A 288,120-nucleotide genomic window follows, 5' to 3' on the forward strand; every position below is an offset into this window, starting at 1 on the left:
GTGCTTTTCTAAGAATTTGTCCATTTCTTCCAGGTTGTCCATTTTTGGGGCATATAGTTGCTTATAGTAATCTGTCATGATCCTTTGTATTTCTGCAGTGTCAGTTGTTACTTCTCCTTTTTCATTTCTAATTCTGTTGATTAGAGTCTTCTCCCTTTTTTGTTGTTGTTGTGTCTGGCTAATGGTTTATCAATTTTGTTTACCTTCTCAAAGAAAGAGCTTTTAGTTGTATTGATCTTTGGTATTGTTTTCTTCATTTCTTTTTCATTTATTTCTGATCTGATCTTTATGATTTCTTTCCTTCTGCTAACTTTGGGGTTTTTTTTTTGTTCTTCTTTCTCTATTTGCTTTAGGTGTAAGGTTAGGTTGTTTATTTGAGATTGTTCTTGTTTCTTGAGATAGTATTGTATTGCTATAAACTTCCCTCTTAGAACTGCTTTTGCTGCATCCCATAGATTTTGGGTCATCGTGTTTCCATTGTCATTTGTTTTTAGGTATTTTTTTATTTCTTCAGTGATTTCTTGGTTACTTAGTAGTGTATTGTTTAGCCTTCATGTGTTTGTATTTTTTACAGTCTTTTTCCTGTAAATGATATTTAGTCTCATAGTATTGTGGTCAGAAAAGATACTTGATATGATTTCAATTTTCTTAAATTTATCAAGGCTTGGTTTATCCTGGAGAATATTCCATGAGCAACTGAGAAGAAAGTGTATTCTGTCGTTTTTGGATGGAATGTCCTATAAATATCAATTAAGTCCATCCTGTTTAATGTGCCCTTTAAAGCTTGTGTTTCTTATTTATTTTCATTTTGGATGATCTGTCCATTGGGGGAAGTGGGGTGTTAAACTCACCTGCTATTATTGTGTTACTGTTCATTTCCTTGTTTATGGCTGTTAGCATTTGCCTTATGTATTGAGGTGCTCCTATGTTGGGTGCATATATATTTACCATTGCTATATCTTCTTTTTGGATTGATCCCTTGATCATTATGTAGTGTCCTTCTTTGTCTCTTGTGATAGTCTTTATTTTAAAGTCTATTTTGTCTTATATGAGAATTGCTACTCCTGCTTTCTTCTGATATCCATTTGCATGGAATATCATTTTCCATCCTCTCACTTTCAGTCTGTATGTGTTCCTAGGTCTGAAGTGGGTCTCTTGTAGACAGCATATATATGGGTCTTGTTTTTGTATCCATTCAGCCAGTCTATGTCTTTTGGTTGGAGCATTTAATCCATTTACAATTAAGGTAACTATCGATATGTTCCTATTACCATTTTCTTAATAGTTTTGGGTTTGTTTTCATAGGTCTTTTCTTTGTGTTTCCTACCTAAAGAAGTTCCTTTAGCCTTTGTTGTAAAGCTGGTTTGGTGGTGCTGAATTCTCTTAACTTTTACTTGTCTGTAAAGTTTTTAATCTCTCTATCGAATCTGAATGAGATCCTTGCTGGGTAGAGTAATCTTGGTTGTAGGTTTTTCCCTTTCATCACTTTAAATATGTCCTGCCACTCCCTTCTGACTGTCAGAGTTTCTGCTGAAAGATCATCTGTTAACCTTATGGGGATTCCCATGTATGTTATTTGTTGCTTTCACCTTGCTGCTTTTAATATTTTTTCTTTGTATTTAATTTTTGATAGTGTGATTAATATGTGTCTCATCATGTTTCTCTTTGGGTTTATCCTGTATGGGACTCTCTGTGCTTCCTGGACTTGATTGACTATTTCCTTTCCCATGTTAGGGAATTTTTTGACTATAATCTCTTCAATTATTTTCTCAGACCCTTTCTTTTTCTCTTTCTCTGGGACCCCTGTAATTTGAATGTTGGTGCATTTAATGTTGTCCAAAATGTCTCTGAGACTGTCCTCAATTCTTTTCATTCTTTTTTCTTTATTCTGCTCCCTGGCAGTTATTTCCACTATTTTATCTTCCAGCTCACTTACTGTTCTTCTGCCTCAGTTATTCTGCTATTGATTCATTCTAGAGTATTTTAAATTTTCTGTTATTATGTTGTTCATCACTGTTTGTTTCCTCTTTAGTTCTTCCAGATCCTTGTTAAACGTTTCTTGTATTTTCTCCATTCTGTCTCTGAGATTTTGGATCATCTTTACTATCATTACTCTGAATTCTTTTTCAGGTAGGTTGCCTATTTTGTCTTCATTTATTTGGTCTTGTAGGCTTTTACCTTGCTCCTTCATCAGTAACATTTTTTTTGTCATTTCTTTTTTTTTTTTTTTAATGGGTGGGGCTGTAGTCCTGTCTTACTGGTTGTTTGGCCTCAGGCCTCCAGCACTGGAGTTTGCAGGCAGTTGGATAGAGCCTGGTCTTGGTGCTGAGATGAGGACCTCTGGGTGGCTTCACTCCAATTAATATTCCCTGGGGTCTGAGGTTCTCTGTTAGTCCAGTGGTTTGGACTTGGAGCTCCCACCACAGGAGCTCGGGCCCGACCTCTGGCATGGGAACCAAGATCCCTCAAGCTGAGTGGCATGGCAAAAAAAATAAAAGAGTAAAGAAGAAAGAAAAAGAGGAGCAGTACAATATAAAAGAATAGAAAATAAAATAAAATTAGAAAGATAATGATTATATTAGGAAAAATAAAAATATAATTGAAACAACGGGTCCTGGGGGTTCCTCCTGTCCCCTTAGGGGTCCATGGTCCCCCACCAGTGCCTGGTAGGTGCCCGAATTGTGCAGAGATGAGAATTCCACTTCCTCCTAGTCCACCATCTTGACTCCACCCCTGTAGTGTCCTTTTAATGACAGTGTAAAAAATCTTTTGAATGGAATAGTTGAATTTACCAAAAAATTTAGATTGGGTTATAATTGGGATATAAAGTAGATATAAAAATAAATAAAAATTTTCACAAATCATAAGTGTATAGCTTAACAATTTATCATAAAGAGAACACTCCTATGCTCATCTTTCAAGACAGGAAATGAATGTCTCCCTTTTGCTCCCTTTCTTTAATAATCCTTCTTTCTTCCTTAGAGTTAACAATGGTCTTAGTTATCTATTTCTCTATAACAAATTATCACAAACTTGGTGACTTAAAACAATAAACATTTATTATCTCATAGTTTCTGAGTGTCAAGAATCCAGGGGCAGCTTAGCTGTTGATTTGAGCTCAGGCTCTCATTAGGCTGCAGTCAAGATGTAGTAAAGGCTTGTAGTCATCTGAAGATTTTACCAGGACTGGAGGATTTGCTTCCCGAAGGCTCACTCATATGACTATTGACTGGAGTCCTCAGTTCCTCACTGGCTGTTGTATGAGGTCTCAGTCCCTCACCGCATGGGCCTCTCCCTAGGGCTGCTCAGAATGTGTTAGCTAACTTTCCCAGAGTTGGGGTGGGGTGGGGGTGGAGGGATGAAGGGTGGGGGAGAAGGGGAGGAGGAGCTATGGTGACTTTTTCTGACCTAGTTTTTGAAGTCACACATTGTCATTTTTACTTCATTCTATTTGTTAGAAGCTAGTCTCTAAGTCCAGCCCACACTCAAGGGGAAGAGAATTAGACTCCACTTCTTAAAGGGAGGAATATCAAATAATTTTATAAAATCACTGAAACTACGTTTACTTCTAATATCTTTTCATTTTTCTTTTTTGTGAACTTCATAGAAATAGAATCATACAATATATATTCTTTATCAGGCTTCTTTCATGCAGAAATAGAATCATACAATATATATTCTGTATCAGGCTTCTTTCATGCAGAAATAGAATCATACAATATATATTCTGTATCAGGCTTCTTTCATTCAGAATTATGTTTATGGAATTCATTTTTGAGCATAGCAGTCTTCTGTTCATTTTAATTTCTGGATAGTATTCCATTATATAAATATATCACAGTTGATTCATTCATGGACATGGGTTGATCCTAGTTTGGAGCTATTACAAATAATAGTGCAAGAATGTTCTTGGACATAACTTTTGGTGCACATACGTATGCATTTCTGATAGTTATGTATTTTAGAGTGAATTACTGGGTCCATAGATTATGCAGCATTATGTATTAAGTGTTAGTAAATGATGCCAGAGCTTTTACCAAAGTGGTTGTATTGATTTACATTTCCACCAGCAGTGTATAAGAGTTTCGGTTACTCCACATTTTTGTTAGCACTAGGTATGATCAGTCTTTTTAATTTTAGTCATTCTAGTAAATGTATGGCAGCATCTCATTTTAGTTTTAGTTTGTATTTTCCTCATGATTAATAAGATTGAGCTCCTTTTCATTTCAATGACAATTCAGATAACTTCTTAAATTGTTTCTTCAACTCTCTTGCCCACTTTTCTACTGAGTTATTTTTTTAATTGATTTATGGAAATTCTTTATAAATTTTCATTGCATGAATTAAAAATACCTTTTCCTGGTCTGTCGCTTGCTTTTTTCATTCTCTTAATGGCATCTTTTGATGAATAGAAGCTTTTGACTTTAATCCAATTTTTCAATCATTTCCTTTGTTATTAGTGCTTTTTTTGTGTCTATCTTTCTCTATGCCTAATATGAAAATATTAGTCTCTATTATCTTCATTAAATTTTAATGTTTTACCTTCTTCAGATAGATCCTCAATCAATTTGGCATTGATTTCTGTGTAAGGTGAAGTAGAGGTCATTTCATTTTTTTAAACATTCACGTAAATAATTGACTCAGCATTGACAAGATTGTCCTTTCTCACTACTCTGCATTGCAACCTGTGTTATACTTCAAGCGTCAATGTGTGCAGGTCTGTTTCTGGACTGTTATATTTCACTGATCGATCTATTTATCCCCACATCAATACTACACTCTGTTAAAAACCATATCTTCATAGGTCTTGAATTTATTTAAGTACTTCCTTTTTAAATTATTTAATATTTTTGCCCATTCTTGACGCTTTGCACTTCTTAATTAATTTTGGAATCAACTTGCTTAAATATCTCTTAAATATTGAGATCAATATTGAGGTCAACTGATCTGTTAAATATTGAGATCAGTTTTGGGGCGAATCAATTGATTTACAACGTGGAGTATTCTAATCCACAACAGGCTAGAGCCTTCCATTTATTTAGAGATTCTTTTATTTATCTCAGTCATTTTTTAGAGTTTTTGGTAGAGGTCTTGTGTATCTTTTATTAAATTTATTCCTAAGCAGTTGAGATAGTTTCTACTTTTTTTGCTTATGTATAGAATTGCTACTGAGTTTTTTTTAATATTGACTTGGTATCCAGTAACTTTGCTAAGTTAAATTATTAATTCTAAAAGTTTATCTTTAGTGCCTGTGTATTGTCTACACTGCCATGTCATTTACAAATAATGATAATTTCATTTAATTTATTAATTTATTCATTCATTCATTCATTTCTGTATTGCACTGGCTATGACTTCCAGTACAATGTTTAATAGGAGGGATGGTAGCAAACATTCCTGTTCTAACTTCAGAATTTGAAATCTCTGCCTACTTTTTATATTTACCTTTATATTCAGATATTCAATCCACACTAAGCATTTTTTAAGGTATAGTTAAGAGGTAGGAATTCCACTCAGTTTGTTCTACATATTGATATTTTTTTCCAATACCATATTCTAAATAATACATTTGTTTGTTGTTGATTTGGCTTGTCACTTTGATTATATACCAGATAAGCAATGATGGTCACTTATATCAGTATGGGAGTGATAGATTTGGTGAGACATGGCCAGAATCTGGATTTTTTGTTTGTTTGTTTGTTTGTTTGTTTGTTTGTTTTTTGATGGTTGCAAGGCAAGTTTGGATATTTTTTGAAAGACCTTTTTTCTAATTTAAATGTTAATACAACCCATGAATACAGAAAAGAGTGCACATACTCTGGGTGTGTTATGAGAGTGATGAAGGTTTCTGATTGTTTGTTTAGCTTAAGAGTATATAGTTCTTGCCATAGATAGTCTTTATAAGGAAGGGCAGAAATTTGCTATAAATCTGCTTGACGCCAAGGGTCAAGGCAATAATGAATAACCTCTTGACACTCTCATATGAAGTTGTTTATGTGGCATCTGACCTGTTGGCAAAGAAGGCAGAGGAAATGTATATCTATGCATACAGGTAGCTCCAAAAGGAAGTTAAATAAGTTCTTTTCCTAAAAGCTTTTTAAAAAAAAATCATAAATAGGTGTTGGACTTCAGTGAATGCCTTTTATGCACCTACTGAGATATTTGTGTGGGTTTTCACTTGTAGTGCTATAATGTGGTATAAATTGTTATATTTAATATGCTATTTAATTCAGTTAGCTAAGGTAGTAGATGCCGTATGTGCCCTGGTCATTTCCACTTGGGATGAACCATTTCTGTGCATGCTGAGCCCACTACCAGTATCTGTGATTCTTGGCCTGAGAGTTTTCTGTAGTCACTGGAACCTCTTCTGTCTGTGTGCAGGTCAGGCTGCAAGTACCAGAGAATGAACACTTCTCTCATCCCAAGGGCAGCCCTCAGCCAATAACTGATAAAATTGAGAGGATAAAGGACCTAGTTTCTGTACCCCTTGGGAAGGATAAAACTGAGACATGTGTTCTACATTGGCTCCCAGTCTAACCTAATGGATTAAACACAAGTTGCTCATAATTTCAAGTTGCTTGAAAATGCACTTGTTTCCTTCTTTCATTCTCTTACTTCACTCACTTACTGGTGTTTCCTACAGTCACCTTCCAAATAAATCATTGCCCATCAATACTTATCTTAGGGTCTGTTTCTGGGGTATACCAAAATAGAGAGCTAACTTTTTTTTTTTTTCATTTTGTATCTATGTTCAAAAGTAAAATCAGTCCAAAAGTTTTTAATCTTATGTTTCCCTTTTCCAATTTTATTATGATTACACAATCCTAATAACATTAGTTTGATAGCTTTACTTTTTTTTCTTCTTAAACAATTTATATTAGAAAGTGATTATTCTTCAAAGTTCGATAAAACTCACACAAAACCACATGGGTGTGATGCTTCTTGGGGAGGAAAGAGGTAGCTTTGATTGCAATTATAATCTCTTCAATAGCAATTGGTTTATACAAATTTTCTATTTCTTTTTGTGTAAATTTTGCCATATTTCATACATTGCAAGAAAGTTATTCATTTTAACCAGGATTTCAAATATATTGGTTTATAGTTATTCATCATAGTCATGTAAGTTGAATGGTGGAGCTGGCTCATACTAGTTCATGAGAGTTGATGATTGTTAGATTTTCAGTAACTTTATGAGCGGTTAATGTCACATTGGTAACTGGTCACAATTGTAAATTGGCCATGGTGGGAGTATTTACACCATGGAAATTGGCAAACACTACATATTAGGAATTTTTTTTTCTTGGTGAACTGGTTGTTATACTTACCAGCACACCACTGGTTACTCTCATACTTCACTGGCCCCTCCTCCTCCATCTCCTTTATTGATTTCTCCTCTTTTCCTCGACTCTTAACATTTCAACGTCCCATTAGACAATCCTTGGTCCCATTTTCATCTCTGTCTTCACTGACTGCTCCTGGTGATCTCATCTAGTCTCAGGGTTTTAAAACCTACCCATATTCCCATGAGTCCCAGATTTGTACCTCCAGCTTGGACTTTTTTCCTAAATGCCAGACTCACATGGCCAGTTGTCAACTCAGCATCTCTTCCTTGATGTCCAATAGACATCTCAGATTTAACATGATCAAAACTGACTTCCTGATATCCTCCCTCAAGCCTGCTCCCCTGGCAATCTTCCCCACCTCAACTGTTGGCAAGTCCATATTCCAGTTACTCAGGCAGAAAGTCTTATAGTCATTCACGATTTCTGTCTTTCTCTCATACCCTACATACACTCTATCAGAAAATCATATTAGCTGTACATTAAAATGTAAACAAATCTGGCAATTTCTCACTCTTCTACCCTAAGTTCCCACTATCTCTTAACTGAATTATTGCTATAGCCTCCTAATGGGTTTCTGCTTCACACCCACCTCTGCCCTCCCTAGAATCCATCATCAAATCCTTCAAGTAGCCAGAAAGATCCTTTTTTTTTTTTGGCCACAATGCATGGCTTGTGGGATCTTAGTTCTCTTGTCAGGGATTGAACCCCGGCCCCCTGCCGTGGAAGCACAGAGTCCTGACCACTAGACCGCCAGGGAAGTCCCCAGAATGATCTTTTTTTTAAGCATCAGGTCGTGTTACTCCTCTGCTCAAAGCTTTCTGACGACTCCCAGTTTAACTCAGAATACAAGCCAGAGTCCGTGTGATGGCCCTCACCTTTACTTCTCTGACCACATCTCCTACTAGATTTCCCTCCCCTCAAAGTCTACTCCAGTCACATTGATCTTTTCACTGATCTTCAAAAACAAACAAACAAACAAAAACCCCCAAAACCTCAAAACCAAAAGAACAACACAGGCAAACTCCTGCCTCAGAGCCTCTGTCTGGTATGTTCTTCCCCCAGATAACTGCACAGCCTACTTTCTCATTTGATTCAAAACCATATATTATATGATCGCTATTTATTATGTCTCTCTGAGCCCTACAAGGGTAAGAAGTTTTCTATTTGTTCACTGATATATCCCCACAGTGAGGCAGAAGATTGCCTGACACACTGTGATGCTCAGTACATATCTGCTGAATGAATGTATCAGCTCAATCACAGGAGATGTGGCCTTGCTCTTCTTGTTAAGTGAGATTCAGGGCTCTGCCTAGTCTCCCCAGGATAGTCTCAGCTATCACACCTTCTGAGAGCAGCTCCCATGCTGTCCTATGACTGGAGGAAGCAGACCTAGTTTTCTTATGAAATTACAGCGGGAACCACTCCACCCCTTCTTTACCATATCTGTAAGTGTGAAATCCTGCTTGGAAAGAGAAGAAACTTTACCCTTCTCTGGCTGAGAGCCTCACTCTCTTTTGTGATCCCCCAAATTGGGATTGAGATTGGAAGGCAGATTTAAAGTTTGGTTAGGTTTTACCTCTGCTTGCCAGCCTATGTTCCCTGAATTAATACCCTTTCTTTAAAGGGCATTAACTCCACCCCTGAAATTAGACAGTTAGTCGTTAATCAGCTAAAAACAAACAGGTAATGACTCAGAAATGGGTTGAGCAATTTATTGAGGAGATTCAACTCAGTGGAGTACAACAGTTTTATTTTTTCCAATTACCTCTTTAAACTATGCTCTGATAAGTCCTCCATTTCCTGTCTTTTAGCAGTATCTTCAGCTGATTCCATAACTTTCTTGTCACTCTTGCTAATTAGTTTCAAAGTCTATTAAAGTTCATCCTCTCCCCTCCCTGCAGCATAGGTCTGAGCAATGACCTCTGGATTTTGGAAGCAGAAAAGTGGAGATGAACACATCCTGCTCTCTCTTCCTCTAGGTCTCCATCCTCTTGGGCAGTAGGGGGCTGGAAGGAGAGATGGTGCAGTCAGGGGTCATCGTACAAAACTGGTCACATGTGTGTGGGAGGGAAACATCCCTGGACAAGCCCTGTTTTGATATGGTGGTTTTTTTTGATGCTAGTGGCCTCTGCTGATGGAGTGGTTTTGCACAGATACTATTCAAGGTTTTTTTGAGGGTGGCATCAAATTTTGTCTGATTCCCTCCCCTCTCCACCCTTGGTACTAAGAATCCCTCCGTGAAAGACAGTTGGGTCTCTTTTTGGTCTGGCAAGTGGTCCAGTTCTCCACCCTCCTCTCCTGATGGGGTATCACCTCACCTGGCCTAGTGGCTGCCTTGACAACCCTATAACTCATCCCTCCTGCTATAGAATCTATGCTTTTTGCATGATGTCATCAAAACCACTGAGGTATGTTCCACACCCTCTGAGAGTTCTGGGGGCTTGGACTGAGGCTGTCTCAACTATCATTTCCTTACATGGCATAATACATTATAGTTCCTTCTCATTCTGATGACCCTTCTTTAGAAATAGGCAGACAAAAAGGAAGCACCAGTCTCTAGATTCAGGAGCATTTCCTCTCCCCATCAGTGACTGCATGTCAGGATATCTTAAGAGTTCTGTCATCACACTCTGACCCTCCCTGGAAGGCAATGTCGGAGCAGGATTTAGATGCCATTTTGCTCAGCAAGCATCCATCCAAGGATGAGGTGATAGGCACCGCTTCTTGTGAGCACCTCTAATCTCTACAAAAGATTCCCCTGGAGCCTTCTCTACATCATGTGGCACGAGGTGATGTGTGGTTGTGGGTAGATGTCTGCTCCAATTTGTGTTCCCCTTCCACAGTAGAGAGAAGTCCCTGGGAAAGAGCTGCCCAACCAGGAACTGTAATTCTCAGCCCCCTCTGTGTCTAGGGCTGCCCATGTGATTTGCTATCACCAACGGAATGTGAGCAGAATTGATAGGACACTTCCAGGCTGAAGCATTTAAGAAGTAGACATGGCCCCTCCAGGCACTCTTTCCACTTCCAGTGGTTGGTTGCAGATGATGAGGACTCAGGAAATGATGGCAAAGCCACAAGATGGGGGAAGCCAGAATCCCTGAATCCCTTATAGATGAAAGCTCTCTGCTGAACAAGAACATCTGCTTTGAACTGTTATGTGAGAAATAAACTACTGTGTTTGAGCTACTATGTAGAGTTTGGGCTCATTGGTTATGGCAGCTAATGTTACACTAACTATTACATATGAGAAGGAAGCTCCTGTCCTCTCCCCTGGTTAAGGGAGAGAGAAGCTTTTCACAATGAACACCGAACTCCCTGCATGAGACACATCACACTGTCTTTCCCAACTTCCAATTTTCTTATATAAACTGGAGGCTGGAGTGAAGCTAGGGGGTAAGGGGGGATGTTTTGTTGGCTCTTATTTTGCTATGGACGCAGTGTATGGTCCAACTATGGCTGTATTAGAAAGTAAAGCTATCTGGTTACCAATTCTAGGGCAATAGAAAATGTTCCATTCAGCATGTTGTGACAGGAATTTCTGAAAATATGAAAATGTGTTCATGGACCCCTCATTATCATCATCACACAGCCTAGAAAGAGCCAGAAGCCCCAGACTGGTAACAGACGTGGACTCCCTGCTTTGGTTTATTGTGGCCTCTGTTCCCTGTCACTGGCCTGCTAACGTTGAGACTTCACGGAGGTGCAGCTGTGGTGACCCCCAATGGCTGAAGAAAATGTCTTATGGTTTGATGCCTGGAGGAACAATTTATAGAATATTAATCAGGCCTGGCTTTGGTGACAGTGACTACGTGACTCCACAAAATGCCTCCTCTACTACCTGCTCCTGAGCTGAAGTGTGGTTGGTCCTGGGCCCAGCAGAATGTGGTTTCTTGGTGCCAAGATATCAGTGGGGTTACAGGAGGTACAGTCAGCTGGCAAGAGGTAGCAATACAAACAGGCAGATGGTGAGTATCGGAGAGGCCCTGGGGAAGGCAAAAATGAATGCCTGGCAGGTGGGAGAACTGTGGCATTGTTTAATTTGTGTAAGAAGACGGGACCATAAGAATTCCCAGGCTGGCGGTGGGCAGGAGTGCTCTGGTTTCTAGAAGGTGGGGACCAGTGTGCTAGCAAGGCAGGCTTTAGGAGAAACTGGTGCAGCGTAGGGAATCAAGATGGGACCTCAGGCACTGGAACCTATAGGAAACACAGGAAAAGTATGCATGGAACTCTATTTAAGGTTGCCTTGGTACCGAGTCACCGAGTATCTATTATAGGGTTGTGTAATCTTTTCTGGTGAAAGAGATGAATTGTCCCAGACCCTGGCCAAAGGTTGAATCTACAGCTAAAGATTAAGTGGTCCAATCAGATGATATCACTCATATGTGGAATCTAATTTTTAAAAAATGATACAAATAAACTTATTTACAAGACAGAAACAGACTTACAGATATAGAAAACAAACTTGTGGTTACCAAAAGGGAAACGTGGGTGGGGAAGGATAAATCAGGAGCTTGGGATGAACATACATGCACTGCATATATATGATAGATAACAAACAAGGACTTACTGTCTAGCACAGGGAACTCTACTCAATATTCTGTGATTACCTATATGAGTAAAGAATCTTAAAAAGAATGAATATATGTATATGTATAACTGAATCACTTTGCTGTACACCTGAAACTAACACAACGTTGTAAATCAACTCTACTCCAATAAAATTTTTTTAAAAAGGGCTTCCCTGGTGGCGCAGTGGTTGGGAGTCCGCCTGCCGATGCAGGGGACACGGGTTCGTGCCCTGGTCTGGGAAGATCCCACATGCCGCGGAGCGGCTGGGCCCGTGAGCCATGGCCGCTGAGCCTGCGCGTCCGGAGCCTGTGCTCCGCAACCGGAGAGGCCACAACAGTGAGACGCCCACGTACCGAACAAAAAAAAAAAAAAAAAAAAGATTAAGTGGTCCAAGAGGACCATAGGTGCAGGGACATAAGTGTTCAGGCAGATTAACACCTTCTGGTGGCTAAAATTTCCACCATTAGAGTTAAGACTTTAGGTTAAGATAGAATGTAAGGCCATTATTAAGATGCAGTTATTTCCCAAGAGAAGTAATTAACATTGGCACATCTGCATATTAGAGTATCACCTCACAGTAATTTGCCAAAGGACACACAGTTCATAAGTAGCCGTGGTAAGTTGTATTATTGTTGAAGATATTTGCTGTCCCTCCTTGGGGATGGGTTAAACCTCCCTGCTCTGTTGGTGTTGGACTTGGCCATATGACTAGTTTGGTCAGTAAAGTATGAATGGAAGTGATGAGAGCAGAAACTTTTAAAAGCCAGCATAGGATTTCATGGTATCCTCTCTTTCTTCCATGAGATCAGTTTCCCAGATAGAGACTGCTCCTTTAACCTGGGTCTTGAGATGAAGACAACATGAAACAGAGCTGCAGCTGACCCATAACTGATATGTAGACTGAGTGAGAAATAAACCTTTGCTATTGCAGCCACCAAGATTCTGGATTTGTTGCTACAGCATAATTGAGCCTAAGCTGATTAATACAGTGACTTGAAACAGGATTCGAACCCAGGCCTGTCTGACTCCAAGGCCCATGCCCTCTCCTTCATAGCATGCTACCCCTCGTGCCTGCCCCCCACCAGCAGAAAGGACACAGAGGCTTAACCACCTGTCTGTGCAGCTGGCAGCCTCTCCTCCTCCTCCCTCCTCCTACCTCCTTACACAAGTGCCTAGTGGAAGCTTGAGAAAGTTTCAGGAGAGCACAGCCACCCCCAGAGGATGGGAATATAGGGCTACCACAGAGCAGATCTGATTCCCCAGTTTCCTGTCAGCCTCTTCCTTCTTGGAAACACTAAAGCAGGGAATGGAAGAACAGGCGATGACAACGAGGAATTCCGTGCTGCCCAAGCACGTTCCAGATGCTTTCTCTAGCTTGGAGTTGGTGCGATCTGGTAGATGGGCACTGGCTGGAGTGATGGGCCAGCATTCCATTCCCAACTTCCTCCCGCCTCTGGAGTAACTGGGAAATCCGTCATCGCAGCTTGGACGCGGGCACTTCCCTGTCGGGAGGGAAATGGGCCCAGTGCCTTTCATTCAAAACAAATAGGTGTTCTAATGAAAATCAGGCTGAGCCTTCAGGCAGAATGGAATTTTGCTGCTTAGACTGACGGATTAAGTCGGGTCAGCAGGGAGAAATAGACAGACGAACTAATCTACAGAAAGAGCTCAGCTAATCCAAATAGGGTTCTGATGTTGCTGCTTTTTATTTTTCAAACACTTGTGACATTTTTCCTCCAGAGATTTAAACTAAGAAAATGGAGTTGGCAACCCCTCTCTTTGTTTGAATTTTTCCCCTAGGATTCTGTGTTGCAGGGAAAAACCAGCCTGGGTCAGTGGCCTGGAGAATTGTCCTGAAGAGTCACCTGTCCTGGCATCTGTCACAGGGACCAGCAGTCAAGGAGCAGCTGAGGCTGCCTGGGCAAAGAATAAGGCAGACCGAGTCTGCCGTTAGCCTGTGACCACGGAAAGGAGATCTGTGTAGTCAACCCACAGGACACCAGCCATCATTTGTTTTGCTTTTAAACTGTGCTTGAGCCACTATGTAATCTGCCCCAAGGGATGGATCATTTTGAGGAACTGACTGGCACTTGAGTTTCTTGGGTCGCTTTTTGTGTTCCTGGAATTCAGAGCAGCAAAAATATCATTTTGCTCTGTTTCACGATATATCCTTTTTTTAAAAAAAAAATACATTTACTTATTTATTTATTTTTGGCTGTGTGGGGTCTTCATTGCTGCGCGTGGGCTTTCTCTAGTTGAGGCGAGCAGGGGCTACTCTTTGTTGTGTTGTGCGGGCTTCTCATTGTGGTGGCTTCTCTTGTTGCGGAGCACGGGCTCTAGGCACACAGGCTTCAGTAGTTGTGGCGCACAGGCTTAGTTGCTCCGTGGTGTGTGGGATCTTCCCGGACCAGAGCTCGAACTCGTGTCCCCTGCATTGGCAGGCAGATTCTTAACCACTGTACCACCAGGGAAGTCCATGATATATCCTTTTGATACACCTACAAAAGAGGCATTTTGTAGAAAACCTAAGGGTCAACACTGATATATAACTGATTTACAAAAAGCAAGAAGATACCAAAACTCCCATTGTTCCACAATATGTATATTTGCTCCTGCTGTATTTACCAGTGAGGCTTTCCCTCATTATAAGTCACCATTCGAGGGAAGAAAAGCATATTCTTGGTTCTAGTGTTCTCAAGATACATGATGGCTATAGTGGACTGGCCAGTTGACCAGCGCCAATGAACCCGGCTTTTGATTCAGTTCTCCATTTTGCTTAGTTCTGCACTGTAGTTAATAGCCAGCATTTGAAGAGGGTTTCACTGCTCCAACAATGCTTTTACATGCATTGCCTAATCAAACCCTCACAATATCTGCAGGGTAAGTTGAGCAGAATATCATTAGAAGCCCCTGTATATAGTGGGTCATATAATGGTTTCACCATTAAATAGTGTGGATCTAGAAAGTTAGGGACCAAGTTGCCTTGGTATGGCTCTGGATCATGTGCTCTTTTACCTCTAAAAAAAGGTGCACAAATTGAGACAAAAATAAGGAAAGAAAGAAGAGGAGGAGAAATTGGCTAAGAGGAAGCAAAGAAAGAAGATGGGTCAGAGTGCTAAAATAACAGTTGGGCATTTAACCAACTGGAAGCCCCCGTTGGCTGGATTGAGCACTCCATCGCCAGGCAGACTTGGTGGTTCCCTTCTCTGATCTATTACAAGCCCTGAAATGGTACCTCGTGGGGGCACTTCCTTCAGTATTTACCGCCTGAATTGATTAACAGGGATGATTTATAACGCTTACACCTATGGAGGAATTCTTGTATTTTTATGTATATAACACCCACTCGCCTGTTCTTGTCATAAAATAACTGGTAACAAGTAAAGCGTTCCAACAATCTAATTTTCTTTTTCTTGGATAATTTCAAATAGTACGAGGGTAGTATCTTTCCACTAAATTGATTGAGTTAGCGAGTTGTTCCGGTAGTGTGCCTGCCATACAATAATTTAGTGAACTAATTGTTTCCCCAAACTCAGTGTGGGCAGACCCTTGCCCTGTGCACAGACCCTGTGGCAAAGGCTGGCTGTTGCCCTCCTCCTCGTGTGCCCTGATTTTCATTCTCTTAAATAAGAGATTGTGTCTGGGAATCTCTCGAAAATTGCACTAACTCTTAGCTTCTATAGTGTCATCCACTTTGATATTTAATTGTTTTCTGCCTTTAACATTGTTTCAAGCATATAGGGCTTGGCTCACGGACTCAATTGAAAACTCCTCGAGGACAGTGCTGTCGCCTGAATTATGTCCCCCCAAGTCCATGTGCTGAAGCCTTCAAAATGTCACTGTATTTGGAAAGAGGGCCTTTAAAAGAAGTAATAAAATTAAAATGAGGCTGTTAGGGTGACCTAATCCAAGCTGACTGTGTCCTTATAAAAAGCGATTAGCTCACATAAGGAGACACAGGGATGAACACAGAGAAAAAGACCATGTGAGGACATGACAAGAAGGCAGCCATCTGCAAGCCAAGGAGAGAGGCCTCAGGAGGAACCAAACCTGCTGGCACCTCGGTCTTCCAGACTCCAGAGCTGTGAGAGAAATCTGTTGGTTAAGCCACCCAGCTGGTGGTATTTTGTTATGGCAGCCCGAGCAGACTAATACGGAGAGTGACATCTTGTATTTCTCTGAGGCATCTCTGCCCCATGTGCCTCACAAAAATGCTCAGCACACGATTTAGATGGCACTTAATAATACCACTTGCATTTATCCTAATTTTAATTTTTTATGTATTTAAGGAAATCTGTTCATGAAATATTTCACATAGTTTATTTCGTATGCAGTTCTTTGGGTTTGTTGGCCATCAGCTCTCTATCTTCATTAACAAAGACTAAGTCATCTGTTTGAATAGATAGTAATGTGTCCATGGTAAATATTTTAAACAGTGTGAAAGACTATATAGTGAAAGGTAAACCTCACTCACACCTCAGTCCCTCGTTCTCTTTCCTGGAGGCAGCCATCATTACCAGTGTGGGATCTGTCTATCTTTCCAGATACCTTTGCTTAAAAACGTCTGTGTGTGTGGGACACACATATTTATATTATAGATATGTAACATATATATTTATGCAAATATATGCTTTATGAAACTCTCTCTCTATAGATATAAATATATGTCCTCCTCTCCGATTTTCTTTTCCGTTTTATTTTGTTTTTAACAAAGGATAGCATAATGTACATGTTTCTACTTTTTAAAGAGAATAAATTTAATAGTGTATCTTGGGAGTGGTTCCACATAAGACATAGGAATCCATCTCATTCTTTGTAACTTATTTCGTTGCACTTATTTTAAATGCATCGTCCTCCCTGCTTCCTCCTTAATTAACCCACATACTTTCACACAGATAGCCACATGGAGCACATAGGAAATATAACTTTTAAAGAGGCTCATTCTTGCTGCTGTTTCCTGATAGGAATATTTGAATGAAGGATTTAATCAGGCACTAAAGCCGTAGGCATTAAACAGGGCACAGTTTTTAGGCAGTCCAAATAAGTAGGAATAGTCACAGCGAGACTCTCTCAGAAAAACCTCATGTGTTTCTAGGCAGTACAGTAACTGCAGGTACACACCAGCAATCATATTTATAGTCCACGTTCCCTCTGACTTTATTATGCAATTAATATTGCACCAAGAAATAATAATAATTTTTAAAAGAATCATACATAAATTTACTATGCTGGAAAACCAGGGTGTTTTTCCCTGTTGCCTACTAGTACTTGTTCATTTGTATACATAGTTTGATAGTTTTAATTACAAATCAGAGCAATTATGCATTCTGCTTTGTCTCTTAAAGTGAGTCATAAACAGTGCCCTTTGTTACTCTAGTGCTATTTGTTTACATAATAATGATTTGACATGGTTGCAGTTGATGTATTGTTTCCTCTAATTAAAAAACAGACAACTATTATCTGAGCTATAATTAAATAAACCTTAGAAGAAAATCAATCTGACACATATTAATGATATACATAAATGTTATGAACTACAATGTAATTGACTCTAAAATGGAGAGCAGCTCACATAAATTATAATAATTATTTTCTATATCCTTTGAAATCAGAACTTTTTAGGGGAGAAGCTATAGAAAAGGAAACTGTTCAGAAGCCCTCCTGAAAAAGGAACAGACCTTTCTATTCCTTTAAGAGTTGGTTTCAGGAAATGAGGCTGCATTTTTTGTCCCTTTCCTGCAGCTGGACCTCTACTTGCACAGAGGTGGAGGGAGCAAATTAGTGTGTCTCAAATTAGGTTAATTAGATTGATTTCCTAACAACTAGCCATCAAGTATGAATAACTAATGGTCTTCTTTAATTCACTAACTTAATCCACAAATATTTATTTTGCACCTATCATATGCTGGATGTGAAATACACAGGAAAGAAGATAACCTCTGCTCCCTTAACATTTACAATCCAGGCAAGGTGTAGAACCATAATCAAATAAATAATAAAGTAATTACAAGTTTTAATAAATGCTAAGAAAGAAATAAAGAGGACACAATCACAGGTAGAAATGAAAGTGGGGCATCCTATAGATAGTGATCAGAGAAGGCCTCTCTGAGTAAGTCATATCAGTGCTGAAACTTGGAGAAGAAAGCGTCAGCCACGCAAAGAGTAGGGGAAAGAGGGAACAGTGGGGGCAAAGGCTCTAAGGCGTGATCAAAGCTGGCAGGCTCACTACTGCCAGTGGGAGTGCAGCGTGCTGAGCAAAAGGAAGTGTGGCCCTGGGTGCGGTGGAGAGGAGGTCGGGGCCCCACGGTGCACGGGGAGAGTGTGTAGTTGGGGAAGAGAAAGGGGCCCAGGACTGAACCTGTAACCTTCCCAAAGATGCCCAGTCATGACCGGAAGTAAATCCCCACGTGGTGGGACCTCAAGCTCTCCGGGGATTCATTATGTAGTCATTACTAACTGCCCCCTCTGTGTCTGGGACATTGTCCAGGGACATTTTTTCCTTTCAGATCTCTTAGTTTCTTTCCTGCCTATCTCTCTTAATTCTGGTATCTTCTGAACCCTGGGAACCCTCCTATGAGAAAAAGAGAAGGCGAGTGCTGGTGAAGTTGTTCATGATCAGTGACCGTGTGGGCTGTCACCTTAAGCAGTTGGACACTGGAAGCTCTGCACAGCTGCCAGAGTATTTTGCCATTTGTCTCTCTGTTTTCATGGGTGTAAGCAACTGTTGTGGCTCTTCCCTGAGAGCCAGAACCCCACAAGCTCTTACCTCTGCAGCTACCAGTAGCTTGTGGGTCAGCACTTCACAGCTTCGATGCCCCATAGTGAGACCGTTAAGTAAAGAGCCAGAGGGACCTTTGAAAACATAAAGCCCAAGCCTCCTATTTTACAAATGAGGGAACTGATTCACCCACTGCCCCCCATGAAATGAAAGATATTTCAGGTTTCATTTCACCAACAACTAATAACTTCTCTGATCAAGTGAACCCATCAGCCTTCATTCAGTCCAAGAGGTGACTTCACTGTGGCTCCTAAGAAAAGACCCATCCAATGTTTAAAACCTCTCTAATTGGAAAAAGAAGTTGCGAGTATTTCCAGGCCTGAAACATGGATATGCTAAGAAATACCCGACTCGTGCTGCACTTTACCCCAGCCTGAAGAAGTGAGGTAGATTCTGTTATCCAGGATCATCTTCAGTTTGAGACACTGCATCTGCAGAGGCTCGGAGTATACTGTACTCTAAGCGACCATAAGAAAAAGGCAAGAGGTTCTGTAAATTAGAAAGATGGGTTTTGCATGGGCCTAAGGAAACCCAAAGCCTCCATAAAAGGCACTGTCTCCACAAACAAGGTGAATAACAATAGGCTGACATGTATTAAACAATTGCTAAAACTTCCTTCTTCCATAAAGACTTCTGTAAAAACAACAACCGGAGGATGTAATTAATTCAGTGGGAAAAGACACTGTTTAATCTTTTCTGAGAAGTGTCTGTTGAGAAAAACACACATTATTTTCTGATTCTGTCTCTTCTCTACCTGATGTTTTACACCTGATTCATGTGAAGAAGTGTCTCAATGCCTGTTCGTGATTTCAGTGAGTTGAGGCACATACTTTTCCTTCTAGGGTGTCAAGATTCATAGATTTGGGGGGGACAGCAAGAGCTTTAGAAATAATTCAGTGCATCTCTCTTACTTTCCAAAGACAAAACGAGAGAGGTAAGAGGCTTGGTCAAAATGACGCAGTGATTAGAGAGCTAGGCCTACCATCCAGAATTCATGATGGACAGCCCTGCTTTTCCCATTGTTTGAATTCAAACTAGTAGAGAACTGCTTGACATGAGTAAGGTTTTATTTTCTTTGTTAACTATTCATTTTATATTAGTTTGACTTTTCATTCTATTAAAAAACTGGAGGGACACAGGAAAAAGAAAACTACTAGGCATGTAATCACTGTTAGCATTTTAATGTATCACTTCCCAATGCATTTTTTTCCATCTGTATATTTAAAAAATAACTGTTATTTAATGTGTACATAATTTTCAATTATTCATTTAATATATTGGTAAAATTTCTAATGAATGCAGAATATTCAGGCAAATGGATATACCGTAGTCACTGAATGTTTCTGTGGTTGTTGGGCCTTTAGGGTGATGTCAATTTTTTGCTACTGCATATAACAATATTTTTATATGATATATAAAATTCTTATGACATATAACTTTCTTGATAGATTATACCCTTAATATGGAACTCCAGAAATAGAATTAAAGAGCCATGGTTATTAAAGTCATCCCGATCCACTCTTGCTTTACAACATTAATTATCATCATAAAAAATATTTGCTAATTTTCTTATTGAAAATGGCACTTGTTTGAGCTCTCACTTCTTTTACGGCTGCTGAGTCCTCCTCTGGACTTCTTTACCCATCCTACCTTAAGCATTTTAGCTTCTTAACTGCTTATGTTTCCCTGAGCAAAACAGCCTGCTCCATAGATTTCGTTTTCAGGTCTCTCTCGACAAAATAGGAATCCCTTGAGGATAAGGTCTATGTTTTATTTACCTATAGGTTGCCGGGATTTTGTGTAGTGCGTGGCACACAGTGGCTGCTCAATAAATATTTTTTTAACAAATGGATGAATGAATGAATCAGTAAATGAGTCTGAACATTCCCCCCACCCCCCATGTTTGTTCAGTAGCTGTGATTTCTGAATGCGTTGTTTGGTTGTGTCTTTTGTCCATTTACTTATCAGTGTCAGATTTTTATTGATTTTTTTACTAGTGTTTGAATATGAGAACTCTTTGCCTGTCACACTTGGGCTAATATTTTTTTTCCAGCAAATATGATTTCCTTCATATTTTCAAGCAGAGAGTAGAAATTGGGCTAATAAATGTGTCATCTCCTGCTGCATTTTGTCCACTTAAAAGGAGCTTAGAAGGGAGGGGGAGGAAGAGAGAGAAAGGGGAAAAAGAGAGAGAGAGGGAGGGGGTAGAGAAGAGAAGAGGAGAGGAGAGGAGAAGAGAAGAGAAGAGAAGAGAAGAGAAGAGAAGAGAAGAGAAGAGAAGAGAAGAGAAGAGAAGAGAAGAGAAGAGAAGAGAAGAGAATTCTAAGGCAATGAGTTCTGAATTCTGAGAAAAGTCAGACAATTTGGTTAGTCTATTTAGGCAGATTTCATGGGTTGTTGACGTGAAAAGAGTGACTGTGTCGACCACATTTCAGGCCCTCTGAAGCTGAAAAGGTCAACCAGCCCCTGCCTGCAGTGAAAAACAAATTCTGTCCATGCAGAGAGATAGGTTTCAATTAAAAGACACAGAGATACTCCATTTGTAAATGAGAAGTGACAACACTCATTAGTAATCCTTAAATCGTTGGTGAATCAGCACTGTCCGTAGAAAACAAACCCGTACTACCCTGTTTACATTGAAAGGAGAAAAGACTCCACTTGCTTTTTTCCCCCCTTTGTTGTTAGGTATGCTTTTCATGGTGTTTTGTGTGTGTGTGTGTGTGTGTGTGTGTGTGTGTGTGTGTGTGTGTGTTTAAGCATAGTGAAAATTGTATCATCACATTGTCCCTCTGGGTCTGTTGCTGGATTTGCAAACTTTAATATTTTTCGGGTTAATATTTTATAAAGCAGACAAACTCACAAAATGCAAGCTGTCAAGAGCCTTCAGGATAATATCAGTCCCCTCTAATCAAAGTGAAAGCTTAAGCCACATGGATGGAAATAAAGAGAAACAAATTCCAGTTTCCCAAGATGGTCGGATCTGTTCTTTGGAAGAGGAGATTTCTGATTCACAGGCAAGAGAAACAAACAAAACCCCAAAACAAATAGCAACAATAAAAACCCATCTCCCCTACTAGAAAAAAGCTTCTTGAGGTTAGGGATCCATTATAGACATGTCAGTGTGTCCTCAGAACCTGGTGCGACACCTAGGAGATGGCTCTGAACACTTGTTTGAAAGATGAATAAATGATTGGGGTGGCCCTGCCTTGGATGGTGGATCCCTCCTGTGTGCACCCCCAGACCCACTCTCCATCCTCTACCTGCTTCTCCGCCCGGGAGGCTGCCCCACACAGCCCACATCAATGGACTCCCTTCACCTGTGGCTTTTCAGGTGAGTTCAGCCAATGTGGAGTCCCAGAAGGAGTTTGGAGGGATGGAGCAGAGTGAGGTTGGGGTATTTATTTCCTGGGCATCCTCCATTCGAGATTGTCTTTGACCAGCTGCTCTCCAGAGGTCACAGCACCTGTCAGGTGACCCTCTCACCTGATCCAGGTTCCAGTGACCCTCCTGACGCCTATCCTTTCATCCTAGGAGTTCTGTGCTGTCCCTTGTGGTTCCTTCCCTACCCTCTGCCCATACCTTAGTGGATGCCCCTTTACTAGACTCTCCTTGAAGTAACCTAATTTGAATGTGCCAACTATTTCCTGCTGGAACATGACTGAATATGGAAGGTTATGGGGTATATGCATGTTGGTTTAGTGGCTGCACCCTAAAATTCCGCCTGCCATCTGCTTACCAAGCTGTGTGCCCTGGAGAAAGAGGTGCCTTTTCCTAATTCTTATACTGGAGAGTATAGGCTAGTGCCAGCTTGGGCTGAGTGTATGTATATGAGCCTCAACGTATTAGAGAAGAAAATCTGCTGATAGATGCGTTTTCTCTGTCGTCTCTCCCTCCCACCCCCCTTATCCTGTGAGTTGCAGCTTTGTCTGCAGCCTGAGTGAGTCATTTTTCTCCACAGCTGCAGCCACAAAAGCAGTAACATGGTTGGGGGCAGGGAGAGGTCCCATTGCTCTCCAAGTGTTGACTGCTTTGGCTGTTTTTGCAGAAGCAGAAAGGCCACACAAACCAATAACACCTCTGGCTGTTTAGTGTTTTATGGGCAAAACAGCCTTGGGTGGCTGTTCTCCCCTGTTCCTTCAGTTGTATTTTCCTGCAGACTTACCCTCTCTCATCTTCCCCTCCCCCTTGTGTCATGCAAGGCCGGCAGAACCTGTTCTTATCATTCGCATCTTAGCAGTTGTTAAGGACAAAGGATACCTCAGTGCCTTGAAATGATCTGCCCTCTCCTCACACCCCCTCCCTTGTGGGACGTGAGGCCCATTCCCATGGGGATGATGGGGGTACTTAAGACTTCCAGCCCCTTTATTGTTCAAGCTTCCTCGCCAGTCATCGCTGATGATTTTAACTACTTCACAACTTATGCCTCAGAGCCTGAATGCTCCCAAGTGAGGGTACTGTGAACTGCATGTTAGAAATAGGATGTCACCCCATTCAATTTGTCTGTCTCCAGTGACCGAGGGTGTGCTGGCTGAGGGGAGTGAAGGAGACATTAATTTCTCCTCATCCACACAAAGGAAGTGACGGTTACCTGGGTTACTAGACTGGGCTAAGGCCCCTAAATCCGACTCGATTGTTCGGTTCAGATATTGCTTTCTATTTTTCTTTTCCCTGTGCATTTTGAAGCTCATCTGACCCTCTGACTGTTCAGCTCCTTGTACAGCACCGGCTTCTCCCTATAATACTAGTGTCGAGCTGATTTTAGATCAGAATCCAACAGATCCTTTCAGCAGCACTCAGAGATGAAATCTCTAGCTGCAGACTGTTCTTTCCGCTGAAAGAGACTGGCGAGATTTCACCAGCAATAATTAATTTCAGAGAAATTTTCCATCTCCAGGCCTTTGCATCTCACTAATTATTTTCAAGGTAAATTGGATTTGCTTTGCAGTATCTTCCTGCCCCACCTTGCAATAAGCAATTTAACGTAAAATTGCTGACCTGTACTTGCTCAGTCTAGCCATGGATTCCTAATCCTTTTACAGTTGAGAGTTATATCGTCTTAGAGCTGCAACTGAGTTTTCCACCAGCGTGATGATCACTTTCTTTATTTTTACCTGTAACAAGCAGCAGTATTTCTGAAGCTCGCAGGAGAGCTTCAGTTAGTCACTGAAAATTACAGAATATCAATCGCCAACGTCTACGCTGTTGGCGGATGGCAGCGTATTAGAAAATGAAGTAGGTCATTTGGGGGAAATATTTCAGTGAAATCCATCAACCTGGGTGATGTGCTGAATCTTAAACCAGAAGGAAAAAAAGCCAAACCAAACAAAAAAGGTTGTTTTTCCCTTTGAAGGAACAGATAGCAACAACTTTAAATGCTACATTACGTCATCTCAAGCCCTGGTGGGTGCCCCTCAGAGACTGTTGTCTGAACCGCCAGTCAGATCACTTGGTTTTCTGCCCTCTGTGCTTCCTTCCTTTCCCAGCTTTCATTCAAATGTTCTGCAGTGATTAATGGAGAGTAGTCAGCCTTTTATTTCATAAGACTTCCCTGTAATAGTAGAACTGTATTAGAGTTATTTACAAATCATTCTGCATAATGGCTTAATATTGTCACACCTATATGGCAGCCAGTGATAGGCAGAATCTCTAGACTTTTGACTTACTTCTGCTTGGCCTCAAATCAGGTCATTTCTCCTTCGAAGTTTGCCAGGTGCTTTAGAAACCAATTCCCCTGGAGGACCCTTGACCTTGTGTGTGAAGAAACAGGCACCATCTAAGGAAAGAGTGTGCACAGGGAGTCGGGAAGATGGTGGATGAAGAGCCCACAGTTCAGCAGGAGAGGAGCTGTGCACGTCCAGGGGCACCCCTGACCCCGAGATGGGGCCCAGACCTCTGAGAAGGGTTCACCAGGGTGGGGCTGACGTTCCCAGGAAGAAGGAGTAGACCCCCCGTGGTTCTCAACCAGGGCAGTTTTGAACCCCTGGGGACATTTGCCAATGTCTGGAGACGTTTCGGTTGGCACAACTGAGGGGCAGGTGTTTTGTTCTAAGTGTGAGAGGGGAACCTTTGGGAAGTTTCGAGTAAAACACGTGGGTTAGAGGAGTGTCTTCTGTGGCTGAGACTCTGCTGGCCGAGAAACGGTTGAAGTCAGTCATTCTGAGACCTGACTGCACATCGGGGTCACCTGGACCCCTCCATGCACAGGTTCCCCCCAAGACCAACAAAACTCAAGGTCTTTGGGGGTGAAGTCATCAGTATTTTATAAAAGCTCACCAGGTGATGCTAACGTATTGCCAGAGTTGAGGGCCTCTGTTTTTTTTTTTTTTTTTTTTTTTTTTTTTTTTTTTTTTTTTGCGGTATGCGGGCCTCTCACTGTTGTGGCCTCTCCCGTTGCGGAGCACAGGCTGCAGACGTGCAGGCTCAGCGGCCATGGCTCACGGGCCCAGCCGCTCCGCGGCATGTGGGATCTTCCCGGATCAGGGCACGAACCCGTGTCTCCTGCATCGGCAGGCGGATTCTCAACCACTGCGCCACCAGGGAAGCCCAAGGGCCTCTGGATTAGGTGAACTCAGTGGCAGAAATGAGTGTCTTTGTAGAAATAGGGTTAGAAGGAATGTAGCCGCTTCTTCCTGGGGTGAGAAAGTCCTTGCTTTTGAGCTATTAGTTGAGGAGGACTTGGACATAGAGAACTGGGCCCAGTGGAGGGAGGCATGTTCCCACTGATGAGGGAGCAGGCTGACCCCTGAGGCCTGGTGCGGGCCCCCTGCACAGCAATGCTGCAGAGCCCGGGCTGGGGAAGGGCTCACCCTGGGAAGCTGGGCTTCTGTCTGGGCTTTCTTCAGTGTCAAAGTTCCCTCTGTCTGCTGTTGTTGCCTTGATTGTTCCGCTTGCACCTTCCTCCTGCTTTGTCCCTGGTTTGTTCCCTGACTTCAGCGTCCTGATAGGGGGTTGGCTTTGATTCTCTGCTCCCTCTTGACCTCCTCCTTTAAACCTCCCGGCCTAGAGCACACTCCCAGTAAGCATTCCCAGCCTGTACCAAGATCTCCTGGTTCCAGCTTCTAGGTTGGAGTCCTCAGGCCCTGTTTACAATTAGGAGGCAACTAATACCTTCTTTGGGGTCCACTGGTTAATAGACTTTTAGTGATGTACAGTTCGTGATTATGTGCCTGTACGTATTCACACACACACACACACCTGTTTTTCCTGGCTTTATAACCATGAATGACAATTACTAGGACCAGGTGCCATCCATCAATTCTCTTTCTCATACCCATGCCAGATCACATCTCCATGACTGATGATTATGACCGCCCTAGTAGCCAATAGTAATTGCCAGGCAAGATGAAACCCTGGCTTAAAGGTGCCATGTCTTGCTTCCAACAGCAGCCTGTTGTGGACACATGCTGCAAGAGTGGTCTACCAGGAATGGAGAAACCTCCTAGCCACAATCCGAGGGGCAGATGTCAACTTTACAACCATAAGAAAATGGGAAATTTCTCTTGCCACATAGAGTTTCAAGTAAGTTCATCACTAAGCAGTTGAGACATCATTCTGTAATTCACATAGAAAGCCATCACAGGTTTTTGGCAGGTAAGTGACAAGACTAGAGCTGTTCTTTAGGGAGACTGATCTTGCAACTACATGTAGGGTGAATGGGGGTCGGGTGGGGAGATCACACATCAGATAAGGTAAGAGGTGCACAGACCTGAAGGAGTTTGAGGGTATATGGTCCCAGATAGCTTCTCTGTTCTTGGGCAAGGCAAGTTGTGGGACTGAGAAAAGATGCCTTTGGCATCCCCAAAGGCTCTGAACCCTGCCTTCTTTACACAGATCCAACACCCACAGACATTGGGAGAAGATTCCCTGGAGACCAGACAGGTCACCGCATAACATATGCAGTTAGAGCAGCAGTTTACATGGAAAAGGAATTCATTACCGTCTAATTTGCCTGGCCCACTGTTTGTGCACATGGCCAAGAGTCCAGGGCAAAACTCCTTAGCTGATAGCTGGCGATGCTTTCCCACTTGCTCTGGTAGAACATGAGTCCAAGATCAGGGTTTCTTTACTAAACCATAACCACTCAAGCCAATGGCAACAAGGGAAGAGGCCAAGGCATTTCTCACCCTCTATCCTCCAGCCCCAGGCTCCCACTCTGTGAAGATATCCAGACTTGGCCAGACATCTATGTGTAAATTATATTTATTTATGAGGCTGAATATATACTTCAACTAAAGTTGAAATATATATTAAGTATCAAGTATCTTGGTATGAAAAGGAAATATTTTTACTGCAGATACATAAAGATTCTGAAATCCAATAACAATCCATGGAATGTACTCATTATAATCAAAGCCATTCGTAATGAAGGGAAACAAATTAAATAAACACAAGTCTGTCCAATGTTCAGCCTCAGGAGTAACTTCATTGCTATTACTGACAGACACCATTGTCATGTTGCAGCCAAAAGTAGCAGATGTCTGCAGAGAGAAATAAGGGACTTGGAGATGCAGCGTTGACAAGCTGGCATCTCATCTCGCTGCTCAATTAGATCTGGGCCTTCTCTTCCTAAAGAGCTTAGGTCTTGGCTTGGCTTCAGAAAAGATAACTATCAACAAGCTGGATGCTGGTAGATAGTGGGGGCGAGCTATCACCTGACCTTAGTGTAGTGAATCTAGTTTCTTCATGTCTTCACAAGAAAGTCTTTAGTTTTACTGAGTGAAATGTGGAAATGTTTGACTATCAGCTGGATGCCAAAACCTACGGAAAACAAACATTGCTTGGAGCAACATGGTGGCCCAAGCCAGATCCACTGTGGACCACATCCAAGCAGTGGGTCTGAACCGGAGAGAATTTTGAAGATTTCCTGGGGGAAGTGGCTGAACCTAGATCACATGGGTGGTCTATGGAGTCAGAGAGGCTCAGCCTTACAGAGTCTTCCTAGAAATAGTCTGGTCTCTAGGGTTGCACCACAGTGCAAGGAGCCTAACAATGCCAGTCCACTCTCCCAGGACCGGTATTGGACCAAGTACTGACAATTTATGGCTCAAATGAAGCTCGAAAAATCATGGGGTAAGAATGGGCTTTGTTGTAGGATGGGGTAAAACCTAGAATGTGGGGATGTTATTGGGGTGATGGAGTTAGTTTCACAGTTAAGACCACCCTGTGTCATGCTTGAAAGTTGCTAGGTGTCATTCTCTCCACTTATTTCACGATCACTCTGCATCATATTACCAGCCAATGCTTCCTGCTCCTTTCCACATTTATTCATGAATGAAATTTTTCCAATGATGATTTTTATTAGAAAAAAATATTATAATGAAAAGAAGGTATAATAGCCACAGAGGTGACACCTGGATCTGCATTCCCTGCCCATGGCCCTGTGATGGAGCCCCCTTCTCTCCTTCCCGCCCTGCTGTGACAGAGGAAATGCACCTTCCCAAGACCTATGAGACACCGTTGGGGAGGGCTGTGTGAGCTTCCCCTCTCAGACTACCTGGTCCACCTTCTAGAGGCCCACAACTGTGCTGAGAGCCAACCCCAGCCTGCTCTCAGCAGCTGCAGCACTAACCTGGAGTGGAAGGGTCTGGGAGACCACAACTCCCTCTGTGCCCAGCTGGTTCGGCCCAGGTGCTTTGCCCCCGAGGACTCGTCCACTGAAGGATCACTGTGTCACGTATGCACTTGTTATCGGTTGTTAGTCTGATGGGATTTCCTACATCAGACTAACAACTTCCTTGATGCCTCTTCCCCGCTTTCTGATGATACACTGACCAAGGCAGGCCATTTGAAAGTCTGGTGTTGTTTCCCCTCCGAAGTGAGGGATTTTGTTGCCACCAGTAAGGCCAGTGCCTCAGGTCCTGTGGCTCCGTTTCGGCTGGTGGGAGCCAGGCTGCAGTGGGACTTCAGGGCAGCTACACAGCACCTCCAGAGTTACCCTGGCACCCCTCAGCCTCAGCACTCGGATGCGGCTTTGAGTGCAAAGCAGGAACTGGGCCGTGGGAGGGCAGAGGTCCTTTCGAAGTTCTCACCGTGTTTGTGTTAGCTTGTCTAAACAGAAGCAGAAAGTTGCTTCTGTACTTTACAAATGAGACAAAGAAGACCGAACAGAACAGCCAGGATCCCAAAGGGCGAGTGGAGGGAAGGCTCTAAGACCCGTGCTTTAGCTTTTCGGGAACTATAGCTTCACTCCCCATCAGGAGAGAGGGCCTGTCTCGCCCACGCCTTTTCCCTTCTGCCCCGAGAAGGTCAGAGCTGAGGAGGGAGACTACTTAAAATGGTGCTCTGACAGAGCAGCTCTCTTCCTGTAGGGCAGGTGGAGAAGATGCAAGAGTGAATGGCTGACTCAGCGGGAGCCCCTGCCCAGGGCGAGGCTGGCCCCGGTCACTGCCTTCAGAAGATTCTGCCAGAACCGGTGCAGAAACAAGGGCCTTCAGGAGGCTGGAGAGACTGAGGCACAGCCCCTTGGAGAGGCCGTGGTGCTGCTGGGACTCGCACAGCCGGGGGGAGGGTGCCATCATGCTGACAGTGTCTGTGCTGTGGGATTAGAGTTGAGGCCGGTTGATCCCAGGGAACGTGGGTGGAGCGGTGTCTTGGGCTGGACACGGTCTGGTGTGTTTGGTGACCCTTTCTCACATGCTCGTTGTTGCCACTTAGCAGACGAGCTCTGGAAACAGCGACTGCTGAACTCCAGCCACGTCCAGGTTATGAGGGGCTCTGGCTCAAGTCCTCTATCAGCTGTCGCAGGGCTTTGGCTCACCCCGTCTTCCACCTCCCACTCTCCTCCCTGCCTCCCTTTCCCTCTCCCCCTTGTCTTCTCCCTCCCCTTAATTCCATTCGGTTCCCCCCACCACAACCCCCCACCCTGACCCCATCTTCAAATTCTTCTCCTCCTCTTCTGAATTGACCACTTTTCTCTTTCTAGACTTCAAGTTTTGGAAAACTTTTATTTATGTGTAGGTCAAGAGTAAGGAGGCCTGGGCTTCCCTGGTGGCGCAGTGGTTGGAAATCCACCTGCCAATGCAGGGGATGCGGGCTCGAGCCCTGGTCTGGGAGGATCCCACATGCCGCGGAGCAACTAGGCCCGTGCACCACAACTACTGAAGCTCGCATGCCTAGAGCCCACGAGCCACAACTGCTGAGCCCATGTGCCACGACTACTGAAGCCCACGCGCCTAGAGCCCATGCTCCGCAACAAGAGAAGCCACCGCAATGAGAAGCCCGTGCACTGCAACGAAGAGTAGCCCCTGCTCTCCGCAACTACAGAAAGCCCACGTGCAGCAACAAGGACCCAATGCAGCCAAAAATAAATAAATTAATTTTAAAAAATTTTGTTTAAATAGTAAAAAAATGAGACCCGAAGACATACAGATGGCCAACAGACATGTGAAAAGATTCTCAGCACTACTAACCATCAGGGAAATGCAAATCAAAACCACAATGAGATATCACCTCACACCTGTCAGAATGACTATTATCAAAAAGACCACAAATAACAAGTGTTGGCTAGGCTCTGGAGAAAAAGGAACCGTCGTGCACTTTTGGTAAGATTGTAAATTGGTGCAGCCACTATGGAAAACAGTGTAGACGTTCCTCAAAAAGTTAAAAATGGAATGACATCCAACAATACGATCCAGCAATTTCACTTCTGAGTATTTACCTGAAGAAAACAAAAACACTAATTCAAAAAGATATATGCACCCCTATGTTCATTGCAGCATTATTTTACAATAGCCATGATATGGAAGCAACTTAAGTGCCCATCAATAGACAAATGGATAAAGAAGATGTGAGATATATAGAAAAAATGAAATATTAGCCGTAAAAAATGAAATCTTGCCATCTGTGACAACATGGATGGACCTAGAGGGCATTATGCTAAGTGAGATAAGTCAGACAAAGACAAATACTGTATGTTTTCACTATATGTGGAATCTCAAAAAATAAAACAGACCAAACCAAAAATGAAAACAGACTCATAGATACAGAGAACAAACTGGTGGTTACCAGATGGGGGGCGGATGAGGAAGGTAGGTGAAATAGGTGAAGGGGATTAATAGGTACAAACCTCCAGTTACAAAATAAAGAAGCAATGGAGATGTAATATATAACATAAGAAATATGGTCAATAATAACTTTGTTGTAATAACTTTATATGAGGACAGATGGTTATGAGACCTATCATTTCATAACGTATGCAAATATCAAATCATTATGTAGTATACCTGAAACCAACATAATAGTGAAAGTCAACTATATTTCAAACAAACAAAAAAAACACTTGGGTAAGACACAGGAACTATATTACAGAGATCCCTAGCTACACCTTACCAATTCTTTAAAAGCTTATATATTGAAAAATTTCAGATATATATGAAAGTAGAAAGAATAGTATAATGCACCCCATGTACCCATCACTCAGCTTCAACAACTGTCAACTCATGGCCAGTGCTGCTCACCTCCACCCCTGCCCCCTCCCAGAGCTTTGATCGAAACAAATCTCACACATCACATTATTTCACAAGTTTCAGAGTTGACTTTTCTTGCTGACTAAAAATTATCTTTCACTTTTCAGAGGTCAGGAAATACAAATGAAGAAAACAAGATGAAAACTTTAGGTAAAATTATTACTGTTATTTAAGATAAATTATATAAACTTGTTATAACCCACCCCCAAGGCTCCCACACCCCAGAGAAAAGAATAAGGAGGCCTTGGTCCTAGGAGCAGCTCTGCCATTTAGCGAGCTATATCACCTTGGATAAGCTACTGGCCTTCAGCCTGCCACGTGGCCTGAATATTTATTTAAGTTTTAAAATATGTAGTGATGTGGTTCAAAAACTTTTCAACTTTACAGCAAAAATCTTGCCTCTCATCTCCAGCCATGCAGTTCCCTCTCTATAGGCAAACAAGGTCATAGTGTTACCTCCCAGAAAGATAAGCAAATACACACACACACACACACACACACACACACACACACACACACACACACACATAGATTAGTGCTCTTTCCTTCATTTTCATACAATAGGAACACACCATGGACACAGTTCAGCACCTTGCCTTCTTCATTTAACCTATTTCCACCTTTCCACATCAGCACATGGGCGGCTGCCTCGTCCTTTCTTCCTGGTGCTTAGTATTCCACTGAAGAGCCGGTCCTCTATTGGTGGACACCGAGGCCGTTTCCAGTCTTTTCTGTGAGGCGTGCTGCAGTGAATAACCTTGCTTGTACATCCTTGTGCCTGTGTGTGAGCAGATCCGTGATATAAAGTCCGTGAGGTGGAATTTCTGGGTCAGACAGAAAGAGAGCAGACAAACACATCCTAATTAGACATGTGACCTCAGAGGAGGCACTTGATATTTCTGAGCCTGTTTTTTTTTTTTTTTAATTTGTAAAATAGGGGGATTAGCCTACGTGACTCGCAGCTCCTTTCCACCTTTGGCGTTCCTGGCATTCAGAACCTCCCACCTGGGAGGAGTTTGACGAGAAGACTTGTGGTGGCCCTTGTAATCTGCCCACAGACACAGTGTCCCTGGGTCTCAGCCACCACTGCCAGCTGGGAGCCAAACCTCATTCTGTGCACAGCCAGCAGAACAGAACTTGAAGAGACAAATCCAAGTGTCAGGCCTGACCTCCTTTGTCCCCAAGTGGCATGTCTCTTCTGTTTTGACGTCTTTAAAGGTAGCTGTTTTGGTAGGCTCTCTGGAAATCAGACAGGGCATGGAGGTCTTTTGCCTCAGTTAACAGAATTGAGGGAAATGAAAGGGATAAATATACTTCAGATGAACAGGGTGAAGTATTCGCCAGAATGCTGGGGGATAGGAGGACATGAATGAGATATTTAGCAGAAGATCATTCAACAAGGCAATCAACCAACCAGTGCATATTTTGTTGGCACACTGACTGCAGACAAGCCTGTCTGATGCTTTGCCCTCACCGAACATTGAAATTGTGTGCTTGCTAGGCTAAGTCTTAGGAAAGCCACGGCCAGGGTATGGGCCTTCCGCGTGTGCCCTGATACTCAGTGTTATCACCAATCAGATTTGAGAGTCAGACAGTGTTTGACCTGCCAGATGTCCTAGGGTCACACAAGCAAGCCTCTTGCTTCTGCACACGGAGATGAGGAAATGGAAAGCAGAAATGGGGAAGTGCACAAGGGCTGTGATAACTGAAAGGGAAAGGGCCCTGCAAGCAGACCCAGGCATTCGATGGTGTGGTGAGTGGGTCAGGCAGTGGAACGTCCGTTACAGCAGGTAGAGCAAGGCATACAGAAGGCACGGCAACAGACGGCCACGGCCCAATAGCACAGCCAGTATGCCCGAGGCACCTAGTGGTGCATAGAAAGGGGAGTGGTGGAGCTCCACCTGGGGAGCAGGTGAAGCTTGGAGATTCAGGCAAAAGACCTTAGGAACCTCTGATAAAGGGAGGAGGATTAGCGGGGGCTCCAACCTTAGAAGGCTTGTGTGTCCCTGGGCAGGCTGTTGAGATGCAGACTTAGGCTCAAGGGCAGGAACAAGGCAAGGCCCCAGATTCCAAGACTGAGGCACGCCATGGGGACAGGGCAGAAGCGCAGCTGTCAGAATTGGGACCCTAGCAAGAGTGATTCGATTTGAGCAGTAGCTCCTTGCATCACCCTGTCCGGGCTCATGATTAGCTCTAGAGACTTGGAGAAGTAAGCTTGCAGATGGGAACACTCCAGTCCAGAGTGGAGAGAAGGGAACCAGGAACCAGGTGGTTCTGATTACTTCTTTTTTTTTTTTTTTTTTTTTTTGTGGTATGCGGGCCTCACTGTTGTGGCCTCTCCCGTTGCGGAGCACAGGCTCCGGACGCGCAGGCTCAGCGGCCATGGCTCACGGGCCCAGCCGCTCCACGGCATGTGGGATCTTCCCGGACCGGGGCACGAACCCGTGTCCCCTGCATCGGCTGGCGGATTCTCAACCACTGAGCCACCAGGGAAGCCCCTGATTACTTCTTAAACGAATTCCCCTCAAATCCTTCTCTCCTTCCTTTGCAGACCCACCACTGCCCTTGTTGAGACTCTCATGTCCCTCTTAGGACGAATGCAACAACTGGTGACACCTTCCCCATCATTTCATCCCTCAACCTGTTTTCTGCTTGGCATCCAGGTCTGACCATGTCCCTCCTCTCTGCCTAAAACGGTTCAGAAAAAAGTATGTATCTGTGTGTCTATCTATCTATCTATCTATCTACTATATATTTATCTATCTTTTATCCATCATAATTAAATACCTATCTAAATATTGATACTTATATAAATGTTTATTGTGCAGTTATTCTACCTTCTTGGTGTTTGAAATTTTTCAAGATAAAAACGAGGAAAAATTATTGTTCCATCCAGATTGGCTGGACCTTCTGTCTTTTCACAAGTTCCTGAGTGGTGCCGTTGCCCAGAGATGGTGAGGGCCGCGGCATTCATCACTTACAACTTTATTTGACAGTCTCTTTGTTGTGACTCTGACTCCCCTAGTAGACAACCAGATCTTTGAGATTCTGTCTTTCAGAACTATGCATCAACCTGTCCTCCAGCCTTAGCAAGTGCCTGGTATGTAGTGGGTATTTAATATGTATTAGTTGAGTGTAACCGAAAAGAAGTTATATCCAAGGCAGACAGGTGATTGTAATATTTATTATTCATTCATTCAGTGGTTCTTTCATTTATTGGGTACATACTATTTCATGCATGTCTGAACCACAATGGGTCATATAATGATCTCAGCACCATTGATATTTTGAGCAGATAATACTTTGCTGTGGCGGGCTGTTCTGTGCATTGTCGGATGTTTAGCAGCATCCTTGACCTTTACCCACTGGGTACCAGTAGCACCCTTCCCCCCGCCCCCGCCAAGTTATGACAATCAAAAATGTCTCTAGTCATTTCCAAATGTCCTATGGGGGGCAAAATCACCTCCTGTTGAGAAGCACTAGTCTTCAAGACAAGTTGCCTTTAAGAAATTTGAAGTGTAATGAAGGAGACATATGCATGCAATGAAAGACAAGTTGTGTGAGGGACTGTGATACACCACAGAGTGCTATGGAGCACAGGAGGAGGAAAAAATTCCATTTGGGGAAACACTGTATGAAAGAACTGGGTCTGAATTTTAATGGTCTTACAGACGGGAAGCTCCTTCTGTGTAATTTCCTTTCTTAAGCTTCTGCCACCTTACACGTCTACCGTCTACGGTCACCCATGTCATCTTCTGGCCCTCGTTACAATCCTGTAAGGTAGACAGAGTAGCTATTAACTCTATTTTATAGATCAAGAAACTGACTTTAAGCTAGTTTGGATAACTTGAGAGGCAATAACGTGGTCCGCAGCACAGACCCTGGAACCTGCCTGCCTGGGTTTGAATTCTAGTTCCACCACTTTTCATCTGTGAGCTCTGGGCTTGTTTCTTAACCTCTTCACGCCTCAGCACCTTCGTGTGGAAAATGGAACTCATAATAGCTCCCATCTCACAAGACTGTTGCGAGACACCTACAAGTGTCAAATGCTTAGAGTGGTGCCTGAACTATTAAATATATTATAGAGGTGTTTGCTAGTATTTATTGTCATCAAGGCCATGCAGCAACTTGATGACCAGTGTGAAATAATAATCTGGATCTGCGATCTCTTGGTCCCATGTTCTCTCCGTCTCAAAGTCTTCTTACTCTTTGAGGAAGAAGAATCATTTATGGCTCAACCAGTACTGCTGGGAAAAGCAGACCCCCCGACAACCATCCTCTATTTAAACTTCACTGTCCAATAGAAATACCATCACAACCACATATGTAATGGTAGATTTTCTAGTAGACACATTAAAAAAAGTAAAAAGAAACAGGTGGAATTAACTTTGATAATATATTGTATTTACCTCAATATATCCAAAGTATTAGCATTTCAATATGTAATTAATACAAAATTATTAAAGAGATATTTACACTTTGTTTCATACTAAGTCTTGGAAGTCCAGGGGGTACTCATATAGCACATCTAACTTGGATTAGCCACATTTCAAGTGCTCCATAGCCAGATATGGCTTGTGGCTACCATACTGGACAGTACAGGTATTCTAAACACAGCAATGGGCATTGTTTTTGGAGGCTGGACACTCATATTACTTCAGATTATGTCCTGGAGATGGCAAATCAGCAAATAGTGAGAGTCTTCCTGAGTTTTGTTTGCAGGACACTGAATCCTCTCCTTGCTTGTTCCTATCCCAACTTCATCGAAATAAGCCAATTACATACTTTTAAAACGATGTACTCAGTAATTAACCTTTTCACTTTTGATTTAACTTGAGTACAGCTTTCAATAAATCATGCCAAGACAATGCCAGATGCTGCCCTTCAAGCAACTCCGAAGTGCATACAACCTTAGAAGCCCCAAGCTCCAAACCAGATGAAGCCCCTCTGTGATCAGGCTGCCTCGCCTTTTCTTTCCATGGCAAACCCAGGACCACTTGCCCTGACGCTGGTGAAGGTGGCCTCATATCACCTCCCAGTACCTCTTGAGCAAAATGCCATTACCCCTCCTCTGCCATCCCCAGATATGGGAATGGAATGGAGGATGAGAACAATTAGTGACCCGACCTGTCTGAGGCCAGGCAGCAATTTGTTACCAGCAATGGAACACAAGCTCTCAAGACCCCTGGATGGCCTCTTCAAAGTGCTCTGTAGTGCAAGCATTGCATGATCCCAGCATTTTTATAAGATCAGTGTTCAGGATGATAATAAATACATTCTCACCATTACTCAATTGATTTGATCTTCACAGCAGCCCTCTGAGGCTGTTGCTCTTATTAGCCCCACTTTACAGATGAGGAGACTGAGGCACGAAGAGTTACATGGCTTTCCTAAGGTCAGAGACGTAAGAGGCAGAGTCAAATCCAGACAGAACCCAAGCTGCCCACCACACCATGGTGCCCCTTTTGACTGGGGTTGGCCTACTAGCATCTTCTTCTCAGTAGGGAATGTAGGCTCTTGCTCTGTCCTCCGTACCTACAAGGCAGCATGACACTTACCAGGTGCTCAGTAAATATCCATTGACTGACTGTCACCTGTTTGCTGCTGGTGATGTCCAACCTTAGCTTGAGACCACATGGAAGCAGATGGTTGCTCCACTTGATGCCTTTTGTCCTGTACTTGAACTGACTTTGACTTCATGCCTTATCTCCTGGATTGCCCTTGACTTTCGTCTGTGGCCTCTCTGTAACTCAGGCTTAAGACAGGCCTAATCTTGGCATGAGCAGCATTGAGTCCCATTTTCCCACCTGCTGAATGAGGACTCTGGGCCAGATGATCTTGAAGGAGTATCAGGCTTCCCACCCCTTCACTGCTGGAAGGTTGGGTTTGGCAGGTGGAGGAGTTGGGAGGTGGGGATAGGGTAGAGGCTGATGTGCCAGGATTTCTGAGAGCAAGAGAATATGCCTTGAGCCAGCCTTCATGGTTGGTTGCAGGGAGGAGAGCCTGACACCAGCTACCCATCCACAGACCTTCAAAACCCAGCCTGGGGGTAGCAGGTTCTCATTTTCCTTCTTCTTCCTACCCCAGGCCCTAACTCAGGTCTGCCTGACTCCAGGGTTCATTTTGTTTCCACACTGGCTGATGGCCGCAGGCCTGTCCTGAAAGAAACCATCCTGTGCCCCCTTTCCACTCACCCCCAAACACCTCTGAATAACTGCATCTGAATCACTCCTGAGTTTTCTGTATCTGAATCCCAGGCATAAAGACGACTAAGGGCTTCCTTGAATGGGAGAGTGTCAGAGGTGCAGCCTCAGGAGGGCCCTGGGGAGTGCAGGAGGTCCCTTGTTGTCTGGGAACCTGCAGCCTGCTGGCTCCACCTCTTCCCCTGTACAGGCTCAGGCCCCGGTCCTAGGAGGTATGCAGGCCCTTACAGACCAGGTCTGGGACCTTCACGCTCATGTATCCTGCTCCTGGTAGGGGGTTCCTGGGAGAGGATGCCTTGAACTTTGTGGAGAGAAGCTGGAGAGCTGGTCCATGAGTAGGGGTGGGATACAGGGCCAGCTAAACTAGGACTCAGGTTTTCCCCTTGAGTTTGATATCCTTTGATTCTCAAATGGGGATGTTTCCATGATACCACGAGGCAATGTTTGACCAATTTTCTCTCTCTCTCTCTCTCTCTCTGTCTCACACCCACCCACCCCACACCAGGCTTCAGATCTGAGGTCCTCTGGAATATTATTCAACCATAAAAAAGAAGGGGTGATAACATAGGTGGACCCTGAGGGCATTATGCTAAATGAGTTAAGTCAGACAGAGAAGGACAAATCCTGCATGGTATCACTTATACGTCAGCTCTAAGAAAAATAATGAAGAAAGAAAATGAAGTCAAACTCACAGAAACAGAGAGTAGAAAAGTGGTTGCCAGGGGCTGGAGGAATTAGGCAGAGGTTGGTAAAAGGGTACAAACTTTCAACTATAAATGAAACCAAACAGGACCCTCCCAGGTACAGAAGCCCCTCTGTATCCCCTGTTTCTTGTTTGTAGGAAAAAAAGGCTTTAGTCTCCGTGGCCTTCCCTGAGTTCCAAAGAGCAGGCTCAAGGAGTTAATAGGACAATAGAGTCACAGGACTACTAGTGCCTCCTGAAGGGGTATAGATAACAATCTCATGCATGTCCTTGAGTTGTTCTGTAGAAACTAAGACCTCCACCAGGTGGAGGATGGTGACTACATGCTGGCCACAAGCATGCAGACCCCAGACTGGTTGGAATCAGAAGGTTGAAATTCCAGAAACATCACCCTTATTTCCTCACCACAAACCAGTCAGAAGAAAGTCACAGACCCTGCAGCCCTCACCCCAAATTTTGCCTATAGAACTCTTCCCCAAATACCCCTGGCAAGTTCAGGTCTTTTGAATGTGAGCCACCCATTCTCCTTGCCTGACCCTTGCAACAAAGTTTTCTGTGCTCCAAATTCTGATGGTTTGCTTGTTTGGCCTCACTGTGCATCAGAAACATGAACTTGGGTTCAACAACATAAGATGAATGAGATCTGAGGATCTAAAGTAAAACATGATGATAGTTGATTACACTGTGTTGTATAATCAAAATTTGTTAAGAGAGTAGAACTTAAATGTTCTTACCAAAAAAATAAATACATGATGAATGGTGATGAATGTGTTACTTAACTGGATGGTGGGAATCATTTCACAATGTATATGTACATTAAATCACCACAATGTACACTTTAAATATCTTACAATTTTATTTGTCAGTTATACCTCAATGAGCTGGAAGAAAAAGGGCATGAGGGCAAACCTCTCAGAGGATTTAATGTCACACTTCCAAACTTGATTAAACAAAGCCATCTGGAAACTCTCTTTCTCCCAGAGGCTGTTATTCTTTAACTCCCTCAAAAGCAGAGGTTAGTGGTGCTAAATGCAGAATGACATTTAGCCAACTGAGTAATACCAGCCCTGAGGGTCAAAGGCTTTGATGGAAAAGCCAACTTTTATCCCAAGCATTAGCAGACTAGATGTGGTTTGTGAAACCTTTGGAGCTTTAAATTGTCTGGTGCTGTCCATCCCTTCCAGGGACAGCCTGGTCAATCAGGACACAGATCTCAGACAGGTCTCTACCTCACCACCACCTGACAGCTCAATCTTCCAAAAGGCCTCAGTGCTTTCATTCTCTGCCCAAAGAGACAACTAAAATCAGGAGACTCCTGGGTGAAGGAGGTGTAGCACACGTCACTCCAACAGGTTGTGAAAATGGTGAGCTGGAGATGGAGCCTGGGTGAGGACCATCCACCACAGATGGGGAGGCATGGGCTGGGCTCCTGGAGAAAGTAATGCGGAGCCGAGTCTGGAAGGGTGAGTAGGAGTCAGCTGTGGCATCCCTAGCATAGCGGACAGCCAAGCGTGCGGATGTGGTCCGCGTTAACTGGAGGGTCAGGCAGGACACACTTGCGGCCCCAGAAAGAAGCCACTCATGGAAAGCCTTGTGGGCTGTGACAGGGAGCTTGAACTTCATCCTGCAGGGAGTGAAGCACCAGCAGAGTTTTAACTAAGGCAGTAATGTGGACAAGTAATAGTAATAGCTGTACTTATTGAATGAATACTTTTTATATGTCAGGCATTGTCCTAAGTACTTTGCATGTGATTAAGTCACTAAATCCTTAAAACCTACAGGGCACATATTAATATTATTCCCATTTCACAGCTGAGGACACTGAGGCATAGGGTGCCCCCACAGTCACAAACCTCCTAAGTTATACAGCTGGGATTTGAACCTAGGAAGTTTGGTTCCTACTCTTTTTGGTTTGGTTCCCACTCTCTTAGCCACTCTGCTATTACTTATAATTTTATAGTCATTTCTCTTTAAAAGGTATTTTAGGTGATTTATAATAAAACTACATATATAGAGAGTAAGCAAATTCAAAATAAAATTCAAAATGAAAGAGAGAACAGAAACATGGCAAAGCAAGAAGTTGATAGCAAGAATCCAGGATGAATAATCACAGAACTTGAGCCCTAGCCTCCACCTGAGCTTTCTGACAAGAAAAGTGCAAAATGTGTCAGGAATCAACAACCTTCTTACTTTTTGCTGGCTAAGGGGGAACATACACATTTATCTGGAGAGACTCTGCTTCCTTGTATAGAATTCTGGAAGGAAATTTGTTGTCTAATCCTTGATATTAAGTTCGATATAAGATACCAAGTGTATTAGTTTCTAGGACTGTTGTAACAAATTACTGCAAATTTGTGGCTTAAAACAACAGAAATTAATTTTCTTATAGTTCAGGAGGCTAGAGGTCCAAAATCAAGGTGGCAGCAGGATTGGTTCCTCCTGGAGGGTTTGAGGGAGAATCCATGCCTCTCTCCTAATGTCTGGTGGCTGCAGGCAAGCCTTGGAGTTCCTTGGCTTGTAGATGCATCACTCAAATCTCTGCTTGTGTCTTCACATGGCACTCTCCCTGTGTGTCTCTGATCCCTGTGACTTTGCATGGTCTTCCCCTCTGTGCCTTGAAATTACCTCTCTGTTCTCTCATAAGGACACCAGTCATTGGATTAACGGCCTACCCTAAATCCAGGATGATCTTGTCTCGATATCTTACTTACATCTGCCAAGACATTATTTCCAAGTAAGGTCACATTCACAGGTATCAGGGTTTGGATTCAGACATAGCATTTGGGGGAGCCACTATTCAATTCACTACACAAAGCATTCAATAGCAATTCTGCAAAATAATTAGAAGTATTTTTTTTAATGCCTGTCTCTCACAGTGGTAAAAAGAAGGATAGTGTTTTGATTGCAATTCAGCCCACTTGAGATAGGTAGCTTCATTTAATTGGGCCACCAAGGGGCTTATGTGTCCTCCTGAAAGTGTTTCTGAATAAATGTCTTGTGAGCTATGTGTCTCTGGTGGAGAGAACTTCACTGTAGGTGAACTCAGTTGATAAAACAGGGCTCTCAGTAGGAAGGAGAGTTTTTGGCCAGGGCCTGTTTGTGGGAGGCTGCCCGATCAGTAAAGAAGTTCCTAAGTAGGGGCACATGTGAGAATCACCAGGGAGATTTTGCAAAATACACATGCCCCAGTTGCACCCAAAGCAAATGAAGCAGAATCTCTGACGTCTTTTGTCCTTTCTCTTGTATGGGCTTTTTAATGGGAATTACCATCTGGGATGGAGTGGCTGGGACAAACCGTTCCAGGCTCCCACTGGTTTCCTTCCAGTCTAATGACATGGGGAGGGGGAGAGGGGGCACGTGTGCTAGGTGCTTTACATACTTTATTTGTTGTTCTGTTAAAACATGCATAACATAAAATTCACCATTTTCAGTGTACAATTCAGTAGCATTTAAAACATTCACAGTCTTGTCCAACCATCACCACTATCTAGTTCCAGAACGTTTCCATCATCCCAAAAGGAAACCCAGTACTCATTTAGGACTCACTGCCCATTCCTCCCTACTCCCAGGCCTTGGCAACCACTGATCTGCTTTCCATCTCTGTATTTACCTATTCTGGTCACTTTATATAAATGGAATCATTCAATATGTAGCCTTTTGTGTCTGACTTCTTCATTTCATGTGTTTTCATCCATGTTGTAGCATGTATCAGTGCTTCCTTCCTTTTTATGGCTGACTAATATTCCATTGTAATGTATACTACATTGTGTTTATCCATTTAGCACTTGATGGATGTTTGGATTCTTTGCACCTATTGGCAACTGTAAATAATGTTGTTATGAAGATTTGTTCACAAGTTTTTGTTTGAACACTTTCTTTTCAATTCTTTTATATACTTTAAAAAGTAGATTAATTAGTATCTTATTTTCCAGATGAAGAAATTAGGTGATGGAAATCATATTTGTTGAAGTCATCTAGCTAGTAAGTCACAGAGCTGGAATACAATTGCTGGTTTCTGTCTCCAGATTCTGGGATCTTTTCACTGTACGGTGAGCTGTTTCTGAGAAGTCACACCTGACTTGTCCCCTATGGTAACCTTGGAGTTATACTTTCTTACTTTCTATTCTCAACTTTGGATACTCTTTTTCAGGCATTCAAGACATGTTATGTCTGACATGAGCTTGTTCTTTCTTTGACGTCCCAGAAGAGCAGCCAGGACTTGAATTTATCAAAGGAGGAGATTTGTGTGACAAGATTACCCAAAGTATAGTGATTCTTTTATTTAAAAAAAATTTTTTTAACATCTTTATTGGAGTATAATTGCTTTACAATGGTGTGTTAGTTTCTGCTTTACAACAAAGTGAATCAGTTATACATATTCATATGTTCCCATATCTCTTCCCTCTTGCGTCTCTGTCCCTTCCACCCTCCCTATCCCACCCCTCTAGGTGGTCACAAACCAACTAACTGATCTCCCTGTTCTATGCGGCTGCTTCCCACTAGCTATCCACCCTACGTTTGGTAGTATATATATGTCCATGCCACTCTCTCACTTCGTCGCATCTTACCCTTCCCCCTCCCCATATCCTCAAGTCCATGCTCTAGTAGGTCTGTGTTTTATTCCCGTCCTACCCCTAGTCTCTTCATGACATTTTTTTTCTTAGATTCCATACATATGTGTTAGCATACGGTATTTGTTTTTCTCCTTCTGACTTACTTCACTCTGTATGACAGACTCCAGGTCCATCCATCTCACTACAAATAACTCAGTTTCATTTCTTTTTATGGCTGAGTAATATTCCATTGTATATATGTGCCACATCTTCTTTATCCATTCATCTGTTGATGGACACTTAGGTTCTTTCCATGCCCTGGCTATTGTAAATATAGCTGCAATGAACAATGTGTAAATATACACCCTGAACTGATGGCATGATACATAGTTCCTCCCTCATCATGATAAATGTAACTTATCCTCCTAGAATCAACTCTTTATTATGCTTATTGGTATGGATGTACCGATATAGGTGTTCACTTTCATAATCAGTCAAACATAAATGACAAAAGAAGACATTGGAGTTACTGTCATCTTGAGACTTGAGGAAAATGATGGTGAATGATGAGAAAAGGAAGGAAATGTGAACCCTCTCAAGAGAGAGCCAATGAAATAGGATTTTTGAGATGCCTAGCACTTACTGGAAGCAAAGGGAGAAAACAGGGTCCCTGCTGAAGACTGATGAGGGTCAGCAAGTTTTGGGGCCAAGGCTAGAATAATCCATGATGCTTTGGGCTTGAACTGTGGGAGCTGGAGCTTGTGTTTTGGTGTCCTGCCAGGAGGAAAATTCCCAGGTGGATTGGAGGAAGTTGTGTTTGGATTCCTTCCAGAAAAGCGCCAACATTCTCAAGGGCCAGATAGCCACTTGGGGCTTAAGAGAGGTGGACCTGAATAAGCCAGGCTTGGTTGTTATGCATTGCCAAGCACTTTTTCCAGTTCATATACTACTGTAGAAAAAAATCATCCTAAAACCATGCTTTAAAACAAAAATATTTATTATTTCTCATAGTTTCTGTGGGTCAGGAACTGGGGGACAACCCAGCTGGGTGCTTCCGGCTCAGGGTCTCTTATGCAGTTATGGTGAGTCACTTCTAGCTGGAGCTGGAATCAGGAGCAGTTGAGGGCTGACCAGCACCTCTTTCTCTTCAGGTCGTCTCAGAGCTTTTCTGCAGGGTCTCTCCACATGGACTAGCTTGGACTTCCCCACAGCATGGAAGCTTTGGGCTTCTTACATGGCTGCTCAGTGTCCCAAGTTGAGTATTTCAAGAGAGAGAGACCTGGTGGAGGCTGTACTGCTTTTTACGACCTAGCCTTGGAAGGTCACGAAGCATCAGATTCACCATATTCTATTAGTCAAGGCAGTCAAAAGGCCTGCTTCTGTTCATGCAGAGGGCACCTAGACTCCATCTCTTGGTGGGCAAGTGGCAGGGTTCTAGAAGAGTATGTGGGACTGAAAAGATTATTGCAGCCATTTTTGAAAAATGCAATCTGTAACTAACTACCATTTTTCCTGGTAATTTATACAGTTTGTTACTCTGTCTTACTTCTTCTAGATTCTCTACATGATAAGAATGATGATAGGAGGGTCTTCTCGTGCCCTCTCCTCTTATTGTGAGGAGAGGGCAGGAGAAGACCCAAATGTAAACCCTGGTCATGAGGCTGTAGAGTCAGAATGTTTATTCACACATTTCTTCTTTTGTTTTTTTTTAATAGGCTATATTTTTTAGAGCAGTTTTAGATTCACAACAAGATTGGGCACAAAATACGTAGAGTTCTCATATACCCCCTTGCCCACTCACATGTATAGCATCCCCCATCAACATCCCCCACCAGAGTGGTATATCTTTTACAATTAATGAATCTACATTAACACATCATTATCTCCCAAAGTCCATAGTTTTCATTAGGGTTCACTCTTGGTATTGTACCTTCTATGGCGTTGAAAAAATGTATAATGACATATATCTACCATTATAGTATCATACAAATAGTTTCACTGCCCTAAAAATCCTCTATGTTCTACCTGTTCATCCCACACTTCTCCTCAACCCTTGGCAACCACTGATCCTTTTTACTATCTAAATAGTTTTGTCTTTTCCAGAATGTCCTGTAGTATGTCATACAGTAGGTAGCCTTTTTCAGATTTGCTCCTTTCACTTAATAATATGCATTTAAGGTTACCCCGTGTCTTTTCATGGCTTGATAGTTTATTTCTTTCTAGTGCTGAATAATATTCTATTATCTGGATGTACCACAGCCTATTCATCCATTCACCCACTGAAGGACATCTTGGTTGTTTCCAAGTTTTGATGATTATGAATAAAACTGCTATAAATATCCACATGCAGGTTTTTGTGTGGACCTAAAATTTCCACTACTTCAGGTAAATAAAGACATAAATTGATGAATCATATGGTAAGAGTATTTTTAGTTTTGTAAAAAACTGCCAAGCCGTCTTCCAAAGTGGCTGTACAATTTTGCATTTCCACCAGCAATGAATGAGAGTTCCTGTTGCTCTACATCCTCACCAACATTTGGTGCTGTCAGTGTTCTAGATTTCAGCCATTCTAATAGTTGTGTAGTGGGTTCATTCATTCTTTCAAAAGATATTTACTCAGTGTCTCCTATGTGCCAGATAATATCATCAGCACTTAGACCACATCAGTGATCAAAACACAGACATAGATCTCCACTGTCAAGCGGCTTCCATTCTAGTAGGACACGTATCATGTGTACTCTGTGTGACAGTTTTCTCTTGTAAGCACACCGCATATGTGACCTCATTTAATCCTCACAGCAACTCTATGAAGTAGGTACCATTTTTATACCATTTTACTCTGTCACAGAAAGGATGAGTAATGTGCCCAAGGTCACACAACCAGCAGGAGGTAGAGTCACAGTGTGTATCCAGGTGTCCAGCTCCGGCATCTCTATGCTGTGCTGCCTCTAGATCTGGAAGGGATCTTGGAATTCAGTTAGTTCATCCTTATTCCACAAATGTGGACTCACAGGTACCAGATAGTCAGGTGACTTGCCCAAGATCAAAGAGCTGGTTAATATCAAAACTGGGACTGGAATCTTATCTTCTAGAACATGACTCTTTTCACTGTATCCTTAGATTATTTGGGCAAAGAATTCTGTGAAGGATGAGGAATTAGCTATATCCTCCTTCCACCCCTCCTCCTGCCCCCTCCCCCTGCTTGAATGGTATTTCTTTCAATATTCACTACTATTTTTTCTATATTGTCTACTCGCCTGTAGTCCTTGTTCTGTCCTCCACGAGTGCATAGAAGATGGCCTGCTCAAGTTCCCAGATGGTGTTTTTCAGCCTAGAATAGCTCCTCCTCGTCTGAAGGCGCATTTTTCTTCCTCCTGATCATCCATGGGATAAATGCTGTATGTGGGTCTCTGGGACCATGATAACCCTTGCCAGTTTTTGCCTCTCCTTTCCTCAGCCATCGTGAGCCTACTATTCCCCACGGCAGTGCCACCACGGTGTGCCTACCCAGCGTTGGTAAAGAGAAGGAACACAGGGATTAGTTGTTCCTTCTCAAGCAGCCGTCTCTGTTCATGAGAGGCCATGGAGGGAGGCATGACAAGGACGGTGCTCTGTGCATCTCTCATTTTCCGTTGGAACCATCTTAGTCACCAGTGGCCTCTCAACCGCAAGGAACCTTCTAGGCCTAGGGAGCAGAATGGAGCACGAATGTCCCATCACGGGGGACCAGACAGCAGAGCTGTAGAATTCCAGCTGGAAGTTAGAATTTGGCAGCCATCCTTCTCAGATTTTCCAGAACAGTTCCAATTTCATGCAACATAATTATTTTTAATAAAGATGGCTCATTACATAAGTAACTAAATGTGATTTAATTTCTACGCCTTTTAGAGGAGTTTTCATTGAAATAAATCAGAAAAACAAAAGCCTTTCTCAGTGCCAAGGTACGTATTCAGACTTTGGAAATATAGTCCCCTTATTTGTGGATCATCTTGTCAAAGAGGAAGTTGGCTGGGCTCAGATCAGAGAGTGAGGGAGTTGGAATCACATGCCTCCCCTGACTAAAGGAGGGCCATCATGTATGAGTGTACAGGTTGTGCATTGTACAAGGCTGCCGCATATAAGGATTCTCTACTCACATTGTAGATATCATTGATGTGTGTGTGTTTATTACAATAATTTCATGACCGGTGGGCAGATTTTATTCTAGTATAATCAGTATACAATATTAAGACAATTTCAAACAGAATGAAGCAACATGTTTTAAGGGAGGGGTACCTCTTCTAATTTGCACAGTCATGTCCTATAGACCACAGGTGATCTAGACTAAATGTCCAGTCCCCCACAAGTCATGGCCCTGGGATAGAGAAGCCAGGATTCAGAGCAATAAAAAGAAAGTGGAACAGCTGACTGTGGGATCTAACACATCATTCACACATCATTTCAGTGCTTCTCAAACTGGGCTGAACATTAGAATTTCTTGGGGAGACTTAGAAAATATTGATGTCAGGGTTCTACCCCTAGATTCTGATCTAGTCGGTCTGGAATGCAGTCTGGGCTTTGGGATAACTGCAGGTTCTTCATGTAATTCAATTGAGCTGCCACGGTTGAAAGCATTGCATTATTTTTCAGATGGGTGACAGATGAATAAATAAATGGATGGATTAGCGGATGACTGCATGGATGTGGTGCCTAGATGGATGAATAAATGAAGGAACCAGGAATTGGTCATAGAGTTCATGGTTCAATATGGTTGTCATGACGTGGCATCTGCTTAAGTCTCCAGACACATTCTCTTTGATCACGCCCCAACCACTGCCATCCATGCTCCAGCCATACTGAATTTCAATCAGTTCTAATGTGGCGACTCTTTTGCAACTCTGGGCCCTTATCTTCCCTGTTCTCCTTCATTAGAATGCATTTCCTGTTTCTGTTTGCCTACTAGCTCCTACTCACATTTCAGGCCTCTACTTAAAGATTACTTTATCCTAGACTCCTCTTAACCCTGGGTCAGATGCCTGCCCTCTGTGTTCCCATGACCTTTTGTCCTTCTGCATCAGAACATCTATCACCTGGAATTGCCAGCTGGGATCAAAGGGGAAGAAACGGGAAAACCCAGTGGTTTATTTCTTCTGGCCCCATGCTGTGTGGCCTCACCCCAATTCAAGCATTTTAAGACAAGTACTTACTTTGACAAAATCTGCACATCAGCCTCTGAGGGCTTAATAAAGAATGTGATGCCTTTGGATGAAGCCTCCTCCTCTCCCCCTGCCCTGCAGTTGTCATTTAAATCTGCCGTGTGTCGACCTATAGAGTGAGAGTGGCTTTCTCTATGTCCATACGTCCATACGATACTAATCAGGATGAGAGAATCTCGACAATAAGAGCCAGAAGGGACGTTATAGGAATATGTGCGTCAGATTCTGCATTGTAAAGATGAGCAAGTGGCTACTTCATAGGCAATGACTTGCCCAGGGTCACATGGTGAACTAGTGACAGAACTAGGACTCAAACACAATTTCCTGGCTCCAAGCCCGGCTGCCCCCACATTCAAGTAATCTTTGGAAAATTTCCCCAAACTCTAGAGTTTGGCCTCTTCTCCCATATCCTTCCAGCGCTGAAGCAATCATACGTGAGCGAAGCCCTGCATTAAAGTCATACGACGATGTGGTGGGAGCCGTTGGCAGGTACTGTCTTTATGGGCATAGTTACTCTCTGGGCAGCTCTTAAAGATAAGACATGCCTATGAGGGTGTCAATATTTTATAATAACTTTAAATGGAGTATAATCTATAAAAATATTGAATCACTACGTTGTACACTCGAAACTAACATAATAGTGTAAATCCACTACACCTCAAAGAAAAAAAGTTGAGGGCTTCCCTGGTGCTGTAGTGGTTGAGAATCCACCTGCCGATGCAGGGGACACAGGTTCGTGCCTTGGTCCGGGAAGATCCCACATGCCGCGGAGCAGCTGGGCCCGTGAGCCATGGCCGCCGGGCCTGCGCGTCCGGAGCCTGTGCTCCGCAACGGGAGAGGCCACAACAGTGAGAGGCCCGTGTATCGCAAAAAAAAAAAAAGGAAAAAAAAGTTGAGTTTTGCATAAAATAGGAAGATTTGGCAACACTGGCCCTCATTCTTTTGAAGCATCCATAGCAGGGAGGAGAGCAGTGACTGCCCCTCGAGACATGGCCCCAGCTCCCCTACGCCCGCTTGATGTGGTCCCACTTGGTTGATTTTTGATTTTGTTGCTTGTGCTTTAGGTGGTATATCCAAAAACTCATTACCAAAACCTTTGTCCAGGAGTTTTATTTCCATGTTTTCTTCTAGGGACTTTCATGGTTTCAGGTATAGACCCCCTTTAAATCATTAGAAAGTAATACATGCACATGGTACAAAATTCAAATGTCAGAGTAAAAGTAAATCTTCCCGATGCATCGCTGAAGCCTCTTAGCTTCCCTTACTGCCTCTGTTACCAGTTTCTTGTTTATCCTTCCAGAGATATCTTATAAATATATAAAATATATGCATATAAACAAATATATGAATACTTTTTATACAACTTTCACAGTGTTCTGTAGCTTCTTTTTTCACTTAATATACCTTGGAGATTTTCCACATCAGAAAGAGTAGCCTCTTCTTTAATGGTTGCACAATATTCTATAGGAGGATGTGCCATAAATTGACTTAACTGGTCTACTATCTATGAACATTGAGTTTGCTTCCATGTTCTTGCTATTTTTAACACTACTGAGGTGAATACAACGTACATGCGCATTTTGCAGGCATGAATGTATCTGTAGGATAAACCCCAGGACATGGGATTGTCATGTCATGGGATATGTACAGCTACATTTTGATAGACATTGCCAAACCACCTTCCAAAGAAGTATAATTCAAACTAAAACAGACTTTAAAGCTCTATTGCAAACCTAACCCATCTATTTTCCTATGACAGAGATGCACTAAGTGTTCAGGGTCCTTTTTGTTTTCTCTGCCCTTATTCATTCATGCCTGCCATACCAATCTGGAAATGGAAATAGTTACAACTTCCAGAGTTGCTTTGAGGGTTTCTTTAGAGAGCTTGGCACTGCTTCATCCTTTTCCCCTTCAGAAGGTTTCCAAGAGAATCTTCTTTGGTCATCCATAACAGGCAAAACGCCTGGCCCTGACTGCAGCAGCAAGGTGCCCACGCCACAGAAAGACTCCCGTGGTAAGTCAACATGTTCTTGAGCATATATCGCTCTAACCTAAAGGTTCTCCTAACACCTTTGCTTGAATGTTTTAGATTGTTAAACACTAATCAATGAAGAATTTCATTTAGGTCAAAGACAAAGATGAAAGCCGTCATTCTTTGGAGTAAAAATATTGGCTTATCACCAATGAAGTGGAAAATGACTTGTTTGTTAGCCTCAAGGTAATCAAAGAGCAAATGCCATCGTAAATTGAAAAACAGCTCTTCAGATGGTCTTATATTATGATTGCAATGACTCTTGATCTCTTCCTTGTCATCTGCCGTGCCACCCCATTTTTTATCCTTCAGATTAACTTTCTTTGTTCCCCACGTAGAGGCAGAGACTATTACCAATGGCATTCCAATCGACTTTCTTTTTCAAATTCTCCTCTGGGTTACTTCTCAATGTCTCCCACAAATAGGAGAAGTACGGTCAGGCAAGGGCGTGGGACACGGGCCCAGCAACCAGTCTGTGGCACTAGCTGTCAGTATCTGGACTGAAGTTCTGTGAGAGGTTTGAGAGCTCCCCTTAGGACTTCGCCTCCTCTGGCCTGAGGGTAGGTGATCAACGGAGAGGATTCCAGAGAGCTCAGTCCACACTGGGGGTGGAGGGGAGCTGAATACCTTCAGATTCATATGCAAAAGACCTCTCTGCAAAGGAAAAGACTAGTAATTAAGATGAATAAGTATTATAATTTTACAGTTTAAAATCTTCCCTAAGTATTTTTTAGTCTTGGTACAAATTACTGCCTGGGATTGTGGTTTTTTTTGTTTTTTGTTTTTGCAGTACGCGGGCCTCTCACCGCCGCGGTCTCTCCCGTTGGGGAGCACAGGCTCCAGACGCGCAGGCTCCGCGGCATGTGGGATCCTCCCGGACCGGGACACGAACCCGCGTCCCCCGCATCGGCAGGCGGACTCTCAACCACTGCGCCACCAGGGAAGCCCCTGGGATTGTGTTTTTTAAATAGTTTAGGCATTTAAGTTCCAGCCCTCGCAGTAAGCTATTTTTATATTGCTTTTTATTTTTGCCAAAGTGGTATTAATAGCAAGCAAGGTAACAGAGAGTGTACTGTGGACCCACCGACACTGCATTAAGTCCAGTTCACCATTATTGTGTCTACAGTTGCAGCACAGATTTGCCGAAAGCTGCTGAAAAAATGCCCAGGGGTGTCTTCCCCCTGAATGAAGTCTCAATGGCAGGACAGTTTGGGAAAAGTTGGCCTAAAACTAAAAAGCTCTTCCTAGGCGGGAGTGGGAGGGGTCAGTTGCTGTCAGAGCAGCGATTCTTGACCTTGGCTTCACCTTGGAATCATGTAGGAGCTTTCAAACTCCTTATGCCTAGACTGCACCCTAGCCTAGACCGAGGGAGTCAGAATCCCCAGTGGGGACGGTTCTGGTGGGAGGAGGGGGGCAGACCTGCGTGAGAACTCCTGTATTAGGGGGTAAAGATGCCATTTTTTAATGTCTCCATTTCTCCCTTGCTCTGAGCTTAGTGGGCAGGAGGAGAAGGGGAGAAGTGAACAAGACGATGGACTGGGGGTATTAAACCACCCTGGAGAATGAACACCCCACCCCTGGAAGCACGGGGGCTCCACTCCCCTTAGTGGCAGTTGAGAAAGGGAGCTGGAAGCTGGATGTGGGGGGCTCCTGTCTGGGTTGGGTGCATCTAAGTAGGCTGAGAGTCTTCTCCTGGCTTCCTTTGTATAAAATATATATAAGTGGATGAGGGTATGCTTATATATTTGTATATTTATTTAAATAGGACTTACTTATTTTTTATTATTTATACTAATGCTATAAATAATGTAAATATATACACAGGTGTCAGCCACAAAGAGCTCTAGCATATTCTGGGTTTAGAACAGGCAGAGGAGGGTGAGGCCAAGCAGTGACCCCAGATGGTTTTCCCCGGGTCTCAGAGTGGATCCCAAATGGAATGGTGGGGCCTGATGCCTTATTCTGAACATGTGGGCTGGAGTGGCCTTCTGGACGGATTGGTGGACACACCTGTTTCCCCAGCCCTTCAACATAACCATACACACACTCCTCCAGTTGCAGCAGACCAAAGATATGCCTGTTCCTTCCTAAAATTTCAGCATTGGACTTGATCATTTTCCCCATACAGCCCCCAACACTGACCCTTTTGCATCTTTCTCCTCACATTTAAAGCCAACCACATACATTCTGACATATGTACAGAAGCCACAATATTCTTTATCCCCACTTAGATAACATTTCCTGCCCCAAGACAGGGTGTGGGAGTACAGGGATAATAATTTTTATCCTGAGACTGCTGTGCTCAGCCCATCTTCTGCTTATTAAATTGGGCTTCTGTCCCCTTTACATACTGCAGAGCAGAGGTGAGGGGGCAATAAACCATGAGCACCATGTCTAGGGACCTCAGGGAGAGCGTCACAGAGACTGGCCCTTGTGCTTTCCCACTGAGGTGCACACAGGGCCCAGGGCAAGATACCAATGGACAGCCAATGCCATATGTCTAAGTACTTGAAAGTTTTATGTCAAGATAAGAGACTGATAAATGAATATATTCCATCCTCCTACTCTCACAAATATATCTTTAGAAAGACCTGGAAGGCCAGGCTCAACTGTAGAATTCTTATATTCCTCAGAGCTCCTCCCCAGAACATGATGGCATGAAACAGGCAGTCCCAGGCTCCCAATACCTGATGACAGCCTATCCACCTGCCTTTCCTCCATCGTATCCCACAGGAACCCCCTGCATGTAGGAACACTGTCTTCCCTGTCCAAGCCCTGTCCACACTACCTTGCCAACAGCCAGAGCCTAAATGGTAACACAGCCCACCCTTTAGAAAATGGAGCCACGGGAGACAAGACTGAGGCTGGTCTTTCTGGGCAATAAAAGCTTTTGCTGATGTTAGCCACTTTTGACCTTAATGCAGCTCCTCGACAAGGATTTCCTTGCTAGATCTAAAGAAGGAGAGCCTTCACTTGGAAGCCAAGAGCTCTGGATCCCAAAGTTTACTCACTGGTCAGAGCCAGTTCAGCTGACCTCACCTTATCAGGCATGCAGTTATAGAGAGGACTGCATGACTCATCTCTTGGTCTTCTTGAAATGGTTTATTGCCTGTTGTTTACCCATGCCTTGTATCAATCACCATAGGCTAAGTTGTGCTGCAGTAAAAAACACCCCCCAAGGGCTTCCCTGGTGGCGCAGTGGTTGAGAGTCTGCCTGCCGATGCAGGGGACACGGGTTCGTGCCCCGGTGCGGGAAGATCCCACATGCCGCGGAGCGGCTGGGCCCGTGAGCCATGGCCGCTGAGCCTGCGCGTCCAGAGCCTGTGCTCCGCAACGGGAGAGGCCACAGCAGTAAGAGGCCCGCGTACCGCAAAAAAAAAAAAAAAAAAAAAAAAAAAAAAAAAAAAAAACCACCCCCCAAGCCTCAGTGACTTAATACAAGTTTAAATCTTGCTAGGATGACCATACATTTTGAATTGTGCCTGTTGACCCTTTCACTCTCAAAATTGTTCAGTTTGGAATCCTAGTCCTCAATCACACTACATGGCCAAAGCAAGTCAGAAGCAGGTTTAGCCCACTGTAAATGCTCAGAGACTCAAGCTGGAAGAGGCATCATCCTGACACATGCTTCCCTCATCATTTCAGTAATGGGAAGGGACTGAGGCAAAGTACACATTGACTTGTAAAGCCAGCACTCACAAATCATTGGCTGAAGATAATCACGTGACCACATCAAATCTCAAAGGGGACGTGAAATGCAATGCCTGAATTTGTGAATAGCACTAATGACTACCCTGATTAGGATCAAAGGTTTTATTCAGCATTCAGAAACCATCAGTAAAGGTGAAGTGTATAAATGCTTCATCTGATTTTGTTGTAAATGTTTAATTAAATAGATCTTGTCTAGGCTAATCTAATAAACCATGCTTCCTACTCCTCAAACAACCACAAGACATTGGGAAAAGAAGGTGCTCTGGGATATTCCATCTATTTGTGGCTTAAGTTTGGTTCTACTCTTCTCTGCCATATCTTACTCCTGATCCCACCTTGTATTCAAACCCCTCCACTCTAGTTCTTATTACTCCTTAACCCATTTTTGCCTTCCCCTAATCCTTAAGAGTAGCAAACTGTCTCATCTGTGACCTCTCTGTCTGGCCATGACTCTGCACGTGGAAACATTTCTTCAAATTTATCTCAGCCCCTGACACTCCTGTCCTTCAACTTTCAGATTTTTCTCAATGCAGCATGATGATTTACATAAACCATTCTATAAAATGTGATTTAATAAACAAAAAGTAGGTCACTAATAAAACAACTGCTATCAAAGTTTATGCAGAAAAGAAATGCAGTATTCAGATGCCACAAAGTATAAGTCCTGTTGTTGTGCTCTGCTTAAATGTATTGATAGTTGGACCCCACATTTAAAAGGGGCCCTGGAGAGTATCAGGAGGGGAATGTCTAAGATGAGAAAAGTATAGGAAACGTGGAACGTGACTATGAAGGAGACTGGTAAGGTATGTGAAGATTACAGTGCAAACCCCATAGGAGTTACCATGACCCCCGTCACTAAATATCTGAAACGCCCAACTGAGTGTGGCACTGGTATCCGCACCCTGAGTATGATACTGGTATTGATACTCTGAGTATCATACTGGTATTGATACTATGAGTGTGGTACTGATATTGATGGTATCCAGGGTGGTACCACCACTACTATGATTACTACTTCTACATATTACAATTGTTGTTCTTTCTTTGGAAGGATTCTTCTGATTTCATTCAGTTGGCTCATTGTCCAAAGTATAAAAAAAATGAATCTTTAAAGGGCACTTGAAATTTTCCTTTATTGCTAATTTCGGAAGCTGATGATGAATGGCTTTTGCAGAAAATTAGTATGAGCTGTTCATTAAAAACACATCATGAGATATGCACCCTGCCTGGCAAAGAACCATAATCTGACCCACAGAATTCGATTTTGAAAACCTTATGGAAGATTGTACATCATTAATGAGAGAGAAACTCCTTATCTAAATCATTTATGACCTCCAACACTATGCTAATTTATAGTTACATCCTTTCACAGTTGCTAGGCATGACCGTCTTAGATATACACTCAGAAGCTTGGAAATCGGCCAAAACAGTTAGGCAGTGGATGCTGTTATGAACCCAGACATATATTTTTCTTAGTAGAGTTGTTCATTTCCTACTATGGTTTAAATGCCAAGTGTGTAAATAAAAGGACAACAGGGTGACAGAAAAAGGGATATCCTATAGTGAAAGACCTTTCTAGAGAATAATAAGCAATCTTACATTCCTTGGTCTCCTAAACTTGGAAGTCTGTCACTTTGTTGCTTAGAATTCTAGCAACTATGGATTTATGTAAAATTTAAATGTGTTATTGGGGATGAACAAAAATCCATAAATAAGAAAAAAAAAAAATCTCTACTTTGCACTTTAGTCATCCCCCTACCCAGCCAATCCTTTTTATCAAGTCTAGTACTTGGAAGCAATATAAGATTGCTCCATCTGCTTTCTCAGTTCCCCGAAGGTAATGTTATCAAGAAGTGAAATAGAGAACCAGAAATAGAAAATAGGGAGAAATCACGGACCTGAAAAGTCTCTACCATGGGATAGTTAAAAGATTTGCCTATAGCGTAACACAGCTGATCGTATAAGTCAATCAAATACCCATTCTCTTTATCTTCTGTCTTTCTCTTGAAACTTTCTTATCTTTCAAATCACTTATCATTTTGAAAGAATTGGGTAGAGAGGGGAATCTGGATATAAGACTCTATGAGAAAAACAGAAAAGCCAGATAACCAAGAGAAGGCTTAAAGTGAGTATAGGAGGCAAAGCATTTACCACAGTGAATAGGGTAGCTGTGAGGTTTCCTCTGGAGCTTCTGTGTTCTTACATGGATCTGCTCCCTCATCTTGATGGTTTGATCAGAGGGGGGAACATGAATCAAGACGGCTCAGTGAGACTTCCCCAGCTCTTTCAAACTTGGAATCAAGAAAGAACACAAATAGGGACTTCCCTGGTGGTGCAGTGGTTAAGAATCCTCCTGCCAATGCAGGGGACACGGGTTCGATCCCTGCTCCAGGAAGATCCCATATGTCACAGAGCAACTAAGTCCATGTGCCACAACTACTGAAGCCCGCGCGCCTAGAGCCCGTGCGCCGCAACAAGAGAAGCCACCACAATGAGAAGCCCACGCATTGCAATGAAAAGTAGCCCCCCCCCTCACCGCAACTAGAGAAAGCCCGCGCGCAGCAATGAAGACCCAACACAGCCAAAAATAAATACTAAATAAATTTATAACAAAAGAGAAAGGAAGCACACAAATAGTCTCTCTCTAATAGCTGAATGCTATTGAATACTCTGCTAGAGAAGCAAGGATGGTCAACAGAGAAAGAGGAAAAGAAAGATGCAGTTACTTGAGATGGAGAAAGAGTTCTTGGCAGCATTCAAGTCCCTGGTTCCAGTTGACTCTGAGACTCCATTGCCCTTTTCGATACTTGGGTTTTCCATAATATAGCACCAATAAAATCCATTCTCACTTCAAGGGTAGTTCAAGTTCATTCTTGTAACCAAGAATATTAATGAAGACAGTCACCAAATCCTGTTGAAACTCTGCAATACTGGGTCACATGTTCCTGCTTTTCCATTTCATCTACAGGATGATGTGTCCCTGGGGGCAGAATGGCACCTTGCTTATCTTTATTCCCCTTCCAACCTAACACAACGCTTGGTACAAAGGAAGCACCAGGAAAGCTTACATTGAGATGATTTCCTGCAGCACACCCCAGTGGCCCATCTGTGTTTCTTCAGCACTCTGATTCAGAGATTACCTATGTGTGTCCTATCACCAGTGATTTGTAGCAGAGGCTTGATTAGGATATAGGAGCAAGTGTGTGACCTAAGAGGCTGGGCTTGATTTTGGCTCTACCATCAAACAGCTTTCCATCATCACATTTGATCCACATTTCTCACTACTCCTTGTCCATGTTAAAGGGATGAGGCTATTTCTTCTCAATCTGTTCTGTGCCTCTCTTTTCTTTTTTTGAATTTGATTTTATTTTATTTTTTTATACAGCAGGTTCTTATTAGTTATCTATTTTATACATATTAGTGCATGTATGTCAATCCCAGTCTTCCAATTCATCTTACCACCACAACAGCCCTCTCCCACCCCCAGCTTTCCCCCCTTGGTGTCCGTACGACCAACAGATTGTTTTCTTAGACAAAACAGTGAAAATAGTTTTCAACACGGAACAACAGCCTAACATGTCCTCTCAGCATGCACCCTGTGAAGAAGACAGAAAATGTGGGGAAAACAGGAAGAGCAGAATGACATAGGAAGGGTGGGCTCTTGGAAAAACTGTCAGAAAGACATACATCTTATACCAAGGTCTTCGGTCAGCCCCCTGCCTTCTGTTGACCACAGTTCAGCCTTTTCGCTTCTCTGCCCCTCCCTCCTCTTCTGTTTCATTCCAGGGCATTCAAGCCCAGTGATTTGTTTTGGAAATGCTATCATTTCTTAGCTTAGCTTTTATCTCAGTTGGGTGCCTTTCCTGTCTCACTGCTTTCCTTTCAAGGAGGCAGAACCAACACTTGACTCTGGGAGTTTTATTCAACACACCCCCTGTGGTTAGATGAAGCTAAAGAAACTTTGATTAACAAGCCTACCCAGGTTCCTGGGATGGCCTTGGGTGTGTTTCTGCCACCCTCTGAAGCCGGCAAGAGAGATGAAGTGAATGGAGCTTCTGTTTGGAATACTGGCCTTGTAAATAAACCCTGGCAGGGTGGATCTCGAGGATGATCTGCTTGTGTCTGTGTGGAGCAGCCTCCACCATCATCAAAATTGTTACAGATGGTGACACTGGAGTCGTGACTAGAGTTCCAAGATTTCTGTGCTGCCCAGGCCAGCTTCTGCTGATGCAAAGTTGGCCTTCCCAGGCAATGCAGAATTCCTCACTGGGATTCTGGGGACTTCACAGATGAGGAGGGGCCGAAAGGGAAGTCAGGCATACAGAGATGATCCCACCTCTAGTTGGGAAGAAGTTCCTACAAATGACTGGCAAAGAGCTGTGGGAAATATTGATAATCATCATTGTCATCACCCTAAAATTTTGTATTTGAGTAGTGTTTTCAAAATATTTTTTAAAATTTATTTTTACAGATTACTTTCATAATTATTAATCCACTTGTTCTTCCAAAACCTTGAGGGCTAGAACTATTCAGAGAGGGGGAGACCATAATACAGTGGCATTGCTAACCTATAAGTGCCTTAGAAGGCTGAGGTCATCAGCCCAGGCTCACTGTAGATGTATAGGGGAGAATCTAAGAGCTAAAACGTATAAACTAAAGCATCATAAGAATTGGAAGAAAATAGGAGAAACTAATTTCAGCATCTTGGTGGGAAAGAAGGACACATTTTGCTTATCAGTTCACAAAATCCCAGAAGCCCTGTGGAGAAGATTAACAGACTGGGCTACATGAAGAGTTTTTTTTCTAAAAAAGCTGTTTTATTCTCTTATCTTTCATTATGAGGGTTTCATCAGGTGTCTGGGGGGGGGGGGGTCCTTGTCCATTTGCTTTTGATCATGAATAGAGGGAAGAGCTGATTGGAAACTGAGTGTGTGCCTAGGGCTTCTTGACACTGAACTTCCCTGTGGAGTGAACTGGGTGCGCTGTTTACTGAGGTATTCCTGAAGTCCATATATTAATTTCCTTTTTCTGCTGTAAATTAGCACACATTTAGTGGCTTCAAACACCACACACTTATTATCTTACAGTTCTGGAGGCCAGATTCCTAAATAAGTCTCACTGGGCTAAAATGAAGATGTCAGGATGTCAGGATGTCAGCTGTTGTGTTCCTTTCTGAAGACACTAGGGGAGAATTTGTTTTCTCATCATTTCCAGCTTCTAGAGGCTGTCTGCATTCCCGGCTCCTGACCTCCTTCCGTTTTCAAAGCCAGCAATGACCTGTTGTGCCTTTTCTCATATTTCATTACTCGGATCCCTTCTTCCTCCCTCTTCCACATTTAAAGACCCTTGTGATTACATTGGCTCCACCCAGATAATCTAGAACAACCTCTCTTTTAAAGTCAGCTGAGGAGCAATCTGAATTTCCCTTTGCTACATAACATATAGCCACAGATTCCAGAGATTAGATTGTAAACGTCTTTGAGAAGGCCTTTATTCTGCCTATTACAAGTGCCTGTACACTCATGCATGTACATGCACAGTAAAAGGCTGGAAGGGCATATACCCAACTATACAGCAAATTAAAATACAGTGGTTGCTTCTGAAGAGGGAATGGGATTTGGGTGAGAAAAAAGGGAGAACTGTCATGTTCTGCCTGATGATTCTCACATTTATTTTGGAGTAACAAACCTGAACTTAAAGATTTATAAGCATAATCATAAAATAATATTGAATTTTAATTTATTTATATTTTTCATTTGAACATAATGTATATAATATTATGGTAGAATAAGAAATATATATATTTTGGTGTTCATCCTGGACTCTTGGCCAGAGTTTCTAAAATCCTTATAATTTCCTAAGGGGTAAGAATAATAGGAGGGGCTTCCCCGGTGGCACAGTGGTTAAGAATCCGCCTGCCAATGCAGGGAACACGGGTTCGAGCCCTGGTCCGGGAAGATCCCACATGCCGCGGAGCAACTAAGCCCGTGCGCCACCACTACTGAGCCTGCGTGCCGCAACTAATGACGCCCGCACGCCTAGAGCCCGTGCTCCACAACAGAGTAGCCCCCGCTCGCCGCAACTAGAGAAAGCCTGCGCCCAGCAACGAAGACCCAACGCAGCCAAAAATAATAAATAAATAAAATAAAATAAAATTGAAAAAAAAAACACAGACTCTTTAAAAAAAAAAAAAAGAAAAGAGTAATAGGAGCATCTTTTGTTAAAATATTTGGTTTTTGTTCCCAGTTCTGAAATAGCTCCAGGTCAATAAAAGTGAAAGGAAACGTCTTTTGTTATTCTCGATAAGACCCTTTCAACCACACCTGAATTAATGTTGATGACAGGGTTGTTGGAAAGCCCCCAGGGAATACCAACAGTGTGATTAGAGGGTTGGAACTTTCTGCCCCACTCCCTCACCTCCGGAGCAGGGAAAGGCTGCAGGCTGAGTTAATCACTAATGGCCAGTGATTTAATCAAGCATGCCTACTTAATAAAGCCTGCACAAACACCCTAAACAACGAAGTTTGGAGATCTTCTGGGTTGGTGAACAAGAACAAGTCCACGTACTGGGAGGATGAAGTGCCACGCACTCCACGGGGACAGAAGGTCCAGTGCTCGGGACTCTTCCAGACCTTGCCCTGTGTATCTCTTCATCTGGCCGTTTGTTTTCATCCTTTAATAAATCGGTAACGGTAGGTAAATTTTCCCTGGGTTCTGTGAGCTGTTCTAGCCAATTATTGAACCTGAGAGGCGGGGGTCATGGGAATTCCCAATTTATACCTGGTGGGTCAGAAGTACAGATGACAACCCAGGACTTGCAACGGCATCTGAAGTGAAGAAGCACTCTTGTGGGATTGAGCCCTTACCTTGTAGGGTCTGGGCTAACTTCATGTAGTTAGTGTCAGAAGTGAGTTAAATGCAGGACTCTGACTTTGCTGAGAACTGGAGAGTTGCAGAAAAGCCCACACAGTGAATGTTAGAAGCGTCATGAGGGTAGAGGAAACAGTTTTATTCTGATGTACAGTCGCAGTTTTAATATAAAATCTCAGTCTGTAGTAAGCAATACTATACTTAATGGGTTCAGTGGTAGAATTATTGAGAGGTCAGTGTAAAACTGTGGATAAAAACAGAGGTATAAGCATTCTGTTAACAAAATCTGCCCATTTGTTTTGTTAATAGTCACTATAGAAGTATATAAAGAACTGTCTTATCTGCCTCTGGGAAGTACACTTGTGTCAGACGGAATGAAAAGTGTGTGTGGTAGGAGGTCAATGTTGAGGTTTACAGAAAGCTGACACATTTCCGGTCACATTCTCGTACCTTGATTATGGGTTGTTAGCTATCTCAACGGCTGCTTCTATTTCACTAGTCTTCGGGAATTTCACTCCTTTTCATTTCTGACACACCTCCTTCTGTCTTCTTTGTCTCCATGGTCTTTCTTTTTTTCAACTATTCTTTTTTTTTTTTTTTTTTCCGTGGTACGCCGGCCTCTCACTGTTGTGGCCTCTCCCGTTGCGGAGCACAGGCTCCGGATGCACAGGCTTAGCGGCCATGGCTCACGGACCCCGCCGTTCCGCAGCATGTGGGATCTTCCCGGACCGGGGCACGAACCCGTGTCCCCTGCATCGGCAGGCGGATTCTCAACCACTGCGCCACCAGGGAAGCCCTCAACTATTCTTATACTCCTTGAATCATTTAGACTTTTGATTAAATAAATACTCTAAAACACATGAAAGTATTTGCATAAATATACCCTCACAGATGCATATACTTATCAGAAATGCTTTTATGTCTTACTTTTAAAATAAATGACACCAGCTTAAAGTTACACTTAAAGAAATTCTAAGCTTACTTTAAAAAATTAGCTGTTTGTACACATACAATTCTTCTAAGGACGACCCACCTCACATATATCAAGGTAAACACTTGTAAATGAACAGCAATGGTTTTTTGAGAATCAAAGGATGCCTGAACATTCATCGATTAGAATGAGTATGTGAAAAACCACACCAGGCTCTGCCTAACTCTTTTAAACCAAGAATATATACGAGGTTTTCTTTTGTTTTTTTTTTGTTTTTTTTTAAATGAGAGAGAGAGAGAGACTGAGATTCTCAAGTAGAGAAGAACTGGTATTTGGAATGGATCGGTGGGTGGTAGAAGCATAGCAGAGTGGCTGCCTGCCACCTAGCAGATCAAAAAGAGGGGAGTGAAGGTGCTGGCTAACTCAGTTTGTGGAGGATGGTTTCTCCGTGGGGCCCTTTGCAACCATCCGGAGGGGACACTGAGGTAGACCTGCAGCAGGAAGAGAAAGGGTGTTACTCAGGGCTGAGAAAAGTGTCCTGCAGGGAGTTTTCATTTCTGCTGAAGCAGAGAGAGAGAGAGGAGAGAGATTATCCCATTTCCAGAAGAGTTCAACAGCAGAAACAGTAGCCTCCAAGGCCCGGGACAGGGAGGGGCATGTTGGCAGCCCTAATAAGTGGTAACAGTTATGACCACAGCAAAATCCTCAAACTCTCTTGCCTTCAAGGCCCAAACTGCACACTGGTGTGTACCCAACCTTTGGCCCATTCATTCTGTAAATATCTCATCCAATCTGCTTATTTACAAGAGTGGCATACTCTTTGACAGTCTTTGTGTTTTCACTATATTGTTTTCTATTTTTAGGCTGTATTCTCCTTCAGGGATGAGCCTGTGTTTTATAACTTCATATGAATATGCAACACAGAGCAAGCACAAAAGCTCTCTAATGGTGAGGATTAGAACTAGAGAAAGGGGGAGACTTCACATTCACATTCATTTGGATAAATCTCAGAGAAGTGAAATATTTGAAAAAAGATAGTGAGTGGAAAGGTTTTTGTTGTTCTTGTTGTGTTGCCTATTTCCAATAAAGCGCAAGTCTTTTTTGTATCCAGTATCCTTCAGTAATTTATTTTAATTAAATAAATAAAAGGACATAAGTCAATATATCCAGAAAAGATATAAAATATCTAGTAAAATTCTAATTAGAGATACCAAATTGAACCTATGTATTTAATTCCATTTTTTCCAAAATTCCCACTGAAACATCAGTAAGATGATTTTTTAAAGCATAAACGCTCAAGGAAGAGAAGACTATAGCAACCAAATTTTGGAAGCTGAGAAATTAAAGGAATGAGTGACAGAGTGACAGTTGACCTGAGCAGACCAGAGAAAGTGGAATCCTGAGGAAAGTGGAATCCTGAGCTTGGCAGAAGGAAAAGGTGAAGGAAAAAAAAAAAAATCTAGCAGACCCCTCAAAGGGCTCTGGATTTGATGGCACCAAGACCTCTAGAAGTGGGGTATGTGTGTGATCAAAGACAACGAGATTGAGGAAAAGTGCATTAAAGAAGCAGTTGGATCCTGAGTTCCTTTCCTGAAATCCAAATGACTGGTATGTGCCTCTCCTTTATCTTGGATGAAGACTGGAGATTTAGTCTCTGGATATTGTAACAGAGGGTCTCTGGCCTGCAGGACTTGATACTGACTATTGTAGTTATTACTGCTGTATAATTATTCCCACCTCCCCCCCACCAAAAAAAAAAACCTTAGCAGGATAGAACAACTATTTTATCATGCTCATAGATTCTGTGAGAGTCAATTAATTCAGACAGTGCATGACAGGGACAAATGGTTTCTGCCCCACATGTCTTGGATGGTTAGGTGCTGGGATCATCAGCTGAAGTGTCTCCACTCAACATGTCTGGCAGTTGACGCTGTGGGCCTCAGCTGGGCTCAGTTGGCCAGAGCCAACTGAGCTCCCAGTGTGGTCTCTGTGGCTGGGCTTGTTTGGGCTCCCTCACAGCATGGCGGCTGAATTCTTCAAGCAAGTATCCATGAGAGAAGAGAGGAGTATATGACTTTCTTGTCATCTAATCCCTTCAAGATATGGTATTCCAAAAGATGAATCCAACTTATGGTTTTGAAGATCTGCTCATATCTCAGAACCACCAAAAAAATCACAGCATCGGGGCTTCCCTGGTGGCGCAGTGGTTGAGAATCCGCCTGCCGATGCAGGGGACACGGGTTCGTGCCCTGGTCCGGGAAGATCCCACATGCCGCGGAGCGGCTGGGCCCGTGAGCCATGGCTGCTGAGCCTGTGCGTCCGGAGCCTGTGCTCCGCAACGGGAGAGGCCACAACAGTGAGAGGTCCGTGTACCACAAAAACAAACAAAACAAAACAAAACAAAAATCACAGCATCATCCTCAGTGTTGGGGGATTATATTTTTATCAGAGGCTACATTGGCTCTGATTCTAACTCTGACAATAAAACCCACAGGAGCCCCCACTTGACTTCCAAAATCATTTTTGCAGAGACCTTTGTTCATGTCAACTGCCTTCAGTGGGAGTGGTTTTCCTTCAGCACTTTAAGTTCAATCTTTAAGAGGTTCTGGTCACTATGAGTTTGACATATTATTATTCAGATAAGCATTTATTGAATACTTTTTGTCATTTTGTATTTAGGTTGCAAATTCATCACTTGAGAGTCTGCTAATCCCAACTCACTTACAAAGGGTTCCTGAAATTTGGATCCTGATTTAAGGACACTTGAGGTATCTTAGTTTTAGTCAGAAGTCTACATAGCAGGTGAGTGAACTGAGAAAGAAACCCCGCTTTTTCTATCCAGCCATAATCTTATAAAATATAATATTATTTAAAAATATATAAGTACATTAAAGAACAGTATATTTAAACATGCTATTCTTACAGAGCAAGATTTTAAAAACTAAACACCTGTGTATATTTGTAGCATCTTATTAGTAAGTCTCATTGATTATGGTTGCTAAAATTTCCTATATCTTTCTGTAGACAAAACCGTGGCATTTTTCTATCCCGTATTTGATTTGCCATTGAAGTTTCTCAGCTTATTTGAAGCCTGGCTCTGCAATGGAGTAACATGATTGTTCTTAGAGCATTCCATATTTGCTGTCTGTCTGGGTCGTGTTGCCATTCATTAAACTCGCAAAGAACTGTGAGTAGCATGCGAAAAACACAGCGTCACTCCTCTTCTCCTCCTTGGAGGGGTGCCTCTCTTTGCCTTCCACAGAGCAAAACCAGAAAAAGTAACACTGTGGTCACACTATAGTCACACAGCCGTGTAAAAACATTTTTCAATCAGAAAAAAAAAAAAAATTGTTTTCTGAGAAAATGTCACTCCTCCCCTAAATTCATAAACAACTCCGCCTTAGAGCCTGAGGTGATGCCTCCAGCAACTCCCATGATTTGTAAATCAGTTTTCCTCCTTACCAAAAAAATTATAAGCAGCTGTCAGTTTCAAAGCTTGAAATATTTTAGGCTTGATTTCTATTTATTTTTAAATTTTATTTTAAGAACTTTATGAGTTTTTTCTTTAAAGCACTTTAAATCTCACCATCCTCTGTAGTTCCTCTGAGTGCTGAGTTCTGCCTGGTTGATGAGACTTCCTTCTGGCTTCTACCTCTGCCCCACCGGGCCTGATCTCAGCTGCTGGTCCCTCTCTCCTCTCACATTCCCATTCTGCCACAGGACGTCTCCTGGATCTTTTTTCCCAAGCCTATTTCTGTCTCCAGCACCATAAGAGTCGGCTTCCTCCTTTGGACAGGGCAATGGTGGAACCCAAAAAAGCAAACATGCCACATCTCTTAGTTCTCTGAGTTGGAATCAGCTGAGAGCATCTCCTCAGGCTCTCAGCTCATCATCCCATTATGAGAATAAACAGACTCAGTGGATACACCTCTGAAAGGGAGAGTTAGAGGAAACGAAGACTTTCGACTTGATCGAATCCGGCTTGGGGGTGGTGACAGGCAAGGAGGTAGCCATGAGCACCAACGGTTAGGAGGATACCAATGGGCCAAGTCTGGAAACCCAAGGGGATGAGCTTCCATTTAATGTGGACAAACAGTTTCAAATCCAGACTCCACTGGGGGGAGATTGGACGATGCCTTTGGCTGTCCTGCTGCTGCCACTTCCTGAGATGTCCTCAGGGACACAGAATACAGGGTTCAGGGGACTCCCAGATTGAAATCAGTATCTCAACCAGGTTTTACAGCTTTAGCAGGAAGAATGCAAATATTAAGACACACCACTTGCACCTCACTCAGGAGCCAAACTAGAATCGGGAAAAATAACTTCTTATTCTCTGTGCCAGGATCTCTGTGTACTGCTCTCTTACAGTAATGGAGATTAATTGGCCAGGGGCAGACTGTGAGTGAGCAAATTTTTCCAAACTGATTGAGGTGCTTCGCCTCTGAATGCTAGAACTTTCCTGTGCCTGACTCTGCCATAGCCCTCACCTCACTCCCCTCTACTTGTCTGCTGCTTGTCTTTCTTCCCCACTTGGCCATGACCTCTGAGAGGGCAGGTACCATATTAGGCTCATCTTAACCCAGTGCCTATACAGTGCCTGGTCCAAGACAGGCACTCTGTACATGTTTGTTAAATGAAAGCTTCGACGGGTGAAAATGAAAGAGGGTGAGGAAAATAATGTTTTAATATAAATTTTGATTAGGCAGGTATCTTTGCTACATATGGAGTCATTGCTTTCTTTTGCTTTTTTCTTTCTCTCTCTTTTTTTTTTTTTTCCAATTTAGAGTCACTGCTTTTAAAAAATATCTCCCTGTTCAAGTCAAGGGAAGATTCTCCTTCATTTAGAAAGCCTGATCCAGGAAATCTAGTAAGCCTAACCATGGAGCTATTTGTCTTCTGCAGGACTTGTGTACGACAGGCCTCATTTATAAGGGCTGATCCCATTCATGGAATCAGGTGGCCTGAGGAAAAAGAAAACGTATGGGGAGCCAGCCAGGTAAGAAGATCATTGTATAACATATCAGGAAACTGTGGCATTAAATCTAGACAGGTGAGTGTCAGACTGACAGTCTGTCCAAGGTTTGTGTGCTTTTCGCCCTCTCTAGACTGTCAGCTTCTTGGGGGCACAGATCGAGTCTTCTCTGCATTCCCAGCACCTGGGACAGTGTAAGCAGAAACTTACAACGGTAATAACTGCAATAGTCAGTATCAAATATCTGAAGATATTTCATGTTTTGGAGGCAGACTAGGAATGCAAATGGGAAGGCTAATATACAAGAACAGTAAGGAGGTAGGGTTCTTTCCCAGACGACCCATGGCAGTGAGGGGAGAGGGAGGAAAATGACTTTCTTTGAGCACTAACTGTATGCCAGACATTGCAGAAGGTGATTGCTTCCAAAATTTCTGAGACTTAATTTGTCCCAGATTAACAATGTTTCTGGTGTTTGAGTATTTTAACTCCAAAGAGCAAAATAATAGAAAAATAATTTTCCAGGTGTGGCTTAAAAAAAATGAACACATTTTGAAAGAATTATGTTTTTAAAACTCTTTTATATAACTACATCTTGCAAATCAATTGAAAAATGCAGTACATATCCATCATTACTGTGCATTACTTTGCATAGACTAAAAACATCTGGATGTATCTGAAAAGGAAAAAAAAATGGCACGTTATATAAAACCCTAAGTGTCTAGGCACATAAGCATGTATACAAAAATAATACATTCTGTTTAGTATTTCTCATAATGAAAAATCAGAATTTGCAATACTCATTCATCCCCTTAAAACTGGTGATATATACACAAAGAATAAATTTCCAAAGGATAAAACATTTATATATATATGTAGACATTTTATTCTTTGGAAAAGCTTGCTGATCTATGGCAAATTCCCTCATCCTCGGGAGCTGGCATAATTGCATCTGCAGAATCAAAGGAGAGCATGACGCAGTGGTTCCTCTGAGAAGATTTTTGGTGCCATCTGTTTCCCCTAGCAGAGCTCTTTCCAAACTCCTCTCCCAGCTCGTGCATCTGGACCCGTCTCCATGAAGTCTAGGAGGTTTTCACAATGTCACAAGCTTGGGAGGAGCCATTTTGGCCCATCCATCAGAGTTTTTTCCCCTCTGTCCATAAGCCTTGGTGACATCACCTTCCAGCCCGAGAAGTCAGGGTTGACAGCATCACACCGTTCCTCTCTGGAAGGCTGCTCTGCTAAGACTCCCCAGTAGATGATCCTCTATCTTGTCTTACTAATCCTCACAGAAACCACCATTTTGCAGGTGAGACAACTGATTCTCCAAAGGGTATAAACACTGTTAATTTGCCCGTAAGTACACATCCAGGGACTGGAATCAGGAGAGACTTTGAACCAAAGTCTGTCTGACTCCAAGAACTATGCCCTCCTTACCGCACTGCTCTGGGAGACCTGTCAAAGAGAACAACATGATATTAGGGGGATCATTGAGCAATGGGTACAGTTTTTGATCCACAAATTTGAGTACAGAAGAAATGTCCCTGCTTCATTTGTCTGTATCTCCATAGAATCTGTAGGACAAGATACCATTCTGCCAGACATAGAATTCCTGGTCAATCCAGGTTCCCTGTCTCGTGACTTCTTTGGTTCCCCGCAAGCTCTGGGAGGACTTTGGGGTGGGAGGGGAGGCATCTGGTTCTTAGTTGTCATCTGCTGGCACGGGGACACAGTAAGCCAGGCACCCTGCCCTCAGGTCATGTCCAGCATTCCTGTCTCATAACAAACACCTTTCATGCCTAACAATTTTCTCTGCTGCTTTCATGCCCCTCTTGGGCACATGATACTCATCCTGCAGGCACTCTGGGGATTGCATGGGACCATTCTCCCTCCACTTCTGGACCATGGGACCATTCTCCCTCCACTTCTGGACCATGGGACCATTCTCCCTCCACTTCTGGACCATGGACCATTCTCCCTCCACTTCTGGACCATGGGACCATTCTCCCTCCACTTCTGGACCATGGGACCATTCTCCCTCCACTTCTGGACCATGGGACCATTCTCCCTCCACTTCTGGACCATGGGACCATTCTTTCTCCACTTCTGGACCATGGGACCATTCTCCCTCCACTTCTGGGGCTAGGGAACTCTGTGAGGCTCTCTGAGGTCCTGTCTGCCTAGACATACCAAGTTTAGGAATTTCTTCTCGGGTATTGCTTCCCCCCAGGTTATCTGCCTGGATAGCAGGCCACAGGTCTCCTCTGCTCTCCGATCCCACCTTCTGCTAGTACACCAGAGTAAGCTCCTTACAGGCAGGAATTATGTCGAATGCACCTTTGTATTCTAGTGCTTCTCATCAAGACTGGCAGACTAAAAGACCCTCTATAAATGCTTGTTGAACTAATGATTGCCATCTTCCTAGATGTGAAGCCCTACCTACTTTCTCCTGCTGTGTATGGTCTGTTTACATTAGCTTATCCAATATTCACTAGGTATATAATAGGACGGAAAACATGGATTTTAGACCATGAATGTCCTCTTTTATGCACATCACAACTTAAAGCAATAGCCGCATTCCAGGAATACAGCTGCAGGGTTTCCCAGGGGTAGATTCTAGCAGACGCTGTTGGCATCTCACCCATACGCCCTCACCCCACAACTTCAGTGCGTGGCCGCGGACTTCCAACTGCCAACACTTCTATTCCTTTGCTGAAGGCTCTCCCTGCCTGCAATAGCCATGTTGCTTACCTGTGCCACAGGAAGTGCCAGGGTATTAACGCCTTCCAGAAGGGGCTTTCAGTTAGCGACCAACAAGAGTTGGTGAATAAATACCCTGGATCCCCCGTGCCTAGGCTGGGATCTCTCAGAGGCATGTTTACACTGATTCCAAATGGTTGTCTCCAGGGCCTAAGTTCCAGTTACCCACAGTGGTAACTGGCTCAATCGGCATTCTTTTTTTTTTGCGGTACGCGGGCCTCTCACTGTTGAGGCCTCTCCCGTTGCGGAGCACAGGCTCCGGACGCGCAGGCTCAGTGGCCATGGCTCACGGGCCCAGCCACTCCGTGGCATGTGGGATCCTCCCGGACCGGGGCACGGACCCGTGTCCCCTGCATCGGCAGGCGGACTCTCAACCACTGCGCCACCAGGGAAGCCCAATCGGCATTCTTTATTGGCTTTCTTATCTTACCTTTCCACCCCTTCACTTCCATATAAACTCCTTGCCCTTGGATCTTTGTTTCATGGTGTTTCTTGGGGAACCTAACCGAAGAAACAGATTTACAAAGACACTGAGGTAACTTTTTGCTCTGGATCTACTGGATTGTTTTTGGAAGTTATATACAAAAATAATGGGAGAAGTATTGGGGCGGGGGGAGAGTGAATCTAGACGATCACTGCTGGTTGACTGCGAAGAAAACTGTGCAGCTTTCCTCAGGTAAGGCTTGAAATGGCTTCAAAGGTGTTTGTTTCTTCAGGCATGCATTTCCTGCTTGCTATATTTAAAAACATTGTAACGCTTAGCAGATATAATCTGTTAAAGATAAGATCTGAATGTAGGTAAGCATTTTTGCCCATAGATGTTCAATGAAGTATTTTTTGTAAGAGTGAAATGTTGAAAACGACCTGATTGAGGATCTAGTTAAGGAAATTATGACAAAATATGGTGTGTCTACTTAAATGGAATATTATGCATGCACTTAAAATGCATATTTTAAAATGTGAAAAATACTACTAATATAGGCATGATAAGGACGTTTTTTCTTTATCCACCGCTAGGAGCAAGGGCCCTGCCTCCACGCTTCTGTTTATATTTCCTGTTGCTCCTTAAGAGTAATGACTTCTGAGAGGGAGGCCAGAAGAAGGTGGAGTTGGAAGGAGGACAAGTGTGCAGTACGGCAAAGTGGATAAAACTGACGTAAACATCACAAAGTGAGGAAATGGGAAGGGAATCAAAAGGAACTGCACCGGCTGAGCTCCGCTCCCCACTCCACCTCCTTGGGCTGCATCCCTGCCACCAACGAAGGAGTGATCACATGTCTATCATTTATTGTATGCTGACTACATGCCACACACCATCCTAGCTGTTTTAGAAACATCATTTATCATATTTCTGATAACCTTCTAGGAAAATATCACAATCTCTATTTTTTCAAATATGGAAAGTAAGAATCAGGATGATGTAAGCAACCAGCCTATAATCACTCAACAGAATTCAAACTCTAGTATTTCTGCTGCTTAGAAAATCAGAGCTAGGGACAGAAAAATGACCTCTCCCACGTGATGGGGAAGTGACTACCGAATGCCAGAAAAAGACCAGGGAATGCGTAACTGCGGGAACTTAGGAAGACAGTCTGTCTAATCCAAGCTGGGCTAGCTCCTGGTGTGGCCACCTGCATGGTGACCTTGTTCTCATCTTGTTTCCTTTAATTTTATATTGAACTGACTGTAGACTTGCCACTGAATGTGGCACAGAGTGTTGGTCTTTTCCTACAGTTGAGCCAGTCCTCAGGGCAGCAAACAATCACCAAACAGGAATTCCAGCTGAGAGGTGTGCATCTAGCCATGTGCCATGGCCATCTGCCTCTATGGAAGGATGTTTTTCCTGGCTCTAGAGAGGTGCTGCAAGTTGGCTGAGTTAGCTCCTTACTGGCTGTTGAGAGCAGATTGTGGATATCTCCTCCCAACTCTGTTCAATGACGTCCCGAGGGTAGCTTAAAAGCTGCCATGGTGTGGGTATTTGCACCACGGAAATCAGTAAACACCGCAGATTTCCCTGCAGAGGGCTTTTATCTTGGAGATCCAGTTGATTACTGGGTGTCTCCCTGAAGGACCAGAAGCTGTCCAGTAGACTGGGCCATCTGTTCTGTGGCAAAGACAAGGTGGTAAAACAGTGGGTAATGTCAGCTGTGTCTTCAAACCTATTGGGGTTTTAGGGAGCCAGTAAGTACACTCCTTTTCCCTGACCCAGTTTGGAAGCAATTGGGATATACAGAACGGTCAGGCAGATGGATTCCAGTGTGTCACTCTTCTGCTGATAAAGGCTGGATGGTGAATATGGTTTAAGTGCAGCAAGAATGAGTTTCCGGTACTGCACTCCAGATTCAGGCAGACTTATCCACCTGGTCACAAGCTCACCTGGACAGCCGATAGCATATGGAGCTCTCCTACTGAAAAACGCAGAGCACAGAGAATCAGAACACTTGCTGTCTAGGAGCAGCTGACTCTCTAGAGGAAGGAGAGAGGAAAGGACTGAGTTCTCGTTGCCTGATTCCTCTCCACTCCGGGGGAGAATCAGTGAGGGAGCAGATAGACAGGAGAAGCATTATGACTGGCATCGAGTGCCCACCACATGGAAGAGAATGACCACTGTCCTCTGAAAACCTAAACAACCAAGTGGGAAAGTGATGAGAAATGTAAACTGGATTCTTTTTTGTGCAAATTGAGTGTCACATTGAGTTGACTGTAGCTTTTCCAGGCAGGGGAGATTAACAAATGAGGTACAGAGAATTTAGACTCCATAAGGTGCTCTCACAGCTGGAGTGTTTTAGACCTTATCTGGAAGTGTAAGACCATCAAAGCAATGCCTCCACATGTGGCCAGTACACAATTCAATCTACCTGTGAGAGTATAAGAGTTGAAATATTTTTTAATATCAATGAAATGGAATTGGGCATCCGTTTCTGGACCTGTCATGATTTCAGTCTTGCAAAAGGCACGCATTCTGTAACCTGTATACTTCAACATACATAGCTAGCCCTCAACCTGGCCAGAAGAAGCCCTGTAAACTGCATTCTGCGGGTCTCAGTCTGGACACACATTTCTGCCTTCCCAGTATAAATGTTTTAAAAAGTATCAGATTGTCCTGTATCTTGAGGAATATATGGTAGTGTTCTTATGCGCACACGTGTGCACACACACACACCCTTTCCAACCATGACACCGCAAATGGTGTCTACAAAAGAAAATGCATTCTATAAAAGTAATTATGGAACCTCAGAGTCCCCTTCAAGCCTGAGACATCCTGAGTAATCCACCCACAGGTGAAAAATTCTTGTGGGACCTGTCTCAGAGTAAGCTTTGCCTGTCCCTCTTCTCTGTGGAGCCTTTCCCCAGAAGCCTCTGGGGTACCTGGCCTTTATCCTGATACCATTGACTTCTCCTGTCTCCACTGGTTGTGAGCTGATGCTTTACACTGGCTGGTCAGCAGGCTACATGAAGGGTGGCATTCTGCAGTGAGTCTTTACAGGGTTGTTTTTTTTTAAAAAATTTTTGGCTGTGTTGGGTCTTCGTTGCTGAGCATGGGCTTTCTCTAGTTGTGGCAAGCAGGGGCTACTTTTCGTTGTGGTGCGTGAGCTTCTCATTGTGGTGGTTTCTCTTGTTGCAGAGCACGGGCTCTAGGCACGCGGGCTTCAGTAGTTGTGGCGCAAGGGCTTAGCTGCTCCGCGGCATGTGGGATCTTCCCCGACCAGGGCTCGAACCCGTGTCCCCTGCATTGGCAGGTGGATTCTTAACCACTGTGCCACCAGGGAAGTCCGACAGGGTATTTTTTTCAGTGCATATCCCCTCAGTTCTCATTTAGAAAATGTGGAAATATTCTGCCCTTATCAGTCTTCTGGTATCCTGCCTGCTAGAGCAGTCTAGACCAGAGAAGCTTTGAACTGTGTGAATGGGCTGTTTCCAGACTTAGCTCCTAGCTCTATTTCCATTATAGTGAAACTGTCCAAGAACTGGCTATCCCTTTGGAACAGTGAAAGGAATATAACTATTCCCATAGACCTTGAGTTTAGTGTGCAGGATAATTCCTAGTTAGTTATTCTTGATGTGCTTTTATATACTCATGTCTCTTAGTGCATTATTATTCAGAATACTTACTAGCTGGTAAAAAAATCAATGATAACTTGCTGTTTGGGACATGAATTTGAATCCTTTGGAATTTCTCTAGTGCAAGTTGGGTCATGATCTCAGCCTCTTTCCACTGGCCTTGTGATTCTCCTTCTGTCATAAAAATGATCTATAATCTCTTCCAGGTCTTGTTATGTTTGGACTGTAATTTCTAAAGCTTTGGATTTTGATTAAAACCAAAATGAGAATACACTTTAGATTTTATGGTTAGAGGCTTCCCAATTGATGATGATAGATTGTTAATACCTCCAGAAGATTTTCTTATTTTATTGAACATAAGCCTGAACTTTACACTGAAACTCGGTATTTGCCTGTTCATCTATCCAACAACTGCTTATTGAATGCCCATGATGTGCCAGGCTCTGCACTGGGCACCAAGGATTAATGTACACCCAAGAAGTAGAATGAAGAGAAAGACATGTTGGAAAATCATCACAATTTAGTAAGTATTATAATGGTGGGTTACTAGAAATGGTGGAGGGACGGAAGAGTTGTGTAAGCTATGTAAGACTGAAGCACTTGAGTTAAACTTGAAGAATGAAGAGGAATTTTTCGAGAGGACAAGTAGGGGAAGAGCCTTCCAGGCACAGTAGAAGGCTTAGAGAACAAGGCATTTGGTGGAACAAAGCAGTATTGTTGGAGTGCAAAGGGCAAGGGAAGCAGTGGGTAAGGCTTAGACTGGGCCACATGCTCTTAGAACTGCTTTGTATTGATTATCTTGCATAGTTTTGACAACCTCTGAGGATGGTATTAGTCCCATTTAATAGATGAGGAAACTGAGGCTTAGGGGCGTTACATAACTTGCTCAAGATTACTGACTTAGTAGTTGCTAGACTGAGATCTGACCCACTTGCAGAAGTGACATTATTAATCACTATGCAAATCTGCCTCCTCCATGTCTATCTTCATAGTCAAGCTCATAGACAAACTTTTTCGGTTTTTGGTCTCATCAAGTACCTGCCAATGTCTGTTTTATAATCAAGTTATTTTATTTTACTTTATTTTTTTTGCGGTACGCGGGCCTCTCACTGTTGAGGCCTCTCCCGTTGCGGAGCACAGGCTCCGGACGCGCAGGCTCAGCGGTCATGGCTCACGGGCCCACCTGCTCCGCGGCATGTGGGATCTTCCCGGACAGGGACACGAACCCGTGTCCCCAACATCGGCAGGCGGACTCTCAACTACTGCGCCACCAGGGAAACCCTAATCAAGTTATTTTTATCTACAAGAGCAGCAAAGGTAGCTGGTGTGTGGAATGCAGCTATTTTACAACATCATCACTCCCTAAGAGGAATGCAGATCAAACCCCTTTCCTCTAAACACAGCAATCGCCATATGGCAAAGGAATTTCAAATCTGAGGTTCAATAATTATCAGATAGTCAAATTGTAGCTCCACCGAAACTGGGGCACACCCTTACAGCAGCTTTAGCAGGGTTTGAGCTGTTGAGGGAGTTTTGGAGAAAACTGTTTGAAATTAGACGGAGGAGTGTGTTTATGAAAAAGCGTGAGGAAAAACAGGGGCCTTTAGCACTTTCACCACCCAGCTTCCAATGAATCTCTTCATTCTCCTCATACTCTAGCCTGTGCTAGAAGAAGAGCCAGCCCGGCAGGATGGAAATGCCAGTGAACCTGCAGTCTAAGATCTTACGTTTGGTCACTTATGTCACTGTGGGATATTGGGCAAGAAACGTTCTCTTCTTCACTTCCTTGCCTACACAGAAGAGTGGTTGAAAGTGCAGGTTCTGGGGCCAGACTTCCAGAACTCAGATCCTACACTGCCATTGCCAACTGCGTGCCCTTGTCAAGACACTGAATGGCTTGTGCATCGGTTTTCATACCTGTAATTCACGGGTAGTAACAGTACCTACCCCATGGGGTTGTTGGGAAAGAGTAACTGAGATAATTCGTAGGAGGTGCTTAGAGTGGTGTCTGATGAGGAAGGAACACAATAAATGTTAGCTTTCATTCCAATTGTTTTCTTCTAGTTCTGGACCTCCCTGCTGTGTTCAAGGCTAAGTGCTCCTTCCTGGAGAATATCCTTCTTTCTCTTTAAATTTTTTTTCCATTTAAGGAAAGCCAGTGTGAACTTCCGTGTATTCTAGGAGACTTGTACGCACTGCATCAACCTCCAGCCTTGGCATGGCGTGTCGGGCGCTTGGTGTCCTTTGTTTGCTGCAGCTTCCCAAGACCAACAAGAATCCATTTTGTTCCAGAAAAACAATGGTGACCTTATTTCCTGTTGGTTCTGCGGAGAGAATTATTGTCTCTTTGCCATAACCAAACATTATAATCTTTGCATAATGGAAAAACAAATATCAATGAACTTTTTATTTGTTTCTCTTAATGAGGGAAAACCTACTGTTTTAGGTTGATGGATTCTACTGGAAATAAATCATATTGCTATGGAAACCATGCCCAATAACCACTGAAACGTGGTTGCTATCTATGTTCTTTAATTGTACATGCTCGAAGCATTATATTTTAGCACATGTTTGACTTTCGATTCTGTTTCCATAGTGTTAGACTAGAGCCCGGCTTCTGACTGCTTCCCTGTTCAGTCTTTTAGGATTCCTTGCTATCTTTGGGATATTGAATCATGGGTTGGAAACCACAAAAATCTTGTGATTAGTTCTGGCTATGCTACTTCTGCCCTGGAGCAGGTTTTCTAATCTTTCTGATCCAAGAAAATTATAAATTCTCTAGACGATAGAAAACAAAGATAATATCTTGTAAGGCTTGGGTGAAGATTAAATAAGGTGATACATGCACAGCTATTTAGTATATTTTATATAAAGGTAAAAGAGTTTTGCTTTCAGAAAAGCTACCCACTGCATAAACAACATACCTCAAAAAACTTCAGCATTCTTATGTTTTCCTTAGAGTTTGGTTGTGAGATGTAAGAAGATGTAGGGGATAAATGCAGACCTACTAGGATAAGAGTCCTCATACTGCTCACTACCTACGTAATCTTGGGAAGGTTACATGACCTCTCTAAGCTTCTTCATCTTGAAAATGAAAATAATAAAATTTATATCCAGGGTTACTGAATAGATTAGAAAAAATTACCTGTCGAACACAGTTCTTGGCAGGTAGAAAGCACTTAAAAATGGTATTCACTGCTGGAAATAATGATGCTGTGCCCACCATTAAACAAATTCAAAACTGCTCAGCAATTTGGAACTTGCTCTACTAAAGGGAATATCATCTGTCAACACCTGAAAATCCTCATCTACTCTTAAAGAGCATTCATTTAGAGATAACAACTACTCATGGATTCTGCAACAAACATTTATTGAGCATCTACTAAGTGCATGGAAAGATGAATAGAAAGACAAGGTTCTTGCCCCTCATAGGGTCATAACTTATGGGTGTAAAATAAGCACGCACACCAGTAACTGCAATGTCAGTGATAACTCACTGATAAACAGTCACATAACAAGCAACTCTGGTGAACATTATAGTAACATGACCAAGAATGCAGAGCTAAATTCTTCAAGCAGAATTTCTTGCCTAAGAGTCCATGAAAACTCAGAACAAGAGAAACAGATGCCAAGACTCATCAATACTAAGACCCAGCAGTGATATATCTGTCCCTGCAAAGCTTTGGAGAGTCTCTGGCTGACCCTAAGGTTGAAGACCAAATGGGGAGAAAGAGACAGAGAGAGAGGGAGAGAGAGAGTGTGTGTGTTATTATACAGGATGCTTCTGGACCTTATTCATTTATTCATTCTGGTAATTATCATCTGTACTAGTATAGCCACCAAGACATTTGATTTGCATAGAAGTTGAAAATATATGGTCTCCTTGGTCTAGAACTGACCTTTGTTAGAGAGAAGAAATAGGTCTAAGTTGAAACAGACCAACCAGTAACTCAATCAAGGAATGTTAAATCAGAGTCGAGAAAGAAAGGCATCTCATTTTCTGTCTGGGGGCCTGTTCATCTTGGCTTATTTAGTAAATTAATTGTACATTAATTGTAAAGCATGTAAATAGCACCCTGGCCATGGATCAAATGTGATAAATTTTAATAAAACTTCCGAAGCAGTAGCAAAAACTGCACATGTGCTGTTGTGCACAAACATGCACATGCTTCCATGCATACACACACACACACACACACACACACACACACACACACACACACACACACACACACAACTAGACCCTGGATTAGAATGCTCTTCATGACCTACTGAATTATATGCCTCAGACCAGTGGGGTGAAATGGCTATTTTGTTTCCTTCCTTTTCCTTCCCTCCCCACCCCATCCCTTCCCTTTGTTTCTTTTTTCTTTTCTCCCCCCCCACCCCCATTCCTCTCTTCTTTTCTTATTTCTTTTCTGCCCCTGATTTTAATGATGATGGGATGCCAGTGGAAGAGCAAATCAATCATTTAGAACCGGTAAGTCTCTGAGACTGCTATGCCAGGAGTCTGAGGGAACAACACGTGCCTCTGGGTGGATGGTGGGTCTGAATCTTGCCTCAGACTTCCTTTGTGGGAGGCAGCTGAGCATTTATTGAGCCTCCCTAAGGAGAAATGTCTTGAGGAGTGAGACGATGCAGTAAAGAGTCAAAAATGCACTCCAGAGAGGACATGTGGAGTCAGATTTTAAAGAATGCTCTTCTTCATAAGGAAATTGAACAAGAATGAACGTTTCCCCTGAGTAAAGTGAGTGTGGAGTCCTAGGAACTCAAAAGAGAATCTGTTGAGTGAATAAACTGACCAATGAGGAAAAAAGAGAAAAGGTTTATGAAAGTAAAATATGGAGAATGAGAGGAAAAGATTACTTGAGGTTCCAAAATAACCCATTTATGCTTACTATATATATATGATATATATATATCAAATGGAATATTACTCAGCCATAAAAAAGAATGAAATTTTTGCCATTTGAAATAACATGGATGGACCTGAAGGGTATTATGCTTAGTGAAATAAATCAGAAGGAGAAAGACAAATACTGTATGTTATCACTTATATGTGGAATCTAAAAAATAAAACGAATGAATAAAACAAAACAGAGGGCTTCCCTGGTGGCGCAGTGGTTGAGAATCCGCCTGCCGATGCAGGAGACACGGGTTCGTGCCCTGGTCTGGAAAGATCCCACATGCTGCGGAGCAACTAAGCCCGTGAGCCATGGCCGCTGAGCCTGCGCGTCTGGAGCCTGTGCTCCGCAACGGGAGAGGCCACAACAGTGAGAGGCCCGCATACCGCAAAAAAAAAAAAAAAAAAAAAAAAAAAAAAAGAGTGGGGAGAGGGAAGGTAGGGGTAGGGGATTAAAAAGTACAAACTACTCTGTATAAAATATATAAACTACAAGGATATATTGTACAGCACAGGGAACATAGCCAATATTTTATAATAATTTTTTAAAATCTTTTGGCTGCATTGGGTCTTTAGTTGTGGCATGCAGGGTCTTCATTGAGGCATGCAGGATCTTTCACTGTGGCACAGGCTCTTCATTGTGGCGCGCGGGCTTTTCTCTAGTTGCAGTGCCCGGGCTTCTCCCTTATTGTGGCGTGCGGGTTTTTCTGTCTCTAGTTGTGGCGTCCAGGCTCCAGAGAGCATGGGCTCTGTAGTTTTGCAGCACGCAGGCTCTCTGGTTGAGGCACATGGGCTTAGCTGCCCCACGGCATGTGGGATCTTAGTTTCCCGACCAGGGATCGAACCCTCATTGCCTGCATTGGAAGGTGGATTCTTTACCACTGGACCACCAAGGAAGTCCTTATAATAACTTTAAATGGAGTGTAATCTATAAAATTTTTGAATCAGTATGTCGTACACCTGAAACTAATGTAATTTTCTAAATCGATTATACTTCAATTTTTTTTTCAGTAAAGAAAAAGAAGCACAGCCCAAGAAACAAAGTACCAGAAGAATAAGAAAAGCAGGAAGAGAAAGAAGCAGAGATGGAGGCTATCTGCAAAGGCCCAACTCACTCCAATCCAGCCTAGAGTTGGGATTCAACGTAATACATTCCCCAATTTCCCATTATTTATGAGATTTTTACAAGGAAATAAAGATACATTTTAGCTGGTCTTTATAACTCTTTTCTTGTCAATGGATTCAGTGGTCTTTCTTTCTAAAACATCTTTTAAAAATCTATAGAGATTGAGTTTATAGCCGATTATAATGCCTAGGGCAATTAAAATAATCAAAACATTTCCGTATTTTCATTTCACAATAGCCACAAAGGCACTGTACGGATCACATTTAATTTTCAGCAAATTGTCTTAGGCAGTGATTCTCTGGCTTATGAATTTTGGGAAATGGTAATTTCTCTTAATGTGTGGCATATTTACTATAGTTTAAAGCATATATATTTTGTTCTCAGTTTGTTTCCAAAAGCACAATCTGTATTATGCTGATGCTACATTTAATGTATGCAACACATTTATAATTAAACCTATGTACACTCTGTATATAAAACTCTACATTTTAATATAATTATATATATAATATATATGCAGCTGAATATAAGGGGGAAGGGAGATACCCCACTGAACAATACCATGTTCCAGGCACTGAGCTAGGTATTTTATATTTATTACTTTAGTCTTCACAAAAGTCAGGGGAGGTAAATTTACCTTTTACAACAATTTTGGTTGCTTCCTTGATTTCTGGAAAATTGTTGCCAGACCTTTCAGAAACCATTTCTAAGGGGCGGAAACCTTGTCAGATCTTAAAGTTGGTACCGTCTTTTGCAAGTGCCCCGGTTGGCCTGGAAGTAGGTAAACTGAGGCCAATGGAAAATTCTCTGAGTTACTGTAATGATTTACTTAATTCTGAGCAGGAATAAAGTGGAACCAATTTCCTAGAGAAGGAAGGAGCAATATATCATTATCAACTCGTTTCAATCACCTATTTTTTAATAATTAGATATATTCAGGTATGTGTTTGCTTAGACTTTAAAAAGGGTCTGCTTTTCCTAACTTATTTAGGTGTCCTTTACACAGGGACACATAACAATCAAATGTGTGCTAAGTTTGACTGGAATAGCAGGTGGTGAGAGGGATAGTCAAGCATATGTAGGAGTATAATACACATTTCTTGCCTTCAGGAAACTTTAGTAAGGTTGGGAATAAACCCTCACAGAGGAAAACAGCTATTAATTCAAGGCAGCCTTTGATATGGTATACGAAGGCTTAAAGCAATAAATAAAGCCTGTGAGTATATAGATGAAGGGAATGAGATCAGGCAGGGTCCTGACGGGAAGCAGATGTCAGATTCAAACTGGGAATTTGAGGAGACTTAAATTTTTTAAAAAGGCTATTTGCAAAGGTGAGTGTTGTGTGGAGGAAAACCACAGAGTTCAGTATTTGGAGAGGAGGGGAGCCATTCCATGGCATTCACTTCCTGGGGCAGGGAGCAGGGTGGAGGGGGTGGAAAGTGGCTCTGGAGGGGCAAACGAGACACTAACCTTGAGAGAATTGCCCAGTGCTGGAATGTCTTGGCAAAGGCCGTGAGGAGGAAAAGATGGACCTCGTCTTTGAAAGAATGGAAGTAGGACGTATAAGTGAAAGAGGAGGGATGAGGACACTGCATTCAGAGTGAACACAGGACATAAAGGTTCAGGTTTAGGAAAATGCATACTCTGGAGTGACAGGAGGCAGAGGAGTGGAACACAGATTACAAAATAGTTTGGCGTCAAATTATGAAGGCCTTGAATGCCAAACCAGGGAGTCTGTCCCTGGTCCTGAGAACAACAGCCAGTGAACACTTTAAAATCAGTAATGAAGCTGGCATCTTAGGAAAAGTAATCGACATCAATGAGAAAACTGGTGTGCAAGGAAAAGGCACAAGTGGCAGAAGCTTCAGCTTGGATATAACTTGATACGAGGTAATGGAGGCTAGTAGGACTGAAAAGGGGAAGAAACAGGGGACACAGTGAAGGAAGACATGGTCTTCTTAAAGGCAAGGCCGAAAACCTGCTTCTGAGATGTTCTTTCCTTCCAAATGGTAATCCTGATTGAAATGTACCATGAGTGAGCCAGGACAAAGGTCCCATGTGAGCTGACAAAGTGCCCCTCAGGTTGGACTCTCACCAATATAGGGCTGGTTGTGGTGTGGAAAAGGCTTGACCTGGATCGAGAAGATGTGGTTTGAATCACTGCTCTGTCAGGTATAAGTTAAATGTCCTTCAGCAGATCATCTGGACCCTCTGAGCCTCCAACTCACATCCTCAAAATGAGACATTACTATTGATTGCCTAGGGCAGTTGTGGGAATTCATCCAGTGAGATTTGTGGATTGCAGAGAACCACAAGGGGGTGCAGATTACATGTGGATGAGGATGGGGTTACTGTTAGGCCTCTGAAGACCTTGTCTTTCTGGGCAGGGCGGGTGGAGAGGAAGCAGGCTCTTCCCAAAACGTTAAATTAAGCCCCCATTCTCTCTCTTACCAAAGCTGCTGTGTGATCAGATTTGATTGATTACTGTAAGCCTCAGCCGCCCAAATATCCCTCCACTGCTGGGTGAAGCAGTACATTTTATCGGATAAGGTGAATTTTTTTTTTTTTAAGTCCTAGTTTATTTTCATTCTCCCAGCCCATGGCTGCAAAAGGTTTTTTCTCTTGCTTTCCTGAGTTCATACTAATGCTAGTTTTGGCTGAAGATTATTTTCCCAGTGCCTGGTACTTTTTTGGCCTGAGTATATAGCAACATGCCAAGATACAGATTAAAGCAGTGAGCCCATTTAAATAAAATGGATGTGAAATTTGGTTGTTTTCACATCTTTGAGGTTTGTATGCAAATGCCTCTGTGAATTTCCCAGTGAAGATATTGCTTTCGATTTTAGGCAATTTTTACAAATAATTTATTTTCTTCCCTTCAGAGAGTGTCTACAGATCTCATAATAGCTGTAAAATAACCTGACCACATTGAGATGTAGATGTTAAGTAGCTGTCTAGTCTCACTCACCAGCTAAAGCTCCAAACCATTAAGTCCAAATTTATGCTTTCACAAATTACAAATGACCTCCTGCCATGGAATTCTATGGTTGGCTTTGAATAATTGAAACCATTACTTTAATACCTCTAAGGCCAGGGGTCCCCTTTAGTTGATCTCAGTGGCTTGGCAATAATTTGGGCGGGGGGTGGGAAATGCAGAAAGTTGTAGTTTATAGTAGAAAATCTGAATCTTGTTGCTCCGATTTTTCTGTATTCCTTAATGACTGAACTTTCTTTCAACACTTATTTATAAACATAAATGAAGCTCCTGCGAAACTCATAGCGCTGTGCTGGATGCTCGGGGAGAAAGGCAAAGATCTATGAGACATGCCTCTTCTCCTCGAAGGGCTTACTGGGGACGTTAGACCCACGTAGTACTGATAAGTGAGTATCCTCTGTCTCACCTCAGTCACGTACCCCATACTCATACCTTAGACCTGGCCATTCCATGCATCCTACCTTCAGACCTGCTGACCATCTTCTCAGGCCACCTTCTGTAACACTCCAACTCCGGCGATTCTTCAGTCTCACCAGGTTGAGTCCATCCCTGTGACTGTCTCTCCTCCCTCTAAGGACTGTACTTTCCCCGCTCCTACTCCGCTGACATTCCATGGCCCACCATTAACAATTGCTCACTTGCATTCATTGTCCTTATTCCCATTCCCTTAAAGTCATTTTTCCTTCTTGGCATCTTCCTGGTAAAACCAAGCTTGAATTCAACTCCCCTCCTACTCTTCACCTGTAACCAGTGGCTGATTGTGGCTGGAGAGAATCTCCACAACCCAGTGACAAGTCTCTCTCTCTCTCTTTTTTTTTTTTTTTGCGGTACGCGGGCCTCTCACTGTTGTGGCCTCTCCCGTTGCGGAGCGCAGGCTCCGGACGCGCAGGCTCAGCGGCCATGGCTCACGGGCCCAGCCGCTCCGCGGCATGTGGGATCCTCCCGGACCGGGGCACGAACCCGCGTCCCCTGCATCGGCAGGCGACTCGCAACCACTGCGCCACCAGGGAAGCCCAAGTCTCATTTTATATTCATGACTCCCAACTTCAGTGGGTCTGTAGAGCTGCTGGCAATCTTTCTACATTGTCATTGTCCATTCAGTTCTCTACTTCCTTAGATCACTATTTCACATGTTCTCTTCCTTCTTCGGACCTCCAGCATCTCCTCCATTCTTTTATCTCTTTCTATTTCACTGGAGGGAAAAAAATAGAAGCTCTCAGAAGAGAACTTCCCTATTCTGCCAACTCCCACTTCTCTCAACTAACTGTATCTGTACGTAAGTGCCCTGCTTTCCCTCTCGTTGCTCAGCATAATCTAGCTGGGTTCCATCTAAAGCCAAACCCTCCACTGTGTACTTGATCAAATCCCTTCTTATGTGTCCACAGACATTTCCAGTAATTATCTCTTCTCTTTCCAGATCAACAATATTTCTCTTTCTACTGGATCATTCCCAGTAGCATACAAACATGCTGAATTACCACTCATTTTACAAAAACAAAACAAAATCTGCCTTGACCCCACTTTCCCCTCCAGCTACTGGTCTCCTTTACAGCAAGTCTCCTTGGATGAGCCTTCTAGACCCAGTACTTCCCATTCCACTTTCTCAATAGTCTTTTCTAAATACACTTGAGTCAGGCTTTCATTCTCAAAATTGCTTCCAGCACTGTTCTTATCAAGATTTTCAGCGACCTCGCCCTTCCCACATGCAATGGCTTATTCTCGACCTTCACCTTATTCATCTTATTGGCAGCATTTTACAGTGGATCAATACTTCAATACTCCCATCACTTGGCTTCCAGGGCATCACTCTCCGTTCTGTCCCTGGTTGCTCCTTCTCTGTCTCCTTTCCTTGTTCCTTCTCATTTTTCCCAAACCCTGAACACTCTTTCATTGAGTTCCAGTCTCACAGCTTTAAAGTTTGTTTGTATGATTTTGACTCCCTAATTTGCATTTCAAGCTTAGATGTCTCCCTCGAACTCTAGACTCACATATCCATCTGCCTAATGGGTCTCTACTTGGGTACTGAATAGATAACTCGAGCTCAACTGATGCCAGAATGAACATGAATCTCCCTCTACCCAGAATCTACTCCTCTCAATCTTCCCCGTCCTCCCAATTGTGCAGACCAAAGAACTTGGGGTCATTCCTGACTCCTTTCTTTCTCTCCCATCACATACTCAATCTACCAGAAAATCTTTTTATTCCTTCTTCAAAATATATCCAGACTCCACTTTTCACCACCTCCACGATTATCATCTTGTCTAAGCCACCATTGTCTCTCACCTCTTACTGCAAAAGCCCCTTTAACTTTCTTTCCTTCTCTCCTTATTCCTCTGAAATCTATTTTCAACACAGCATATGGAGTGAGCCTTTTAAAACTATAAGTAAAATAATGTAACTTCTCTGCTCAAAAACACTCTCATGGGTTCCCAACTCACCCAGACTAAAAATTGAAGTTCTTCCCATCACCCACAAAAGCCTACCTTCCTGACCTCTCCCACCCACTCTCCCTGGTTTACTCTGCTCAGCCACACTAGTGTCCTTCCTAGAAGATGCCAAGCTTTCTCCTGCCTCAGGGCCTTTGTACTGGCTAGACCCTTTACCCTGAAATGTCATCCCGCCGGTTCCTCATGGCTCACTCCCTCTACTCCAGTATCGTCTCGGAGAGGCCTTTCTTGACCATCTGATAAATAGTATCCTTCCCACCCTGGTATTCCTTTTCCTTCTTGTCCTCTTTTATTTTTCTTCATAGCACTTATCATTATTTGACTTACCAAATATTTTTTATTTATTAATTATCCCACTCCTCCTACTATAATGTAAGCTCAGTGAGAGCAAGCCTTTGTTCACAGCTGTATTTCCAGCACCTACAACAGTGCCTGGTACACAGTAGGTACTCCAGTAATATTTGTTGAATAAATGAATGAATGAATTCAAACAATGAACATCCATGGCCTTTACTGCTGTTTCAGAGAAGGTAGAGTATCACACACTGAAGTCAGAGAATGCCCTGATGAAATGGTAAATCCAGACACTGAGGGATGGGTAGAATTTTGATAGGGTTAGGAAAAAGCATTCAGCTGAGAAGCAGGTAAAAACTAAAAGTTGAAGAAAGAAAGCTTCAACATTTATTGAGCATCTACTACATATGCCAAGTACTTCACATTCATTATCTCACATCATTCTCATGATCACTGCAGCAGAGAGCTACTATTATATCCATTTTATAAATGAGGAAATTTTGTTTCAGGTATTTTATTTTATAGTTAATATTTTATTTATGTGGTTGTTCAGGGTCTTAGTTGCGGCAGGCAGGCTTCTTAGTTGTGGCATGTGGGATCTAGTCTCCTGACCAGGGATCGGACCCAGGCCCCCTGCATTGGGAGCATGGAGTCTTAACCACTGTGCCACCAGGGAAGTCCCTGTTTCAGGTTTTTTTGGGGTTTTTTTTTTTTTTTTTTTTTGCGGTACGCGGGCCTCTCACTGCTGTGGCCTCTCCTGTTGCGGAGCACAGGCTCCGGACGCGCAGGCTCAGCGGCCATGGCTCATGGGCCCAGCCGCTCTGCGGCATGTGGGATCTTCCCGGACCGGGGCACAAACCCATGTCCCCTGCATCGGCAGGCGGGCTCTCAACCACTGCGCCACCAGGGCACCCCTCAGGTATTTTTAAAAGTAGTTTTCCTCAGAATCTATAACTGGTAAGTTGCAAGTCATTCTTGCAATTGAGGTTTAACTGAATCCAGAGTCTATTCTCTTCCTCATTTCTTTATCATCATCACTATTATTAGTGTCATTCAAGCTCCTCCCCTCTCCACCTATCATGCTCCTTCCCACACTACATGATGAAAAACGACCCTTGTTGGTATTCAATTAAATGATAGATAAGAAATAGATGTACCAACAAATATATTCTCAAATCCTTCTTAATAACCTACTGAAAGTTAAACCTCTTTTACATTGGTGGCAGCACACTTTCAGTGTCATGGCCAGCATTACCAAGCGATTTCTCTGGTGGTCATCTCAGCATGAAATGTCAGTCCATTTATTTCTTTGCTGTGGCTGAATGGAATATTCCATCATTGGAAAGTAAAGCTTCAAGTTTAAATTTGAAATCTTTATTCCTATCTGGCAAATTGGCGCTATCCTTAACAATTTGGAAGGAAGTGATGTTTTTGCTGCCATCAGCTGCAAAGTGTTGGATGCTCATGGTGCAATTTATCAGATTTATTTAGATTCCAGGTGACTCTGATCCAGTGGCTACAAAGAATAAGTATTAAGCCAATTGTTATTCTATCCTCCCCCACCCCCATGTCTCTGGTATGGAAAAAGCAATTGAATCTGAATAGTCAGGAATTAAAACATGTTTTTTTTTCACCCCTGAAATTCATGGGATGCTGGGCAGGGGAGAAAGGAAAATTTTTGTTGTTTCCAAAACCCATTGCTTTCAGAATAAAGTTAAAAAAAAATTGTTGGTTAGTTTTGCTGTGGCAAAACAGGACCCCAAAATTTCCGTTACAACAGCAAAGCAACGGTTTATTTCTTACTTATGTTACATGTTACTCATGGGTCATTGTGGGGTCAACTGTGGTTCTGCTCCATGGGTCATCATCATTCTAGAACTCAGCTGAAGAAGCAGGTCCTGTATGGGATAAGCCATTCTGGTGCAGAGAGAAAAAAGCAAGAGAGCTGTTGGAAACAGAGAATGGCTCTTAAGGCTTCTACTCAAACATGGCTTATGTGGTCTGCATGTCAAGGCCAAGCAAGTCGCATGACCAAGCCCAATGTTAATGGCGCAGAAAAGTATACCCCTCCTACTGGATGCACTGAAAAATCCCATGGCAGTGAGTGGAGATGTGTACTTCTCTTGCAGGAAGGAAGAATGGAGAGCTGGGAACCAAAATAAAATATACCACACAGTCCTTATCCTAGCATTCAAAACCCATGGGAAAGCCAGCTTCATGTCCCTCCACATCCTTTCTTTTGTCTGTGCTCTGGCTTCTTGTCCCCTAGACACCACACTCTCGCACTTCCATGTCTGTTTCCTTAGCTGGAAATGCAATTCCCTCCATTTTCTGCCAACTGAAGTTGCTCTCAGTCTTTAAGGTCCAGCTCAGATTTCATCTACTTTATAAAGCCTCTCTCAATTCCCCAGTTGAAATCAAACACTTCTGGCTTGGAGCTAGTAAGGCAGACTGTTTGTACATCTCTCCAGCACTAATTTTAATCTTCCTTGGTAAGTCTGGGTAAAAAGCTCCTGGAGGGCAGAACCCAGGAATTCTGTTATGCTGGCATTCCTCTCCAGCTTCTTTGGGGTCAGAGTCTTGACCTTAATAGATGCTTAATAAATTCCATTGAATGACTAAAAACCTACATATTCACCATCAAGCTTATCCATAATGTGAAATTTTAAGTCTTTTCTACAGGAGGCATATGTAGGCAAACCACATAGAGGAAACTTCTGGGAACTTTCCTCAGTCAGAAGCACGGAGATGCTTCTGTTGGTTCCACAATCTAGACTCTACCGTGTGTGTGTGTGTGTGTGTGTGTGTGTGTGTGTGTGCACACGCGTGTGTGTGTCTGATGATTCCTACCTTCCCACCAATAAACCACTGTGGGCACCATGTTTTCACAGCAACATTGCTTCCCTTGCCAATTATTGCTACATTGAGAAGTGGTATTTCTTTTCCTGCTTTTTCACTGCAGTATTATCTTCTCACCTTTGGCATTTTGCATGACGGACTTGTACATGGCCACTAAATAGGAGGGGTGGCAGGGAAAGGATGGGCCACAGTAGAGGTGCTGTGGATGCAATGGAAAGAGAAGAGGCTTACAGCCAGAGAAGCTGTGTCAGAGCTGTCTGCACTCCTTACTACCTTTGTGGCCTTGGGCAAGTCACTTGACTCCACTGTCCCTTCAACTTTCTTATTTATTTAAAAAAAAACATAGAGCTTCCCTGGTGGCGCAGTGGTTGAGAGTCCGCCTGTCGATGCAGGGGACACGGGTTTGTGCCCCGGTCCGGGAGGATCCCACATGCCGCGGAGCAGCTGGGCCTGTGAGCCATGGCCACTGGGCCTGTGTGTCCAGAGCCTGTGCTCCACAACGGGAGAGGCCACAGCAGTGAGAGGCCCGCGTACCATAAACAAAACAAAACAAAACAAAACAAACATAGAGACATAATTAGAAAGATAGGAAAGGATGTGAGGTATAGTATTACACTAATGTGTGAACAGAGCCCGATATCATTTGGTCATGTTTTGTGCTTAAAGTCAAAGGATCTTGGTTCCAACTTCTTCAGCCTCATCCCATCTGTTTACCCTTGACCTTAATAAATTCATGTGTTTTCAAACTTGATGGTTCTCATCCTGTCTCGTGTGTACATGGTAGTGAAAAATCAAGGCTAATAACCCTACACTTCTAGTTTCTAGGCAGAAAGCCAGACTTTACTGGGAATTTGGAAAGGGAGTTATAGGCTCCTGACCCTCCAGGTGACTTCTGTGACAGCTGCCCACTCCACTTGATGGTCAGAATATGAAACGGTCATCATCAGAGAACTGGACTCTCACTTTGTTTTTTTAAATTTAAATTAAATTTTTTTTTTTTTTTTTTTTTTTTTGCGGTACGTGGGCCTCTCACTGCTGTGGCCTCTACCGTTGCGGAGCACAGGCTCCGGACGCACAGGCTCAGCGGCCATGGCTCACCGACCCAGCCGCTCCACGGCACGTGGGATCCTCCCGGACCGGGGCACGAACCCGTGTCCCCTGCATCGGCAGGCGGACTCTTAACCACTGCGCCACCAGGGAAGCGCTGGACTCACACTCTCAAATGTGCTCTTTTCATCTTTCTACTCAATACATGTTCTGGATTTTATGAAAGAACTGGACATTCCTTTGAATAGGTAGATGGTATATGTAAAACTTTGTTCTTCTGTCCTGAGTATAGGTAGAAGACATTGGTTTTATCAGATTTCAGAGGAGTCTAGAGCTATCCATCTTCAACAATTCTCTCTCTTTTTCGTCATAGTAATAGTGTTAGGGCTCTCCAAAGAAAAATATAGTGAAAGAACCAACAGGATATATGTGCACGTGCGTGTGTGTATGTACGTCTGTGTATTCATTCCACATCATTCATTCCGCAACCATTCCACATTGGTTCTCTCTCTCTATATGTTATAGATAGATGGATAGATAGACAGATAGATGATAGATAGATATATAGAGAGAGGGATAGAGAGATTTATTTTAAGGAACTGGCTCACACAGTTATGGAGGCTTGGTGAGTCCGAAATCTGATGGGTTAGGCTGGCAGGCTGGAGACTCAGGGAAGAGTTGCAGTTCAAGTCCAAAGTCAGTCTGCTGGCAGAATTCCTTTTTGTTTAGGGGAAGTTAGTCTTTGTTCTGTTAAGTTCTTCAACTGATTGGATGAAGCCCATCCCCATTATGGAAAGTCATTTGCTTTACTGAAAGTCCATCAAACATTAATCTCATTCAAAAACACAGAAACATCCAGAATAACATCTGATCAAATATCTACGCACCATGGCCTCACCAAGTTGACATACAAATTAATCATCATAATAATGTAAAACAGCAAACAGCCCACTGACATGAGAAGCAGAGTCACAGAAACTAAGAACAAAAAGGAACCTTTGAGAACATCTAGTCTGCCCTCTCTCATCTTGCAGATAAGAAACCCAAGGCTCAGGGATGACACACCTCTTTAGCCAGAAAGCTAGAACTGGATCTCAGGTCCCTGACTCTTTCTGTGACTGCCAAATTCAGTTATTGGCTGTTTAATTCAACATGAGATACAATTTAATGTCCTTCCATGAAAATTAGACAGGGTCAAATTTAGATGTGGATTACGTGTGGGGCAATTGCAAAGCAAATTGCAGTTAGACCCAAGTTTCCTTCTTAGCACAATGTAAAAAAATGTAATCTGAGGCAATAACAACAAAAGGGGATGGAGCTTGTTAGGAGCTGGGGTTTTGTATACTGTTGAAGATAAATTATTACTAATTCAACCTAGATGGTTACAAATTTAAGATGTTAATTGTAATCTGCTTTTTCTGAAGTAGCCGAAGTCATCCATGGAAGAAGCCAGTGAGTAAATTCCCTGAGCTGGAAGGATTGGTCTAAATGTGTAAGAAAAAATGTATTCTTCAGTGAAAACTATGCCTTGTCTAAAGCACATGCTTCTGGTTGTCTGATTCTGATTCCATGGGAGTTATTTTAATCTGAAAATTGTAGATAACTGATAGTAATGCAAACCAATTCTTTTTATAAACATGCGAATGAATTCAGTGCAGGGGAAGGACAACCCTTCCTCTACTCCAAGAAAATGTCAGTTTTGCCTCCATTTGCACATTTATTTCAACATTCCTTTACTCTGTATAAATTTGTGGGTATAAATCTGTGCTTGCTTGACTCTTCTTTAATCTAGTTATAACGTCTGCCTGGTTCTCCCAATTAATGAGTCAAACAAAATCTTTAAACATGTGTTCATTTTATAGCTCTACGAGAGTCATGATTTTGCCTTTTTCTGAAAATTATCCTTTAATGAATGTCATGTTTTTCCCAGTACATAAAAAGAATGGTCGGCTGAAATAAAACCAACCCTCTGCACTGCATCCATTCAGCTCTATTCTGCTCTAAATCTTCACATTAAAAAAAAAAAAAAAGTTCAATTACAGGGTTTGCTGCATTCAAATCTGGGGGGAAAGAAATCGAAGTGGAAATAGAGACTCTGACAGCAAAAGAAAATAGATTGGACAAGAGATGGAAAAACACATGGATTTCTTAACCACTTAGCAGAGTATCTGAGAAATTAGGCTGAGATGAGAGAAGGCGGAAAATAGGATAAATAATGGCTCAAAGCGATTGCCTTTGAGACCCGCCCAAATCATCAGTTATCCCTCTAATGAGCTGTTTTATTCCACACCCACCCTCCACATAAACTTCTAAAATGGGTTATTAGCAAGCATACTGGGTTCTGTTCATCTCGGGAACATTTTAGCTTGCAGAGTCTGGGCTCTACCCCTCCTAGGAAACAGCCATGGAGGAAAGCAAGAAGTTCCTAAGGCGAGTTCTTAGAGGAGGACAGAATAGTGGGGATCTCTTTGTCTTCCTCTGCTCCCTCTGTAACCTGGATCCGCCAAAGCTTTATATGCGTGTTGAGGCAGGAAAGGGAGGTGAGGGGATGTGCAGGACACACTCCACAAGCTAGACCCAGGACCCCAACCTCTGCCTTGACCAGAAGGTTTGAGCTGCTTCCACATGGCCTCTGCTAATAGTTTGCCTGTTGTGTTTGTCCCCGCCAGGTCACTCTGTGCTCCAGCTTCTCTATGGCCTCGCTGGATGTCTGTTGCCATGGCTACTACTTTTCCAAAGGATGCCTCCACCCTCAGCTTCATTATCTGTCTGGCATTTCTTGAAGGTCTTGCTGCTCATTCCTTCCAGACAGTAGTTTCCATTTGATCCCAGAGGATGCCCAACTCCTTAACTCCTCACTGTCTTCTCTGATGGGAAAATCTCCTGGGGCTTTTACCTCACCTTATCCTATCTTACCTTTGCTATTCTCTCCCCTAGGGCCACATCAGTAGTCCAGATCCTCGTCATCTCTTCTCTGGTGTATGCAACAACCTCCTAAGGATTGTATTAGGTTGGGGAAACAAAGAAACCCCAAAGTTCTGATGGCTTAACACAGTACAAATGTATTCCTTGTTACCAGGTTGACAGTAACAACAGTTATATCCCCGATCCAATCTTTCAGAGACACTGAGTGATGAAGGCTCGTCTCTGCTCAATATGTGGCTTCCAAGGGTTCTGCGGGCATTGACACTCCAGTCAGTCGGCAAAGGGAAGGAGAATGGAAAATTGTGCATGAGAGTCCTTTCTGAGCCAGACCTGGAAATGGCACACTTGCTGTCTGCTCATCCTGGCAAAATAAACAGTCACATGGCCACATGGCCACACCTATCTGCAAGGGAATCTGAGAAACATAGATAGACCAAGCATGTGTCCAAAGAAGGGAGGGTGGGTTAGGGTGGGTCACCGGTGGTCTCCACCACAAGGCCTCCTGCCTCCAGTCTTGTTCCCTTCCAGTCCTTTGTACCGGCCCCTCTTCAGAGGTTGAACATACAGAGTCTCCCAGCCAGTGAGCGGTAGAGCCAGCGCCCAGCCTGGGTCTGGCTGACTCCAAAGGACATGTGCTTCCCTCACATCTTCAGTCTCCTGTAGTAGCTTTCTGCGTCCCATCTTCACCTCTTCATTGTTCTCTCCTCCTGAAATCTCACCACATTCTCCAGAGTGAGGAGGAGTTTTGGTAGAAGGAATAATCCATTCTTCTTCTTTAACCCAACTTAAGCCTGGGTGTTAGTGTGAAAATCTTTTTTCTTTCCCACATCTTCTCAGCTGCTCCACTTTGCCTCCTCCACAATGTTCTCAGCTTTGCAAAGCCCCAAGCTGTTATTGACTGCGCGAGGCAAAGGTTAGCTCTACCTCTGATAGAAACACCTCCTCATCACCTGCCCCGCCAAGGTCCCAGGCCTCTCCCTCCTGCATTACTGCTTGTCTCATTATTAATTTCCCGGTCTCTAGTCTATTGGTCACAGCGAGTCATAAGGCCTGTCTAGCGTTCATGTGGGAGAGGAAGTAGACTCCACCTCTTGATGGGAGGAGTGGCAAAGAATTTGTGGCCGTCTTTAATGAGTCACAAGTACAGTAAAAATGAATGGTAATGAACATTTGCATAGTGCTTGGGAATTATGATATTTTTACATTGTCTCATTTGAAAAAGTTAGATTTGGGGACTTCCCTGGTGGTCCAGTGGTTAAGAATCTGCCTTCCAATGCAAGGAATGCATGTTCGATCCCTGGTCGGGGAACTAAGATCCCACATGCCGCGGGGCAACTCGGCCTGCACACGACCACTAGAGAGAAGCCCGCACGCCGCAACGAAAGATCCCGCGTGCCACAACGAAGACCCAACGCAGCCAAAAACAAACAAATAGATAAATATTTTTTTTTAAAAAAAAGAAAGAAAATGTTAGACTTTATTTTTACTCCCATTTTTCCAAATGGAAAAAAACCTCATGGCGTAGTGGAGTTAAGTGACTTGCCCAATATCACTTGTCTAGGAAGTGACAAAACAGGGGCTTATATTAGGTCTCCCAGCTTTTATCTTGTGCTTTTCCCTCAACTTCTCACTGCCTAGGTCTAGCCCTAAAGGAACATGGAAAGAATTCCTTTTGTTTTCCATTTGCATTTATTTTGGCGACCCCACATTCTAGAGAGATTGAAGAGCTATGAAAAACAGACTGCGGAGACAAATGAAATGAAACATGTATTTATGACCCTAAGTTGTGACTTCTAGGCTGTACCGAAACTGTGCTGAATAAGGTAAGAAGCAAAGCCCCGAGAAAGCTATTAACCACTGTGTGCTATGAACATGGTTTTCCTTTATCACAGAAATGATTACAGACATTTCAAAGGTGGAGCTGGGTGAGGTTTCCCTTGAGCGGACGACTGGCAAGGTTAGGTACAAGTGTACACGTATCGGTATGTTATTCTGAAATAGCATCTTAGTGCCCAGGATGGGGTCATGCCAACCACTTTAGCTGACAGTGAGAAAAGAAAGAAGAATTAAAGGAGGAGGGACAAGAAGGAGGCAGGAAGAGATGGTGGAGCAGCTTAGAGAAGCCCAGGTTTCATCTAGACACCCAAGCACTCTGCCATCCCCCCAGCCCCAGGAAGGGTAGAGCTCAGCCAGGGGCTTCCCGGGACATCCTGGGGCAGGTTGCTCTGAAGAAGAGGGGCAAATGGGAGCTGAAATCCTGCCTGCACTCCACTTTCCAGCTAGGCACTGTGAACAGACTGTGTGTACTCAGGATGGGGAAGAGTTTCCCGTTTTACCCGAAGGCACAATTCTTTCCCCATGTCATGTACACAGCGGAGGTGCCTTTGTCTAATTTGGCCCAAAGGCACCTTATGCCCCAGCAGCCGATGAGCTGCTTACTGCAAAGTAGGTTTCGATTTCATAAATTAAAAAGCCACACTCGTGTTGCCCTTTCAAAAACCTGTCATCCCTGACCTCGACTCTCATGCGGATCATACAGTCAGTGGTCTCGCAGCATGGAAACCTGCCCAGACTTGTGTGGGGTTTTTCCACTGGCTGTTCCACAGGCCATTTGGACAGGTCACTCAGCTTCTCCTCCTCCTCCTGTTCCTGTCTTTGAAATGAGGGAGGTGGACCAGGTGACCTTGGTGTCTTTTCCTGGTTATAACATGCTATGGCTCATAATTCTGTGAATGACAGTAAGTCAGGGAGTAGGTCAGACTGGAAAGTCCAGTCTGGGCTTCTCTCTGGGTAGCTTTTTAAAATTTTTTTCTTTCTGGCCATTTTGTTGTGCTGCTTTGCACTTGTAATCAGAGGATTACAGATATCTAGAGAAAAACGATTTCAGCTTGAGGAAAGATAAAGACTAGTAAATACAAGCAAACAGGCCTCTTCCTCTACATCACTTCACTTTCCTATCCCCAAACACACATATACGTGTGTGTACACACACATACACACAGGTGCGATGTGCACACATACACATGCTGAGCTTAGGACAGACCTTCCCTCATTTCAAAGCATAAACAATAAGATACAGTTTCCCAGATGTAATCATTTAATGCACTCTAAATTTATTTCTTTAAAACACAGAAGCAACTAAAGTGCAGAGAATCCATGCCCTGGGCATTTCTATTTACATGTCTTCATATACAATTTTTGAAGGAAGTAGTTCATATTAATAAATGAGTTGGTTTGCCTTCCCAGCTCTCTCCTCACAGTAAGTGCTATCAAAAACCTCATAAATCATTCCACACCACCCAAACTCATCTGTGTAACACAAAGGGAGCCCTACTCCACTCTGAAGCTTTCTATTTATCTCCCATACACTTCATGCATTTCCATTATTTATATTTTCCCATAAAGCAAATGATTCCTCAGTGACCCGAGGCAGGCAGATAGATGCTTTATTCCTTGTGCTGATAGGTTATAAGGAGTGGGAGAGAGAAGAGTGGAGGTGGAGAGGCGGGTGGAGAAAGCCAGACTTGTTGGCTTATGAAATGCATGAAAATGGGGGAGAGGGAAATTTGGGGGCAGGGAGAACAAAGGGGTTGATCAATATTGATTTAACACTTACTCAGCACTGTATGCACCTTTGCCCACCTGGATGTCCCACAGGCACCTGGAAATCAGTAAGTCCCAAGTTGAACTCATTCTCCACTGCTACACTGACACGCCCTCTCTGTCCCCCACACTGTGAATGGCACCCCCATCCATCCAGAGATTGCATGTATTATCTCATTCCATCCTCACTTCCCTCCATGAAATAGAAATCATCGCTCCTAGTTGACAGACAAGGAAACTGAGGCTCAGAGAAGCCAAGTGTGACAGTCTGCTAGGGCTTCCATAACAAAATACCATGGATTGGGTGATTTAATAGATGGAAATTTATTTTCTCACAGTTCTGGAGGCTGGAAATCCAAGACCAACGTGCCAGCAGTGTTGGTTCCTCCTAAGGCCTCTCTCCTTGGCTTGAAGATGGCTGCCTTCTCCCTGTGTCCTCACATGGCGTTTTCTCTGTGCATCTGAATCCCTAGTGCCTCTTCCTCTTCTTGTAGGGACACCAGTCTTATTGGATTAGGACCTACCCATGTGACCTCATTTAACCTTAATTACTATTTTAAAGGCCCTGTCTCCAAATACAGTCATATTCTAAGGTACTGGGGGTTAGGACTTCAACATATGAATTCAGTCTATAACACCAAGGGACTCACTCAACACAACAAGGATCCATGCTTGGGTCCTTTTGTTCCAATTCCAAAGCCTCTTTATCTGCTTTCATTTATTAACTGTGCAGAATAGATGGTAGGTGGTAAACTGAGGGTGGAGGGAATTCCAGGGCTCAGGGGGTTTTGTGTGATAAGCATGTCATACCCAGGTCAAGGATAGTGGTAATTCATTCACTTGGCCATGGAAATTTATTAAATGCCTATTGCTTAAAAGTCCAGGCACTTTTTCTAGGCATAGAGATGTAAACCTCAGCGAAAACAAACCACGTCTTGGCACATTTACAGTTCAGTATTTACTCAAAGTATTAAATTTACAAATAAATGAAAAAGGTACAATAACATACAATAAATTGCCACTGTGGTGAGGGTGTGGAACAGAAGCAGAGGCCAGTGGTGTGCTGGGAGTGTAGCAGAGGTGCAAACCTGGTCCAGGAGGCTGTAGTGGATGCTGTGATGCCTCCTGGCTCCCCTCTGCAGGACAGATGACTCATTCCCCAACTACTGGTATTGGTGTTGCAGGCCCTCTGCTGTGTCCTTCTGCAGGAATTGCCTTCAGTCAAAGGAAGTCTCCTCACCCAAGGTGCCCTGTCCCACATCCAATGACTGATCCCTTTTGGAAGGAAGGGGTTGTTGGTCATAAAGATCTGGCCTCCCCTCCTGACCTCCTTATGCTCAAGATGGACAACTCTGAAGGGCCAGCCAGCTCCAGGGTGACCTTGGAACCAGCTGAGCTCTGGATTACAAATGCATTGCAGTTCAACTTCTCTCTCTGCCCAGTCTCCTTCTGTCTCCCCGCCCCCCCGCCCGCCCCCATAGGTGCTGATGAGGAAGACACTCCCAGTGAACTTGTTTAATGCAAATCTTCATTTCAGATTCTGTTTTCCTGAAAAAACAGAATTTGTTTGCAAGGGCTGCCATAACAAACAAACTAGGGCTGGGTGGCTTAAACAACAGAAATATATTGTCTCACAGTTGCAGTGGCTAGAAGTCCGAGATCAAAGTGTCAGCAGGGTTGGTTTCTTCTGAGCCCCAAGGGCCTCTCTCCCTGGCTCGCAGATGGCTTATCTTCTCCTTATGTCTTTCTATATTGTCTTCTCTCTGTGTGTCTCTGTCCAAATTTCCCCTTTTGATAAGGACACCAATCATATTGGATTAGGGCCCAACCTAGAGACTTCACTTGAACTTGATTACCTTTTTAAAGAACTTATCTCTAAATAGGGTCACATTCTGAGGTACTGGGGACTAGGACTTCAGCATATGAATTTGGGGTCCACAATTCAACCCAAACCCAAAAGACTACCTAACCCAAAAGACTTTGGAGGGGGGGGTTGGCACTTGAATCACTTGAAGAATGACACTGATTAGGTGAAAATAAGGCAGCATTGATTTGGAGCAGTAAGGCAAGGATGGTGGGAGAAGAGTTCCAGGGAGAAGGAACATTATACACAAAGAGTGGGCTTGGGAAGGAATAGGACACAGCCAAGTACAGTTCATGGGGAGGAATGGGAGATGACTAGTATAGGTCCTGACCATTCATGCACAAGCCATTCACAGACCAGCCCCGCGGGGCTGATTGCCAGGATAATATCCAACAGAGAGTCCTGGGGCTTGCCAAACAATGATGTTTCTTGCAGAAGGTAGATTCGTTTATAGTTTGGCTGGGCTGGAAGAAGTTAGCCTTAGGTTGAAGCCAAAATATACCAAAGTGAGTTTTGAACTCTAAGAATGAGTAGAGTTAGGCAGGGGTGAGGCTTAGTCATGAGGAGGAGACAGAGTGCAGAGCAATACTTAGAGGAGGAGCTGGACAAAACAGGACAGTTTACAACCAGGGCTGAGAATACCGAGGTCCCCTACCCACCACAGCCCCGATGGAGGGCATGAGAGGAGGAGAAGGAGAGAAGAGGAATAAAGCTGTGTTTCCCCTCCTTCACAGTCTTGCCTTCTCCTGGTACCCACAGAAAGATGCACTGACTCCAAAATAGGGGCTTTTAACCATTAGGTAATATGGAATAAACAGTCAGAAGAGGCTGAATCAAAACTACCCAAATAAGAACATCACTAAGAGAGCGGCTGGGTCTTAGCTTCATTTTATTTTGAGCTTTTGGCACACAACACTGTCTGGCACATGGTAGGAATATGAGCAATACTTGAGTCTTTGTCCCTTTGATTTTCTAAGAGGACATCCCAAGTACACCAAGAGTTTCCAGGTGAATCCTATGAGTCTATCCCCAGCCTTGGAGACCTTCCTCTGGAAAGGGGGAGATTATTGCAATTCACTCCATTTTTAAATCTTTTCAATGCTGATTTTGTTTTTGTTGTATTATTAGTGCCTGAGGTTTTTTTTTTTTTTTTTTTTTTTGTGATATGCGGGCCTCTCACCGTTGTGGCCTCTCCCGTTGGGAAGCACAGGCTCCGGACGTGCAGGCTCAGTGGCCATGGCTCACGGGCCCAGCCGCTCCGCGGCATGTGGGATCCTCCCGGACCGGGGCACGAACCCGTGTCCCCCGCATCGGCAGGCGGACTCCCAACCACTGCGCCACCAGGGAAGCCCAGTGCCTGAGGTTTTTAAATAAGGAGACTGAGATTAGACGATGAACAGATCTTGGAATTTGAAAGCTCTTCTCCAAGAAGGAAGTCAAATTCTTTCTAAAATACATGGCTTAATTACACAAAGGAGGGCAGGCTCCATAGGAAGATATGGTTATTTTTGGAGCATGTGTTTTGAATTTTATTATTTTGGTCCTATTTTCCTGGCTAAGTCGCATTGTAAGCTTTCCCTGTTTTCTGTCTCTAAACCTCAGACTTCTTGTGCCTTTGAGGAGGTTTGCTTAGAAGAGCACCCAGAATGCAAATCTTCCCATCATTAAACTGCTACACTATTTATCAAACCTAAGGTTTGCTGGGTTTTGTATTGAGTGGCGTTATAACATCAAGAAATTGTCAGGCAAGCTGTATCATTCACTCCCAAAGTGGCAGCTCTGAGTAAATGAATTATAAAGTTATAGCTGGGGGCCACTAGAGTGATTTTTTTTTTTTGCCTCTCCTCTAAAGGGTGGCTTTAGACAACTTTAGTAGGAAAGCAGAGAGAGAGGTGAGGCCTGGAGTTCTCCTGGGGGAGAAAAAGTCTAGTGAAGTAGGAGTTGCTGAGAGCTCAGAGAAAGTAGCAGAGATGAGTGAAAGACACATTTAACACCTGCCATGTAAGGTGCAGGTGGCCATAACATGGGACAGTTTGACCAGAACCGAGGACATGGATTGAGGAAGAGGCATGCTGGCTAACTTTTGACTGGATGTTAGACATTGACAATTTCACCTTTTTTTTTTTTTTTTTTTTTTTTTTTTTTGCGATACGCGGGCCTCTCACCGTTGCGGCCTCTCCCGTTGCGGAGCACAGGCTCCGGACACGCAGGCTCAGCGGCCATGGCTCACGGGCCCAGCCGCTCCACGGCACGTGGGATCTTCCCGGACCGGGGCACGAACCCGTGTCCCCTGCATCGGCAGGCGGACCCCCAACCACTGCGCCACCAGGGAAGCCCGACAATTTCACCTTTTTGAGTGCTGGATATTTTGGGGTACCAGTAAGCATTCATGAGATTTGTTCCAGTACACAATTAAGTTACCTAGACACAGTTTGACCCTTCTGGGTTTTGATTTTAAGGTGTTTTAGGTGGAACCAGAGCAGCATTTATTGTAGAACAAATTTTGCTCCTCTCATGAGGCAAAGAAATTTTCAGTACTCTATCTGATGTGGATTATGAGGTTTTCCATTCTAGCTGGTGGGATCAGAAACTATTCGCTGCTCTGCGTGAACCCCAGCTATGTTCTCCATAATCCTTTTGGTTGGTTCATTTACTAACCCCACATAGTTTCATGTGCCATTCAGTATGAAGCTGAAGACACAAGGGGGGCCTTCTGTACATGTCTGAAGTTCTCTGTGTATGCAGCTTTCTCCTCTCTGCCACTCTTTCCCGAGAACTCCAGCTGCCTTGTCTACCCCAGATTTCCCACTGCACCTTCTTCACTCAGAGGGGCCACTGGGCCACCTGCGTGCCCCAGCTTGGACATTCTCTGCAAGCAGGAACTGGGACAACCATAGCACTCACTGTCTTTCTTTGCTGATGTCCAAGTTCATTCATTGTCCTGGTTGTTTCTTATATTCTGTCTAGTTTTTTTTTTTTTTTTTTTTTTTTTTTTTTTTTTTTTCAGATAGGAGGGTAAAACCTGTCCTTATTATTCCAACTTTGGCTGGAGTGGAAGTTCACTTGCTTTTATGAGCAAGTCCAGAACCACACGCAGAGCCAGTTTAGATCATCCTGTCTTGATAAAACTTCTTTATTCACAGCAGATTTCACTCTCTTGACATCGCCTCATTTTTCTGTTTAGTAAATAATGGACAAATAGTAGTCCACAGGATCTCTGCTGATTATCTTTTCTGTTAATTATGATACCTTTCCTGAAAAGACCAGGGCTAGGCAGTAGCGTTTAAGTAATAAAACAGAGATTAAAGAGTATTTAGTTAGACACATCTGGCTTTCATTATTGTCTCTGCCACTGTCTCTACCAGAGATACAGCAAGAGTGAGGGACGACATGTTAAGAGATTTTCGATTTATACTATGCATACCTCCACATTCTATTACAAGGAGGATGCATTTTTTTGTAATTTAAAAAATAGTTTAAAATAACAAAATACACAATAAAGGATATCTGATCCATAGGGCCATCATAAATATTAATTGAAATAATATGCATGATCAATAAAGTGGAGCTATTATTTAGCCCATCATTCCACTGTTCCAAGTACAGAGCAATCATATTCTAAATAGCCAGTTCAATTTTACAGATAATAAAAGTATGTCTTCTATAAAAGATTCAATTTGCTTTCTTTCCCTTCTGAAAAGCCCTGGGAGTATTCCTTAGGGCCCAGTGGGTTTTGCAAGAACAGTTTGGAATTCCTTAAATGCGTATGGACGTTGCTGTACAGATTTCCACTGAATGACCTTTGATTAGGCAAACCTCAAAAATGCTGGTGAAGGGAGACTTTAGGCCAATTTTAAAATGGATAGAGGCTTGGATTCAAGAAAGTAACTAGCTGAGGAGAGAGGAGGGAGGGAGGATCTAAAGCCTATTTAGAAAGAAAAGAAAATCAACTTGTGATTAACATTTACTGCATGCAATTAATCTTGACCTAATCACTACCTCTCATTCTTTGAAATCCTGGGTCATCCCTCATTTAGTTTTCTTGCCCATCTCAACTCCTGTCATACGCTTTCAACAGGTATCACAAATGCATTGCACAATTATTACTTTTCCCTCCTCCTATGGACAAATTTTTCTACTCTAACATGGTACTCTTTCTATCTGACCCTAAAAATGGCCTCAGAATTCTTCTGAACACAGTAGTCTAGGCAGCCAGAATATTCAGTCGTGTCTGGCATAAAATTTGAAAACTCGTTACCACCCTATGAAGCTTTTAATGTTCATTTAGGACATTCATCCAATAACTTAGCCCTGCAGTTCCTAGACCTCCTTATTTTAATGACCTCTTTTCCACTTCCGCCACCAATACCCACCCTAGAAACTGCTATGAGCTAAAACAGATGTCTTAATAGCCTCCCAAGTGACCACAATCTTTAATCTTTCCAAAGCTCTCATGACTCCACTTTTTTCTGCCCTTATTCTTTGACCATGGCACTTCCATTTTATCCAGAAGTTTCTTTCCTGGCTTTTCTTTCCAACACAGAACCCCATGGCAAGAGCCTAAACCACTCTTTGCCAGCATCTTCAAATTCCCTGCCACCACCCATTCCCCCTGTGTCTTGCTACACCCATCTAGCAAAATATGGTACCTGATTAGTGCTGCAGTTTTCTTTTTCCTTCTCCAAGAAGCTGAGTGGTAGTGGAGAAAATCCTACAACCACAGAAATTCGTGCAACAGCAGACTCATAGCTTAAAACCTCAGCCAGGCTCTCAGTGTCGCCCTTGACTTTGATCAGCTCCTTCCTCCATTGCCTTCAATGGCTCTTTCAAATTTTCTCCATTTTCTTTAAGACTTTCTCAATCTCTCAATGCCTAGAAAATAATCTTATCTGTTCTGTTATTGAGATAAACAAGAAAACAGTATTTTTCTGACTCCTTCAGTTTTCTGAACTTACCCGCAAATATATCTAGAGTAATGCCTGCCCTTACCATCAATATGCAGACCATGATAAATGGCACTGTCCCATTTACATTTACTCCTATTATTCTCAAAGTATTGTGTTTGCCAGAGAATCCCCAAAGCCTTGCTGATTGAATCTGCCCAAATTCTTACTACCAACTTCAGCTGGACCTGGATGGTTACCCACAGCCCTGGGACTTGGCTAGGGCAGTTCCAACTCTCTCAGGTCCCCAAGGCTACTTTAGCATCTCCTTCTGAGCAGAAGGGAGGCCTATGATTCTCAGCTGATTCTCTTTGATCCTCTCCTTTCCATTTCCCTAGAGCTTTTCCTTTATGCCCGTCACTGAGGAAGTAACCCCCTCCCAGTGACAGCCAATCCTGCCGCCTATGGTTCATAGTCCTAGACGTTATCCATCAATTATCTTCCTTCCCTTGTGTCTTCTTATTGAAGTCTCTCACAGACTTAAAAATAAAATAGAATAAAAATTTGAACTTTCTACCCAATTAAGCTGCTTCATCATACCCCTTCTCTTCACCAGAAAACTTTTGCAAGTTTGGCCTCCATTTCCTTAAAATCTATTTTTTTTTCCCCTAACCCTTAGGAATGGGGCCACTGCCCCACATTTTTTCTGAAACTATTTCTTGAAGCTTAACAGTAAATAACCCACAAAGCCAAGAGTCCCTCTCTGCTATTATCCACCTAAACCCCACACTGAAATATCTGTAAGTTTTTATCTCTCTCTTTAAAAAAAAAAAAAAAAACAAGTTTTTTCAAGTCTTAAATAGCATATGCATACAAAATGTACATACCACATAAATATACAGCTTGATGAATTGCTGCCATGTATTCGCTTCTCAGGGTAAGAAATTAAACAGTGTCAGCATCTGAGGAGTGGGCTGTGGCCGTTCCAATCCCTATCCTACCCTCCTAAAGACAAACACTATCTTGACTTTTATGTCAGTTACTTAACTTGCTTTTTCTTATTCTTTTACCACTAGTGTTCATCCCTTAACAGTTGGTTTTGCCTTTTTTAAAAAATCATCTTTATTGGAGTATAATTGTTTTACAATGGTGTGTTAGTTTCTGCTGTATAACAAAGTGGATCAGCTATACATATACCTATATCCCCATATCTCCTCCCTCTTGCGTCTCCCTCCCACCCTCCCTATCCCACCCCTCTAGGTGGTCACAAAGCACCGAGCTGATCTCCCTGTGCTATGCAGCTGGTTCCCACTAGCTATCTATTTTACGTTTGGTAGTGTATATATGTGGTCATATGGTAGTTCTATTTATAGTTTTTAAAGGAACCTCCATACTGCTCTCCATAGTGGCTGTACCAGTTCACATTCCCACCAGCAGTGCAAGAGTGTTTCCTTTTCTCCACACCTTCTCCAGCATTTATTGTTTGTAGATTTTTTGATGATGGCTATTATGACCGGTGTGAGATGATATCTCATGGTAGTTTTGATTTGCATTTCTCTAATGATTAATGATGCTGAGCATTCTTTCATGTGTTTGTTGGCAATCTGTATATCTTCTTTGGAAAAATGTCTATTTAGCTCTTCTGCCCATTTTTGGATTGGGTTGTTTGTTTTTTTGTTATTGAGCTGCATGAGCTGCTTGTAAATTTTGGAGATTAATCCTTTGTCAGTTGTTTCATTTGCAAATATTTTCTCCCATCCTGAGGGTTGTCTTGGTCTTGTTTATGGTTTCCTTTGCTGTGCAAAAAGCTTTGAAGTTTCATTAGATTCCATTTGTTTATTTTTGTTTTTATTTCCATTTCTCTAGGAGGTGGGTCAAAAAGGATCTTGCTGTGATTTATGTCATAGAGTGTTCTTCCTATGTTTTCCTCTAAGAGTTTGATAGTTTCTGGCCTTACATTTAGGTGTTTAACCCATTTTGAGCTTATTTTTGTGTATGGTGTTAGGGAGTGTTCTAATCTCATACTTTTACATGTAGCTGTCCAGTTTTCCCAGCACCACTTATTGAAGAGGCTGTCTTTTCTCCACAGTACATTCCTGCCTCCTTTATCAAAGATAAGGTGACCATATGTGCGTGGGTTTATCTCTGGGCTTTCTATCCTGTTCCATTGATCTATATTTCTGTTTTTGTGCCAGTACCATACTGTCTTGATTACTGTAGCTTTGTAGTGTAGTCTGAAGTCAGGGAGCCTGATTCCTCCAGCTCCGTTTTTCATTCTCAAGATTGCTTTGGCTATTTGGGGTCTTTTGTGTTTCCATGCAAATTGTGAAATTTTTTGTTCTAGTTCTGTGAAAAATGCCAGTGGTAGTTTGATAGGGATTGCATTGAATCTGTAGATTGCTTTGGGCAGTAGAGTCATTTTCACAATGTTGATTCTTCCAATCCAAGAACATGGTATATCTCTCCATCTGTATCATCCTTAATTTCTTTCATTAGTGTCTTATAGTTTTCTGCATACAGGTCTTTTGTCTCCTGACCCAGCAATCCCACCACTGGGCATATACCCTGAGAAAACCATAATTCAAAAAGAGTCATGTACCACAATGTTCATTGCAGCTCTATTTACAATAACCAGGAGATGGAAGCAACCTAAGTGTCCATCATCAGATGAATGGATAAAGAAGATGTGGCACATATATACAATGAAATATTACTCAGCCATAAAAAGGAATGAAGTTGAGTTATTTGTAGTGAGGTGGATGGACCTAGAGTCTGTCATACAGAGTGAAGTAAGTCAGAAAGAGAAAGACAAATACTGTATGCTAACACATATATATGGAATCTAAGAAAAAAAAATTGTCATGAAGAACCTAGGGGTAAGACGGGAATAAAGACACAGACCTACTAGAGAATAGACTTGAGGATATGGAGAGGGGGACGGGTAAGCTGTGACAAAGTGAGAGAGTGGCATGGATATATATATATACACTACCAAATGTATAAATGGAAGCACACAGTATATACTTTTTTGGATCTGGCTTCTTTCACTCAATGTGATATTTGTGAGATTTATCTGTTTTCTTGTATTCAGCTGTAGTTTATTCATTTTTATTGCTCTTATAGTGTTCCACACTATATACCACAATTTATCCACTATACTGTTGATGGCCATTTGGGTTGTTTTCAGGTGGAGGTAGTATGAATAGTGCTGCTATGAACATCCTTGTGTATGTCTTCTGATGCGTGGGCACATGTTTCTTTTGGGGATATGCCTAAGAGTGAAAATCCTGAGTAAGAGAGTGCATGTATCTTCCATTTCAGTAAACAATGCCAAACTGTTCTGCAAAGTGTTTGTCCTAATTTACACTCCCGCCAGCAATATATCAGTTTCCACAGCTCTAAATCCTCACCCAATCTTGGCATAGTCAGTTTTATTCATTTTCTCCATAAAGGTAGATGTAACTTTAATTTTAATTTGCTTTCCCATGATTACTAATTGGGAATCTTGGACACATTTTTGGATATTTGGATAGCTTTTTAAAAGAAAGTACCCTTTCAAGTCTTTGCCTGTATTTCCCCTGTGTTGCTGATACAACAGTTATATGTGTCACCAATATCTTCTCTACTCTATACCTTGCCTTTTCATTCTCTTAATGTTTACTTTTGAAGGACAGAGTTTTTATGTGAATGCTGGTGACCTGAAATAGTTTTTTTCCTTCAAAGGGTTCTATGCATTTTACAAGATGAAAAAGATGGTTTAAAGGACTAAAGTTACAGTATCTTGAACCTTGTCTGTGAAATATATAACAAATCAGTATTCACTATATTAGTATTTATATAAATGCCTATTAGATTGTAAGTTTTTTGAGCAAAAATGGAATTATATCTGTCTGTGCCTTTTCTACTGTGCCTGCCACTGACCTTTGCCTATAACAAGTCCTCAATAAATATCTCAGTCATGCAACAAATATTTACTAAACATCTTGATACCTATAAAATCAGAACACATTTATAACTTGTAATCAAGCAAAATTATTCTTTATTGTGTTAACTCATGCAGGCCACAAAGCATCTTTAACCAGCCAGGAGTAGCTGGGTGGAGAGTGGGCTGGGGTGAGGGAGACCTTTGACTCTCAGGTCTTCCTGCAAAGCCATCTGCCCATGAAGCACTGGTTGGGAACACGCACACCCGGGAGCTAGAGCTTCGGGCTGGGGTACCGCTGAGTCTTACCTCCAGTTGGAGCTATGGATGAGAGAGAAAAGTGGCAAAGGCAGCCAAGCAGAGGACATATTCAAGAACAGGGATTCTAGAAACTACGAAAAGTTGAGAAGGACAGGATGGATCCCAGGAAGCAAATGAAAACAGCACTTCAGAAGAATGCTCTTGGAGAAACTTCATTTAGACTCCTTGCTCTGTGCCAGGCTCTCTGCTAAACACCTGCCACTCATTTCACCAGTTAATCCTCAATAAAACAATGAGGTATGCACTATCGTTACCCCAATTTTATAGATCAGGAAATGAGCATCAAGGAAGTTCCATAATTGATCTTAAATCACCAAAGTGGCAAGTGAGAGCCTGAATTTGCACCCAGGTTTGCCTGACCCCGGAGTCTGAACCTGTAACCAATACGCAGGAGCACCTCTTGGCTGGCCTCTTGGCCCCATATACTCATTTCTGTTTGTTTCAAACAGCAACAGGGGAATGTTATCAGGAAAGTGAACTCCAGTCACTCAGGATGCAGCGCGGAGCATGTCTTGTACCCTCCAGGGCAGTGTGGGGAAGAGGAGGGAGGAGAGCAGGGTTAGGATGTATTTTAGAGGGAGCCTAGAGTAAGTAACTTTCACCGGGTCTCAGAAAGACCTCCTAAGAGTCCTCTGGAACATTGGTTTCAGCCCCAAATATCTTCTGAACTTGTGTTGTCTGCCAGCCTTGTGCTTAGTTGTGTTTTTTTCAGAATTTTTGAACTACCTCAGAGGTTATTGTAGCTCTGATGATATGAACATGGTATCACAGATGTGTAGGGTGTGTTGAATATGTAAAAGAGAGACCTGGGGTTGGATAGGCTGGTGTTTATAGGAGCCAATTAGGGAACAAGGAAGATGCTCCCCCCCCGCCCCAGGCAGCTGGTGCCAACACCGGTCTGTACATTCACACTGGGAATAAGCTTGGTGATGAATCAGTAACATGTATTTGTATGTCTCTTAAGAACATGTATTTAGAACCTACTGGGTACATAATGCCATATGCAGATTCCAAATAAATGGAAGGCACAGCCCCTTCTCCTTTCTCTAGTTGTTGATGATACAGCTGAGAAGACATGAGGAAGATTTAAGCTTACAGAGCAACATACACATCTCAGATTCAGAATGACACTAGCCACTCCCAAATGTTATGACGCCCACAGACAAAGCTGGTTATGGATTATGTAAAGGAACTAGGCAAGGAATGTCAGTGTTCCCCCTACTCCTCTTCCAGATCTTTCCCTTGAGTCCACAAAGCCAGATTGGAAGATAGAAATCTGATTTAAGCACTCATTACTTTAGATTTTTCAGTTCTGTGAGGCCCAGAATGGGCTTGCTAGGGTGTTAAGGGCTTAATGCTTACATGTTCTAGGAACCCCAAGGGATTAAGAGATCAACAAACTTTGTACTTGAGAATAACAATAGTATGTTTGGGTTCCCATCACCTGGGGCAGTGTCTGGCACATAACAGTTGCTTAATAAATGTTGGTTAATAAATTAATGCATGATGATAGAGGGACTTCAAAAGCTTAGTGAAAGCAGCGTGGTGATCAAGTGAAAGATGGAGAAAAGCTTCGTAGCAATTGCCAGGAGCTCCTGATGCCCTACAAGATCCTTGACTAATACAGATTCAAATCAGAATGACTGTCTCCACCAGAGACCTCAAGCTGCTGCCTTCTTTTTGGAACAGGTGCCATCCCACTCTTTCATCTGGGAAGTAGAAGAGAAGGATAGGATTTTTGCCTGAAGCCATTTTTAGAAGACGAGAGAGAACAGACTCATTCCTGCCTGTCACTGCTGCTTATTCAATTTGAACAAGCAAGATTCAGGAGTGAGCAAAGCATTAATGTAAAAGCATAAAAATCAATGTGAAATGCGAATTCTTATGTGATGTTTTGAAAACATAGTTTGGAGGAGACTCAAGACTGGTTTGTATTATCGTTATTTTGTCGTTTGTCTTCAGTCACTTATCTTACTTTCTACCTGGAGAAGGTACTGAGAAATCTACTACTAGTCAAAGACTTAGAAAGTAAATATCTCGCCTCAGTGAAAAGGAATTCTGGATATAAAATAAGATATGACAAGGTATCTTTCCTCCTTTAGATGCACAAGCAAATTTGCTTTGGTATTTATAGATTTCCTAACCTGTGATTCATATTCAAAGAGAAAGCAGCAGCCCACCGGGGATTTGCTCACATGAAAAGTGCACTTATTATATTAACTCATTTAGATCCACATTAGAATCTGTTCTCTATGTGGAAAAAAACGAACAGTAGAGTATAAAATCACTGAGTATAAAATTTGAGGTCCTGAGCAGCATCCTGGGTTTCAAAGGGACTCACAGGAAAATAATGAACAACCCAAAGCTCATGAATTAAGACAAAAATATCTCCATAATTCTTTCAATTTGGTAGTTTAACAAGATTTTAGTAATGGCCATAGAAATAATGACTAATTTAAGATGTATGTGACATAGAGAACAAGGAGGGGGAGCGGGGGGGAATTGCCCACAATTCTTGAGTCATTTGGCAAGAGCTTGTAACACACTATCAGGTAAAAGTGGGGATTTCAAATCATCATCAAATGTTACAGAATTCTTTTTCCTGTTTACTCATTTCCCCCAGAATTTATTGGTAACATTTGAATACCTACACAGACATCATCAATGGCAAATAATAAATCAATTTGGGGAGCGATGATACTTATCCTTTGCATAAGCAAGGTACACATATGTGTATATATTTGTATGTATATACATACATACATATATGTGTATATATTACATTATGTATATTACATTATATACACATATATGTGTGCATTTTTCTTATTGTACCCTCTTCTGAATACACTATAAGGATAAATCGTCCTGGTGAGTCTCAGTACTGGGATAAGATATACATAGAGTGCCACAGTCATCATTTCATTCAGGTTTTGTTGTCTCCTTCCCGTAGGAAATGTTTGGAGGAAGTAGATATGCAAACCCAGAATACTAAGAAATTGCTGGTCAGAAATAAATGGCTACAATGAAACCACTCTGCTGATGCACTCTGACTTTCTTTACTGCTTCCTTAAATGAAAACAAGAGAGTTGCATCAGTGTGTTGGCTTTGCAATTTCTTCACACATTAAAAGCTCTCTTTTCTTTTCTCGCTGGCAGATCTGAAACTTCTCATGCCTGGTACCTAAATCAGTTTTCTGATTGAAATGAATATAGACAAGCTCTGAGGCAGTTCTGGCCAGGTTAGAGTTCACGAAACCAGTATTTTAAAGGGGTAAAACCTGTTGGGTAAGAGGCATCTTGGGGTATAAACTGGACATAGACAGGTAGACTGCTGGGGCAATCCTTGCAAACTGAATCCAGCCTTATCTAGTTAAGAAGGTAATTTTTCAGACGCCACAGGAGTGAAGTGTCAGACTTAGCTTTCCCAGCTCACACCGTTCTATTGCATGGCTATGTAAGAAAATGGAAATCTATTTCTATGGTATTTCTCCTCTAGCTTTCCAGAGAGGCTGTGGACCATATAATCACATGGGCTCTGGAGTCAGACTGCCTGTCTTAGAATCCCAGCTCCACCACTTACTAGCTCTGGGACCTTGGAAATGTCCTTAACTTCTCTGGGCCTCGGTTTCTACAGCTATAAAATGGGGCACAAACATACTATCTTCTTCATAGGTGTTATGGGTTGAATTGTGTCCCTCCAAAATTCGTATGATGAAATCCTAACCCCCCACCCCCAAGCACCTCAGAATATGACTTTATTTGGAAATAGGGTCTTTGCAGATGCAATTGGTTAAGATAATGTCACACTGGAGTAGAGCAGGCCCCTAATCCAATATGACTAATGTCCCTAGAAAAAGAACACCATGTGAAAAGAAAGATATACACAGAGGGAAGATGCTGTGAGGAAATACAGGGGCAAGACAGACATGTGCAAGCCAAGGAGAGAGGCCTGGAACAGAGCCTCCTTTACAGCCCTCAGAAGGGACCAACCCTGCCGACACTTTAATTTAGGACTTCTAGCCTCCAGAACTGTGAGATAATAAATTTTTGTCGTTGAAACCACTTTGTTTGTGTTATTTTGTTACAGCAGCCCTAGCAAGAGGATATAATCAGATATCCCTGAAGGTTCAATGAGTTATCGCGTAAAAAACTTTCAGTGGTTTCTGGCACTAGGTGAGCAGAGTGCAATTGAAAGCTGTTGTTATTGTTGCTGTTATTGTTGCTGTCATTGTCAATACACTAGATTGCCAACAAGTGGAGTTAACAAGGTACTTGGTTGGGTCTTTCAAGAACAAATCCCACGTTTAGGCCCAAAGAAGCTTCAGGATGTTTTCTTTTCTTTCTTTTTTTTTTTTGGACTAAAATTATTTATTTTATGTATTTATTTTTGGCTGCGTTGGGTGCTGTTAGTGGGCTTTCTCTAGTTGCAGAGAGCGGGGGCTACTCTCCGTTGCAGTGTGCAGCTTCTCACTGTGGTGGCTTCTCCTGTTGCAGAGCATGGGCTCTAGAAGCATGGGCTTCAGTAGTTGTGCCTTGCGGGCTCAATAGTTGTGGCTCGTGGGCTCAGTTGCTCCTCCGCACGTGGGATCTTCCCGGACCAGGGATCGAACCCGTGTCCCCTTCATTGGAAGGTGGATTCTTAACCACTGCGCCACCAGGGGAGCTCCCTACAGGATGTTTTCTGAAGCTCTCTTGAGCAGAGAGACTCCTTGGTCTAGTTCTTCTCACACCAGTTGTGGTTCATTTAGTTTATTAAAAAATTAATTCATGTTCACTGAAGAAAAGCTTAATTTTCAGAAAGAATAAAAACATAAAAACAATCTCCTCTAGTTGCTCACTTCTCAGAGGCAACTAATTTTGCCACATTTCTTTCCAATCTTTTTTGATGCTTTTCTTATACAATCGGCTTCATTCTCTCCACATATGTATCGTAGTGCCCTGTTTTGGGGTCTGCATTATATCATAAGTATTTTTCATGCCATTCAAACACTTCACAAGCCTAACTTTTAATACGTACATAACTGTCCATCTTATGCTTATACACGATTTATTTTTTAGCCTCCTTCTATTTTTGTTCATTTGCCAAGCGCTTTTAACTTCCAAACTGCTTCCTTCTTGTGCCTGAGGTTAATGTCTTGAAAATCGATTTTTTTACTCACATCTCACCTTCTTTTTCTTCCCATTAATGCCCCTCTCTCTCCCTGCCTCATACTGCTTCTCCTAACCTCAGCTATATAAATTTGCATTTATAACGTCTTTTCATTAATACCACTTTTGCACTTAAAAAGAGTTTTCTCACATTCTTCATCTTGTTTGGCATCCACAAAAATCCTCGGGACAAGCAGGGGAAATAGAAACTAAAATGCAAAGAAGTGATTTGTCCAAGGTCACTTAACCCAGAAGACTCTTCATTTAGTTTTACATGACACCACTTTATATGACTGTTCTTTTGGACATGTGTTTTAAAAAGCTACACAAAATACGTGTAGGTTTAGAAAAACAGTTTTTCATTATTCATGTGTATTTCATGGCTCATGAGTCACCCACTTAACAATGCATCTCTCATATGTTCTTCCAAGAGTTTTAAAAATAGGGAAAAACAAAATAATTGGCACAGATAACCTTTAGAAAAGACTTAAAAGGGCATAAAGTAGTTATGTGTGGTCTTTCAAACCTTATCAGCAAGTGTTGTAATGGCCTCAACATGTAATTCCCCATCCTGCTTTGAACTGATCCCCACCTTTTCTAAAACAAGCACATACTAATTTGTTAATGAGTATTGAGGACTGTCTCCTGTGACCTCCAGCTATGTTAAATTCTCTCCCTGAAGGGAAATATTACCCCTCATAATCACCCCTTTAGCTCTGTCTTTCCAGGTTTAAAAAGCGGCTTTGTTCAGTCATGAGATCAGAGTTCCCCCGCTTTGTGCAGGCTTTCTGGGGACCAGCAGGCTTCCTGAGGAATATAAAGGTAACCAGATTACATGAGACTTCTTTTCCCAGATGGTCTCCCCAAGACAATACCATCTCTGAATTTTGTCAGATTAAAAAGTGAAATATCTTATTCTATGTATGATTGAAGATTAAACCTTTACTGCTTCACTTTGATTTTGTCAGTTTTTCAGGACAGTGTTTTCAAAGCCACAAGTTATTTCAATAACTGGAATAACGCTAATATTTTCTGATAATAATAGCAAACACTTTTATGGTGCTTGCCATGTACACTGTTCTGAACCCTGTTCTGAGCAGTTTTCATTAATTCATTTAATCTCACAACACCCTTTAAGATAGATTCAATTATGGTCCCATTTTACAGATTGGCAAACCGGGGCACAAAGTTGTCTGCCTTGCCCTAAATTACACATACAGTGCGAGCCTGAGGGGGGATTTGGACAAGTTTGTGCTCTTACTCTACATTATGCAGACCTCTCAAGCACTGTGCTGGTCACTTTATACACATCATCTTATTTAATTTTCACATGGTATAAAGTGTATTATTACCTCCACTTTACAGATGAGGAAAATAAAGCTCAGTGGGGTTAAGCATCTTGTCCAGATCCCACCTTGGTAAGCACAGAGAGAAATCGATTTGCCTTCCTATTTCCCTGGTATGTGAAGCCATTGACCAAGTGATGAGACATCCCAGAGGATGATCTGAATACTGATCATAGGATCTTCCTAGAAATAAAGTGGTGCAGTCAATAAATGAAGTCTAAATAAAGCTGCTCTGCCACTCTACTATGTGCTGCTGCATTTCTACTTAGGAAAATAGTTCTTACCACCAACGCACAAAGCTAAATAAGTCACCAGGGAGCTGGGAAGCAAAGGGGATAGATGACCATCTGCAAACAGACACTGGAGAGAGAGAAACACTCTAGGGGTAGGCTATCATTTTCAGATTAGGTAGAAAAACAGAGGTGGTGAGGCAACATATGAAGAGATTCTTTGACCTTGACCTTAGGCAGGAAGTAAAATTCACTCGAATCGCTTAATAAAAAGCATTCTTCAAAGAGACCCAGTCTTACATGGTGATGTCAACAAGCATCTTGCCTTTGTGGAAAAACAACTTGGCTTTCAAATCATTTTAAGCTTGGATATTAGTGCAGTGAGGAGCTTAATTGGGGAAGTAATGAGACCACCAAAGGAAATGAGAACCATTAACTGAGGCACAATGAGAGCATGCAGCCTCTGGTAAAGGAAAATGAGATTCCTGATCCTCTGGGTCCGGGGGAAGAGAAGTAGATGAAGAGAACAAGAGAGAGGCGACTCCTGATCTCGGTAGCAGAAAAATGAGATTCTTAAACACAGAGGAAATGTTTTAAAAATACAACTTTACAAAACGGGGTTACAGATTATTTTTCAGTTAGTATCAGGGAGGCAGCAAATTCTCAGTCACAGCTGGAGTCACATTTTTTTCAGAAGCACAGAGCCTTTCCTTGTTTTATTGCACCCTAGGGGGTATTGTTGAAGATAACAAGCTAGATTTCTTTATGAGCTCATTGGTACTGCAGATACCTGGGCTGTGCATTGTGAGGTCATCCATCCTAATTCGGACACGCAGTCGGCTATGAATCCAATCCTATAATTTCCCTTCTGTAAGATTTCCTCCCAAGGTATCCCAGTCAGTCACACTTTCCACTCCAAGGAAGCAGGAACCATTCCTGGCCAGAAATATTGACCCTTTAACATTTCAGAACTGAATCATGTCCCATTCCTCACACTGGTTAATTGCACCCATCCCAGTGCTTTGTCATGGTGTCCACGGGGGGCTACTCATTGAACACAGATAGAAATGAATGACAATGCAATACAAAACTTTCAGGTGAACGTACATCCTTGGGGTTCTGTAAACGAGTAACAGAATAACAAGTACAGCATTTTCCCTTACGTACAGATTGCTCTCCAAACCATCTGGAACTTGATATAAAGTCCAAATTGGTTGGAGAGACGCTGTCGCTATTTCAGCTGACCTATTGTTTCTACTCTAAACAGGGTCTGGTTGGCTGCTTGACAAATGTAATTGAATGACGACCACAAAGTGAGAAAGCCAGAAATCTGATTTGAGTTCCGTAAAGAATGCAATGGCCATGCAAGCTGCAAGATTTAAATTTTTTTATTTTTAGAAACATATAGTGTGCATCCAGGGGCACAAGCCAGAAAGCCAAATCTCATGGAATCATAGCACTGGAAGGACTATCTGAGGTCCTTTTGTGTTCATCCTTAATTATGAACGTGGCCTTCAAAGCAACCTAAGAGACAGTTCCCTCCATTTCACAAACTTTACCCTCTTCTATTGAGAAATTCTTCTTTATGTAGAATCTGAAATGCCAGCTCTCTCCTTTTCTCTCCTTGTCTCTTATTCTCCTGTCCCTTCTCTTTTTTTTATATTTTCTTTTAAATTTTGCTGTTCTTTTCTTGACCAAATCCAACATCTTGATACTCTTCGATGTTTATTTTTTATATTTTTTTGCGGTATGCGGGCCTCATTGTTGTGGCCTCTCCCGTTGCGGAGCACAGGCTCTGGACGCGCAGGCCCAGCGGCCATGGCTCACGGGCCCAGCTGCTCCGCGGCATGTGGGATCTTCCCGGACCGGGGCACGAACCCGTGTCCCCTGCATCGGCAGGCGGACTCCCAACCACTGCGCCACCAGGGAAGCCCTCTCTTCGATGTTTAGATCAACCTCTCCTCAATAATGTGATATCGCCCTCTATATACACTATAAAAGGTTAATATTTATTCATTTCTTAATTTTTGGTCCCACCCTGGATTCTGCAAATTTCAAAAACAGCTACACACTGTTGACCCCTATTTAAATCATAACTGTTTTCTATTATTCTCTCACTTCATAGCTTGCAGTCCGGGGAGCTGTGTTAAACATTTTCTCCAGTTTCAATCAAACTTTTTCTGATTGTCTTATGGTCACCCATTCCAAATTTTGAGGTACCTAGTTGGTTCATACTGGCGTTGACAAACTTAGGATGTCACTTTCAATTGGTTACTTAAATATTGATTTTTTTAAAAAAGCTGCTAGGACCAGCACTTTCTCCAAGGACATTTTCTCCAAGCTGTGATTATTTCAACTCTTGACTTGTCCCCTCTGGCTGCCTCTGAGTCTGAATCTCCCAAGGAACAAATTTCTAGGAGGCACTAGATTGCAGAAGAATCAGGGACAGCATTCTCTCAAAGATCTTATATATTATATTGATGCCATACTCAGCAGTGAGCTGTTATATCCATTTGGGGAAATCACCATAATGTTCAACTTGTAAGCTTTTTAAGACCTTCCTGCATTCGTTACACATGCGTGACTTGAGCGGTGTTATCAATGTTTTTGTAAAAATTTACCATGTTTTTTTAATTTAGCTTAATTCCAACAATTTTGTACTTTAATAAAATGTTGTAAACATTGCAAAAAAATGCCCCTTGAAGCTTAACATAGATCCCAATACTATTATTTTTGCACGAAACAGTCAGCCTGTGAAGTGTCACAATAAAGGTGAAATAAAATTTTAAAAACAGGCTAAGGAAACATAAAGGAAGGAAGAACTGCATCGCAGATAAGTTAACACGTGAACTGTGCATTAAGGAACGTGCAGGGAAAGGTACGAATGGTCTATCTTTGGATTTACTGAGAACTCCAGCCATCATCTCATTATACTCTAATAGTTGACTTTCCAAAAAGAACAATCATACAGAAAGGAAACAAGAAATTAGAGAGCATTATCCTCTTAACTGCTTGTGTGTTTCAGCAGTACTAATAGCTACTAGTAATGTGCCATATATTTGAAAATTGCTAAGAGAGTAGATCTTAAAATGTCTTATCACAAGAAAAAAATTATAACTATGTGAGGTGATGGATGATAACTTATTGTGGTAATCATTTTGCAATGTATACACATATCAAATCATCATGTGTACACCTAAAACTAATACAATGCTATATGTCACTTATATCTCAATGAAACGGAAAAAATAGCTAACATTTATTGAGAACTTCCTATATGCTATACATTGCGCTAAGTGCTTTACACACAAAAACTCAATAATTACAGTAGGCTAAGGTCCTAGGCATTTTACCCCCTTTTAACAAATAAGGTAATTAAGTTAACAACTGCTTCAAGGTCACACAGTTAATAAGTAGTCAGGCCAGGATTCAGCCTCAGGTATGCTTGACTCCAAAGCACATGCACTTAACCAACAGGCTTTTAACTCCTATGCTTTAGGGCCAGTGAAATCTTGTCTCAGTTAGCAAACATCAACTTGTTCCAAATAGGCCTTCCCCAAAGAAAACAAGCCTAACCTAAGCAGGTGTCCTGTGCGTTCCAACAGTTCAGTGGGCATCCTGCCCCTAGCCTACCCAGGTGCCAGCCTTGTGAAGCCAGGCACAAGCCCAGCATGTAGAGTCACATCGCATGATCATTTCCCACCAGCCCGCCCTGCCCCTTAGTCATCAAAGGCACAGACCCCATCCGCTTCACTGTCCACCCGGCCAGAGTCCTACTCACAACCACTGAGCTTTCTCCTGTCTTCCCATTGCCACCTGCTGGGCCCCAGGAAGTCCCTCCCAACCTTGATGACAAGATCTTCAGGGAAGGGAATTCATGGTTGCTGAGTGCTGTCTATGTGCCAAGACCTTTACTAGACATATTGCTTAGGTAATATAATGTATTAGCAATTTAATAGTAATAATAATGAGGTAAGGCATGTAAAAGCACAGCCTTCAGAGTCAAATGTGGGTTTAGATCTAGGCTTTGCTACTTTCTAACTGTAAGACCTTAAGCAAGTTAACTAATCTGAATCTCATCTGTAAAATGAGGATAAGGAGGTTATTTGAGGACTGAATGAAATGGTATATAAAAAGCCCTTAGCAAGTGCCCAGCCCATAGTAGGTACTCAATAACTACTGAAAATTGAGGATTGAAAAATCAGTTAAAACTGACTTAAAAGTCTTTCAGTACAACACCAAGAGTGAACTGTACTGTAAACTATGAACACTGGGTGATAAGGATGTATCAATGCAGGTTCAACCATGGTAACTAATGGACCACTCTGGTGGGGATGTTGATAATGGGGGAGACTATGGATGTGTGGGAGCAGGGGGTATATAGGAAATCTCTATACCTTCTGCTCAGTTTTGCTGTGGGCCTAAAACAATCCTTAAAAATAAAGTCTTAACAACAGCAACCCAAAAGTGTTTCAGAGCCCAAATCTCCTACTTGCAAAAGAAATCTCAATTCTACCTGTTTTTTTGTCTGTCTAGAGAATATTATAAATAAAGTTTAGTTTGCAGTTTGGGCCTCCCTGTAGAAAAAACTGTAATAAACTTTCATTATTTCTTTTTCTTTTCTTTTTTTTTTTTTTTTTTTTTGTGGTACGCGGGCCTCTCACTGTTGTGGGCTCTCCCGTTGCGGAGCACAGGCTCCGGACGCGCAGGCTCAGCGGCCATGGCTCACGGGCCCAGCCGCTCCGCGGCATGTGGGATCTTCCCGGACCGGGGCACGAACCCGTGTCCCCTGCATCGGCAGGCGGACTCTCAACCACTGTGCCACCAGGGAAGCCCCATTATTTCTTATTTATAGAAATTAGACCTTCCATTCCCCTCCCCATTTAAAAATATACACATTTTCATGTAACACGTCAGCACATATTGCTTCATGCTGGCTGATGGAAGACAGAGTGGTCTAGGCACTGGCTCTCCAACCTGGGGAGGGTGTGGCATGGACATTGGGACTTTTAAAAATCTCCTCCAGTGATTCTAATAATTCGCAGCCAAGTCTGAGGACCACTGGTACAGGGAGGGCTTGGAGATAGCCCTGGTGCTTGCTAGCTGTATAGCCTGGGTCACATCACTTCTCTGAGGCTTTTTTCTTTTATCTGTAAGTTGGGATAAAAATAACTACCCTGCAGCGTTGCTGCAAGATTACAGATATGTGTAAAATGTCAGTCAAATAGCAATTTCAATATATAACAGCTATTTTAAAGTTTTATTGAGATGTACTTTTTTTCAATAAGTCACCTGTTTCAAATGTACAATTTGATGAGTTTTGACAAATATATATAGCCTTGTAACCACCCCTCAGTCAAGACTTAGGTAGTCCTTGCTTTGCACAGCAGTATGGAACTGTAAAAATGACCGCGCAAGCTGAGACCGTGCAAAGTAACCTTAATTTAAAAATGGGGGGGCTTCCCTGGTGGCGCAGTGGTTGAGAGTCCGCCTGCCGATGCAGGGGACACGGGTTCGTGCCCCGGTCCAGGAGGATCCCACGTGCCGCGGAGCGGCTGGGCCCGTGAGCCATGGCCGCTGAGCCTGTGCGTCCGGAGCCTGTGCTCCGCAACGGGAGAGGCCACAACAGTGAGAGGCCCGCGTACCGCAAAAAAAAAAAAAAAAAAAAAAAAATGAAACAAAGTAAATAAATAGACCTTCTTTGATTCCACAGCCTCCCCTATCTCTCTCCTCTTTGTAACCAAACTTTTTGAAACAGTCATCCCTTTACTTTCTCTCCTCCACTACTTCCTCAACACACTGCATTCTGGTTTCAGCCCACCACACCTATAAAACTGCCTTTAACAAGGCCACAACTTCCCTTCTGCTACATCCATGGACACTTCACCTCTATCCTTCTTATCTTTTTAGCCACACTTGATGCTGTTGAGCACTCCTACTTCAAAATCTCCTGATTCTCTTCTTCCCTCTCTGACCCTGCCTTCTCAGCCCCCTTCCTCCATATGCCTTTAACCTAGTGTTCCTAAGGCGTAGTCCTGGGACTTTTGTGATCGTCACTTGCAACCCCTCCCGGGACAATCTCAACTATTCCCATAGTTTTCTCTAGCTCTAATCTCTTTCCTGAATTCCAGACAAATGTATGCTACTGTCTAATAAACATCTGAATTTGAATGTCCCATTGATACCTTAGAATCATATTTTCAAAAATAAACTCATCCTTGCAATGCCTCCTCTTTCCTGTGCCCCCCCCCAAAAAAAATTGTCCCTCCATCCGTGTTCCCAATTTTAGTGAATGGTTTCAGTAACAGCCATTTGTCCAAACCAGAAACCCAGCTTCCTTCCTCTCCCGTACTGTCAACCCCCCACATCCAATAGAACACCAAGACTAGTCAGCGCTACCGCCAGCTCTCAGAATCTGTGCACATCTCTCCATTCCCACTCCTACTACCCTGTTCCAGCCTCCATTACGTCTCCCCACGATCACTTTCATGCCTTGTAATGTTTTGATCACTGTGTGATTTTTCTCAAACACAATCTGATCTTTCACCTCCCTCCCTGTTTAAAACTGTTTAATGTGTCCCCATCCCAAGCTCCTAAGAAAAAAAGCTCTCCGTTACCCTGGCCCCAGCTCCCACCCAAACGTTACAAATAATCAATATATTATGTGTCAGCCACTTTGGGGAGACCATCTGACCCTTTGTCCCTTGTTTCTAAACAGCAGAAACTAGGAATGCAATGAAGTGACAGGTTCTTGGCCATTTCCCATGAGGCTGGGTCTTGGCAGATGACTCAGCTGTTGTTTGCTTTCTGCTTCAAAGGACAGGGTAGGACCCCCAGCCTGGAGGCAGAGGAGCTGTGTGCAGGCGGTGACACAACTTCCAAGTGAAGAGAAAGACAAGACGAGGGGAAGAGGAGAGGAACTCGGAGGCCCTAGCTGGAAGTGCAGGCCTCTGATGAACAGACATAGCCTTCTTTGCTCTGTTTTGCTCCCCTCAACAGTCCTGCATCCTGAAGTAGGTCAAAAGGCTCCTAATGAGGACAGAAGCATGATTGACTTCAGAGTTCTTCTCATAACAGTTCAGAGCATCTTTTTAATCAGGCAGCTTGGGTTTGGGGTAGGGCTAAGACAGCCTATGAGGCAGACGCCTGTCCTTTCCCAGCTGCCTGGATCAAAACAAGCACTGGACATTCAAACCTGAGCTGGGACTGCAGGGTTCATTTTACCACCGGGTGTTGAAGGTTACTGTTTTTTCTCAGGATTCCTTTCTACATCACACTTCACACCCCAATTCCATTTCCCTGAGCAGAGTTATCTCTTTGTGGAAGAGGCTCTATTACCAGCAGGATCCTTGCAAAGACAGCAAGACCATCTTTCTACTGCTGAGTTAACCAGGAGGTAGAATAAACACACATTCTGGTCTCCTGCAAATTAGGGGCATAAAAAATGTTTTTAAAGAATTTGGTTACTATTTCCAAAAAAAGATGACAAAACAGTCATTGTAGGAAAAATGAGAACTTCATTGCACTTCCTACAATTTGCTTTATAGTTTCACAGTGTTTTCATTTTAAATTCTATACGAAGGCACTAACACCAGAGGTGTTAGTCCAGCCAGTTCTGCTAGATGATATCCTCTCAGAGACCAGCCCACCTCTGACAGGACCTTGAAGGAAGTCAGAGCAAGCAACGGTGCTTCTGAGCAAAGGTGGCTTTCCTCTCATTAACGCATAGACACGGCTGGAGCCATCAAGAGGCCCTTAGAGGTCACCTGACATCCCTCCCCCGATCTTGCATTAAGGAAAATGAGGGTCGGTGAGATCGGGTGCCTTGCCCAAGGACAGGTGATTTGTCCAAGGTCAGACGGCTTCCCTGACTTCAGGTGAATTGCTTAGGATCACACAGTTAAGCTTTTATCAAAGCCAAGACTGAAAACCTGATCTGACTCTGGGATAATATCTTCCCACAATATCACACGTGGCTCAACAGCAGTTCATAGCCCCTTCCTCACCTCTGCTCCCAAACAGCAGACACATAGCACTTTGGAACTTGCAAACTGCTTCTGAGTAACCAGAATCTGCGATTCTATCATCCTCAGCTCACAGAGTTGGGTCCCGTTGGTTCCTTTTCTTTATGGGGTGGGGAGGAGGTGAGGGGTGCTGATGACTTCACCACAGACCATGCAGTGAGTCAGGGACTGAGCCAACTCCCCAGAGCCCGATCCCTGGTTTATCTTTCTGTTTCTGAGTCAGCTGAGCTAGTCAGCCTTCCATGCCGTAAACACACTACGGAGCAGGGAAACCATGAGGCTGCCTATTTAGAAAAGACCTGCTTCCCCGCTGAGTGTCACTACATGTCTCCTTCTGTGCACTTGAACAGTCTGTTCCTGCAGCTGGCTATTAGGAAAACAGGCGAGAGAGATGATTGTGAGATAGCCCCCTTAAAGGGGGTGATCCATGCCCTCGGTGAAAATAAAAGGACCCCGAAGTCTCAGGTGAGCAAGCAAGCTGAAGTGGACGCCATGGCAAAGGTTCAAGTCGTTAGGACCATTTAGACAGATGTGCCTTTATTAGATCATGCCATGAAAGACACACAACCAGGAAATAAATATTACTGTGCCCTGGAAAGGAAACTGCCATCTTTCTTCGCCAGATCAAACCCCAAGCTTGCAAGGTAGCCATGAAGGAGAGAAAGATCTACTTCCACTTCCCCTTCTCCTTAGGCAGTGTTTCTCAAACTGTAGTGAGCACATCTTCACAATGCATATGTTTGGATCTCACTCCTAGAGGAGGGTGGTTCTGGGGGAGGGCAGGATGCCTGGGCACCTGCATTTCTAACAAGTACCCCAGGACCACACTTTAGATGCACTTCCTCATTGCTACTGCTGCCACTGGGTAGCCTTTTAGGGGTGCTTTTCCCCATTTATTGCTCTTACTCACATCTCCCTTTCCAAACAAGGCTGGAACATTTCAACAAGCCTGTGCTAAAGGCCTCGAAAAGAAATTAAGTAAATAAGCAGAGAGTAGCTTGCAACAAAATAATCTGGTTTATAAGAGACAGTTTCCTCATCTTCAGTGTGGAGTCCCCTACAGGGCTATCTCCCAGCTGGACTGCGGGCTGTCTGTGCAAGAGGACATTTTTTTTTACTACCTACGTGGGCATGCCTTCATGAATACAGAGATGCCTTGAAGTCCAGACCGTGCAGAGGAAAGCTCAGGAGAAGCCAAGGGTTCCCTGTTCAGCCCACCTTCAGTTCATCTTCTGAGCTTCACTCATCTGTCTACGAAACTACTTACCTCTTTTTTTAAAAAATTTTATTTTATTATTTTTCTATACAGCAGGTTCTTAATCTATTTTATACATATTAGTGTATACATGTCAATCCCAATCTCCCAATTTATCCCACCACCGACACCCACGTCCCCGCTTTCCACCTTTGTGTCCATATGTTTGTCTTCTACATCTGTGTCTGTTTCTGCCTTGCCAACCAGTTCATCTGTACCATTTTTCTGAAACTACTCACCTCTTTCCTCAACAACTGATTCTGGGAGAATCTAAACTGTTCAGGGAGGAAGATACAATTCTCTCAGCCCGCATCAGTATACCTAAGTCAGTGCTACATCTGGATGAATGTCAATTCCAGAAAATAAAAACAAGAGGGAATTTGGGAGGGGTGGTGGTAGTAGAAAGGGTCAGTTCCTCTCACCTCATTCTGGACAGATCCCGGTGATGAGATCGTGGTGATTCGAGAGGTGATTTGCAGCTTGCAAAAGAGACCAGAGCTGACCTGTCAATTTAGCCATTTGTTCATTCAACCAGTACTTTTTTTTTTTTTTTTTTTTTTTTTTTTGCGGTATGCGGGCCTCCCACTGCTGTGGCCCCTCCCATTGCGGAGCACAGGCTCCGGACGCGCAGGCCCAGCGGCCATGGCTCACGGGCCCAGCCGCTCCGCGGCATGTGGGATCCTCCCGGACCAGGGCACGAACCCGTGTCCCCTGCATCGGCAGGCGGACTCCCAACCACTGCGCCACCAGGGAAGCCCAACCAGTACTTTTTGAGCAACTGTTATGTGCTAGATCCCATGCCAGGCATTGTAAACATTGCAGAGCAATTAACAAGATAGGCTCATTTGCAGTGACATGGATGGACCTAGAGATTATCACATAAAGTAAGTCAGACAGAGAAAGACAAACATCATATGATATCATTTATATGTGGAATCTAAAATATGACACAAATGAACCTATCCATGAAATAGAAACAGACTCACAGACATAGAGAACAGACTTGTGGTTGCCAAGGGGGAGGAGGAGTGGGAAAAGGATGGATTGGGAGTTTGAGACTAGCAGACACAAACTGTTATATATAGTATGGAAAAACAATAAGGTCTTATTGTATAGCACAGGGAACTATATTCAATATCCTGTGATAAACCATAATGGAAAAGAATATGAAAAAGAATGTATATATATGTATAACTGAATCACTTGCTGTACAGTAGAAATTAACACATTGTCATTCAACTATATTTCAATGAAATAAATTAAAAACAACAGGATGGACTCTTGCCCCTGTCTTCCCAGCACTTACAGCCTAGCAGGGAAAATGACTAAGACAACTCAACAGGGCCTCATCTGATGGGCCTCAGACCACCTCTGGGCCCACACAGCATGTGTTTAACATCAGGGTATTTCCCATAAAAATCTGGATTTCTAACTTCTCTTTTAAAATCAGAAAAGATGGCAAAAGTGGGCTTGTATTCCCCAATGGCAACACTTTCTAGAACTGAGAAGCAGCTGTCCATTTAGAGCAGCATGCACTCTCCAATTGACCACACTCTGCACCACTCCTAATTGTCTCAGATATAGCCAGTTTCACCCATTTGACTCACCTGTCCTGTACCCAAACACATTTGAGTTGAAGATTCTTGTATGGAAGCACATGGCAGAGGACCTAACCTGATCTGAAAAGTGAAAGATGAATAGGGTTTCTCAGGTGATAAAGGTCAAGGAAGGGAGTAGGTTAGGAATGTGAGACAGAGGAAACAGCATAATACAAAGGCCCAGAGATGAAGGTTGGAGAGTCTGAGAGCAGGGGGCAGGTGTGTGTGAGGAAGATGGACTGCTGCTTACAGGTAGAGCTCAAAGTGAGAGGTGAGAGGGACTTCCCTGGTGGTCCAGTGGTTAAACGCTCTGTGCTTCCACTGCAGGGGAGGCGTGGGTTTGATCCTCGGTCAGGGAACACAGATCCCACAAGCTGCATGGCATGACCAAATAAGTAAATAAATAAATAAGTGAGAGGTAAGAGATGGAGGTGGAGAGCAAGGCAGGGGTGAGTCGTATTAAAAATGTTGGACTTTACCCCCGTTGCACAGTAGAAGACAGCAGAGGGTCTCAAGCAGGATAATGGTCCCCATCTGGCTGCTTCTGGAAGGCTGCTTGGACTGCTGTGTGGAGAGCAGAGTGGAGGGAGCAAGACTGAGTCGGAAACAGGAGTCTTAGGGTGTTCTTGAGAAGTCCCCCTGTACACAAGTCACTGGGGAATGCCAAAGGATTGTGTCCTATTTGCTCTTCCTCCGAGCCCCTGCCCCTACCATACAGCAGAGTTCTGGGCACAGAGCAGGGGCCCGGGGAACAGTTCTGACCCAAACCTCAGGCAGAAGCAATGACAGAAATGTTTCAGTCCTGTGGATTTGACCTTTTCTACTTGACCCTATGGGAAGGGTAAAGTTTTGAAAAATAAAATCAAAAATGAAGCTATTCTAAAGTCACTGACCCTCTCTGTCAGCTCATCTTTGATGTGGGTGACCCCTCTGGCTTAGCCATGACTTTCTTGACAGGGAGAACATCACGGCTGCCAGGTCTCCCTCAGACGTTCATCAAGTTTAAGGAAGAGACATGAAAATCTCGCAAGTTAGTGAAAGGGGAAAGGTGCATATCCAAATGTGCAAATAGAATAGAAAAAGGATACAAACAGCTAGAAAAAGGCCAAAATTTCGACATCAGGTGGTGGACGGGGGACACTTTTTGGAAGGAAAATTTTTATTTTTAAGCCTGACACAACAGAGTGGACTGGAGGTGTAGCTCCATTTAAAATCAATTTAGAGAGATAGAACACTGCTTGTTTCAAAAATACAGTTCCATCTTCGCAGCCCTCCTCCTGCATCACAAAATGTCAAATCCTGGTGTGGGAGAAACTCATTAGAACTCAACTTTATAGTGCTCGTGTGGTCTGCTTGGATTTCATCTACTGGGATATTTACTTTGGATAAAATGCAAGTTCTCTGCGGCAGTCCAGGGGAAATTACAACGGATGGAACAAGCGAGGCTTTTTGCAGATGAAACCAACCCCCAAGTGGGATGTTCCACTCAAATTAATTGACTCTCCCACATCCGTACTCCCCTTTGTCTGATCTTGGGTCATCTGTTCTCTCTTCTGGGATCTCAAAGCTCTTTTTTGAGCAGATATTTTTCTGTTCACATTATTGCAGAAACTTGAAGTGCTTTGCCACCAGTCAAACTGAGACATCCACTTATCTGGAAGTGAATAGTAAGGGGTGGGACCCAGAGAACAGGGTTCCCAGTTGCTTTGCCTTATACGCATCTAACTAGTATTCTCCAAGGATTCCTACCCATCCAAAGGCTCACAGTACCTGAAAGAATAGCCCTTGGTCATTCACACTCCAGGCAATAGGCGTTCTCCCTCATGTATGATAATAGGAAGGAAATGTATCTGCCAGGAAGCATCTGGTGGTCTACAAATCAAAGAGTGCCTGGCTTAGTTCTGGTGTTTATTATTTTAGCTGAAGACCACACATCAGAGCCCTAATACCTCAGTCCCCATCTTATGTGCTTTAAACCAATAGAGTGAATCCTAGAGACATCAGTAAAACTCCACAGAAACCTGTATCTCTCATTTTCATTCAACAAATATTTATGGAGCTTCTGTAATGTTGCCAGGAACTGTTCTGGGGACAGCACTGAACAAAACAGGCAAGTCTGTGCTTATGCTGAACTTGCAGTTTAGTGCCGGGGCGGGGGTGAGAGGGGTAGAAATAGACAATAAATAGATAACTACAGAATGTGGCAGGCAGTGATGAATCTGCAGATGAAGAATAAAGCAGCCTAGAGGGCCAAGGTCATCAGGAAATGCCTCTCTGAGCAAGGTGATCTTTGAACAGAGGCTAAAGCAAGCAAGGGAGACGGTCACAAGGAGTCTGGTGGAAGAGCGTTCCAAGATTAAGGAGCAGCAAAGGCAAAAGTCCTGAGAGGAGTTTATATAATTCCTGCCACCCTGTTTTGTTTTTTTCTTTAACATCTTTATTGGAGTATAACTGCTTTACAATAGTGTGTTAGTTTCTGCTTTATAACAAAGTGAATCAGCTATACATATACATATATCCCTATATCTCCTCCCTCTTGTGTCTCCCTCCCACCCTCCCTATCCCACCCCTCTAGGTGGTCACAAAGCACCGAGCTGATCTCCCTGTGCTATGCGGCTGCTTCCCACTAGCTATCCATTTTACATTTGATAGTGTATATGTCTGTGCCACTCTCTCACTTCGTCCCAGCTTACCCTTTCCCCCACTCCCCCGTATCCTCAAGTCCATTCTCTACATCTGTGTCTTTATTCCTGTCCTGCCCCTAGGTTCATCAGAACCTTTCTTTTTTTTTTTTAGATTCCATATATATGTGTTAGCGTATGGTATTTGTTTTTCACTTTCTGACTTACTTCACTTTGTATGACAGACTCTAGGTCCATCCACCTCACTACAAATAACTCAATTTCGTTTCTTTTTATGGCTGAGTAATATTCCATTGTATATATGTGCCACATCTTCTTTATCCATTTATCTGTCAATGGGCACTTAGGTTGCTTCCATGTCCTGGCTATTGTAAATAGTGCTGCAATGAACATTGTGGTACATGACTCTTTTTGAATTATGATTTTCTCAGGATATGCGCCCACTAGTGGGATTGCTGGGTCGTATGGTAGTTCTATTTGTAGTTTTTTAAGGAACCTCCATACAGTTCTCCATAGTGGCTGTATCAATTTACATTCCCACCAACATGCAAGAGGGTTCCCTTTTCTCCACACCCTCTCCAGCATTTATTGTTTGCAGATTTTTTGATGATGGCCATTCTGACCGGTGTGAGGTGATACCTCATTGTCGTTTTGATTTGCCTTTCTCTAATGATTAATGATGTTAAGCATCCTTTCATGTGCTTGTTGGCATTCTGTATATCTTCTTTAGTGAAATGTTTGTTTAGGTCTTCTGCCCATTATTGGATTGGGTTGTTTGTTTTTTTGATATTGAGCTGCATGAGCTGCTTGTATATTTTGGAGATTAATCCTTTGTCAGTTGCTTCATTTATGAATATCTTGTCCCATTCTGAGGGTCGTCTTTTTGTCTTGTTTATGGTTTCCTTTGCTGTGCAAAAGCTTTTAAGTTTCCTGCCACTCTGTTTTACAGCCTGTGATGTAGATCCATTCCACAGGCACAGCCGAAAAGGGCGCTGCCTTGCCTTCTCCTTTCTTTCCTTTCTTTCTTATCTTTCCCTCTCTCCCTCCCTCTCTTCCCTCCTTCCTCCCTGCTCTAAACCTTTGCTTCCTGAATAAGTGTCTCCAACCCCTTTGCTCTGGGGCAAGTGCACTAAGGATGATAAACTTCAAATGCTTTCGTGACAGGACAAGTTTCCCTTTTCTGGAACCTGGCGACTCCTGAGACTGAGGGATAGAAAGAAGGCTTTTGCATTATATCTCAAGTTTGGGAGAGAAACACTCTGTTAGCATGATAAGGTTAGAGCTTATCCTAGAGGATGTCCTAGCAGGCATTCTGTTTGTAGGGACATACCAGGTCAGGGTCTGAAGAGGCATGTCCCCACTGCATAGCCCTGCATGGAGCAGAAAATGGCTAGCTTGTTATACTGGGGATCAGATAAAAAGCAGGACCTGGGGAGTGGGGAGCAGGTAATGAAAAGGCTTAAAAGAGGCAAGTGACTATGCGTGTGTGTGTGTGTGTGTGTGTGTGTCTGTGTGTGTGTGTGTCTGTGTCTGTGTCTGTGTCTGTGTTTGGTACAAGGGAGACGGGTGCAGGAGGGCTGAGCTCTGCTGACTGAGTGCTTAACCACAAGGCAGCCCCCAAGGGTCTAGGGTGAAGTTCATGTGTCTGTGGATGAACCTGGGGACAGGTGGATGGCATGGAAATCTACTTCTGAACCTCCACCAAGTTCCGCCACCTCATAGCAACCCCTACACCTATCTCTGTTGACTCAGTATGTATGGGTAGGCTTATCTTTTGAGCTGAAAGAAATGAACTCAGAAATTTAGAATTCTGTGTATTTGCTTGACTCACTGATTATAACCTTTTTTTGGTACTGATAGTACCATCTCCTCTTTCAGCAATAAGCGGCATAGTGCATGGATTGCATTCTTAAGACAACTTGGAAGCTGGCATCCTATTTTCCCAGAAGAGAGTGTGCTGAGGATTCTTTGTTATTTTGCTTCTCTCTCAGCTTTTATCTACCTTTCTCCACTTGCTAAAACCTCATATCTTCTTTTAAGTGCACTTATAATTCCCTCAGCATTGGTTAGTTTAAAATGCAACACTGCTGTCCCTCCTTAGTACCAGCTTAAAAAAAATTATATTTATTTGACTGTCAACTGAGTTTCGTGCCACATCTTTACAACCTAACTGTAGTGCTAGTAAATTTAGCTGCTAAATTTGCATCTTTATTTCATCTACCAGCCTCTTAGCCATCAGCACACACACAACACACACACACACCACCACCACCACCACCACCACCACCACCACCACCACCATAGAGCTTCCTTGTATTCATTCAAGGAGTGAGTGTTACCATGGATTATTAATTTGAGAGACAGCTGTGTGGCACATTCACTAGGGTCTTCCCTATAGTGTAGAATCTAATAATGCAGAGAACTTGGGCCAAGCTTGAGTAATCCTTTGGATGTCCTTAATCTTGGACACAGTGCATCCCCATATTGCCTGATGACATGCGATAGCATCATCACATGTTGGATGTCAGGATAGCTCACCTAAATCTGGCATGTTTGGATTGCACACAATTTCTCTTATTTGTTCTCTTTCAGTGAAAGAGATAGCCCTTACCTGCAAAAATTCTTATCTATGTGAACACTGATTATGACCCTTCAGTCTGGTTTATACTAGGTCAGATTACCCCTCTTCTGGCTATCTTATTCCCCAACCATTTATTCACCTTGGATGCCTCTTTCATGGGTCTCCACATAGCACTCAGTTTGCAGTGATCCATGGCAAATCGCTACCTTAAAGTCTGTGATCTAGACAATGGGATGCAGGTCAATGGGTCACATAGCCAACTAAACTATATGCCAAGACCCTCAGGGACAGGTAGACACATGGTTGGTCAACTTACTGTGCCTGACGTCTGATGGCCAAGGTGGTTTTGCAGAATTCTTCCATATTTTTGTGAGGGGATATGACTGCCCCATAGAGGGAACAGTGCCCCTTCCCTGGGAAACATATAAGAATGTCTGGTGGCTTTCTCTTCCACACTGCACATGCTTTACTGTTGCCCCTCCTCTATGCTGGACCCACTACATCCATGTCATTTGGAATCACTCTGCATATAGGCAGACGTGACTGATGGGAACTTATTACATATATAAACCATCTAGGGGTCTAAAAGAAGTTGAAATATTAGACTCAGAATACGGGCCAACAACAGATTAAGAAAACTGAAGTGGAGGAGAAACAGGTGGGTTTCCCTCTCACTGCCAAGGAATTCCAATGGGGATTCTACCAAACTACCCTTTCTTGGGAGTTCAACAAGCTGATTAGAGCCCCATCAAGTCCAAACCAGCCAGCTGCCTAGGGGAACACCCAGATATGAAGTTCATCCAACCACCTCAGACAAAATAATAAAATCAGAGAGAGGTTGGCCAACCATCAGGGTGTGCCTAGGACTAAGGGGATTCCTGGGGTGCAAAACCTTCAGTACCAAAATTGGGAAATTCGGGGCAAATCAGGATGATTTGGTCACTCCGTCAGAGATCATATTATGTAAATAGTAAGTTTAGGTGCTATGCTTCCATTTCCAGTGCTATTCTAGCTCCAGAGAGATGCTTTACTTGGCTATAGATATGGAGTGCCATGGTACTCATGTGTGCACCATATACACTCTGAGGCTTATTTAAATTAAAAAAATGTAAGGTGTCTCCTCCAAATACTTGGAACTCAATCAGTGACTTTCCAAAATTAGCTTTAAGTGATAAAATTTTATGTAATTATGATGATCTTCTCTAAAATAAGTGATTAAGTGCTTCCATTTAAAAAGGAATGGTCTGTAAACAAATCTCTCAGGAATTATAAATATTCTCTAAGATATTTGCCCAATTAGAAGCTCTCTGAGTCTTGTTTTTATATTTCTCGCCAACAAATGTTGCTTAGCAACAGTCAGCCATCTCTTTTCTCTCATTAGTTTCCCTTCCCACCTTTGCAGTTCACACTAAAGGAAAGGAAAGCTATTGCTCTGTGATGACCTCCTCTTCTCCGTTTGTAAACAGAAAAATGAGGGTTGTTTAAATGCGATGGACCCTAATGCTTGCACCCAGGTTTGTACAGTCTGAAGGACTGTCACTAAAAGAAGTTAAATTCGAATGGTGTCTTAACTCATTAAAACCCATATTAGGAGTAAAAGAGGTTCAGGCACACCAATAATTCTGCAAGGGCCATTGCTGGTAATCTTTGTGCCCCAGAATCTTGACCCAGTTATTAGCTGGTGGAGAAGGATGGAAACTACACTGTTGAGGACCAACTTTGTGCCATAACTTAACTAGGTGCTAGTTTAATTTGGCTTTTAGAATTGGACTTGGGCTGGCTCAGGTGGATTTTTGTGTTTTAGTTTTAGGTTTTTGTGTGGGCGGGGAGGAAGGCAGGCAGGGATTAGCGTGGAGACAGAGAACATATTGGACTACAAGAGCCACAGCAGGACCTGGCCTCATGGAGCCTGGAACCACGCCCCAGCCATCCTTGGGGATCTCAGCAGAAAGGTCTCATTCCAGTTTTCCTTTAGTCCTCCACCTTTCCAGAGTTCCACTGCTGTCTCTGCCTGCTTTCTCCTTATGGGGGTCGCTGAGTCCACTTTTGCTGCCTCTCTCTGCCTTATGTTCTGACTCTAACCACAGATCTCAGCTTATTCAAACGTCAGAGCTGCCACTGCCACATAACTGACTTGCTCAGGGACCCCTGTCTACCTCAGGGACTCTCTCTGTGTTCCTTTCAGCTTCAGCTCTACCTGCAAACTGCCTGATTGTCTCTAGACTTCTCAAGCCAAATACCCAAGAGAAATTTCCAGTCTAAGCAACGTTGTAGGCCAATGGCCAACTGTAACTTGGTAATCCTGGCCCAATCAACTGGTCCTGAATGAAATAGGGATTGTAGGTTGAACTGTGTGCCCTCAAAATTCATGTGTTGAAGTCCTAACCCTCAGTCCCCCAGAATGTGACCCGATTTGGAAATAGGGTCATAGCAGCAATTTGTTAAGATAGGATGAGGTCATGCTGGAGTAGGATGTGAGCCTAATCTGACATGACTAGTGCCCTTATCAGAAGGGGAAATTTGGACACAGATATGCCAACAGGGAGAGAGCTATGTGAAGAGGCACAAGACATAGGCAGTCCTCTACAAGCCAAGGAAAGAAACCCTATGAAAGATCCTTCTTTCATAGCCCTCAGAAGGAACCAACCCTGCCAACACCTTAATTTCAAACTTCTAGGCTCCAGAACTGTGAGATAACAAATTTCTGTTGTTTAAGCCACCCAGTTTATGGTACTTTTGTTGTGGCAGCCCTAGAAAACTAGTACACATTTTGGTACCTGTAAGGAGGTGCTGCTGTAACAAATACCTAAAAATGTGGAAGTAGCTTTGGAATTGGGTAATGGGTGGAAACTGGAAGAATTTTAGGGTGCATGATAGAAAAAGCCTAGACTGAGCTGAAGAGACTATAGAAATATGGATATTAAAGGAGATTCTGGTGAGTACTCAGAAAGAAAAGAGGAGAGCTATAGAGGAAGCTTCTATTATCTCAGAATACATGTATCATCGTGAACAGAATGTTGCTAGAAATATGAATATTAAAGGTGATCTTTATGAAGTCTTAGTCAACTTGGGCTGCTATAACAAAATACCATAGACTAGGTGGCTTAAACAAGAGACATTTATTTCTCACAGTTCTGGAGACTAGGAAGTTCAAGGCCAAAGTGTCTTCAGATCTGGTTCCTGGTGAGGGGGTTTCTGTCTGACTTAGAGTTGGCTGCCTTCTTCCTGTGTACTTACATGAGAGCTCTAGTGTCTCTTCTTCTTTTTATAAAGACACTCCTCCCATCATGGAGGTCCCACGCTCATGACCTCATCTAAACCTAATGAATTCCCAAGGCCCCATCTCTAAATACCATCACACTGGGGATTAGGGATTCAACATAAGAATTTGGGGGAGGGAGGGGAACACAAATATTCAGTCCATAACAGAGGTCACAGACAGAAATGAGGAGCATGTTCTTAGAAACTGGGGGAAAGGTGATTGATCCTTATTAAAAAGTGGCAGAGGACTTTGCTGAGTTGTGTTCTGTTGGATGGAAGGAGACCTTGTAAGCAATGATCGTGGATATTTAGCTGAGGAGATTTCCAAGCAAAGTGTTGAAGATGCAGCTTGGTTTCTCCTTGTTGCTTATAGTAAAACACAAGAGGAGAGAAATAAATTGAAGAAGGAACCACTAGGCAAAAAGAAACCAGCACTTAAAGATATAGAAAATTCTCAGTCTATTCAGATGGCCTGCTCTGGAAACAGAGCCAAGGGTGTGTCTGGACAGCCATTTTCTAAAGAGATTTGGAGTGTGACTCCTGGATCCAACCAACCATCTCAACAGAAGCCAGGAATAGAAAGGAAGTTATCCAGGAAAGGTCTATGGAGGATCCTCTTGTCTGATGTCTTGGATCCCCATGAATTGCATGAGAGGCCAACATGTTTTCTGGGAATTCTTTATGAACAGAAACACTGCCGACTTGGACTGAAAGCGACAGAGATGAGATGAAATGGAGGAAGAATGACTTTGAGTGCAGGGCCAAGGATGGCAGCACTGCAGCAGCCACCATGGGCCCAGAGGGCACAGGTCTAGGGTTTAGGGCCACCTCCTCCTCAGCTCCAGAAGGCGGGCAAAACTAATACAGAAAATGGCAGACTAAACATGGCAGAATAATCCCTGTCAAGGGAAAATATGGGCAGGAAGTTTTGCTTTGGAGTGTGAGGAAGGTGATCATCTGGTACAGGAGCTTTACATATTTTATGTAATTTAATCCTCACAGAAGACCTGGGCATCGGTTTTATTCTCATTTTACCAGCTTGGAGACTAAGCCATTTTTTGAGGTCTCATATCTGGGAAATGGAATAATCAGGGTTTAAACCCAGGTCTGATCCTGGGTTCACTAGAAGAGGTAAACCTTTCTTCAGTTCACTAGGAGAAGTATTGCATCTAGGACTTTGTAATGACAACAAAGAGGTTATGTAAAATTAACTAAACTCAGTCTATGCTGTATCTGTATATCTATACCTATATATCTATATCTATGTCTATATTCATATCTGTATCCATACCCGCATTTGTATCCATATCTATCTGTGTGTGTGTGTGTGTGTGTGTGTGTGTGTGTACATAAAGCAAATAATAAGTAGCACTGGCCTAGTAACAACTTCCAACCCTTCAATCTTTCTTAACTAGAAATTGCTGAAACCTTTAGTCAAGGATGGCCAAGGGAAATATCTCTTTTTCATTTACTGCCAATCTATAGATTCTTTGTCTTTCCGAAGGCATTCACCACCCTCACCATCTGCATTTGAAATGGCTGCTTCCTTATAGCAGAAATTTTCATACTGTTTTAGAGAATTCACAAATCTCTTGGCAACAATGATTTTTAAAGTTCATTCTTTAAGTCTTCATTACATGCTGGAATTTAAGAAGATTTACTTTTCTTTTGTACATTCTGCAAAATGCCAGCTGAAGTTGCTTATTATCTGGAAGATGCCTTGTCTCTCTTTAAATGGCATGGCATCTCTCTGCCCTGTTTTTTTCAGCTTTTTTACTCTGCTATATTCTGTGTTGCTGTACATGATGATAGGGAGCGTTTTATAAGCTTGTGCCTTTTGCTCTGAGAGACAAATTTTAGGTTGATCTCCCCCTTTAAAATGTCTCCCCATCATAATAGTACCTGGATTTTACCCTATTTCCTGTTCACCCTATTGAATATCCTCCTGTGTGTAGAAAAGTAGCATTTTGCAGTTTATGCATTTCCTGATCATTATTATATAGGTTTGTTTAAGATATAAATAGCCAAAATACAATTCTAAGAATATTATGTAACATTTGTTTCAAGATCCAACCTCAAATAATCACAGAAAATTGGTCTCTGCTGTTACTGCAGTCTTGCTTTTGTCGTTTTCTTTCGTTCTGTTTTGTTAATAGAGGTTATTATGGTTCTCTTTTGTTTTTGTCTGTCTTGCAGTGTTCCTGGGCTACTTGAAGTGGTTTTTATTTTTATTTTTTTAAAATCAATCCAAGTGTATCATGAAGTGACAGCTACAGTTTTTGCCCAAAGGTCCACAGAAACGTCTGCTGGAGGCCCTCTTGTTTTTATGGTGGAGATCTGATAATTACCTGTGTAAAAGTTCCATGAGAGTCTGCTGTGTTTACTTATATATCCCCCGTGACCAGAGAAGCACTTGGCACATAGAAAGTGCTAAATAAAGAGAAGAGAAATTAAAAACAAATTACAAATTCTAAAAATACCACAGGCTTAGGCTACAAACTCAGGAGTTCTAATAAATTCAATTTTATGTGATTTCTATCAAAAGAAGGAAAAATATACAGTGCATTTATAATTGTACTTGTTGTTTTATCAAATATATTCTTGATAGGAGAGAACTTCTGGCTTGACCAAGTGTTAATGAGAATGGATTCCTTCACTTATAATTTTACATATCTGATGCTTGGAAGAATTTCCACAGACTAGCTTCTGGCTCTGTACATTTCAAACCATGTGCTTTCTCTGCTCTCTATTCCCAAGTCCTGGGTACCAACTAGATGCCTATGATCTCTAATACTGCATCTTCATGTCAAGATGTCAGGTAAGCTGGGCCAAAGTCCTATAGGAGTATTTCTGGAGCTATTCCTATACCAGAAGGGCTAGAAACATCTAAACCATACATGGAAATCATTGCAAAGTGTGTAAATATATCCCACAAAAGCTAAAGCAAATGTATACTCAACTCAACTGCCCCAAGACAAAAGCCTATGACCACTCTACATTGCTGGGCATAAGGGAAGTGTGATGGAGGGGGAGTCAGAGTGGGAAGAGATATGATTAACATAGTTACTTTGGCAAATTCTACAATTTAGCTGCATTGACTTCATGGTAAATACACTTTTGATTTATTCAGAGGTAAACATGTCACCCCAACATAGTTTGGGGAGAAGGCAGTGCTAGTTGCTAGTGGGCATGCCAGTCTTTCCTCGGATTAGAGTATGGAAGGTAGGAGAGGGGACTTCTCCTTCTGCTGAGGTTGCTAGGCTGAAACAATATGGTGAGGTAGCAGCGTGAGGGCAAACAAGGCCGCAGAGAGGGAACGGGCTGAAAGGGTGGAGAGGCAGAGAGAAATTACACCATATGAGCTCACAAATTGGGCCATGTCTGAATCCAGCTACAACTCTGTACTCTCCTGTTCCGTGAGTCAACACATTTCCCTTTCTAACTCAAGCCAGTTTGAATTTAGGTTTCTGTCAGTGAAGCCAAGGGTCCTGACTAATATACCAAATGATAGGCTGTCAGCATTATTTTGCTCATAGAAGTCTGAGATAGTCTCATATTGCTGAGAAAAAAAATTAATTTCTGGTCATATGGATAGGTTCTCCACTGCAGGTCTGGAACATTATTTTAGGCAGAGTTTAAGTACCTTCCAGTAATAATGACAGTGATACTTTACAAGTACACAGCATTTTGAAGTTTCAAAGTGATTTTTTACACATTATCTTCTTTCATTCTCACAGAAGACATGCATTTTCATTAAAGTCTTTCAAATGAAGAAACTAAAGGCTCAGAGGGGTTAAGTCACTTGCCTACGGTCCTCCAGCTGGAACACAAGGCCAGGTCCTGCACACCTCCCTGAGCACACCTGCAGACCCAGAGCCTCCCACACTCACTGGAAATTATACTTCTGGTCAGAAGATAAACCATCCAACACCGCTGGGCCAGATCCAATCCTGGCATATGACTACTAGTTCCTTTGTCTTTAGCACCTAACCTTCCAGATTATTGATCCCAGCAACTTTAACTTCTCTGACAACTTTCTCTTAATCCTTTGCCTAAAACTTCAGACTTCTAAACTCTTTCCCATGTCCTAACTTCTGAGAACCACAAAGTCTCTGGCCTTTACCTTACCAACTTGATATCACGTCTTTATTAAAATTTTCACCACCAAGTTCTTCAAACATGATTTTTACGTTTACCTTTGGACACTTTTCTGGCTACTATATAACATGGGTTCTTGATTCTTTGACTCACTTAACTCCAATCCTAATTATGATTGCTCTCATCTTGCACTGTCATTCTTTCTGAAGCATTCGGCTCTATACTGTTTATTTCCAGAGGAGGAGGAGGAGAAGGAGAGAAAGAGAGAGAATGAGACACACAGCCATCTGGCCTGTGTTCCATCTTATGAGTGTGGTTGGAAAACCAGAGTCTACCAGAGCTTACAGGCTCTTTTTCAAGGACTTTGAGATGAGGTTTTTCTTTAGGAATGGAGTGCCAAGAAATGGCACAGAGTTTCAGAGATGTCATTTTACTGGCAGAGAAAAAGAGTGTTGATTCTAGAGAACAATTCACTTCTGACCATTTCAACCATAAACTCCCTAAATGACAGTTCAGATAGAGTAGTCTTCCTCTTTGCAGTAAGACAGAACAAGAAGAAGCACAGCATGGACTGGCAGGAGGTGCCCAAAGAGGCTGCTCTGTGGAGCATGTCACTGTCACCTGGTCAAGGGTCCTCCCAAGATTAGTTCCCACCTGAGAGAAGGGTGTGGCTTCTGCAAGCATTGGCCAAGAAAGGTCTTCATGAATAAAGGGTTCAGCATTGCCATGTGTCTAAAAGGCATGAGTTAGCCAGGGCATCTTCAGGAATGGAAAGAAAGCTGAGAACAATAATCCAGCAGGCATTTAAGTACAATTTCAGAAGGGACTTGGGAACTATGGTTCAGGGACCATGATAGTTAAACATCAGAAAGTTCTCCAAAGCTTTGTAACTTCTCCATGGATAATTTTTAACATCATTTGTTTCCTACAATCTCCTATATAAAGACAAGGGTTGTATACTGAAAAGAGCTGTACATTTGCATGAGGGACAAAAGGAACTGGGAACCCCAAAGCCCGGAATCTCAGGCTGCAGAGTGGGAACTGGTAGCTTCCCCTTGAAGGGAAGAATAGGTAGATGGTCTGCTCTTGAGACTTGGTGCTAGGACTTAGTAACAGAAACACCCAAGATGTTCTCTGGTGGGGGTGTCAATGTTTGTTGTCTCCCCCAAACCTATACCTAATCCCTTTTTTCCATTCTGGAAGAGCCAGATTTTGAAGATGATAGATCCTGATTGGACTAACCTAATTATGGTGGTGCCATTTCCCTTGTCCCTGATTAACTTAGTGGTAGGCTTGTCCTGGCCAATGAAATGTGTGTAGAATTCTACTGGAGAGCATGCATTTGGCAAACTTTTTTCTGTTTTGGATTGTTTTTAAGCTCTTAAAAAGAGACAAACAAAAGAAAAACCGATCTTATTTTATGGGATGTTGCATCTTCATATACTGGGTTATAAGAGAAGTATTAATAAATTTAAAATAATTTAAATCATATACAGTGTGTTCTCTGATCACAATGCAATTAAATTAGAAGTCAACAATTGTGAGATATCTGGAAAACCCACAAGTATTGAGAAGTTTAATAATATACTTCAAAATAACCTATGAGTAATAAATAAATTATAAGGGAAAGTTGGAAATATTTCAAACTAAAAGATAATGAAAATACAACATATCAAAATTTTGGATGCAGCTAAATCAGTGCTTAGAATAATTTTTAAATCCACAGCTTTAAATGCCTATATTAGAAAAAAGATAAAGCATGAAATAAATGACCTAAGTTTCACTTCAAGAAGCTAGGAAAAGAAGGGTTAAGTAAGCCTAATATAAGCCTAACAGGGTAAAGTAAGGAAGGACTTAATTAAGATAAGACCAGAAATCAATGAGTAAAAAACAGATAATAAACAGAGAAAATTAACAAATCCAAAGGTAGTACTCTGGAAAAAAAATCAACAAAAAAGAGAGAAAGAGAACAGAGATGTATTATGAATGTAAGAAATGAAAAGAGGCTATAGCACTAAAAAGTCTACAGTCATTAAATGGATAATAATAGAATACTATGAAATTTTATACCAACAAATTTAATGAAATCAGATGAAATGAGCAAATTCTTTGAAAAATAAAACATACCAAAAATGACAGAAAATCTAAATAGCCATTTAATCATTAAAGCAATTGAAATTGTTACCAAAACCCTCCCTCAAAGAAAAGTCCAGGCCAAGATTTTTTTCACTGCTAAATTCTATCAAAGATTTAAAGATGAAATAATGTCAATTTGTGACAAACTCTTTCAGAAAATAGAATTGGTAAAAATACTTCCAAACTCATTTTATGAGGACACATAATGCTGATATTAAAAACTTTGAAAATACATCAAAGAAAGAAGAAAGGAGGGAAGGAAGGGAGAGAAAGAAGAAGAAAAAGAAGAAGGTGGCAAAGAAGAAAAAGAAAGGGAGGGAGAGAAAGAGGAAAGGAGGGAGGGAGGAACGGAAAAAGAGACAAGAAAATTACAGCCCAAATCCCTCATGAATATAGGAACAAAGATAGTGTACGAAATATTAGCAAATAGAATTGAGCAATATATAAAAAGGATCAAAGTTGGGTCTATTAGAAATCAAATTTGATCTAACAATCAAAAGTTATCACCTCTGTGCTTTGTGACCACCTAGAGGGGTGGGATAGGGAGGGTGGGAGAGAGGGTGATGCAAGAGGGAAGAGATATGGGAACATATGTATATGTATAACTGATTCACTTTGTTGTAAAGGAAAAACTAACACACTATTGTAAAACAGTTATACTCCAATAAAGATGTTAAAAAAAAAAGTTAATCAATTTGGCATATTAATAGAAGAATAAAAGAGAAAATCTATAAAATCTTCTAAATAAATGAAGGGAAAACATTTGATAAAATTCACCATCCATTCATGATTTTTTAAAAAACTTAGCAAATTAAGAATAGAAGTCTCTCAATATGATAAAAAAAAAAAACTCTTAAGAAAAACCAACAGCTAGTATCATACTTAATGGTGAAATAGTGTACCTTGCCCCCTTAAGATTGGGAATAAAGCAAAGATGTGTATTCACACCATTTCTGTTGCATACTGTACTGGCCATCCTAGTCAGTGCAATAAGATAATCAAAAGAGATAGAAACCATAAAGATTGGGATGGAATGAATGGAACTATATCTATTCACAGATAACATGATTGTTTATGTAGAAAATCCTAAAGTACCTACAAAACCTCAATAGAATTAATGTTAGTTTAGTCTTATCAAGGATACAAAGTCAATATACCAAAAAATTCAATTTTATGTACTTTTAATACATAGCATCAAACAATTTGAAAATTTAAAAACAATTCCATTTGCAATAGTATTTTAAAACACACAAGATATTTGAGAATAAATTTAACAAAACATAGGCAAGATCTCTACACTAAAAATTAATGTGAGAAATTAAAGACCCAAATAAATGGAGAAATGCCATTTACATGAATTGAAGACTCAATATTTTTAAGATGTCATTAATCCCCAAATTGATTTATGGATTCAGTAAATCCTGAGTCATAATTCCATCAGGAGTTTTGGTAGAAAATAATAAACTGATCCTAAAATTTCTATGGAAATACAAAAAACTTAGAAGATCCAAAGCAAATTGGAATAAGAAGAATAAAGTTGGAAGGCATATTACTTGACTTTAAGACACTATAAAGCTACAATAATCAAAACAGCCTAGTATTGTATAAGGAAAGACAAATAGAGCAACACAAAAGAAATGGAACAGAAAAGCTAGATGGGCTTCCCTGGTGGCGCAATGGTTGAGAATCCGCCTGCCGATGCAGGGGACATGGGTTTGTGCCCCGGTCTGGGAAGATCCCACATGCCGCGGAGCGGCTGGGCCCGTGAGCCATGGCCGCTGAACCTGCACATCCGGAGCCTGTGCTCCGCAACGGGAGAGGCCACAACAGTGATAGGCCCGTGTACCACAAAAAAAAAAAAAGAAAAGCTAGAAATAGATCCATATTTATACAGTCAACTAAATTTGAACAAAGCCATGAAAACAATTCAATGGGGAAAGGAAATCTTTTCAACAAATGATTCTTGAATAACTGGATATACAAATGGAAAGAAAGAAACCTCAATCCCCTCCCTCACACCTCCGTCACACCATTCACAAAAGTTAATTCAAATGGGTCATAGATCTAAATGTCAAAGCTAAAACTGTGAAGCTTCTAGAAGGACACAGAAAGCAAAATCATTAAAAATTTTAAAAAATTTCTCTCTATCAAAAGACACTATTAAAAACATAAATAGACAAACCTTAGACTGAGAGAAAATGTTAGCAGAAAATATACATGAAAGAAGACTGGTATCCAGAATATGAAAATAATTCATACAACTCAGTAACAAACTGACAAACCCAACAAAGTTGGGTAAAATATTTGGAAAGGGCTTCCCTGGTGGCACAGTGGTTGAGAATCTGCCTGCCGATGCAGGGGACATGGGTTCGTGCCCCGGTCCGGGAAGATCCCACATGCCGCGGAGCGGCTGGGCCCATGAGCCATGGCCACTGAGCCTGCGCGTCCAGAGCCTGTGCTCTGCAATGGGAGAGGCCACAACAGTGAGAGGCCCGTGTACCACAAAAAAAAAAAAAAATTGGAAAAACACTTCACAAAAGAAAGATATAAAAATGGCTTATAAGCAAATGAAATGAAATAGTGCTGTGTTATGGAAATGCAGATTAAAACCACAATGGGACCCAATATCCATGGCTAAAACAAGAAAGATAGACAGCAATAAATATTGGTAAAGATGTGATGGAATCATAACACATATATTGTTTGTATAAGTTACACTGTTGGTGGAAATGCAAAAGTTTACAACCACTTTGAGGGAGGTTCTGGCAGTTTCTTAAAATATTAAAGATAATTTTTTTTTAAATAATCATGGAATTCCCTGGTGGTCCAGTGGTTAGCACTCTGCGCTCTCACTGCTGAGGGCCCGGGTTCAATCCCTGGTCGGGGAACTAAGACTCTGAGGAAAGCCTTGCGGTGCAACCAAAAATAAATAAATAAATAAATTTAATAGAGTAATACATGTTCAAAAAAAATTTTTTTATAATCAGCAATGTACCTGTGGTAAGCAGTATAATACCCCCCAAAATGTCCAGGTCCTAATCCCCAGAACCTGTGTTACATACAAAAGAGAATTAAGGTTGCAGATGGAATTAAGGTTGCTAATCAGCTGACCTTAAAATAGGGAGATTATCCTGGCTTACCTGAGTGTGCCCAACGTAAATATAGGATCCTTTAAAGTGGAAGAGGGAGGCAAATGAAGAGAATAAGAGGGAAGTGTGATTTCAGAAGAATGGTCGTAGAAATACAACATTGCTGGCTTTTTAAAAAAATTTTATTTTATTTATTTATTTACTTCTGGTTATGTTGGGTCTTTGTTGCCATACACAGACTTTCTCTAGTTGCGGCGAGCGGGGGCTACGCTTCATTGCGGTGCGCAGGCTTCTCATTGTGGTGGCTTTTCTTGTTGTGGAGTATGGGCTCTAGGTGCAAGGGCTTCAGTAGTTGTGGCTCACGGGCTCAGTAGTTGTGGCCCGCAGGCTCAGTAGTTGTGGTGCACAGACTTAGTTGCTCCGTGGCATGTGGGATCTTCCTGGACCAGGGCTCGAACCCGTGTCCCCTGCATTGGCAGGCGGATTCTAACCACTGCACCACCAGGGAAGCCCCAACATTGCTGGCTTTGAAGGTGGAAAAAGGAGCTGTGAACCAAGGAAGGTGTGTGGCCTCTAGAAGCTGGAAGATGTAAGGAAACAGATTCTCCCCTAAAGACTCCAGAAGGGAACACAGCTCTGCCAACACCTTCATTTCAGCCCAGTGAGACCTGTGTTGGATCTCTGACCTGCAGAACTGTAAGATAATACATTGTATTGTTTAGCCCTCTGAGTTTGTGGTAATTTGTCAAAGCAGCAATAGGAAGCTAATACAGTACCCAAGAGAAGTGAAAGCATATGTCTCAAGAATGTTCTTAGCAGTTTTATTCATAATAGCCAGAAATTGGAAATAGCCTGGATCTCTACCAACAGGATAATGGATAAACAAACTGTGGCATGTTCACATAATAAAATATTACTCAACAATAAGAAGGAACAAACTATACACACAAAGTGGATGAATTTCAAAAACATGCTGAGTGAAAGAAGCTGGGCACATACTGTATGATTCTTTTTATATGAAGTTCTAGAACAAGTGAAACGAATCTATGGTTGGAAAAAAAAAACCCTCTGGTTTGCCTTTGGGATAGAGTGAATGTGAGGATTGATTAGGAAGGGACTAAGGGAATTTGGGGGGATAGAGGTAATGTTGTATAGTAGTCCCCCGTTACCAAAGGGGAATGCATTCCAAGAACCCCAGTGGATGCCTAAAACCGTGGACAGTACCAAACCCCAGGTCCCGGTCCCTGGGCTGTTAGGAACTGTGGCACACAGCAGGAGGTGAGCAGCTGAGCGAGTGAAGCTTCATCTGTATTTACAGCCCCCCTTCCGTCGCATTACCACCTGAACGCCACCTCCTGTCAGCATTATGATGAGTTGAATAATTATTTCATTATGTATTAACGTAATAATAATAGAAATAAAGTGCACAATAAATGTAATGCGCTTGAATCACCCCAAAACCATCCCTCCCCACCGTCCATGGAAAAATGTTTTCCACGAAACCCGTCCCTGGTGCCAAAAATGTTGGGGACCGCTGCTCTATATACTATATATTTTTTGATACACACATACCTATGATAAAGTTTAATTTATAAATTAGGCACAGTGAGAGATTAACAAGAATAATTAATAATAAAAAGAGAACAATTATAACAATATCCTGTAATAAACGTTATGTGAATGTGGTCTCTCAAAATATCTTATTGTACAAATTTAATGCCTTTTCCATCTTAACTGAGCACTTATTATACACTGTGGTCGTAACTTTTGCAGTTTGAGGTGCAACAGTAAAACTAGCATGAATTTCTTTTTCCTTCATAATTTCACAGATAGAAGATTCATTCTTATCGTAGATTTTGGCAATCTCAGCATACGATTTTTTTTCTTATTGTTGAGAACCTTCACCTTTTCACTTATAGGAAGCACATCACGACTTCTCTTTGGCATATCCAAAGTGCCAGCATCGCTACTCTCGTATTATGGGACCATTACTAAGTAAAGGAAAGGTTACTTGAGCATAAGCACTGCATTACCTGACAGTCCCTCTGGTAGCTGAGCCAGCTACTAAGTGACTAATGGGTGGGATATGCTGGACAAAGGGATGGATTCACATCCAGGGCAGGATGAAGCAGGACAGCACAAGATCTCATCATGCTACTCAGAACAGATCAGCTGTAAAATTTACTAATTGTCTACTTCTGGAATTTTCCATTTAATACGTTCAGATTGTGGTTGATCTAGGTCACAGAAAAGGAAGGGCAACTGTATATCTTAATAAGGATTTCAGTTGCACAGGTATATGCACTTGTGAAATCTCATGGAACAAGCTATGCACTTTATCGTGGGTTGAACTGTGTCCCCCAAAAGATATGTTGAAGTCCTGACTGTCAGTACATGTGACTATGACTTTACTTGGAAAAAAAGGGGTTTGCAGATATAATCCAGTTCAGAAGAGGTCATACTGGATTAGAGTAGCCTTACATCCAATGATTGGTGTTTTTACAAGAAGACCATATATAGACACAGGCATACAGAAAAACACGGGGAGAATGCCATGTGATGACAGAGGCAGAGATTGGAGTAATGTAACCACAAGCCAAGGAATGCTACAAGAAGCTGGGAGAGAGGCTTGAAAGAGATTCTTCCTCAGAGCCTCCAAAAGAAGGCAACCTCACCAACACCTTGATGTCAGACTTGTAGCCTCCAAAACTAACAGAGAATAAATTTCTGTTGTTTAAAGCCACATAGTTTACAATATTTGTTATAACACCCCTAGGAAACTAATACAAACTTAAGTTTGTGCACCTCACTATATATAAACTTTATCTTAAACAGATAAGCATAAAAATACTGGATTCTAACTTATAATATGTATGCGAAGCATTCAAGTGTCTGAAACTAAATTTGAATTGTTGAAACTAGATGTTGGGTATATTAGCATTCAATGTACAATTATATAGCATTGTACAGTATACAATTCTTTAAACTTTTCAGTATATTTGAAAATTTTTATAAAATGTTGGAGAAATAATTGTGAAACTTGACTCATCACAGAGAGGTAAAATCAATTTAGTGGGTTAGATTAGCATTTTTCTAAAGTAAAATAGAATAGAAGAGAACATACACAATAAGGGCAAGTGTTTTATTTCATTATACATAATACATATGCATGGATATAAATGTAATGGATCATGATGTAAAATTATTTTCTTATGGGAGGTCAAGTCAAAACTATTTGAGAAATACTACCTTAGTCTCACAGGCTTCCCAAGATTCCACTTTTCCCCTTCATCACATTGCATCCAATGTTTTTACACCCACATCTAATCCATGCATCATTTACACAAATTCAGAGCTCTTGTTATGAAAATGCTTGTGTATCCATCTCTCTCTGATTCATTACCGCAGTTAATGAACCACATTCTCCTAAAACAGAGTTTCTTCAAAGGGAATTCACAGGGCTCTTCGTGAGCTATATTTATACCTTTAAAATCCCAGGGTTGCTTTTAGTAATTTGCTGCATCGTGACACCAAATGGGAGCTTGAAAGAATTAGTAAAACTCTTACCAGATGCTCTTCCTTTGGCATTTTGGGGGAAGGCATAGGCAAAGTAAGCTAGCTAACACCTCAATAAAAAGTTTAGCCTTAAATCCTGCAGTTAGAGATGAGTTCAATCTAGAAAGCATGTGAATTCCTATAATTACAGCCATCATTTGGATTTAAAGATAACATGAGTCATGCTAGAGAGAATCTTTTTAAAAAGATGCTGATTAAGTTGGAAATAACTATTTTAATCCACTATAGTGTTATGTTTATGTGTTCAATAATGTAATGAATGTTCAGTTCAGTTTAGTTCAACCAATATTTATTAACATTCACCTATGTGTCAGGCACAATGCTCTAGGCTTAGAGGATATAATGATAATTAACACTGATCCAGCCCTTGAGGAGCTCACAGTGTAGGAGAACAGGCACATGAATAGCTCATTTCAAGAGTCAGGTTAAATGCCATCCACAGCGTCCTAGAGGTGCACAAGTGTTTGGCTAAGCTGGAGTATTAAAGACCTCAGTTGAGCCTTGAATAATGTGAAAAAGTTATCTAAAGAAGAAAGGCTCTGGGCAGAGGTAGGATATGTTCCTGACTGTGTTCTAAAGAGGGTGTCTCTGGCTGACTACAGATATTTTAGTTTGCTGAATGGAGTACATACTATCAATATCACTTATCACTGTTGTTCACTTGATCACGCGGCTTGAGATAGTATTTATTTCTCCACTTTAAAGTTTCTCTTCCCCACCCCATCCCCTCCATCTGTACTCTTTGGAAGGTAGTCTCTATGTACAAGCTGCACTTAAGGAGTGAGGAGTTACGCTTCACCTCCTTTAAGGGTTATCTATGTAAATTATTTGGGATTCTTTTGCAAAGGGGATTTATTTATTCTTCATCATTTATTTATTCAATCATTTATTTATATCAGTATGACTCATGGAGATTTATTTTACATTTTGGGTTATAATCCAATACTACCTTGTTTATTTTGTTGCTCAGATTTTTCCAGCTTTGGCCACTGGGAGCTCTTTCACTGGACTCCTGTATCCCTTTGACACATCCCCATCATTGTGGGTGTTAATTTTTGAGCACTTTCTAACTTTCTGGCACTAACATTTTGGCTCCTGGAGCATCTTGTGTATTTCCTGCTCCAGTCCTAGAAGCAGCCATTTCTCCAAGAAGACCTGGTTCCTTTTATTGTAGAATGGTATTGGAAACCAAGATCTGGGTGCAAGGTGTGTTCATTACTATTGGGGTGTCATTGCTTCTAGTCTCTCTTAGCCAATAAAGCAAGGAGATATATGTGTGAATATATTTCCTTGTGTGTATACACATTACAATAAATATTTGAAATATTACCATGTGTATCTATATTAAGCCAAATATAAGTTCATACTGATGCCTCCAACTTAATCCATTACCACAAGCATCATTCTAGCCTCCTCCCCTTTGTAACCTCCCACTCCAACAGTGGAAAACGTGGGTCCCACCATCTGCCTTCCATTTGCTTCATTATCCAATTCCAGTATACATGTACAGTGGTTCAGAGTTATTAACTTCTACTTCTGTGGGAAACAACGTTATCAACTACAGTACTATGCTTATGTACCGTTTATTCTGCCTTTAGTGTTTACAGACTCCACTCATTTCCAGAGGTACTTAGGTTCGCACTCTTTCTCCCACTCCCTTTAGTGAGGTGGTTTCATACTCTTGTAATAGATTGTTTTGTCACATTCTACATTCCATACTGGCATTCTCTGACCTCCTAAATGATTTTTTTTTCCTTTTTTTTTTTTTTTTGGTGGTACGCGGGCCTCTCACTGTTGTGGCCTCTCCCATTGCGGAGCACAGGCTCCGGACACACAGGCTCAGCGGCCATGGCTCACGGGCCCAGCCGCTCCGCGGCACGTGGAATCTTCCCGGACCGGGGCACGAACCTGTGTCCCCTGCATCGGCAGGCGGACTCTCAACCACTGCACCACCAGGGAAGCCCCTAAATGATTTTTTAAAATTCATATACATTAAGGTTTATGTTTTCTTGTGTGCTGTAAAGTTCTATGGGTTTAGACAAATGCTCAATATTTTGTATTCATCATTACAGTATCATAGAGAATAGTTTCACTGCCCTAAGAAATCATCTGTACATTACTTATTCAAACTCCACCTCCCCCAGCCCTCTGCCAAATCTCTAGCAACCACTAATCCTTTATCATCACTATAGTTTTGTTTTTTCAAGAATGTCCCATTGGGGGCTTCCCTGGTGGCGCAGTGGTTGAGAATCCGCCTGCCGATGCAGGGGACACGGGTTCGTGCCCCGGTCCGGGAAGATCCCACATGCCGCGGAGCGGCTGGGCCCGTGAGCCATGGTCGCTGAGCCTGCGCGTCCAGTGCCTGTACTCCGCAACGGAAGAGGCCACAACAGTAAGAGGCCGCTAAAAAAAAAAAAAAAAAAAAAAAAAGAATGTCCCATTGGAATTATACACTATGCAGCTTTTTCAGGCTGGCTTCTTTCACTTCGTAATATGCAGTGAAGATTCATCTATGTTCTTGCATGGCTTGATAGCTCATTTCTCTTTGTCACTAAGTAATATTCCACTGAGTGGTTGTGCTACAATATATCTGTTCATCTATTGAAAGACATGGTCATTATTTCCAGGTTTTTTTTTTTTTTGATATTATGAATAAAGTTTCTAGTTTTCAAATCTACTGGCAAATATCTAGTAGCGTGATTACTGCAACATATGAAAAACTATTTTTAGTTTTGTAGGAAACCGCCAAACTGTCTTCCAACGTTGCTATATCATTTTGCATTCCAGAGAGCAGTGAATGAGAGTTCCCATTGCTTCTCATCCTCATGAGCAATTGGTATTGTCAGATTTGGGGATTTTAACCATTCTAATAGGTATGTAGTGTTTTCTTATCATTGTTTAACTTGAAATTTCCTAATAACAAATAATGTTGAATATCTTTTTGTATGCTTATTTGCCATTTGTGTGTCTTCCCTGGCGATGTATCTGTTCACAATTCTTTAATTAGATTGTTTGCTTTCTTATTGTTGAGTCTAAGAGTCCTTTATGTATTTTGTATGCAAGCCTTTTATCAGATATGTGTTTTGCAAATATTTTCTCCCAGTCTGTGGCTTTTTTCCCCTTCTCTTAACAGTGTCTTTTGAAGAGCAGAAGTTTTTATTTTTAAGAAAGTTTAATTCATAATTTTTTCTTTCATTTCTATTGGTGTTATATCTACAAACTCATTACCAAACCCAAGACTGTGTAAATTTTCTCCTATTTTTTCAAGAACTCTTGTACTTCTGTACTTTACATTCAGGTCTGTGATCAACTTTGAGTTAATGCTTGTGAAAAGTGTAGGTCTGTGTTTAAGTTCATTTTTTTGTAAATGGATGTTCAATTGTTCTAACACCATTTGTCCATTGAATTGCCTTTGTTCCTTTGTCAAATATCAGTTGACTATTTTTGTGTGGGTTTACTTCTGTGCTCTCTATTCTGTTCCACTGATCTATGTGTCTATTATTTTCCTAATACCATGCAAAAAAATGAAATACTTAGAAATATATTTTAAAAATTATGTCCACAACCTACACATTGAAAACTACCAAATATTCTGGAGATGATCTAAATAAATGGAGAGGTATATCATCTTTATGGATCAGAGAACACATTGTTAGTGTGTCAGTTTTTTCCCAAATTGATCTGTAGATTCAATGTATTCCTAATCAAAATCCCAATGTAGCAAATGACATGCTTATTCTAAAACTTAAAGATCTTCCTTGACTTATAGTGAGGTTTTTTTCCTGATAAACCCATCATAAGTTGAAAATACCATAAGTCAAAAATGTATTTAGTACTCCTAATCTACTGGACTCATAGCTTAGCCCAGCCTACCTTAAGCGTGCTCAGAACATTTACATTAACTTACAGTTGGAAGAAATCAAGTAACACATAGCCTATTTTATGATAAAGTGTTGAATATCTCATGTAATTTATTGAATGCTGTACTGAAAGTGAGAAACAGAATGGTTGTGTGAGTACAGAATGGTTATATCGGTTGTTTACCTTGCGATCATGTGGCTCAATGGGAGCTGCAGCTCGCTGCCAATTGCCCAGCATCACAAGAGAGTATCATACTGCATATTCCTAGCTTGGGAAAAGATCAAAATTCAAAGTGGTTTTCACTAAGTGAGTATTGATTTTGCACCATTGTAAAGTTGAAAAAACCACCATCTGTATATGGAAATTTCAAGGACCTAGAATATCCAAAACAATCTTGAAAAGACTATTGGAATACTTACACTTCATAGTTTCAAAACTTTATATACACACACACACACACACACACACACACACACACACACACACACACACACACATATGAATTACTTTGCTGTACACCTGAAACGCTGTATATCAACTATAGTTCAATAAAAATTTTTTTTTTAACTTAAGACAAAGATTTGGTAATCAAGACAGTGTTGAATGGGCATAAGGATAGACTGAGAATCCAGAAGTAAACCTTTACCTTTATGATCAATTAATTTTCAATAAGGCTGCCAAGACCAGAAATGAATAATCTTTTCAACAAATGGTGTTGAGACAACTAGATATCCACATGCAAAACAATGAAGTTAGACCCCTACCTCATACAAATATTAAAAAAATAATCCAAAATGGATTATAGACCTAAAAGTAAGAGCTAAAACAATAAAACTCTTAGAGGAAAACATAGGAGTAAATCTTCATGCCCTTAGGTTAGGCAATAGTTTCTTATATACGACTGAAAAAGTACAAGCAACAACAATAAAAATAGATAAATTGGACTGCATCAAAATTTAAAAATTTTGTGTTTTAAAGGACACCAGTAAGAGAGTGAGAAGTCAACCAAGGCAAAGATTCAAAATAGTCCCAACACCAAATGCTAGCAAGGATGTGGAGCCACAGAAACTCTCATTCATTGCTCGTGGGAATTTTAAATGGTACAACCACTTTGCAAGACAGTTTCTCACAAAACTATACATACTCTTACCATATGATCCAGTAACTGTGCTCCTTGGTATTTACCCAAAGGAACTGAAAACTTATGTCCACACAAAAGCCTGCTCACAGATATTTACAGCACAGCCACCCAAACTTGGAAGTAACCAAGATGTCCTTCAACAGGTGAATGGATAAATAACTGTGGTACATCCAGATAACAAAATATATGTCAACACTAAAAAGAAATGAGCTATCAAGCCATGAAAAGACATAGCGGAAATTTAAATGCATATTATTAAGAAGCCAATCTGAAAAGGCTACATACTGTATGATTCCAACTGTATGACATTCTGGGAAAGGCAAACTATAAAGACAGTAAAAAGATCAATGGTAACCGGGGGGAAGAGGCAAGGGAGGGATGAGTAGCTAGAGTGCAGAGTATTTAGGGCAGTGAAACTATTCTATATGGTACTACAGTGGTGGATACGTGTATATATTTGTCAAAAACCATAGAATGGGGACTTCCCTGGCGGTCCACTGGTTAAGACTCTGTGTTTCCAACGCAGGGAGTGCGGGATTGAGCCCTGGTTGGGGAACTAGGATCCTGCCTGCTATGTGGCGTGGTCAAAAAAAAAACCCCAAACCGCAGAACGTACAAAACCAAGAGTGAATGCTAATGTAAACTATCTACCTTGAGTGACAATTATGGGTTAGTGTAGGATCATCAACTGTAACAAATGTCCCACTATGGAACAGGGGGATGTTGATAATGAGGAAGGCTGTGCATGTACGGGGACAGGGTGTATATGAGAACTCTCTGCACTTCTGCTCAATTTTGCTGTGAATTTTAAATTGCTCTAAAAAACTGTCTTTTTTTTGTCAACCCGTAGAATGGAAGAAAATATTTGCAAATTATATATCTGATAAGAGATTCTTTCCCAGAATATTTATAGAACACTTGCAATAATACGGACAAACAAATTACAAACGGACAAAAGATTTTAATAGACATTTTTCCAAAGAAGATCTAGAAGTGACCAATAAATATTTCAAATTATGCCCATCATCCTTGGTCATTAGATAAATGCAAATCAACACTGCACTAGGACACCACTTCACATCACACTAGGATGGCTATACTAAACAAAAGACAGCATTTGTGAGAATGTGGAGAAATTGGAACCCTCGTACATAGCTCTGGGAATGGTAAAATGGTGCAGCTGTTTTGGAAAGCAGTTTGGCAGCTCTTCAAATGATAAACAGAGAATTACCACATGACCTAGAAATTCCATACCTGGGTATATACCAATATAATTTAAAACAGGTGTTTGAACAAAAACGTATCCACTAAAGTTCAGAAACACTATGCACAATAGCAAAAGGTGGAAACAACCCAAATGGCCATCAGCTGATGAATGGAAAAACAAAATGTGGTGTATCACTACAATGGAAAATTATTCAGCAATAAAAGGAAACGAAATATTAATACATACTACATGGATGAACACTAAAAACATTTACTAAGTGAAAAAAGCCAGACACAAAAGCCACATATTGTATGAGTCCATTCATATGAAATATCCAGAATAGGCAAGCCCATAGAAACGAAAGATTGCGGTTGTTAGGAGCTGGCTGGAGGGGACAATGAGGAATGACTGCTAATATGTATGGAGTTTCTTTGTATGGAGATGAAAATGTTCTGAAATTAGCGTTGAAGGCTGCACAACTCTGTGCATATACTAAATACCACTGAATTGTATGCTTTAAAGGATGAATCTTTTGATATATGAATTATGTCTCAATAAAGCTGTTGTAAAAAAATAACTGACTGGGTTGGCAAAGAAAACTCAATAGCTAGAGTGCGGTAATAGTTTATTAAACTATCCCAGAGATTCCAGAGGATTATAAGCATACTTGCCATTTCTAATATGCATAGTCAAGTTAAAAGAAATCCGGTAAATACTTGATTTGTGTTTTAAAAGAAATTGAAAGTCTACAGCCCAGTACTGTTAACTACACCACAGAGATTATTGTTTGTTGTTTGGCAAAGCTCACTACATTTTCCTTATGGAAGTGGTTCTTTAGACAGATCCTACAGAGCTAAGTGTGCAGAAGAATTAAATTCTGGTTTATCTCCTAAAATCCTATGGAAAATTTAAATGGCCAAATTTCAGAATAGCTCATTCAAAAACTCTCTAAAAAATATAAAGCCATAAGACTTAGCCAAATTAAGTGAAAAATTTCTCCCCACTGGATCTTTTATTCAAGAACATAATTTAATGATCAGCCATGTCCATGAGCTGGTCATCTTATCAATTGCCTCTGAAAAATCCTAGGTGGAATATCTATCCACAATTTGTATCTACTCAACCCACTGTCTCACTTCTTGTTGCTAGGATACCACTTCTTTGTGATGTCAACCTATTGGAATATTAAAAATTTATTTCTAATCAAGCCTTTATTCTACATGGCTTTAGGAAAAGAAGAAAGCAAGGTCTATGCACACATAAAACAGCTTCCAGAATGAATTTAAATCACTGATAATAATTCTAAACTAATTTCTTATTTAAAAATTGAAAAACCTGACTTTATCATTAAAATTGCAAGTCTTAGCCTTGTGTATCAGGTTGTCTGTAAGTGGAAGGGGAGGTCATATCACAGAATCCTTTCCTTCCTTCTAAAATGGCTGACTAATTTTTATCTCTTAAAGATGAAACCTCCAGGGTACAGAAAAAGTCCTCCTTCAGAGAAGATTCATTTTCTTCTTATTTCTTAGGGCTTTCAGGTTCAAAACTAGAAACTGGAACAATCTATTTTCCTGTCACTTTCCAAAAGTGACAGATTAGAAGGTTAAAAAAATTGGTATTATTCAGTTTATTTTTATTCCAGTTAATTCATTTCAGTGATGTATACTGAACACCCTCCATGCACAAGTCATTGTACTAACCAATGTGGAGAGTGTAGAAATGAATTGGCAACAGTCACTGTCTTCAAGAGGATCATGAACTAGTGAAGAAATAAACATATGAGCAATATCCAATGTCATTCTCCAAGTAGCAGGGGACGGAGTCACTCCAGGCCCAGTGGGTAGAGTCCCAGCACCTTCTCTGGGGTCTGCAGAAACACAGGTCTGGAGCCTGCATGAGTTGGGTGTTGATCCACAGGGGCAGGTAAGTATGCAGCATTGTCAGGGTGCTGGAGTAGCACCAGAGTAACAGCTCGAAGCTGGTCACCACACAAGGGAAACCAATGTGTGAAGACATTCATAGGGCAGGGCTCAGCTGGGCACTCCTAGGTGGTGCCTGGGGCCTCTGTCCTGGACACTGAGGGGGCTGGTAAAGGAGGACATGACCCAACTTCACTAAGCAGAAGTAACAAGCAATGGGCATACGAAGAACAAGGAAGAGGAAAACAAAATATGAAGGCTGGAGAATGCTGCCATATTAAAGCAATGGCTAGTAGTGGTGGGCCAAGAGTGTGAAATGTATTTAGCTGTGGGGGGAGGAAGCAGTGCTGTGGGAGATAAAGCTGGGATCTTGGGCCAGATTAAGAAGGCCCTTGAAATGCCATGCTACGGAATTTGGACTTTATTCTATATGTGCAATGAGGATTCATCCAGGACTGTTGAGTAGCGCAATGTTGTAAAATATTGCCCTTCAATAACAAGCTAACTTAGCAACTTAGCTCAGTAACAGTTAAAAATTACTTGCTTTTAAACATTTCAAAATAAGTTATTCCCTGTGTGCCCCCTGAGACTCATTCTTCACCTTCTCTCTCCTGTGCTGTGCCCCAGAAGGGCTGACTTCACCGGGTTCCCTCGCCCTCTGGCTTCCGGTAAGGTGTGTCCAGTGGGAGGCACCAGCAGGCCTGCAGGTCAGGAGGAGAGAGAGGTACGGATGTGTTTGGTCAGTGTTTCGCTCCCAAGGCCTCAGCTCTTGAGAGCTACAGCTCTCCCCAAGTTCTGGTTACTGCCTCCTTCTCCTGCCCCTTCAGGTCTAAGGGTGGTAATGAATCCCCACTGTTGCTAGGCACTGGATGCCTCACCATTCCTTAATGTTTTCTTGAACCTGATATATATATATATATATATATATTTTTTTTTTTTTTTTTTTTTTTTTCTTCTGTACGTGGGCCTCTCACTGCTGTGGTCTCTCCCGTTGCAGAGCACAGGCTCCGGACGCGCAGGCTCAGCGGCCATGGCTCATGGGCCCAGCTGCTCCGTGGCATGTGGGATCCTCCCGGACCGGGGCACGAACCCGTGTCCCCTGCATCGGCAGGCGGACTCCCAACCACTGCGCCACCAGGGAAGCCCCTTGAACCTGATATAGTGGTGGGGGTGAGGGGGCAGTTCTCTAAGACCACCCTCCAGTTAGATGATTCACTGAGAGGACACACATGACTCAACATATATTAATACTCATGGCTAAGATTTCTTACAGCAGAAGAATACAAAGCAAAATCAGCAAAGGTAAAAGGTACATGAGGTGAAGTCTGGAAGAAACCAGACACAAGGTCCAGGAGGGCTGTCCCAGTGGAGTCACACAAGACCTGCTTAATTCCTCCCACAATGAGTTGTGACAGCCTGTGTGAAATGTTACCTACCAGGAAAGCTCATTAGAGGTTTAGTGCCCAAGATTTTTACTGGAGGCTGGTCACATAGGCCCCCTCTGCACGTACCAGAATGCCAGACTCCTAGAGGTTTGAAATCAGGTGTTCGACATAAACTGTACAGTTTGCACAAAGCGTTTAGGCACAATGAGCCTTTCTTATCAGAGAATAGTGGCAACCCGCCCCAAATCCAAGTTCCCAGATGCCAACCAAGGGCCACCTTTGCAAGCAGGACTGTCTAAGGATAGCAGTCCACTCTGTTAACTCTTTTCTGTACACCTGCCCACACATCTGTAAATTATTTCTTCACTCAAGACTTTTCAGTCAAATCCTTTCAAGTGCACTGTTTCCTCCCGAGACCCTAACAATTATAAGATGATATTTGTATCTATCTATGTGTCTGTTCGTACACATAAATACACTGATGGGCAGTCACTTCTGCAAAACTCACTACCTTTCCCTTCAGTTTTACTTCAGAGTTTCCCAGGTCTGACGTGGAGGCATTGAAGGCACCCCGGGGCCACTGAGCATAGCCTTCCCTGGGAGTTCTCCCCCATCTTCGTGGTCACATGATTGAGTTTCTCTCTCCGTTTGTCCTCTAAGTGCCCTCAGGGGGTGGAGTCTGTTGTGACTTCCAGGCTGTTCATCTGAGGCTCTGGAACACTTCCCACCACTTAACATCTCTTCCTTTGGGGCTGGCCCTGCACAAACCAGCCGGCAGACAAGGAACCCCACTGCTGGCACCACCTGACTTTCAACTTGGCCCCTTTTAGAATCTCGTGCCCTGCCACCCTTGACCCTGTCACTGCCTAAATGGATCTTGAATTTTCGAAGCCCCAGTAGATGCATGGTTAATTGAACTTTGGGGCATTTTGACGCCCCAGTGCCCCAGCGTTGATACCCACCCCCCAAATGAGATAGTCCCCTTATGACTCATCCAGTGGTCTCTGGCTTTTTTTATGCCCTTCCCTCAGGTCCGAGCCCACCCCAGCTTCCTTTCCTGCTACTGTGAATATTTCGGCTATCTGTTGTTACATTTAAAATCCACCTTAAATTTAGTGGCTGAAATCATCCACCATTTTATGATACCTCATGCTTTTGTAGGTCAGGAATTTGGGCAGCGTTTGGTTGGACAAGTCTTCTGCTCTACACGGTGTCAACTGGGGCCATTTGGTGGTATTCAACTAGCAGCTGGGCTGGGTTGGAGGGTCCAAGGCAACTGGGAGGCTGACTCAGTGGGTCTCCTCTCCACTTGCATGCAGTCTCAGGGCGTCTCTACATGGTTCCCCCAGCAGGTCAGTCATATTTCCTTCATGAGGGCCAAGGCAGCCAAGAAACCACAATAGAAGCTGCCAGTTCTTTTAAAGGTTAAGTCTAGAACTGGCACAGCATCACTCCTGCCATGTTCTACCGCCCAAAGCAATCACAGGCAGCTTGGATTCAAGGAGAAAGGGAAGAGACCCTACCTCTCGCTGGGAGGAGTGTCAGAGAATGTACAGAGAAATACGTGGAGGTTCCGACATGTCTCACAGCCAACTATATTCAGACTATGACCACAGATCTCTTAAATAAAGCACCCTAAACCACATCTTGTTATTCCCAATTTGAGAATCATCAGTTAAAAATGGAACGCTGAGACTCACAGCAGCAAAACCAACCCTGGCACACAGTTAGTGTATACACAAGCTTTGCTCTTTAGTTTCCCTCCTTGTCCCTATGTCACTGTGCAGAGTGACGTCTCAGGCTAAAGAATCATTTTCCCTTCCAGGCATTAAAGTCTGAGTCCCTCACACTAGGAGGGTTATAAATCACAAACGTGAGATTGGATTTTGCAACAGAACTGGTGTTGAAGATCCTTTGGCAGTGACTCCTTCTCGCCTTGTCTATTTTTTTCAGAGGAGCATCTGTCAGGGGGTTGGGTTGTCCTTCTGTGCTTATGTTTGTTTCCCTTCTGGTTGAGGCCGGGCCACTGCACTCCAAGCATGGGATGACTGTGATCCTCCTGAAGCCATTCTAGGAGCCCATGTTCAGGACTTGTGCCCAGGGTCGCAAGAGGGTGAAACCACCATATAGAAATCCTCCTGGAAAAGCCCCGTGGACAGTGTCCCGGAGACCCTCCTACTGAATTCCACTTTCTAGAGAAGATTGTCGGTGAGATTCCAGTTCCCACATGACTTGTCTGTCCAGAAGACATACATGCAATCTGTGTAAAATTGCCCAACTGAAGCACAGAGGAATACCAATAGGAGGGATAGATTACACTGAGGGGTGGGGATTTTAAAGGACTTGGGACATATTACTGAATGATGTGTGTTACTTCTACACACATTTTTAAAGTAGAAAAAGAGTACGCATCATTTGCAGCGTTCACACACACAAAGTCCTTTTGCAGCTGTATTCTCAGGGGAACGTCACTTGGTGCTCTGTGAAGTGCAGCCCCTTGTGCAGGTGCTGAAGTTCAGACCACTTAAATCAATTGCTTAAGGTCACCCAGGTCTTTTGTAGTCAAATTATACGTAATGACTTTAAAGGAGAAAAAAGAGATAATTTTCTTGTTTTTAACTCGAAAAAACAGAACAATAAATTAAACCCGAGTTTCAGCGTCCTATAAATAGGATTTTCCTACTATTCCACACTTTGTTCATAGTATTTATTTCTTCCATCCGCATTGTAAAGCACCTTCTCATGCTATAACACTTTACATACCGGAGGGCTGTCTGCCAGCCTTAGATACACACCACACTTACAGAAGGGGGCAGGAGCCCCCGAGAGGTCCCTGATGGCCATTTTGTGTACCTCTCCTTGAGCCAAAGAACAGCTCAAACTCTGCATGAGAGATCTGTCCCTAACCAATGATAGGGGCTATCTGGGCCAATCTGATTCTTTTTCTTAAGAATTTGAATGTGAGGCATGGGAAGGGGTGGTGAAACAGAAAGACATGCAGAGAGAAGATGGTAGCAGAGGCCAAGAAACAGCAGAGGTCATGAGTTGATAGAAGGCGTGAATAAGTAAAAGCTATAGAGGAACCAGAAGATATTAGAAGGCAGAAGCCGTTAAAGAAGGAAAAGGAGGAAGAGGTGGGGTGTGGGGTGGGGAGGAAGAAGAGAAGAGGATGAGGGGAACAGGAAGAACAAGAACAAAAAGGAGGCTTGAGTAAGCAGAAGCTAAAGGACACACATGCTGGAGAGGAAGGTGGTTGGTTGGAGGATAAATAACAGAGTCAGACAGCTGAGTCCCTCCAACTGCTGAGCAACTCAGTTGGCACTGACAACTCCAGGTGCTCAGCGGATGTCCAGGTGACCCAGCCTCTAGAACTGCACTGGAGCCCGATGACCTCCTTGGTCACAAACTCTGTTCCCTCCTCTCCCTCTGAGTCCTGATTGAGCAACTATTCCTGGGTTCCCATGGGGCCTGGCCATAGGGCTGATGGTCTAATCAACTTATGCCCAAGACTATCCTCACAATAAATCTCCGATGATTTGAAGTGAATTGAGTAAGTGCCTATTTCTTGCTACCCAAAAGACTAACACAACAGTTGGAATGAAAACTCACAAGTATATTCCTTACAAACCAAATACAGGATGAGGAAAATATCGATGCTCTTAAAAGTTTGGTTTATCACTATAGGGGCTCCATGCCATTGTGACAATACCGATTTAAGACAATACACATCTAAGAAGTGATAATTTTTACACCTTCTACTTAGGTATGCTAGTGATACTACTGACAAGATAATATCACCAGATCAAGCCCCTATTTTCAACCTAGAGCCCAAGAGAGGGTTCTATATAGAGGAAGTGTTTAATAAATGCTAAACATTGCAGTTATTGATGATATAGTCTACCAGAAGTTATAAATCAGGGTGGTGTTACCCCCTCAGGGGGCATCTGAAACCAAGTTGGGACACTTTTACTTGTCAATGGCTGAGGTCTTCTGTTGGCATTTAATGGGAAAGGGTCAGGAATGCTAAAATTCCTACAATGCTCAGGAGAGGCCCATACAGTGAAGAATTACCCTGATAAAAATGTAAACGCTGCCACCTTTAAGAAACACTAGACCTTCATACAGATGTATGTAGTAACCAAACTAAAAACTGTAACCTCTAGCCTGATCCATGGTCAGACAACAGAATAGCATGTGTTAAATCATGATTATTCCATTAAAGTAATATATTTGCTAATTTAGCTACAGACCAGTCCCAGTGCTTGTATTTAGCCTCTCTCATGAAAGACAACAAACTCCCTTCCAGGAACACCCATATTCCAGGACAAGAGACAAGAGGATATATTTGTCCAGGTAAGAAAATAGGATATATTTTGTTTAGCAGTATGTTAGCTTAATTTATTACTTGTAAATATTGAGTGTCCTGGTATGTGGGCCTCTGTTTGCATTGCAGCCCAGGTCCTATATAAGTTAGGGTTAGGCCTGCTCATCCCCTGGATGGCTAGTCTGGGTATGACTAAAAAAAATAGAGCCTGTCATAAGACTCAGAAAAATAACCACTGCCCTTAATTCGTATGATTCGTCTACAATCTAAATTCTGTTCCCTCGAGGGAAACTGTGGAGAGGATCTCTTTTCCGGATCACATAAGCAGATGACCTCACGTTCAGACTGGGGGACCTGTCATGTTTTTGAAGGTTTGTACGTTTTGCAGGGGCTCCTTGGGAGCCAGCTATGCCTCTGCCTTTTAAGTCTCTGCCTTGCAGCCCAATTTGAGAAAACTAGAATCTTTGTTCACAAGTGAACTACATGTTCCCTTATTTTTGATGAAACAGCTGCATGACAAACATGGTTCATTTTATCACCCGTACATTAAAGTACACAGATTGAAAGTCTAATCACTGACGTGTCTTTTAATGGCATTAAGAAAAATGTCTCAAATGAATAAAAGCTTGTTAACATTTCTATCAGAGGATAGGATGGGAAATATTTTTTTCCCTTTCCTTAAGAGCTTTTCTGGTGACCAGAAATGTCAATTTCAATTCTGTTTCAATCTCAGAGCAATTTTTTTCCTTACATTTGTTTGGTTATAGTCTCCATTTCTATTTTCTTCCTCTGATCACCTTGAAGGTAAATAAATAAAACAATGTGATTAAATTTTCTTTTTCTGCTTAGAGCCTTAATTCACAGAATATTTTTCCTACTTCTTTAAAAAGCACCTAAAATAGGCTCTTTCTCAAAAATCTAACTGTAGCTTCTACTCAGTAGAGGTACCTAAGATCATTCAATTGTCAATGGTGGCATTGGCATTTGAACCTAACCTGGCATGTGGTTCCAGAGCCCAGATAGTACTGACCACAGTAATCATTTTCCACCTATAAATAAGTAGTAGTCTGGTGTAGTGGGAAATGTCTGATATTTGGAGTCTAATTGTGTTGAAATCCTGGGTCTACCATGTCCTAGTTCTGTTACCTTAGGGACTGATTTAACCTCTCACAATCTCAGCAATCTATCAACAAGTTATACCTTTAAAGGCTGGTGGTAAGGTTTTAACTAGATAATGCAGGAAAAAGTATTTTGTAAACCTTAGAGCCGTAAGCAAACAGTAACAATGACTCTATCTTTGGTAGATAATACCGAAAAGCAGCAGTTTCATTAACCAAGCTTAAAGTCATAAGCAAAAAAATATATAGTTTTAAATTTAAAAATATAGGTTTCGGGCTTCCCTGGTGGTGCAGTGGTTAAGAATCTGCCTGCCAATGCAGGGGACACGGGTTTGAGCCCTGGTCTGGGAAGATCCCACATGCTGCGGAGCAACTAAGCCCGTGCACCACAACTACTGAGTCTGCGCTCTAGAGCCGGGAAGCCACAACTACTGAGCCTGCGTGCCACAACTACTGAAGCCCGTGCACCTAGAGCCCGTGCTCCACAGCAAGAGAAGCCACCACAATGAGAAGCCCACGCACCGCAATGAGAAGCCCGCACACCTCAACGAAGCCCGGCTAGCCACAACTAGAGAAAGCCGGCATGCAGCAACAAAGACCCAACACAGCCAAAAATAAATAAAATAAAATAAAATTTAAAAATACATGTATATAGGTTTCGATTTCTTTTGGGGGGTGCAGGGAGAAGAGATGAGGACCAAGGATAGAGAGAAAATATGTAGTTTAGGGGCAGTGAATCTTCCCAAGGGCCTAAAATAATACTACTTTGAACGAAAATAAGAGATAAAATGGTTTCTGAGTCACTTCTTTCAAATCATCTCAGTGCCATTAAATACTGGAAGATGTTGGGCAGGACCCAGGGACCAGTGCAACAGGATGAGACTCATTCAACAGCCTGAAACAGGAGCTAGAAGAGTCTAAGTGACAAAACACAGAAGCATCCGACACTTGGCTTGGCCCAGCTTCCTGGGTGGTCAGCTCCTCGCTTGACCCTCACACTCGCCCCAGAAGGATCCTGGAGGTTGGCTTGTTAGAGCCAGGGCGCCTCCTGCAGGCACCTTCTGCAGGTGGTGCCTTCTGTTCTCCGTTCAGAACAGAACAGGGGCCTTCTGTTCTCCATTCTTCTCTCCCAGGGCTCCCAAGGATTCAACCTGATTTTATTTCCATTTCGGCGTTGTCCGTTCTATCTCCTACCCTGGCTTTAAGCTTCCTCTTCCATTAGGAAATGCTGTGACAGAGGACACAGCCTCCCCAGCCTCCCTTTGCTTGGTGACCCTCAAAATAAACATTCAGGCCTCTTTCATGTTGAGGATTTTAACACTAACCAGTTAGGAGAAGCAGCCAGTGGGTAACCAGCAGATCTTAAATACTCATGTTCCATTTTCATTGATCTCCCCTGTTCCCCGAATGCCAGAGGACCTGCCCAGAGACCATCACTCCTCGAAGACAGTGTGCTAGACTGGATCATGCACCCCAGGCCAGCTCTGTAAAGATTCTGGGCCCTGTGAGCCACTTCTTAGCTTTGGTTTTCAGTGACAACCCCTTATCCACTTTCCAGGTCAATGGCTCTAGTTTCTCTACATGAGAAAAGTTCTTTCCCCCTTTGCCCCCAAGGAAGTACTCCCTGGTATCAGGTAAGTCTGACCCACCCAGCAGACGTTCTCTTCCTCTTCTCCTGAGCTCCCTTTGTCTCAGTGTCCCATCTCTTCCCTGCATGGATCCTTTCCTACGTGTTTCATCTGTAAGCAGTCACTCAGAGAGGACAGTTACATCGTATTTCATCTCGAGTGGCTCTTCTTTGTTTCATCTGGAATTTTTCTCTTCTTTTTTTAACTTCTCTAAATTATGAAAAAGACACACACTCTTTTTTTTTAAAATTTTTTTGCGGTACGTGGGCCTCTCACTGTTGTGGCCTCTCCCATTGCGGAGCACAGGCTCCAGACGCGCAGGCTCAGCGGCCATGGCTCACGGGCCCAGCTGCTCCGCGGCATGTGGGATCTTCCCGGCCCGGGGCACGAACCCGTGTCCCCTGCATCGGCAGGCGGACTCTCAACCACTGCGCCACCAGGGAAGCCCACACACTAATTTTTATAAGTTCTTTAAAAGTTCAGAGTCTTCTCACCTTCTAACCAATCCCATTCCACTGACCTAACCAATGATATCAGTTTGCTATGCAATTTTCCCTCCCACCTTCCAAAATTGGATAATATTATTCCAGGGACTAACTTTCAGGGACAGGGAGGAAGTTGAGGTGATTGTTCCCCGAGGAGAAGAAGGTAATAGAAAGAAATCTGTGTGTTTAATCTAGGTTGGTGGCTGGCAGCACTCTACAGACTTGAGTGTTCAGGACTTGGAGTCAGAACACCTGTTGCTTATCTCCTGTGTGGCTTTAAGTGGGTCGTTTAACTTCCCCAACCTTTATTGTCCAGATAACAAATTAGACATTCTAATAACCTACCTCAAAAGAGCTGTTGGGAAACTCCTAGAAACAATGTGTTCAGAGGAGCCCTGTAATACTAGGAAACATTGAAGGAGTATCAACAGTGTTTCTTATTATTACCTATTAGAATAGTGCCAGAGAAATGTGCATTTCTGAAAGGGAATACCCCAGTCACTTCAGAATAATAAATGATAAAATAATCAGGTTTCACAGACTTACTAGAGCATGGACTTGAGGATATGGGGTGGGGGAAGGGTAAGCTGTGATGAAGTGATAGAGTGGCATGGACATATATACACTACCAAACGTAGGGTGGATAGCTAGTGGGAAGCAGCCGCATAGCACAGGGAGATCAGCTCGGTGCTTTGTGACCACCTAGAGGGGTGGGATAGGGAGGGTGGGAGAGAGGGTGATGCAAGAGGGAAGAGATATGGGAACATATGTATATGTATAACTGATTCACTTTGTTGTAAAGGAAAAACTAACACTATTGTAAAACAGTTATACTCCAATAAAGATGTTTAAAATAAATAAATAAATAAATAAATAAAAACAAAAAACAAAACAAACAAACAAACAAAAATAATCAGGTTTCTTTGCCAAGCATTCGAAAGCACCCGGTATAAATCAAGATGTCTTATTTAGGGTGAAAGTCAGGCGATCTCTCCTAGAAGGAAGAAGGTGAGTCAGTTTTCCCCAAAGCTTAGGAGTTTTCCCTCAGGAACTTAGAATAAATCAACAGAAAACTTTCAATATCGCCTTCCCAAGCAAAAGGTTCAGGGTATTGACAAGACACGGAGGAGTCAAGGATGGATCTCAAATGGTACTTATTCTCAACACTATTCCTTTCTGGCACTACAGGTGATCCTGTGATTTATTTATGTCTTCTTACCAATGTCCTCCAAGGAATTACTCTGGGAGAGGCTCTGTATAGGAAGCACATAACATGAGTCTTCAGTCTTAATAGAGTTGAAAGCCAAACAGTGTGATGCTGGAGAAAAGCTTTGTTGATTTGCCAAGAATCACTGGAACAGTGTGCTCCAAAGAGTATCATATAAGTAATAAGCTCTCACAGTTGTGAGAGTGGCCTATGCTTGTTTCTTCCCTGAGGAACAGAGATAGATTGTGATTTAAATTCCTCTGGAATAAAAGCCTTTGGCTGTTCAGCCAGTCCTCCCTTTGGGGAAACTGAAGTCAATGGCCAATGGCCAATGGCCAATGTGGATTTGGGGCACCTCAGAGATGAATAAATACTGAACAAAATATTCAGAAGACATATTCTATGGTCACCTTGGCCCCAGAGAGACATCACATAAACACTTGCATCTGCTCGTAGCTAAAGGAAACAGGATGGGGAGGAAAGGTAACTTGACTGATGCTGAGCTAGTTTCCTGGTTCCCCAGGGCTGTGGTGAGCTGCATGACAGCCACTTAACCACTCTAAAACTCACGTCTCCATCTCGAAAATGGAGACATTAGTTTGGAATCCCTCCAAAGAATGGTAAATAAGGAACATCTATAAAGTGGACCAATCCTCCTGTCAGGATTAAAAGCCTTAGAAACATAGTGTCCTCAGCCCCCTTGACATGGAATATTTATAGTACTCCTCCAGTGTGACCTTGGACTCCAGCTACATTCCTCCAAGAGCAATTGAGGTTACCTGTGACCCTACAGTTGGCATTCCTGTCACTTCAGACACAGTGTCTTCACCGTTTCTCATCTCTGCTCCCCATTATAAAGGACCTATGCAAGCCATGGATATCCTTTCGTGAACCCCGATAAGTTCCCCCTTCAAACAATCCTGCAGCCAAAAGCATCTTCCTCTTTTCTCCTAATGGTATTTCTCCATCTTTTAACAACTACACCCTTTCCAGTCACACACACACACACACACACACAGAGAGAGAAATAGATAGATAAATGATTGATTGAAAGATAAGTAGATAAGTACATAGGTAAAAATAAACTCTAGGGGAGACTCACGTTGTCTCGGCAGGATGGTGGTAAGATTTGTTATTGCGACTACATTCCTAAATTATAAATCCCAGGAAGAGGACAAAGTTAAATCTGAATGTCTCTGTAGAAAGTTGGGAAAAAAACCTCTGATTTTAATCTAGTGGAAGAAAAACAGAAACAATATACACAATATCTCTAGCCCTTTTTGAGGCGTGGTGTCTTGGGGAATCCTAGAGCCAGGCTGCCTGGGTTCTGCTATGGATCAGTTTGTGTCACGCTGGGCAACTTGTTTAACCTCTCTGTCCCTCAATTTTCATCTACAAATGATATTAAGTACTAGTTCTAACCCACAGAATTATCTTAGGGTTAAATAAGATAACATCTATAAAGCACTTAGCACAGTGCCTGAGACATAATAAGCACTGTACACATTAGCTATTATTAAGGCGAACTTGGCTTAAGAGGTTGGTTTGTTTATCTGTAACAAAGATAGTTAAAAGCTACCTGAAGGTAGAATAAAAGAGATACATGTATGTGAGATATATTCAGGGCTTAGCATAGTGCCTGGCACTTAGTCAAAGAACAAAGAAATTGTAACTATTGTGGCATAGCCTCAGCTCAGCTGGCTGGAAAACAGTACTAAAAATCTCCATCCCTTTTGGGCACAACTGCTGGACTGCAAGAAGGTTCAGTTGAGAGGGGGCAATAGGTGGGCCACATTATGTCACCGACCACAGTCGAACAAACAAACAAAAACACACCTTCACCAATGGTAGGATAACAACAGTATCCTAGTTTGTGAAGGTCAGCATATTCTCTGGACATAAAACACTGTTCAAAAGACAGTGACATAATGCATCTCTCTAGAACATACACATTCCCTCCACAACTCCCTCCAATGTAATCAAGTTCTTTCATTGTAAAGAATGTGGTGAAAATGCCAGGGGCATCATCAAATTGTGAGTCATATAATATCTAAAGGTACTTAGAGATTACTCCATCCAAACCCCACATTTATTTAGGAGGGTGAGGATGAGAAAGATGATAGATGGGGGTGGATTATTGACAAAAGACTTGCCCCAGGCCCCATGGCCAGCCAGTGGCAGAGCTGGACTTAGAGGCAGGCTTCCTGATTCTAACTCCTTGCTGTGCTACATTGACTCTCATTCCCACACTCTTCACCACTCACCTCAGAATCCTAAACCCAATATTAAATCCAGCGTCTCTTTGCATCTCCGGAAGGTATGCTCTCCCTGAGATGTCCCACCCTTGGGGACTTCTAAATCCTTGTGGGCTGCTGCCACCTAGGGAATTAAAGTGAGTCCTCCTCCCTGGGCTGTTGCCTTGGGGCAGTGGCCATGCTCCTCCATCCTATCCCGTGCCTATTTCTCAATGCTCGCTCACCAAATAGCAGAACTACTCGTGTCCCAGATATTCAGATAATACCCATCTATCCCAGATATTCAGATAATACCCATCTGACGCTTGTTGATGAACCCATCCTTTTGTTTGCTCTTTGAAATATTGTTAGGGAAATATTCAAACCCTGACGTTTAAAAAATATTGCTCTGGGGAGTATTGACTAATTCCTGAGATCTGGTTTAAAATCTGACACTTTTCAAGGTGCTGATAAGAAGGGACTCATCTGCTTCGTCCCCAATATTGCAGGTAGGAGAATAGCAGATCAATTAACTCAGGTTCAGTGTGTCAAGACCTGTTCACTCCAATTCGTTGTTAACCATACTTCTACTTTCCCCTGATCACTCCCTATTTCGTTGTTTTATAGCCAGATGCTTGTAGTTGACAACAAAATAGCCATTCATTCCTTCATCCTTGGTTACTTGAAGGCCTTCACTGAACCAGAAACCGATGAACTAGATCCCCTAGATCCTAGTAAGTCCATCAACTGGTTATATAAATGATGAAAGGGGCTCCTGACAAATCAACAGCCCAGGCTGACTTTCTATGCAATTACAGCCAAACTCCAGAAATTTCCAATTCAAGAACAGAATAAATGAAAATAATCATAGTTGATTATTTTTCTAAGCAGAGAAAGTTAGAAAGTTTCTTATTTTAGCATGTAAGCATTTTTTCCAGCTGCATCATTATACCATGCCACATAAAGATATGACTGCTCCCCTTTTTGCTAAGTATTACTTTAGGTTTTTAAAGGAGCTTCTGATAGTCCTGAAGCCCTGAGTATGTCTCCATACACTTAAATGCTCTCAAGATGCACAGGAAAGCATAGTGGTTTAAATATTTGAGCTTAGAGACAGACTTGGGTTCAAATCCGGGCTCTCTCTTTCACTTGCTAGTTGTGTGACCTTATGCAAGTTTCTTAAAATTCCTAGGCATCAGGTACCTCATCTCTGAAACAGTGATAATAATACTAATTTCAGTGTAGGGTCGTGGTGAGAATTGAAGATAATGAAGACTTGGTGCTTACCGCATTGCTCAGCCCATAGTAAGTGATCCATAAATGTTAGCTACTATCATCATCATTCACGTGATCACTGCCAATGTAAGAGCCTCAGTTACATGGAGAAGCGGGAGAATAGAGAGGAAGTCCTCAGGCGGTTCTTGTAAAGTAGACAGTGGCACTATAGCCAGGACTGAAAACTATGCTAGTTCAAAGCCCAGATCTGTATGAACATTAGAAAGTACTTAGCTTCTCTGATCCTCAGTTTCCTTATCTGTAAAATGGAGATAATAACCGACAACTTTGCAGATTGGTGTGAAGATTAAATGAGATAGTGACACAGAAAGGATCAAGCCCAGTACCTGGCCCACAGGGAGAAAACTTCCCTTCCCTTCCCTAGGACTGTCTTAGGGCTCTTGCCCTTGGTCCTACCCCTGCTTATACCAATCACCTCCTGCAGATGAGGTGAAGGGTGGCAAACCCTAGTGAGGATGCTCTGGGGGAACCTGGCTTCATGATTCTGATCCTTTTATCCCATGACCCCAAATATAAAGAAGGCTTTCATTCATTCACTACTTAGTATATGAGAAAGTGTATGAGAAGAGAGCAGGTTACAGGGGCTGGGAGACCTGGGGAGGCGGCCCCCGGAGATTGAGGAATATCAGCAAATTCTGGCTAGGAGCCACAGATTTGTGTAGGTGGCCAGGAGAGGACAGGGGATGGCTGGGGGACTGGAATCTGGTGTTACCTGTGATCAGCATCCCCAACTTGGTGACTCGTATCCTTCTAGCTTTGGGCAGGCTAGGCTGATATACCACTATTGAATGAAATTTAAAAGCTTTCTGAAATATGGGCAACATTTTCTCTCCAGGTGTATTTTGAAAAGATGACATGATTTGGACACAACGTATTATCTAACCTGAAGCAATATCTACACATGGTGTTAATGTATTTAAGTCAGACAGCATGTCTTGTTTGTGCATGTGTGTGTGTGTGTGTCTGTGTGCATCGAGTACTCTCCTGTATGGTACACACACACTCACACAGGTCATTTATTTATCTTGCAATGAACTGGGTTTTGTTTGGGGTATCACACCCCAGAGCTTTTTACCACACCACGTAGTCTATTGTGTAAGGTCAATACACATCGTATTACTACTTAAACAACTGGATCTTTGACAGGCCACCTACCCTTCCCCACGAAAACACCCGCAAGAGCTTCTAACCCTACCCCCAATACCACACTGAACGCCCCACCCTAACGCCACACCCCCATAATGCGAGTCCTTCCCTTCCTCCTCTTCTGACGAGAGGGAAGCCCCGTGCGCCCCCTAGTGGCTCAAGGGCAAAATTGCATCCCAGGGTTTTGTTCCTTGACTGCTTATGGACAGTTTCACCAGCTGGGCGGTGGCCAATCTCGAGTGTCAAACTCAAGGATGTTTGGGGGCTGCAGTGTGCAGGTTTAGTTGCAGCTAGTGAAGAGCTTGAAGGTCTTTGGGTCTGTGGAGCATACAGCTTCCTGTGTTTGGTGTACCTCCTTTAGCGTTTCCCTTTTCCCACGTAACTGGTAATGTAAGAAGGGCTGGTGGCCTCCTCCTCTTGTGACCACCCCCATCCCAGATATTCCTGCCCCAAAGACTTTGCCCCATTCTCTCTTCCAAGTTTCCTGTCCTCTCTAAGTTTCCTGTAGCTGTGGTCAACGAAATGGTGTAGCGTGTGTGAGAGACGTTGTCCCAGATGGTCAAAACCTTGGAAGCGCAGGAAAATCCCGTGTTTAATTTGGTCCAGTTGCCAAAGTTCACGCCCAGCTCTTGCTTTGGATTTCCCAGAAATTCATCTCATCGATACCTTTAAGGGCCTCAGTGTACAACTTTGCCACACCAAAAAAATAGCTCCAGCACTGCTCACCCAGAATATTTGTGGAATTTGCTTGCTCAAGAAACAACCATAGTAAAGGCCACATAAGAAATTACCGCTTAAAGTAGAGGTGTGATAGAAAACAAACTTACCGCTACCAAAGGCGAAAAGATGGGGGGGAGGGATAAATTAGGAGTTTGGAATTATCAGATACAAACTACTAATATGAAATAGATAAACAACAAGGTCCTACTCTATAGGGAACTATATTCAATATCTTATAATAAACTATAATGGAAAAGAATCTGGAAAAGAGTATATATATATATAAAACCCAATCACTTTGCTACACACTAGAAACTAACACAACATTGTAAATCAACTATACTTCAATAAAAATAAATAAATAAAGTAGAAGTCTGTTTCCAGTGGTCCCCACAGCTCACTGAATATCCTACTACTCTAACAGCTACAGAGGCAGTCCATAAACTAGGAGCTCCTTAAGGCAGGGACTGAAAATTCTTCAGAAATTATTATTCCCAGAACAGGACCCAATACATGTTACAAACTGCATTGCGTTAATCTCAGATCCATATGTTGAAGCCCTACCCCACAGTGAGACTGGGACTTTAAGGAAATAATTAAGGTTCAATGAGGTCATAAGGGACCGTAATCCAATAGAACTGGGGTCCTTATAAGAAGAGGAAGAGACACCAGAGAGCTCTCCCTCTCTCTCCTCATGGGCGCAGAGGAGAGGGCATGGGAGGACACAGAGTGAGGCGGCATCTACAAGTCAGGAGAAGAGGCCTCGCTAGAATTCAATCTTGCCAGCACCTTGATCTTGGACTTCCAGCCTCCAGAAAGGTGAGAAAATTGATTTCTGTTGTAAGCTGCCCAGTCTGTGGAATTTTGTTACAGCAGCCTGAGAAGACTCATACAGAAAGGAAAACTTTTAAACAAAATTCCTACAACCAGACCACACACGATTCTAAATTCCAAAGAAGGAGGGAAGACAGAAACTAATTTGTATTGAGAGCCAATGTATGTGGCAGCTTTGTGCCAGCTGCTTCTCAAAGAAATTCACCAGCTGTCTTCTTATCCTGGGGAAACTTGTGTTCATCCATCCAAATGCCCACATGGGAAGCATTGCCCCCAGTGTTGTTTCTCATCCTCTAGAACTTTCTTTTCCCAGCTGCAGGCTGGCTGTGATTTCATGGGTGTGTGAACTTAGAATCAACTGTTCACTAGGTGAGATGAAATTAGGCAACCCAAAGTTCTCCTGTCCCCTTAGATATTGCTCCTAAATGCCCCCATGGACATCTGCAAACACCCAGGAGTAAATGCTGTGCTTCTCACGCTGAGTTGGACTTTATGGCCTTCGTTCCATTTTGATCAACAAAACTTAGTGAGAAAACTGGGCTTGCTGTGAGGAATGAGCCAAAACCAGTGTCAGGTTTTCATCATGAACCTTGTCTTTCCCTTCAATAACAGACATCAGGCCACCTGCAAAAACATATCCACAATTACCAACGACTTTTCAAAAAATAAATATTCACTACAGATTTGTGAGTACTGCCTCTGTTCTTCAAGTGCGCCAATGGAATCTTTTCCTCTTGATGGTGGAAGCGAGGCACACAGGTGAGAGTGGAGAGCAGTGCAGCCTTGCGTCCTGTGCAAGGCTCTTCAGGAGCTGCCGGCCTTGAATCCTGAGGGCTGTTCACCAGTCGCTGGATGTGAGGCCTTGAGCAAGCCCCTTAACCTCTTCATGTCTCGGTTTTCTCCCTCAAAATTGATGATAGTATCATAGTGAGGATGAAATGAGGTAATATATACAAAGCACTCCCGATCGTGCAGAGCAAAGAATAAGGCTTAGGGGAGAGTTAGCCAGTAGCTGTCCTCCCATCAGGAAGAGAAAAAGAGGAGGGGAAGTGTTAAAAAAAAAAGTGTAACCTTCTCTATAAAGAAAATTCCTGCAAGATATTTTTCCTGCAGCTTCTTTTCTTGGCTTATTATAAAAAATATGGAAAGAACATGTGGCAGGATCATACTTTACGATGTTAATCAATGTTTTTTCCAGTGTTTCCTTAAAAGAACGCCTCCCTTCCCCCATTCAGTGGAGGCTCTCACAGAGCCAGGAAGGGGTGAAACTGGAGAAGAGGAAAAGAAAGGCCTTTGGTGACTAAAGTCAACGTTTTGATTTGTAAATCCTAGACCAGGACAAGAAGTACATGAATAAACAATAGATTTGGAAGGCTGCAAGGTGATACAAGAGGCAGTTCGCCTGTCCCAGAGGAGCAAAAGATTCTCTGGGTAGAAACGCAAAGAACAGCCCTGAGAAGGGGCTCTGTGTTCTGCCCACTCCCGCCCCAGCACCCAGCCAGTCCCAGGGAGGGGAAGATAGCAGAAACCTACAGAAGGGTTTGGGGAATGTGTGTGGAGCTCAGGAGGGCTGCAAGTTTTATGCAGCAACCCCAAATGCAACACGGGGGGCTGGCAGAGGGCGTATCTAGGCCGCTAGGGCTGAGATGGCCTCAGAAGTTCCCTGTTTCCCATAAGGTTCATGGAGCAGCTGAATATTTCCCAGTAGGGCTTAGAAGTTCTGAGAGAGAACTCAGCTGGAAGAAGCTTTGGACAAGCAAGGAGGCTCCAGCATCAGTCTGGTAAACCAACTCCTTTGCAGGCCAGATGGGAATCAGGGCGTCTCAGCAAGGACAATGTCACTGACAAAGACTTTGGGGGCTCCATGCCTCCGTTGCCCCGCTCCTAATCCAGTGCCACCATTAGAGCTTCCTGGAATTTACCTAAAACGTCAAAGAAATGGGGTCCTAAATTAGCTGAGCCCAGGACCGCCACACATAGGGGTGCAGGTCATTCATTGCAGAGAGGTGCCCCAGGGAGCAGGTGGAGATCAAATCTGGTTGGTACTTTGCCATCACACCACGTGTGCTGATGTGGGGCGGCAATGGCCTGGAGGAATACTTTTTCCAATTCGCACAATGATGTCATGGGCCATTGGCAGCTTGACTGAATCAACCTGATTTGCAGAATTGACTGAAAAGTTTTCACCACAAGCAGATTGGGACTCTAAGTAGAAATTAATATGGAGTACATAAAAATAATGTCTATTGCACCTCTGAATCTGTGGCCTGATGTTTGTGACCATTTCATAGAGAACTATAGAAAGAAACTCACCCCCCCTAAAAACAAAAAACTCACCACTATTTGTATCACGGTTAATATATTGGTATCTTTTCTTTCAGTTTTTTTCTCTATATAGTTTTCCATAGTTAATATACAAGGTATATGCTCTTTGGTATCATGCATTTTCTATCTAAAAATGTATCACAGGGGAAATCATAGAGTCAGTGGATCTCAATCTCGTCTGCATTTTTGAATACCTGAGGTTCATACACAAATGCCAGTCCCCTGATTATTTCAAACATATTGAATAAAATGAGACAAAAGCTAAAAACAAAAACAAATGCCAGTCCCCAAGGCCATTTTCCCAGACCAATGGAATCAGAAATTTAATATGCTACCAGGTGCTAGAATCGCTAACTCAAGGCACAACTGAGTATAGAAGATGTCTGAGGACTGAGTCTTCGAGAACTCGTTATTTATATCAGTGCTTTTCAAACATGAATGTGGTGAATCACCTGGAGGTGCTGTTAAAATGCAGATTCTGATTCAGCAGGGCTTGAGGGGGCCTGAGATTCTGCATTTCTCACATGTGATTCACTGGTCGCTGCACCATGGGCTTAGAGGTCAGGAAGATGAAGAAGATTTTTTTTTTTTTTTGCGGTACGTGGGCCTCTCACTGTTGTGGCCTCTCCCGTTGCGGAGCACAGGCCCCGGACGCGCAGGCGCAGCGGCCATGGCTCACGGGCCCAGCCACTCGGCGGCATGTGGGATCTTCCCGGACCGGGGCACGAACCCGTGTCCCCTGCATCGGCAGGCGGACTCGCAAACACTGCGCCACCAGGGAAGCCCGTAGATTTTTAAAAATTAATTTATAGTTTAAGCATTTTCTCAAGCTATTAAAAACTATTTTTGAACTATTATATTCAATATTTATATATTTCATAGAATGAATAGGCCATATTTTTCCCTTAACCATTTCCCTATTGTTTGTCAATTTGTTTTCAATGTTGTTATTGTAATCAATGCAGCGATAAACTTCTTTGTGCATACTTCTTTGTCCCCATCTTTTAAATGAGCAACGAATAGAGGAAAGAGATAAAGGTGGTGAAGTGGGCCCAGTGTAGCACAACCATCTAAGGCACAAATTCCCTCCCGGCATGGCCAGTGTGACCATGTGTACTCAGGCAAGTTGAGTAATGACTTTTTTTGCCTCAGTTTTCTCTGCTATAAAATGGGCTTTTTCTTTTCTCATATTGTTAGGGAAAAGGGAGTTCATAAAGCGATCTGCAACTCAGTACTTCCTTCTGTGGAGCCACTGTGTCATGAGATATTCATCCCCACTCAGGGACAATGACCAGGTGCGCCAACTACAGTCCCTGGAGTCACCCTACCCTGAATCCTCCCAGGTACAGAATCACTGGTGCCACAATAATGAGGAAATACTGGATCTGGCCCACCCTTGGCTGTTTGGATTTCAGTGCCAGGGTAGGAGGTCTGAAAAACATGAAAAGAAACAGCTGAATTCCAAGACACTCCTTCAGATAAAGTTTCCTTTAAAACATTTGTACCATTCTTCATCAATATTTATAAAGTGATGACTAGATACAGCTACATTCCTCTTGGGCCATGTCTAGAACACACCCATAATAACTGATACAATTGTTGTTTGTTGGGGGCATGGGGACACTTTTAGAGTCAAGCTTCTTTGAAAATGAGGAACCAAGTCAGCCCCACATAGCAAAAAAATAAAATCAAAATCGGTTACATGAGCACAAAAAGATGAATGCAATTTTTAAGGGCAACATCATGTGGTAGAAAAATCATGGGATTTGGGGTCCTGGTTTGATTCCCAGTTTGGCCTCTTGCTAGCAAACTGGGAGCAAGTTAATTAACCACTTTGAACTCCAGTTCCTTCCTCAGGAGGCACTATGCAAGTTATTATAAACTCAGAGAAAAATACTTTTCTAGAAGGAGTTGATTATCTGGCCTTCTGAGAAGGCAGGATGTTAGTAAATACTTGCCAATACTTGAAGATTGAGGCCCTTAAGGGTTTTATCCTGTATTCTTAGTCTAATCTTTAAGAGACACAAGAAAGCTTCCAAATAAGTCCCTCAGTAGGTACCACGTGGTGCCTGGAATTTCCAAACGACTCATCTTTCGGGTTAGGATTCTCATCCCTTGCTTATATAAGAATTACCTGGGAAGAATTTTTTAAATGCCAACGTCCAGGCCCCACCCTCAACCAAGTAAGGCCATGCTCTGGTATTGTTTACAGAGCTCCCAGATGATTCTATTGTACAGTCTGAGCTCAGAACCACTGAATTACAATCTTAAGCACCTATTGAAAATCCAGACAGGTAAAACTGTAAGTTATTTTCCTTCCAACAACTCCAGTTTCAAGAAATTTGTCACATTTGCTAGTCAGTCCCTCCACAGTGCTTTGCCAGAAGGGACATAAACAAGTGCTTCTGGATGTCCAGATGAGGTACAACCCAGAAGAGCCTAGAAGCCCTGCACCGCTACAAAGAGGCAAGGTGAGAATAAACTTGTTCGACCTCAATATCATCAATTACCTTTTACTGAGTCGCTACTAGGTGTCAAGTACCGTATGCCGAGCATTTCACATTTTATTTTTACAATACTGGTGTGGAGGCTGCAGACAGAGGTAGGGGAAGTGTGGGTATGGAGTAGTAAGACAGTGCAGCTTTTCGGGAAAACAACTCCGCAGTGTATGCCAAGAGCCGTCAAAATGTTCACATTCTTTGGCCAAAGAATTCCACTTCAAGGTGACTATCCCAGGGGAAGGGTCACAAATGCAGACGGTGCTTTTGTTCACAAAGATGTTCATTGCAGCAGGGTTTATCTTAGTAAGAAACTGGGAATAACTTGAATCCCCAACAAATGGATGGTGATTGCACAAATGTTGCTACATTGTACATTGGAGAATAATACAACCACTGAAGATATTTTCCTCTGTGAATACTTTTATTACAAGGAAAATGTTTTATTTTAACAAAGTAAGATTTAAAATAGTATCTACACTGTGATTCAAAGTTCCAAGAATGGCAGATAGTTGGAGAATTTGTTATACTACAAGGTTGGTTGCAATTGGCAAGACCCCATTTGTACCCTTATCTCCTTCAGAGAGCAAGCTTCGAATGGTTAAAAAGTATACTGCCAAAGTTAGAATCTTTTAAGAGCAAACACTTTGATTGAGCATGTCATGGTGCTGCGGAGTCATCCCTGTTTTGGTTCATGCACTAAGGCTTGAGTGTGCGCCCCCCTCTCCAAACAAAGCCAGGCTGGGAGGCTAATATAAATAGTCAGAGGAAACGGAAAACAAATGACAACTGATTTAGAATACAACCAAAATATTTGTTTCACAAGTTTTCCTTACCACTAGAATCGGGTTCTCTGTGGGTGTGAAAAGAAGAGGAACTGAGAAAGAAGGGAAAATTTGCAGAGGAGAAAACAAAGGAAATGGAGCATGTGGGGGGAAAGCAAACAACTGCATCTCAGCTTGCTGAAGGAATTTCGGATCTCCCAGTCCATTCGCAGAATCTGCTTATTTCTCACACAGCCAGGTGTGCTTTCAGGACATTGCCATTTTCTGACATTGTGCATCTCTTCTGAGGATGACCTGAGCAAAACTGACCCCACGGCATTGTTCAGGATGATGTTCTCCTGTTGCAAACTTCCTTTTCCCTCCTGAGTCCCAAAACCCAGGTACCCGAAGCCTTTTTGCTTCCCCAATAGGACAAAACTCCAGTCCCAGATATGACAGTCCCAGCCTTTTCCAATCTGAGACAGTTTTTGATTAAAGAAAAAAAAAGAAGGAGCCGGGAGTGGAAAGGAAGACACGCCCTCTGTTAGAGTAGTTCTGCTTTTATCATCCATTGGTTGAGAACATGTAGAATGACCAAAGCTACCATAAATTCAAAACTAATTTTTTAATGAAGTTGCTTTTTTTTTTTTTTTTTTTTTTTTGTGGTACGCGGGCCTCTCACTGTTGTGGCCTCTCCCATTGCGGAGCGCAGGCTCCGGACGCACAGGCTCAGCGGCCATGGCTCACGGGCCCAGCCGCTCCGCGGCATGTGGGATCTTCCCGGACCGGGGCACGAACCCGTGTCCCCTGCATCGGCAGGCGGATTCTCAACCACTGCGCCACCAGGGAAGCCCTGAAGTTGCATTTTTAAGAGCCATAACAGCGTCCACATACTTTTTTTTTTGGATTTCCTTCCCGTCTAGGTCACCACAGAGCATTGAGTAGGGTTCCCTGTGCTATACAGTAGGTTCTCATCAGTTATCTATTTTATACATAGTATCAATAGTGTATCTATGTCAATCCCTGTCTCCCAGTTCATCCCACCCCCCCCTTTCCCCCTTGGTATCCATACATTTGTTCTCTACATCTGTGTCTCTATTTCTGCTTTGTAAATAAGATCGTCTACACCTAATTTATCAGATTCCACATATATGCGTTCATATACGATGTTTGTTTTTCTCTTTATGACTTACTTCACTCTGTATGACAGTCTCTAGATCCATCCACGTCTCTACAAATGACCCAGTTTCGTTCCTTTTTATGGCTGAGTAATATTCTATTGTATATATGTACCATATCTTCTTTATCCATTCCTCTGTTGATGGGCATTTAGGTTGTTTCCATGTCCTGGCTATTGTAAATAATGCTGTGATGAACATTGGGGTGCATACATCTCTTTGAATTATGGTTTTCTCTGGGTATATGCCCAGTAGTGGGATTGCTGGGTCACATGGTAGTTCTATGTTTGGTTTTTTAAGGAAACTCCATACTGTTCTCCATAGTGGTTGCATCAATTTACATTCCCACCGACAGTGCAAGAGGGTTCCCTTTTCTCCACATACTTTTGAAAAATGGAATGTGTGAGGCATTTTATGCATGCTGCCTACAGACCACGCTTGACACAAGAGGTTTTAAAAATAAGCCAGGACTCAGGACTCTCTACCTGCCTAGCACCTTGGCCTCTGTTCTACTCTCTCAAGGCCTGTAGATGAGACTAATCCTTGTTCTACTATCCTGCCCCTCTTAGCGAGCTATTGAGTAACCCTCCCAGGTAACTGTGCTTATCACCAAAGGGAGCAGGATACTAACATTTCTTGAACATGTGCTGAGTTCCAGGCACTGTGCTGTGAAATACTCTTATTAGCTGCATTTTACAGATGGGAAAACTGAGGGTAGAGCGGTTAAGCTAGGAAATGCTGGAGCTGGGATCATGTGACTCCAGAGCCCTTTTACCTGCCACCTGCTGGAATTGTCTAATGTTTCACCCTCCTGGGTAAAATCACCTTTATAATTGAAGGGGAATTTGGGCACTTTAGCAGAACTATTTTGCAAATAACAGCACAGATGTGGACGTCTGTCTTCTGGACCAGGTCATTTTTGTCATCCTGGGCTGCTGATCCAGGCTATTTTTATGATATATCATATAATAATGATATATATGATAATTATATAATAAAGAATATATTGATGACATATCATAAAAGTAGGCTACTTCTTTCAGTTCTTAATAAGAGCAGCAAAACTGAAGCCTCGAAAAATATAGGAATTTGCTCTTGTGTCAGGTTGCTGTGCACTGGAATGTAAAATTGCTCTCCAAGTATTTCAGAGCCAGGCAGATGATTTTTTTAGTCTAAAAACTGGTTAAATTAAATCAGGCTTTGAAGTCCTTTGTGAATACCACCGTTCCTTAAAGATTTCTTGTAATCCAGATGTTTAACTCCTTGTCTAAAACTCTTTGATTGGGGCGAATCCACCTGGGAACATATCAAAATGCAGCTTTCCTATGAGGTTTTCCTCTCTCTTCATCGCATTCTGGTTCCTATAAGTCTGAGCGCTCCCAGTGACTTGCCTCTTAGCATAATGGCCCTCTTGTGTCAAAGCAGATCATGTGTACATTTAAATTAGTTATAAGAGTTGGTAAAAATTGCATAAAAGATCCAACTCTCTTCTCCAATGTTAAGAGGCACCACTATTCTCCAGCCTTTGGGATCATCTTTGCTTTTAATGGCCAAACAAAATAGAATTTTAAGAAATTCCATGCTCTCCACAAATTTTCTGGGAGAACTCATTATCTTGATGCTTGGCTGTCCCCTCTCACTCCAAACTTCTCCTCCTGGTCTCATTTCGGTCTCCCCTGCCTTCCTCATCACCAGTCTTCTCAGTTGCTGTCCTTTTCATGATCACTTTATCCCAACATGGATTCACTACCCTTTTCCTCATTCTCCAAGGCAATGTTGTTTTATGTAATAGACTTCACTGAATGTTTGGAGGTAACAAAGATGAATCACAGTGAAGATTAAGAAACAATTCAGAATTAGGTATGCAACACCAGTGTTCTTGAATTTCCTTGGTATCCTGATATGCTTTCCCAGCTTGCTGTCTTGCCACCTGCTATAACAAGAACTGGAAGATGAGGTGTGTCAGAATAAAGTCATCATCACTACTGCAAGACCAATTCTGTGTCCCTAGTCAATCCCAGGACCCATGGGGCCCAGACTCACATGATATGACACTCAAAGAAACAGTTCAGGAGCAGAGACACTTCAATCTCTAATTGCATCTGTTGAAGGATATGAGAGTCATTTGGTCCAAAGCCCACTGAACCTTTCTCCTCTCCTCTCCTCTTTCACCTCCTGTAGTTATTCCAGAGCCTCTCACTCTCCAAAATTCCTTACTCCCAATTCGCCTCTATTTCTCTTCCCAATGTCCAGCCAAAGTGGATTTTTAATATATCTCTTTTTCTTTTAACACGTTATTGTGTACGTCAGTTTAGCCTCTCAGGCTTCCTTGAGTTTGTCTGTTTACCTAGTTCCAGTATTCAGGGCTATAGAGAAAAACCCTGGGAGTTCTGACCATCAAGCAAGAATCTTCCTCCACTCAGAAGCTAGCAAGGGAGGAAAAATCTGAAAATGTATATATTGATCTTTCCTGTCCCTATTATGCATTAATATTTTTCTCTGCTGTAGTTCAGTAGACAAACCCACCTTGGTAAGTTAAGAACAAGGTAATGGCCTGTTAAGAAAGCAACATCAGGACTGTCTATCTAGTAGTGGGGGGAGCCAATAGAGCAATGGTTCTCAAAATGTGGTCCCTGGACCAGCAGCTGTCAGCATTGCCTGGGAACTTGTTAGAAATGCAGTCCCTCAGACTCGACTCCAAACCTACTGAACCAGACATTCTGGAGTGGAACCCAGCACTCTCTGTGTTTCAACGAGCCCTCCAGGTGATTGTGAGGCAGATACCGTTTGAGAAGCAAATTTTTTTTTTTCCTGATCTGGACTTTCCCAGGCCAAGGAACTCATTAAACTTGATTCCAATTCCAGCGCTGCCTCCTTTCAGTTCCATGACCTCCACCAAATCATTAAACCTCCCCAAGCCTGGGAGGAGACCACTCTGGACTTTCTGCTGCAGAGTCACAGGACTCCTCATGTCAAAGGCTGACGCCACCACGATTAAATTCCATGGCTCCCACCCACGGGGCCTCAACATGCCTTCTTTCTTTCTTCCTCTCTCTCTGGGGAGCTGCCAACATCTTCTCTGTCCATTAGGGTGTTTAACCCCCATGTTTGGGGACCATTTCAATAATAATAATAATAGTTCCCAATTCCTTTGTGATAGTGACATTGAAATGACAGCCCCAGAATCTACACGATCAGCTTGTTCTTGGCCAATAATGGAATTAAATTTGCTTCCCCAGTGCAGGTACACTTCCTGAAAATCAGCACCCTTGGAACTGGGATAAAGCACCTTGACCAAATACAGTTCTGTTAGGTAAATGGCTCACCTATAACTAGAAAGGGAAGCCAGCAAGGGATTAAAATAAGAAGTTGAAACAATGTTTCAACTTTAAATAGGTCTCTCTCCACTCATCACTTCCTAACCCCTCCTCTTCTCCAGCAAGCTCCTAATTATTATGGGTACTATGGGTTAGAGTCCTCAGTAGCAATTGCTTTCATCAAGGCATTTAAAGCTTTGCTCTAGGAGCTCTGTCACCGGAGCACAGCCTTAACACTTTGCCCATTAGTGCCCAACGAGAAAGATTTTGGTGAAACAGAGGGTTTTTGCTGCCTGGTTGCTGATTCTCTAGGTTCTGGGCTTTTCAGGAGAAGGTGGCAATTACCCCTGCTCAAAGTGGGGCACATGCTCGGATGCAGCAATGAGCCAGAAGCCACAGAGGGAGGAAAAGGTTGCAGCTCCAGAGAGCAGAGAGATATACCCAGTACTGACTTGCACACCTGCTGGAAGGAGGAAAGGCAGGAGATAGAAAGCCATCTCCCTGCCCTGGAACTGCCCTCACACTCCCCAGAAGAAACTTGTTGGCGACCTGAACAAATGCTTCTCAAATGGTAATGTGCATATGAATCACCTGAGGATCTTATTAAAACATACATTTTGATTCAGCAGTGGGGGTGGGCCTGAGATTCTGCATTTTTAACGACTTCCCTGGGGATGCTGATCCGACCGTGCAGAGCCCACATTTTGAGTAGCGTGACCCTAACTGCTCCATTTGTGAGGTCCTTGGCTAAGAGAAGGAACTGTGAAAACAGAATTGATTCATTAGCTGAGAGTAACTGTAAGCATTTTATCATCAACCCTAACCTCAACAGTGTGAGTTAAAATATTATCTTACTCAGAGTCTGTCTGTTTTTACCTTTTTTCAGAAAAAAAGACAGTTTTAAGTAGTATGTGTATGCTGTTGTTTTGTGTGTGTCAGCGTGTATTATATTTCCATTTGCTTAGCTACGTTTTTGCTTAAACGCAAAACTGATTCCAGAGCACAAGATATGGGAGTAGGAGGGACAAGCGTCACTCCCAGCCAAGGCAGTGGTTTGGTGGGTAGAACATAAGAGTTTGGAACCAACAATTAAGATTCTCAGCCTTGGCCAAGCTATTTTCCAAAACACCACTCTGCCCAGTGCTTCTCAGACTTGTTTGAGAGATTGAGTGCTTGGAAATCACAATGCTTCCAACAAGGAACAAGGGAGGAAATATTTATGATTTACATAATGATATGATACAATTTAACTGGCAGAAAACAGGGCTCTAAAAAATGAATGTGGCGTAAAATAACAACTCACCCTAAGAACTGAAAATGAGCCCCAGTTTCATGATTTGTAAAATGAGGTTAATAACCCTACCTCACAGAGGGAGACCTCTGATCCTTGAGTTGGAGCCAAAGACATGCCCAAGATCTTTGCTCCCAAAGCTTCCATAGTGATCACCACACGGCCCACCAGATGGCAACCATGACGTCCACTGCTACTGGCTGCGGTTTATTTAGCACCGTCTACCATGCACCAGATACTATGCTAAGGGCCTCGCAAATATCTCATTAAGCTGGACGAAACTCCACTAGGTGAGTATCTTCATTAACTACATGTTACAGATGAAGGAACTAAAGTTGAGAAAAGTTAAAGCAGTGGTTCCCTGACAGAGTTTATTGGTAGACTTCAGTCCTCACTCATCTTTCAAAGGGCCACTCGCTAGCCCATGTGCCCAGCTCCTTCTCCCGTGCTAGGAATTTGCTTTCTTCCTCAAGAAATTAACATGTGGCTTTTGACCAAGCAAGTCTCCATGGCGGTATTAATCTTTCCTGAGTCACAGTTCCTTTGATCATCCATTGAAGGCCATGGACTCTCTGCCCAGAAAAACGCACATAAGCAAACACACCATCTTGCATTCAACTTCAGGGGGTTCGTGAATCCCAAGCAAAGAACTTCTATCCTACAGAGTTTAGAAAGACAAAGAGGGCCTTTTCAGGCTTCAAGCTGAACATGGCTTGCTATTCCACACGCTAGCCTGAAATGTTTTCCTTAGCCATTTTCCTGATCATTTTATTTTTCAAATATTTATATTGATAAAAGATCAAACAGACCCTAAATATAAAAATATTCCCTGGCACCAGGATGCCTATAGCGCTTCCAACTTTTCTTAAGCATCAGTCATCAAAGAGACTGTCTTTCTATTATTAGTAGAAAATATCAGTTCAGATTAGGGACCGTCCAGAGAATGCTTGTTCCTCTTTCTCTTGGTATCTGAATGAAAGAAGATCCTTAGAGCAAAACAACATTATTGCTCCCCCCACTCCCCAGTTTTTTGACATAAGAAGAGACTTGAGCTGTTGACAAAAAATACAGAGGTGAGAAATAGAGTCTGGTGGTTTCTATAACCTCCAAATAAGAAAAAATCAAAAACAAACAAACAAAAAACCAGTAAGAGTAAAGAGGAAGGGAGAAGGGGAGGAAGGAAAGACAGAGATCAGATATTTATGTTTAGAATAATTTGAAATTAATTTTTGTCGTGTATCCTACAGATCCATGCTTCTCAAAGTGCGCTCCCTGGCCCAGCGGCATCAGCACCTTTGGGAACGTGTTAAAAAGGCAAATTCTCAGACCCCACCTCAGGTCTACTGAATCAGAAACATTAGGGAGGGGACAGAGCAGTCTGTTTTGAACAAGCCCTCAAGGTGATTCTGATGCACTAAACTTTGAGAAGCACAGTTGTGGACAGAAGGAACCCTCTCACAGAAGGAACCCTCCCAGCTAGTCCTGTATCAAACCACTGGCCCATAATGAAAGGAGAGCATGAAGAAGAGCACAGTGTTGAGGGAACTAGTTAGTGTTCGTGGAGCGACAATTACAAGTCAGGCGCTGTATGTTCACGATCTCAGGTCACCCTTCCGTAAGCCCTAAGCATTTTTACTCTTTTTAAATTTTAAAGATTTCTTAAAAAGAGATCGATTTCACAAGATCATGTAACTGTTCAAGCTTACAGACCCACTCAATAGTGGGCTCACAGCAGGAAATTTGAAAAGTATAAAAAATTATAAAGAAGAATAATATAGGAATTACCCACAACCCCACTCGAACAAACCACTATTGGCATCTAATGTATCTCCGTATTTTTTTATCCCTGTGTACAACCCCTCTGGATTTAGAGTTCAAGCTCCAGAGAGGGTTCCTTTCTCTGAGATCTGAAGACCCCAAAACGAACGCCTTAGCCCCCAGCCTTGTCCTGATGCCCCTAAAAGGCAGATGTCTGGATCCTTCGGTTCTCCCTCCATCCCTACCTTTGATCATATACAGAAGGAAGAGCTTAGTGAATTAGACAAGTGATGCTGAAAGCTGACCTAAAACGGAGCAGGAGCAAAGACCCGACTCTAAGATTGAGCAGAAATGGACTTTGAGCCAGATGTGGAGCGAGCTATGTACACTCTGTTCCCTAGACAGAGGATGGAGGCTTGTTCTGAGACGTGCAGGTCTTGTGCTGGGACTGAGGAGAACTGCTGATTCTGGCACACACTGAGAGTGCCTGTCTCGGCCAGGACACCGTGGTCTCTGCACCACCAGCCAGGCCTTGTGCACCAGAGTTGGGGAATGGAAGTCATCAAAATTCTGGATGGCGCTTTGTGATGTTTGGATGGTTCTCTATTTAACCCCTGGGGAGACTGGTGTGTGTCTGTTTCATGCCAGACTCAGAGAAAATAGTAAAGATAAAAGACAGGAGGCTGAGGCTTATAGATGTTGTTTTCATAAAGTGTTTGTTTTCCTTGCTGTTAAGACCACTTGTCCAAGTGTATCATTCTGAGTTTTATTAAAGTGCCGCAAAAAAAAAAAAGCCAAAATGTTTTTAGACTATATAGCTGTGGGAGCCCAAACATAATGAGCTTCCTCTTTTGAAAAAAAAAGAGAAGAGAGAAAGAAAGAAAGAGAGAGAGAGAGAGAAAGAAAGAAAAGAAAGAAAGGAAAAAGCTTAGCTTTTTTCCCCAACCCTGCCATTAATTCTAAGAAAGCTGGAAGCAATTACTGTCCTCCTACCACTCCAAGCCCTTAGTTTTCACCAAACATAAAATGAAAATGAAGATAACCTGCAAAGATGTTATATGACAGAGATTTGTCATAGTCAGCCTGTGGATAACTGAAATCTACAATTAACAATTCTGTCAGAAGAAAACCTTTTAATCTCAGGGGTCCTTTATTATGTATGCCAATAGGACAATTTAGGATAAAGGCAGGTAGTAGGTTCTAAAAACAAAAGCACCATTATGTAAGTTAAGGAGTAAAACAAGGCATTCATGTATGAGAGAGAAGTTTTAATATATTTTACTTACCTACTTTCAAATAGATAATATGTTCATATAGCTCAAAATTCAGACAGTACGAAAGGAGAGAGAATGAAAAGAATCTTTTCACATCCCTTTTCTCCACCCTCCAGTTTTCCTCTCCAGGGGTAATCAGAGCCTCTAGAGTACTTTGTGTTCTGGCAGAGGAATATAATGCCTAAACAAGCAATACACATATAGTCTTAGGCCCTATCTTCTAATGCAAATAGGAACACACTGTCCAATAACACTGTTCCATGCCTTTTTTTTACACTTACAATATCTCTTGAATGTGTTTTCATATCAGTATATAAAGAACTTCCCCGTACTGATCCCTACCTTAAAATTATGCCCCGTAATAGAGGTTCCTTCTAACTGCCCTCATTTGTGTCTGTTTTGTCCCTTATTTTACTGTTTTTCTGTCTCTGCTTTTGTTGTAAGCCTTCCTTTCTGTTCCTCTTACATTGCATCTGGCTTAAAGCAAGATGATCCATCTTTGTGCTGCAGTGACCCTAAGCTTCCAAGAACTCTGGTGATAGCACGTCTGAAGAAAATTCCTGAGGTTGGGAGTTTGTACCTTTTTGGAGAGACAGATATGTAACAGGACGTAAGAAGCAAGGAGTAGGAAGGATGGGAAAAATCAATAGAACCAAGATGAAAGACAAAGGCAATTTAAGATCCAAACATTTGGGATAATACATCTCAAGTATATCAATCATCGATGATGATTTGGATGACTGAACCAGTAAAAGCTGTTTTTCTATGTGAGGAGTCTGGTAAATGTGCACAAGTGCCTCACAGATTAAAGCAGCAGAAGAGGGATTATGCGGATTGGCAGACAGAAATGTGCACAGGGAGCTATAGAAATAAATGTAGTCGCCACAGATGGGAATGTAAGTTGATATATTTCTAGTGTCCAATTTAGAAAAAAAAATCAAAAGGATTAAAATGCACACACCCTATGGAATTATTCAGGAACACCTATTATTTTAGGAAAACAAGGATGAACGAAGTTATCACATTATTCAAGACAGCAAAAAATGGAAATCATCTAACATATCAAACATAAGAGACTAATGTAGTAAATTATGGTGCATCCACAACCTAATATACTATCAGCTGTAAAACATGTTTCTAGGTTTGAGAAAATGTTCTCCATAATTTTCAAAATTATAAAAAATTATAACAGCCAAAAGGCTCACTCTGTACATTTATTTTAATGTAATGATAATAGCAAATGTTTGTTTAGACTCACCATGTCCCAGATGCTCTTTGCAGCATTTTAACTATGTTAACTCCCTTAAGCCTTACAATACCAAAAAATTAGGAACTGTGATTTTTTTTTCAAATTTGCCCATGAGAAAACTGAGGTACAGAGCAGTTAAGCAACTTGGATGGGATGACATGGTTGGCAAGTGGAAGGCTGGTAACTGGTCTCAGGTCACTGGTCTCAGGTCTTCTGGTTAATACCCACACACTTAAGCACATGTGACAATGCCTACCTATGTATGGAGAAACCTAGGAGACAAATGGAATTACGCTGTTTTTGAATGGTGACCATAGGAGAGAAAATGCATCTCTGCATAGAAGGAACTCATCTTCTGAAAGCAGCTCTTTAAGAGAGGCACTGAGGGAGATGGGTCCAAGACTGGTCTGCCTGTAGTGCAAGGGTTCAGTTCTGACAAGGCTGATATGGGAAACTGAAATCAAGGGTAAACAAATCAATCTAAGGAGACCTGGAAGGAGCAAAACTACATCAACTCTGTATCTTGAAGACAATTTAACCACAAAATATGCCACGAAAGCATTCAGATTTAGAAAAACAAACAACATTCAAGTGTTCATAAATCTGAACTTACAAAGCGATCAACTATTATTTTCTCACATCATAATTTCTTTAAAATGATTGCTTAGGATGCCCTTTACAAGTGAGCTCTCATTGTGCACTTAAAATTAAATTAAAATATTCAAAATAAAAGAGTAAAATGAGAATCTCTGCTATAAGACAAACAAAGTCCAAAAAATCCTAATATTCAGCTTACATGTCGAATAATTGTGTGGGGAGACTTTGCTCACATTTTGTCACTTTTCCTTGGTAATTCTTTCAAAACTACTTTTATTATTAATTTATTATCCTACATTGTTTTCAACAAATCATTTTACCTACATCATTTACCATACTTCTCACCAAATGACTATGTTTCCAGAAGTTCAAACCCACTAACAAATGATGATGACTTGCCACCAGAGAAGCTATTTTAAAAAAGGAACTGCAGCGTTTCTAGACTCAAAGAAATATTCCCATAACGTATTTCATAATGTCAACAGTGTTAAGATAAGTATATCTTCCTCAGATGGCTCCTGAGAAGTTCTGACATTTTGTTTAAAGACAGAACTAGTCACATTACTTTATTATCACATATGTAACTTCAAGTTTAAAAAAATCTATTGTATAAATTGAGCTATATTTATATACACATATCTAGAATTTATTTCAAGGCTTGTGGGCACAGTGTTCCTTAAAGTACAATAAACACTATTTTCCTCTTCATTGCATAATAGCCTGGGGCCTTGAGCAAACTAAAATAAACGACACTAATTTTTCAGTTGTATGTTAAAGCCTTAAATCCACCACATAAATATTCCAAAACCAACTCAGAGCAGTAAGCTGATGGCAGGATGGGAAGCACAGAGCCTTACTCTCAGGCTTTGAGGGAGCAGGGGAAACACGTTTCTTGACCTTCTGTTCTGAAAGGCTTCTTTTCATCTGGTTTCAATTCTCTTGTTTGTGCACCTTGCCATATTTATTATTGAATTCCTGATTTCTTCTCTTTGTTTCATGTTCCGTGTTCCAATGATTTATGAGAAATTGCTGATCTAGATGTTATCTTTGGCATCCAGTGAGTGCACAGAGCCCCTTAAGAATGCTGAGAGAAAAAACGTGTTTGGAGCTGCACAGTGTGCCCAGGCTGAATAGAGGTCCATCAGTTTGTGAAAAATGCCAGCCAAAGATGCCTTAATGAGACACATTTTTTTTCTTCAACACAGCAGTAGCAAGGATGTTTTCAAAATCACTGATATTTTTTCGTCTTTGGTGGATGATTTTTGTTAGAAATAAGACATGGTCCTAAAATAGTGATTTGAAAAGAAATCTGGTCAAAGACAGATTTTTTTTTTAAGTTTAGCTCAAGATGAAGTGGCATGTTTTCTGTTTCAGTGTTCTGCCTTATTTTGGTTTGACTAAGAAATGAAATATGCTAATGACATTTCAGTTCATTTCTAAACATCTTCATAAAGATGATCTAGTTTATACATGTGTAGGGAGTGAGAGGCTTTTTTTTAATGGTGACCAGCTTTCTCTAGCTAAAGTAAGTGAAAATTAATTAAAAAGTTTAATGTGCTTGGAGAAAATCATCTAATTAGATAAACTTTTTTTTTTTTTTTTTTTGCGGTACGCGGGCCTCTCACTGTTGTGGCCTCTCCCGTTGCGGAGCACAGGCTCCGGACACGCAGGCTCAGCAGCCACGGCTCACGGGCCCAGCCGCTCTGCGGCATGTGGGATCTTCCCGGACAGGGGCACAAACCCGTGTCCCCTGCATCAGCAGGCGGACTCTCAACCACTGCGCCACCAGGGAAGCACCAGATAAACTTTTTTAGGCTAATCAAAATATTTGGGGAATTTCCCTACATTTCTTCCTCTCCACTAGACACATCACCAGAAACATTGCTCTCACTGAACTTTTTCTAGGCAAGGCCTCTGTTTTACCAAAGCACTATATCAAACACACTAAAGCAGACATGTATCAGATTCCTTAGTAGACTTAGTGCTTTGTGACCTTATCCATAGGATTTAATAATTTCTAAGTGACTACGGGGTGAGATGGGTCAATATATCGAGTCCTAATTATTTAAAATTACATTATTCATTCATTTCCATCTTATTTCTCAGACTAAAATCAGAAAAGCAACACAAAGAATGAAGACAACAGGTAAAGAGTTTAAGGAACACTATAATAAACAGTGTACTTGCAATAAAAGATATATAATTTAAAAAAGAGAAAAGTCCCCTTTTTTCATGATAATAAGGGAGAAAGTGGGTACTTTTTCTCTGTTTCTGCACACACAAATATCAGCTGTGATAGAGCACCTAGAGCAATGAATACATTTCTAGTTTGGTAGTTAAGCAAATTCGGCAAGGAAGTAAATACCTAATTATTTTAATAAATCAAATGTTCATTTCTGCAGTTCCAAATAGTTAAATTCTAGGGTGCTTAAGAAATAATTTTAAAAACTGAAGATTTCTCCTGCAAATTTTAAGGATTTTTATAGGACATATATAATATACCTCAGTCTTGACCAAGAGCAAATCTTTGATTTCCAGGGTTGTTCTTTATAGAGCTCATCAACTTAGCTTCCAAAACTCAAATTTAACATTGTAGGAAACAAAATGTTAATTTCTGAGTGGTGGGATTAAGTATGATTTTCATTTTCTTCTCTATGCTTTCCTATTTTGTATGGTTTTTATAGTGTTTATCACTTTCATAATTCGGGGGAAGGATACTGGAAAAAAAAATCCTGGGTTACCAAATACACACTGTGCAGTTTACAAGTCATGGCACAATGGTGAAGAAAGGAGTTTTGTTGAGACAAGGTTTCATAAGGATGGCTACTGACCTACTCTGCGTTCTGGGATTCAAAAACAAAGCCATAGATGTAATCTTGTATCCATCTAGGTTAGATACCTGAGTGTCTTTTCTGAGAATTTTATTAAAAGTTCAATTAAGAAGAAACAAATAGGGAGAGGAGTGGACTGGGAGTTTAGGGTTGGTAGATGCAAACTATTACATTTAGAATGGATAAACAACAAGGTCCTAATGTATAGCACAGGGAACTATATTCAATATCCTGTGATAAACCATAATGGAAAAGAACATTAAAAAAAGAATGTGTATAGGTGTATAACTGAGTCACTTGGTTGTATAGCAGAAATTAACACAACATTGTAAATCTACTATACTTCAATAAAAAGATAGTAATAAATAAAAATAAAGAACCAAATAAAATGACTTGTGATAAAGTTAATAACAGAGGCCAAAAAAGCTTTAAACAATGCCGCAAAACAAGGGATTTCCCTGGTGGCACAGTAGTTAAGATTCTGTGCTCCCAATGCAGGGGGCCTGAGTTCGACCTAGATCCCACATGCATGCCTCAACTAAGAGTTCACATGCCACAACTAAGGAGCCCACCTGCCGCAACTAAGACCCGATACAACCAAATAAATAAACAAATAAATATTAAGACAAAAACAATATCATATAAATAGTATACAAACAAAACGGTATTATCCCAAAACTGTTCTAAGATACAGAAGAAACCATGAATCAGAAATGATTAGAGAAATTACTAGGGAAGCCATGGTCCCATCTAGAGTCTTGGATTCTCAAAGCCTTGTTCAAAATCATTTGAGGGCTACAGCTCTGTGCCCCTTACTGGATTGTATCACATGCTAGTCTCAGTCTTCACTCAAACATTTTGTTTCTTTATATTGTGCTTGAATTCTTGGTCTTTCTGTCTCCAATTGTTTAAGTCTCAGGCTTCAAGAAACAACGCCTTCTTTAATTATATTGCTAGTCACCAGTTACTTCAGTCTCTAATTGCTGTATCACAGACCTTTGCAGATATGACTCTGTTCAAATGCCATAAATGTCCACTGTTGTTACTGGTACAAAACACCTTCTTCTCTCTCAGACAATGAGTGAACAGGGGGTTTAGACTCCTGGACCTGCCAGGCAGTGCAGTAATTTTCTTTACAATGAAGATATAGGCTGTCACTCATCCTCACAGGCTGACTCTGTTTTCACCCAACAGCAGCAGGCACTTAGGCCCCTGCCCTGTTTTACACAAGAAAGACATTGAGATTTTTTTTTTACTACAGATTTCAAATGGGAAATAGAAAAGAGGTCTTACATTACACATTCTCAGAAAACTGCAGCAAACATCCAAATCAGTGTTGTCTCTCCTCCCTCACTCCCCAGCTTTGCTGCCAGCTGGGGTTTTCCTTATCACCCTTCATCCTTCAAAGAGCCTCCAGCCCCTCTGGCTCCCTTTCCTTCGTCCAATCTCTCACCTCCAACCTGAATACTTATATACCCAGTTGTCAGCAAATTCCGACCCTTCTTTATAAAGTGGAGGGGGTTTATGAACAACAATTTTATTTTCTCTTGTTACGTTCACACTAAGTACTCACAACAAGCCTTCATGATAGGTTTCAGCATCTCTAATTTACACTGAGGAAGTCCAGGGTATAAACCCAGATTTTCTCTCTCCAGAGCATCATTCTAAACTACTATACAATGTCTATTTCCTTGTATAATCAAAAGATGTCTCTATAACCCTCACATAAATCAGTGTGAAATACCCAAACATCAAAATCCAGGCAGCTACAGATACAGTAATGGATCTTATGATGCAAGACAAGAAATAACCACAGAATTATGTTTTTGTTTGTCTCTTTGTTCTAATAATGAAGGAAAACATCTCAAGGTCAAGTCCAACTCTGAGGTGGTCTCCCTTAAGAAAACAATGCTTGGACAGCCTATACACCCTACCTATCAGAGTCACATAAATAAATCATTTTGCGGCACCAAGCTGGTATGCAGAGTAACATTAAGCCAAACATTCTTAACTTCCAGTATTTATAAAGATGCATGTAGTAGTAAATAAATTGAGTGGTGGTGCAATAAAAGTAGAAATATGGTTCGTGAAGATTCTGCACTTTAAAACCTGGAATTGAGAACTGTAGAAAAAGAGACTAAGAAAATCTGCACCTTTATTATCAGTCCTTATCGAGTAAAGGAACTGTGACTTGCCTGAGGTGTGAGCAACCATGGGAGATAAAATGACAACGATGAATGAACCTGGGTAAAGACAGGATTAGACCCAGTAAAATGAGCAGAAGTTTCACTAGTAAAAATGAGTCCTGGGGCTTCCCTGGTGGCGCAGTGGTTGAGAATCCGCCTGCTGATGCAGGGGACATGGGTTCGTGCCCCGGTCCGGGAAGATCCCACATGCCGCGGAGCGGCTGAGCCCGTGAGCCATGGCCGCTGAGCCTGTGCTCCGCAACGGGAGAGGCCACAACAGTGAGAGGCCCGCGTACCCCCCCCCCAAAAAAAAAGTGATAAGAAAGGGATCATCCTATTTAGATACCTGACAATTGCATTTAAGATTCTTAATATTCACTTTCATATACTGCTGGTTAAAATATCACTTGACACAATCGTTTTGGAAAGAAATGTGGCAATATGTATCAAGAGCCTTAAATTACCCCTCATTCTTTTACCTAGCAATTCAACTGTTGGAAATCTATCCTAAACAATCCCAAATGTTTAAAAACAAAACATTATGTTCATTGCCATAATGTTTATAGTAGTAAATTAATTTAAAATAACCCCAAAATGTCTAATAATAGAGAAGTAATTTAAGCAAATTATGGTAAATCTACATGAGGTATCCAATAAAAATTGTTCATAGGGAAAGTGATTACATTGTAATATTAACTAAAAAATAAGGGTGCAAAATTATTCATATAGTGTGATCACAAATATGTTGAATTGTACCTATACATATATATTTTTGTACATATTTTCACATTCAGTGGTGAGCAGACCACTTCATACAATGGTCCTAAACAAGACCTGTTTCCCTTTGGATATGATTCATGTTATAAATGCACAACTGAAGGACTAGCATTATTTCTTAATTAGTGACACACATCAACACCAATGTGCTGACGATGTGAGGGTATGTAATAGATGTTAAGCTGATTTTAGAAAGTTGGACGATAGAGGCAAACACTTATATAAAAAAGAGAACACTAGGTAACTTATTTGGCAAAAACCGATTTTCAAAGTCATCAGAAGAAATTGATTCAGTACAAAAAGGCCTAGCCGGAAAAGACCTAGTAGACACATTATAAACACTGAGACTGATCTGGAGTATAATTCTGGGATGTGTGTATATATTAATAGATGCCTACAGAAAAATAATCCTCCTGTATATTATGCCCTTAATATACCAATGCATACAAGATTGAGGCTAGTTGTTTTTAATAATTATAAAGTTTGTTAAATGGTTACAATGGAAAAATCTTGAAGGGAATTGAGATTATTTAAGCTGGAAATAGAAGCTGAGAAGAAAATCAATATTCAATGAGGTAAAGGTATCTTTGTGAAAATGTTAACGAGCAGTTCTTTTAACGGTCCTTAACATTGACTCTATCAAATATCTGATGAAAGCAGACAGATTTAAGACAAATTAGAAAGCATTTCCGAAGTAGCAAAGTAACAACATTCTGGAATATAATGCCAAGGAAATTCGGTAGTGTCCCTCCATAAGGTTTCTTTTGTTTCAAGGAACGGGAAGATGGCCACCTCTCTTTCAGAATCTGAGGTAATTTTGTTTGGGCTGGGGATGACTAAATGATTTCTCAGTTGTTTTTTCAGTTTGAACTGGAGATGCCCTGCTCTCTACATTACTTTTCTGACTTTTTTGAAGCAGAGAAAACCAAGACACTCTTTTCAAAAGCAGTTAGGTTTATTCTCAGTCATATTACCTATGATGAACTAATTCTGGATTTAAAAAAACTTTCTTACAGTACCTTCAGAAATAATTATTTTAAATTAATTTATTTATTTTTGGTTGCATTGGGTCTTTGTTGCTGTGCGCGGGCTTTCTCTAGTTGCGGCAAGCGGGGGCTTACTCTTTGTTGCGGTGCGCGGGCTTCTCATTGCGGTGGCTTCTCTTCTTGCAGAGCACGGGCTCTAGAGCGCAGGCTCAGTAGTTGTGGCACACGGGCTTAGTTGCTCCGCGGCATGTGGGATCTTCCCGGACCAGGGCTCGAACCCATGTCCCCTGCATTGGCAGGCGGATTCTTAACCACTGCGCCACCAGGGAAGCCCCCAGAAATCATTTTTTGCATACTTATTTTTCTTGCTTACTAAAATAAAATAAAACATCACAGTTTCATGATCTCTTTTCTAAAAGCCTTGGAGACAACTGTATTTAAAATTCAGTACTTTTCTGATTTTGAAACAGTAATATGGTACAAATATCACATATTATGTAGCACTCCCAGTGAAGTTGAGGCAGTATCCATAATCAAACATATTAATAGTTCTGTAGTTATTCATACAAATATTAGCACTAAGTGAGGTAAAGACTATGAATAGCCTCGCATCAATCTAGGTTACATTTTCCAACCAAGTAAGTTACAAAAAACCTTTGGTTTTCAGAATGGGTTAAAGATAAGATACAGAATGTCCAGATGAATTTGAATTTCAGATAAACAACAAATAATTTTTTAGCATACGTCCCAAATATTGCATGGAACACACTTGTGCTACAGAAGTTATTCGGTATTTATCTAGAATTCAAATTCAACTGAGTTTCCTGGTTTTTTATTTGCAAACTCTGGCTTTTTGAATTTCAGAATTGCAAACAAGTGATTGTGGACTTGTATCGAGAAATATCCTAACTGAAATACTACTATAGGTACTACTGTTCCGGGGGTAGGGTTTGGTTTGGGCCCTTTTGAAGGGAGTCACAAGAAACAAAGTTTTATTAAACATGCTTTATATGAACAAAGTACGTAAAATAAGACCCATACAAAGGTACCCATGTTAACGACTCAAGATATTTCAAAAATTATAAATAAAATGGTTACTCTAAAAACCGTTTTAATATGTAGTCCTTCCCTGTTCCACATTAAAGTTCCTTATCTATCAAGCATTCCTTTTATAAAAATTCATAAATTCTCCTGTAACAAAGATATAGCTCCATCTAATGGAAAAAAACATCCAATTACACCCCTTCATGGAGCTAGGAATATTTCCATGAGCGTTAGTAAAACTATAAAGTATGTGTAGGCCACAAACACACACACACACACACACACACACACACATACACCTCTTCTGTGCTGCTTTGTTTTTTTGAAACCAGATAGGACCCAAAGGTACTTAGTCATAGTTTATGCAAGATCTGCTCTTTCCCTTAGATTTGGACTAAATAAATGAAATTGGGATCTCTGGGATCCACCCATTCCTTCCTCTCAAACCAAACCCTCAATGCCTCCTGCCCAGGTAACTACTAGTGTCTCTTAGCTAATTTTTTTTGAGGGGGGCTATTTTCCCAGCCTTCATTCTCTCCCAACTAATACATTCTGCATGTTATTTTCAGACTAAATTTCCTAAGACATGGCCTTCATCATTTCATTCCCCTGCCTTAAAACACGCCTCTCCATTTCATTTTGTTCCTTACTCTCACCCCAACCTAACTATCCAAACTTTTCCCTTCCTGCTCCCCATATTCCCATCCATTCATGCCACATCGGTAGCTCCATTTCCTTTTGCTCATTCTTACTTTAGCGGCTGGCAGTAATGGAACAAAAAAAGTTCGTGGAATCAGACTGTTCAGACTCAAGCTCAGCTACTTAATCACTCTGAGCCTCAATTACTTCATCTATAAAAATATAATATATATGTAATATAAACAGTATAGCCCTGGACTTACCTTTTTGCTTAAGTCAGTTTGGCTGGGGTTTTATGTCCTTTGCAACTTCATGAGTCTTACCTCTTGAAAAAGAGAAAAACAGTCAGGAGCTGTCCTGGCACTCACAGGCCAACAAAGGTATTCTGTAAAACATAAAAAAATTCATAAAATATTAGCATCAGACAAAGTCACCCTGTGACCATGGGAGAGCAAGACAAAAATAAGGCAATTTAGTAATCATGTCTGAGCAAAGGCAAAAACAACACTTTCCAAACCTCAAAAATGATCAAATATTCCCATTTTCCGGCTAATATAAGGAACTGTTGTTACTTTATTATTACAGTTTTAGCCCCAATTAATTCTTCTTACCTCCTAGGTAAGGTTCAGAAAGAAATCCAATCACAGAATTATTCCTACTTCTGATAGCACCCAAACTTGAGCCAATTGCTGTTATTTTAAACCCTCCCTGCATCACCTAACACAAGATGCAATCCTATAACTAGGCCTGCCACATAAAGTTTATGTGCATTTGTTTTGAACCAGACAACAGCAAGATCTACCCAATAGCAAGGGTAAGGTCAGAGAGAAAAGGCATCAAAATCCATTCCTTCAAAATTTTGAGTTTATCTCATTAGTCTTCTTGTTAAATAAGGATAATTCAAAGTTTTCTTACTGATCTTATTTTTTATTTTATTTTTCCAAAATTTATATTTATTTATCACACCATTTAGAAGAGAAAACGTTTCACTCTGGAAGTACTTCAGTTGACGTTTCTCAGTACTAATTTTATAAACAAACAAGCCATGTCCTCCTTGTTTAAGGTACTTGAATAAGAACTGTTAAAAAATGGTCCATTTATTTTGAAAATATCTCCCTCTTGAGGGCATTACTATTTATGCACCAATATACTTTTAAACTGCAGCCCTGTGATACATACAGGTAGGTGGAAACAGAAATAAATTAATACAAACATCTTGGAGGAAAACTTGGCAACATCTATTAACATTTCAAAACCCATGAATATTAAAACCTATAGGCAAGGACAGTCACACAAGCACTATGTAAGTCACCAAAACTGTAAGCCACCTAAATGTCCAGCATTAGGTTACAAGTGTAATGCATAGAGTGAAATACATGTAACTATTAAAAGTTAGAAAATCTATATATACTGACATAGAATTATCTCCAACACATGCTTGTACACACATACTTGTACACATATAAAAATACCTCCAGATGAATGCTGGTAATAGCTATTGCCTCTGAGAGAAGAAATGCATCAGGGGGAGGAAGACATACTTTTCATTGTATACCCTTTCCTTATAAACTGATTTTTAAAAACCATCTATATGTATTTTCTGTAAATCAAAAATCTAATAAATTCAATGCTTTGTAAAATTTTAATTTAATTTTATTTATTTATTTATTTTTGGCCATGCCACGTGGCATGTGGGAGCTTTAGTTCCCGACCAGCGATTGAACCCATGCCCCCTGCAGTGGAAGCGGGGAGTCCTAACCTCTGGACTGCCAGGGAAGTCCCTAAAAAGAACTTACATATTAAAAAATGTACAAATCTTAAGTGTGAAGGACAACAAATTTTCATAAAGTTAACATAAGCAAGTAACAAAAACTCATATCAAGAAAAAGAGCACTGCTAATGTATATTTAAAAGAAAATCCCAGCCATTTAAAAATTTTACCTGTAAATATTTCAGTACGTATCTCTTGAGAAAAGATTTCAGCCTAAAGTGGAACGGGAGGATGTGAAATGGAGACTCTCAGGCATTCACCCTCAGGAAAATAAAACTTAAGAACGGAAAGACTGATTTCCCGAAACTTATCTCCTGACCAATGAACATCCACCAAGAATCTCTCCCCATTTCCTATGAACTTACTGCCTGAACTCTGGCTGAACTCCCCACTCTTTGCACTTTTTGCCCATGAATACCACCTGCCCCAAACCCTCAACAGACTCAACTGTAGCTTGGTGTGTCCCAGATTGCAATTCTCCTGCTATTTCCAAATGAACTCAATTTCTAATAATTCGAGCCTGCCTCAGTTTACTTCTTTATTTAGACTGATATTCAACATATACCATAATACCATTAATAATAAAAAATTTAAAAGCATAACCATAATACCATTATCACACCCAATAAAATTAACAATAATTAGAATTTTAAATATTTAATGCTTAAATTTTTTAATACCCAGTTCATGTTCAGTTTTTTTTTTTTTTTTGCTTATCTCAAAAATGTCTATTTACATTTGATTTGTTTGAATCATGATCCAGAAAGGTCCACGTATTATATTTGGTTGATTTTTCTCTTAAATCTTTTTATTCTGTAAAAGTCCCATCCCTTTTGGTTAATGCTACTTCTTTGTTGTTGAAGAAACTGGTCATTTATCTTAGAATTTCTCACATTCTGCATACGGCTGGTTGAATCCTCCTGGTGTCATTTAACACATCTTCATCCACTGTATTTTTTGTAAGCCAGCAGACAGACCTAGAGACTCGATGTGCTTTCTTGAGTTGGTAAATAAAAGTGCTCTATGATGCAGTATGTTTGGGAAATGCTGCATACTTTTATAAATCAACACATGGAGATTTACAAATAAAGACCTGAAAAGTCCCAAAGTGAGGAAATGTTTAATTTTGCTTAACCGTGCATTTCCCATGTGTTTTGTTGTTATTGTTGTCGTACTACCTATTACACTCACATGGAACTAGAGTCCTGTTTTACACACTCTGTATACACTGGAGGAAAAGATCTGAATGGTCTTCTCGGCATTCCGTAATTTTGTATGGTGCAAGACACACTGCAGATGTTCATAAAGGTTTGCTGATAGATTGATCCTGCAGACATTTATTGTGTGTTTTCTATTTATAGGGTGCTATACATGAAAACACTATTCTTGTTCTCAAGAAATAAGACTGAGCTAATGAATCAGCAGGTGTCCAGGAAGCAAAGGCACTGTGCTCATTTAAAGGATAAGGCAGTAAAAAAAAAATCTGCTGTGTAGACTGCAGTCATGGAGAGGAAGGCCTGGTGGGGTTCACTGGGGGTAAGCTCCAGTGGTGAGGTCAGCTTTGCAGCTGAGCAACAAGAACTGGCAGCAAGTCAGAGCTGAAAAAGACCCCAGAAATCATCCATTCTAGTCTCTTCATTTACAGAGGACACGAAGCCCAGGAACAGGAAAGGACTCTCAATAACAGCTTAGAACTAAATGAGGGACACATCTTAGAACTAAAACCCAGCTGTTCCTGCTGCTAAATTTAATAATACCTTGAAAAATTCCCTTTCAAAATTATTTTTGTTGTAGGTAAACTCTTTCGTTTTGTCTTCTCTCTGGAAGCTTTTAGGATTTTTTCTTTATACTTTGGAGTTCTAAAATTTCTTCAAGGTGGGTCTAAGTATGAGCTTTTCCCTTCACTCTGCCTGGCTTACAGTCAGACTTTTTAATATGAAGATCCAAGTTTCCTTAGGTTCAGGGAAACTTTCATCATTTCATTGCATTTCTATATCTAGACCAGTTGTTTCCATTTGTTCATCCAGTCATTTTATCTTTGATGTTTTTTTCATTTTGGGTCATCTTTAGTTGATCCTTCCACATTTATGAATGAAAGGTCCTGTTTATGATCTGGCTTGGGATTCATCTGTAGTTATATAGATTTCTTTACATAGAAAGGCACACAGAGAAAAATTTGACCTTGAGGTATTCACAGTCTAGTGAGGGAGGATAATGAGTAAACCAAAAATTCTGTCAGAGGGTCAGAATGCCTATAGTGCAGCTTAAGCAAAAGAAAAGGTGGTGGTATCAGTTTGTGTGCCAGGAAATTCCAAGTGTGCCCCGCATCCAACTTCAGTAGCTGCCTCTGGCTCTCCTGGGTTGGGCTGGAAATGGAGGGGCTGGCAGAGAAAAGGTAAGGGTAGAAAGGTCAGACTTAAGAGCAACGGTTTGGTGGCATGGTTCTCTGGACAAGAAGAAAGTTCAAGCCTTATTCTTTACCTCAAAGGATACTGTAAACAAAGAATGATGTCCACCATTCCAGTTCTACAGGGGTTAAGCCATTAGCCACTGCAGTCGCCCTTAGGGGAATTCAGGATGGAGAAAAACAGGAAATATTCTGTGCTTTGATATACTGGCCCTAGATAGTTAAGATGCACATCTAAGGAATAATTTCAATGAACCCAGCTTCTTGCACCTTCCCATACATAGAAAAGCACTAAAATCATTAATTTGAGATGTCTGTTCTTTGTGAATAGCAATAATCTTTTGACATTTGACTACATGTTTTTTTACAGCAAAAACCCTCATATATATATATATATCCTGGTCCCTCCTTTACCTCTTCAGAGTAGCTCCTCAAAGCTGTCTGAGAGGCTGTTTCCTGGGCTATAATCCTCAGTAAGGTCCATGAATGAAACTTAACTCATAACTTTTATGTTGTATGTTTCCATTTCAGTAGATAATACATATCTGAATTTCTCAAAGATTTATCACTGAGAATCTTTATCTACAACATTTGTGGCATGGGCAATGCTTTTTCTTAGAACTTTCACTTACCACTTGTAGCCTCTGGGTACTTGGTGGTTCATTCTACACAGATTCTTTTTGTTTGGGGTCCCCTCTCTCTCCCAAGTAGTCCTCTTAAGCAGACAAAAATTTAACCCAGGCACCTGGTCCTTCTTCATAGACCACATTTGGTCCAGAGAAACATTTGTTCAGCCTTGCATCTGTGGACATGCATTTCTCATTGCTCTGCTGTAGGTAAACTGCTCCGGCCAGTACCGTGGGCCTTAATTTCTCAAGGATGAGTCAAACACTCGGGAGCCTTCAACTTCTCATAGGTCCTGGACGTAGGTAGTGAACTAAGGCTTGTAAAACTGGAACCTGAGCACCTCCTTTGCAAGCTCTACAGAGACTATAAGCACCTTACTTTGGAAGTGGGAAAATTTGACACATTTAACTTTGTTCTCAGTTTTTGGGATCTCAGCCGAAAGGAAAGAGAAAAAGTCTCATTGTAAAAGCTTGTTTCATGCCTAGAAGAAAAGTGTAGGAGTGATGAAATATGGAATCTTCCATGCTGTTTCTAGAAAGCAGTGGGCCAGCTCCCATGATTGATTTTATTGCAACAAAGGTATGTGCCAGACAACCGCTTTACGCCAGTCTGTGGGTCTCAAGCAGTAAACAAAACAAAACAAAATATTGGTTCTCCTAAGCAGCTGAATGGAACCAGTTGAATGTGTGTCACTATGACAAAGAACTGCCTGGCAGAGAGAGAAGTTTAGAAACATTTTTACAGTAAATCTTTTACACAGAATGACCACTGAAGTCAGACAGACCTGGAATTTATTAGCTGTGTGACCACAGGTAGACAGCTTGTCACTCTAAGCCCTTGGTTTTCTGACTTGTAAAAGGGAAATAATAGCTAACTTGAAGGATGGCTGTAGAGATCACATGAAATGTTGTATGAAACAGACGGCCCTCTATGGGTTATCGCCACCATCACCATCCTTCCTCAGCCTAGAATCCCTTCCTCCTTCTCCCTGCCCCATTAATTCCCACTCTTCCTTAAAGATAGCTCAGAGTCAGTCACCTTTTCCAGTAGGCTTTCATGGACTCCCTTTCCCCCTCATTATGGTACAGGTGCTTCCAAAGCATCTTGTGATATCCCTATTTTGGCACTAACCACACTTAACTGAAATTGTACAGTCGCTTCCCCCATTAGAACTGTGGGCTCCTTGAATATAGAGAACACTGTACTCCTGAAAGTACAGCTCTCAGGACAGGGCCTGGAAGGACAGTAATCAATGACCTGACATTTGTGACATATGTGGACACCATCCAACCTCAGAGATAGGGAAAGAGCAGTCTATGTCACTGATTCCCTCCCTTGGGAGAAAACATATCCAATTGATCAAAATTGAGATGGCAGGTCCCTGATTCCCAGTCTGGCTCTTTGAATCATAGAGCCCTAAGGCAGGAAAAAGCTTTAGAGAGTGCCTCATCATGGCGGGAGGGGGGAACATCTCAAGGAGCTTGTGTGCCTTAAAAATATGTATTCGACATTATAAGATTATATTTGGAAAAGTTAAAGAGGGACTTTACTTCGTTGTGTTTTGGGAATGAAAAGCCCCAAAAACCCTTGGTTGGTGGGGATATTTACACATCAGTCATATCATGGGGAAGGCAATCAGAACTGGGGCAGGGAAACATGAGGTGTCTGTATCTATCAAAAGGAGGCAGGCATTGCTGAAGTCTGACAAACAATGATCTATTTTCAACCATTTATTTGCGTACATAGGAGGAAACTGAGGCCCAGGGGGATAAAGGGGTGTGTCCAAGGAGACACAGCTTGTAGGCAGCAGAGACAGGATTTGTGACCCCCAGATTAGTGTTCCTCCACTACATCTCAGCCTCACCACGGCCTTGTGTGATGAAGAAGTGGCACAGCCCTAGGGCAGGAGGAGCACTGCATTGAGGACTGAGAGGTGGAAGGCATAGAGTGATCCTGGGAAAGCCAGTGGTCATATGCTCATATACAAAATGGGGAAGATAACATTCTATCACACAGGGCTGCGGAAGGGTCAAAGGAGAAGAGAAATTCTTTTATAAACTGCAAAACATTATTTAAAAGTGGCCTTTCTAGCATTTAAATCATCCAGCTTGTAAAAGAACGGCACGCTAGGGCTTCCCTGGTGGCGCAGTGGTTGAGAATCCGCCTGCCGATGCAGGAGACACGGGTTCGTGCCCTGGTCCGGGAAGATCCCACATGCCGCGGAGCGGCTGGGCCCGTGAACCATGGCCGCCGAGCCTGCGCGTCCGCAGCCTGCGCTCCGCAATGGGAGAGGCCACAATAGTGAGAGGCCCGCATACCGCAAAAAAAAAAAAAAAAAAAAAAAAAGAACGGCACGCTAAAGCTATATATGTAGACTCTCCATCACTTCAGCATAACCACAAACAAGGATTTCCAGACAAGTAGGAAAATTAATGCTAATCAAAACTTCCTGAGCACTTTTTAATCAGGGGTAATAGTACAAATGGGTAGCCACATGGGGAAAAAAAAGGTAAAATTACATCTACTTCTCAAATTGTAAACCAGGATAAATTCTAAATAGAACAGAGACCTAAATTTTGAAAATAAAACCATACAAGCACTAGAAGAAAACATGAGTGAATTCTTCTATAACCTGGAAAAAGGGAAAACTTTCCCAACTGTGACTCAAAAATTCTGAAACAATGAGGAAAAGATTAGGATTCAATTGCAAAAAATAACACTTCAACAAGATAAAACAAAAAATACCATAAATAAGGAAAAGATTCAAATTAAAAAGAAAATGTGCAGCTTATATCATAGGCAAGAGTTTAATAGCCTTAATATAGAGCGAGCGTCTAAAAATAAAGAATAAGGGACTTCCCTGGTGGTCCAGTGGTAAAGAATCCACCTTCCAACACAGGGGACGTGGGTTCGATCCCTGGTCGGGGAACTAAGATATCACGTGCTGCACGGCAACTAAGCTCACGCACCACAACTACTGAGCTCATGCGCCTCACCTAGAGCCTGCGTGCCACAAACTACAGAGCCCACACACTCTTGAGCCCGCGCCACAACTAGAGAAAAGCCCGTGCACCACAACGAAGAGCCTGCGTGCAGCACCTAAGACCTGACTCAGCCAAAAATAAAAAATAAATAACTTTTTTAAAAAAAGAAAGAATAAAAAGACCAAGAATCCCATATACATCCTAGAGATACAAACAAGCAGCCCACAGAAAAAGAAATGCAAATGGTCTTTAACTTACTACACTCAACCTCACTCATAAGAGAAACGCAAATTAAACTATCCTGAAAACAATGTCTTACCCATCAGACAAAAATACCCAAACTGGATGACAAGATCTGTTAGTGAGTCCATGGACATTTCCATATGTTGCTGGTGGGAAGGCTAGCAGGAGGGTAAAATGGCAAAACCCTCATGGAGGAAAATTTGGCAATATATAGTGAAATTATACATTCATTTATCTTTTGACCTAAGAGTCTCACTTCTGCAAATCCACTCCAAAGATTTGTTGGCAACAATACGAAAAGGCATGTGCATGAGGATTTTAATTGCAGCACTATTTATATAGCAAAAGCTTGGAAACAACTCAAATGCCCATCAGTGGAGAACTGGTTGAATAAAGTTCAGTACATCCACATGGGAGTGGTAATGTGGAGAAAAGTGAGTACAGTAAGCTATCATTTAACTAACGGTGCATATCTTTTAAAAAGTGGATGGAGGATTCCCTGGTGGTGCAGTGGTTAAGAATCCATCTGCCAATGCAGGGGACACGGGTTCGAGCCCTGGTCGGAGAGGATCCCACATGCTGCGGAGCAACTAAGCCCGTGCGCCAAAACTACTGAGCCTGCGCTCTAGAGCCCGCGAGCCACAACTACTGAGCCTGTGCGCCACAACTACTGAAGCCTGCATGCCTAAAGCCCATGCTTCTCAACAAGAGAAGCCACCGCAATGAGAAGCCCATGCACCGCAACGAACAGTAGTCCCCACTCGGCGCAACTAGAGAAAGCCCAGGCACAGCAACGAAGACCCAACGCAGCCAAAAAAAAAAAAGAACAGATAAACCGACCAAAATATCCTTTTTAAATAGCTACCTGTAAGGGAAGGGATGAAACTGAATGGAGTGGACTAATACAGGAGCTAGACTTCTTTAAACATACTTTGTTTTGGACTTTGGAAACTTGTAAATATTTTACAGAATTATAAAACATAAAAAGATTTTAAGCAAACTTTACAAATCAAAAGAAAAATGAAATAAATGAACCCATGTATCAAGTCTGTGCCATAGCCATGGAGAGATGAATCATCTCCAGTGACTTTAAAACATAGGACTTTGTTCATTCCTAGTGGATATACTGTAAGGACGAAAAAACTGTGAAACAATCTTAAACTGTAAAGTATTATATTATAGGTAGTAATGCTGGTATTGCCTTTTTGAGACTATTATGTGTGGATTGTAAGGTAAAACAAATGAGTATTGGTGTTGGTGTCACTGAAATTTTCAGCATGGAAAAAGGAAATATGGCTATGCAATAGATGAGGTAAAAACCCTGTCATCCTGATTTTGAATTGGAAGCATCAGTATAAACTCATTAAGTATACTGTCTTGAAAAACAAAAATATATTTCCTTTCCCTGTCCACTGAATATGTCTAGAAACAATGATCAAACCAGTAGCAATGAGAACCTCTAACACCTGGAACATGATTCAGAGCTCTTTAGAGAAATGGATGATTCCAGATCTGGGGAAGGAAATTTGGAAGAGCCTGGAACATGTTATCATGTCAGAAACCATGGAAGAAATAAAACACTACTGAGGTCATGTCAAAAAAAAAAAACTCAGGAGCCAATTTGAAGAGGCTCTCATTGGTCAAAGTGGAACCATTTGAGTCAATAAAAGTAATTACAATGGATTAGAACATACCAAATATTCAATACTTTTACACCATAGGTTCAGTATGACACTAAAATAAAACAAAACAAACAAAGAAACAAAACCCCTCATTGATCACCTTTAGAAGCAATCTGCTTGGAAATTAACTTGATAAGTAATACATAAAAGAAAAGAAGCAAGCACTTATCCTATCTTTCTTATAGTTGTAGCTTGGGTTTGATGAGGGGCACTTCTTCTAGGGTATTTCAGCCAATAAATTTTTAAAAGAATGATAGAGTATTACCATTTGGACACCTCTAGGGAAATAATGAACCTAGGCAGTGGTTTCAGTGGTACTAACGTGACAAGAGGAAATCAAACATCATACACTTTTTTTTTTTTTGCGGTATGCAGGCCTCTCACTGTTGTGGCCTCTCCCATTGCGGAGCACAGGCTCCGGACGCGCAGGCTCAGCGGCCATGGCTCACGGGCCCAGCCGCTCCACGGCATGTGGGATCCTCCCGGACCGGGGCACGAACCCGTGTCCCCTGCATCGGCAGGCGGACTCTCAACCACTGCGCCACCAGGGAAGCCCCATCATACGCTTCTGAACAGATGTGCACAATGACACCTGTAAGTATTCTAGCCCCCCCCAAATCAAACTTCAATCTAATATTTGATCAAGCTTTTAGAACTAGCAATTCACAGGAAACACAGCGGACCGAGGAGTATGTTACATGACACTACTGAGGCTGGGAGGTGAGGAATCATGAAAATCCAGATTGTGGGAAATTCTACAGGGCAAATGACCCAGTTTGGTCAACAAATAAATTGGGAAAGGAAGAGACAGAGAGAGAGACAGAAACAGGGAGAAAAACTCTAGATTAAAGGAGGTTTAAGAGCCATTATTTAATTACAACCCTGAATTGCACAGCTAAAAAATTATTTGGGGAAATTTAAACACTGATTTGACAATGAATAATATAAGAAAATATTGCTAATTTGTTATAGGTGTGATAATGGTATGGTAGTTAGCTTTAAAGAATCCTTATCTTTTAGATACTAAAGTTCAGAGAAACAAACAGAAGTTTATGGGTGAAATGATATGTTGGGAATTTGCTTTAAAATAATCTGGGGGTGTGGGGAGTAGATAGGAACACAGAGTAAATAAGTTTTCTCTTTCTCCATAATAAATAAAAAGTTAAAAATAAATAAAAACAATAATGTTAAAAACAAGCCGATTTCCAGTTGATGCAGAGACCCTGTAAGGCAATCTGAGACTCTCAGCCCTTCAAAATAAAGTCAACTTCCAAACTGTGAAGTCACCTGCCCAGAATGCCTAGTCTGAGATTCTCTGAATTTCTGAAACTTATCATAGACTAACAAAATACTTCACTATAATCATTCATTTAAAATGTCAGATCATGACACTTCTCTGCTCAAGTCTCTCAGTAGCCCCTCACAGTACTCAGAAAAATAGCTGAAGCCCTTTCAGTGGTCTACAAAGCTCTCCCTACTTGCTATCCCCTGTAGTAGCCAGCCTGAAGATGACCCCAATGATCTCCACCTCCTGGTATTTGAACTCTTATGTAATCCCCTCCCACTCTGTTCCAAGGTAGCCCTGTGTGATCCATAGAATAAAGAAGTGATGGCATGTTATTTCTGAGATTAGGTTATAGACACTGCAGTTGCCACTTTGGTCGCTTTCTCTCTCTCCCGTGAATCACTCATTCTGGGTAAAAACCAGCTGCCATGTCATGAACAGGTCCATGTAGAGCCCACCTGGCAAGGAAATCAATTTTCCTACAACCTCGGGAGGGAGCTTAGAAGCTGATCCTTGAGCTCCAGTTAAGCCTAAAGGAAAGTTTTTCTTAAAGGGCCAGGTAGTAAATAGTTTAGTCCTTGCAGGTCATGTGGTCCCTATTGCAAACTACTCAACTCTACCGTTGTACACAAACAAAAAATAATGGGTATGGCTGTGTTCCAATAAAACTTTATTTACAAAAAGAGGCAGTAGTTTGTTAACTTTCCCATGACTGCAGCCGAGGCCCACAGCTTGACAGCAATATCATGAAACCCTGAACGAGGACCACCCTGATAATCTGCTGCTTAGATTCCTGATCCTCAGAAACCGTAAACTGACTGTTTTAATCTGCTATGCTTGGCGTAATGGAAATAACACACCCTCACCTATCACCGCCCACCCCCCAACACACATACCCCTTCACCTTTCTAGTTTTACCTCATCCTTCTACTCTCTACCACACACTCAGCTCAGCAGCCTCTCTGTTGTTCCTTGGATGTAGCAGAGGCACTCCTGCCTCAGAGCCTTTGTTCTGTTATTCTGTGTCTGGATGCTTCTCCCCCAGGTATCTAGTTGGATCCACTAGCTCCTTCAGGTCTTTCCTCAACTGAGCCCTTCTCAGTAAAGCCTTTCCTGACCCTATAGACAAATTCAACGTGCCTCACTCCCTACATTCCTTATCTCTGATTTTTTCTTCATAACATTTACCACCATGTACCACACATTTTACTGTCTTCCTCCACTGGAGTATAAGCTTCACGAAGACAAATGCTTCTATTTTGTACTGCAGTATCCCCAACTCTAGCATGCAGTTGCTCTCAATAAATTGGTTAAATGAATGCGCTTGTCTCAACTAACCTGCCAACTCCTTAAAGGCATGCATATCTTACCTGGCCTAGTGTACCCAGGTCTTAGCACACAACATCAAATGCTAAATTAACTGTGTTTCTGAAAGATTACTCTAGGGGAGAAATTAAGGAGGCAGCTGGTGTTTGCAACACTTGATCCTCACCCGTGCCCACACTGTTTAGTACTACCCATGTGCACAGGACTAGCAGCTATCTTCACCTAGATCCTTCCTCTGAGCTCTAAACCTACACTATATTCAACTTCATGCTTGACACCTTCTGGACCTCAAATTCAGCATGGTCTAAACCTACTCTTGCCTTCTTCCAATGTTATCAAACTTGGCACATGCCACCCTCTAAGCCCACTGTATGTCACCCTTGACATTTCTCCCTTTCCACCAACGTCCATCACCAAGTCCCACAAATTTTATCCTCTGAAAAATCTCTCACATCTATCTACTTCTCCCATCTCCAACACCTCTTACCTACCATCATGGATACAGCCATAAGCCTCCTGCCTCCCTGCATCCAATGACTGCCACCGAAAACCATTTTTCGTAACACAGACACTGATCTTTTTCAATGCTCATCTCATTAACACTCCACTTAAAATTCAGTAGCTTACCATTTCTCTCAAGATTAAAAGGAAGCATCAGCTTCTGTCCTACATGTGCTGGTTTCTGCTTACCTTTCCAGATTCTTCTCATAACCAGTCATTCCATTCCAGATGCACTGGATGCCAACCAGATCCTCAATGTCCTGAGAATTTTACCTATGCTGTTCCCTCTGGCTGGAAAACCCTTTTCTCTTTACCCAGAGATTACTTTGCCTGTTCTAGGTCAGCTCAAACACTTCCCTAAGTTACTTTCCTTGACTTCCATCAAATTCCTTTTTAAAACCCCTCTTCTTTGTTGTACTTTATATGATTATTTGGACAGTTTCCCTCACCATACCAGAAAACAGGCTGTTTTTTCTCCATTGCATCCACAATGCTCAACAGAGCAAGCACATAGTAGGATGTCGGTAACTACTGGTGGAAAACATGAACAATTCAAATGGGGCAGAGTCAGGGAGTTGCTGTGTAACACTGGTGAGTACTTAAAACAAGTTAATTCTCTTAATAAGAGAATTAAAACTTTTAACACTCCCCAAACCAATTATATTCATCTGTATTAGGCTGGTATAGTCAAGATCTGGCAACATGATTCTACTGCTATCAGGACTCACAGCCCATGCCTGAGGTACTAATACCACCTTGGGACCAATGGAAAAGCAAACTTATGTGGCTCCCATAATTCTTATCTACAATTTGGATTTTGACAAACCATGCTGCTTAGAGCTCTCAAAGGTTGCTTTACTTGGGAGAAAGGGTCTATCTACTAAAAAGTTTTAAGCAACAGAAGACCAACATTTTTAGCATGATCAGGAGGCAGGTTGAGAGAGAAGATTCCAACTGGCTGACTGAATTATAATTTTTCAGACAAGGAACACAGAAACAGTTTAGTGGGCAAGATAGTAAGAGTTCTGATTTGAAGGTTTTGAGTTTCTAGTGCCCACAAGGCATCTGGACAGAGACCTCTAATAGGTAAGCTGGTTTAGAGCAGTACTATGCTCAACTCAGAGAGCCTTTAGGCTAATTAGGAAAGTTGCTCCTTTGAAGCAAAGGGCAGGAGTGATTCAATATTGAGCATCTACGTGCAAGAACTGTTCTAGGCACTCAGGATTTCATTTATAAACTGTACAACGATATGTGGGACTGTCAAGAGAATTTAAATATTTTATTACATAAAGTTATACCCAAAATTGTGCTTCAGTTTTTCACTATATACTTTAACTTGAGGACATGTGTAAAAGCTGTACACTTCAGAAATCCTGGAAGAATTTCCAATAGGCTATTTAAATACTGCTTACAGAAAGTATTAAAAAAAAAAAAAAAAAAGAACAGGGGAGTACAAATGAACTTATTTACAAAACAGAAGTAACAGATGTAGAAAACAAACTTATGGTTACCAGAGGATAAGTGCCGGGCGGGCGGGGGGGGGGGGGGATAAATTGGGAGACTGGGTGGGACTGACATGTACACACTACTATACATAAAACAGATGACTAATAAGAACCTGCTGTATAGCACAGGGAACTCTACTCAGTACTGTGCAATGGCCTATATGGGAAAAGAATCTTAAAAAAAAAGAGTGCATGTGTGTAACTGATTCACTTTGCTGTACACCTGAAACTAACACAACATTGTAAATCAACTATACTCCAATAAAAATTTTTTTAAAAAATAAAGGAAAGCCAGCACCATATAAACAGCATACACTTAAAACAAAGAGATGAATGCTTAACATACAATGTTTTTTATTCATTGATAAACTAAAGGTCCATTTCAAGATGTTTCTCTTGTATACTTCATTTGTTTTATTAGCAAGCAAAGCCCTGAAAGGGCTGGCTTCATCTAGTCCTCAGACTCGGATCCATCTTCATCTTGACTAATCTGGAAGTAACGAAGTTCGTAAGTCTCCTTGTCAGATGCAACCACACGAAGCCAATCACGAAGATTGTTCTTTTTAAGGTATTTCTTGGTAAGGTATTTCAAATACCTTTAAAATAAAAACATGAATTTCATAAAATACCTTCGATGTAAAGGCTTATTATATAAGATGTGCACTGTCACATTCATCTTCTGTGTTCCCAGTTCCCTCCAAAATATTTCCTTTCATTTGTATTAAGCATTGAGTGAGGTTGCTAGGGATATAAATAAGGCAGCATCTCACCGCAATTAAAATCAGTTTATGCCCTACCAAAACCCTTATTTCTCCCCTCCCCAAATAAACTTTATGCTTGAGAGCATTAATCATAGTTTCCTCTTCAGTCTTACTGCCACATTAGATTTTTTAATTAAACAACATATGATCTCATTCAATTGTTATGTACTAAAATGTCAACATTCTCTTCCCCACTATCAACCTCCCTAACCTTAATCCCACCTTGAATAAACAAGAGGCAACCTGTCAACAGTGCTGAATCACAAGTGATTCACAAGTTTAAAATTATCTAGTCTTGCAACTAGCATATGGCTCAGTCCTTAGCTTACAGCAGGGCCTAATTTCATCATTCCAGCCATTCTCACCATTTACATTTTACAGCAATCCTGAACTCCCAAGCATTCCTCTCAAGTCTCCCTGCCCTTTGTTAATGTTGCTCCCTGTTAGGAATACTTCATTCCACTGGCAATGCTAAGCTTATTCTCAGGTTCTCTGCAAATTCTTGCTGTACCAATCTCTACCTTCAATGTAACAGTTACAGTACTGCATTTATAACAATTATCTGCATGTCTATAAGATCCTTGAAGACAGATACTTCATCTCCAAATACCTAGTGATTAATTCATGACCACAGCTAACATGCACTGCTACCACCTTAATCCAAGCCGCCATTTCCTACCACAATAGGCTCCTAAGTCTTCAGTTTCCACCATCAATCTTCCTCAGCCACAACAATCAATTCCTTAATTTGCATGGCTCACTACTGCATTTCATTTAGATGAAGCTTTCACTGACCACTTTATACATCAACCTTCTTTATGCACTTACACAGCACTTATCAACTACTTAATATTGCATTTCATTATCTCTCTTCTCCACTAGAATTTAAATTCCTTGGTAGTGGGTACTTAGTCTGCTTGGTTCACTGCTAGGCTACTCAGTCCTGCAACAGTGCTGCCATGTATTATTTACTATTTGTCAAGTAAACTGAATGAACGAAAACTGGCTGCAAGATTAACGTTAAAGACTTTACCTTTGATTGGCTGCTTCTACTAGACAACCAAAACTAAGAAAGTTGGGACACTACTCCCAAGTTACACAACAGACAAGTTTCTTCAAACATATTCTAATATTAAAGCACCCAACATTGTTAAAAAAAAAAACCATGGAAAACAAATACCAACCTTTTAGAGAACTGTTTCTCAGAAACAACTGTGATTTTATTCTTGAAGCATTCAATGTGAACAACATTCCCAAGATTTCCAGTTTTTCCATTCACTTTAACCTTCTCCCGTAGAAACTGTTCCTATTTTAAAACAGAAAAAATGCCACACTAGGGAAGAAAACCCTAGATATTCACTAGGGAAGGTACCCTAGGAACAGAGCTTAGGTCAAAATCAAATATTACACACTCAATTCATTTTTAAGAACTCTACTACAATGATAAAAAACAAGCTGAGTAGAGTGATACTTACAAAATTTCCAGAATCAAAAATTCCATCTTCTACTGGATGAGTAAGGTCCAAATTAAACTTCCAGGTTGACTTCTTAGGCTTCCTGTCTTTCTTCTACAGAAAGTTAATATAATTATGGCTCTCTACAAGAATTTATTCACTTTATATACAAAATCAAAGATCTGTATCAGTGCAGTATTGTAAAATGAGGCTATATACATGAAATGGTGCGAAATTCTAAAAAAATTGCTTAATACTTATCAGATATACCCTAACTTTTTTTAAACCAGGCTACGTGTAGGGGAGTACACTCATGAACTTGGTTAAAATCAAGTTTTATGAAATCCGACGGAAATTTCCCCTGCTCACCACATAAGTGCCTCACAAGTGCAAAACTCAAGAAAGCGCAAAGTATATGCTGAACTACCATTGTTTCCTTCATCAGAAGATTCCAAAGAATCCTATTTTGCAAATGGAAAAGATTAAGATAATCAATCTACTTTCTACTACAAGTTTAAACTAAAAAATATCCACCTAGCTTGGTTTGAACCACTAACCAGGCCCATTTTGTTCAAGTTATCAAGACTTAAGTTTTGTGGGCTTTTATTATTGATATTTTCCAGACCACAGATGTTCAATTTTAAGTTACCAGGCACTACTTTATTACTGCCATCCCCACTGCAGATGGGGAAACAAGTAGTGTACCACCTAGTCCAAGCTCAGCTGCATGCCAGAATAGGATATTCCGCCCACTAACGTGTAGGGAATTCAATCCTTAATGCTGTTATGGGTGAGGAAAACGGAGGGGAGAGATACCTTTAATCTGGTAATTTTTTTTTAAACATGCATTATTTAGTTTTCCATACCCCAAACTTTTAGGCCAATACCGCGGAATAAGGCTTCACGTAAAATCCAACCAAATGGATACCAAGCACTAATGCCAGTTTGCTTTCTTAGGCAGTGGAATACTTTGTGCCAAAAAAATTTATCCAGAACTTGGAACTGGTAAAAGAGAAAACTAGGAACTGGCCTTGATTGGGCAATTTATACCTCTGTTGGGATAACAGTTAACTTCGGAAAGGCAAATAATTTATCTGGGGGGAGAAATAAGCCCAGAGGGTTTTGGACATTATCTAGTTTCGTATTTAACCCAGCAATTTTACCCTAACATCAAATGTTCTTTGGACCGGCTTTAACGTATTACTGGTTCCCTTATTAATAAATAAAGTCTTTGAAGCATGTTCCTTTTCTATTTGCTTAAGAGTCATGGCTTTCACCTTTAAAAAACAAACAAACAAACAAACAAACTCGTTATGAGATAATGAAGAAACTTCTTCTCCAACTTAGTTTTAAAGTTCTCTGAAACTTCTGCAACCGCGGCTATCCCGGGAGTTAAGTGTCTCGGGTCTCTCCCCGCCCTGGCTAGGCCACTCGACCGGGCCTGCCCGATTACCCACATTTGCTTCCTACTGCAAATAAACCGGTTATCATCGGCGATACCAGGCGCGAGGGAGAAAAGAAATGGCCCAAATGCTGTCTCGCTAGCCCCGTTCACCGTCGTGCCTCCTCCTTCCCTGCGCTCCCACGACCACCCATCCTAACCCAATTCTGGGCCCAGCTCGAACTCCTCCAGACCACATGGCAGTTGCCAGGAGTCAGCAACTTATCTTAACAACCTGGTTGTGTTCGTAACCCAAGTCTCCATTTTTACCCTTCCTCGACCTAGAGTTTGACGCTCCCAGCCCGCCAGCTGCAAAAATCATCTACATCGGAGTAATATACTCCCGGCGAGACCACCATCACTCACCACAGCCATCTTGCACGCCTGCCGCGTTATCCGAGAAAATGCGGAGACCAGCGGCACGTATTTATACCAAAGCGTGCTGCGTCACGCGCCGAGAACGTAAGATCGCCGCCTCCCGGAAGAGAACTTGGGAGGAGCGCGGAGGCCAGTAACCCAGGAAACCGGGGGCGTAGCCTGGAGGTCAGTAGGCAGTCACTTTTCCTGAGAGCGCCCACCAGCGACGGTAGCTGAAACCGTTCACGATTTTACGCTGGTGACGACAAACGCTGGTTGACCACAGTGGTCTCTCCGGTTGCTTGCTGGGAGGCCGCTCCAAATGCACACACCCGAGGGATACAGGAAACATTTTTCACTAATCGCCTGGATCTTTTTTCCAATCAGGGCAAGGCAATGTCTCAGGTTCCTTTGGGATCTCCTGTCTTATATTGCAATTATAACCTTCCAGCAAAAAAAAATTTTTCTGTATATATGTTTTTAAGTCTTGTCTTCTAAATGACTGTTGAGGGAAATCAGTGTTTCAGGGAGCCAAAACAAACTTGGTTCTTGAGGAGAAAAAAAAAAACCCCCAAACCAAAAAACAACCAAAAAAAACCTTTAGCGAAGAGTACATAGTGCTCACTTGTTCACACATTGTGTGTAATTTATTCTATTTTATAGGTTTTGGAGTTAATCCTAGGACTCCCGACTTTCATCCAAAAAGCCTTTCAGTTAATACTCAAGGAATATTTGCTGAGACCTAACTACTAAAATGTAAAAGACACACCAGGATGGATGTACAGTGGTGATAGTCTTGATGACAAAAGGAAAAAAGAAGTAGTTTTTGAGTTTCGAAGGATTGTAAGTTGACGTCGTTTCAGAAAAGTGGCATGCCTCTCAGCGTTTGGCAATATTTTTTGGTGAGGTTAAACTGTCATGCGGGGGCCCAGGGGTAGCAGATGGGGTGGACTTTTGTTGTTAATTTGGAGGGTGACCCTAGAAAGCAACCGCTGTGTATTTCCTTTATGACACTGATTAGTAATAGTGAGAACTATACTTTAACGAAGCATACAACGTGTAGGTTGTAAAAAGAGGTGTTGAATTCCTAGAAGAAATCCGTTTCAAGATTTTTTGCTTGTTTGCTTTAAGAACCACTATGACTTCATTTGTTTTCCAAACATTAAGGGGAAAGAAGAGCCATTAGCATTTTCTCCTTGAGGGCTGCCCAGGCTGAAAAGCAGAAATGATCCTTGTACTATTGGATGTTTTGAAAATAAGCCATTAATTGAGGCATTTATTACTTTGTTGCTTGCTTTTGGCAACCTTCCATGTCATGACAAAAAATCCTTAAGAACGATTAAGCCATTTGTACAAAGTGGGTATTAAAAACAACATGTGTTTCAAAATAACTAGTAATTCCAAAATTACTAAATAGAAACTATAACCGAAAAAAAACCCTCTTAATTAGGAAAAAAAAACCAAAAAAATATGTTAACCAGAAATGTGAAGATAGTAAGGTTAAATATGGTAAATAACCAAATTTTAAACACACAATCTCTCTCCCTCTCTCTCTCTCTCCATGTATATATATATATGTATATACATATACAATGCCTGTCAACACCCCATAGATACTTTTTATTTTGACAATAGATTCTAAAACATATGAAATAATAGGTGTCTAAAAAGAGCCAAGACAATTTAGAACAATGAAGGGAAGTTGTCTTTTCTGCAATTCAAATATAAGATCTTATAATATATGATAGATACATTTCTGATATATTATAAACTTCAGTCATTGGATCTATATGATAATAGAGCCTGAATAGAGCAGTAAAATATAGAAGGATATGGCAGATTAGATTCACAGGGAAACCCTCCCATATGTAGCCTCCTTTAAAAACTGGCTAAAATATAGTTTTATCAATAATTTCTAATGTATGGTTAAGTTGGTGGAAAAGTAAAAGAATTTTTTTGGAGACAGAAATGACCAGTTTTCATGCTCATACAAGTTTAGGGCTAGAATTAGGTCAAATAGCATGAGAAAGCTCCAGCCTAAAAATGTAGTTTAAAAGTATGCTTGGCTTGGTAGTGCCAGGCAGAAGCAAATGCAAATAAGTATCTTTAATATATTTAAAAGCAAAAACTATTTAAAATACCATAAGGGAACCAGGGACAGTCGAAATTGGCCAGGAATTTTTTTTTTTTTAAAGAACCAAGTAGAACTTCTAGAAATTAAAAATAGAAGATCTTTAATTAGAAAAGTGGATGAGTTAAACAGGAGTAGACAACAACTGCAGAGAATATTAGTGAATGGGAAATTACTTAGAATAAAACATGCAAAAGCAAAGAGATAGAAAATATAACAGGCAGGTTAAGAGACAAGGATGTCAGAGTAAGAATGTTCCAGTTATGTCAAATGGGAGATCTAAAAGGATACAATAGAGAAAATGGAGGAAAGGGAAAATTTAGAGAAATAACGGCTGAATTCTTAGATTCAGGAAGCCCAATAGACCTCAAGCAGGATGACTGAAAAGAAACGCACACCTAAACATTGTAGTAAAACTTCAAAACACAAACGCAAAATTGTTTTGAAAGCATCCTGAAAGAAAAATCAAAATATTTACTAACAGGGGTTATATTAACAGCTGGCTTCACATCAGCAATAATGGAAGCCAGAAGCAGAGGATTATCTTCAAAATGCTAAGAGAAAATAACTGTCTACCTAGAACTAAAAAGTATAAAACTATCTTTCAAGAGTAGAGATGCGTTTAAGACATTTTTAGATAACACAACGGAAAATCTGCTATCAGCAGACCCCCAGGAAAGGAACTCTGAAAAATATACTTCAAGATAAAGGAAAAGAATCCGAGAAAGAAGGCCTATGGGCCAAAGGAAATAGTGAGCAAAGAAAATGGCTAACTTGTGAGTGAATCTAAACAAACACCTACTGTATAAAAAAAAACATGTTTATTTTGTGGGCTTAGGGTGCTAGTAATGTTCTGTTTCTTGATCTTGGTGGCGGTTACATGAGTGTGTGTAGTTTGTGAAAATTCATCAAGCTGTAAATTTATAATCTGAGTGCTTTTCTATATATGTCTATGTTACATTACAATTAAAAATGAGAATAGTTTAAATTACTGTATGCCCAATTAGAAGAAATGAATACCGAAAAATACAACTTAGAATTTACACAAGAAAAAACACACTATCTGATAGTCCTCTATCTTTTAACTAAATTGAATTTGTAATTAAAACCTTCCCACAAGAAAAACACCCAGATAGCTTCACTAGTGAATGCTACCACACATCTGAGGAAAAAATAATGCTAATTTTAACAGATACCTTTTATGCCCAAACTCACATTTGGTCAGCTTCCCTTTTAATCCAGAAGAGGGGAGCATTTATCCACAGTTTCCTGTCCCCCATTGGTCAATGGTTATACATGGGGTGTTAACTGCCTTGTATTTCCAGGTTGTACATGTGTAAATGAGTGTTAGTAGGGAGATTCCCACACCTCTCCTCAGAGAAGCCATAGGGATAAAAGGTGAAAAATATAAGTGGAGACACTGCCAAGTTACACCTGCCCCAAATTGTCACTCCCTTCTTTCTTTTGAGTGGACAGTTCAGAAGTACATTCTACATCATTGCATGGAAGATCCCAGCAGGATTAAGCTTCACTTGTCCCCAGCACATTCCTTTTTGCTTTTGCTCCTTCCCAGTTTCACACTTCCCGCTTCCTTATTTCTGTTACCTGGGATCATTTTCCCAAATAAACCAAATGTATGAAGGCTAAGACACCAATTTTACACAAACTCTTTCAGTCATCAACTTGTTTATACTAGTAGAAATATTTATTTTAATATACTATAATCACAGATATATTATTAATAAAACCATATCCAGCAATATGTATGCAGCAAGTTGGGCCATTATTTGTAGTGGATATGCAATTGTATATGTACAAAATTTAAAATAATCTACAGATAAATTATCAGAATTAATATGTGAATTTATCAGGATTGCTGGATACAAAGTTTAGGTATAAAAATCAATTGCATATCTATAAACCAGCAATACATTAGAAGATGAAAAGTAAAGAAGATATTTTCAATAACATAAATATATCAAATACCTATGAAAAAAATAAAAAATGTACAAGAACTCTACACAGAACTATAAAATATAATTGAGAAAAATTAAAGAAGACTAAATAAGTAGACATTCATTGTGCCTTGACTGGAAGAACCAATATAATAAAGACGTCAATTCTCTCCAAACTGAATTATAGGTTTAATGTGATCACAAACAATAGCTTAACATATGTTTCTTGTTTCTTTCCTTCCTTCCTTCCTTCCTCCCTCCCTCCTTCCTCTTTCTCTCTCCTTTTTCCCCTTCTTTCCATCCATCCATCCATCCATCTATCCATCTTTCCTTCCCTCTCTCTTGAAACCAATTTGAAAATTTGTATGGAGACACAGATACCAGAATGGCCAGAATATATTTGAAGAAGGAAAAATAAAGTGGGAGGACTTGCTCTATAGATTAAGATTTATTTTAAGGATACTATAATTAAAACAATTGGATATTGTTTCACGATTAGACTTACAGACCAATAGAATAGAGAGGCCAGAAATAAGCACACACAAATATGTGTTTTTGCCATTTATGACAAAATGGCACTTAAGAACAGTGGGGAAAAAGTCTCACAACCATCACTTTTTTTCTAATTATTTTTCTAATATGCAAATTGATGTACACCTGCAAAAACATAAACCTTGCAGTCAACGTAAAACTTTAATATCCACACTACTATTTTGTACTGGAAAGATTATATTTTAATGAATGTTTTTAATAGTCTAAAAAACATTTATCCATGTACGTACCAATATGTATTTTGAAACACACACACACACACACACACACACACACACACAATGTTATGACATTTAGGCAAACAGGCTCGGAACAGTTTTCTGTCATGGTGCATTTGTATTTCATACATCTGCTTTTCCTGCAGCTTTGTGTCTGTACTGGGTTTGTGCATCACACAAAATATCTTACAGGATCAGATGGTGTACCTCAGTCTTACAGTGTTCTCTTTTGGAAGACCTCAGGTCTGTTAACATCACAAAGGATCACACTGTAATATAGAAAGTAGACAGTATCTGCATATCTGAAATTTACTTATTATTAAAACTCACTTTATTTGCTAGAAGCTGATTTATGAAACTGGAATCTGTAAATTTCCCTTTATCCAAACCTTCCAGTATTCAATGTTATCACCATTCAAGCATTGTATTAAAAAAAATTGTATATGTAGGAAAAACACCATTTCACAGGTTTTTTAATGGAATTTTTTCTTTCTGCGCCATGTGCTACAAAACGGAGCATGTTGAGTGTCATGAGGCATTGCACTAACCCATCTCAAAAAAAATATCCTCAAATGACATTGCAGACAAACAGTCCTATGGAAGTAAGCTGCACAGCTCTGACAAAGGATGTGCTATAGCCCTTCTGTGCAAACAACAGTCAGGTGCTGAGGAGAAACTTATTACTACTGAAGAATATTGCTTCTAACTCCTCCAACTTAAGAATGTTCTCCGTTAGATACTCATAAATGAAAGTTAAGGGTATCAGGCAGGGAAAATAGGAACTGAAGTCGCTGCTTGCTCTTTTCTTTACTAATTTGATAAGAAAGCATTAAAACCTGTGATTTAAAAAATGTATACTTGCTTCATCTCTTCTCTCAGTATGTATTTAGAAAAACCTAAGTAATTTTTAAGTTATTTTTAACAATTGCAGTTTCAGAAGTAAGATTTTCTCTTTACACAGTGCCACAGGAATTCTGAATAGTTGATCAGCCTTTAAAATGAGAACAAGTATCTTTTTTCATTGCTTAATTTTATTACTTGTCATTTTTAGCTTAGTCATTCACCTGTTTGTGTCCATTTGGAGTATTTCCATTTTTCACTACTATAGACAATGCTTGAGGAACTTTTAAATAACAAAATTATTATCCTCTTATGCCGAAAGAAATGCTCATGAAAGGAAATATAGAGAAGCAAAAAAGATAATGCATAAAAATATCTAAAATCCCACCTGCTTAGAAATAGCTATTTAATGCTTTGGGGCTTGAATGTTTATGAATGTGTATTTGTATATCTATATCATTTGGATTACACAAGTAGTTACATACATTTGTAAATATTGGTTGGTACTATACACTTTTGAAATTTAAAAAACTATTTATAAATTATTTCAAACTTACTGAAAATTGTAAAAATAGTTCAAAACGCACATACGTTATAAACATATAAATGCATAAAAGTCTGGATAAAGAATATATAAATATATATGTGTCTATATATCCTTTATCTAGATTTCTACCTGTTGTTAGCATTTTGCTCCATTATTTTTTCTTTACAGTATATCTATATATCTATAAATCTTTTTATTATATCTGCATTTTCAGTCATAGTTGAAAAGAAGTCAAGTTATAGAGAAATTCACCCATACTGCCTTCTAGGACTTAGTTTATTGTTTCCATTTGGACCACTGCTTCATTTGGAGTTTATTCTTGTGTATGTTGTATGGAATTCATTTTATTTTTTCCAAATTTATTATTTTTTTAACTTTCAGAACAATATAATAGTGGTCAAGATAGTGGGCATTCTTGCCTAGTTCTTGACCTTACTGAGAATGCCTTTAGTGTTTTTCCATTAGGTAAAAGGCTAGCTTTTACAGTTTTACAAACACACGCACACGTGAGCATGCACACACGTACACACATATAATGTTATATATACCATGTTATCATGTATAAACGTAGATATATTTATGTTAAATATTCATCCACCTGTTTTTTTTTTCCGAGAGATGTTTTGAGGATGGGTATTGTTTTGTCCAGTTTTTTTCAGTATCTATGGAGAAAATAATATGACCTATCTCTTTAGACTCATAATATAGTGAATACTATTAAGAGAGATTTCCTAGATATTAACCTGTTTCCTACGGGAGTGAATTAATAGATTTCATAATATTGAGTTATTCTTGCATCTCTGACATAAACTCCATGTGGGCATGGGTATCATTTTCTTCATGTGGGGTTTGAGTCTATTACTACTAGTATAGTATATTAGGATATTTGCATAAGTACTTGTATTTATTTTGGTTAACTTTATCAAGTTTAGGTATCAATGTTATATTTGTTTTGTAAAAATAATTTAGAAGTTCTGGTTTTCTATGCTCTAAAACAATCTATGTAACTTTGAAACCATCTGGTCTCTAAAAAGTTTGGTAAAATTCTCCAGTGAAACAATTTGCCTGGTTTTGGTTTTTGGCTGATGGTTTGTTTTTTGTGAACAGTTTCTCTATTTCTTTTATTAAAATTGTTCTGTTTAAACTTTGTTTCTACTGAGGTTGATTCTAATAACCATATTTTACTTAAAAATTATATCATTTAGGTTTTCAAATTTATCTGCATAGAATTTTTATTTTCTCTGCATTAGTCACTCCTTGTCATTTCTCACTTTTTACATTTGTGTTTTCTTCCTTTATTTACCTTAAATTAGCCAGTGGTTTGTTAATTTTTCAAGAAACCAGAATTTTATTTTTTTAATTTGCTATTTTTCTATTCACCTAATTCTGTTTTTATCTTTATCATTTCTTCCCTTGTGCTCCTTTTTATTTTGCTGGTTTTTTTTTTAGTTATTTGATTTAGGAATTTAATTCATTTATGTTCATTCTTTCATTTTCATTGATATAGGTGTTAAGGATACAAAGTTTCATCTGTACTGTTCTACATGGATTCTGATATATAGTGTTTTCATTATCTTTCAGGAATTGTTTCTTTGTAGTACCCCTTTCATCATAGGGTTACATAATAGGTTTTTAAATTTCCAGGTAGAAGAGTCTTTTTATTTACTAGTTTTTTTTTTTCATTTAAAATATTTTGAAATAAATTTAACAAGGTACAAAGTCTACATCTAGTTTTGTTTTTAATTTCACTTAGGACTGGTATCAGTGTTATTTTTAATATTTCCACTTTATAGAAACTGCTTTGTGTCCTAAATGTCCTTTTTTTTCTGAAGGTTCCATGTATATATTTTTTTCTCCAAGATTTACCTCACTGACTGTACAGAAATTAAAACGAACTAGAGTGACAATAATTTAAGTGAAACACACACATAACTGTGAACCAAAAAATGCAGACACACTATCATTATCAGGTAGATAAACCTCCATTCTCCCAGTTAGGATCTTTGTTGTGAATCTGATAGCAAATGTGGTTGCCAAGCCTTTTTGGCCCTCCTAAACACTGGGACACAAGTCATTGTGATGCCGGGTAGTACCCGTGGGTGGCGGCAAAAAATTATTTTGACTGGACTCAGAAATAACTCTCAAATTGGAAAATGGACTGATAAAACCTTGTAGGTGGGTTCTTTTGAGTGCATACACATCCAGTGATTGTAACTGATCCTGCAGAATGTACTGTGGCCATGGATACTTTAAGTTCCCAGTGGAACACACACTTTAGACAAGCAGTAGGGTTTTAAAAGTGTCAATTCCATAGGACACCTCCTGTTTGGATAGAATGTTTAAATATGAGGTTGGGGTGGTGGGAAGAAGAAACTCAGACAGGCTGATACATAACATACAATTAGTCCCTTTTCACTCTTCTTTTACCCCTCTCATGCCTACTTCTGGGAAACAAGCTACTGGTATTTGCAAGTGGCGGAAAAGAGTGGGGCTGTGGGGTGGAACACTTTAATTTGGTGCTTCTCCAACTGCCCAATTATGCTTGCTGGATATGGAAGATTATGGGTAACAGTGATACTGATCATGGATACAAGGTGACAGCTACACTGTAAGTCTTGGTAGGGTCCACAAGTCAGAAGTGACAGAGATGTTCTAGTGTATGAAAGGAAGAAACTGCTGAGCCACCTGAGGATGAATCTGTCCAGATGGTGTTGATTAGATATGGTGAGGATTGGGAAAAGGGTGAAGAGTTTGCTTCAGGGACTCATCACACGATTCATATCGCTGTGGAAAGAGAACAGCAACTCTGGTAAAGAAGGAACACTTCAGATCCTGGGAGGTCAGGGGTGGGGAAGGGACCACTAAACTCTCTTGCATTGTGTATCTCTGGAAAAATACACAGAAAGAGGAAGAAGGTGGGAAGATGTATTTATTCTTGTACCTATAGAATTTTGAACCATGTATTTTATGTATTCTTAAAAACTATTAAAAATTTAAAGATTAAAAAAATGTACCTAAATCTGGAACTAAAATCTAGAAATTAACATTCCCAGCTGTAAGGCTAGGGTGCTGTATAGTAAGAACCTAAAATATTAAAAAAATATAAATACAAGTTAGATTTTCTTTTAACAGTAATATACAAATTAATTTCTAGTATGAAAATGTTTCTAGGAATGTATATATACAAGAATAGTGTAAGCTGTTAAATTAACTTTATTTTTATTTAATATAACTGATGAAGTTAACAGACAAATATATTTTAATGTAACAAAAATTATAATTGCTAAGTTTACCATCTACATTTTAAAGGATTTCACAATTATTTTAATATAGACAAAGGCTTAATATTTTAATTTTACCCATTTTTGAAATGTAAAATACACGATTATAATAATACCCATACTACATATCTTATTACAATTTTAAAGTTTTAGCTAAAACATATGAGTCTCTGCAGGTAAAAGCATGAGTTCTCTTATACCTATGACAAATGAAATGTATTACTAATAAAGCGCCACTGGATTAGACAATGCCATTTCAACTATTTTCTTTTTGGAGAGGAGGACAAAAACAGTATAGAGCTAGTAATTTGCATTATACTTTGTAACAAGCACAAGAGTGCTTATTTATAGTAGATATTAACCACAATAAAGAATTCCTTTCAAGAATGATCACAACTGTGACTTATGACAAGCTGTATAGTCATCATTGAATAAAGTTTATATCCAGAGTTTTAAAAATGTGCAATCTTGAACTAAGATAAACTTAAGTCTACCAATATCAAGACACAGTTTTAGGGACTTTATATAAATAAAGGAATCTCTCTTTCAATTGTAAAATAGGTTTCAACCTGTTCTAAGGAGACAGGAATAGTGGTGGATGGTAAAGTTTGGCAAGTATGTTTTTAGAAGGTGAAAGCCTGATATGCATTGCTATAAGATGCATCTTTCATGTAAGGAAAACATGCTAATTAGATGTATACAGCACTTTTCAGGCACTTGACCTCACTTGGTAGTTACCTTTATGTTCAGATGGTTATTTAATGAAAAAACATTATATAGAACTTCAAGTCATGTTCCCACAGAACATCTGTGTTCCGTAAGCTAAATACAAATGTTCCCTGCTAAAATCAAATAATGCCATACACCCAATTCAGAGAAAAAAATTTAATAAAGTTAATAGATTGAATTTTCTCAATTTTAAGATTTTCCACAATAAATTTTTCTTAAGCTTTTGTTGCCTATTATTTGTCTGAATGGTAGGGGAAAAAAAGGCTTGAAAACTATGAAATATTTTGCTTAGGTGATATCAGAAAATTTTAAACTGTTGACCAGTTCAATATAATATACCGTTTATGGAAATATGCTTATAGTTCGCACATTTTCTGCTTAAGAGCCATATTTTCTCATAATAAGTTTGTTCCTAGTTCATATTACAGAATTCAATATGTAAACATTTTAATGTACCCCAAAAAATACTATGAATTTTTGTTCTGTTGTCCCTAAATACGTTTGAGAATCACATCAAAGTTTGGCTCTAAAACTATCTTTGGGTTCCAGGCCAAAGGAATGCTTTCAGATATATCATTAAGGATAAGGGTCTAAGATAAGACTACCAAATTCTTTTCTAAAATGAAAAAAAATATGGCAAGATTCCAGTATAGATGCTACTAATGTTCCCATTTTTTTCTTGAATATTTAGTATATGGTTTAAGTATGTTGATATTACGGATTTTTGTTTGTATGTATCACTCTATTACAATTTGGGAAAAATTTGCAATATACTTTCAGGCAGTTAGCTTTGAAATAATGAAACTTCAGCACTTAGCACAAACAGCCCTGAGAACAATGCATTCAATTTACAGTTCAACTAGAAATAATCTAATTGAGAAACTTTAAAGTACAAAAACAAATTCTGGAAAAGCTGTAAATTAAGAACAAAAAAGTTACCAACATTTGAGGCACTACCAGACTACAGTACTTTTAAGAGTTGGAATGACTTTGTAAAAAGAACAAACGTACAAAGCTATGTGTGCACATGCACACTCATTGTGCTATAATGAAAAGTTGTGTCCCCAAATTTTATAGCCTAAATATTTTATTGCAGCATCTCCTATTAAAGATTTCATGCTCTGGCTGCAGGAGAGTTCTGATAATTGTTATAAAGCATTGGTACAGAATTTTGTACCATAAATGGAAACCTATTCAAGACCTTGGTTAGCAACAATTTCAAGTGACTGACAGCCCTTGGAGGGGAGCATGAAAGAAACATCATAATTATGTTTATGATGCAAATGCTAAGTCAAAGTAGCAATAATTTGATCTATTTCAGAGGGTATACAACTTTGTAGCAAATAAGGTACAACAAAGTCTTCACAGTAGAAATAAAATATGTTGTTCTAGAAAGAAACAAATATTCCACTTGCTACTATAATATTGTATATAAATTGGTGAAATACCTACAGACAAAAAGGTATCACTGTATAATCTATCAATGTGACAGTCTACATTCTGTACATGGTAACTTTGACATTTAACATTTGCTATAAAAAAGTAAAACAAATACTAGAAATCAACTTTTAACATTTCTGATGTCAAAAAAGAATGAAGTCACTTCTGTTCTGTTCAAAAATATGTTTCCTGCTTCCTTTTAATACAATTTATAAAGCTTTTCTAAATGAAATATATTGTTCTGGAGAAACATGTACTGACTAATGTGAAAATAAACAGTCCCATATCTTTAAAATCTATACTTATAATTAATTTATGTGACAGAAGAGTATTTACACTTCATTATAGTACTTAAAATGAAATATTTAAGCATAAATAGCTTTTGCCATTCAAGATATGAAGGTACAGATGCATTATTAAAATGTATATACACTTACCTCACAATTGAAAATATATTTATGTGATGTTTGACAAATTATGAAGAACAAGGGCATGCCAATCCAGAATTAATACGAAACCAGAACACTAGTGTGGTTAACTGGGGTCATATGAATGACCAGCAAGTAACACAGATTGATAACTTTTTGGAGTTCCTGTGGGTAACAATGTCAACCAGTCACAAGTAAGATACATATTACAGAGTACTAAAAAACTAGAGCAGTATGTAGTAGATACTTAAATGGAATACTGGAAAGAATTTAGTCTAGTTACTAACTGTGCTTTGGATGGGCAAAAACTAAAATGTTTACTAAAAATGATTAACTACAACCTCAATATTTCTTGTGCTTTAGAATTCCTCTTGCATTTCCTTAAAGTATCTTGCTTCTTCTGCAAATGGGTTTGCTGAGGCCAATAAAATATTTAAAAGTGTGTGCAAATTAAGTAACTAAAACTTTGGGATCTTCTGCTCCTAATGCTATTTCCAGTCACTGAGTAGACCAGTTACAGCATCATACATATTTTCCTCTAGATGATAGGTACAAAGGCCTTTTAGAAGTCAAAGTATGATGGGAGAGGTCTCATAATGAGTCTTAGAGAATGAAGTTATTACTGAAATGGTGATTTTGTTCTAAGTTTCACTGCAATATAATGACTGGTATTGAGTCAAAGGTCCTCACAAACCCTGTGACAATGCCTAGAATTCTGGAAATATAGAGATATATGATCCAAAAGACTAAACAGAAATGTAGCAGAATCACCTAAAATACTTTTTAAAATAATTGTTTATAGAATTCTTTCCTAGATATATTTCACACCAGTAACTGAATTAAGTCACATGACAATCAGATAAAATACATATACTTCTTAAGTTAAATAATAATCATATAAAGTGACTTTTCTTCTGATTCACTTTCATGTTAGAAAAAACATACATAAATTTAACAAATGTTCCAAATCAATTTAAAGTAAGAATTTCCAGTTTTGTCTAACAAATATTTTGATGTCAAAAAAGTCTACTTGGGCTTCCCTGGTGGCACAGTGGTTGAGAGTCCGCCTGCTGATGCAGGGGACACGGGTTCGTGCCCTGGTCCGGGAAGATCCCACGTGCCGCGGAGCGGCTGGGCCCGTGAACCATGGCCACTGAGCCTGCATGTCCGGAGCCTGTGCTCCGCAATGGGAGAGGCCACAACAGTGAGAGGCCCGCGTACCGCAAAAAAAAAAAAAAAAAAAGTCTACTTAAAAATGGCTGGAAAGGAGTGACTACTACAAATACCAACATTTATTCAACATAATTGATAAAAAGTACTGCATAGTATCCTGTAAAGCATGTCACTCCTTTAAATAGAGAGAAAAAACAAGAGTTAAAGGCAAAACACAAATGGAAACGTCCTATTTTTATGTTGAATACAAAGGCCACAAATAAAAACCTATAGCTTTAACCAACATCCTTTGCCACTGTCCTTTGTGTCTTCCTTACAATATGACTTGCTAACAGTCACAAAACAGTTTAATGCCTCTGTCAACCACAAGAAAGTACTAAAATCACCATAATATAGGTTATATTAAGTGTACCAGCAATTTGGCAAAGAACAGAATGACTGAGGTAATACAGGTGGGCTGCACATGGTTACTAAGATAACTGGCACTTTTTCATAACATGATTTTTGTTTAAGGATCTGTACTTGCCACACCCATGCTGAAACTCTGACAATTCCAATCCATAATCTACTTGTTCTATGGTATTAAGTTTGAAATTAATGCAGAGCCATTCAACTTAATTGTGGTGCTTCAATACCACTAGATGCTACATTGTTTGATTTAAAACCCTGGTTTATTTATCATTTAACTAAAATGTAGGAACGATTTACTCAGACAAATCACATCTGCTGAAGCTATCTTGTCTGTTTCTTAGACTTACATAGTGAAAACCACAGGAAAGTTATAGGAAAGACACCTACCAAATTTTAAAAAAAGAATTATACATCTTGATCATTTTTTAAAATTACGAATTGCCTGCAAAACTAACTCAGCACAATTTCAAAACAATTAAAAAAGAAATGAGGTTGCTTATGAACGCCATAGCTTTGGTGACAACTTAGAACCAAACTTTAGATCTGCAGTTGATCCAGACCTAAACATTTTGCTCATGCCTGATGTTCCCATTTATTTGCAGGGCTTTATGGCTACAGCACATTCTTCACTCATTGCACACATGACAGACACCTAGAAGGAAAAAAATGCAGGCAAAAATGTATTCAAAAGGCAATACATATATAAGATATAGTTAATTCATCATACATTGGATATTTGTGGATATTTTATACATATTGATATTGTAAAGAGATATTCCAAGACCAAATAATCTATTTTTTTTTTACAGTTTTCTAAAGCTAAATTTCTCAAACTGTGGTTTTTAAGAAAACTTCCAGAGAACAGGAGAATAAGAACTATAAAAGTTTCAATACTTATTAGATGTTATACTTCTGAGAGTTATAACAAGATAAAGTAAGTCACCGTCACTCTTTAGTATTCCCATAACATCCTTTCTCATCCTTAAGAATAGTTCAGGCTGATCTTCAAAACAAATTCGGGGTTGACAGTGTCTATGTAGTAAAAAATGAACTCTGATACTTTTTTTGGTAATGGCCATGGTAAAAGGTATCATGGGAAAACTGCCTAGTTCTAGAGATCATTTTCAACATTTCAGCAGTATTTAAAAGCTATATTTCACATATAGTATTTTATGCTAACTAGTTTAGGTCAAAGTTTTTATAAAATGATTTTAAAAATCTCTCCATAGGTCTTTACCTGTACATCTTCACCTGCATTATATTTTCCTTCTATTTCTTTGCCTAGTTCACCTTCTGGCAGCTTAAGATCCTCCCGAACTTCACCAGTTTCTGTCAGCAGGGAAAGGTAACCATCCTGAATGCATATCAGCTATTGAAAGAAATTATACCATTTGTACTGATTAGATTACACCCACTCCTTTGTAATTTTTATATAAATTGCCAATTATATTAATTTGTATAAGTACACAGTAATACATTAATAAATTATTGGTGCTTAAGAATGCTACACATACAAAAGCATAAAATAGGTATAGACAAAAAATATAAGTTCGTTCCTTCCTGCACTCTCCCCTCCCTCAAATCTCTAGGTTATTAAACAGTTTAGGCTTTTTTATAGAGTATCCTGAAGTTATGTATACAATATATAGTTGCTTTAAAAAATAAATGAGGTCTTCCCTGGTGGCGCAGTGGTTGAGAGTCCGCCTGCCGATGCAGGGGACACGGGTTTGTGCCCCGGTCCAGGAAGATCCCACATGTCGCGAAGGCAGCTGGGCCCGTGAACCATGGCCGCTGAACCTGCACGTCCAGAGCCTGTGCTCCGCAATGGGAGAGGCCGCTACAGTGAGAGGCCCACGTACCAAATAAATAAATAAATAAATAAATGAGATATTATAAGTATTTTTCAGCAAGCTGTTTTCACTTAATATGTCTTAGAAATCTTTCCGTTTTGGAAAATATGGACCTACCTTAGTCTCTCTAATCACCTCACAACTGCAAAGTTATACTGTAACTGATTTAACCATTTTTGTATTAATGGGCATAAAAGTTATTTTCAGTTTTTCACGATTACAATGTGTTTTATAATTTGATTATGAACAAACTGAAGTGGAAAATTTTTCGTCTCCAGCTCACTGCTAACAACACTAGATTTTTTTTTTTTTTTTTCTTTCTTTTTTTTTTTTTTTGGTGGTACGTGGGCCTCTCACTGCTGTGGCCCCTCCCTTTGCGGAGCACAGGCTCCAGACGCCCAGGCCCAGCAGCCATGGCTCACGGGCACAGCCGCTCCACGGCATGTGGGATCCTCCCGGACCGGGGCACGAACCCGTGTCCCCTGCATCGGCAGGCGGATTCTCAACCACTGCGCCACCAGGGAAGCCCCAACACTAGATTTTTTTAAAAAGAAAAACATTAGCTTGTTGATGACATTAATGAAACAAAACCAGTCATCAACCTAACCTGGAAAAAAGCACAGTATTGATATCATTGAATTTCTTTCATTACAGGTATGAGGAAACAGCCAGGCCACATTAATTTATTCTAAAAGCATGTACACCATCAGTGTGCCTAGAATTTTAAAAGTTTTTTTTTAATTGGGGTATTATTGCTTTACAATGTTGTGTTAGTTTCTACTGTACAACGAAGTGGAGTTCCCTCTGCTATACAGCAGGTTCTCATTAGCTACCTATTTTATACATATTAGTTAGTGTATATATGTCAATCCCAATCTCCCAATTCATCCCACCTGCCCTTTCCCCACTTGGTGTCCATACATTTGTTCTCTACATCTGTGTCTCTATTTCTGATTTGCAAACAGGTTCATCTGTACCATTTTTCTAGATTCCATGTATATGTGTTAATATACGATATTTGGTTTTCTCTTTCTGACTTATTTCACTCTGTATGACAGTCTCTAGGTCCATCCACATCTCTACAAATGACCCAATTTCGTTCCTTTCTGTGGCTGAGTAATATTCCATCGTATATATGTACCACATCTTCTTTATCCATTCGTCTGTCGATGGGCATTTAGGTTGCTTCCATGACCTGGCTATTGTAAACAGGGCTGCAATGAACATTGGGGTACATGTGCCTTTTGAATTATATTTTTCTCTGGGTATATGCCCAGTAGTGGGATTCCTGGGTCATATGGTAATTCTATTTTTAGTTTCTTAAGGAACCTCCATACTGTTCTCCGTAGTGGCTATATCAATTTACATTCCCACCAACAGTGCAAGAGGCTTCCCTTTTCTCCACACCCTCTCTGGCATTTATTGTTTATAGATTTTGTGGTGATGGCCATTCTGACCGGTATGAGGTGATACCTCACTGTAGTTTTGACTTGCTTTTCTGTAATAATTAGTGATGTTGAGCATCTTTTCATGTGCCTCTTGGCCATCTGTATGTCTTCTTTGGAGAAATGTTTATTTAGGTCTTCTGCCCATTTTTTGATTGCACTGTTTGTTTTTGTGATATTGAGCTGCATGAACTGTTTGTATATTTTGGAGATCAATCCTTTGTCTGTTGATTCGTTTGCAATTATTTTCTCCCATTCTGGGAGTTGTCTTTTTGTCTTGTTTATGGTTTCCTTTGCTGTGCAGAAGGTTTTAAGTTTCATTAGGTCCCATTTGTCCAACAGGTTTTATAAAAGGCAATCACCCAGTATACCAGCATACCAGATGCTACCACTGACATACACAAAAAGAGTTAAAGACATGGTCCCTGGTCCCCTTTAGCCACTATGACAATACACAGGCATACCACAGAGGTAGAGTTTCAAAGCTCTCCTCTATGGCATTACCAACTTTGGCAATGGCTTTCCACAGAAACCCCACCTAACACCGGAGATTTGTTTTTACACATGTCTACAATCTCAAAAACAAAAAACCATCCTACTGAGCCACCACAAACACTTTTAATTAATCTTTTGGTCTCTCAAACATTTGTGAGGTAGTTGGCAGAAAAGCGGGAAGCAAGGAGGTTGAGACAGAAGTGTAATTTTTAAACAATTAACCACAGGCTCATCTTTTTAAATTTCAACTCTTTTAACAATTCCCTGAAGTAGAACTTGTCAATTTCAAGAGTTAAAGGTTCTCACTCCACTAGAGACTGAACCACATAAACCAAATAATAATACTGATATTTTGGTATTTATATGGTATTTTATTTTTTAAAGGGAATTAATAAAATAAGCCATGGGATAAAATATAAAGCATTTCAAATACAAAAAGATACAGACATATTATAAAACATCTACTAAAATATATATTTATAAATATTAAACATTAAAATAAATTGCTATAAGAAATAAAATTTAAAATTTCAAAAATAAGCTAAGCTACAGAAAAGTAAAATTAAATAATAAAAATGAATTATTTGATCTTAATTATTTATTTAAAAATTTTCATATATTGAGAAAAGTTGCAAAAATAATGCAATGAAATCCTTCCCCTTTTACCTAGATTTACTCTTTGTTAACATTTAACCACATGTGCTTTTTTCCCTCTCTTTATATATGGAATATATAAAATGCATACCATACACATTCTTATTCTTTTCTTATTTTTGCTGAACCATTTGAGAGTAAGTTTCAAACATCTTGACTCTTCAGCAATAATACTTCACTATGTTTTTCCCAAGAACAAGGACATATTCTTACATAACCACAGTTTATTTTTTAAAATCAGGAAATTCAATATTGCTAACATATTATTCAATATATAGTCCATATTCAAATTTGCCAATTGTCCCAATATTGTCTTCGATAACAATTTTTCCCTTCCAACTCCAGGATCATGCCTTGTATTTATCTGGCTGTCATGTCAGTTTAGTCTCTTAATTTGGAACAGTTCCTGACCCTTTGTGTTGCATGACACTGACATTTTTGACGAGCACAGGTTCACTGTATTGTAGAATGCTGCTCAGTTTGAGTTTGTTTCCTAATGATTCAGCTAGTGCATTTTTGTAAGGATTACTACGTATATGATGTGTCCTCAGAGTATCACATCAAGAGGCAAATTATGTCACTATGTCCTATCACTGGTGATATTAACTTTGATCACCTGGCTAAAGTAGTATCTGCAAGATTTTTCCTCTCTCAAGGTACCACTTCCCCTTTTGTAATTTTCAATCTTGAAAAAAAAAAGCTAACGGTGTCATTTTTGTGTTTCAAGCATATTTCTGTGCAACTTTTTCAATCCTCCCTCAAAGCCCTCTCTGACACTGTAGAGTTGGAAGGAGAGGATGGTAAGAAAACAGTTATAAGTCAATTCTAAATATTTCCTTCTGATCCTTCACCTATAAACAATCTACTTATTTGATAACTTTGAGATGTTTATGAACAATTTTTTTTTTTGGTAGAGAGAGCAATCATTTTGCTAATAGCAAGCAAGGAGACAGGAGAGGGCAGAGTCAGAAAACTTGTAATAGAGGAGTCAGGCATGCAGTGGTGTAGCAAGCTGCTGAATGACATTTGAAATTATACCATACACCCAAAATACTAGTACCAGAATGTGGTATCTGTCATTTCCTACTAAAAGAATCCAATGTATGGTGCTATTTCTCTCCATAGGGCTCCTGGGAAAATGGATAATTCCAGGTCCACAGCAGGAAGTATACAAGATCAGAAAGCATGGTGCTATTAAAGACCACTAGGTCCATATCAAAGGGATTCAGGAGCTAACCAGAATAAGGTCTTGAATAAAGAAAGAACAATTTGAGAATCAATAATGGTAATAAACTACAATGGATTGAAACATAAATGTGTTTAAATGCTTGAGTTCATAGTGAAAAAAAAAATTTCACTGGTCATCTTCAGTAGATGCCAGGAAACTAACTAATTTTGAAAACTGGTACTTAAAGGGAAAGAATCAAGTATTTATATTGGCTTTCCTATTATACACTGTACCACAGGGTAAACAAAAAAGTTGAAGGAAACTTTCTCTTATAGAAGTGTTCTGGCTTTTAAAGAAAAGTAACAGATTATTACTTTGTCTCCTTTAATAAATTAATGGATTGAGGCAATTATTACATATCTAATAACATCACAAAAAAAGAAACCATCAGGGGCTTCCCTCATGGCGCAGTGGTTAAGAATGTGCCTGCCAGTGCAGGGGACACGGGTTCGAGCCCTGGTCCAGGAAGGTCCCACATGCCGCAGAGCAACTAAGCCCTTGCGCCACAACTACTGAGCCTGTGCTCTAGACCCCACAAGCCACAACTACTGAGCCCACGTGCCACAACTACTGATGCCCATGCACCTAGAGCCTGTGCTCTGCAACAAGAGAAGCCACCACAATGAGAATCCTGTGTACGGCAACACAGAGTAGCCTCCACTCACCACACTAGAGAAAGCCCACACACAGCAATGAAGACTCAATGCAGCCAAAAATAAATTTTAAAAAATTAAAAAATAATAATTAAAAAAAGAAACCATCAGACTCATTTACTTGATGGTTGCACAAAATATCACCTATGGAGTAATTTTTGTTAAAGAAAAGAAAAAGAAAATAAAAATCTAAACTGGATCTGATCAAATCTGTACATCTAATTATCAATTTTCAGGAAACATGTGGTACAAAGGAAATGCAATTAGCAAAATACAGACTGCGCACTAAAGTCTACAGAACAACTTATCTAGTTTCTTCATCAAAAATGGAGGGGAAGAGAGAGAGAAAGAGAGGGAGAACGAAGGAAGGGAGGGAAGAGAGACTCAAATGCATGTCTGAGAGAGGAGAACCTATAAAGTAGATTTAAGAGATACCTCAACCAATTTCAATGCATGGACTTTATTTAGGTCCTGATTTAGAAAAACTGTAAAACAAAAACAGTAACTATCACATCTGAAAAAGCAAAACGCAAACAAAAAAACAAAGACAATTAGGAAAATGTAGATATTGATTGGATATTTGAAGATATTAAGGAATTACTAATTTTGGGGGTGCCACAGTATGCTTTTTGTTTTTTACAGCCCATACCTTCTAAAAATGTGTAGCAAAATATTTGCAGATGAAATGATAAACGATATAATATCTGGGATTAGCTTCAAAATAACCAAGAGGTAGAGGGTACAGGAAATAAAAATAGACGGTGGGGTACAGATGAAACAAGATTGGTTATGTACTGATAATTGTGGAAGATGGATGATGGGTACGTGAGGTTCATCATATTTTGAAAATGTCCACGATAAAAAATAAAAATTAAAAATGCTATGGCATATCAGAATTCTAGAAAGAGTACTGTAACCACTAAATAGCTGGGGGTACAGGGAGCTGAGGAAGCAAAGCATGAACTGAAAGGAAGGATATGGGAAGAGTAAGTGATTGCAGATTCTATCCATGATGTGGTCTGGTAAGAAAGAACATGAAAAAGAAGAATTATGGGGGAACTTTTTTGCTTGTATTTGTATTATTGGTATACAACAGAAGAAAGCTGGAGAAGGAAGAGCATCATTACAGGTGGCTTAGCCCTAATTTCTGAATTTAATTTTATTTCTCAATCTATTTCAAAACAGTCAGACTTTTAGGTAAGACTCCTCCTTTCTCCTTCTTCCTTTTCCTCTTCCCTCAGCACTCTCAAACTACTTCTTTAGAGCTGCTGGTCCCTGGGGGGAACTGAATGTTTGATCATTGTTATCAGACAACACAAGGAAATAACACTATCATCAACTAGAGTGCTACCTGACACACCAAGCCATAAAGTTGGGTATGCACAGCAGCACTCCATCATCAAGTGGAAGCTGCATATGTGAGATCAACTTGAGCAGCTCCTGAAGGCACCAACAAGTTGTATGAGACTTGGAAGCACCTTCTTCTGCAACATCCACAATTTATCCCTCAACTTGTACCAATGACTTTATGGGGAGCTCCCTATTACCACCTGACTGAAAAACAAAATTCAGAATGGTTTCCAGATGGTTATGCATGGTCTGATGAAACTATTCAGAGGTGGCCCTGAATGACAGTGGGGATGAGATCTTCAAGTACTGGACTTGAAAGAAGAGAGAACCAAAGGTTTGGATTTACACTGATTATGGGCAAGGGCTAAGAGTATGGATGGAAGGTCAACAAAACTGAAAGAAAAAGATGGGAAAATTGCTGACAATAAGGTCTGAGAAAGCGGTACGTGGAGGGACCTCTCCAAATAGTTAGAGAATGTGTCCATATAAATGCTTACCAAGGGGACATGCTACCGAGGAGGTAGACAATTAGGTGACAAGATGATTCAACCTGTGAATGTCATGTACTTCTTTTTGTAGTCTTCCCAGTCCTTGTTCAATTGGCTCACGAACAATTGGCCATGGTGGCATGGGCTCAATGACACCGGTTTTCTCTCACCAAGGCTGATCTGACTACAGCCACTGCTGGTACCTCATAGCAGAGACCAATACAGAGTCCCTGATATGGCACCATTTCCCTGGGGGAAGAGCCAGCTACCTGGTAACACTGTACTCCCTCCATCATGGAAGAGGCAGCAGTTTGTGCTCACTGTAATAGATCCTTACTCCACATATAAACTTGCCTTTACTGCCTGCAGTGCTTCTGCTAAAATCTCATCTGTGGATTTGTAAACTGTCACATTACTGTCAGTACCTCACATAGTATCATTTCTGGCTAAAAAATTCATTTGACAGACAAAACAAAAAGACAACAGGACAATGCTCAGAGAATTCACTGGTCCATGTCCTCCATCATTCTAAGACAGTTTGCCTGTGTACATTTGCCTACTGAATACTCATCTTTGCCTCCTACTGAATGACACTCTCTGGGCCTGGGTGCTGTTTTACAGGTTAAATAAATTCCAATATATAGTACTATTTCTCCCATAGGTAGAATACACAGGTCTAGGAACCAAAGGTGGGAGACTCTTCTCACTATTACCCTTAATGATTCTGTAGCAAAATATCTGTTTCTTGTCCCTGCAGTACTGGGATCTGCTGGTTTAGAGGTTTTCTACTCCAAAGAAAGACTGCTTTTACCAGGGGACACAAAGATTCCACAGAACAGGTATAAATTATAAAAAGACTTTAGGCACAAGGAATTCAAAGAGTCATTATTTTCTTTGTTGTTCTATTTTAGTTGCAACAACAAAATTCAACTCCATATCCAAAAGACATACCACTCATTTGGAGAATACACTAGGATTTAATAGTCACAGTTTTGGGAATTCATCAATAATCCAAAGATGCACAATATACACTTTATTAACATGTCCTGTAGTGATTAGTTTTCCTTCTGAAAAGTGGTCTTTAAATGACAGGTAAAACTTTAGTAAATGCAGAAAAGGCATTTAACTTGTGGTGTAATGCACAGGAACACAGAACTTCCTAAAGAAATATGACTCAAGTGCGTACCAGAGTTTGAACAAGTGTTTCTATATTTAAGAGTCTGGGGATTCCCAAAGGTGCCTGGGTGTATTTGTATTTTACACCATCAGTGAGCCCCAGATAACCATAACTACTTTTGGGAGAAGTGATGGAAATTAGCAATTCCAATCCAAGCTACATCTTGGAATGGAATTCAGGAGACAATTTTCCTTTCATTCTGAACTTATGTTAAAATATGTAAAATTAAAATTGTAAATATTGATACATTTCTTTTCCTAAACAAAGACTTACTTTTTAATTTTATAATGAACAGATATATATATTTCACTTTAGCTGACTGTCAAACTGGCACTTGAAATACTGAATTCAGCAAATACAAAGGACTACATGTAGCTAAATAATAAGTAGAAATTTAATCAAGGCACTTGGAAAGGTGAATGAAGACCACCATAGGACAATAAATATAACTGGAAAGGCTCATGGAACTAATTTTTTTAAATGAACAGAAATAAGTATTCTATGGTGACTTGATAATGAAGGGATGTGATCACTGAGTGCTCACTCTGCAAGGCACTATTCTAAGAATTAACTAATTAATCCTCACAGTGATTCCATGAGGAGTTTATTATTCTTATCCTTATTTTATAAAGAAAGGCAGGTGAGAGATTAAATAACTTGCCAACCAAGGTCATGCAGTTAGTAAGTGCCTAAGCAAGGATCTGGACCCAGACTGTTAGGCTTGAGTCATTCTCTTATCCGCTCTGGAACACAGACTACATACCAAAGGCTGGGACTACGAGGCAAGTGAGGCACTTGTCTTGGGTGCAAAATTTAAGGTGGCGCGTGCGCGCGTGCGCGCACACACACACACACACACACACCCCCTCAGTGATCAGGTTAATGTAATATTTTTAAAAATTAGAATTAATGCATAAATTCTATAATGAACAAAGTATCAGACAGGATCAGCCCCTGTGTGGCTTGGCATTGTTTCTGGTACTGTCTTTATTTAAAATTTTGTGCCTGAGGCAAGGGTCTCATTCATCTCTTACCCTATATCCTAGTCCAGGTCCTGCTTTATCTCAAAATAAAACCCAAACCAAAATTTTCCTTTATGTTAAATCTTGAGCTCCAATCAATGACTGGCTAATTTGATCACTGTAGTAGTCATGTGAACTACTGATACCATCTTTCTGAAACACTCAAGGGCAAAAACATTGTATATTGAATGAATATTAATGAATATTAAATATTCAAAGCATTCACATGTTAAGGATGAAAACAGAAATCTATTTTTGGCAAAAGAAAATTCTATGCTTAGCTTTAGTTGGCTGTACTATCTTTACCTCATTGAGTAATCATGTATGCATTTAACAAATGTTTATTGAGCATCCACTATATGCCATGTCTAAATTAGGTGCTCCAAGAATAATGGAATGATTAAGTGAAGTTTTTATACAGGAAAAGGGGAAGCAGAAAAAAACCTACTTTTTGGTACATATCTACTTATGAGGGAATTATGGAATATATTTTCTCATTAATCTTCATATTATCCCTCCTTTGTAGATGAGAAGACTGAGGCTCAGAGAGGTTGCGTAATTTGTCCAACATCACCCAGCTTGAAAGTGGCAGAACTAGATCAAAACTCAGACCTCCCTGACTTAAAAAAAATCTTGCTATTATTATACTAAGACAATTCAAATTTCTATGAAGACTCCAAAGCAACCTAGAAAACATTTGTAAGTGGGAAAATGAAAATATAAAACTGCTTACTAGATTAAAACTGTGCAAAAATATGTTTACATATGGACAAAAAGTAAAAGGAAATCATTGGATAATTGCAGTTAATGGTGACATTCTTTAAAAATTATACAGCACAATATGAGGTATAGAAAGGAACAGGTTTAAATTGGGTAAAACAAATTCGAGTGTCACACTTGTATTTTTCACTATGTAAAATGAAAAGAGTTCTATATATAGTATGCTTGATAAAGAAATTGCAGACTTTCAAGAAAGACTTTAGTTATGATTAATCTGAGCTCCCACTTTCTATGAGGTCAGTGGTTTGGTTACCATCAATACTCCAAACAAGAAAACGCTATCATTAAACATGACTTATCCAAATGCATAATTGGAACTAAAACTTGCAGTTTATACCTATAATTTAACAAAAGGTCACAGCATGGTCACTGAATACAAATAAAACAATTACGAAGTTTTTGTATTTTCTTCACCATATTCAGTGACCATACACTTTATCCTTTGTATTTATGGCTTTCAACTTATTTCCCTATTTAAGAACACCAAATTCTGACACACATTCACTAATACACACAAACTTGGTTGGTGGAACATGAATTCCAATAATTTCTTGAGAGTCTTAGGTCTGGTAAGGGAAAAGAAATACCTGGAAAGTATTTACAACAAAGAGAAATAATTTACAACAAAGAAAAAATAGTAATTTTACTAAACATTGGACTCACAATATGGAGTCACTTGGTTTGAGAAATAATAAGTGTTCAAATTTTTTAAAATGCAAGAATGTTAAAAAGTGGCAAACTAGCAATCATCCTAGATAAGGTACAAGTGTTAAATAGCACCATCTATTTCTCCAATTTCTAAAATAAGTGGTACTTAACAATTGGTTAGAAAAACCTACAAAACTACTTGTGGGTTTTATTAAATTACAATGGACAGTAGAAAGTATTTGCACCTTTAGGAAACAAGCAGCATTCTAAAGGAAATTAGTACTTACTTGATAATCATTTCTCTTAATATTTGGAACATCCATGTTGTGAGTAGAAGGGCAAATATCTTCATATTTTTTGCCCGTGAAAATATCAATTCCAACAAGGTGAACCTAACAGAGACGGGAGAACAGGAAACTGTTTAATCTTTGCCAAGATATCACTCATTACATACACAGACGCATAATACTAAAGCTGATTATGACAGATTCTCCTTCCAAGGTCATCTAATTTTACTTTCTTAAAAAAAAATGTAGTGGTCATACAACTGAGAAGCAGTGAACAACTAAACAGTATCATGACATATCAAGACCCAATATCATATAGTCTAGTAATTCAATCATAAGAATGATTAAGAAAAATGAATTTAGGTTCGTTAGAATGATGTTAGAACAGGTTTTCTCATTTGTAAACTGAATATAGACTGTCTAAGTCACTAGGATTCAGGAAAGTTTCAGTTCCCAGTTAATGAAACATTATAAGGGCCCAAGAAGGAAATGTTACCTTTCAGTATTCAAATAGCTGATCACCCAGTAATTGTGGGAAGAAAAAAAAAAGTGTCATTATACACTTATAACTACAGAAACCTCATGTTCTGTAATGGAATACGAATGATCAAAATCCCAACACCAAGAAAGACCTGGAAGGGCATTTACCTTCGCATGACCGTGCTTTCCAGTTTTGGAAGTTGACATCTCCACTATTTTGCACGGTCGTCCTTTGAGCACCACGAAGCCGTTTTTGCGCAGGGCCGAACACTGCATAGGGTAAGTGCTGGAAGCCCCAGCATCTCCAGTAGTGAAATCAATTTCGTCCGCCATGGTGGGCTGGGGAGATGGTTGCTTTTCTGAGGGTACTATGCAAAAAGTTTGTTTGCTTTTTAACAACTGGCATGCAGGCAAGGAAACGCCTCATTTCGGAGAGGTTACGAGCCACGCATCATGGATCTATTATTTTTGCATTTATAGAACACCCACCCAGAATAGTGGGGACTTTCTAACTCTGGCCTTACAAACTTTTCCATCCTTCGGTGGGAGGGAAGTCGCAGAAGAGCTCGTTGGAGGGGGGGTATACCCGCCCAGGGCGCTCACCCGCGCTGGGGGCAGCAAACCCGGCCCCCACCGTCCCACTGCAGGAGGAGCCGGTGACTTTCCCGCACCGCACCGCGCCGCGCCTCCCGGCCCTCCGCCGCCGCCCGGATCCTCACTGCGGGGGGCCCAGCCCAGGCCTCATGTCCCCACGAAGGATGGAGATAACAGGACCTGGCCAGTAGCACCTGGCCCTCGGGCAGCGGGAGCGCACTTCTCCCCCCAGCCCGCAGCGCCGTCACTTCGACCTCTCAGACGCCCCCCGTCCTGCCGGCATCCCCGGCCCGGCCCGGCGCCTCACGGGCCTGAGCCTTGGCGGGTCCCGCGCTCGCCTCGGTCCCCCTTCCATCCTTCCTCCTCTCCACGGTCGGGGCTCGGCTCCGGCCGCCTTCCCCGGCCCTGCCTCGCTCCGGTCGCAGCCCCACCACCTTTTCCCAGAGTCTTCACCTTTCAGCAGGGAAAGAGCGCCTTTCGCCTGCGTAACCGCGCCAGTCCCCCACAGCTGCGGCGGCGGCAGCGGTGGCGACCTCGGCAGTTCCAAGACACGGGGCGGGGCCGCCACACTTCCCACACCCCGGCCTCTCCGCCCTTTCCCGCCCCCACATCAGCCCTACTTCCGGGATAGGTCCCGGCGCGTCATAGGCACCGCCCTCTCGCGCTACTATTGGCTACAAGGTTCCTGAGGCCCCTCCCAGTCACGTGAAGAGCGCCCTGGCAACCCCACGTGCTGCGGATTAGTGCACTTCCGGCGTGAAGAGCACTTTCTGGAGTTCGGTTGCTGAGGGTAAACTAGCCGGCAAGGAAACTTGCTCCCTCAAACTTTTAGGTTCGTTACGTTCGGGTCCCAGTCGAAGTTAACAGGAACCAAGCCACGCACTCGGTGGCCCTTGACGTCAGGCGCGTGGCGGTTGTCATGTGATGGCTGCCAGAACTCGTGAGGCATGGGCCTCAACGGTTGTGCCTCGTGACTGTGGAGGGAACTTTGTGTTCCAACTTCTGGCCCAACTTGCAGCCCTACTTGGAGTTGAAAACCATGCTTCTTCCTCGAGGAAGAGCGCGAGTGCAGTATTTTATTACGTGACTCCCACTGTGGGTTTTGCGGGGGACCCTAGCCACCCATGATGAGATGCCAGCAGCCACTGCCGCTGCCGCTCCGCCAGGATCAGCAGCGCTGTCAGGGGTGGGAACTCTTGAGACGTCCAAGACCTAAAAAGCAGCAGTGAAATGACCTAACTCACTCCTCACATCAGAGGCTGTTATGGAGTTTTAGAGGCGAATGTGTGTCTGACTCCTACTGGATTGTCCAGCAGTAAGATGTTGTGCCAGACGCACAACATCTTCTTCCTTCCTCCTGGCATTGGCATTCCTTTGAGTTTGAGGTATGTCCGTACCTCATTAGACCAGTTGGGTTGTCTTGGAATCAATGTGGAGCCAACAGCGACTTGAATAGGATTAGGATCAAGATTCTTAGAAAGAGATGCGTTCTCCTTTTCTCAGTGGTTTCACAACCACGTTCTCCTACCTTGGAGAGGTGACCTTAACCCCAGTTTATGTGGCCCTGTGATTTTGTATTGCTGTCTCATGAAAAATACCATTTCTCACTTTCCTATGTGGCTCTAAGTTTTTTCACAGATATTTCACACATGTTGTCTAATCTAACCTTTACAATAAGTAAGTAAACTCTCTAAACTGAGCTCAGCCTCTATTTAATATGTGAAAGAGCCAGATTAGAACCCTGGTTCATGAGTCCGCTCCATTTTTCCTTACACCACCTAACCTTTCCCTATCATTATTAGGACAGTTACAAATATCTAAGGAGTATTTATGTAAGCAGGTAGTGCATTATTCCTTTAATTTTGACTGTTACTACTTTTTTAACTTCAAATTTACTAAGTTATAACTTATACAAAGTGGAATTTACCCTTTTTAGTTCTATGAGTTTTGAAAAACATAGGCAGCTAAGTAACTACCACTGTAATCCTATAAACAAGATATAGGATATTTCCCTCATTTCAGAAGTTTCTTTGTGCCTCTTTGTGGTCAGTCCCCTCCCACCACACTCAGCTCCTGGCAACCATTAGCGACTACTTGTTAGTCTACATTTTCAGTTGTGAAAAAAAGGCAGAGAAAAGTTGAGTAATTTGCCCCAAATTACACAGCTAGCGAGTCAGAGAGCCAGGATTGAACTGTAAGGCAGTTTGGCTCCACAATCACTGCTACCACCATATACTACCACATGCTGCCTATATACCACCGTATACTGCATTCACACAAGATTTGGATTTGGTCAAATGATCCAGCGTCATTCATTCAATATAGTTGATTCTAGTAAAGTTGCTGGAACATTGAATTAGCAAATACTGAACTATTGCTAGTAGAGGAAGTACATAGTACGTTCCTGTGATCATGACAACATTTTGGTCAGCAAATATATAATCTTGCTTTATGTGTGTTTCTGTTTGAAGATACTTTATTTAATATATATTGGTTCATTAACATTTAACTCACAGTCAACAGCACTGTAATTCATGCCCAAAGGAAGCTTATCTAACACATATATGTTCTCTGTAAGGCACATCACAACCTTCATGTGCTTAGAAACACTAGACAGCACTTCAGTACTATGCTTGGGGACCATTTTACATAGCCAAGTCATCAACAGAAGTCACAAAAATGTGAAAAGCAGCATTAATAGACTGTGAAAAGAACACTGTTTACAGTTTGATAGCTGAAACAAGAAGGCAGAGCATTGCCTTGTTTGACCTCGGCTAGGAAAATGTGTATTGAATGACTCAAATCTTCTGCTATTCTGTGAATGTCCACAAATGACCACGAAAACACAGTGAGTGCTTTTGGGATTTGGGGATTACAAGTAAATTTTAGTGACTAGGCATATTCACAAATATGGAATCCATGAAAAATGAGGATTGACTTTTTATCTTAGCACCCTCAGCACTGGAATTACTCTGTTGACCAAGATAGCCCCTTGTTTATTAGATGCTTGCTGTCCAGTGCAGGATACCATCTAGCAATTTTAACAGATAGAATACTGCTAAAGAAATAGCTACAGGGTGCTGGAAAAAAGGGCTTGGTCGTCCTCATCTGGTCTAGGTATTGTCCAATTGAAATATAATGCAAGCAACATGTAATTTTGAGTTTTATTGTAGCCACATAAAAAAGTAAAAAAGATGAAATTAATTTCGATAATATATTTTATTTAAGACAATACATTCAAAATATTTCACATGTCACCAATATAAAAATTATTAATAAGATAATTTTACATTTCTTATACTAAGCCTTCAAAATCTGCTATAGACTACATCTCAATTAAGACTAGCCATATTCAAGTGCGCAATAGCTGTGTGTGACTGGTGGCTACCATATCGAACATCACAGGTCTAGAAAATTTAAAGATTACTTCTCTGGGGGTGATATCTTAATTTGAGATCTGAAAAATGAGTGAAAGCAATGAGGAGGAGTTTGGAAATGTCATTTTAGGCAAAAGGATTGGGAGTACAAAGGCCTATAGGTGTCAGAATTGTGGCATCATCTTGGACTGCATATGGTTTAGTGTGACTGGTGTGTACTCTAAAAAGAAATGGGTGAATTTGGATTTTCTCCCAAGGGCAATAGAGAAACAGTGAAATATGGTACATATAAGAAAATGACAAGAACTTATTTTTTATTTAGAAAGACCATTCTGGTTGTGATAAGGAGAATTTTTAAGGTGGAGAAAATATTGGAAATACAAAACCAATTAGGAAGAGATAGTTAATGTTGGTGAACAAAGGTGGTGGCTATGAGAATATAGAGAAGACAGATTCAAGAGAATTGTAAGAGAAAATGGAAAGAATGTCATAATTAATTGAATGTTGAGGGTCAAAAAGGAAGGGAGACACAGGATGTGAAGAAGAGGAAAGAGTCAAATTAAAAACTGGAAAGATGGTGGCACCATTTGTTGAGATAGAAAATATAAGAGAAAAAACAAGTTTCCAGGGAAAATTGAGTTCACTTTTATGTAGATCAAGTTTAAGGTTCCTGTGGGAGAGAGTTATATGTTAAATAGAGATAGACATATGTGAATCATCAGTATATAGATGGTGATTAATGCTAAAGCAAGAGACTCACAGCTTTAAGGACACAGACTGAAAGTAAAGGGATGGAGAAAGATATTCCATGAAAATGGAAACCAAAAGAAATCTGGAGTAGCTGTACTTATATCAGACAAAATAGACTTTAATACAAAGACTGTAATAAGAGGAAAAGAAAGTCATATAATGATATCAGAGTCGATCCCAGAAAATGGATTAACGTCGGTAAATATTTATGCACCCAGCATGGGAGCACCTAAATATATAAGACAAATATTAACAGACCTAAAGGGAGGAATAGACAGCAATACAATAATAGTAGGGGACTTCAATATCCCACTTTCACAATGGATAGATGATCCAGACAGAAAACAAATAAGGAAACATTGGACTAAAACTACACGTTTGACCAGATGGACTTAACAGTTACAAAACATTCTACCTGATAGCAGCAGAAAACACATTCTTCTCAAGAACACGTGGACCATTCCTCAGGATAGATTATATGTTAGGCCACAAAACAAATCTTAATAAATTTAAAATTGAAATCATATCAAGCATCATTTCCAAACACAGTGGTATGAAACTAGAAATCAATTGCAGTAAAACTGGAAAATTCACAAGTATGTGGAGATTAAACATGCTACTGAACAACCAATGGATCACAGAAGAAATTGAAAGAAAAATAACAAATATCTTGAGGCAAATGAAGATGGAAACACAACATACCTAAACTTATGTGATACCACAAGTGTAGTCCTAGGAAGGAAGTTATATCGATAAGTGCCTCCATTAAGAAGAAAAGAAGATCCCAAGTAAACAGCCTAAGTTTACACCTCAAGAATCCAGAAAAAAAAGCCTAAAGTTACTAGAGGGAGGAAATAACAAAGATTAGAGCAGAAATAAATGAAACAGAGGGTAGAAGGACAATAGAAAAGGTCAGTGAAAATAAGCAGGTTTTTTAAAGAAGATAAACAATATAGGCAAAGCTTTAGCTACACTTACCAAGAAAAAGAGAGAGAAAACTCAAATAAAATTATAAACAAAAGATGAGACATTACAACTGATACCACAGAAATACAAAGGATCATGAGAGACTACTATGAACAGTTGTATGCCAACAAATTGGGCAACCTAGAATAAATGGATAAATTACTGGAAACATACAACCTACCAAGACTGAATCATGAAAAATAGAAAATCTGAACAGATCAATTACTAGTAAGGAGATTAAATCAGTAATCAGAAACTCCCAACAAAGAAAAGTCCAGAACCAGATGGCATCCACTGGTGAATTATACCAAATGTTTAAGAAGAATTAATACCAATTCTTCATAAACTTTCCCAACATATTGAAGAGGAGGGATCACATCTAGACTCATTTTATGAGGCCTGCATTACTCTGATAACCAAAACCAGATAAGGACACTACAAGAAAGGAAAATAACATAGTGCAAAAATCCTCCACAAAAATATTAGCAAGATGAATTCAGTACATTAGAAGGATCTATTCCAGGGGTGCAAGGATGGCTCAACATCTGCAAATCAATCTGTGTGATACATCACATTAACAAAATGAAAGATAAAAATCATGTGATCATCTCAATATACACAGAGAAAGCATTTAACAAAATTCAACATCCATTATGATAAAAACTCTCAACAAACTGTTTATAGTGGGAATGTACCTCAATATAATAAAGGCCACATATGACAAACCCACAGTTAACATTATACTCGATGGTGAAAAGCTACAAGCTTTTCCTCTAACGTCAGGAACAAGACAAGGATGCCCACTCTTGCTACTTTTATTAAACATAGTACTGGAAGTTCTAACCAGATAAGTTAGGCAAGAAATAGAAATAAAAGACGTCCAAATTGAAAAGGAAGAAGTAAAATTGTCTCTATTTGCAGGTGGCATTATATTACATGGAGAAAACCCAAAACTCCACCAAAAAAACTGTTAGAACTAATAGACAAATTCAATAAAGTTGCAGGATGCATATTCAAAAACAGTTGTGTTTCTACACTCTAACAATGGACTATCAAAAAGGGAAACTAAAACAACAATCTCCAAAGCAACCCAGTGTCCATCAACAGATGGTTGGATTAAGACAATATGGCATTACACACACACACACACACACACACACACACACACACACACACACACACTGGAATATTATACAGCTATAAAAATGAAATACTGCTATTTGCAGCAATGTGGATGGACCTAGAGAATATTAATGCTTATTGAAATAAGTCAGACAGAGGAAGACAAATACTGTATAATATCACTTATATGTGGAATTTTAAAAAATAATACAAATTAATGTATATGCAAAACAGAAACAGACTCACATATAGAAAACAAACGTGTGGTTATCAAAGTGGTGGGGAAGGGACAAATTTGGGGTATGGGATTAACAGATTAAAAACTACTGTAGATAAAATAGATAGGCAACAAGGATATACTACATAGCACAGGGAATTATGCCCATTACCTGTAATAATCTATAATGGAGTATAATCTGCAAAAATACTGAATCTGTGCTGTACACCTGAAACTAACAATATTATAAATCAACTATACTTAATAAAATAATAAATAATAAAACAATCCCATTTATAATTGCATCAAAAAGAATAAAATTCTAAGGAATAAATTTAACCAAGGAGGTGAAAGACATATACATGGAAAACTCTAAGACTTTGAAATTGAAGAACACACAGATAAAATATTTTCCATGCTTATGGATTGGAAGAATTAATATTGTTAAAATGTCCATATTACCCAAACCAATCTACAGATTCAATACAGTTCCTATTAAAATTCCAATGGCGGGCTGCCCTGGTGGCACAGTGGTTGAGAGTCTGCCTGCCGATGCAGGGGAGACGGGTTTGTGCCCTGGTCCGGGAAGATCCCACATGCCGTGGAGCGGCTGGGCCCGTGAGCCATGGCCGCTGAGCCTGCGCGTCTGGAGCCTGTGCTCCACAATGGAAGAGGCCACAACAGTGAGAGGCCTGCATACCGAAAAAAAAAAAAAAAATTCCAATGGCGTTTTCACATAAATAGAAAATCCTAAAATTTGTGTGGAAATATCCCAAATAGCCAAGATAATCTAAAAAAAGAAGAACAAAGCTGGAGACATCATGTTTCCTGATTTCAAACCATATTACAAAGCTATAGTAATCCAAACAGTATAGTATTGGTACAAAAACAGACCCATAGATCAATGGACTAGAAAAGTAGCCCAGAAAATAACCCATGCTATATGGACAATTAATTTATGACAGAGGAGCCAGGAATGTACAATGGGGAAAGGATAGTCTCTTCAATAAATGGTGTTGAGAAAACTCGATAGCCAGATGCAAAAGAATGGAACTGGACCCCTATCTTATACCATACACAAAAATCAACCCAAAATAGATTAAAGATGTGAACATAAGACCCAAAACCATAAAACCCCTAGAAGAAAACATAGAGGGTAAGCTTCTTGAAGTTGGTCTAGGCAATGATTGTTTTTGGATATTTCATCAAAAGCAAAAGGAACAAAAGAAAAAATAAACAAGTGTGACTACATCAAACTAAGAAGCTTCTGGACAGCAAAGGAAACCATCAACAACATGAAAAGACAACCTGTGGGATGGAAGAAAATATGTATGCAAATCATTCATCTGATAAGGGGTTAGTATCTAAAATATATAAAGAATCCACACAATTCAATAGCAAAACAAACAAACAAACAATCTGATTTTAAAATAGGCAGAGGAACGGAATAGACATTTTTCCAAAGAAGACATACAGATGGCCCACAAGTACATAAAAAGGTTCTTAACATCACTAATCATCAGGGAAATGCAAGTCAGAATCACTAGATTATCACCTCACACTTGTTAAAATGGCCATCATAAAAAAGGCAAGAGATAACAAGTGTTAGCAGGATGTGGAGAAAAGGGAACCTTTGTGCACGGTTTTTGGGAATGTAAAATGGTGGAGCTGCTGTGGAAAACATCATGGAGGTGCCACAAAAAAATTAAAAATGGAACTACCATATGATCTAGCAATCCCACTTTTGTGCATATACCCAAAGGAAATGAAAACAGGATACTGAAGAGATATCTGCACTCCCATGTTCATTGCAGTATTATTCACATATTCAAGGTATGGAAATAACCTAAGTGTTTGTCAGTGGGTAAATGGATAAAGAAGATGTAGTATATATACACAATGAATAAAATATTATTCAGTCATGAAAAAGAAGGATATCCTGCCACTTTTGACACATAGATAAACCTTGAGGGCATCATGCTAAGTGAAATAAGCCATATGTAGAAAGAAAACTACTGCATTTAGGTTTCATTATACATGGAATATTAAAAAAAAGATAAAAGTATGATGTATGATATGATGGATGTGCCAATTAACTAGATGGGAGGAATCTTCTCACAACACATACATGTATCAAATCATCATGATGGACACTTTAATTTTCTTACAACTTTATTTGTCAATTATACCTCAGTATAAAGTTTTTAAAAGAATGTAAAATATCTCATTAATAATTTCTTATACTGATTACATGTTGAATGATATTTTGGATATGTTAGGTTAAAAATATATAATCAGTGTCAAATAATTAGATGGGGCAAATAGAAAACAAATGGCAAAAAGAGAGAACTAAATTTAACCTTGTCAATAATGACATTAAATATATATGGATTAAACATTCCAGTTAAAAGGCAGGATTGTCAGACTGGAGAATCACAAAATACATGCCATCTACAAGAAATATGTTAAAAATAAAGACACATACAGGTGAATGTAAAGGGATGAAAAACTAGATGCCATTCAGACAGTTAGCATTAAAATATAGGAGTGGTTATATTGATATCAGATAAATTAGACCTCAAGAGAAAGACTTTTACCAAAGGAAAAGAGACATTTCATAATGATAAAAGGATTGGATCTTTAGGTAAATCTGTAATTTAAGTGTGTATATACCTAATAACAGGGCTTGAAAATCCATGAAGCAAAAACTAATAGAACTAAATGGAAACATAGACAGGACAATCACAGTTGGGTATTTTTAAATACCTCTCTCAGCAATTTGTGAGAGGTTGACTAGATTTGTCCTGTGGGTTGTAGTTCACAAATCCATGATCTAGAGTAAGTAGAAGGCAGGAAAGAATAAATACAAACACAGGATCAACGAGGTACTTTAAAAACAGAGAAAATAGCTAATGCTGAACCCTAGATAGTGTTCTAAACAACAAAAAAAAGAGAATACACAAATGACCAACATCAGGAATGAAAGAAGGGCTAGTGCCATAGATTCTTCAAAATAAATGGGTAATATAGAAGTACAATGAACAACTTATGGCAATAATTTTAACAAATTAGGTGAAATGAACACATCCTTAAACAAATGCAACATGTCAAAATGGATGCAAGGTGAAACAAATAATTAGAATAGCCCTACGTCTATTTTTAAAAAATTGAACTCATCATCAAAAATATTTCCAGAAAGAAATCCAGATGTTTTCTGCTGAATTCTATCAAAATTTTACGAAAGAAATAGCACCAATTTCACACAAACTCTTTTAGATATTAGAGAAGAGTACATTCCACAAATCATTTTTTGAGGCCAGCATAACTCTGTTTCCAACTCCTGACAATTACAAGAAAATTATAATCTAATATTCCTTATGAAGATAGATGTCAAAATCCTTAACAAAATAATAGCAAGTTGAATTCACCATATATACCTGAAAGGGTAATTACATAATGATCAAGAAGTCAAGAGGGTTTCACTTTGGGAATGCAAAGGCTGTTCAATATTTTAAAATCAACAAATGTAGGAGTAAATGGATTTTCATGACATTGAATTAGGTGATGGTTTCTTAGATGTGGCACCAAAAGCACAAGGAATAAAAGAAAAAGAGACAGATAAATTGGACTTCATCAGTACTACAAACATTTATACTTCAAAGGACACCATCAAGAAAGTGAAAAGAAAACCATGCAATGGGAGAAAATATTTGCAAATCATATATTTGATAAGGGTTTTGTATATGGAATATATAAAGATCACTTACAACTCAAAAATAAACAGACAAATAACCCAATTTTAAAAACTGAGAAAAGAGTTGAATAGATACTTCTCCAAAGAAGATATAGAAATGGCCATTAAGCACATAAAAAGATTATCAACATCATTAGTTATTAGGGAAATGCATATCAAACCACAGTGAGATACCACTTTATACCCACTAGGATGGCTGACATAAAAATACAGACAATAACAATTGTTGGCAAGGATGTAGAAAAATTGGAACCTTCATACATTGCTGGTGGGATTGTAAAATAGTGCAGCTGCTTTGGAAAAAAGTTTGGCAGTTTCTCAAAATATCAAACATAGAGACAGCATGTGACCTAACAGCTCTACACCTAATTATATCCCCAAGAGAGTTGAAAATGTACATCCTCCATAAAAACTTGTACATTAATGTTCATAACAGCATTATTCATCATAGTAAAAAACTGGAAACTACTTAATTGTTCATCAGCTGATGAATGGATAAGGGAAATATGTTATTATATATAATGGAATATTCAACAATAAAAAAGGAATGAAGTATTGGTTGGCCAAAAAGTTCGTTCAGTTTTTTCCATACGATGGCTCTAGTAGCACTTAGTTGTCTTTAACTTCATTTGAAACAATTTTGTTAGACTGTATTGTGACAGCTGTCATATCAGCATGCATTTAAAAAAACTTATCAAAATTGGTGAATTTTTGAGTAGCCATTTTAATATTGAAGATGGAAGGAAAAAGCAACATTTTCAGTATATTGTGCTTTATTATTTTAAGAAAAGTAAAAATGCAACTGAAATGCAAAAAAAAGATGTGTGCAGTGTGGGGAGAAGGTACTGTGACTGATCGAACGTGTCAAAAGTTGTTTGAGAAGTTTTGTGCTGGAGATTTCTCACTGGATGATGCTCCACTGTCAGGTAGACAAGGTGAAGTTGATAGTGATCAAATCAAGACATTAACTGAGAACAATCAACGTTATACCATGTAGGAGATAGCCGACATACTCAAAATATCCAAATCAAGCGTTGAAAATTGTTTGCACCGGGTTGGTTACATTAATTGCTTTGATGTTTGGGTTCCACAGAAGTTAAACAAAAGAAACCTTCTTGACCGTATTTCCACATGCGATTTTCTACTTAAACATAACAAAAACGTTCCATTTTTAAAACAAATTGTGATAGGCAGTGAAGAGTGGATACTGTACAATGCTGTGGAACGGAAGAGAGCCACCACCAACCACACCAAAGGCTGGTCTTCATCTAAAGAAAGTACTGTTGTGTATATGGTGGGATTGGAAGGGAGTCGTCTATTATGAGCATCTTCTGGAAAACCAAATGATTAATTCCAACAAGTACTGCTCCCAGTTAGACCAACTGAAGGCAGCACTTGATGAAAAACGTCCAGAATTAGTCAACAGAACATGCGTAATCTTCCATCGCGATAACGCAAGACCCAATGTTTCTTTAATGACCAGGCAAAAACTGTTACAGCTTGGCTGGGAAGTTCTGATTCATCTGCTGTATTCACCAGACATTGCACCTTCGGATTTCCATTTATTTTGGTCTTTACAAAATTCTCTTAATGGAAAAAATTTCAATTCCCTGGAGGACTGTAAAAAGCACCTGGCAGAGTTCTTTGCTCAAAAAGATATAAAGTTTTGGGAAGATGGAATTATGAAGTTGCCTGAAAAATGGCAGAAGGTAGTGGAACAAAATGGTGGCTATTTTGTTCCATAAACTTCCTGGTGAAAATGAAAAATGTGTCTTTTATTTTTACTTAAAAAGAAGGAACTTTTTGGTCAACCCAATATAAATAATAAATGTGGATAAGCCTTAAAGATTTGCTACATGAAAAAAGCCAGCCATAAAGGCTCCATACTGAATGATTTCATTTATGTGAAATGTCTAGAATAGGCAAATACATAGAATCAGACAATAGATTAGTGGTTGCCAGGGCCTGGGTAGAGGGGAGAATGAGAAATGAATGCTGATAGGCACAGGGTTTCCTTTGGGGTGATGAAAATGTACTGAAAATAGATAATATGATGGTTGTACTACTCTGAGTATACTAAAAATCACTGAATGGTGTACTTTAAAGAGGGAATTATATGGTATATGAATTATACCTCAATAAAGCTGTTACTTAAGAAAAGATAAAAAGTAAGGATCAATACTCATCCACTCAGCGTAAATAATTTTGCCATACCATAGTGAGGGTCCTTTTGCAAGCCTACTCCTTTGTATGCCTAACATGAAAAACTCCATTTATTATCATTACTTTCCTGAATATTAATAAAAAGGGTATAGAAAAAAATCAATAGAATTAACCATATTAACAGAAAAATGTTGAAAAACATATGCTAATCTTAATGGATGCAGAAAAGGCATTTGACAAAATTCAATACCCTTTCCTGAGAGAAACAGCAAACTAAAAATGTAAAGGAACTTCTTCAACCCAATAAAGGACACGTGTGGGGTGGGGGTGGACAATTAACATCATATTCAACAGTGAAAGACTGAATGTATTCTCTCTGTATTTCTTTTCTATTGTGCAGTAACAAATTGCCACAAATTTAGTGCCCTAAAATAATACCCATTTTAAAATCATACAGTTCTGTACATCAGAAGTACATGCACAGTGTGGCTCTGCACAGTTTTTTCTCTGGATTTTGAAAGGCCAAATTCAAGGTTTCAGCAGAGCTGTGTTTTTTTCTGGAGGCTCTAAGGATGAATCCACTTCCAGGCTCATTCAGTTGGCAGAATTCAGTTCCATGCAGTTTTAGTACTGGAGTCCCTATTTCTTTGATGGCTGTCAGATGGAGATTGTTCTCAGCTTGTAGAGGTCACTTGTGTTCCTTGGCTCATGGCTCCCTTTCTCCATCTTCAAAACCAGCAATGGCAAGTCAAGTCCTTCTTATGCTTTGAATCTCTTTGACCACCCATTCTTCTTCATCTTTCATCTACTGCTCCTTCAGCATCTCTCTGACTTGACTTTTCTGCCTTCTTCTTCTACTTTTAAAGGCATATGTAATTACATTGGGCCCAACAGAATAATCTTCGTAATTTAAGGTTAAGCTGATTAGTAACCTTAATTCCATCTTCAGAGTCCTACACAGCAGTACCTAGGTTAGTACAGACATACATACATACCTTAGAGATATTGTAGGGTTGGTCCCAGACCACTGCAATAAAGTGAATATCACAATAAATCAAGTCACACAAATTTTTTTGGTTTCCCATGTATGTAAAAGTTATATTTACACTATACTATAGTCTAATAAGTGTGCAATAGCACTATGTCTTAAAAAATGTGCATACCTTAATTAAAAAATACTTTATTGCTAAAAAATTCCAACCATCATCTGAGCCCTCAGCAAGTCATAGTAGTAACATCAAAGATCACTGATTACACATCACCATAACAAATATAATAATAATGAAAAGTTTGAAATATTGCAAGAATTATCAAAATGTGATACAGAGACATGAAGTGAGCAAGGCTATTAGAAAAATGACACCAATAGACTTGCTCAACACAGTGTTGCCACAAACCTTCAATCTGTAAAAAGTACAATATCTGCAAAGGGTGATAAAGTGAGGCACAATAAACAAAGGTATGCTTGTATTTGATTGAATACAATCAGGGGATGGGAATCTTAGGGGACATTTTCAGAATTCTGCCTACCATGTCCTCTAAGAACAGGAACAAGACAAGGATGTCCACTATAATCACTTATATTCAACATTGTATTGGAGATCCTACCCAGTGCAGCAAGATAAGAAAAAGTATATGGATCAGAAGTTACTTTATTCGTGATGTCATTATCGTCTAGTTGAAAATTCCACTGAATATATAAAAAGAGGACTACATGAGTTTACTAGAATTAATAAGTGAGGGTACAAGGCCAATAGGAAAATTAATTATATTTCCATGTTAGTGACAAACAACTAGAAATTAAATATTTTTAAAAGGGAACCATTTATAATAGCATCAAAAAAATGAATACTTACTTATAAATAAAATAGGTGTAAGACCTATATGTTGAAGACTATAAAATAATAAAAATATTCTGGAGATAAGCTAAAGAAGACTTAAATAATTGGAGGCATATACCATGTTCATGGATCAGAAGACACAATATTGTTAAGATGTCTGTACTTCCTAAATTGATCTATAGGTTAAATGCAATCCTAATAAAAATTCCAGTAGGTTTTTGTAGAAAGTGACAAGCTTATTCTAAAATTTTATTGGAAATTCAAAGGACCTAGAATAACCAAAATAATTTATAAAAAGAACAAAGAATACAAAATAAATTTAAAAATAAAAAGACATCAGAATACAAGGAATAATATAGTGTAGGGATTCTCAAAGTATGGTCTGGGGATCCTTGAAAGTCCCCAAACCCTTTCCAGGGGTCTGCAGGATCAAAGCTATCTTCATAAAAATACCACAACATAATGCTTACATTATTTGCCTTTTTCATTCTCATTTTCTCACAGTATGTAGTGAAGTTTTCCAGAGGCTCTGTGACATGTGATACTGTAATAGACTGAATGCAGAAGCAGATAAAAGGATCCAGCTATCTTCTATTAAGTCTAAAATTGGAGAGGTTTTCAAAAATACAAAACAATGCCACTCTTCTTACTATTGGGAGGAAAATACAGTTTTTAAATAATGTTATGTATGTTAACATGTAACAGGTTTAATATTTTTAGCAAATAAACAAATATCTTAATGATTTTTTTAAAAGGAAGAAGAAGAAGGTTGGAGAATGCCCACAACCTGATTTCAAGACATTATAAAGCTACAGTAAAAAAAAAAAAAACTCAATGAAAGACAGCCCATTTTTAAAAATGGGCAAAGGACTTGAACAGACATTTCTCTAAAGACTATACAAATGTCCAAAAATCACAAAATAAGATGCTCAACATCATTGGTCAGTAGGGAAATGCAAATCTAAACCACAATCACTTTCACTAGAATGGCTGTAATTTAAAACAAAACAACGTGTATTGTTGAGGAAGTGGAGAAATTGGAACCCTTGTGCATGCTGGTGGGAATGTAAAATGCTGCAGGCTCTGTGTAAAATAGTTCTGTCGTTTTTCAAAAAGTTAAATATAGAATGATCATATGACCCATTAATTCCACTCCTAAGCATACACCCCAAAGAACTGAAAACAGGTATTCAAACAAATGCTTGTACACAAATGTTCATAGCAACACTATTCATAATAGCCAAAAGGTGGAAACAACCACATGTCTTTTTTTTTCTCCTTTTGGAACAGCTTTATTGAACTATATAAAGTTCACCCATTACAAGTATACAATTCAGTGCTTTTTTTAGTACATTTACAGAGTTGCACAACCATCACCATGATCCAGTTGTGCATTTCCACCAACTCAAAAAGTTCCCTTATGCCGGTTTGCACTCTCCACTCCCCAGTCCATGCAATTATTGATCTGCATTCCATGATCCCAGACTTGCCTTTTCTGGAAATTTTATATATATGGAATCATACAATATGTAGTCTTTCGTGTCTAGCTTCTTTTACTTAGCATAATGCTTTCCCTGTCATAATGTTTATCAGATGTTCACCTTTTATTTTCTGGATAATATTCCATATTCTATTGTACTGACATGCCACATTTTATCTGTTCACCAGCTGATGGATATTTAGACTGCTTCCTGTTTTGAGGTTTGCCTGTTATAACTTCATATAAATTCAAATATATTGTTATTTGTGTCTGCTTTCCTTCATTCAGCATAAAATTTTGAGATTCATCATGTTGTTTTGTTTCAGTTATTTGCTTCTTTATATTGCTGAGTAGTATGTATGAATATTCCATGATTTATTTATTTATTTTATTGTTTATTTATTCTATTAATAAATGGTTGAGCTATTTCACTTTTTGTCCATTATGAATAAAGCAACTCTAAACTATTTTTGCATTTGTATTTCTCTTGGGTAAATATCTAGGAGTAAAATTTTTGGATCACAAATTAGGTCTATTTTTAATTTTTTTTTTAACATTTTTATTGGGGTATAAGTGCTTTTCAATGGTGTGTTAGTTTCTGCTTTATTACAAAGTGAATCAGTTATACATATACATATATCCCCATATCTCCTCCCTCTTTCGTCTCCCTCCCAGCCTCCATATCCCACCCTTCTAGCTGGTCACAAAGCACCGAGCTGATCTCCCTGTGCTGAGACTGCTTCCCACTAGCTATCTATTTTACATTTCAACCACATGTCTTATTCACGGATGAATGAATAAACAAAATGTGTTACATACATACAATGGAATATTACTCAACCATTAAAAGGGATGAAGTACTGATACATGATACAATGTGGGTGAATCTCAAAAATGTTATGCTAGGTGAAAGAAGCAAGATACAAAATCACATATCTATTATTCCATTTATACAAAATGGCCAGATTAAGTAAATCTGTAGAGATAGAAAGCAGATTGCTTGTTGCCATGGCTAGAAGGAGGAGAGGAATGGGAAGAGACTGCTTGATGGGTACAGAGTTTTCTTTTGGGATGATGAAAATGTAAGAAATAAGTAGAGATAGTTTTTGCATACACTGTGGACTGTACTAAATACCACTGACTTGTACACGTTAAAATGGTAATTCTGTGTTATATGAATTTCACATCAACAACAAAAGAAGAACCTCAGTCTCTATTTCATATGCTACATAAAAATTAATCGAAAGTAGATCATGGACCTAAAATTAAAATTAAAATTCTGGAAGAAAACATAGGGAAATATCTTCATTCCCTGGGAGTAAGCAAAGAATTTTTTAGACAAGACATAGAAAACAATAACCATAAAAGAAAAAATATGTTAAACTTCATCAAATATAAAGCTTCTTATCAAAATGAATATTCAAGCTATAGACTGGGAGAAAATAATAAGAAAAATATATGTAGCCAAGATACATTTCAACAGGTGAATGTATAAACCAACTGTGGAATATGCAAGCAATGGACTATTACTCATTGATAAACAGAGAGAAGCTATCAAGCCATGAAGAAGACATGGATAAGCCTTAGATGCATATTGCTAAGTTAAAAAATCCAGTCTGAAAATGATTCCAATTATATGACCTTCTTGAATAGACAAAACTATAGGGTTAGTAAAAGATCACTGGTTGCCAGAGGCTTGGGGGAAAGTAGGGAGAGTCAAATAGTTGAAGACAGAATTTTTTTATGGCTGTGAAACTATTCTGTGAGATACTATTATGGTGGATGTGTAACATTATGCATTTGTTAAAACTCATACAACTTCACAGCACTAAAATTAAACTTAATCTATGCAATTAAAAGAACACATTTAGGAGGTTGGTGGATCCAAGAAGGAATGCAGACATTACAAGTGAATCTAACTGTGTTACAATGTATAAAACAACCCCAGTGAATGATGTGGTGGGAAAGGTGCTGATCTAGGTAACTATGGAAATGAGTCTCTAAGGCCAAAGGCAAAAAGAATTGCACATAAGCACTGTACTCTAGTTGATAAAGCTGTTTATTATGGGGACATAGATTAACAAACCTGATAGTGCTATACATGTATTCTGGAATTGAACAATGAAGTAAATGGATGGTGCAGGACAGAAGGCAGTTTTCTCATTGTGGAGGTGTAAATTTACAGGGGAGGAGACTTGAATGATCTATGTAGTAATGGATAACAATTGGAGACATCAGAATGAACTCATGTTTAGCTTAGTATAACTACACATGATTACATACATAGAAATATTTATAGATGTGTATATTATCCAGGTTGATATTCATGTATATATTTTCTTTTTCTGTCAGCTGAGAAGGCCTGGAGGTAGCAATAAGCAAATCTGTTGCCCAGATCTTGGTTTCTGATATCATTTTGCAATAAAAGGAACTAGGGCTTCTTGGAGAAATGTCTGATTCTACAACTAGGGCAGGAAATAACCCAAGGTAAACCTAGAGCATTTTGTAGAACTGGGGTGTAAGGAAGTGCTCAAAAAACAAAATAAAACAAAACCCAAAAAAGGGGATGAAAAGAAAAAAGCTTACATTGATGGGGATATGTAAAAGGTACACAGGAATCAACTGAAGTAGATTCCTATTGCCAAAGCTAGAACACCTTGAACAACAAAATAAAGTCACGTTGGATGATAACCCAAAGTATAAAATAAATATTCATAAGTACATACTGACATAAACAAATGATTAAATTAGTAAATAAATGTTGAATAATAGGTAAGTTATCAGGACAGATATGTGATCTTCATATAGTAACTTTCTTCCTATGAGTTATGGAATGGGAAAAAAAGTATCAGTGGGGAAGCCTTTCAAACACTACCCCAGACAAGTGATCAAGGTTGATAGCAACAGATGAAATACTATTGGATTATAACCCTAAGTATTAAATAAATTGTCATGAGTCCATAATAGTGATATAAATAAATGATTGAATAAATAAGTGAATGGAGGAAAAAAGACAAACCTCCCTTGTAGAAAAATTCCAAATAATTTATATAGATGCTCTGCCCTCAAACAGAGGGAGCATAAATCCCAATTGTGCATAGTGATTATCTTCCGAAGAGTACAGTATAGAGAGGTAAAAACAGTGACTTTACATTGGAGAAACCTGTTAACACTACATCAGCCAGGTGATCAAGGCCAATATCAACAGTGATAAACAATATTGATAATGTGTACTTCGATATGATGTGAAGAAAATGGCACTTTACCGCTGAAGTCTTCATCCCTTAAACCCATATCCCCGGTCTAATCATGAGAAAAACAGCAGACAAATTCCAGTAGAGGGACATTCTACAAAACATTTGACTAGTACTCCTCAAAACTGTAAAGATCATTAAAATAAAGGAAGTCTGAGAAACTGTCACAGCCAAGAGGAACCCAAGGAAACAGGACACAAATATGTAATGTAACATCCTGGATAGGATTCTGGAACAGAAATATACATTAGTTTAAAAAAAAAAACCCAAGGAAGCCTGAGTAAACTATGGACTTTAGTTAAGAATAATATAACAATATTGATCCATTAATTTTAACAAAATACCATACTAATGTAAGGTGTTAATAATAGGGGAAACTGGGTGAGGGAGTATATGGAAACTGTCTGTAACATATTATCTGTTTTTCTGTAGATCAAAAACTTTTGTTAAAAAAAAGAAAGTCTATTAAAATATATATGGCAAGTGGCTTACATTCCTCCTAATTAAGGAATCCTACTTAATAATAAATGCAAACAATTTTTTAAATGGGCAAATAACTTGAACAGATACTTCACAAAGGAAAATATATGAATGTCCATTAAATGCATGAGGTACTTAATATCACTAGTTAGCAGGGAAATGCAAAAGTAAAACCATGGTGAAAAACCACTATAAACCCAACAGAATAATGAAAATTTAAAAGACCGAAAAGACCAAATGTTAGCCAGGATGTGTAACTCCTGGGATTATAAAATGGTACAACCACTTTTGGACATTTTGAGTTTCTTATAAAGCAAAACAATTTCAATTTTAGTTACTTAACCCCCAAAATGAAAAAAATGTCTACAAAAAAGCTTGTACATGAAAGCGTATTGCATCATAATAGCTAAAAACTGGAAATACTCCAAATGTCCATCAATGTTTATCTTTATTGAATAAACAAATTGTGTTGTATTCATAAAATGGAACATTACTAAGCAATAAAATGGGACAAACTACTGATAACCATAGTGTTATGGATGAGTGAAAGAAGCCAGAACATTATGCTAAATGGAAGAAGCCAAATATGAAATAATTCATACTGTAGTGTATTTATTATGATGTTCTGGAATAGGAAAAATTAATCTATGGTGGGAAAAATATCAGAAAAATTAATTCTGAGAGAATAAAAAAAATTACTCTAAGTGAGGGGTGGTGTATGGACGGCAGAGGGGCATGAGAAGACTTTCTTGGGTGATGAAAATGTTTTATGTCTAAACGTATGGATTACCTGGGTTGTATGCATTTATCAAAAGTCATCATATTGTAAAGACATGTGCATTTTACAATGTAAATTTTACCTAAATAAGAAACTCTTAAGGGAAAAAGTTTAAGGAACAACTAGGATTTTGAATTGGTAATTTTAATAAATTGAACAATTATTTTTAAAGAATCATTGAATATTCTTTCTGTGTTTAAAAACTATCAATGGAGACGTTAGAAAAAAATTCAAGATTAGAAAATTTTCTCCAGAGATTTTTGCTAAGAAAAGGAGGAGAGAAATATAATAACAGATAGAGTCAGATGTGAAGTCAAGGGAAAGTTATTTTACTTTTTTATATGTAAGCTTTCTACTTTGAATGAATTTTAGATTTATAGAAGTGTTACAAAGATAGAATAAAGAGTTCCCATATACCCTTCACCGAGTTTCCCCTAATATTTATATCTTACATAACCATATTATCTATACATTTATCTAAAATAAGAAATTAACATTAACACAATATTATTACTAAAGTAGAAACTTTATTGAGATTCCATCAATTTTTCCATTGATTTTCTTTTTCTGTTCCAAGATCCAATTCTGGATATCACACCATTCTATTTCATTAGTTTCCTCTAATATGTAACAGTTTCTCAGTGTTTCCTTGTTTTTCATGATTTAGTTTTGAAGAGTACTGCTCAAGGTATTTTGAAAAATGTTCCTCAATATGAGTTTATGTGATGTTTTCTGTTCTGTGTTTTCTTAGATTCTGTATTCATCTATTTGGCATCCATTAATCACAGAGCCAAGTGAACGGCCAAACTTCTTTGCATCTCCACTGTGGTTCAGCATTCACAGGCACATGAAAATCATTTTATAAACCTTGGAACCAATCTGGGTCCATACCCCGAGCCACCTCCCTTATCTAGCTCTCATATACCAAGCCAATATTTCCCCTGCCTAAAATCACCCAAGGCCAGGTACCAGACATCCTATAGCTCAGAGCCTATTGACATTATTCAAACCAGTCAACCGTAAGCTGTTTCCCTTGCCCTGCCTTGCCTTTTCCATGGAAAACACAATGAAGATTTTAGGCCATGTTTTCTATATTACATTCAGTGGAAGCAAGTCACTAAATCCAGCATATCCTCAAGAAGAGGAGTTAATGTCCACTTCTTGGTGGGAGAGATCTCAAAGAAGTTATGGACATATGTTAAAAATGTACCACAATTATTAATAAATACATTGGGGTAGGTATTTCAAAGCTATGCACTTGTCTGGTCTCTCCTTAAAGCTTCTCCTACAAATTATAGCATTCGTCTGTGGATCTTGCCTGCAACAATTATTACTGTGGTATTCTAATGGTGATTTTCTATTTCCCTCATTCCTTCTTAACTTATTACTTGAAATTCTTCTGTAAAGATTTGTCCCTTCTATTTGTTTGCTTATTTTCATCAATATGGACTCATGGATATTTATTTTTTTCTTTGGTATATAATCAACAATATCACTATTTTGTAGTTTAAATTTTTCCAGCTTTGGCTATTGAGAGCCTATGTCCTTTGGACATGCCCCCGTGTACTTTTTTTAAAAATAAGTACTTCCTCACTTTCTGGGATTATACGATACACCAGGCTTATTTTGTATTTTTCCTGCTTGGCCCTAGAATCAAAGGGTATTTATTTACAAATCAGGATCTTGTTTCTATTAGGTATGCTTGCTGCTTTTAGGCTTTAGACAAAACTAGGAAATAAATGTATGTATACTAACTCATGTATACACTGTGTGTGTGTGCATGTGTGTGTGTATATATATTCTTTTCTTCCTGTATGTTTCATTTTAGTTTCTATTGCTATTCCTTCAAATTCATTAATCTTTCTTCTACAATGTCAAATCTGCCATTAATCCCATTCATTGAAATTCATCACAGTGATCCTAAGTTTGATTTGGATCTTTTTTGTATTTCTAAGTGTCTACTCAACTTTTTGAACATATGGAATTCAGTTGTAAAAACTGTTTGAATGTCTATGCTAATTATACCATCTTTGTCAGTTCTGAATCTGTTTCTAGCGATTGATTATTTTCCTTTTTATGTGTTGTGTTTTCCTGCTCCTATGCATGACTGGTAATCTCTGATTGGATGCCAGACATTGTAAACTTTTCCTTGTTAGGTCCTGTAAGCCTTCTTGAGTTTTTCTCTCTGATGCAATTAAGTTACTTGGAAACAATTTGATCCTTTCAAGCCTTGCTCTCATGATTTACTACCTGGGTCAGAGCAGTGCTCAGTCTAGAGCTAATTATTCCCACTACTGAGACAGCACCTTCCTGAATGCTTTACCCAGTGCCGCTGAATTACGAAATTTTTGCAGTCTGGCTGGTGGGAACAGTCACTATTCCCAGGTCTATGTAAGTTTCAGGCAGTTTTTTCCCTTTAATCGTTTCGTATGCTTCTTTCCATGGCTTCAGGTAGTTTGCCTACACACATGCACTGAATACTGATGGGAATCCTCGATGGGACCTCTGGGGCTCTTTCTCTGTGCAGCATTCTCTTCTCCAGTATTTTCTCCTTTGAACTCTAGCTGCTGTGGCCTCTTTGTACTCTCAGCTCCATCTCCTCAACTTAGGAAGACTGCTGGACTCTGACTTTTTCCCTTAGTTTCCCTTGTTTGTTTTCTGTCTGTTGGGGACTACTGTTCTCTGTTTTCTACTATCTAATACCTTGAAAAATGTTGTTTGATGTATTTTGTCTGGGTGGTTTTCGTTGTTGTCATTAAGGCAGAGAGTAGATCTCATCCTTTTTACAAAATTTTGACTGGAGGCAGAAGTCTAGATCAAAATTTTTACAGGAATAAAAGAAAAACACTGTCATACTAGAATTCTCTCTCGTAAAAATGTTCTTGAGAAATGAAAGTAAAATAGAATTTTTTACATGCAGACCTAAGTAGATCAAGAAGAGTTAAGGATGTATATTGTAATCCCTATAGTAACCACTGAAAACTTAATGCAGAAATGTGAAAGGAAGTTATATAGGCTGAAGGGAAATAAAACCAGAAAGAAACTCAGATTTTCAGAAAGCAATAGTAGCATCAGAAAAGGTAATATGTATGTAAACACAAGATTATTTTTTCCTCTTATTTTAAAAGATACATATACACAAGTATACATATATATAATATATGTACACGTAAGCACATAAAGTACATATAACTTTAAAGCAAACATTATAATACTCTTTTGTAGTTTATAACATATGTAAATGTAATGCATTACATATTACAACTATAGCCTAAAGGATGAGAGGTTTTATGAACCAACTGATTGTATAGTTACCACATTTTTTGTGAAGTAATATTAACTCTAAGTAGACTGAGCAAATTTAAGGATATATATTATAATCTCTATAGTGACTACTAAATATTTAAGGCAAAGAGGTATAACTAAAAAGCAGCAGGTAAATTAAAATTTTAAAATTAAAATATTTCACTAAAAACAAGGAAAAGGAAGAATGGAGGAACAAAAACCAGGTAGCACAAGTAGAAAGCAAAATAGTGAAATGATAGACTTAAACTATATTAATAATTACATTTCATAATTATAATAAGGCACCTAGAAACACTCCAACTTACATGCAGAGATGATCAAATTGGATAAAAAAAGCAAGACCCAACTCTATGCTATCTATAAGAGAGGCACCAAAGTGCTACTTAAGCAACCATCAACTTAATAGACTACTGTGTACATAGGTTGCTATACATGACCCTCATGGTAACCACAAACCAAAACCCTATGACAGATACAAAAAGAAGAAAAGAGAGAGAGAGAGAGAAAGAATACAAACAACACTAAACTAAGTCATCAAATCACAGCAGGAGAGAACAGGAGAAGAAGTAAGGAACAGAGAAAAACTACAGAACAACCAGAAAACAATGAACAAAATGGCAATAAATATACCTATCCATAATTACTTTAAATGTCAATGGACTAAATGCTCCAATCAAAAGACATAGGGTGGCTGAATAGATTAAAAAAAACAACCAGACCCATGTATATACTGAGAAGAGACTCACTTTAGATAAAAATAGATGTGGTATATATTTACAATGAAATACCATTCAGCCATAAAAAAGAATGAAATCTTGCCATTTGTGACAACATGGATGGAACTTCAGGGCAATGCTAACTGAAGTAAGTTTAGACAGAGAAAGACAAATACTGTATAGTTTCACTTATATGTGGAATCTAAAAAACAAAACAAACAAACAGAACAGAAACAGACTTATAGATACAGAAAACAAACTGATGATCTTCAGATGGGAGGGGGGTTGGTGGGTGAGGGAGATAGGTGAAGGGGATTAAGAGATACAAACTTCCAGTTACAAATTAGTCACGGGGATGTAATGTACAGCATAGGGAATGTAGTCAATAATACTGTATGGTGATAGATGGTTATTAGACATATTGTGGTGATCAATTTGTAATGCATATAAATGTCAAATTACTACGTTGTACAACTAAAACTGATGTATGTCAACTATACTTCAATTTTTAAAAAAAGGAAAAAACTCATGTTCCTAAAAATTTATTTTGACATTTAATGTTTGTTTTATGGTAGTCAACAAATGTGAAATATCTAAACAAAGTTGGAGACGATTAAGCACTTGATGGTATTTAATAAAAGATGTACATACAAAATTTTATTCTACATAGACCATAGACTTATACATAAAAAGTAAAATTATAAAGCTTTTATAAGAGAATATAAGAAGAATATCTGTGACTTATTGGTAGGCAAAGGTTTTTTGGGAAGGACACAGGAAAGTGTAATTATAAAAGAAGAAAAATGTATGAATTGCACTTCATCATAATTAAAAACTGCTCATTAAGAAAATAAATAATACAGGGACTTCCCTGGTGGCGCAGTGGTTAAGAATCCTCCTGCCAATGCAGGGGACATGGATTCGAGCCCTGGTCCGGGAAGATCCCACATGCCGTGGAGCAACTAAGTCCGTGCGCCACAACTACTGAGCCTGTGCTCTAGAGGCCGTGAGCCACAGCTACTGAAGCCCGGGCACCTAGAGCCTGTGCTCCGCAGCAAGAGAAGCCCCTGCTCGCTGCAACTAGAGAAAGCCCGTGAACAGCAGCAAAGACATAACACAGCCAAAAATAAAATAAATAAAATAAAAAAGAAAAGAAAATATAAGGATATAAAAAGATTAAATATAAATAAACAAAAATGATGTATCATGAAAATATTAAAGAACATCACTGAGATAGAGGACCACTTCACAGTGACAGAAGTTTTAATCCACCAGGAAGGTATAATGTTACAAAATATTTTCCCCCTATTAACATAGCCTCAAAAAATATAAAGCAAAATTTCACGGAAGTAAAAGGAAAAAATTTTTAATCCATGATCATAATGGGATACTTTAGCCTACTTCTCTCAATAATTGAGAGGACTATTAGACCAAAACAACACCGAAGAGTAACCCTGCTAGCTGCAACTACGGAAAGCCCATGCAGCAACAAAGACCCAATGCAGCCAAAAATAAATAAATAAATAAGAAAAGAAAATAAATAATACAGCCATAGAATGGGAGAAAATATTCATGAAACATATATCTGATAATGAACTCGTATTCAGAACATAGAAAGAAGTCCATCATAAGACACAAACAAAAATAAAAACAGAGAAAAGATTTGAGCAGACACTTCACAAAGGAAGATATTCAAATGACTAGTAAGCATATGAAAAACCAAGATCTGGGTGCTAGGTATGCTGTTGCTACTGTAATTCCATTGTTTAAATGATTAGTGGACAGAACCAAGAAGTAATTTTTTCTTAAATCATGAGGTAATATTGATATTTCTAATTCTAATGTAACATTATAGCGTTTTTTCCATACTTGATTTTATTTTATTTGTGTATCTCTTTTATCTTACAATGAAATCTTTTTTCCTAATTTCATGAATATGCTTGCTTATTTGCTTTATTCTACAATTACATTAAAAAGTTTCAGAAATTGGGGAGGGGGAAGGGTAAGCTGTGACGATGTGAGACAGTGGCAGGGACATATACACACTACCAAATGTAAATTAGATAGCTAGAGGGAAGCTACAGCATAGCACAGGGAGATCACCTCTGTACTTAGTGACCACCTAGAGGGGTGGGATAGGGAGGGTGGGAGGGAGGGTGACAAAAGAGGGAAGAGTTATGGGAACATATGTATATGTATAACTGATTCACTTTGTTGTAAAAGAGAAACTAACACTATTGTAAAACAGTTATACTCAAATAAAGATGTTAAAAAATTAAAAAAAAAAAAAAAAAAAAAAAAGGACTGATACAAAACTGTTTATAGTAGCTCTATTGACCGTAGTAGCCAAAACCTAGATGCAACCTAAATGTCGATCAAAAAAAAAAAAAAAATTGTAATTTTGTATGTAGTGTTACAAGGGATTACTATTCAGGAAGGAATTTTTTTTTTAATAAATAAATGTAAAAATTATTTAAAAAAAAAAAGTTTCAGAATTACAATACCTGTATAATTACTAATAATATATTAACTAAAGTTTAAGATCTCTTTTTCAGTTCCTTTTGTCTTTAGAATATATTACAATAAGGATGTACAGAGTACTTGGTCAAAATCTGCTTGAATCTCAATTATTTTCTCCTTTGTTATTTTATCAGATTGATTTATAGTTAGGTTAATTTGTTTCTGTTTAATATATGTCAAAAGAATGATAGAATATCATCATTTTGCAATTCCAAGTATAATAAACTGATTCAAGTAAGGATTGTCATTGTATGTTAAAACCTTTGGCTAGGGCTTCCCTGGTGGCGCAGTGGTTGAGAATCCGCCTGCCGATACAGGAGACACGGGTTCGTGCCCCGGTCCGGGAAGATCCCACATGCCGCGGAGCGGCTGGGCCTGTGAACCATGGCCGCTGAGCCTGCGCGTCCGCAGCCTGTGCTCCGCAATGGGAGAGGCCACAACAGTGAGAGGCCCACATACCAAAAAAAAAAAAAAAAAAACCTTTGGCTAAAATTTTGTTAAGGTCAAAATATTCACATGGCCTCAAAGTAACATCCCACTCATGAGATTACTTACGTAGGGTGTATTTTGCAGTCACTAGTTAAACAAGTGATCAAACTTAGCAACACCAATGGTAGGACAACCGGATATTATGTTTCTTGGAGTGATGCAATAAAAAATACACAAAGTCACCTATGATGTATTCTTGTCAAAATATTTAATGTGAATCTAATCATGAGGGTAATAATAAGACAAATCCAGAATGTGGGACATTCTACAAGATAACTGGCCTGGATGCTTTAAAAAAATGGCAATGTCGTGGGATGTTAAAAAAAAAAAAGGTAGTGAAAATTGTTCTAGATTAAAAGAGTACTTAGAAACATAATCAAGTGCAAAACATAAATCTTGATTAAAGCTTAGATTAAGAAATACAAACTTCAAAACATTTTTTGTGAAATTTGAATAGCATATTATATGATGATGTAAAAGTATTGTTAATTTTTCAGGTAAGGTGATGGTATTATGTTTAGGTAGAGGATATTCTTTTCTTAGAAACTTCATGCAGAAAATTTTGGAGTTGAAGTGTTTCAGTGTCTACAGTTTACCTTCAAAGGGCTTAGCATATATACACATATAGAAAGAACTAAAGCCAATGTGACAAAACGTTAACAACTGGTAAATAAAGATGATGGTATAGGGTGGTATAGGGGTGTTTATTTTAGTATTCTTTCAACTTTTATGTATGTGTGAAATGTTTTCATATGAAAAATTGAAAGAAAAAAAGATGGAGTTCAGGACGTTTGGGGGAACAATCTGAGTTATTGTCACCAGGTGGTGCTCGTGCTTTTCAAATATAGCTAAATAAACAGGCCAACAGTCTGTTGACAATTAATTGGATATTTATTTAGGAAAACTTTGGGTGGGAGGGGTCACAGACTATAAATCCCGCTTTTAAATTTTGCCAGTGTTCACTCTTTCTTGCATTATTATGTTCTACATAAATTGAAGAGTCTCAGCTATAAATTTTCTTTGTCTCACTCTGCCTCTCTCCTGTCCCTTTCTGTTTCCAGGCCCTTATTGGGGTTTTTCATGTTATGGAAAAACCCGAACGAACTTTTTGGCCAACCCAATATAACTCATATCCACATCAGCTAAATATCTAGGCACTATTTCTTAGGATGGACAGTATCTTCAGAGGTATTGCACACCCACTATATGCTTATTTTTAGTGTTATAACTCTCAATCGTAATTTTTCTTTTCTTCAGGTTACTGCCTTTTACCTACCATAGCTCTGTCTTAAAAAAATACTTTGTTTTCTTTGTTTTGTAAATGTATTGCTGTCTCTCAATATAAACAATTTCTTTCGAGAAGGAGGTTTAACTAAATATTGTGTTTTTGTAATGCAAAGAATTTCTGTGGCTTGTAGGGAGGTCTTGTAATGATGATAAATTGTTCCCAGGTTATTGTGTATATGACTCCAAGGTCTGGAGAGACGGAGCTGTTTACCTTCTTGATTACTTCATGCTCACATCTGGGCCATCACTCCCAGCACTCTCTATTCGTTCTCCCAATATTGAACACTGAAGTCTAACCCTTCCCACAAATAGGTGGAAGGAGGGCCAGTTTTCACTGACTCACAGGAGCATTCTCCTCTGCACATCCTCCCCTCCTCACTAAAAAACTATTTCCTGCTCATTACCCGGATCACTGGCAATTGAATTCTTTACAAGAGCCAGCAGTGGCACTACTCACCCACCACATTTTCCCTTCTCTCTTACCCTGTTTCTCTCTCTCTCTCCACCCTTTTTTGTTGTTGTTGTTATGGCAGGGGAAAAAAATTAAGTAGTTGAAATCTTGGCATAACATTTTTTAGAAATTGCCAAGTCTGATGTTATTGGAGGGAAAAAAATAGGAAGACCTAAAGAAAACATTTAGAAAAACTGTTTTTGCCTGGAATTTTTGTATATAATTTTCCCCCCAGATTATATAGTTCTAGGCCAGGAACTGTCGCTGTCTTACCCCTGTTTGTTTTTTTCATTTCTACAACCAGCATTTGTTTCTCTTTTCCATGGTGCTTGTTATTATGAAGAATTTGTTATTGCTTCTCGTTTGGTTGGTTGGTTTTAACCACTTCATGGGAGTTAGTGCATTTGTTACAATCAGTGGAGAAAGGTAAAAGCATGAGGAGATTCATGCTAGCACAGTAGTCTCTGAACACTTTAGTCAAGTTTGGGTGATGATGGTCTATGGTGCTTTTGTTTCCACTTTGAAATAATATTTCCCAAGAGTCACCCCTTCCCCTTACACATGCCTATATACAGTATTTCAATAAAGTATTGGGTAAAAAAAGATAATTGAGTACATAGGTAGTAAGTTGTACCCATTCCTTTCTAATTATTTTATACCGGTAATTTATTCATATTTAGCAAAATAATGAAAACAAGAACAAAAACTTTTTTTGTTTAACTCAGAATTTAATTTTTCAAAGCATATTAATAAATGATTATCAATTAAACATTACTGTTTGGAGGCTGATTTATTATCGTAAACACACCTACTATATTCAATAATTTAAAAATAAATTCCAGTATTTATGATGACAACACCTAGAGAGAACATTCATGTTAAATACATTTTTGAAGATTCTCTTTTATTACATTACATAATGAATGGACATTTTATTTTATTTTATTTATTTATTTATTTTTTAACATCTTTATTGGAGTATAATTGTTTTACAATAGTGTGTTAGTTTTTCCTTTACAACAAACTGAATCAGTTATACATATACATATGTTCCCATATCTCTTCCCTCTTGCATCACCCTCTCTCCCACCCTCCCTATCCCACCCCTCTAGGTGGTCACAAAGTACAGAGGTGATCTCCCTGTGCTATGCAGCAGCTTCCCACTAGCTATCTAATTTACATTTGATAGTGTGTATATGTCCCTGCCACTCTCTCACTTCGTCTGAATGGACATTTTAAACAGCAATGCAGACACACATTATAACTAAGAGACAATATATGCATATTAAAATTCTGTATATTTCAATAAGGTGAAAAATAAAGCTATATAAACTGATCTTTAGATTTTTTTCTGTAAAAGTAGAACCACACTTTAATAATGCTCTGACACATCTTCATTAAAGCTTTGTTTATAGACAATCAGAATGCTTCTCACCCCCATTCATCTAACCTCTAAAAAAAAGAAAAAAGAATGCATTTGCCAGCTGACATTTTTCCTGTTTTTAACGTTACAAATGGGAAATTCCAAAAGAAAGTGCATACCAAGCTGTTACACTGAGTTGTCAAATAAATACCATTAATTTTAAGATAAAACAGAAGTGGTTGTATTACATTATTAATAGTCAGTGCAAAACAGATGAACTTAGTAGTTTTAAAGAAAAAGTCTGGAAACTTCTTTTAGGTTGCCCTGAACTTTTGGTTGATGCCCATGAATTTAAGAATAGTTACACAGCATGTGCCAGGCATTTATAAAAACTTTTTATTTTTCTCTTTCCTATGTAATACATGTTTATTGTAGAAATTTAGAAAATAGAGATAAGTGAAATAAACCCTTCACCTGTAAAAAAATTCGTTTCTGATTCTACAGCAGAGAAAAACATTATTGTTATATAGGGCTATAACATCCTTTTAGCAATGTTTATGTGTATATACCATTTTGTTCCTCTTTTCCTTTCTGACATGCACAAAAAATGGGTTTAATTTTTTAAAAATTTAATGTATTGAGAATGTATTTCCATGTTATTATTATTTTTCAGCATCATTTTTAATAGAAGTCCAATATTCCACTGGGTGAACAGATCATAATTTATTTAAATAATCTTCTATTCTTAAATATTTATATTCTTTTATTAGTAAGCAACATACAATAAGCATAAAAGGATATGCTTTTTAAAGACCCTTAACTTCAAGTGTGTATATCTTTTTTTTTCTCCCTCGGTTTCGTTCCAGCATCTATTTCTTCAGTCAGACAGCAATTTAAATTGTAGAACAATAGGATGCTACCATTGGTTCATTATATACTTCATTCATTTATCTAACAAATAATTATTGATTGCCTACTTTGTGCCAGGATCTGTGCAAGGTACACAGGATATAATGATGAAGAAGGTACAAGTAGTCATTAATCTGAGGAAGTATAGTTTTATGTGAGAGAAACACAATAAATAAAGTCATTGGATAGGTGCCATTATAGAATAAGTACACACATCCAGGGGGGCACATAAGAGAGGCAATTATTCCAGACTCTGACAAAGGGTAGTTAAGGGGAAATGTTCGCATTGCATGAGAATTTCCTGTGCCATATATTCTCAGGGTGGGAAAAGACTTCAGATGTCATTTAGTTCAAGCCTCTTTGCTGCTAGAATTTTCTGTGTCAAGTGGTGATGTAATACACAGAGCTTTGCAGTATGGTCAGTGGAGTTAGATTCCTTGGATTTGAGTCCTGAGTCTACTCATTTAGTATCTGCATGTACGATTTCAGGCACGTTGCTTTAAATCCCTGTGCCTTTTTTTTAAATCTCTAAAATGGGATAATAATAGTGCCCACTTAAAGATGCTGTTGTGATAGAAGATTTCATATAGGTAAATAGGGTCTGGCATATAGTATACGATCCCCGACCTATGATAGCTCAACCTAAGATTTTTTGACTTTGGTGCAGAAGTGATAGGTGTTCAGTGGAAACTGGACTTCAAATTTTGAATTTTGATCTTTTCCCAGGCTAGCAATATGTGGTATGATATTCCTTCATGATGCTGGGCAGTGGCAGTGAGTCTCAGCTCCCAGTCAATGCAATCAGGAGGGTAAACAACCGATACCCTACATGTCCCGTGTTGGAACATGCTTAAGGTAGGCTAGGCTAAGCTGTGATATTCAGTTGGTTAGGTGTATAAAATGCATTTTCAATTTACGATGTTTTCAGTTTATGCTGGGTTTATTGGGATGTAACCTCATCATAAGTTGAGGAACATCTATACATGCAATTCATGTACACTCAATTCATGCAGTAGTCATGTTAAAAATACGGAGCTCAGGGCTCCCCTGGTGGCGCAGTGGTTGAGAGTCCGCCTGCCGATGCAGGGGACGCAGGTTTGTGCCCCGGTCTGGGAAGATCCCACATGCTGCGGAGCGGCTGGGCCCATGAGCCATGGCCTCTGAGCCTGCGCATCCGGAGCCTGTGCTCCGCAACGGGAGAGGTCACAACAGTGAGAGGCCCGCGTACCACAAAAAATAATAATAATAAATAAAATAAAATTAAAAATAATATGGAGCTCACTGTCCACCAAAGCTTTTGATTGTTAGAAAGTTATTTTTTGTGATAGGTTGAAATTGGGCCCCTGTAGCTTTTACCTGGAAGATATTCCCACCTGAAAAATGGAAGAAATTTCAGAGAGGCAGCTTTTGGTTCAATTTAATGAAGTAGTTTCCAGTATTTAGAGCTATCTAACAGAAATGGACAGCCTAAGGAGGGGTGATTTTCACAAGTTAAAAAAAACCACACAGCCTGTTGTTTGCAGAGAGTTCCCTGGATGAAAACCAGAATAGCAGCTTTCAGAGCTTATCTGTACTACAGGTGGACTCTGAAACTCATTTTGAAAGCATGTGAACACAAACACATTAAACTTTGATTTTGTACTATAGTGACACTGTTATCGGCAAACACAGTTTGAAATTACAGATTTGCGTAAGAATATGAGCACATTGTCTTGCACTGAATTCCGTAAAGGAATTAATATTCTCACAGCACTCAGATTAAACTTTGCTCAACAACAGAGAACTGGTGACCATTCTCCCTTGTTACTATTGAATCAATCCATACATGCAATGAAATTTAGATTATGACATCTAATCTAATTATGACAATCAAAACCAGCCTTCTGCCAGAGACCCCTGCAATGAAGAAGCATTAGAAACAAGACAAAAGAAACCATGTTACTTTTTAAGCTAGTTTCCAAGGCTGAACTGAAATAAATATGCTTTCTACTGAGAGTCTCACCGTGGGTTTCCTAGTGTGAAAGGTTTATAACAGATTTTAGACTAATGGAAACAACTATGCTTTGGAACAGAGTTTCAGTAGGAGTTGATGTGTGTTTATCAGTTTTGAATTGATTTACAATTCATGAAGCCCTTAGATGGTAGAAAAGAATGACTACTCCGTGAGACACCTTGGTGAAGATCACGGGGGTAGTCAGCAGAGGTCAACGGTAAATCAAAGCTGTGAATGGAAACTTGCAGGCCCACTGCTACTGCTGCAGTGGCTATTTGGTAATATGGATGGGCTCACCGTCCCCTCCTGTGTGGCCTTTTCATGCCTTTCAATATATAATCTGAGTTATGTAACTGAGCAGCTTATTCTTTGAGGATATGACTCAAGTTGGATTATTTCTAGGGTCGAACTACTATAATTCCTAGCAACTGTATAGAGATTTACATTTGAAAATTAGAATTAGTGTAGTATAGGATAACATTATAATATACTGTGGGGTTTTTTCCTTTTAAAAAAAGTGGATCCTCCACTTTTAGTTAAGTTTACCAACTTAGAAGGGGTAATTTCTTTTGCTCATTTGAACTCAAAAGTGACTTCCTTATCTTCCACTTGAAATCACTTCTTTTCTCCGTGAGGTTTGGCATCATCTATTCAAGGTAGCCAGGCTCAAATCTGAATCTCAAAACTGTGGTGTCTCACAACTGGACCTTAAAGGATCCTTAGTCTATCACCCGTTTGATACTTAAAGCCTTTACCATTATCTAATTTGTGATTCCCCAAGTATTTGAGTACCTACTCAGTACCAGGCACTGTACTCATTCTACTGAATAATCATTTCTGCCAGATATTAAGCACCTCTGGGAAGAAAGAAGATATAGTCATAACGAGGCACATCCTGCCCTAGTGGAAGAGGCAGCTAAGAACATTTTAATACGATGCAGTGAGTGCTTTGCAGAGGTCATGCAGAGGACTGGGGGAAGACAGGAAGGGTGCCTAGCCCGGAGGAGGCTTCAGGAAGGGTAACTGGGCCTGCTTTCTAGAATAGGGAACACTAGAACTGAATCTTGAAGGATGAATAGGAGTGATCCAGGTGACTGGCAAGTGTGTGTTCCAGGCAAGGAAACTGCAAGGGCAAAAGTGCAGAGAGACCAAGTTTATCTCTCTAAATCTTGGTTTCCTCATCTGTAAGTGCTTACTTTATAGTGTTGTGAGGAATAAATGAGAAAATGTTTATAATGGACATACTAAGTAGTCACCAAATTATTATTATTCTCATCATCATCATTATTACAACTGCTGCAATATAGCAATGTAGAGATATGCAAAGTAACCATATAGCAACCAGATGACCCCCCACGCACACACCCAGGCCCATAATTCTTGCCTGATAAATATACTACATATCTATAGTAGGAATGTTCCAATCTGAAACAATCTCAGAGCCTAATGCTACTAGACACTTCAGGTCATAACAAGTCCCCTTGCTTGCTAACATTCCATGTTCAGTAAAAACCACGTTGCTATGGCTTCCCTTGGAGCCAGGTCAGGTCAACATGAAATTCCAGATTGCTCAACAACTCTGTTTTCTTACTGTAAAATAATTTGCCACTATGGTATTATGACCAGTCTCTTATTAATTTTGTAATAACACTCAAAAAGCACTGACTATGTGCCAGACACTAGTCTTAACACTATTCAAATATTAACTCATATTTAATTCTTACAACAACCCTAGAAGGTAGCTTACTATTATTATCATAATTTTTAAAATGTGGAAACAGAGGCACAGGGAAGTTAAGTAACTTGCAGCTAGTAAAGAGTAAAGCCAGATGCAAACTGAGGTGCTGTGGCTTCAGAGTCCCTGTTCTTTACCTCTACATGCACTGCATCCCTGAAGCCAGGCAGGCAGCTCTGGGACCCTATGGGACTGACTTTCTGAGCCCACAAGGCTGAGGTCATACTCTGTGGTAAATGCAGCAAGATAAATACTGCTTTGCTGGGTTTGTCTGGGTGCCTTTGGCAGCTGGTCTCCCAAAGTGCCTGGATATCAGCCTTGGATTTGGTCTTCAGACCTCACAGTCCTTCTTCAACTGATTAGAGAGAGTGGTTGGTCATCTCTTGCTTTCAAGATATCAGATGCACTGGCCTGCTTGTCTTGCATTGGATCCAAAGTTTGCCCTAATCCACATCAGAAGGGCCTTCAATTCTGAAAAATACCTTTGAGGCCTACAGCAGAACAGTTCTTCAGTTGTATTCTGAATGGAAATTTACATTTTTTTAGGTTTAGAAGTGGTTATTCCATTCCCATGGAGAACCTTATGGTTTGAGTTTTTCTCTGATGAAAACAGAAGTGGCCAGTGGCCCACCATTACAGTGTCCCAAGGAGATCTCTACACAGAAGCCATATTCCAGGATGATACACATTACTTATTCCTGTATAACTTTTACCCCACTCCTTTGAGACATCCTGGCCTTGCTAAACTCAGTGAACTGTGAATGAACCAGGAGGACTCCCTTTTGCCTTCCTAGCCTAAAGCTAATCTGAGAACAGGTCCTTCCTCAAAGCCCACACTCCATACTTGACCTTTGGGGTCTTATCCACACTGATGACAAAAAAAAGCAGAGACAGGTGAATTGCTACCCTTCAGAGCAGTACTGGCTCTATCTCCCCACCTCTAGGCTTCTTCAGGGTGGAGGTCCTTTTAAAGGCAGGGCTCAGACCTATCCACACCAGCATCCCGAACAGAACAAAGTCAAGGAAGCTAAGAACCGAGAGAAGCTGGAAAGAAAGAAAGAACCCCAAAGAGCCGTTCATGCCAAAGCAAGGGCTTTTACTTTCTTCTGGCCCACTGAAAGCTGCAACTCCTAACAACATACCTTCAGAGCTTCCCCTCTAATGCTCCTTGAGGGGAGGATAGGATTGTGTTGAGTCGGGGTGGAGGTGGGAGAATGTGGAGGCGGGGTGGCGCTTGAGCTTCGGTAGAAGTTGACTTGTGCTGCAGATGCCTTGTAACCGGTGAATAAAGTCATGGCATCATCTGACCTGCTCTTGAAATTCACAGATGAGACAGGATACAGCATATCATGGGGTTGAAGAGTCCTAGGGACTCTGGAGTCAAGCTACCTCAGTTTGAATCCTGCCCTACATTTCCTATTTGAGTGCCCTCGTACAATTTACTTATCCTCCCCATCCCTCAGTTTCCTCATTTTTAAATGGTTATCATCATAATAGTAGAGTTTAGAATAATAAAAATGTTGGGGAGGTGTATGTATGATGGTGGCACAGGCCATGCACCTAGGCAAATCCAGTTACATCTGGAGACTTCAATACTTCTCTCTCAGCAGTCAGAGAACAGGTAAAGGAATAAATCATCAGTAAGGAAATAGGAGACCTGAACAACGCTATCAACCAAATTGACCTGATTGACATTCATAGGATACTCTACCCCACAGCACAGACTACACAACTAGACTCACCACCACGTGACTGAAAGCCAGAGTTATTAGAGGTTTCCAATGTATTTAATTTCTAACTTGATAAAAATGAAATATAATTGCAGAACCAAAAGAACAATGATTCTTGTTTCACAGTATGTATAACTCATCTCACATTCTTTCACTTCTGATAGTTCCATCATAGTTACATGATTAGGGGCTTTTTGCTTTTGCAAAGTGTGGTGTGTGGGACATGTATGCTGGTCACCCCTCTCCTGCCACTGCAGGAGAATGTGGGTGGGCAATGGAGGACGGCAGAGACGGGAAGGGGAATCTGGAGACGGGCACTAAATTGCCAAAAATATTTCTATGTGTGTTCTTATTTTACAGTCATAGTGATGTGGGAGATGAGGACGGGTCTTTGGCTATCTTGTCACCCTGTTATTTGCTGTTCTTTTTCTTGGCTTTCACCGAACAGCCCTGGTGTCAGAAACCATCATCACATGTTTCTTACTCCAACAAAGTGGTGTTAGGCAATGTACTAGTTAATTGTATAAGACATCCAAGATCGATTTCCCTACATACAAAATATACTTTTTAGCACTAGGTAAGAATAATGGAACATAGCAGATCCTATACACAAGGGGAATAAAAAAAAAAAAAACAACAACTGTGAGAAGAGCATAAGATGCAGCAAGCAAATGGAGAAATCTTTAATGGGGTAGACGAATCATTGTTCTGACTTCCCCTGGGTTTTCTCACCCATGCCCTCCTGCTGAGATAGATGTGCTTTTGCAAGGCAGAACTGGAGGTGAGTAAATAAGAAGGCGGTTATCTACTTTTATCATCACAGCACCCCACATGTCAGTTCAAGAAAATGCTAATGAAGAAAATTCTGTGAGTTTGTGGAATCAGAACCCAAATTACTTTTAGAATTTAAAAGAATCAGTGTAGGTACAGCACCAACCACTTAATCCAATGAAACAGAAAAACCCTAATGGAGATCATCTTGGCATGTTAGGAAAACAACCTCAGGGCTCCCGCTGACAGGATACTTTCCCCAAGTACTATTAATTATAATGCATTATTAGCTAACTGCAGGCAGTGGATGCCCTTTGCATGTTAACAAAAGTGCAACAGCCTTTTAGTTAGTGGCTCTTGCTCAGTCTTCAAAATTGTCTTAATCATTAGTGAATTAGTTAAACAATAACATTAGGAGATAAAAATAATCACCAGTGTCACTTGGGAACAAGTCTAAAGTAGAACTGGCTGCCAGAGGCTCTGGGTACAGACATTCCTGACTGTACAGATTGACCGGTGACAATCAGTACAACTCCAGACAGAGACAGCTTCATCCTGGCCTCCTCAGGGTTACACAGTAACATGAGATTGTTGTTGTGGAGTTGATTTATGCTACAGAGTGTGGTAGGTGTGTGAGACAGGGAAAGTGGTACCATGGCCTCTCTGTTCAGTTCTCAATCATTCAGAAATTGACAATGCAGTTAGCAGATTTTTGAAACTCATGTTCCTTTCAGTGCTCTCTTTTTGGGCCATTTCACTGATTGTTAATGGCTCCACCTGGGGAGGTCTGGCAATGATGCTGAAACTCTGTCAAGCCTCATTGGCTGTTCTGGAAAGAGGTTTTGAGTGTTAGCTCAGAGACTGTGAAGAGAAGCTCAAATCGTGCTTTAGGATTAGCTCTGGATTTTGATGATTGGCATATTCCTCTTCTGCTGATTCATATTTTGAAGACTGACTATAGGTAGAAAAACATGGAAAAAAAAAATCTCCTCGAGTGACCTGAGACGATAAATTCGTTGTCTTTTGTCTTATCCAAATTTTTAAAAACACTAAATTTACTTTTTATAAATTTTACATACAGTAAAATTCACTCTTTTTGGTACACAGTTCTGTAAGTTTAGACAAATATATAGTCAAGTAAACCACCACTACAATCATAATAATTTGTGTTATCACCTCAGTATGAAGAAATGCTAAGAAAATGTCTTCAGAATTTCTTTTAGAGCAGGTCTACTGGTAACAAAAATCCTTTATTTCTTCTTCATCTGAAAATGCTTTTTCTTTCCTTTCATCTCTGAAGGATATTTTCTCTAGATAATACTAATTTATGCTTCCACAAGCAGTGTGTAAGGGCTGTGTTCTCTTGGCACTCTTGCCAGCCTCAGTAGTACCATTTTTAATAGTTTTGCCAAATTGGCAGGAAAAAAATGGCATCTCATTCTTTAGGCATTAAGAATATTTGCCCTTTGTTGTATATGTTGACAATTTCTCCCCACTTTATTTATTTTTAAAAAACATACACATGTTTAATACTTAGGTAGAAAAAGCTACCTTTTCTTCCTTTATTATTATTATTTTGCTTTATTTTAGAAAGATCTTTTACACCCTAGGTTAGATTCGTATTCATCCACATTTTCTTTTGGTCCTTCTAGTTGTTGTTTTCTAAATTTAGCACTTTTCTCCATTTGCAACAAATTGTTTTGGTTAGTGTGAAGTAGGCATTTAACTTTATTTTTCCTAACTGGTATGTATATGTTCAGTAACATTTATCAAGTTATATATACTTTCCCCTTGTCCGAAATACCCATTTTATCAAGTGTTAATTACTTTTATATAGTTGTGATTGTTTCTGAGTTTTTAATTCTATTTTGCCAGTCTGTGTATTTGTACATACATGCCACGACTTTATAATGGTAAGTTTTTAGTATTGCTAGATTTAGCAAATGAAAATAGAGGCCACTCGGTTAAATTTGAACTTCAAATACGCAATAAATAATTTTTTAGCATATGCCTGTTTCAAATATTGCATGAGATTCCAAACTTCAAATTTAACTCAGTGTCCTATATTTTATCTGGTAATCCTAAATTCCAATATCTGCAACACATACTCCCAGTCTTTTTCCTTTTCCAAAATGTGCTATTATTTAAAAAAAAAAAAAAAAAAAAAAGAGTAGAGTCCTTTAAGAAATTGATGGGTAGATGCTTTGGGAAAGTTTTTAAGTGTGATTAAAGATGACACCAGCAAAAGAAAGCAAAAATGGGCTTCATTTTCATTCTTCAAAATAGAATAATATTAAAACATGTTAATTCCTCCAAGACATGCTGGTCCTCTTTCCACCCCACCCCTCCCTTAGTGTCTTTTGTTTTTCTCTCCTGGAGGTAAAAGTTCTTTACCATTTGTTGTTATGGACTGAATGTTTGTGTCCCCCCAAATTCATATGTTGAAACCCTAACCCCAAAGTGTCTATACTTGGAGATGGGACCTGTGAGGAAGTGATAAAGGTTAAATGAGGTCATAAGGATAAGCCCCTAATTGGATAGAGCTGGTGCCCTTATAAGAAGAGGAAGAAGCACTAGAACCCTTTCTGCCATGTGAAGACACAGGGAGAAGGTGACCATCTGATCTTGGACTTCTTAGCCTCTAGAACTGTGAGAAATAAATTTCTTTTGTTTAAGTCACACATTTTATTTTGGCATATTTTGGTATTTTATTATGGCTGTCCAAGCAGACAAATACATCACTTGAGGACTAAATTATTTGCATATTTCATTAAAAAAATTTTTTAACAATTATTATTTGTATCTTGCAAAATCCTATAATTTAAGCAGAATCTGTGCTATCTTTATATGTGAACTGCCCAAGATGACTCAGCTGATAATTCTATAAACAGGGTTTAGCATTAGAGTGCAATTGGTTTATAGGAGTTGGTTCAGGAATCAATGATCTCTAAGATTCCTGCTCAGGGTAGGAGCTCACCTAGTACTTTCTCTGCAGAAAATAGCTAGTCAATCTGATACAAGAAACTTCAACGTTTTTACTCTTTGCCTCAAAATGTCTTCATATCATTTGTCCTTTTTAAATTTTTCTCTCACCTTTCTGTCTCCTCCTTTCTAATAGCACTCCCTGTGATTTTTATATAAAACTTTCCCATGCCTCACTTATCCTCTCTCATGAATCTTAAAATTCCTTCTCTGTTTCTCCTTTCCCTTAGTCTACAAACATATTCACACATTCTCCCATTGTAATAAAGTCCTGTATTGTTCTTCAAATTGCAGACCCTTTTCTTCTACCATCTATTTCTAAAAGAAGGTTAATTTCCCCCACATTTTTTTAGCCTACTATAAGCATAATATATGTGCACAATGAAGAAAACTTGGCCCATACACTCACACACACACACACACACACACACACACCCTAACCCCAACACCAACCCTAACCCTAACCCTAACACACTACCTGAAATCCTATCACCTATTGATAACCACTAACCACTGTACATTCTTCTCTTGTCCTCTCGCCCTCTCTTCCTCCTCTCTCTTCTCCCTCTTTCTACCCCTCTTTACTCTCTCAATCTCTCTCGTCTATCTAAAATATATTGTGTATATATAATCTCATCCATTTTTGTGCTATATATAGCATTTTTTCAGTTGATATAATAGTTTAAATGAAAACGTTTATTGTTATTTAATAGTTTTTTAATTTTTATAAAATAATGCATGTCTGTAATTTAAAGGTTAAAGAATAGCACAGGCTTATATTACATATGTTTAAAAACACAATAATTTCTTGCCCCATCTGTCTTCAACCATGAGTCTTCTTAGAGGTGAATACTTGAAAAGTTTTTAACTATTTCTTAAAGCTTTAATATCCATGTTCTAAATCATATGCTGTATTGTTCGGGTCCCTCTCACAATTTCTCACCTTCTCCACATATCTCATAATATAGTACTATTATACATTTTTAAAAAAATTTATTTATTTTTGGCCGCATTGGGTCTTCATTGCTGCATGTGGGCTTTCTCTAGTTGCTGCGAGCGGTGGCTACTCTTCATCGTGGTGCGTGGGCTTCTCATTGCGGTGGCTTCTCTTGTTGGGGAGCACGGGCTATAGGCGCGCGGGCTTCAGCAGGTGTGGTGTGGACTTCAGTAGTTGGGGCTCGCGGGCTCTAGAGCGCAGGCTCAGTAGTTGTGGCGCACGGGCTTAGTTGCTCAGCGGCATGTGGGATCTTCCCGGACCAGGGCTCAAACCCGTGTCCCCTGCATTGGTAGGCGGATTCTTAACCACTGCGCCACCAGGGAAGTCCAGTACTATTATAAGTTTTATTTGAAAGCAAGAATTGTTAACAATATCCAGTATTTTACATAATTATGTGAATAATTATTCACCATTGAGCCAAGTGTACTAGGACGTTTCCTTTCTATGCTGCTTCCTACCGCACTCTCTCCTTAGGCATTCATAATTGCCTCCTATTTGCATTTGTTTAGTTTTCTATGTGCTTGGCACTATTTTTTTTTCTAAATGTTCCAAATTATTCTTCATATGGCCAAACACATCAGAGAATATTTTAGTTTTGTTTTTCCCTGAAACCTTCTTTTTCTTGCTTCAGTCTGAATTGGTTGCTTTCTAGGCCCTGGAGCTTGCTGTCACCTATGACTCCTGCCTTGAGACTTATCAATTCTCTCCTTTTGCTGAATTCCATGTCTTTCTCTCTCTCTCTCTCTCTCTTTTTTTGGCACAGTACACATTCCACTTGTTTCATGAGAGAAGGGACAGAACAGGTAAGTTTTTGAGTCTTGCATGTCTGGAAATATGCCTAATTCTACTTTTACACTCAACTGATAATATATCTTAGAACAGAATTCTAGGCTGGAAATAATTTTCCTTCAGAATTTTGTAGGTATTTTTCCATAGCCTTTTAGCTTTCACAGTTGCTATTCAGATATGACATGCTTTTATGAATCCTGTTTCTTTGTATGTGAACTGTCTTTACTTTCTGGATGCTTTCTTTTTTTTTTTTTTTTTTTTTTTTTTTCGGTATGCGGGCCTCTCACTGTTGTGGCCTCTCCCGTTGCGGAGCACAGGCTCCGGACGCGTAGGCTCAGCGGCCATGGCTCACGGGCCCAGCCGCTCCGCGGCATGTGGGATCTTCCTGGACCGGGGCACGAACCCGCGTGCCCTGCATCAGCAGGCAGACTCTCAACCACTGCGCCACCAGGGAAGCCCTGTAGATGCTTTTATATGTACTTTTTAACTGCTGGTGCTCTGAAATTTCATGATGAAATTTTGTGCTTTGTTTGTTTATTTGTGTTTTGCACACAATTAACTTTCAATCTCAAGCCTTGTTCTTCAGCTCAGCAAAATTTCAGTATGATTTGCCTTTGATAATTTCCTTCCTTCTATTTTGATCTTTTTTTCTCTTTTGAGCTCCCATTGTTTAGATGCTGGATCTTCTGGGCTGATCCTCTTTAAGTTTCATTTCTTCCTCTTCTCTCCTCCTCCTAGCATTTAGTTTGTTAATAACTTATAATAACTTTTCAGAGTTGGTCATGTTATCTCTTATTCATGGACAAAAACATGTTTTCATGCTCAATAATGTGCCTGCAGTTGGGCATTAGGCCAGTTCTTTCCCCAACACCTCTTTCATAGTCATCCTTCTCCTACTTTACAAAAGACAGGTATAGTCCTCCTGAATTTCACCATGGCGCGTTGCCCCAGACTCAAATCTTTAGCAGTGCCAAAAACAAGGGATACTTAGAAATGATTTTAACTGTGACGTCTACCTTAATTAAGGTGGCATAAGAAATAGTATATTTGGGCCTGAGTTAAGATATTTTGAATTCAGACATTGTAGAACAGGGTACTGACCACTTTGGTTTAGCAGACCTTACCCAATTATTTTCAAAGTGCATTTGCTCCTGAAGGAAAGACCAGTAAAAGTAAAGAATATAAAGCATCTGTAAGAAATGCAGGAGACAGACTTGTGACCAGTACCCATGTCTCATTTACGTTTACCTGTGGAAGCACTGGAATTCAGACATGAGATGGCTGTCACAGGAATGAGTATTCAGGTGCTCATTGGAAGTGAAAAATTAAGTCAGATAGAAAGTAAGTCTGATTTAGAAAATTAGTTTGACAATGAGGACTGAGTTTGCCCATTAGGTTATGACAGACATTTTCCATGGATTGAACAAGCTAACAAGCTGTATATGAGCTCTCATCGGAGGTTTGATGTGACTAGAGCATGTGATAAAATAGAAGAATTTTATCATATATTTGTGAAAATGCATGAAATTAATACTATTTCAATTCTCCCAAACCCTTCTGAGTATATCAGGTTAACCAAGTTGCCTCTAAGTGAAAGATTCAACAAGATAACTACTAGTCTTTTAGTAAGTCTTGGTAAAGACTCTTTGGTATGCTGCCCAGAAACTAGGGAGGGAATAATTTTAACAACTGGATAACGAGTCCTTTCACAATACAGGTTCTTTGATTTCAACAAAATTAAAGGGCCCAATTGAGTTATTAGCTGATAGTTTATTAAAAATTACTTTGATGATTAATTTTTATGTGCTTTTTGGCTATAACTTAGAAATAGTTATGGAATTAAATGACATTGGTCCTTCCATTCCTATCTAGTTATTTATGAAAACAAGATTTTCAATACATCTATAATAACAAAAAGTAATGATAGAATTTATGTTGAACACTGTTTCACATTAGCAATAAGAAATATCTACCATTAATATTTAAATTATTTGATGAAAACCCATACTTCTCACTGAGATGAATTTCTAAAATAAATATTTTAAAAATTATAAATGTATATAACTGGGTCACTTTGCTGTACAGTAGAGATTGGCACAATATTGTAAATCAACTATACTTCAATAAAAAATTTAAAAATAAAAAATGAATAATTTTATCAAAATTTGTAATATGGATAATTTTCATCAGTTATGTGCTACTAATTATCATAAATGCTAACTCAATCCAGAAAAGAAAAAGAGGTTAAACATTTTGACCTTTGTAGATACAGGACATTTTTTAAAATTAAAATTCAAATTATAGATATTTTTTGTTGCAGAAACTTAGAATCATCAAAAATATTTTAAAGCACGTATGTTTATTACTTTAGGATAAAATTCTTTGGGGGAAATGGAACAGAAATATGAGAATAGAAAATAATGCAGTAAATTTTCCAACTGTTAAATATAAAAATATATTTATATATATATTTTAAATAGTTATGGTGAGTAACAAATTACTACGGTAATTAAATGCTATTGAATAAATAGAGCATAGCAATTTTAAAATGTAAATATATACTATATTTTGAAAAATTATATCCTTTGCAGCTATTTAAACATATGATGAAAAATTTTAGATATTAACTTAAAAATTTTAAAACCACTAACTTACAGTTTTTCCTTTTCTCTCCTTTGTACTATAACTATTTGTTTTCAAATTTTATCCCCTTTATGAGTATGCAGGTGAATGAGGATAGGGACCATGTTTTCTAAGCTTTGTATCTTTTACAAAACTTTAATTAAGTGTCTTGTTCATAATAGGAGTGCAATTCAATATTTACTGAATTAAATTATTTCTACTTTCATCAAGGAGAGTCATTCATTCCTCTTCAATTGTTCTTACCTAGCCCACAGGTTAGTTTTTTCTACTACTGATAATCAAAACAACTGCTTGATGGAAATAAAATTTTGGTTTAAAATGTAACTCACATATTACCTTTAAAATGAGAATAGGAAAGATACTATGAGAAGGAAATGAGTATATACAATAAGCCAATATCAATTTTCTTAAATGTGGTTATTTTCTACATAAAATAAAACAACACAGTATTTGGAAATATACTTATTGACATAAAACTATAGTGTATACATACTATAAATATGTATACATACATTCATATAGTTTATGTATGTGTATACATACTAATAAAACAAGTTTATTTTCATGATGATCCTTTCTAATGTGCACTCAATTAGAAAGCAGTAAAAACACCAGCAGATGTGGCTCAGAGTGGTTGACAATAAACCTTTTCTCGTCAGGTCACTAATACAGAATTGTAATGAAAAATTATATATACTTTACGCAGCACCTTTGCTTAGGACACTGTAAGCACAAGATATTGCCTAATACTGCTTTATTTGCTCGTTTGCAACAATAAGCTAGCGAGAAGAAGTAGCTTATGCATGTGTACTGGTTTATACACTTTTGCAGTTTTTGAGGATTATCAAGGTTTGGTCTTGCCCTGTGATTTAATCCTATTAAATTACATTTAAATATGATATATAGCATTTTATGTTGTACTTAGTATTATCCAAAGAAATAATATTACATATAGACCTCTTAAAAAATAACTTAGGCAAAAGCAAGTTTAAAAAATACAATAGAAACTCTTATAACCTACTTAGAAATATCAGGTATGGGTTTAAGAATTAGATAGCCTAATATCTCCCCTAATTCTTACCATTCCCTTGTCATCGTGAGACTGTTGCTTGAAGTAAGAAAATGTTATCTTGAATTTATAAAACTTTTAAAAATTCAAAACCAAAAATTGGAACTATCTTATATATGATAGTCCTGTATCCTAACAGTATCTTCATGAATACTAATTCTAGGTAACACTTATTGAGCGCGCCCTTTGTACCAGACACTCTGCTTAGCACTTTATGTTAAATCCTCACAACAACTCTCTGAGGTAGGTATATGACTGAGCCCTCTTTACGAACGAGGCCTCCAGTTTGAGTTTCATGGAAGGAAAAAGATGCAGATGGGGATGTTTATACCCTGGTCTTCCTGAACTCCTCAATAGACTGAGCTCCTTGAGGAGGGGTATTCTCTCAGCATGCATTACTGGGCTGATCGTGTAGAGGAGAGTGGGGAGAAGGAAGTGAGAGAAGATCCTTGCATTGGTGTCATGACAGTGGGCAACACTAGATCTAGCAGATGAGTGGCCAGATCCAGAAGTGTAATCATGCCCCGAGCAAGCTAAGAGAAAATCACATTTGTAAGGATGTTAAAGTATGAAAATAATTCCACAAGAATGATAGAGTACTATGAAAATTAAACATTCAAACACATGTCTAATTTCCCTGGGATTAAATCTAATTAATTAGTGCCGATATTATTATATATTATGATGAATATTGTTGAAAACCTAGGAGTTTTTTTTATCATGTTAAGCTAGTTCTTTTGTCTTAGCCTCATTTCATCTTAATGTTTCTTTTCAACTCACTTGTATCTCTGAAAGGAAAGAATTATGAAAGGGAAACAATGTATGCCATTTACATTTCTCTGAGGCAGAAAACTTCAGGGTCCGAATTTTTGGTATTTGTGGTCAATCAGAATAATTAATTAAAACTTAAAAGGGCTTTGGGGTTCTTTATTTAAACCTTTACTACTTTATTCTAAATGAGGTCAGGAATAGTGATTAAAGAATGTGAATAAATCACATTCATCACCTATAAATATGTTAAATTTCTTTACCAGTGCAACTCTGGGCTTCTCAAAGGCCATCAGCATCCTGATGCTTCAGCATCATGAAGACAGGAGCCACAAGATGAGCCATTTTCCCGCTCCTACCCTATTCAGAGTCCCTACTTTTTGTTTGTTTGTTTGTTTTAACAGCGTTCACAGTTTAGCAAAAAGGTCTGCTGAACTATTTAAGCTCACTTTGACTGTGTTCTGAAGTCCTAAGTGAAAGTAGTTTATCCCAAATTGGCCCAGAGGAAACAAAAATCAAAGTGAAAAGAAATAATTTCATGTTGTTTGGAATGTCAAATTACATAAAGGTAAACACCTTTGATCAAAAAAAAAAAAAAAAAAAAGGAAAGAAAAATAAAGGAAAAGAAAAAACAAACAACCCCCCACCAAGTGTTCAGTATTGTTTTTCCCACTCTTAAAGAGAACTTTTTAAAAAGTGCCTTTCTTTTATGCGCATTAAAACAAATGTAAAAAAGATTGATTCAGTGCTCTACTTTGTGAGGAAAACAGCCTGGAGATACTTTAGCTCCCTGCTAAGCCATTGGTATCCATCAGAACTGTATTTCCATAGTTGCAAAATTGACTGTAAGTGAAAGTCTGTTCAATTATCTGTGTATTTCCAATATGTCCACATAAAAGCACTTGTAACGGTGCCTGGCACATAGGTAGTGTACAATAAATGGTAGCAATTGCAATAGAACAGCTTAGATAGCATCCATATACTGCTAAGGCAAAAAAGGAAATGTCAAGTGGGATGATTGTTTTGTGTTAGGGAACTCAAGTCTTTTCAAGAAAATTCAAAAAGTATATTGATCAAGTCTGAAATTAAACATTCATGAACTTTCAGGAGGCTGCCCTCAGGATCTTCCAACCTTACCTTTTCAACTATATTTTAAAACATAAGAATTCAGAAAATATTTTTTAACAAACAGAGCAGTCTTTTACTTCCAATTTCCTAGGTTAGCCTATTCTATCTTATTTGGGGTTTGAGGAGATATGCAAAGTGTTTGACTTTTCACTGTTTGAGTATATTTTGTAACACAACTCAGAAAACCAAGCTGTGCTCAGTTAAAAAGCAAAACAAGCTATAGCTCAAAGGATTGAACCAGCGAGGAATTAACATGGGTTTCTAATAGCTGTTAATATTAACTGAGAACCCAATGCTAAATGACCAGGTAAAACCTTTTAGTGTTTAATCTTACAAAAACCATCTGGTCATCAAAGTAACAAAAAAAATTTTTTTCCCCTAGATACTGAAAGATTTTGGTAAGCCTACCCAAAATAAAAGTTTTTCTTTATAACCATATTTTCATGTGCTTAATAAACTATTCCACATGAAAAATAACAGAAAAAACTTTTAAAGCACAACACCAATTCTAATGCACAAGAAAAAAGCTGAGGGGAAAAATTGCAAAAGTTATCA

The 288,120-nt window shown here is 40.3% G+C and overlaps 2 protein-coding genes and 1 long non-coding RNA gene across 5 annotated transcripts; all 3 read right to left on the bottom strand.

Moving 5' to 3' along the window:
• Positions 1 to 31,743: 31,743 nt before the first annotated feature.
• On the bottom strand, positions 31,744 to 196,821 carry LOC131757406 (uncharacterized). Of its 2 annotated transcripts, XR_010840667.1 has the most exons (4): positions 196,479 to 196,821; positions 194,801 to 194,922; positions 34,824 to 34,927; positions 31,744 to 31,978 (listed from the first exon to the last, which is right to left on the bottom strand). It is a non-coding gene; the product is annotated as an uncharacterized lncRNA (long non-coding RNA). The 2 variants fall into 2 exon arrangements; XR_009335886.2 differs by lacking the exons at positions 31,744 to 31,978; positions 34,824 to 34,927 and adding an exon at positions 148,726 to 154,147.
• A 12,377-nt stretch (positions 196,822 to 209,198) lies between these two features.
• On the bottom strand, positions 209,199 to 212,987 carry RPL22L1 (ribosomal protein L22 like 1). Its single transcript, XM_059064838.2, has 4 exons — positions 212,891 to 212,987; positions 211,105 to 211,197; positions 210,814 to 210,935; positions 209,199 to 209,464 (listed from the first exon to the last, which is right to left on the bottom strand). Exons 1-4 carry the CDS (start codon positions 212,897 to 212,899, stop codon positions 209,320 to 209,322), a joined length of 369 nt encoding a protein of 122 aa, XP_058920821.1. The 5' UTR covers positions 212,900 to 212,987; the 3' UTR covers positions 209,199 to 209,319.
• Positions 212,988 to 222,320: 9,333 nt separating this feature from the next.
• Positions 222,321 to 240,338, bottom strand: EIF5A2 (eukaryotic translation initiation factor 5A2). Of its 2 annotated transcripts, none has more exons than XM_059064712.2 (5): positions 240,191 to 240,338; positions 239,312 to 239,511; positions 238,664 to 238,768; positions 227,824 to 227,955; positions 222,321 to 227,238 (listed from the first exon to the last, which is right to left on the bottom strand). In XM_059064712.2, the coding sequence occupies exons 2-5, from the start codon at positions 239,474 to 239,476 to the stop codon at positions 227,179 to 227,181; spliced, it is 462 nt and encodes a 153-aa protein (XP_058920695.1). In that variant the 5' UTR covers positions 239,477 to 239,511; positions 240,191 to 240,338; the 3' UTR covers positions 222,321 to 227,178. The 2 variants fall into 2 exon arrangements, with proteins under 2 accessions (XP_058920695.1, XP_066890108.1); XM_067034007.1 differs by having other exon boundaries at positions 225,788 to 227,238; positions 239,312 to 239,482; positions 240,191 to 240,273.
• Positions 240,339 to 288,120: the final 47,782 nt, after the last annotated feature.

Source organism: Kogia breviceps, chromosome 5, assembly GCF_026419965.1.
Source record: "Kogia breviceps isolate mKogBre1 chromosome 5, mKogBre1 haplotype 1, whole genome shotgun sequence".
NCBI classification, from domain to species: domain Eukaryota; kingdom Metazoa; phylum Chordata; class Mammalia; order Artiodactyla; family Physeteridae; genus Kogia; species Kogia breviceps.

What these genes read in the sequence shown, in the direction of transcription:
- RPL22L1 (XM_059064838.2), bottom strand. An exon ending in TTTTTGATTCTGGAAATTTT is followed by an intron (nt 210,936 to 211,104) that starts GTAAGTATCACT and finishes GTTTTAAAATAG; the next exon opens with GAACAGTTTCTACGGGAGAA. An exon ending in GAGAAACAGTTCTCTAAAAG is followed by an intron (nt 209,465 to 210,813) that starts GTTGGTATTTGT and finishes TTTATTTTAAAG; the next exon opens with GTATTTGAAATACCTTACCA.
- EIF5A2 (XM_059064712.2), bottom strand. Translation starts at nt 239,476, where the DNA reads ATGGCGGACGAAATTGATTTCACTACTGGAGATGCTGGGGCTTCCAGC. An exon ending in GAAAGCACGGTCATGCGAAG is followed by an intron (nt 238,769 to 239,311) that starts GTAAATGCCCTT and finishes CGTCTCTGTTAG; the next exon opens with GTTCACCTTGTTGGAATTGA. An exon ending in TTAAGAGAAATGATTATCAA is followed by an intron (nt 227,956 to 238,663) that starts GTAAGTACTAAT and finishes TTCTTTCAATAG; the next exon opens with CTGATATGCATTCAGGATGG.